The 288,358-nt window shown below is 42.9% G+C and overlaps 4 protein-coding genes across 4 annotated transcripts; 3 read left to right on the plus strand and 1 right to left on the minus strand.

Moving 5' to 3' along the window:
- The first annotated feature begins 4,875 nt into the window (after window positions 1-4,875).
- On the plus strand, window positions 4,876-13,603 carry FGA (fibrinogen alpha chain). Its single transcript, XM_048508817.1, has 6 exons — window positions 4,876-4,981; window positions 7,087-7,215; window positions 8,031-8,214; window positions 9,869-10,014; window positions 11,488-12,352; window positions 12,765-13,603. Exons 1-6 carry the CDS (start codon window positions 4,931-4,933, stop codon window positions 13,472-13,474), a joined length of 2,085 nt encoding a protein of 694 aa, XP_048364774.1. The 5' UTR covers window positions 4,876-4,930; the 3' UTR covers window positions 13,475-13,603.
- A 14,067-nt stretch (window positions 13,604-27,670) lies between these two features.
- Window positions 27,671-39,216, minus strand: FGB (fibrinogen beta chain). The gene is made up of 9 exons (XM_048509255.1): window positions 39,077-39,216; window positions 38,856-38,876; window positions 35,987-36,199; window positions 34,171-34,354; window positions 33,072-33,299; window positions 32,230-32,343; window positions 30,715-30,837; window positions 29,100-29,385; window positions 27,671-27,945 (listed from the first exon to the last, which is right to left on the minus strand). Exons 1-9 carry the CDS (start codon window positions 39,170-39,172, stop codon window positions 27,720-27,722), a joined length of 1,491 nt encoding a protein of 496 aa, XP_048365212.1. The 5' UTR covers window positions 39,173-39,216; the 3' UTR covers window positions 27,671-27,719.
- A 6,036-nt stretch (window positions 39,217-45,252) lies between these two features.
- Window positions 45,253-62,170, plus strand: PLRG1 (pleiotropic regulator 1). Its single transcript, XM_048509253.1, has 15 exons — window positions 45,253-45,397; window positions 49,644-49,750; window positions 50,702-50,844; window positions 51,208-51,261; window positions 52,048-52,141; window positions 53,376-53,466; window positions 53,640-53,741; window positions 54,694-54,786; window positions 55,061-55,210; window positions 55,305-55,406; window positions 56,785-56,887; window positions 57,243-57,351; window positions 58,750-58,889; window positions 59,969-60,162; window positions 61,468-62,170. Exons 1-15 carry the CDS (start codon window positions 45,389-45,391, stop codon window positions 61,525-61,527), a joined length of 1,551 nt encoding a protein of 516 aa, XP_048365210.1. The 5' UTR covers window positions 45,253-45,388; the 3' UTR covers window positions 61,528-62,170.
- A 26,599-nt stretch (window positions 62,171-88,769) lies between these two features.
- Window positions 88,770-216,576, plus strand: DCHS2 (dachsous cadherin-related 2). The gene is made up of 20 exons (XM_048510090.1): window positions 88,770-90,899; window positions 147,504-147,695; window positions 154,035-154,266; window positions 165,995-166,231; window positions 169,999-171,015; window positions 174,859-175,046; window positions 176,842-176,941; window positions 180,022-180,179; window positions 181,770-182,598; window positions 184,078-184,317; window positions 191,264-191,398; window positions 191,736-191,945; window positions 193,298-194,155; window positions 197,728-197,838; window positions 201,463-201,674; window positions 202,579-202,730; window positions 207,516-207,646; window positions 210,563-210,849; window positions 210,940-211,078; window positions 213,051-216,576. The coding sequence occupies exons 1-20, from the start codon at window positions 89,100-89,102 to the stop codon at window positions 215,594-215,596; spliced, it is 9,774 nt and encodes a 3,257-aa protein (XP_048366047.1). The 5' UTR covers window positions 88,770-89,099; the 3' UTR covers window positions 215,597-216,576.
- Window positions 216,577-288,358: the final 71,782 nt, after the last annotated feature.

The raw sequence follows: 288,358 nt of genomic DNA on the forward strand, positions 1-288,358 counted from the left end.
ATGGGAATGCAGACAGGGAGACAGCAACATGGAGACACACAAGTGTACCCTCCACAAGTGAGAGGCATGGGTTCAACTCCCAGGAAGCAGGATGCTAGATAGAAGGCAAATCTCATTTTGTGTCCAGCAACAGACCAAACAGCTGCAAAACTGGAGGCACGCTAGAACTCATTCCTTCTTAATCACTCCCCTAACTGTGTGCACAGGAATAACTCAAAGAGCATTCAGCTCTCCTCAGCAGCTCTGACGTCTGCACCAACTATATAGAACATGGCAGGAAGGACTGTGCAGAACACATAGCAGAGTGAAGAGATATGTAACAAAGGGTCTTGGTTCAAAAACTATCATGGCTGGAGAGCTCTGAGACAGTCTGAGAGAGTGCCATACCCATCTGAGATTTTACCTCATGGAACCAAATCATGTGAGATGCTGATTGGCTGCTGTAACGAACTTGCCCCACCCTGAAGGGCTGGCGTACAGCAGGCCTAGTTAAGAAGGCCTTAGCAACAGCCAGAGTAAAGAAAAAGGCTCCACAAGCAAAGAACCCACCTGATTGGTTGGAAAAGGTCCAATAACATTTGGCCAAAGCTAGGGGGAGCTAATGTGCTTACAGCACTTAGAGTGAGGACAGTTAGAGTCTGTCAGAGAGCAGTCGAGACTGAAGATCAGTCAGAGTTTGGGGTCTGAAACTGACAGTTGAGAGAGAGAAGGATTCTGACTCAGCTGTGTTAGCTGTCAGGATCCAGCGCGGAGGAGGCTTGCTAGAGGGTGGAGGCCCTGAGGCTGGCGGAAAGGGACCTGCCGGCCAGAGGCTTGTCAGTAGACCAGACCCAGGAGTCTGTCCTGCCCAGTTCAACACCAGTCTTGGGAGGCCCAGTCCAGTGACAAGTTTGGCCAGTTTGGGACAGTGGGAGAGGGAGGCTTGTATGCCAGAATCTCACAGGGCATAGACTGGGTGTGTGTTGATTCAGTGGGGTGAGGTACAGCAAAAGACTAGTGTCTGTCAGTAAAGAAGGTTGATATTTTAAAGAAAAACCTTTCTCTGAAGAGACACCTGCGTGTGTCTGTGTGAAACTAAAGTGCCAACAACGTCTCTGAAACCTAAGTGAAAAGAACCTCTCTGTAACCGCCAAGCTTTAGTACCTCTCTGAGCCAGTTTTAAAGAAGCCTTCCTTTTGTTTTAAAAATAAATTTCAATTACCGTGTTCAAATTCCCTCGTGCCTGTGAAAGTCTGTGTGTGTGTGTCTTTAGAAGTCTATAAAATTATGCATGGGGTAGAAAATGTTGACAGAGATAAATTTTTCTCTCTTTCTCACAATACTAGAACCAGGGGGCATTCATTGAAAATGCTGGGGGGAAGAATTAGGACTAATAAAAGGAAACACTTCATGCAACGTGTGATTGGTGTTTGGAATATGCTGCCACAGGAGGTGGTGATGGCCACTAACCTGGATAGCTTTAAAAAGGGCTTGGACAGATTTATGGAGAAGTCAATCTATGACTACCAATCTTGATCCTCCTTGATCTCAGATTGCAAATGCCTTAGCAGACCAGGTGCTCAGGAGCAGCAGCAGCAGAAGGCCATTGCTTTCACATCCTGCATGTGAGCTCACAAAGGCACCTGGTGGGCCACTGCGAGTAGCAGAATGCTGGACTAGATGGACTCTGGTCTGATCCAGCAGGCTAGTTTTTATGTTCTTCTTAGAGTGGGTGACTGGCTAGAAACCCCAGCAATTAGGAGTTCCCTCCAAAACAGTTAAAGGGACTCTGAAGTAATTTCCCCTCAAGTCAGAGTGGGAGAGAGGTGGGAATCTTTAAAGCCTTGGTGACTAGTAACAGTGTGGGGGTCTCTAGTTATCTGAATTAAATGGTGGCAGCGAAAAGTTAATTAAAAGGAGGGTTCCTGAAAACAGCTACCAGGAATCCTTTCTACCAGAAGCTTCGACCCGTTACAGCTGCCCTGCATAGCCACCATTTTGGCTGGCAAGGCTCCCATGCACCAAGAGATGTCATAATTTTTGCCCCCTCCCATACATCTCAGGACCTATTGGAGGACATCAAACCACCATTCTTGCCTGCTTCCCCTTGCACAAACTTCCCCTTGTATCAAACCCCAGCAGTAGTGTGACGGAGTGTGCAACCTGGATTCGCTTTCCCATGCAAGAGTGTACATCTGCCATCCTCAGGTCACCCTGTACCTTTCCTGGTTGGAACCACATGTTGAGACAGCTGGAGTCAGGAACCAGTGAAGAGGACCCAAATCTAATCTGTCAAGCCCCAATAAAACAGAGACAGTCATAGACCAAATCTAATATCTATTGAACAGCATGAAAAGACTAGAATCAAGCCAGATTATTGGGGTTGCCAACAGCCTCATTCTGGTGAGGCTCCTGGGTTTATGTAAGCAACACTGACATCCTCCTGAGTCACAGGTAGAACTGACCCAATTACATGCTGCACTTTTCCCCCGTAGGCAGAGCCGTAGCAAGGAGGAACTGTGCCCAGGGAACATTTGTGTCCTATACCCCTCCCATGCCCCGCCACACCCCTGCCATGCCCCTCCACTGGCTCGCACCTGGTGCAAGATGCCTCCTAGGCACTACATCACTGCCCATAGCGCTAGGTTCAATTAAAACCAATTAACAACATACTATAGGTCAGTTTAGACTACTTTTTGTACACTACAAGATGGTAAAAACTGCAATCATTTAGGAAAAATAAACTGGATGGGAAAACCAAAAGGAAGGGAAGAGGAGGGAGGAGTAAAGAGGAGTAAAGGGGGAGAGAATGCAGAAGCCAAGATGTGAACTGCTGCTATCCTCAGCCATATACCTGATGGAACACTTCTGGCTTACAGGCGTTATGGATCTGTAATAAGTCCCGCATGGCCCTGGTCTTGCTCAGCAGAGCATTGTATCAGGTTGCTTTGTTGCTTTGACCCAGATATGGCAACATTTTCCATGTGCTTTCCCAGTAACTACACTTGTGCATTAAGAAATGCTACGCTGTTCATTTTTCTTCCTTGATATGCATACAGGCAAGTTCTATGAAGATCCTACTTATGTCTGCATTATAACCATGAAAAACTGGGAGCCCACAAGGAATCATGGGAGGCAGGAGACAATTTGGAATCACTGCAGTCTCAACCTCTAGGGTTCTCTCAGTTCTCAGGACTATGAGCAGGCCAATTTCTCCTCTCTTTTTCTTTTAAATTAATCTGATCTTCTCGGGCATATTTGTTGTTCATCAGACTACCAAATAGTCTTTGCAAAGTCATATTTCACTGTATGTCTAGGAAGCCTCCTGCATATGTAGAGATCCAGCTTTGTCTGTGGGTGCCCAGTTAGCAATTTTATGGCTCTGCCAGTTAAATGTTAGATAAGCTACAGAACTTTGAATTTTATTAATGACTTTTACTTTGTATTCTACCAACGAAAAAGGAATTATGATTGTTAAGTTAATCAGAAAGAACATTCTTACCAGCCAAAATCCAAACAATTGCTTACAGTATACCCAAAAGCTTGGACATGTCTAGTGGCTTTTAAACTTTATTTCTGATGTCCCCTGCAGCCTGTGATCTTATATCAAAAAATACTTTTTGAAACTCTGATCAGGTTCATATTGCCCCCACACCCAATTTGTCCTACAGCCAGGAAAAGGAAAAGAACTCCACCTTTTTTTGTTTTATAGGATGAAGTTGTTCTCTAAAGAGAAGCAGAAGGTGTGACTTCGCTGGAAGTTCTTCAGTGGGCAGCAAAGACATGTTCAAAGGCTGGGGAGGAAAATACTTTTAATCTCAAATAAATTAAAGCTATATATGCTGAAAGAACAGGATATGGCTGTTGCTGTCCTGAGGCTCAGAGGCGTAGCTCCAAGAGGGTGGGGGGAACATGCGATGCACTGGGCGCGTGCCCCTGCGGGGGTATGGCGAGGGCGTTCCAGGGGCATGGCGGGGGCGTTCCAGGGGCATGGCGGGGGTATTCCGAGGCATGGTGGGGCGGGGGGGCAGGGCAGGGTGGGACGGAGCGAACAGGTGCTTGGCAGGGGCGAGGGACGCACCAGTGCACTGGGCGCTTTCCCCCCTTGCTCCGTCCCTGCTGAGACTACTTCTGATGCTGTTCCAGCAATGTTTGGATCTGGAAGATCATGTAGGGATGATGATGTCAGTTTACCCACTTTAATGTCATATGGGGAAGACTGAATAGTGCTATGGGGTGTAGTCACTATTGTCTATGCTCAAGTGCTTTGGGGTGTAGCAACTCTGTTGTCTATGCTCAAAATTACCAGAGCCATATGAAAAATGGACACACCATGCCAACAATCACATCACTCCTGCGATTCAAGAAATACCAATATGTTATGCCAGATATATTACATCAGTGAAGACAGTTGCAGGTGGATAGCTATGTTGGTCTTCAGTAAAAGAGCAAGATTCAGGTCTAGCAGCACCTTACAGGCCAATGAGATTTTTAGAGAATAGACTATCAAGAGCCAAATTATCTAATGGAAGGAGCTTTAACTTTGAAGGGTTTATACCATGTAAATCTTGTTGGTCTTCAAACTGCTCCTGGACTCACATCTTGTTCATATTACAGCAATGTTTGCCAAAATTTAGCATTTCCTCTCCATAGTCTATTTCAAAACTCTAAAAAAAACAATTTTTGATGTTTTTTCCTGGAAGAGGTTATGATTATCCATCACCAACAACCTCCCATCTCTCATGTTTACTGGCATTGTGCAAGTGTACCTCCAGCAAACAAACGTTTGAGCAATAGATAGTAGGTCCAGGCTAAGATATCCGTCGCTCTGTAAACAGAAGGAAACAAATCATTAATCTAGAGGGGGTTTGGGGTTTTTTTAAGGTTTAAATTCAACCAAAGCCCCAAAGTTAAAGTCATCCCTTTGTGTGAGATCCACAGCTTTCTGAAGATGTTTCAGATGAGATTCTTCTGTGTACTGCTGTGCTTCAGCATCACCTGGGTATGAGTTAAATTTATCTGCTTGTTCTCTGTTTTTCTTGTCATTTGCAGTGTTTCTGTTCCTTCAACCGCTTGCAAACTTGAGGCTGCATACTTGTGCTAAAATCAGCCTTAATGCAAGCACATAGCAGAAATATGAAATGGGTATGTTCTTTTCACCTTCAGATGTTTGGATCAAGGATTCTTGATTCCTGAGGAATCTAGAAACAAATCTGTGCTTCTAAGATACAAGAGCATAATTACTTACCTTTTTTTTGTATGTATACAAAAAGACCAGTGCTACCAATTTAACCATGAACGATCGATTACATACAGCATCGGCCCATAAGGAGAAAATTGTTTTCTGTTCTTTCTCACAAGATGCAGTTCACTGATAACCCAAATGAGTACAGCATGTTAATAGCCAGATGGATGTTATCTGCACATGGATCTTTCTCGCTGGATTGGGGCAACATATAAACTTCTTTTTATGATTGATTGATTGAAAATATTTATATTCTGAACAAATTTTATTTTAATCCTATTGAACTTGAATTCAATTTTTCACACAAAATTGAAAAATATCCTTTGAGTACTCTGTGAAATTACATTTTGGGGAGAGGCAAAATTGGTGTAGCCATGATTTTTGTTTAGTTTTTTTAAAAATTACGAAGTTTATAGTTTCATTGCAAGAAAAATGCATTATTATGCATTATAAAGATTAAAAATACAGCAACAATTAAAAATCTAGCAATAGATTTATGTTTTTAGTGAAGCAAAAAATCCCAGTAATGGTTAATCAAAGATGAATTTCCTTTAAATTCAGGCTTTTCCCTAACTTCTTTAAACTAAGAAGTTAACTGGATGGAATTTGCATATATTACATCTTCCAACTTTGTTTAATCCAACACCATTTATAGAGGGAATATCATTTGCTAGAAAGATAGAAGATAGCTATAAATGGATCCCCAAAATACAGTAAGTTCAGAAGTACAATAAGCTTAGAAGTTTATCTGACCTAAAAACATTTAAAAACCACTGGACTACTAGACAAACAGCAGATTTAATGTTAGTATATAACCTGAAGATACTTAATGATTTAGGACATAGGAAATAAAATTAACCTGTTGAAAACTGTCCCCCAGCACCTGGCTGAAAAGTTACTGACTTATTCTAATACCAGACAAGCGAAAGGTGTGCTTGACTTCACTGGGTTTTCATGAAAGTTCTTGCCACCCTTGCAAATTGCCATGGATTTTAAGGATCACACCAGAAATCAGATTACAGCATATGGTTCTATTGTCTTGCAAAATTACAGTATGGGCACGATCAAAGTTAAACCTCCTTAACCTCCTTAGTTTTATTAGGAAGTTAACCCTGATTTTAGATTGCTAGGGTTGTACCAGAGGTGGGATCCAACCAGTTCTCTAGAAGTGGTTACTAATTTTTTCTGAGTGCCGAGAAGGGGTTACTAAAGCAACTTCCCTGCTCAATTGGAACTGGAGGTACATGTGTGCGGTAGCACCACTGTTTGAATCCCACCACCATCGGAACCTGTTATTAAAATTTTTGGATCCCACCACTGGTTGTACCCTATCTTTTAAAGTTCCCTTCCTACTCCTTACCAACATTTCTTCATAAACAAAGGCAATTAAATGGTGATGTATTCATTATTTAATGTTATAATAATCTAGTCAGATTCATTTTTAAACTCATGAAAGGATTTCTTAAGATTAAGCAAAGAACCAGTAACAATTTTATTTGTGTTTGATTTAAATGTTCTGGTGAAACTATGCAAACAGAAACTAGTTATCACGTGCAGCTGATAACCTTATTTTATGTATGGGTTAGATCCAGCCAGCTTTTGCACTTAATCTTGCCCAATTGTTCTCTTCAATACAGCCTCTATATCATGAGACTTTTCTCCATGTAAGTTGCTTAATACCTATTATAGCCTTTTTAGTGGTCAAAGGGGATTCCTGCATTCTTCGGTGATGGGAAAGCTGGCTGAATCCAGCCCTATAAGTATTCTATACTGACAGGTATTTTTAATTTTTAACTCAAGAAATTATTACTATGAGATGAATCAGTGTACCTTTTACTGTTATCTCTTCACTGTTATCACAGGCAGCAGAGGGTGAAAGCACCTTTGAAGGGCAAGGAGGAGGAGTGCGTGGCCCAAGAATAGTGGAGCATAAAACTCAGTCTGACTGCAAACAAGACAAGAACTGGCCAATATGTTCTGATGAGGATTGGGTAAGCTAATGGAAAACAGCAGTGCCTGATCCAAACAAAGTTTTTTATCATCTCAAGACAATACCAAGGTTACGGTGCAGTCCACATGGATGATACAAATATAGTATGGCAACTCATCAGCTGTTACAAAGAATACCATTGAATTTCTAAATTACTGGGATAAAAAATTAATATGTGTCATGTATCAAAAGATGATCATGCGTTTGATTAATGAACATCTACTGATAGTCAGTTAACACTGCAATCTTATGCACACTTCAGGAGAATAAGTGCCATTAAATTCAATAGGATATACTTCCAAGTAGACATTCATAGGACTGAACTATACAACTTTCAGCTGCAAAAAACCCAAGGAAATAATTGATAGATTTTTTAAAAAGAAAAGAGTCATGGATTAGTTAACAGATACACTGGCTTGGTTCCACAGAGAGAAGGGATTCCTGTCCATAGAGTGTGCCTATCTCGCTCTCCATCCTTTTGTAGCCCCAAATGCCCCCGTAATTCTGCCTGCTAGGGGCATGGAAACTCCAGGATCACCATGAGAGGGAAATCAGATGTCTGCAGTTGGTGGGGGAGTGGGGGAAGGAATCAAGAGGCAAATGGTTAACAGAAACATAAGGTAGCTGAATCAGAGCTGGCAAAGAAACCAGGGAAAGTTCCATCACTTAAACATAACAATATATGGAACTGTAAGGAACCATGGTTGCATGAAGCCTTTAATACACTGAGTCAAATCTTAATTTGCTGTATTAAAAGCTGCCAATCAAATGATATGGTGGACATTTCATCTAAACTTTACTCCTCCTTTCTTTCAGGGCTCTAAATGTCCTTCAGGATGCAGAATGCAAGGGCTAATAGATGAAACGGATCAAGACTTTAGTGACAGAATAAATAAACTTCGGAAACTGCTCTCAGAAAACCAAAACAGCTACAAGAAAGCTGTTATTGTGAAGCAGGACACTGTTGACATTCTGGGCCAAAATCTGCTAAATGAGCATGGTAAGTGTCACCCTCATAATTGTGTTGACATCTGACAGCTAACAGTCACTAGTCAAAAAGAGTTGGTTGTTTTGTCCATTGAGATCAATTTGCCTTAATTGTTCTCTGCCTGATTCTTCAGGATGAAAGTGGTATGCTGTGGGATTGCTCAAGGAACACAATGATGACCTCTGAAAATATATCCTGAATGTGCTAGAATATTAGGTTTTTCTTTAATAATAACATAAGATTCATAGTATTTAAACCTGTTCAGTTCTAGGTGATATTGGTTGTATTATGGGTTGCATTATTTCTTCTTCTTTTTTAAGGCTCCATCTTTTCCTCCCATTCTTAAATATTAGTTTCAAAAATACTCAACACAATTCTTTGCTTATAATTACTTTCTTGTGCCACTGTTCAGAGCAAATGAAGATCTAACAAAGGCTGCTTCCACCTGGGAATTTTTCCAAGCAGGGAGGTAGTCTCTGCAGAAAGAGGCCCTATCAAGGCATGACTCATCTGGCTCCCCTTCCCCCCTTTACTATGGAGAAAATGTCAACATCATTTTCTCCAAAGTAAAGGTGAAAATGGGAGATCTTGGAAGCTAAGCAGAGGCACTACTTGAAAGAGAGGCCACCAAGGAAGACTCTGCAGAAGGAGGCAATGGCAAACCACCTTTGCTTGATCAGCAGTGATCAGGAGCAGCAGTGGCGTAGGAGGTTAAGAGCTCATGTATCTAATCTGGAGGAACGGGGTTTGATTCCCAGCTCTGTCGCCTGAGCTGTGGAGGCTTATCTGGGGAATTCAGATTATCCTGTACACTCCCACACATGCCATCTGAGTGACCTTGGGCTAGTCACAGCTTCTCGGAGCTCTCTCAGCCCCACCTACCTCACAGGGTGTTTGTTGTGAGGGGGGAAGGGCAAGGAGATTGTCAGCCCCTTTGAGTCTCCTGCAGGAGAGAAAGGGGGGATATAAATCCAAACTCTTCTTCTTCTTCTTCATTTGCCTTGAAAGCCCCTTGCTGGGTTTGTCATAAGTCAGCTGTGACTTAACGGCACTTTAGAGACACGCACAAACGTAACAGTGCAATGTGGCTGTGGGTGGAATGTTCATTTGGACCTTTCCACGGTGGGAGGCAGCTGGCTGAAGACTTGCAGTCCTTTTAAAAGGCTTTTTGGGGGTTGCCCTTGGGCCAGACACAGACTCTCGCTTAACTTAACTCACAGAATTGTGAAATAGAGGAGAGGAAAATGATATCATTTGCTTTGGGTCTCCATTGGGGAGAAAGCCAGGGTTTCTAGATTTACCAAAGACCAATATTTTTATATTATTTTTATTTTAAAATGTTCTTTCAACAGCATTTATATGTTTGAATTCTGAATTAGCAATTTAAGTTGCACTGTTAAACAGCTCGGCTTACCAACCTCAGAGGGGGACTGAAAGTTTCACAGAATGACGACTAACCTCTAGATTTCATAGATCAATTCCCCCAGAGGAAATGGCAGCTTTTGTGGACAGACTGTATGGCATCACATTGCAGCTGAGCATCCTCCCCATCCCAAACCCCATTCTGTCCCAAATCTGGAAGATTTCTCTAAGCCAGAGTTAGTCATCTTATAAAGAACTATGAAGAGGAAATCTATCATAACAATAATGACTTCTTTTGGTCTAGATAGAGACAATAGCTATGGACTGTTATCTGATGATCTGAGGAGAAGACTTGTGATACTGAAGCAGAAAGTTGTTACCCAATTGGCCAGAATTAGAGCACTTCAAAACAGTATCAAAAATCAAGTTACAGAGATAAATCGTTTAGAGGTAAGTTGAGTAGTATTTTTATTTTATTATCACTTTCAAATTTTATTTATAGAGGCAGGATCTGTTGCTTATCGTCTTGGTTGATTAGTTACTTAGTTGAGAAGACATGAAACACAAGTTAAGAGTTTTTTGTTCTGCTGGAACAGTTTCAGAATCACACAGTGTGCACAATTATATTTACCAGTTTATCAAGCTTGGAACCCATTTTCCTGTCATGGATTGGCTTAATTCACTGATAGTGGAAATTATAATTTTGTTGAAGATGCTAAGAGTTATTTGGAACACACACACACAGCCCCACCACAACCACTTTTTAGTCCCTCTTTATCTTGTTTTGTGCTGTTGAAAGATTATTCCTTGGCAAATCACTGGAAGCAGAACTGAAGCTGGAATTCCACGCAGTACTTAATAGATCTTTATTTCCACATGAAAATTTAACAATGTGGGAATGTTCCTTCTATATATTGACATAGAAATAAATCCCATTCAGCAAAGTTTCCACTACTCCTTTTAGTTTTTCTTTTGTTCGTTGATTTACACCCTAATTTATAATTGATTTACAATTAATTACAATTACGGTAAGCTTCATTTAAAATTAATTTCTTTCCATATTCAGCTGGCCCAAGCATTCAGAAATCAGTTGTTAATAATCAGTTCTTGTTCAGGTCCAGAGCAGAAATTAAGTACTGTACTGTTTTTCACTTTGAAAGGAAAGCTTGCTCATTTTTCACTTATTTTTATTATACATTTGTAACTGTATTATTATGATCATACATACTTTTTAAAGGATAAGTAGGTTTGCCTGCAAAGTGAAAAGCAGTATTAATTCTCCCAAACAGAAACTGGCAACTACCCTGAAAATAAGACATAGTAGAGGTTTTGCTGAAGTGCTAAATATAAAGCATCCCCCGAATGTAAGACGTAGCAAAGTTTTTGTTTGGAAGCATGCCTGTCGACCAGAGCATGCAGCTGTGGAGCGGAAAAATAAGACATCCCCTGAAAATAAGACATAGCGCATCTTTGGGAGCAAAAATTAATATAAGACACTGTTTTATTTTCGGGAAAACAGGGTAACAATTCATTCATATCAATGAGAAGGTACCAGCATCATTGTTTGAGTGGACTATTAATTAATCATGATAATTTCAGGCTAAGTGACCTGCCAAGAAACAACCCAGAATTTCCATGACTGGGGCATTTAAACCAGAGTGGAACTAGATTATATTTAAAATGTACATGTCTACTTAATCAATGTGTACCCTGCCTCCCTCCCAAAGTTCATGATGAACTTCCAGTGTATATAGTGGCCTCAACTCTCAGTGTGTACAGTAGCCTCAATAAAGCCAGTGGAATGAGTCCATCGTAAATACTCTAATAATTCCATATAAAGTGTGGTTAAGAAGAACACTGCTTTAAGAGCTTTGCAGATCAAATTGCAGTCACTTAATTTTTACCCTATCCATCTCTACTTAGGTGGACATTGATATTAAGGTACGTGCCTGCCATGGATCTTGTGCTCGAAGCGTTGAGTATCATGTGAATACAGAGAGCTATGATAACATAAGGAAGCAACTTGTACAATCTAGTACCCTCGACTTTCAACCAGAATTTCAAAGTAATCCCCTGAGGGTCCTGAAAATGAGACCACTGAAAGACTCTACTGTTCCTGATCATTACAAATCTCTTCTCCTATCAGAAGAAGACACAAAAACACTTAATAAATTAAATGTGTATGAAGCAGTATTAGAAGGCCCAGGATCACCATCTGGAGGTTCAGCCGTAGTCACCAAGCATGTGACCTCAGAAGCAAGTTCAAATCGACAGCCACATACCACCAAGATAGTCACTCCTGGTTATCTGGAAGGGCTACCTGAAGAAGCAGGAGGCACCATCAACATCAAAGTGAGCTCTACTGGTGGTGGAAGTGGTTTCTCTGATCTTGCCCATTTGCCAGAAGTAAAAGAGTTTTTTACCCCAGGTGATAGTAGCAAACTCCATGGAACAGGAACCAGCACCCACATTGTGCATATTGAAGGACATGACACTTTCTCTGACCTAGGAGAGGGAGAAGATGATGATTTCAGAGGGATTCACCTCTTGCCTGAATCCCATTCTAAAACAAGTGCCACTTCATCACATACTAGAACAGTTATAACCAGAACCAGTAGCTTGAACAAAGGGGGCTCCACTTTTGAAACCAAATCACTAAAAATTTCTTCACCATTTGAGGAGACACATGATTTGCAACATGATGAGAATGAAGAGGATACACCTGATTTTCGGGCACGCAGCTTGGGAACAGGCAGAGTGAAGATGGGGGAAAGCTACATCGGGACAGGTATCCATCACTGAAAATAACTATTGAGGGAGCAGGAGTGAGTTCAGTTTGCAACCAAACTGACACACTGGCTATACCATTACCTCAATCTATTTCATAGTCTAAAAAAAATACAATAATGTGTCTGTTCCCATTTAGGAAAGATGGGAAAAATTATTTCTTACTGTTAATAACTGGATAGCAAGGCAGTTGCATAGAGAATGTAATAAAATAAAATGTCACCTGGAATTAAAATGTGCATGTAAACAATCATTTCAGAAAAGCAAGTTTCAAGGTTTCTTTCCAGTGTAGCCCAAAATTAAATGTATCAGGTTACCTTCAGAATTATTACTGTTTGGATTCCTGTGAGCTTTTTTAAAAAAATAAAGCTTAACTGAAAACTTCTATCAACTAGATCAACTTTTTTTTTTAGACTGTGAGGATATCCAGCAAAAACACACTTCTGGTGCCAAAAGTGGCATTTTCAGAATCAAGCCAGCAGGATCCACTAAGGTTATTTCAGTTTATTGCGATCAAGAGACCAGTTTGGGAGGATGGCTTCTGGTCCAACAGAGATTTGATGGGTCATTGAATTTTAACCGGACCTGGGAAGACTACAAGAAAGGTTTCGGCAGCGTGGATGGCAAAGGGAATGGAGAGCTCTGGTTGGGCAATGAAAATCTCCATATACTGACCCAGAAGGACACTGTCCTTCGAGTGGAAGTAGAAGACTGGGAGGGCAATGAAGCTTATGCAGAATACTACATGCGTATAGGCTCTGAACTGGAAGGTTATAGCCTCAGTGTTTCCGATTATGAAGGCACAGCTGGAGATGCTCTGATCATAGGCTCAGAGGAAGATGGCAGTGAATACACAGCTCATACCAACATGAGGTTCAGTACCTTTGACAGAGACAGTGATGAGTGGGAGGAAAACTGTGCCGAAGTGTACGGAGGAGGGTGGTGGTACAACAATTGCCAAGCTGCTAACCTTAATGGAATTTACTACTCAGGAGGTCAATATGACCCAAGGAACAACATTCCCTATGAGATTGAAAATGGTGTGGTGTGGGTCCCCTTCAAACCTTCAGATTACTCTCTCAAGGTTGCTAGAATGAAAATTAGGCCTGTAGAGACAGACTAGAAAGAAAAGGGAAAACTAAACTTGCAAATTATATACCTCAAAGTTACACTGTATTTTTTTATCCAAGCAACTGAATGCAAATGAGACAGATCTGCATATTAAATAAAACAAAATGTTTCACTCTTGAAAGCATTGGTGGTGTGGTTAATTTATTTACAACCAGTACTGCTAACAAATATTTTGCAAAGTGTGGTGGGCAGGGTGTTCATAGTTAAAACAGTGCATCAGTTGATACCCATTGAAACCAATGGGATTGTCTGAGCAAAAAAAACTTCTGTAGATTGAATCCAGTGACACCCTTCTACTAAGTTTGAAGTCTCCTTTGTCCCTGTAAAGGCAGCTGGTTTAGGCAAATAAGCTGTGGTTAACCTTTCTATAGAGCTAGTCTGCTAAATCTGTTTAGAAAACATGACTAGTAGAGCAATTTGATTGGCCTAACAGTGCTACCACTGTTGTTAATTGTCCTCTTATCCTTTGTTTTGAATTCACACCATGGAAGATATACGTAGAACATGGGCCAGGGATAATCCTGGTTGTCTGAAGAGTTTGTGCTCACTCTTTACCTAACCCTGCTGTGAGGCCACATTATAGAAATAAGGGAGGTGCCAGTGATGATTGTGGCAATGCTACCTTGTGTAGCTCCAAGCAGTATAGCCTTCAGGGAACTTGGACGAGAACTGGAAAGGAGAAGCAGTGAGGTGGCTGGATGAAGTGGAAGATTCCTCGTGGCAGAGAACTGGAAAGCAGTAGAAGGTTAGGGGAGACTGGTGAAGTTATAGCACTGAGGAGCAATTTGGGGCTAGTGCAAAGGTAATGATGTGGCAGGACAAGTGGTGTGTACAAGTCACCTCTAATCCTAAGAGCAGCATGCCACATATTCATATTGGCAGGAATTATGATCCTTTTTCATTGGATCCTACAAAGTTTGCCATGGGCTATACATGTTGACGAGAACACAGGAGTCAGGTGTAACAAACACTTAATTTTATTAACTTAATAAGTGTGACAGATCATACAAACTTCCAGAGCTGAGATGTGCTCTAAGCTTATTGGGCACCAAGTATGTGTGTGAAAAGTCATATGCTTGGAAGCAATAACCAGACAATCTTTAACATTTCCCTGTTCTATGTAGGAACAGCATCCAAACCTTGCCTCTCTAAATAATTATTTAAAGTCCCTGCTGAACATCCCACCTATGACTGAGAATCCATGTTTCTCTGTTCCTAACATGATCCTTTAGCCATTGCATCATGCTGGATCAAAACACAGGTCTACTGCAAACCATGATACAGAAAGATGTAGTCTACCTTTGGCATGAGATGCACTTGTTAATACCAAACATCTATGTGATCCATTCAGTCAAAACATTTATTAAGTTTCAATATTCATAGAGGGAAACTATACCTAACATAAAAAAAAATCATGTGTACACAGATTCTAATTCTCTACCAGTTCAAAATATTGTGGCTTTCTCCCTGGCAATTGCTGTCTTGAGAAAATATTCCTTGGCATCTTCCTTGATTAATTAGAGTGCCTTCCTTTCTTTGGATTATTAGCAAGTCAACTTTCCAGATTTATTTCTAGCTACAGTTTCTTAAACAGATTTCTCACTTTCCATCCTCTTAGGAGAATTATGTGTCAAACAAGACAATACTGGCCTTTAAGTACTCTTAATATTGTTATGCACCAGTAACATACAGAGCTTATATATGCAAGTGTATGTCAATTGGTTGCTTTTACAATTTTCAGTTTGGATAATTATTCATAAATTCCCAAAGATGTATATCAAGCATAAAGATGTACATCAAGCACTCCTAATCCTAAAAACAGCATGCCACATATTGGCAGGAATCGTGATCCCTTTTCTGCTGTGATCTCTGGTTAAGAATTAAGGAACCTGGTGTACTAAAAGAAATCCACTTTGCCTCACATTCACATGCCAGACGCGTTTCTGGGCTGAACTCCCGGTGGAAGCTAACTAAAGTTGGCATCACCCCCAGGAATGCCCCTAGCCCACCTCCAGCTGTGCTGGCATCCAGTTTTGGCTGGTGTGGCTTTGCAGGCAGCAGGCTCTGAAGGGGTGGGCGTGCCTAGCTGTGTGATGCCTGCCTGCCACCCTGTTTGTCTTCCTTGCTGGTGTAAGTGCCAGTCACACTGGCAGGGTGGGCAAATGCGTTGGTGCAGCCTCACGTCAGTTTCAAGAGCCACTTTGCCCCTCCCTCCTGGACTGGGCTTCCCAAGGCAGAAAAGTTTCTCTAACGTCATGAATCCTAGATCTCAGTGGCTAATCAGTGCTTCCACAGTAAAGCCTTGAAAACTGGCGACTGCTGAATTTCTAACAGGGTGCTTGAAGGAATCTCTTGCTACACCTAAGTTTTGCCTGTTGTTGCGGCTCGGCTCCCATTTTGTGGAATGGTCTTCCATGATGAGTTGCAAAATGCTCCCTCACTTCTATCATTTAAACCAGGGGTCTTCAAACTATGGCCCCCCAGATGTTCATGGACTACAATTCCCATCAGCCCCTGCCAGCATGTCCAAGTGGCAGGGCTGATGGGAATTGTAGTTCATGAACATCTTCCCCCCCCCCACCCCCCCCCCCCCCCACCCCCCCCCCCCCCCACCCCCCCCCCCCCCCACCCCCCCCCCCCCCCACCCCCCCCCCCCCCCACCCCCCCCCCCCCCCACCCCCCCCCCCCCCCACCCCCCCCCCCCCCCACCCCCCCCCCCCCCCACCCCCCCCCCCCCCCACCCCCCCCCCCCCCCACCCCCCCCCCCCCCCACCCCCCCCCCCCCCCACCCCCCCCCCCCCCCACCCCCCCCCCCCCCCACCCCCCCCCCCCCCCACCCCCCCCCCCCCCCACCCCCCCCCCCCCCCACCCCCCCCCCCCCCCACCCCCCCCCCCCCCCACCCCCCCCCCCCCCCACCCCCCCCCCCCCCCACCCCCCCCCCCCCCCACCCCCCCCCCCCCCCACCCCCCCCCCCCCCCACCCCCCCCCCCCCCCACCCCCCCCCCCCCCCACCCCCCCCCCCCCCCACCCCCCCCCCCCCCCACCCCCCCCCCCCCCCACCCCCCCCCCCCCCCACCCCCCCCCCCCCCCACCCCCCCCCCCCCCCACCCCCCCCCCCCCCCACCCCCCCCCCCCCCCACCCCCCCCCCCCCCCACCCCCCCCCCCCCCCACCCCCCCCCCCCCCCACCCCCCCCCCCCCCCACCCCCCCCCCCCCCCACCCCCCCCCCCCCCCACCCCCCCCCCCCCCCACCCCCCCCCCCCCCCACCCCCCCCCCCCCCCACCCCCCCCCCCCCCCACCCCCCCCCCCCCCCACCCCCCCCCCCCCCCACCCCCCCCCCCCCCCACCCCCCCCCCCCCCCACCCCCCCCCCCCCCCACCCCCCCCCCCCCCCACCCCCCCCCCCCCCCACCCCCCCCCCCCCCCACCCCCCCCCCCCCCCACCCCCCCCCCCCCCCACCCCCCCCCCCCCCCACCCCCCCCCCCCCCCACCCCCCCCCCCCCCCACCCCCCCCCCCCCCCACCCCCCCCCCCCCCCACCCCCCCCCCCCCCCACCCCCCCCCCCCCCCACCCCCCCCCCCCCCCACCCCCCCCCCCCCCCACCCCCCCCCCCCCCCACCCCCCCCCCCCCCCACCCCCCCCCCCCCCCACCCCCCCCCCCCCCCACCCCCCCCCCCCCCCACCCCCCCCCCCCCCCACCCCCCCCCCCCCCCACCCCCCCCCCCCCCCACCCCCCCCCCCCCCCACCCCCCCCCCCCCCCACCCCCCCCCCCCCCCACCCCCCCCCCCCCCCACCCCCCCCCCCCCCCACCCCCCCCCCCCCCCACCCCCCCCCCCCCCCACCCCCCCCCCCCCCCACCCCCCCCCCCCCCCACCCCCCCCCCCCCCCACCCCCCCCCCCCCCCACCCCCCCCCCCCCCCACCCCCCCCCCCCCCCACCCCCCCCCCCCCCCACCCCCCCCCCCCCCCACCCCCCCCCCCCCCCACCCCCCCCCCCCCCCACCCCCCCCCCCCCCCACCCCCCCCCCCCCCCACCCCCCCCCCCCCCCACCCCCCCCCCCCCCCACCCCCCCCCCCCCCCACCCCCCCCCCCCCCCACCCCCCCCCCCCCCCACCCCCCCCCCCCCCCACCCCCCCCCCCCCCCACCCCCCCCCCCCCCCACCCCCCCCCCCCCCCACCCCCCCCCCCCCCCACCCCCCCCCCCCCCCACCCCCCCCCCCCCCCACCCCCCCCCCCCCCCACCCCCCCCCCCCCCCACCCCCCCCCCCCCCCACCCCCCCCCCCCCCCACCCCCCCCCCCCCCCACCCCCCCCCCCCCCCACCCCCCCCCCCCCCCACCCCCCCCCCCCCCCACCCCCCCCCCCCCCCACCCCCCCCCCCCCCCACCCCCCCCCCCCCCCACCCCCCCCCCCCCCCACCCCCCCCCCCCCCCACCCCCCCCCCCCCCCACCCCCCCCCCCCCCCACCCCCCCCCCCCCCCACCCCCCCCCCCCCCCACCCCCCCCCCCCCCCACCCCCCCCCCCCCCCACCCCCCCCCCCCCCCACCCCCCCCCCCCCCCACCCCCCCCCCCCCCCACCCCCCCCCCCCCCCACCCCCCCCCCCCCCCACCCCCCCCCCCCCCCACCCCCCCCCCCCCCCACCCCCCCCCCCCCCCACCCCCCCCCCCCCCCACCCCCCCCCCCCCCCACCCCCCCCCCCCCCCACCCCCCCCCCCCCCCACCCCCCCCCCCCCCCACCCCCCCCCCCCCCCACCCCCCCCCCCCCCCACCCCCCCCCCCCCCCACCCCCCCCCCCCCCCACCCCCCCCCCCCCCCACCCCCCCCCCCCCCCACCCCCCCCCCCCCCCACCCCCCCCCCCCCCCACCCCCCCCCCCCCCCACCCCCCCCCCCCCCCACCCCCCCCCCCCCCCACCCCCCCCCCCCCCCACCCCCCCCCCCCCCCACCCCCCCCCCCCCCCACCCCCCCCCCCCCCCACCCCCCCCCCCCCCCACCCCCCCCCCCCCCCACCCCCCCCCCCCCCCACCCCCCCCCCCCCCCACCCCCCCCCCCCCCCACCCCCCCCCCCCCCCACCCCCCCCCCCCCCCACCCCCCCCCCCCCCCACCCCCCCCCCCCCCCACCCCCCCCCCCCCCCACCCCCCCCCCCCCCCACCCCCCCCCCCCCCCACCCCCCCCCCCCCCCACCCCCCCCCCCCCCCACCCCCCCCCCCCCCCACCCCCCCCCCCCCCCACCCCCCCCCCCCCCCACCCCCCCCCCCCCCCACCCCCCCCCCCCCCCACCCCCCCCCCCCCCCACCCCCCCCCCCCCCCACCCCCCCCCCCCCCCACCCCCCCCCCCCCCCACCCCCCCCCCCCCCCACCCCCCCCCCCCCCCACCCCCCCCCCCCCCCACCCCCCCCCCCCCCCACCCCCCCCCCCCCCCACCCCCCCCCCCCCCCACCCCCCCCCCCCCCCACCCCCCCCCCCCCCCACCCCCCCCCCCCCCCACCCCCCCCCCCCCCCACCCCCCCCCCCCCCCACCCCCCCCCCCCCCCACCCCCCCCCCCCCCCACCCCCCCCCCCCCCCACCCCCCCCCCCCCCCACCCCCCCCCCCCCCCACCCCCCCCCCCCCCCACCCCCCCCCCCCCCCACCCCCCCCCCCCCCCACCCCCCCCCCCCCCCACCCCCCCCCCCCCCCACCCCCCCCCCCCCCCACCCCCCCCCCCCCCCACCCCCCCCCCCCCCCACCCCCCCCCCCCCCCACCCCCCCCCCCCCCCACCCCCCCCCCCCCCCACCCCCCCCCCCCCCCACCCCCCCCCCCCCCCACCCCCCCCCCCCCCCACCCCCCCCCCCCCCCACCCCCCCCCCCCCCCACCCCCCCCCCCCCCCACCCCCCCCCCCCCCCACCCCCCCCCCCCCCCACCCCCCCCCCCCCCCACCCCCCCCCCCCCCCACCCCCCCCCCCCCCCACCCCCCCCCCCCCCCACCCCCCCCCCCCCCCACCCCCCCCCCCCCCCACCCCCCCCCCCCCCCACCCCCCCCCCCCCCCACCCCCCCCCCCCCCCACCCCCCCCCCCCCCCACCCCCCCCCCCCCCCACCCCCCCCCCCCCCCACCCCCCCCCCCCCCCACCCCCCCCCCCCCCCACCCCCCCCCCCCCCCACCCCCCCCCCCCCCCACCCCCCCCCCCCCCCACCCCCCCCCCCCCCCACCCCCCCCCCCCCCCACCCCCCCCCCCCCCCACCCCCCCCCCCCCCCACCCCCCCCCCCCCCCACCCCCCCCCCCCCCCACCCCCCCCCCCCCCCACCCCCCCCCCCCCCCACCCCCCCCCCCCCCCACCCCCCCCCCCCCCCACCCCCCCCCCCCCCCACCCCCCCCCCCCCCCACCCCCCCCCCCCCCCACCCCCCCCCCCCCCCACCCCCCCCCCCCCCCACCCCCCCCCCCCCCCACCCCCCCCCCCCCCCACCCCCCCCCCCCCCCACCCCCCCCCCCCCCCACCCCCCCCCCCCCCCACCCCCCCCCCCCCCCACCCCCCCCCCCCCCCACCCCCCCCCCCCCCCACCCCCCCCCCCCCCCACCCCCCCCCCCCCCCACCCCCCCCCCCCCCCACCCCCCCCCCCCCCCACCCCCCCCCCCCCCCACCCCCCCCCCCCCCCACCCCCCCCCCCCCCCACCCCCCCCCCCCCCCACCCCCCCCCCCCCCCACCCCCCCCCCCCCCCACCCCCCCCCCCCCCCACCCCCCCCCCCCCCCACCCCCCCCCCCCCCCACCCCCCCCCCCCCCCACCCCCCCCCCCCCCCACCCCCCCCCCCCCCCACCCCCCCCCCCCCCCACCCCCCCCCCCCCCCACCCCCCCCCCCCCCCACCCCCCCCCCCCCCCACCCCCCCCCCCCCCCACCCCCCCCCCCCCCCACCCCCCCCCCCCCCCACCCCCCCCCCCCCCCACCCCCCCCCCCCCCCACCCCCCCCCCCCCCCACCCCCCCCCCCCCCCACCCCCCCCCCCCCCCACCCCCCCCCCCCCCCACCCCCCCCCCCCCCCACCCCCCCCCCCCCCCACCCCCCCCCCCCCCCACCCCCCCCCCCCCCCACCCCCCCCCCCCCCCACCCCCCCCCCCCCCCACCCCCCCCCCCCCCCACCCCCCCCCCCCCCCACCCCCCCCCCCCCCCACCCCCCCCCCCCCCCACCCCCCCCCCCCCCCACCCCCCCCCCCCCCCACCCCCCCCCCCCCCCACCCCCCCCCCCCCCCACCCCCCCCCCCCCCCACCCCCCCCCCCCCCCACCCCCCCCCCCCCCCACCCCCCCCCCCCCCCACCCCCCCCCCCCCCCACCCCCCCCCCCCCCCACCCCCCCCCCCCCCCACCCCCCCCCCCCCCCACCCCCCCCCCCCCCCACCCCCCCCCCCCCCCACCCCCCCCCCCCCCCACCCCCCCCCCCCCCCACCCCCCCCCCCCCCCACCCCCCCCCCCCCCCACCCCCCCCCCCCCCCACCCCCCCCCCCCCCCACCCCCCCCCCCCCCCACCCCCCCCCCCCCCCACCCCCCCCCCCCCCCACCCCCCCCCCCCCCCACCCCCCCCCCCCCCCACCCCCCCCCCCCCCCACCCCCCCCCCCCCCCACCCCCCCCCCCCCCCACCCCCCCCCCCCCCCACCCCCCCCCCCCCCCACCCCCCCCCCCCCCCACCCCCCCCCCCCCCCACCCCCCCCCCCCCCCACCCCCCCCCCCCCCCACCCCCCCCCCCCCCCACCCCCCCCCCCCCCCACCCCCCCCCCCCCCCACCCCCCCCCCCCCCCACCCCCCCCCCCCCCCACCCCCCCCCCCCCCCACCCCCCCCCCCCCCCACCCCCCCCCCCCCCCACCCCCCCCCCCCCCCACCCCCCCCCCCCCCCACCCCCCCCCCCCCCCACCCCCCCCCCCCCCCACCCCCCCCCCCCCCCACCCCCCCCCCCCCCCACCCCCCCCCCCCCCCACCCCCCCCCCCCCCCACCCCCCCCCCCCCCCACCCCCCCCCCCCCCCACCCCCCCCCCCCCCCACCCCCCCCCCCCCCCACCCCCCCCCCCCCCCACCCCCCCCCCCCCCCACCCCCCCCCCCCCCCACCCCCCCCCCCCCCCACCCCCCCCCCCCCCCACCCCCCCCCCCCCCCACCCCCCCCCCCCCCCACCCCCCCCCCCCCCCACCCCCCCCCCCCCCCACCCCCCCCCCCCCCCACCCCCCCCCCCCCCCACCCCCCCCCCCCCCCACCCCCCCCCCCCCCCACCCCCCCCCCCCCCCACCCCCCCCCCCCCCCACCCCCCCCCCCCCCCACCCCCCCCCCCCCCCACCCCCCCCCCCCCCCACCCCCCCCCCCCCCCACCCCCCCCCCCCCCCACCCCCCCCCCCCCCCACCCCCCCCCCCCCCCACCCCCCCCCCCCCCCACCCCCCCCCCCCCCCACCCCCCCCCCCCCCCACCCCCCCCCCCCCCCACCCCCCCCCCCCCCCACCCCCCCCCCCCCCCACCCCCCCCCCCCCCCACCCCCCCCCCCCCCCACCCCCCCCCCCCCCCACCCCCCCCCCCCCCCACCCCCCCCCCCCCCCACCCCCCCCCCCCCCCACCCCCCCCCCCCCCCACCCCCCCCCCCCCCCACCCCCCCCCCCCCCCACCCCCCCCCCCCCCCACCCCCCCCCCCCCCCACCCCCCCCCCCCCCCACCCCCCCCCCCCCCCACCCCCCCCCCCCCCCACCCCCCCCCCCCCCCACCCCCCCCCCCCCCCACCCCCCCCCCCCCCCACCCCCCCCCCCCCCCACCCCCCCCCCCCCCCACCCCCCCCCCCCCCCACCCCCCCCCCCCCCCACCCCCCCCCCCCCCCACCCCCCCCCCCCCCCACCCCCCCCCCCCCCCACCCCCCCCCCCCCCCACCCCCCCCCCCCCCCACCCCCCCCCCCCCCCACCCCCCCCCCCCCCCACCCCCCCCCCCCCCCACCCCCCCCCCCCCCCACCCCCCCCCCCCCCCACCCCCCCCCCCCCCCACCCCCCCCCCCCCCCACCCCCCCCCCCCCCCACCCCCCCCCCCCCCCACCCCCCCCCCCCCCCACCCCCCCCCCCCCCCACCCCCCCCCCCCCCCACCCCCCCCCCCCCCCACCCCCCCCCCCCCCCACCCCCCCCCCCCCCCACCCCCCCCCCCCCCCACCCCCCCCCCCCCCCACCCCCCCCCCCCCCCACCCCCCCCCCCCCCCACCCCCCCCCCCCCCCACCCCCCCCCCCCCCCACCCCCCCCCCCCCCCACCCCCCCCCCCCCCCACCCCCCCCCCCCCCCACCCCCCCCCCCCCCCACCCCCCCCCCCCCCCACCCCCCCCCCCCCCCACCCCCCCCCCCCCCCACCCCCCCCCCCCCCCACCCCCCCCCCCCCCCACCCCCCCCCCCCCCCACCCCCCCCCCCCCCCACCCCCCCCCCCCCCCACCCCCCCCCCCCCCCACCCCCCCCCCCCCCCACCCCCCCCCCCCCCCACCCCCCCCCCCCCCCACCCCCCCCCCCCCCCACCCCCCCCCCCCCCCACCCCCCCCCCCCCCCACCCCCCCCCCCCCCCACCCCCCCCCCCCCCCACCCCCCCCCCCCCCCACCCCCCCCCCCCCCCACCCCCCCCCCCCCCCACCCCCCCCCCCCCCCACCCCCCCCCCCCCCCACCCCCCCCCCCCCCCACCCCCCCCCCCCCCCACCCCCCCCCCCCCCCACCCCCCCCCCCCCCCACCCCCCCCCCCCCCCACCCCCCCCCCCCCCCACCCCCCCCCCCCCCCACCCCCCCCCCCCCCCACCCCCCCCCCCCCCCACCCCCCCCCCCCCCCACCCCCCCCCCCCCCCACCCCCCCCCCCCCCCACCCCCCCCCCCCCCCACCCCCCCCCCCCCCCACCCCCCCCCCCCCCCACCCCCCCCCCCCCCCACCCCCCCCCCCCCCCACCCCCCCCCCCCCCCACCCCCCCCCCCCCCCACCCCCCCCCCCCCCCACCCCCCCCCCCCCCCACCCCCCCCCCCCCCCACCCCCCCCCCCCCCCACCCCCCCCCCCCCCCACCCCCCCCCCCCCCCACCCCCCCCCCCCCCCACCCCCCCCCCCCCCCACCCCCCCCCCCCCCCACCCCCCCCCCCCCCCACCCCCCCCCCCCCCCACCCCCCCCCCCCCCCACCCCCCCCCCCCCCCACCCCCCCCCCCCCCCACCCCCCCCCCCCCCCACCCCCCCCCCCCCCCACCCCCCCCCCCCCCCACCCCCCCCCCCCCCCACCCCCCCCCCCCCCCACCCCCCCCCCCCCCCACCCCCCCCCCCCCCCACCCCCCCCCCCCCCCACCCCCCCCCCCCCCCACCCCCCCCCCCCCCCACCCCCCCCCCCCCCCACCCCCCCCCCCCCCCACCCCCCCCCCCCCCCACCCCCCCCCCCCCCCACCCCCCCCCCCCCCCACCCCCCCCCCCCCCCACCCCCCCCCCCCCCCACCCCCCCCCCCCCCCACCCCCCCCCCCCCCCACCCCCCCCCCCCCCCACCCCCCCCCCCCCCCACCCCCCCCCCCCCCCACCCCCCCCCCCCCCCACCCCCCCCCCCCCCCACCCCCCCCCCCCCCCACCCCCCCCCCCCCCCACCCCCCCCCCCCCCCACCCCCCCCCCCCCCCACCCCCCCCCCCCCCCACCCCCCCCCCCCCCCACCCCCCCCCCCCCCCACCCCCCCCCCCCCCCACCCCCCCCCCCCCCCACCCCCCCCCCCCCCCACCCCCCCCCCCCCCCACCCCCCCCCCCCCCCACCCCCCCCCCCCCCCACCCCCCCCCCCCCCCACCCCCCCCCCCCCCCACCCCCCCCCCCCCCCACCCCCCCCCCCCCCCACCCCCCCCCCCCCCCACCCCCCCCCCCCCCCACCCCCCCCCCCCCCCACCCCCCCCCCCCCCCACCCCCCCCCCCCCCCACCCCCCCCCCCCCCCACCCCCCCCCCCCCCCACCCCCCCCCCCCCCCACCCCCCCCCCCCCCCACCCCCCCCCCCCCCCACCCCCCCCCCCCCCCACCCCCCCCCCCCCCCACCCCCCCCCCCCCCCACCCCCCCCCCCCCCCACCCCCCCCCCCCCCCACCCCCCCCCCCCCCCACCCCCCCCCCCCCCCACCCCCCCCCCCCCCCACCCCCCCCCCCCCCCACCCCCCCCCCCCCCCACCCCCCCCCCCCCCCACCCCCCCCCCCCCCCACCCCCCCCCCCCCCCACCCCCCCCCCCCCCCACCCCCCCCCCCCCCCACCCCCCCCCCCCCCCACCCCCCCCCCCCCCCACCCCCCCCCCCCCCCACCCCCCCCCCCCCCCACCCCCCCCCCCCCCCACCCCCCCCCCCCCCCACCCCCCCCCCCCCCCACCCCCCCCCCCCCCCACCCCCCCCCCCCCCCACCCCCCCCCCCCCCCACCCCCCCCCCCCCCCACCCCCCCCCCCCCCCACCCCCCCCCCCCCCCACCCCCCCCCCCCCCCACCCCCCCCCCCCCCCACCCCCCCCCCCCCCCACCCCCCCCCCCCCCCACCCCCCCCCCCCCCCACCCCCCCCCCCCCCCACCCCCCCCCCCCCCCACCCCCCCCCCCCCCCACCCCCCCCCCCCCCCACCCCCCCCCCCCCCCACCCCCCCCCCCCCCCACCCCCCCCCCCCCCCACCCCCCCCCCCCCCCACCCCCCCCCCCCCCCACCCCCCCCCCCCCCCACCCCCCCCCCCCCCCACCCCCCCCCCCCCCCACCCCCCCCCCCCCCCACCCCCCCCCCCCCCCACCCCCCCCCCCCCCCACCCCCCCCCCCCCCCACCCCCCCCCCCCCCCACCCCCCCCCCCCCCCACCCCCCCCCCCCCCCACCCCCCCCCCCCCCCACCCCCCCCCCCCCCCACCCCCCCCCCCCCCCACCCCCCCCCCCCCCCACCCCCCCCCCCCCCCACCCCCCCCCCCCCCCACCCCCCCCCCCCCCCACCCCCCCCCCCCCCCACCCCCCCCCCCCCCCACCCCCCCCCCCCCCCACCCCCCCCCCCCCCCACCCCCCCCCCCCCCCACCCCCCCCCCCCCCCACCCCCCCCCCCCCCCACCCCCCCCCCCCCCCACCCCCCCCCCCCCCCACCCCCCCCCCCCCCCACCCCCCCCCCCCCCCACCCCCCCCCCCCCCCACCCCCCCCCCCCCCCACCCCCCCCCCCCCCCACCCCCCCCCCCCCCCACCCCCCCCCCCCCCCACCCCCCCCCCCCCCCACCCCCCCCCCCCCCCACCCCCCCCCCCCCCCACCCCCCCCCCCCCCCACCCCCCCCCCCCCCCACCCCCCCCCCCCCCCACCCCCCCCCCCCCCCACCCCCCCCCCCCCCCACCCCCCCCCCCCCCCACCCCCCCCCCCCCCGACCCCCCCCCCCACGCACCCCCCCCCGCCCCCACCACCCCCCCGACCCCCACCCCCCCCTCCCCCCCTCTCCCCCACCCCCCCCCCCCACCCCCCCCCCCACCCCCCCCCCCCCCCACCCCCCCCCCCCCCCCCCCCCCCCCCCCCCCAACCCCCCCCCCCCCCAGGCCCCCCTCGACCCCCCACCCCCCCCCCCCCCCACCCCCCCCCCCCCCCACCCCAGGTCCCCGCCGACGCAGCCCTTTATAGGCTGCTCAAGGCCCCTGTCACGTGCCGGCACCCGGCCACGTGACAGCCTCAGTCGGCCGGCGGGGAAGGAGGCTTCCACTCGTTCCTCCCCCCTTGCAATGGCGCCTCCAGGCTGAAGCCTGGGGCGCGATTTGTTTGCGAATTCCAGAAATCTAGTTTTATTGCATTGTTCATGCACTATGCTTATTGCATTGGTATGTACTGTGCTGTTTTGTTACCTTGTTGGTTATAATTCTGTAATTCACCTTTAGTGTCAATGATGAAGGCAGATGACAAATGAAGTAAACAATTCAATACAAGTACTGAAACAAGGTCTGGAAAAGTTTTGCTTAGATAAGTCAGTTTAAATAAATGGAATGTCTATATGCCCAGCAACTCCATGTTGCTGTTTACACCTGAATACCAAATGTTGGGGGCAATTTTCAGGAAATGCTTTGCCTTCAAGTGAACTTCCTGGGGGCGTCTGGCAGGCCACAATTTGAAACAAAATATAGGACTAGTCCATAGTAATTCCAGCTATAGGACAGGTCCATAGTAATTCCAGCTATTCAAAGCGAAACTCCAGCCTAAAACTAGAGTAAAAATTAGAGTTCATCAAAATGTTGACACCAACACCCAAGGAGCTTCAGGAGCTGTAATTCCTTGGCCCTTAGGGTATTAAATGGCTTAGCAAAACTAGAGAAATTGTTATGTTGTTAATGGTCTCTATATTTTTCTTGATCACATTTGAATTTAACATAATAAAATCTTGCCCTGCATGGCCTCCATTTCGTGGCCCTTTGACCCTGCTGTTTACTAATATAGATATGTCTGCCTAATGAGGCCTTGCTACATGCATCTTACCAAGTAAACTCTAGATGACAAACATATGCTAGAATAAAAGCCTGTTAGTCTTCAAGGTGTCACAAGACTCTTAAGTATATTCAGAGATTTGGATTTAAATGGAGTAGAACATTTTAATATTGAAGAATAAATTATGCAAACTAAAAGGTTTTAGTAGTGTTTGTCTTGTGCGTATCACAAATAATATTTGCAAGCTGTTTTGCAGCCCAATCCAGAGTGGGAGAGGTGTAAATCCCCCATGGGGTGTGGCACAGGATCGCACCGACAGGGATGTCCACCCTGCCAGTGTAAGAGGCAGCCCCACCAGTGGTAGCACCCACGTCTGTGGGGAGAGTGGTGCGAAGCTCCATGACACCCATCTGGGGAAGAATTGTGCATCAACGGGGAGGGGGTGTTCTGCGGGCAGGCCCAGGGGTAGAGCCAACTGCAGGTGGCTTTCACTGGGTTACAGCCCTTGGATGGTGCCATGGCTGATTCCAAACTTGCGCGACAAACCTTTTCCCTAGCACACTGTTCTTCTTCTGTGGGGTTTCTTTCTTCTATAGGGTTTTCCAGGGGCAGGAGGTTCTCTTAAATGGCCACCGTGCTCCCCAATCCCCCATCTGGATTAGGTTGCCAGTTGCACACTTTTAGTTTCATATTATGCACAATATCTTGGCTTTTATACACAATGTATTTAAGCACATATGAATACGGAGTAAATTTTTTAACCACTTCAATGCAAAGTCAAGACCAAGTATCGTGAAACTGATAAAAGCACAACATTTTGCTACTATTTATTTTGGTATTAGCTATTGTTGGAAGACTGGCCGAATCTTCATGCTCACTTTCTTCAGTGAATGCCAGGACCCTTTAAAATTCATCCATACAACTCCATCATCTGTACCATGCTTTGTCATATCTGGTGTATACACTCCACTCCAGTAGTATCTGCCATTTGGATTGGCTGAATGGCAGCGATTATACCACCAACCACCAGCATCTTCCTTAGCACACTGTTTTTTGGCATCTGTAGTCCTGTGAAGAAAAATGGACAAAATCAGTGATGTTGATCAACACATGCACGCTCAGAAGATATCAGGTACATTCCCTGTAAATATCTTCTTATCTTATGTACTTGTGAGTTCAGAGGCAGTTATACTGCTCTTAAACAAGATCGACCTTATTAAATCAACATCTCTATCCCAAAACATCACCTTACAGTTCCTCGGATAAAATGTACTGAATGCAGTAGACCCTCACCATTCACAGATTCATGATGCTTGAATTTATTTACTCATGGTCCAATCATGAGATGTGGTTTCCAGCAGGTTTTTTCCTCCTACCATGTCATTATTGTAAATTTACATTTTTCAGGAAAAATGGCTGTTCCTCTACTGGGACACAGTAGATTCTGGGAGGCAGCACTACTCACAAATTTCATTATTCACAGCAATCCCAGCAATGGATCTCCACACATGGTGAGAGTCTACTGTATTCTTTTCAACATTCTCTAAGGCTCATTCCGCACACGCAGAATAATGCACTTTCAAGCTGCTTTCAGGGCTCTTTGAAGCTGTGCGGAATGGCAAAAACAGTTGTGAAAGCAGCTTGAAAGTGCATTATTTTGCGTGTGCAGAATGAGCCTGTGCTACAGCTCTGGCAGGGAGCCCATTAGCCAACCAAGACAGAATGGGCTGCTTTCAATACTCTCTTCTCCTCAGCCTTCCCCAGATGGAAGAAGACAGCCTCCAACAGGTTTAGTGGACTTGATTTACTGAATCCAGTCTAGTGACTTCAATGGCAGCTACATAATACTAAGTGTATACAGAATTGCAGAATTTGCAGTTGTAAAGCAATCTATCCTGTTTTCACATTTTAAATTGATAGTTTATCCATTTTAAATATCTATCACACCAACTACAGCATTATTTTTAAGCAGCTTATCACATATAATTTTTTATCTCCATTTAACAATCCAGCTTCCCTTCTCCCTTCATTTCTGACATCAATCTGAAATCCTAATCTTCAGTACAGGTTCCTCCCAATTAAAAACAACAGCTTTTTCTTATGGTCTTTCATGTACCAAGCTAACATTTGTATCTTTGGGAACACAGTAAATAGATAATCACACATAGATCATCACAGATGTTCCTAATATGCAAAAAAAAATTAAGTGAAAATACACATACCATCTATCATTGTCTCTGTCAAATGTGCTGAAGAACATGCCATTATGGACTGTCATTGTTCTGTTCACGCCTTGCAGCTGTGAAGCTCCTTCCATAAGAGCATTTCCAGCTGTGCCCTTATAGTTACTAACAGAGAGCTGGTATTTGTTCGCTTCTCCCTGCACACTGAACCGTCCATAATTTGCCTTAACTTTATCACCATTCCAATCTTCCAGCTCAATCAAAACTTCAGTTGGGCCTATTTTGGTCAGCTGGCTGATTCTGTCATTTCCAAGCCAATATTCACCTGTGACACAACAAAAACAAATTGACTGAAGGGACTGTTCAGCTTTGCAGACTCTATATTAGAATGGAAGGACAGCCTGAGGTAGAGAGGGGAGAGAATTGAAGCAAAATGTTCCCCTTTGACTGAAATAAGGGGCATCATCCCAAATGCAAGGTATATTAAATGTCAGGAGAAAGCCTATATGCACAATGAATTTAACTATGGGATGGATCCAGCAAGCTTTTTCACTCAGGGCACTTCCGCACATGCAGAATTATGTACTTTCAATCCACTTTCAATGCACTTTGCAGCTAGATTTTACTGTGCAAAATAGCAAAATCCACTTGCAAACAATTGTGAAAGTGGATTGAAAGTGGATTATTCTGCATGTGCAAAAGTGCCCTCTGTCTCAACAAAATTCCTAACTTGCTGTAGCCCAAGTCCCACATGGCTTTCACCCATGCAAGTGCAAGTGCCAGCATAGCTTTTGTTGTTATTGTGATTAAAGGGAATCCTCTTCTCCCATTTTCATCAGTGGAAAATCTGGTTGGACCTGTCCCCATACATAAATATTCCAGCTCAGGCAGGATAAACTCACTTGCTCAAATCTCACAGAGAACACATAGTTTGTAAAGCAGAAACATGCTGAGAGATATTTTTAGAAGCTGCCTAACATGACCGGGTTGTGGTTTTGTGGAAATGAAAAATCATGTGATTTTCCTATGCAAAAGATTCTTCAGTGAATGCTTGAAGGGGAATTCTAGGCTTTACTTGGCAGTTCTTAAAAATGACATTCATTCCTTTGCTCTGCAAACTCAAGAGAGCACCCTGAGTCACATGAGGAACAGGCTCTTTCATGTGCTGGGCTCAAGACCTAAATGAAAAGACCAATTCCCCTATCTGTGGGCCCACAAAAAAAGAACAGCACAAGAATGCACAACTTAGCTGAAGCATAAGATGATATATTACCAAAAAGCACTCTGGACTTAATGAACTTTTGGGTGGCATAAGTCCAAGGTCCAGGGCTGTAACACAACTGCCACAAATCCAGGATGAAAGCTGACTAAGGTCAGCTCTGCTCCTGGATATGCCTCCTCCAAGCCCCTGCTGTGCTGGTGGGGCTGGCAGCGATGTGGGAACACTGACGGCCACTTGCCATCCCCGAAGGTAAGTGTCCCAGGGAGGGCAAATCCGGCATTGGCGAACACTGTCTCCACAAGTCCCTTCAGCCTCCCCACCTCCTCCCCGTCCCATTCTGGATTGAGTTGTAAGACAAGTCCTCACATTCTGCACAAGCAGAAACAGCATGGATTATTTATTATTACAGGCTGTTCAGAATCAGATTCCTACCTGGAGTGTCACAATAGTTCTTTCCACCGCTGAATGCAACATTTCCAAATCCCTTTTTGTAGGAATCCCATGTTCTTCCAAAACCAACACTGCCATCTTGGCGATTCTGAATAAGAGTCCAGCCTGTCAAATTCAGAGAGGGACATGCAATGTAATGGTCATTTCTTGTTTAAGTAATATTGTTTCATATTCTTAAAAATGAAATATCCTAGCACAGGCCATTTCCAAGTCATCACTAGTTCAACTGTAATGTTTTGAATATATGCTTGACTTTCCTTGCTTAAGCGTAATTTGGGTGAAACAAATATGATCTGTTGGGAACGTCTTTTATTTTTCACAAAAGAACTTGTCAAACGTAAATACAAGTAGGATTGTCAGCCTTTGAGCGAAGTCTGGAATTGCAGCTGATCTCCAGACAGCAGAGAATATATAAAACTATGAAGAGACTAATTTCAACAACATTAAAATCCCTATCATATTTTTTTCTTTTTTTGGGTAGTCTAGTAACAGCTGACTTACGGTGACCCGGTTGGGTTTGCAAGGTTCTTGCTGCGGAGGGATTTGGGAGGAAATTTGCCAATGCCTGCCTCCGCATCATATCCCTGGTATTCTTTGGAGGCTGTGACAAATGCCCATATTTGGGAAGTGGTTTCCAGTGAGAGACTGCCCTGAAATAGTTAAGTCCTGCCCAGTCCTGATTGGCTGGAGGAAATTTCCTTGGAGAAGAAAAGGAGGCAGTTGGAGTGCTGCGGGGTCTTTTTTCTATGAGGAGAGTTGGAGAAAGGAAGACTCCAGAAAAGGAGTCTGAGCCCAAAATCCTGTCAGGGCTACTGAAAATATAAAAATTAGGGTGACCCTAGGAAGCTTCTAGGCAGGGACCCACTGTTGGTCATAGGACCATTTGAGAGTTTAAGCGAACTGTCTGAATGACAATAAGTACTTCTGTTCTCTTTGTTCTTGTTTTGTTTAAGTTCCTCAATCCTACCAAAGAAATGTTTGATGTTACCGTTTATTTGAAATAAAACCTTTTGTTGTGGGGCTGTAGGGCAATACGGGCTCTGGTGTTTATTATTAGGGAGATCCTTAAAGTCAGTAAGGAATAATTCCTGAGGGAATAACTCCCTGGGGCTTGGAACCTGAGAAAGGGGAAATCCTTTCTTTCCTCCCCCCCCCCCCCACATTTGGGGATTGGTGTTACAGAGGCCTCCTATCCAAATACTTGGCAGAGCCGAAGCTGAGAATATGTTACTGGCCTAAAGTCCCTCAGCAAGTTTACATGGCAGACTGGCAGAGTAGATATTTGAGTCTGGGTTTTCCAGTTCCTAGTCCAATATCTTAACCATTACACCATGGTGGTTCTTGGATCACATTTTAGTGACTATGTATTATATTTATATTTAAAAAATAATAATTTCAATGTTAGAATTGCAGACCATACCCATGTTGCTTATAGAAGCTGCGCAGCACAGACAGTAAAAAAAACAAAAACATTACTATGACTTCTTGAACTCTCACCTCCATTTTCCGTGGTCATATCACAGTAAACTTTGTATGGTTTGAAAATAGGATCAGGTTGAATGAGGTACAACTCAGATGTTTCACCTCCTTTCCTAACTATGTCTTCACACTCTGCAACAAGAGCAAACAACAAAATCTATTTAAACTCCCTATATATAGGCCCCACAATCACAAATAGGCTTCCCTAACTTTGCACAGGCTCTCCTTTGTTGGATTCCTCTCCCCCCCCCCCCCATTAACAGGCTCCCCTAACTTTGCAAATGGGCTCTTCCTGCTCAACTGCGGCTTGACAGAGTTTGTCCTATATTCCCAGGCAGGAAATTCTTCATAGTTCACCACAGGGACAAGTCCTGATTGGGATAAGCATATCGTGTGGGGAGGAGTATGGCTTCCACCTGCATTTCCCCCCATTTTCAAAGCTTCCAACAACAACACAACAGTATATCATCAGCATTAAATATTAAAACATACAACTTTAAAACCATAATTCCGATCCAAATTTATATTATTTTAGAAAGCTCCTCCCCACAAAAAATAAATCCTGATACATTTTATTAAAATACTACTGATGTTGTATGTAGCCTGTGAACTCTTTTTTAGCTGTGCTTTATCGATCATCATATATAAATCAGGTGAAAACACAAACTGGAATAAAAGGAAGCAAACTTCCCATGCACAGTATACTATATAAAACTTGGAAAAGAATAATAAGACTTTTTAATTTCAATTTCTGAAATCTAAGCAGAAAAATCTGACTACAAGTTTGGACATATCTCTTCTTGAAGGTTGCCTATATACCTAATTGTAGAGAAAGAGAAACAAAGGATGTGAAATATTACCTTTGCCGGAGACAACTGGTATATTGCATGAAACTGTACAAGGAGCATGGCAACCATCCAATTGGGATGTGACAACATTTTCCAGTTTTTGTAATTTTTGGTGCAACGTGTCCACAATACTGCGAAGTATTTTCAGATTAGATGGCATGTTGCTGTCCAAGTTATCTTTGATGAAAACGTAATGCTGTTCTATCTCCTTGTTGAATTCAGAAATTACATTCTCATTATCTAGAAAAAAGAAAATTTCTTATAAACAGACTTTTTAAAACTAACCAGATGACAGCCTGGCTAAACTAGTTTATAAATCGTGATCAAGATTTGCTTTCTGCTTTTTACCTGCTCAAGCATTCGAGAGACACAGCAACTAATCTGACCAGGGTAACCCATGTCCCCGGGCCTTTTGGTCATGTGGAGGGGGCGTCAGACACTGACCGGGTCCCCATGCCTGGCCATTTCCTCGGTGCAGCGCCCCAGTGCCCAAGGCCGGGTCCAACTGCAGCTGGGAAACCTCACCCCCACCTAGGGACTGCGCCGCCCACGAGGCCAGGCCCAGCTGCCTGGCTGGAAGGCTTTTCCCCCGCCAAGGGACTGCGCTGGTGTGCGAGGCTGGGCCCAGCCACGCAGCAACTCCCAGCCTCGTGGTGTGGCCAAGCCTCGACACCAGTTGGGCGCTGAATGCTGCCAGCGCAATCCGTCATCAAGAGAGAGGCCTCTCACTGTGCAGCTGGGCCCAGCCTCGCACACCAGCGAAATCCCCTGGCGGGGGAGAGGCCTCCCGGTCATGCAGCTGTGCCTGGCACCCCCTCCACGTGACTAAAAGGTAGTGCACGAGTTTAGAAAACTGAGGAAAGTTTGAGAGTGTGTGTATATGGGCTAGGGAGTTGTCATAGGGAGATGTCATAGTAAGTGCAACTAGGTAGTTAAATGCCCCATAACTGGTTGACTTCACTCAGGTTGACCAAGGAGTACCCAATGCTAAGTCTAGTTAGGTGTATTGGTTCACCTCAGAGTGCTTTCTTTTAATACTGAAACCAAGAACAAGGCAGCTTTGTCTGTACACCAGTTTACTGATGGGATAAACAACCCAGGCAGTGGTTACCTCTAATTTGCTTCTGTCTTTTTATTAACCGCTGATCCAGTTGATTGGCAAATTCATAGAAAGTAGCCGAGCTTCTCTCTAGATCCCGTATTTTCTTGTCTAGATCTGCAATAGCTGGTTTCACTGTTTTTTCCTGTTTTACCAGTGCGGTTTGCAGCTCACATCCAGTTGGACATAGTACTCCCTTTAAAAAGAAATGGTCTAGTTATGAGTACAGTTAGCATTTAATATATATTTATAGACACTGAGTGATGCAGAGTCACACCACTAGGTAAGTGAACTCACAAATTAAGTTGCACCATTGTGGGTGCAGATGAATAGAGCTTTATGAGTGTGTAGGAAAAAAGGGCAAACAAATCAATTAATGGGGTAACCAATTTCACATACATAATTCATAACAGAGCAACCATGAAATGGGGAGTGTGTGAGAAGTGGTCTTCTCTGCTTGCAGGTCAACCATGGGCCTTTCCCCACTTTTCCTGTTGCCGCCGCCGCTGTGCGCTGCTCTGAGCGCGCAGCATACCTAGCGTGCGTCTGGGCATCCCCACGACCCCGCACTCTGCGCGGGGTCATCCAAAGGCGCCGTTTTTGCCAGCGCCAGGGATGCCGCGCACTGAGGGGACGCAAGAGCAGCAGCGTCGGCGTGGCTGCACTGTTGCCGCCCCTGATGTGGGGAGTGCAGTGGGACCCCGCGCTATTTGTGGAGAGTAGCGCGGGGCTTAAGGTAAGTGGGGAAAGGGCCCATGCAACATTTCGCTGTAAAAAGCAGATGAAAAGTAGATGTAGCCTAACAATCCCGCACATGTGTTGTTTTTCCTTTTTTGTTGAGGGGGATGTCTGCAAGCTACGGTGACATGATTAGAGAAGCTGAAATATGTGCATATTTGTGTCATTGTAGCTTCACAGCTATCCCCCTCAAATAAAGAAAAAATGACACATGAGCTGGATCGCTAGGCAACACAAACTTTATTCATCTACTTTTTATAGCAAAATCATGTGTAACTGAGCTGCAAACAGAGGAGACCTCTGTGGTAAATCTTCATGGAGAATCTGCTGCAGCACACAAAATGGCAGGCACGAGCAGTGGAAACGGAAGTAAGAGGTTTGGGTGGGAGAAATAAAGCATTTCCTGGCTGCTTTTGTTCGCTCAGCAGGCAGGAAAGATCTTCAGCCTGAGTTGGGGGCGGGGAGGGGAATGGCTAGTTTAGAGCTTTTTGAAAAGCTGGGTTGAGAGGAATAAAACGTGCTGAAGTCATTTTTGGGAAGAGAGCTGTGCGAAGTTCTTCCCCAAAACACATTTTAGAACATTTAGAACAGGATGCTATATTTATGCTGTGCAAAAATCACCAAACTTAGTCCAATAACAGTTACATAAAAAGCAAAATTAATATAACCACCTAGAGTTGCTCCCATTAGCAAAACAGAACTTCCTATTTGCCTGTCCCACTATGGCGCACTGATCTCCATGAAAAGCCCTGAAGAATAGAGAGTATTGCAATGAGAAGGTAAAATCAGTGAAAATTGATCCCCCACCCACCCACCCAAACAATTAATGGAAAACTGGCTCTTGTTCCAACATCTAAGGTATATGGACTATTTCAAGCAGCCACATTCAAAAGAGAATTAATGCTCCATCACATCTATATACGCTGACATGCCAGTGATCTACAGCAAGAAGTGAATGCACAGGCACACAATCCCTGTCATAAGCCCTGAAAGGACACGGTGAAGTGGGTGGTAACTTCTGAAAACAGAAAAAGACCTACTACTATTAAATAGCCTGTTCTCATGGCAGTGTCAGAGCACATATACCTACCAGTTCCTCTGATGCATGCCTGCAGCCTCCAATGTCAGGGTAAACGATCTGTTTTACAGCTTGACCTCGGGCGGGGGCTTTAGTTGGACGAGCTCGGTATCTGAAGCCACCACTTGGAGGAGGAGGAGCTGGCCTTAATGTTGGAATTGGTTCCCGCTGTCTGTTGACTGGCCTGTGCCCTCGGGCATCCACTCCTTCACCCTCTCCTTCAGTCTGTACAACATCAAAGGGAATAAATAATACACTTTCTGTCACAATCAAGGTATTTACTACAAGGTATTTACTATTATTTTTTGTCAATCCTATTGTCATAACTGTATTTTCAGAAACAGTCACAACATTTCTATAAGAGTTCCTTAAAGTAGGTTTGTTTGTTTGTTTGCATCTCCCAGCCTGTACGTTGACTAAAGTGGCACTTGTTAAAATTACCTTTTTATTTTAAAATGCCTTTCTCCTGTTTTGTGGGTGGGTGGGTGGGTGGGTGGGTGGGTGGGTGGATGGATGGATGGATGGATGGATGGATGGATGGATGGATGGATGGATGGATGGATGGATTGGATGGATGGATGGATGGATGGATGGATGGATGGATGGATGGATGGATGGATGGATGGATGGATGGATGGATGGATGGATGGATGGATGGATGGATGGATGGATGGATGGATGGATGGATGGATGGATGGATGGATGGATAGATAGATAGATAGATAGATAGATAGATAGATAGATAGATAGATAGATAGATAGATAGATAGATAGATAGATAGATAGATAGATAGATAGATAGATAGATAGATAGATAGATAGATAGATAGATAGATAGATAGATAGATAGATAGATGGATGGATAGTTGGATAGATAGATGGATAGTTGGATAGTTGGATAGATGCAGAGGTGGGATTCAACCAGTTTTCACCACTTCTCTAGAAGTGGTTACTAATTTTTTCTGCGTGCTGAGAAGGGGTTACTAAAGCAACCTCTCTGCCCAATAGGGACTGGAGGTGCGTGTGTGCGGCGGCGCCACTGTTTGAATCCCACCACCATCGGAACCTGTTATTAAAATTTTTGGATCCCACCACTGACTGGATGGATGGATGGATGGATGGATGGATGGATGGATGGATGGATGGATGGATGGATGGATGGATGGATGGATGGATGGATGGATGGATGGATGGATGGATGGATGGATGGATGGATGGATGGATGGATGGATGGATGGATGGATGGATGGATCTTTCTCTGCCTTACAACCTGGAGAACCTTTGCTAATCAGTATACACTATACTAAGCTTGATGGATTAAGGGTTAGACTCAGCAGAACGAAGCTTTTATATGTTCATATGTTAAGAAGTCAAGGCTGTATTCAGAGATGGATATCTGGAAAAACTGCACACTGTTGGTCTCACAAAAAGCTGATGCTGGTTCCTAAAACACTGTTGCAACTTGAATGCTTGAGCAGTGGGGAGTGGCAAAGCAGGAATGCTAACAGAACAAAGATCTTCAATTTTGAGCAAACACAGACTGAATGATTGAACTGTGGTAGAGAGGAGTGCTGAATACACAGCAAAAATCTGGAACAATCAGCTCCAACTAACTATTATCAAGAGACTACTCCTTCATTTGTATTTGTTGTATGGCCAAGCATACAGTACAAAGATTACATGCTAGTTTTATTAAGCGTAAAGAAAAAAAAGTGTAACAAAAAAGTGTTCATTTGGTTTCACTAACAGAATCTTGGACATCAAATTATTTCACGTTGTCTTCAAAGACTAGGGAAATATTACACTATTGCACATTCTGTGAGTGCCAATATTCATTACAATGTACTAAAGAGTGCATCACAGGGATATTGCAGCTGCAAGTTCCTAGTGGGAACTTCCTTTAAGTGCGCTGTGGTGGCCCGATTCAGATTGGGATCAGGGTGCAGAGTGAGGGCTTCTGCCTTCACCCCGGTGCCATTTTCCCAAGTTACTCCTCTTTCTGTGCAGCCTGTGATAAAGATTGGATTGTAAATCTATAAAGATTTTTACATGAACAGAACACTGATTCTGAAAAGGAAGACATTATTTCTACATTTCAGATGATATATGCATATACATTTTAGAAATGGCTGGGATTGTTTTCACAGAGGCAAATCTATCTATGTGAAAGAAAAGCAACCTCTCTTCCATGAGAGTGCTTGCCACATGTCATTATTTGTACAATTAACCACCCCACCCTAATCTGCTACATGATTGATCATGGGCACTCTCTAAATCAACTGCATCATTTTTATTCAACAAACAAAGCAAGTAAGCTACTAAGTATTGAGAGCAACCAAAAAGGTATATTTAGATTACTACTATAATCTATTTCATGGGCTTGCGTGCTTTTGGGATTGTACTGATATAGTCCTGATTTTTCCAAATGCTGGGTTTTCCCTTTATCTCATTAGGATTTATGGGTGTTCAGAGCCTCTGAAAATCATGCCAGAGTCTCAGTGTGCATTATATGGAGTGATCTCCTGCCATGAACACGCAGCATTTAAGAATGACAGATCACTTCTAAACTATAGGTGGATGCCACATTATCCAAAAACATAATCACAGTAATATAACAATATAATCACAGTAATATATAAATGATGCTCCTCAGATCATTACGTTTGAGCAATCCCACAAGAGCTAGATGCACTGATAAAATTTCTGTTGATTTCTGTCACTTTAGCAGTAGCAACATTTAAAGCCTTCTAAAACAATTTATATAACTGGTAACAAGCATTTCTGTATGTGATTTATGCAAAGCAACCCATCCTAAGAATCTTTATATCTTTTTTACAATTATACAGAATTATAGCAGAATTTTTTAAAGATTTAGGCTTACCACTGGTGCAGCGGTAGAGTCCTACAGAAGGAATAGGAAAGGGGAAAAATAATTATTAAAATAAACACACAAGCTGAAAATACAGATAACATTATTCACTGACTTTTTTTATCACAACTTAAGAGTTCCTTAATACATGTGGAAATATATTTGTGTTTTCACCTATCTTCTGAAATCTAAAACCAAAATATATAATGATATAAAAGAAGTGATATTCTAACCTCCTCATCATAATCCGAATCACACCGTGTATTATCAATAGCAATAGAAAGTAGGAACAGCAACAGTAGTTTCACAATAGAGCTTTTGCAGAACATCTTAGAAGCTTTTCACTGCTATATCTCCAAGAAAGACTGAATCATTGCTCATATATAAACGAAACAATGTAGAGTTTTTTGGCTCGTTCATGATAGGTCTAGCTTCCCTCCCACTGTTAATGTTTAACGTTATCGTCCACTTTGTGCCTAGATTTATCAGTTGAGCAACATCATCTGTTCTATCTCATGTGCAAGGAAAACAGGAGAGTTTCTCTCATTTGTGAACTGCTCATTTGTGGAAATCACTTGGAAGACATTCAAAATATCATAATGATCAGAACATGGATAAAAAATAAACATATTCCTGACAATATGCTCATAAGCCAAAGTGCCTGTAACTGTGGTGAAGTAACTGTCTCCTGATCCCACTCCTGTGGTCCTTTCTTTTCAGCTTCCCAAATTTCACCAGTCTTGTCTAGTAACAATGCTGTCCTAAGTAAAATTTGCAGCACCTCCTGTATGCCATGTTAAGGAAAAACATTTTGTTTTTCCATCCTACTCTAAAACATTCACCCCTTTGCCTCTTGGACTAAATGTCCGGCTTGATGCACAGTCTAGGGCATAGGTGTCAAACTTGTGGCCCTCCAGATGTTATGGACTACAGTTCCCATCATCCCCTGCCAGCACCAGGCTGGCAGGAGATGATGGGAACTGTAGTCCATAACATCTGGAGGGCCGCAAGTTTGACACCTGTGGTCTAGGGGAACTCAAAAGCTTGCTCACTACTTGGTTATATTAATACTTTGGTCCCAATGAAAGGTATTACGGTTCTATTTCTGTAGTGCTACACAAGTTTCAGCTTATTTCCAATTTTAATGGCACAGTGCCCGTTCATTTCTGGTGAGCAAAAATGCTGTACCTTTGAATTCTTGAACAATGATAATTGCTGCTGTTGTTTCATGGGTAGGCCTGTATATATGTACTAAAGCTGCCATTTCCTCCAGGGAAACTGAGGTTTGCATTCTGTTGCAATTCCCAAAGAACGCCAACCGGGAGATCGACGCCCCTCACTGGAAATAAACTAAAAGTTTGTAAAACTGTATCAAAGTTAAAAACTGATGATCGGTTTTTATGATCGTCCACAACAGATGGACAATTGCACCCTGCCTCAGTTGCCATTTTTGAGAATTTTCCAAAGGCAACCCCAGATAGAGTGTATAACAACAGTCTGTAAGTCCCCAAGGACTATGCCAGACCAGATTTCTCCAAGAAGGATTAAAGTCAGGAGCAGACAAAAATGCAGCCTCATCTCCTAAGCTAAAGTTGCTAACTGGTCGCCCAGTCCAGAGTGGGGAGAGTGAAGCATGATCAGGAAGCAGCATGGCTTCACACAAAAGCATTTGCCCTCCCCGTTGGCATAGGTGGCACATAGGTTGGTGGGGAGGGCAAACAGGGTGAAGAGACATTGCAGAGTTGTGTGGTGCCCAACCCAGAAGAGGCTGCCTGCCCCAATGCTGCGCCAGCATATCTGCAGATGCCAGTGTGGCTGGGGGTAGGCTAGGGGAGTTCCCAGAGGTGGAATCAACCTGAATCTGCTTCTACTCAGCTTTTCTGGCTAGGAACATGCCAACCACAGGCCTCCAACTTACACCACCCAAAAGAGTGGCGTAAGTCCATTTTCCCCAATGGAAGCTGCTCAGGCAGTTGAGGATTCTCTGGGTTTTGCTACCTTCCCACACCATCTAGAAGGCAGCACAGTGGTGCGGCCATGGTGCCATCCCCAACTGCTGTGGTCTCTTGTTCAGGCTGTTAGGCCTCCAGGAATCGTTACAATTACAGAAATACACCCAAGTTGTGGACCTAGGTTTCCAGAGAGGTACAATATAGAATTGCCTAATTGAACTTTTGGTATATTCATTCATGACCGTATACCATTGGCTTTGTTATTTACTAGCTTTCTTGCCAGATATGCAGGGATAGAACAGACCACAAAAACACCTCAAAGAACAAACCAAATGATTTTTTAAAGTATCATACCACACGCCAACATAATTAAAACATTCTCTACTCTGACCTTGGCTATTAAAAACCAAACCTAGCAAAAAATGTCTTCCAACATTTCTGGAAAATGATTTGGTTTGGACTTTGATTATTGAGGGGAAAGGAAGTTACACAATTGTAGGTCACCTACCACAAAGCCTCTGTATATTTTTGCTGTTCTGCTCGGGCAAGCAGACAATTCAGGCATTTCACAATTGTTCTGGACTCACAATTATTTTGTCCTCATCTGTTTTATTGCCGGGAAAACCTTAACAATCATTTGAAAATGCTGCAATGTTCTCAACTGAAGCTAAAACAGGATGTAGAGGACATTCTTCTAGGTCAATGGCAGTGAAGAATTTTTGTTACAATCAAATAGGGCTGCCAGGAATCCGCTGTCCACCAGCAACGGATCGGGGGGTAGAGTTGCCAGATCCAGGTTGGGAAACTCCTGGAGATTTGGGGATGGAGCCTGGGGAGAACGAGGATCTCAGTGGGGCACAAAGTCATAGAGTCCACCTCCCAAAGCATCCATATTCTCCAGAACTAATCTCTGCAGTCTGGAACTACGCTGTGATGCTGACGATCCCCAGGTTCCACCTGAAGGCCAGCATCTCTACAATCAAGAAACAATTTCTCCTGTGCTAGGTACACTCAAGAGTCACCTCAGAGCATTCCCATCACATCCCCCACAACTTACAGAAGATGTCCTTACGAAACAGTTTTAATAAATCAACCCCCTTCCCCCAAGCACTATTTGCCCTGATGGTTTGTTCAGTCAGTGGCACAATGCTCTTTAAACAAGCTCTGCCAGATAAGTCAAGGACAGTGGTCAAAGATTGGTTTATCTGCAGGACCAGGGTTTCAGGCCACAGATAATTCACAATGTTTGTAGAATTAGAACAGGGGGAGAGGGGAAGGTGTCCTAGTTATACATTTATTTAGAAATGCAATTTTAAACTGTGACTTGGTGGCCAAAAAAAAGTGTTGCAAGATAATTCTGCATTTTAAACAAAAGTGTAAACAGATAGTTCAGCTCTGATTTTCTCAAACAGTAGGCTGAAGACACCAAATATTTACAGCAGGGGGTTTTTTTTGTCCTTTGCAAAGGAGACTCCACCATAGTCATCATAACCTGGAAGCAAACACATTTTTTAAAGGTTAACGTGGGGACTACTTTCTGCTGCTCACTGCTCACTCAATTTGGTTGCAAAAGTTGGAATAGGGAGTCATTCTAAAAACAACCAAATTTCCACTGATTGTTTTATACATATTTGAAGCTTCCCAACAGACAAATAACGTAAAGGATATTTTTCAACATTTAACATAAACTAGAAGAACTGGCCTCTACAAAACAGAGCACAAACTTATCCTTTATGCAACTCTACTTAAGAGGGAAATTCCCGACCTTGATAGCCCCAGCCTAAATCCCAGATCTTGTATCTGAATGAATACTTGTCAGATCTCAGAAGCTAAGCAGGATGAATCCTTGGTAGTATTTGGATGGGCAATCTCCAAGGAATACCAGGATTGTGATGTGGAGACATGCAATGGCAAATCATCTCTGAACGTCTCTGCCTTGAAAAGCCCCTGGGGTCACCATAAGTCAGATGTGACTTGAAGAAAGAAAGAAAGAAAGAAAGAAAGAAAGAAAGAAAGAAAGAAAGAAAGAAAGAAAGAAAGAAAGAAAGAAAGAAAGAAAGAAAGAAAGAAAGAAAGAAAGAAAGAAAATCGCCATTGATCTAACTCTGCTCCTGGGTAGCTAGTCTCACACAACACTTGCCCACTCTATCGGCATCAAAAGATGTTTCCAGTCAGCCCAATGAAACCCACACAGATCTAGGTATATGCATCCACTTCTGTTATGTGCTCAAAAATGCCTGTTTCTATGTGCAGATCTCACTTGTGAAACTAGGCTAATAATATATAGTATAAATGCTTGCACATTATGTGGCACAGATCCATTTCTTTTTTAACTTTATTTATTTGTTGTGATCATAGATCAGCCAAGATTGATACACAGACAAAAGTCATCAGTACATCTACAATCAACAAAATTTCAAAGCCACATAATAGGTTGGGCACTCACATAATTGACAAAAAGACTTGATCAGCTGCTTCCTCGTTAACTATTTTATTTCAGTTCAAAGGTAGTTGGTTCTCAACTGAGGTTCTACTGGCCAGTGACCAATTCTAATACCAAGCTGCAAAATGTTGCACTTCCTTGTGAGAAGTGTGAATGGGCCCTACCTTTCCATAGGTACTACCCAAATTAGAACATGGGGGATAATTTACAGATGGCTGTATGTGTGATACAAAAGCAGTGAATCACACCCTGTGTTATTGAGCTGAATATATAAAATTGGCTGATGTTTATCTATGTGTTTGTGTAAAGTTTGGATACACAGTGTAGCTTTCATGGTATAAAAGCTACAAAACCCATGATGCACTGTAATCATCAGTGAGATGGAGGGAATGATTGTATAGCAGCATCCAGAGCCTAGATTAAATTTAACAACTGAGAAAACTTAAAACAACAGCATAGCACACAAAACAGTAAGTTTAAATAACCGAGAGACTTTCCACTAAATGTTTTTTGGAATTAAGTAGACAGAATTGAGCATTTTCAGAGAGATAGCAATGGGAGTCCAAGGCAGCAAAACAACATAAAATCTTGGCTCATATAAAAACAATTTTTCTGGGGCATAACCAGAGGTGGGATCCAACCAGTTCTCACTTCTAGAGAAGTGGTTACTAATTTTTTCTGAGTGCCGAGAAGGGGTTACTAAAGCAACCTCCCTGCCCAATAGGGACTGGAGGTGCGTGTGTGTGGCGGTGCCACTGTTTGAATCCCACCACCATCGGAACCTCTTATTAAAATTTTTGGATCCCACCACTGGGCATAACAACTAAACTAGGAAGTCTCCCTGTGATTTTGCCCATCTCTAAATATGAACTTTGCTACTAGTTTTCTTGTTGTCAATGAAAAGCTAACTCATGCCCTCTTCTGTTCAGAATTTGTAACTGCAGTTTCTGACTTCTGAAATGCAAATTAAACAAAATCAGTTGATCAAATGTATGCAATAGAAGTCAGCTATACCAATCTGAAATAATCATTGAGCAATTTTGTACTTAAGAAGATATATCAGGTTTCATAAGGAATATACCTCTGAATATAAGATGACCTCTTTAAAAAGTTACACACAAAAAATAATATTGAACATTTATTTATTGAATTTGTTTATACCCTGCCTTTTTCTCCAATGGACACCCAAGTTAGTTTACACCATTATCTTTCCTCAATTTATCCTCACAATAATCCTGTGAGGTAGATTAAGCTGACAAGAGTGACTGGCCCAAGCTCACCCAGCAAGCTTCCATTACACAAGAGGGGATTCAAACTCTGGACTCCCAGATAATAGCCTATTAAACCACACTGGCTCTAATTTGTATACTAATGTAAAACCTTCTCTCCTTTTTTTGGTGGTGGGGGTTGGCATATCTGGAAAAATCCTAGTCTTGCATTTATGTCTTGCTGTTCCTATCTTCACTGTCTATTCAAATATGTAAGAGGTAGAATTAAGATGGTGTTATGTTCAAAAAAACAGCAACGTGCAATATATTTAGCTACCTTGGAACTCTCAAATAAAAAGTTATCCACCCCATCCCCATAAGAATATGACACTTTCCCCCATTAGTTTCCAAATATTAGCCTTAGATTAGAAGAACTGCTAGAAGGCAAGGTGAGCAATGGAAAACAGATATAGCTGTCACTGTTTTTCTTGAATAAGTTTTTCCTCCAAGATTCCACAACAAGCAGAAAAGCCACCGGGAAGTTTGTCTTAAATAGAACGGTGTAGATGTCTATATGCATAGGTGGTAGCCTCAAACCTGGAAGGAACCGGTATGTAAAAGTCTATATAAATAGGTTTTAGCCTAAAACCTGGAAGGAACTGCCCTGAACACACGTGTGTTTCTGTGCGCATGTGTGTTAGAATAACATTCCATTCACCAATAGAAACCTGCAGCTGTTACCCTGGCGTCCCATTCACGTCAGACAGCCGATTTGGAGAGACTCTCTAGCCGGTTCATCTCGCTCACGCTTCCTTTAAAGGAAACGTCACTTCCGATGGCGCGCAAGAGAAGCGCCGGAAGTGGCGTCTTGTCGCTAACGGACCTTGTTCTGGCGTCGGGAGGTGGTTGCTGCCGGAGTAGCTGAGGCGTTAAGAAGGCACGATGGTGGAGGTGAGGAGGGGTTGGTCGTTTCTGCTTAGTTTGGGGTTCAGGGCTCGGAAGGTGCCCTTGTCCCTGGTGCTGCCTGGAGGAAGCAGTTCACTGAGCTTTCCGCTTCCTTGGCGTGGAGAGCATCCCTCCCCGTGCTTGTGTGTGGATGCCTATGAGGAACTGACGTTTGGAGGATAATTTATGCCTCCTGGGTTTGGATAAAAGAAGTGGAACTGTTCCTAAAAACAAGTACGCACCTCGTGGTACTTATATGTCGTTTGGTTTCTGTTTCCTTGGACTGAAGCCTGGTTTATTAGAAGCATGAAGTTAGCAAACACACAAAGAGACATACATTTAATCAAGAGATTTGATCTTGGTGTTGAAGTGGATTGTACTCCACGACAAGCTTGTTTCACAATCATTGTGCTACTCCTTAGGTACCACAAAAGCAATGAATGTGCTAGTCCTGAGGATGCCCCAAAAGTAGCCTAATGCAGCTGTCTCTAGAATTTTACTGGATTCAGTTGTAGGAGAGCCATAAATCTGTGGACGAGTGTGTACTTGGAATGCAAATGATTTCCATTTCATTCCCTGTCATCTCCACTTAAAAACAATCTGTCACCTTGCAGTGAAGCAACCTGAAGCTACCCTCTGTGCATTACCTTGCACAGTTCCTTGGTAGGTCGAGATGGGTTGGGATATTGGAGGAGCCATACTAATCGGCATCTGATCTATGATGCTGTAATTGGAACTCATTCAAAACTGTTTTGTTTTAAATCTGTAGTTATTCTCTGCTTTGCTGCCATTTTCACTCAGGGTGTTTGAAATAAAAACGTAGAAGACTTATTTTTGTTTCAACTGCCTCTTCTAAGATCATAGTGGCAATAGGGGAGCTTTCTTTATATCCCAGAAACAAGATGCTGTTCCAAAAGGCAAGCTCTCCTGACCAATTGGTGACTGCTTTTTAGTAGCGCCAGTGGCAAGTAGAGAATATGGGGGCAGTTTATATGTGTTTTTCCCCCGTCCACATATTGTCCTGGTAGCTTATTCAAGCTGTCTGAAATCTTCAGAGGTGAAGGTCAGTGGCTTTCTGCACAAACGCAAGACTAATAGTGATGTGGAGTTCCAAAGGCAAAAAGTGCCTTTCATTCTAAGTGTCATGAATACCAAGAATGTGCTGGTCCCATTATCCATTCACTGAAGATGGAAAGTGAAGATAGCTGAGCTGGTTAAAAGGGGTGGGTTATACCTTTTATTAGATCTTCAGTAGATGAAAACTCCAGCACATTCTATTGTCTTGCAAATGCATGCAAAGGACAAGCAACCCCAGAGTGTTAATCCAGTATCAATACTAAGGAACCATACAAAAAATGAAGGGCAAGAAGTCAGCTTGGCAGGTAGAAGTCTAAGATAAATAACAGCAAGAGGGATAAATGGTTGTAAGCGGCTGTCTTCTTGGCCAGAAAAAATGTCTTGGTCACTATGCTTGGGGTCACTATGCATGCTTAGATTTTATGTTCCTTTAAACGTCTTTCAATCAGACAGCATTCTTACTTATAGCGCAGGATGGGGCGGTATAAAAGCTTAAGGAAATAAATAAAATAAATAAATATTTACAGTGGGTGAAAGAATAATTATATAATATTTACTAAATTACACTGTGATTAAAAGAGCCTGGAATCCATAGAGCAACATGTGTGCTCCCAGGCACTTTCCTGCATTCTTAGGTGCTCCCCAGGTTTCCCTTTTTGACTGAGTCTCCTTGGACTGTACTGTACATTTTGCTGGAGTATTTTCTGGCTTCTAAGAACAGTAGAAGTGACCTGCTGGATCAAGTCAGCTGTCCATCTGTCCGGCTTACTCACTGAGTGGCTAACATTAGAGGCAGAGGCCTTTCACAATGCTGCCTTGGTAGTTGTATTCAAAGATTTTGTTCTCTGGATGTGGATGTTCCTTTTGGACTGCATTGATGGATCTATCCTCCATTGGCCTGCCTAATATCTTTTTAAAGTTGTCAAGGGTCTGCACTAGAGGCTATCACTTTGTTCACTGGCAATTAATCACACTTTTTGATTACCAGACCATGACCACACAGCCCAGAAAACCCACAACAACCAATCTGATTACATGTTTACTGCAGAAGTTCTTCCCTTTATCTGTCCTGTATCTCTTGCTTGTCAGCAAAGAAGGTATTGAGGGAAGATACATTTGTACTATATATGGTATAGAATTATCTTATTGAAAACATTTTGAAGGTACACTGGCTTAATCTGATCTAAATTTCTGTGGATTGAAGAAGGGGTGTTATTTTGCCAATTCATGAATGACAAGTATGATTTTCTTAAAGCTGTTCTCTCCTTCATAAGCAATAATTGGGGGCGGGGTATGTTGGACTGACCCATGGATGGGAATCATCAAAAAATCCCCCACCCCCTACTTCTATGTGAAAATTCTAGGTCAGATCCAAGCCATTAAATTCTACTTAAAACGTTGTTGTTTTTGTGTTGCATTAGTACGAAGGATTTGTTGTTGTTGTCAAATCACAGTTGATTAATGTGGGGGTTTCAAGGCAACAGACATTCAGAAGTGGGTTGCCATTTCCTGCTTCTGTGTCATGATCCTGGTTTTCCTTGGGATTCCCCATGCAAATATGACCCAGGACTGACCCCACTTAGCTTTCAAGATCTGATGAGATTGGGCTACCCTGGGCCATCCAGGTCAGGGGAAGAACTAAGATGCTTAGTTGTTAGAGTACAGAACATTTGGTGTAGGGCCCAACTAAATTTATTATATGCCATTTGAAAATAAATACACTGCTCTGGAATCAGTTATTTTTTAAAGGCAGTTGCATTAAAAGTTAGAAGATTCCAGCATCGCATTATTACCGTACATCAAAAATTCAAAGGTAGTTCACGTGTGTGACACGAACATCTGTTAAAATAATTGGACAAGTGGCAGTGGATTTTGAGCCAACATAAAATGAGCACCAGCCCTGTGATCTTGGGCAACCATCAAAGTAACAGATCATGTGTAACATTCTGTAAATAAACTGTGTTTGGTTTTATCCCGTTTTTAATGGTGACAATAAATTTGGAGCAGGTCTTCTTCTGGGAGTGAGAAGCTTTAAGTGTTTATGTTTGTACCGGATCACTTTGGAATGGAAAACAGACTGTTGGCCCTGAAGTAGTTGATCTTGACATCTCCGGAAAGCAAGGGAACCTTCACTTTCACAGTTCATTGAGAAAGAAGGGCCAGAACAAAGCACTATTTTTAACCCTGATCCCTTAGTGTATACTGTTGCAAAGTAAACACTTACTAGACTTGAGCTATTAGTTCGTTTTTATGCTTTATTCATGTGTCATGGAAATTTTGCTGTACTTCAAATGGATGAGGAGAAAAATGAAGTATGCCATATACCAGAAAACGGAATCAAGGCGCCAAGGCATATATTTTAAAATTGTTTGTTGCCCAGTATCAATGCTACTAAATATTGCGTTTTTTTAAAAAAAACTCAAAGTCAATGTTTTAATGTCTTTTGTACTTTTATTTTAAGATCATTTTGAAGTTTCTTTTCTAAACTACTTTAAGTAGCTTCATAGAATAAAAATATCTTTTCCAAACAAAATAAATAAAATTGCTTAATAACTTTATACAGCCGACGAAAAGTCAGCCAAGTATGAGTTGAAATAGAGACTTTATGGAGAACTAGAGGTCTTCTGGAAATGGATATAGGACAACTCTTTACCTCATTTCAGAGTCTAAAGGTCTCAGTGGCCAAGATCCTGTTGCTAGCTTATTGCTGCTATTCCAGTCTACCACAGAGGAGGCATTCAGAGCAGAGCTGGTTTTTCTGACTGTAGCTGACATGCAGGTTACTATGAATTCAGTCTATTCAATAAAACTCAGTGATCCATTAATTGAGCTGACTTTACTTTTTTAAGATTGTTAATCAGGCTTTCCAGTTTTCACTTTTGGAAAGGGAAGGAGAGATCCCCGATAGCATGTCTAGAGAAGAAAGAAGCAGCTAGTTTTCCTGACTGTTTCACAGCTTGATGCATTATGGGAAACATGCCTTCCCCTGACTTTGGAAGTGGGAGGAGTGTATTAGGTCTGCAATTTGGAGCTGGCAGGTATGTTTGGAAGACTTGAGAGGGGCCCATGGCAACCACAAGTCATGGCTGCCTAGGAAGCCAAGCCCAAATGTGTCAATCTTTTTCTTTTATGAACTTATTTCCCAAGGTATACCTGAAACTTCTTTCTTGTTCAGGAAGTGCAGAAGCACTCTGTGCATACCCTTGTATTCAGATCTTTGAAGAGAACTCATGACATGTTTGTGGGGGACAATGCAAAACCTGTAATGCTGGATGAAAAGAGGTATGGCTATTCCTATGTTTTTGATGTTGCAGCCTACTGTATAATTTTAATACATTTATCTGTTCTTCCACCGTTGAACAGACCTTGTATTTATTTATTTATATTTTTTTCATATTTTTATGCCGCCCTTTCCCCAAGGGGCTCAGGGCAGGTTACAACAGGAATAAAACACACTAAAACGTTAAAAACAAAGCATTAAAAATATAAAACACCTTGCAAAATTACACTATAAATACAATTATAGAAAACCAGATGGCAGCTTTGATGGATCTATCCCAGTTCATCCCCCCTCCCTGCCCCTGCTCCGGAGGCCGAGAGGAGATGATGGTGCAATTTAATCTGGCTGGCTAGGTGGGAAAGGCCCGGTGGAACAACCAGGTTTTTCAAGCCCTGCAGAACAAAGATTGAGCTCTGACCTCAGCTGGTCATTTGTTCCACCAGGCTGGAGCTGACAAGTATTTATGGAAGACTTGGGAGGGGCCCATGGCAACCACAAGTAATGGCTCCCTAGGAAATGAAATGAAGTAGACATGGAGGGTTTCAGTTATCATTTGACTGACTTTCCTTACAGATATGGGAGAGGCGGAATGATAATTAGGCTGTGTTCCTCCTAGAAATGCACTGTTTGAATCCTAATTTATCTGCTGCACAACTTGTTTTTTACTGTCAAAGCTTGAAGCTGTATGAATTTGCATTGAATTTACATGGACATCAAAAATTATTTGTCTGGGGAATCAAAAATTTCTAGAGTTATGAGTTACAGTAATATCACTATTGCCTGAAATGTGGGTAACCTGAATGTGAAGCAGCCCATGCTTCCATAGTTTTAGTTCTTGTAGATACTTCTGTGTGTCTATGTGAATCTGCACTGCTGTCTTTCCTGCCAAATATTGTTTTGCTTATTTTACTAGAATATTATTCTAAATATTAATAAAGTGTTTTCTTAAACAGCCATAAGTTAAAAATGTCAGTAAAACTTCATACAGAGTATAATTCTGTACTGCACATGCCTGTGTTGAAGGAAAATGCTCGAGAGAAGGGCTCTCACAATGCCATTGATTCTTATGGTCATAAGCAGTACCTTCAAAATCCAGGTATGTTGATAATTTCTACTCTGTTAAACAGTTTAAAGGTCTGTTTCTCTATCAGTTCATCATTTGATTACTAGCTCTTTTATATTAGAATTTCACATTCAGTCATCATGTTAGGATGTGGTAAAATACAAGCCCCTCAGTTTCTTATTTAGGATATGTCTGCCGCATGTAACATTTGTTTGAAATGTTTATGAGTGTACTTCCTTTCTTGAATAGCATTTGCAAGGTACACATTAGCATTGGTGGTGCATTATCTCTAATGAAAATGTATCTTTGTATACCTCTGGCAGTGTGTTCTTAGAAACCAAATTCATTGATTGACATAATGTACTATGAAGCAGTAATAAATCTCTTACTATATAGGGGAAGATAATGAATATTTGATAACAGGAACACACCCATATCCTCCAGGACCTGGTAAGTAGTTTTTTGGACAAACTTGTATTCAGTAAAAGTGCATACTATTGTAGTATAAAAATTTTAGTAAGACATTTATGATCATGGATGCATCAGTTAGTGACTGCATCTGTTAAGGAAGTTGTACCAAGTAAGCATCTTCATTGACTTCAGTGAACTTGATGCACTATCAGTCTCCATGCATTATAGGTTAGGTATGTTTGAAATGTTGAAACATTTTTTCTTTTGAAACACTCAGATTTATTGAAATGCCAGAAATTTATTCCTGTGTGGGGCCAAAAATCTCAGACTTTTCAATACTGTAAATTAGTGAAAATGGAGACAAACATTACAACTCTTTCATTGCGATGGAGTTTCTAAGTTAGATATTTGAAAGTGGTATCTTAAATAAATCATGCCTTCATTGGAATTCTTGCTTTGTTCAGTGATCTGTGGATGTGGATACTCCCCATTAGAGTTTGCGTTTAGAATTTCATCCGTCACCTTTGCAGAAACTCATCCAGGTCATGTGAACTAAAGTTTGCAATAGTCACTGCAAGTTTTTCATGTCTGCTACCACTCAGCTGCTGTTTGTGCAGATTTCATCCTGGTGTCAGTATAATTAAACTAGCAAGAGCAACAGTGCAATCTTATGCAGAGGTCTAAACCTGTTTCTGTATATGTTTGCACTGTAAAATGACAAAAAATGGTTCTGACAGGGTCAGTGATAGATGCATGTGGCTAAGAATAGTTTTACAAGTTTTTGATGTGGGATATGCTGTAACAGTATATTTTCTGTTTTACAAGGAGTGGCTTTGACAGCAGACACTAAAATCCAGAGGATGCCTAGTGAATCAGCGGCTCAGTCCTTAGCTGTGGCATTGCTGCCTCCTCAATCCAAGTAAGATTTTATTTTTAGTCACTGAAAATAGTATAAATTAAAATTATAAAATCAATGAGAAAAATTCAGGCTAGCTTAGAAACTGCTCATGATGAGTGCAGGAACCAAATTGGTTTGTGTGAGGGTAGGCAGTTCTTAAATACCGTGTTCTGGGATCATGAAGGGCTTTAAAAGACACAGCCAGCATTTCCAATGGAACCCAGAACTAACATAGGCCCCTTCCGCACACACAAAATAATGCATTTTCAAACCACTTTCACAACTGTTTGCAAGTGGATTTTGCCATTCCGCACAGCTTCAAAGAGCACTGAAAGCAGTTTGAAAGTGCATTATTCTGCATGTGCGGAATGAGCCATAAATTAGGGAATTAAACTATTTAAAATGTAGCCCAAGTACCAGTTCAAATAATTTCTTCTGTGGGCCAGGATAGAACTTCATCTAAAATCTCTTGGTTTTCTTGTTCCTGAACTGAAATCCTAAACAGCAAACATTTATCTGATCTGTTCTTGGCCTAGAATTCAGGTTTGGTTTGACTGTTTGCCTTTGACATAGAAGACATATGCATTTTATAATTTATACCAGACAGTAATCTTGCTGTGGTATTTTGGACTAGCTGAAGTTACTAAGCTGTCTTCAAAGGCAGCTCCATTTAAGATCTCAAGTAGTTTACCTTGGATGTACTTAAAGTGTAGACACTGTGTCCAAATCCTGTTTTACAATGATGGTCCATAGCCAGTGAAGCACCTGAAACAGTTCAGAAGTGCAGTATGCCGCAAAGGAGATTTGAGCCTTCAGTTTTAAACAGATTTAATATCACCCTCAAATTGCAAAGATATTATTTTAAGGGCAGTGCAGTCTGACTCTTCAATCTTTGACTTGGTATAGGTTAAACAGCAGTACCTCCTTCTCTGGATTGTCTTTTAGTTTATTGGCTTTTATCCAGCCTGTTACCATATCTAGACATCTGTTTAGACTGTCCACTCCCTTGAGTAATTATGCTGGAAAGGAGATATAGATAGTACTTCATTGTGACAAATAATTCCTGGATTTTGGCCTTAATTTCTAAGGTGTCATATGTTTTGTATTCATACATGTTTATGGTTAGGGCACAGGATTTTGAATGTAATAAACATATTGACAGCCATTGCAAACTAGTTATTCTGTCAGTACTTGGCACACTACTGTTTCTTAACATTTTCTCTGCCCGACATCCAACTGTTTCCCGGTCTTCCAGAATAGAAGCAAATCGAACTGCTGCTGGTGTCGGTGATATATACAGGCATGCTGGGATTCCTGAGCGTTCACAGCCACCAGGTTTGAGCATGGTAAGTTATGAATGGAGGACTACTGATGGATATGTGACAGGTTTCTCAGTCCTTGGGTTTTATTAAAAATCTTGGAGCATACTATGAACCATTATTTTAAGGGCTGTAAAGAATAATTTAAACTCTGAGAACAGGAATAAATATTTGTACATGAAAGTCTGTTTAATTTATAGGCTATGATGGAAACAGGTGGGAACAAAAACTCTATGCTGATGGCGAAGAAGGCTCCAACAATGCCGAAACCACAGTGGCATCCCCCATGGAAACTGTACAGAGTAAGTAGTGAACAGGCTGGGAAAATAAATCTCAAGAGAAAAGGAATATGAAATACTTAGTAGGATTCCCAGTGTCATATCATCTGTACTTTTTTTCTGTCACTGCTTGTTGAGGATAATAGGAAGGAACTCGGTTCTCATTTTCTGTTAATTTAACTGCCTTGCTATAGGCTTTAGGTTAAAAAAGCAGACGTACAAGTCAAAGTCCTTTAGTAATCTGAAGCAAATAAATTTTTAGTTTTCAGAGAAAGAATTTTGACTGTAAAAGTGTTATTAGTGTTGATGATAATATGCTGTGACATATTTCACCTAAGTAAAACTTAAAACTAGGACAGAGGATATCCAGGTCACCAAGTTATTTTGCTTTTTTAAAAAGTTTGGCTCTTCAAATTGCCTGTCACTAGTTTTGGGAGGGGGGGTTGTAATGGTTTCGTATAGGGCATTGGACATGGTGCCTTGTTGATCCTGCGATAGTCAGTTCTTCGGTGTGTTTTTAAAATTGTCTTTATTGGATTGTAATGCAGGATAATGAATCCCAGACAGAGTATAACAGTGATTTTGGTCATGGGTGCTACACTGCTGTGAAATTAGATTCAGACTACCAGAATGTGTGTGGCTTTTTGAATGCTGAATGTCTTTTTGTATGCAGAACTGGAACAACTGCATTTAATGAATTTTTTCCTGAACATAATGTTCTCTGATTAAGTCCTTCATTTGAAGTTGGTAAACCATGTGCCCAATATGTTATTATCTATAATCGAGACAGTATGCAAACATTGAGGTCCAAGTAATGATGAATGATATATCTATGGTATGACTTTGGAGTTAAATTCATAAGAAGACTATCCAGTTTTATATAAACTGGTTTGTTGTATGTAAGTAGTAGAGCTGTAGATGTTCATGTTTTGGTTGATAAATTGTAACCTGACAGATCATCTTGTAACCTCTGCAGGTTATCAGCGGTCACTTGGGCTGGGTGAGGTGTATTGCAGTAGAACCTGGCAATCAGTGGTTTGTTACTGGCTCTGCTGACAGAACTATAAAGGTAAGAGCCATGGAAGGGAATCTCATGTGACATTTATATTGCCTTAAGTACTGTAAATACTTCCTTGGCAGCCCTGCGCTACACATTTGATTGCTTTCGATTGAGATCCAGAATTTTGCGAGGGCCTTGCCCAAAAGCTAAGGTTAGCATTTGAACTAAAAATGCCAGATTTTTTTTGATAGGGGTAGTGTTTATATACTAGATAGGTCTTTGAGCGACTCACTTCAAACAAATGGGCAGGCCTTTTATAGGACTTTCATCTCTGGCATTTCAGATCTGGGACCTTGCCAGTGGCAAACTGAAACTCTCTCTGACTGGCCATATCAGTACAGTTCGAGGTGTAATAGTAAGTGGAAGAAGCCCATACCTGTTCTCTTGTGGAGAAGATAAACAGGTGAAATGCTGGGATCTTGAATATAATAAGGTAAGTTTACAATTATTGGCAGCAACTGGTTTTTTTCTGTAATTTAAAGTCACAGAGCATCCTGTTTTAACTGAAATGTTCTTTATGTTAATAGGTTATTAGGCATTACCATGGTCACTTAAGTGCTGTCTATGGCTTGGATTTGCACCCAACAATAGATGTTCTTGTAACATGTAGCAGAGACTCAACTGCACGAGTAAGTAAAACAGGGATGATTAAGATGCATTTAAACATACTTCTGTACTCAGATGAATCTTAAACATGTGCCTTTATCTACGTAGCAAGTTCCATTTTAAAAGCTATCAATCCTTCTGATGTCTCAAATATGCGGTCAAACATGAATCTGTCAAATTTGGCCTTTGGCTGCACGAGAAAATAAGTTCTGTATCTGACATGGTGATAGTAGGGAAACAGATTAGACTATCATATATGAATATTGGCTGTGAATACATACGTGCATAGTTACTTCTCAATACATATGTGAGGGGACTGGCAGTATCACTGTGGCTGGCTGGGGCCAGTGTGCACTCCAGAATCTTCATTCTCCAGGCCTTAGCAGGCCTCTGCTGTAGAGGGGAGGAAGATATTAATTGTACTCAAGGCTTCCTCCTCCCTTTCTCCTCCAGTTCTGGACTGGAGAAAGCTGACCCAGAGCATCCTCCTTGGCCCGCATACGAAGCCTTTATGAAGACAGCCCAGTGAGCATGCCCATCCCCTAGAGTTTCCCCCCACCAATCTCTCCTGAAGATTGCTGCTTCTGCAGGAGGTGAAGGGATAGTGTGGCTTTAGCTTGGGCATGTCTTCAACCAGTTTGGCCTGATGATTGTCACTTTTCACCTGGGCATTTCCCCCTCCCTTACTGCTCCAGTGGATCACCAAGCCTCAGCTGGCGGTGAGACTGTCCCACAACCTTCGGGCTTTCCATGGAGAGCCAGGAGCATTGGCAGCTGTGCACCTGAAGACCGTCAGCTGCTTCTCATGCCCTACCCCAGTTGTCACAAAATACAACCCTGCATTCTTCATACAAGATGGTTTAAACATTTCATACTTGGTTTTGCTGGGAAACTATTTTGTTCATTTCCATGTGTTAAGCATCCTTTTAAGATATTAATGGCTCTAATTATAGCATTTGGAAGTTAACTTCTGTTTTGAGTCTAGTTTATTTGATTTGATACAGTTACAGAACAACTGCATCACATATTGATAAGCATTAAAGGAATATGATGTATTTATATGAAACGTTCCTATGTAAAGATGAATTCCTTTTTCTATCTATGCGAAATCTGGGAGAGAGGTGTTAAGGAATATAAATGGATTTACTGTTGAGTTGTGGTATTTCTCACAGTTGGATCCATCGCATTTTTAAATGTTTTATGGTAGCCATTTTTTAATGAAGGCTCACAAGTGGATCCACGGCTGCATTGTAAATAGGAGGCTCAGCTACTAGTAGTGGAAATAGTATACTGGAAATAGTATAACCTGAGGCAAACACAGTGTTAGTTTTGTTATTACAAGTTGTGAGTCAGCCGTGTCCACCTACTTCTGATTGCTTGAATTTATTTGTGTTTCATTAGATTTGGGATGTAAGAACCAAAGCCAGTGTACATACATTGACAGGACATACAAACGCAGTGGCGACAGTGAAGTGCCAAGCAGCAGAACCACAAATTATCACAGGTATAGTGGATATTGTGTCACAATAATGGAGCTCCATGGAAACTGGACATTTAATGTGAATGCACTTCTGTGCACAGGTATCACTGTGTTGATGCAGCAAAATCCCGGGGGAGGGCGGTATACAAATCTAATAAACCAAACCAAAATGATCTTGTAGTTGTTAAAAGAGGAAGAAATTTAAGCTTTCATGGGTCACAATGCCTTTTTTCACATGCAAGAGATTTTCAGAAGTGGCACTGGAATGGGGAAAACTTGGGCGCATAACAAAACTGAGCTGTTTCTGTCTAGAGCATACTTAAGTTCTGAGTATCTGTTAACTTGGTTACCTTTCTCAGCGCCTTTTTTTTAATTACAGGAAGTCATGATACCACTATACGACTCTGGGATTTAGTGGCAGGGAAAACTCGTGTCACTTTGACAAATCATAAGAAGTCAGTAAGAGCAGTTGTATTGCACCCAAGACAGTAAGTGTTTTTGATTTATTTTTCTGTGTTTATATAAAATAGCTACAGCTATGAAACTCTGGAATTTGTAGAAAAGCAGATTGTCTTCCTGTCCACTCTTCCCCAACTAAAACATTAGGAGTGGATGGTTAGGGGAGTACAGATACTCCCCTCCCTCCCCTCCCTTGCATGCCACCCCTCACTCACTCACTCACTCACTCACTCCCCTCCCTCCCCTTCCCTTGCATGCCATCCCTCCCCCCATCTCTCTCCGCTAGGGTGGGTGGGCCATGTCCAGATGCCGGGCCCCCTCCCTCCTCCCTTGCATGCCTCCCCTACCTCCCTCCCCTTCCCTTGCATGCCACCCCTCCCTCCCTCCCCCTCCTCTGTTGGTCAAAATGGAACTTTCATTTTCTTAAGTTCCATTGTTGCTGAAACATTTGCTGTTTTATCATGATGAGTGAAATACTTTTTAAGATGAGCTTTGCTTTAGATGTCCTTTGCTCCATCAAACTGACTGTCCCGATTGTTAAATTACAGTATTATCCTGTTCAAAGTTAATTCCAGTTGGATCCTATTTAAGTCAATGTGTTTAGAATGCAGTAATTTCATTCCTGTTTACTTGTGATATAAACTAATATAAGTTTGAAAATACTTGTGCCAAATGAAGAAACAACCTAACCTATGAAAGAGTAGAGAAATTGTTTCAGTTCAGGCAGACCCAAAGTTCCCTGGATTCTGGGATTATAACTATATGCTTAGCATGCATCAAAAATCTTTAGAACAGACATAGTCCCCAAAGTGGTAGAACAGCTATTGAAAAGTGTTGTGTATTTTACTGTGTAACAGAAAATTGGTGGTGGGAAACACCATCAAGTCACAGCTGACTTGTAGTGGCCCCGTATGGTTTCAAGCCAAAAGGCTCTTGAAGTATGGTTGGATCCAGGGAAGTGTGAGCAGTTATCCCTTCATGTGCCGGGAGTTTTCTCTGCCTCGTGTACAGTGCCTTCCAAAGAAGTGGAGTTAGGGCTACAGCTCTGCTTAGGATGCCACTGATGGACTGTCAGTCGTCCAAAAAAACTGCACCTGAATTTGTCACCTTGTGATACGGCATTTGACATGGTGCAGGGGACTGCAGCCAGAAAGGAAAATTGGTGCATATCCTTGGAATCCAAGCTTTAGTCCTTGTGTTCAGTGCTTATCATGGTGATAATTCAATAAACATTAACTCTAAATGCAGAACCTAAGGAAGATTCTTTTGGATAACTAATGCTCAAATTGACAGAAATATTTTCTATTATGTGTATTTCCCTGCATACCTTGGCAGCTGTGATAAAATGGCACATTGAAATTATAATCTTTAGTCAACCAGGCTGTTTACAGAATAGTTTCTGATTCCAAACACAACTCTTGTTACAGGTACACATTTGCATCTGGTTCTCCTGATAACATTAAGCAGTGGAAGTTCCCTGATGGAAACTTCATCCAAAATCTTTCTGGTCATAGTGCTATTATCAATACGCTGGCTGTGAATTCAGATGGAGTTCTGGTGTCTGGAGGTACAATGAGAATGTTACTTATAATCCAAATAGGGTTGGGTATTTTGATAGAAAAGTTGGTCGAGTAATTTTAAAATGAACTTTAATCGTCAATATATATGCTCATAAACAACACAAATTAGTTAACTGTTAATGTGAAGCAATACTACCAACTCCTTTTTAAAGTATTAGGTACAACTTTAACTATGTTATAACAACCCTATTCTGACAAGTTTTCTGTGCCCCCTCTGCCAGCCAGTGTGCCTGTTATCCTGGCAGAGGGGACAAAGTGTGGTCCCCCACTACTGCTCCCACAAGCTCCCCCCCCCCTCCTGTATTGGACCATTAAGCATGTTCGGTTCAAATTATTGCATAAACCTCCATTAGGGAAAGTCTTGCTCCAAGTTTTGTCATCTAAGATAAGTTTGGAGATTAAGAATGGGCATCTTTTAATAACAGCTCTTCCATTATGGAACTATTCCCATGCTATTATGCTATTTTCATTATTCAAGCAAACATTTTGGGATGTCAGATGCTATTCATTGACTGATGGGTAACTACTACAGGATTCTGTTTTAGCTGTTGAATTTTAGGGTGTTTTCTGTAGCTTCTGCCTTCATGGCTGTTTATAGGCAACTCATGGAGTATGAGAACAAACCAAATTATTAATTTGCTTTATTATAAAACCTACTGATGATTGCAGGTCCATGCTGTCTTTCCATGTTTCTACTGGCATCCCTTCTTGTTAACTGTCCGTTTAGTGTGGATTTGCTATGGCTCATAGATATCTTGAGCAGAGATCAGGTTTAATAGGGTTTGGTCCAGTTAAACACCCTGTAATTGACACCTGTCATATCAAATGAGTTGTTTTGTAACAAAGAAAGGCTTGCTAACATAAGGCTGTGATACTGGATTTCTAAATAACGGTATGTCTATAACAGTAGTCTGCAACCTGTGGCTCTCCAGATGTTCATGGACTACAATTCCCATCAGCCCCTGCCAGCATGGCCAATTGAACATCTGGAGATCCACAGGTTGTAGACCCCTGGTCTATAACTTTTGTTTCCACAAGTATGTATAATGCCATATTTGTTTTTCAGCTGACAATGGAACTATGCATCTTTGGGACTGGAGAACTGGCTATAACTTTCAGAGGATACATGCAGCTGTACAGCCAGGCTCATTGGACAGTGAATCTGGGATATTTGCTTGTGTGTTTGATCAGTCAGAAAGCAGATTGCTTACTGCTGAAGCTGATAAAACTATCAAGGTCTACAGAGAAGATGACGCTGCAGTATGGAAAAATGTTCTTTATAACAGTATTAGGTTTACATTTATACATAAACCTGGGCTTAGGATACTTGTCGGATAGGTTTACTGGCACCATTACATTGAAAAGTTAACTTGTTACTAAACAGTGGCCACATGTCTACTTCTGTTACAAACAAATATTAATGGGATGGATAAATCTCATAAACAGCCATTGTAAATTAAGGTCAGTTTGATTGTTCTGTTGTAACCTTCCAACTACCTAGTCAAATAAAAACATTTTTTAAATTTCATTATCCAAAGTCTGAATAGTTTAGCTTCAGGGCAGTGAAGGGCCACCAAACAGGCCATAGTTGGTATTGTGGGACTTGCATGAATAAAAACACTGCAGGACCAAGTTTGTAGTAAGAAAGGGAATTGAGCAAGACTGAGTGAAAGAGTGGGCTTCTTGCAACCCTATGAGTGTATGCCACAGTGGTGGAAAAGAAGGATATCTGTTCGAAAATCAGAGTACTCTGCTGTGTTGGAACAACAGTATGAATAAGATAATTAGTTGGATCCAAAGATGTTGGATAATTAGTTGGATCCAAAGATAATTAGTTGGATCCAAAGGAGAATAAGACCTTAAGCTCAACCCAGTAGATAAAGTTCCCTAGAAATTCTCCAGGTTAATTTTCTGGAACTGACGATCAAAGGGAACTGTTTATTGTAGTGTAATTGTAGATAACATTTATATTGAAAAGCTTGCATGCTTGTATATGTCATCTGATCATATGATGCTTTCCCAACTTCAGTGTGATTTGATTCTGTCAAATTCAACTCCTTTCCCCCTTACAAACAAACTAGGAACTCTCTAGTAAAGTTATCCACATCCTGTGTGTCTTTGATGCATTTCTGTTCCCATTAAAGTTGCCAGAGAAGCAGAACATTGATCTGGAATACTGTCATCAAATCCCTGCTTAGCCCCTAGCTAAATGAAGTCTCCTTCCACCATCTGTAGACAAGAAATAATGATCTGTCTTGTGGGGATTTTCTTTAGATAAAGTCTAGTGTCTGTGTGCTGGTTTCACAATATGTTTTCACCTGTATTATTCATACTTTGGCACTATATTACTGGACTAAACTGATTTCCCACATACACACAGAGAGATAACATTGCTTTTCATATTGTCCTCTTAAACTGGGAGAAAAGTTAGCATGAGGCTGTATGTCATGTGGGATTGCATAATAAAAACACACTGGAGCTGATGGAAAACATGTGACCATTCCTTGGGTAGAAGTTAGGCAGCGGGCTGGAATTCTGATACGTGTGCCTTTAATTCTTTTTTAGAGCGAAGAAACTCACCCTGTCAGCTGGAAACCAGAAATCATCAAGAGAAAACGATTTTAATGAAAATCCACCTGCATAGCTGTGCCATAATCCTGACTATGACTGGGGCTACAAAGCCTGGACTCTGCTAAAGTCATTGCTGTGCTCGGTTTACAGTTTTCATATTATATATGGCTTCCTTCTAGGATTTATCCTTTTCCCTGATCCCACCAAATCAGTTGCAGCTGTTACGTTCCTCTGAAGAAGTCAAAGTTCGTTTTTCATAACATGGTAATGTTCTAGTGATTGATTAGTCACAAAATGTGTGCTTGTCATTCTGTGCACACAAGGCAATGCTAGTCATTCTCCTCTGTTTGCCCATCTCTACCCTTCTGCTGAAGAATTAAATATTTGGAAATATGAAGAGGATTTTTAAAAAATTCTGCTGTTCTTACTTGGTTCAATGATGCTAAGAACGATCAAGGAAGACGAAAGCTCCATTGTATTAATTATTTTGTTTCTGAATGCAGTGATCTGGAATGCAATAAAATTTCAACTTTGTTCCCTGGCTTCAGTAACTAGAACTTCTGTAGAACTGAACTTCTATGTGATGAATGTGTTTTTGTTCTGCTTCGAAGTCATGGTATTATTTTTGCTTCTCCTATTTTTGTGTTTCCTGTATAAGAATTCTGTGTAATCTTTTAATGAAATAAGCTTAAAAACATTTTGCATCCATTCTGTCGTCTTTTTTGTTGTTGTTCCTTAACAAAGGTATTTTAAACCGAACAAAAATGTAATACTACTCTAAAGGGGTTAAAATATCAGAACTGCAGCGTGTTTTGCCTGGGATTCAAGAAGCATCAAGGACAAGTAAGCAGTTCCACCTACAGAATGGGGTAGCACAGGGTTTCTGATAATGCCTTCTGACTATGGCCCTTGGCGTTGTATGGAAATCTGTACAGTTGGGTTTCCTGATCTTCAGGAGCAGTTCTTCACGGTATGGACTGAACAGGGGGCCGGAAACCCTTGATGCACTCTTTGGATCTCTTGTACTATTTGGATAGTAAATCTGATATGGATACGTCACAATGGTATAATTTAAGCTGTTTCATTCTTGTACAACTTGCAGACATTGCAAGCATCTTTATACTACTACAACAGTGTTAACAAGAGACAAATCCCTGTCTACATAGACATTTAATATTACTAGTGACCTTGGTTTGTGACATTGCCTGTTATCAACCTAATTTCCATAATATATCTGGAATTAGTAATTAGTAAACTGTCATTAATTTACCCAAGATTTGTGTGAAAAGTGTTTAGTTCCAGATCATGTTGTATTGTGTGCGTGCTGTTGCTTTAAGTATACTATCTATAAATGACTTCAGCTTTTTTTTTGGTTCTTTAACTTGTGCCGATAAGCATGTAGAAGCTGTGCTCCAAAGCATGTATACTTTGATGTGCATGCTATTGAAATCTCTAAAGCTAACTTCCAAGTAAACATGCCTAAGCATTGTGGTGTAACTTTTAATTGGAACCAATGAAATTATTTTTTCATCTACAAATTTAAAATAATTTGTAAGACCTAATTTTAAAAACAACCCATTGGTTTTGACATGGCCTTTCAATGTGGGTATTGATGTCTGTTCAAGGAAGTGTACCTTTATTCTTCACATTGTTCAAGAGAAGTAGAATTATGTAAACTGCTGGAGAAGCAGACTTTTGTGTTAACTCTTGTGCAGACTGTCATAGAAGCATGTATGGAACAGTACTGGTAGCTATTCTACTGGCAGTTCTTTTAATCCAATCCACATACTTACAAACCTAATGACAATGCTGTAGAATTTAAGCAATCAAATTACACATTTAACTGAGAATGTACTTGGCTTTGAGGTTGTGAGGTTGTACTGGTAATCAGTTACATGGTCATTACTTCTTTATTACTGTTCTGCTAGAAAGGTTCTCTGGGTGAGTAACAGCAAAGAATAATGTTAAAATATTACAGTTATTACACTAATATTTAACTGCAGTTCTTTAGCTGTGTCAGATGGTTGTGGAATAGTCAGGGAGGCCACACCTTCCTGCCTTTGGGAGATGGCAGAAGTGAGAGCCACCTGCAGTCAATACATCATCTTGTTTCACTAAGGAGCACTGGCATGCTTTCAGGACTCATGATTCATGGACTGACCCAAAACAAATTTACCCAAACTGGAGTTCCAAAGCACATCATTATAGAATGATCACTCAGGAGCCTTAGGCAAAGTACCAAAATTCCACGCAGCCTGTTGGACACAGTTGTATCATTCAAGAGAAGGGTACAGAGCAGAAAGGTAGGTGTACAAGGTTAGAGAAGAATAGCATAGGAATCTCTGTCCTCTGCCTCCTCTCTCCCCCCCCCCTCCTAATTCCTGATGCAAAACTGCTTGGAGATTATAGAAGGCTTGTTAAATAGCTCCAGCTATTTAACCTGTGATTGGTCAACAAACCTAGATACTCAATCCTCACAATGAGAATGAAATGGTTGCTCATGAAAGTCAAACTGGGTCCTTACTTCAGCACGAGATCAATCAGTTCATTTTGTACTTACTGCACAGCACATCACTGTTTTCAACCCATTGCTTGTGTCTGGAGTTTAGGGCTCATTTTGAATTAATTTTGAATTTTCATCCTGTTCTTGCTCCAAGAAAGTTAGAGCAAGCCTGTACGGTTCTCTTTTCCACCATTTTAGCAGTAGGTCAGGCTATGAGAGAATGATTGCCTAAGTGGAGATTACAGGCTGAAACACTGCTAATTTCAGTTTTAGTCCAATAATGACACCAACACTAGCCCTCATACAGATTTCTGAGCGATACATTGTACTGCAATTACCAACCCTGAATCCAGCACAACACATTTAAGAAAGAATACGTTGGGTTTCAAGTTCCAGTGTTATGAACTGATTCTATCCTTCAACTGGAAAATGTAATGATGTCAGGAGTATGTTTGATATTCCAAGTATGCCACTACATCTCATAATCCACACTGGATGTAAAAGCATTTGGCCATTATGGCTTCATGCAGAGAAAAATACAGGGGATATTCCAGTGCTATGTATTGTTTGTTTGATTCTTTCCAGTGGTTGCTTTTATAAGGCTCTAAGCAGTGTAAATGCAGAACTAATTTTTTTAAATCAGATTTTTTTAATCCATTTAGATCTTGAATTGGTGCTTAATGTGAAGTAGATTATTTACATTCAGACTTTGGAATCAGTGTAGAGCAGTGATTTCCTCAGGCAATCGGTTAGAATCTTTTAGTGCAGGCACGTAGGCAAGGGGGGGTGTCTCAGGTTCAAACCCCTCCCATTATATGTCTGGCTTGCTTGAAACAATGCATGGAATGGAACAGCTGGAAAGCCCTCAGTCACCAAACCCACCCCATAAGAAATCTATACCTACGGCACTGGTTTAGTGTATCCCTAGGAATGCCATCCAAACATGTCCCAAAGCAACCTTTGGCTCAGTACAGGGACTAAGTTGGTAGATTTGAAGTAAATTCTGCAGATGGAATTCCTTAGGTTAAAATCTGTATAACTTTGCACTTATTGATTTATTTCAGATCATGGCTTCAGTGTATATCCCATGTGTGTATTTTAAATGGGGAAAGCTGAAGCATAGTTTTATGCTTCACAGTGTAAAAGGGAGATACTTTGGGTTGGATTCAGTCACAAGGACATATAAGGACACGAAATAATTTTAAAATGTATTTTTTTAGTGTGCATTAAAACATGCACTGTAAGTGGGAACATGAATTTGTTAAAGAATACATTGTAAAGAAATGTAAATAATCCTAAATTAACAATTTGCGATTACTAACAAAGGGATACAACAGAACAAAGGAGCAAGTCACTTCTGTGGGGAAGGTTTCTTGTAGCAGAGTAAGGCTTCAATGGTGGTTTTGGTCGAAGCCAGTTACCTGTTAATGAAGTTAAAAATAGAAAGATGCCTGAAATCAGTGAGCAATTTGACAACTTCTGCACAGCCAGTGGGACAGAGTTAGACATCAATTTCTCAAACAGCTACAAACCCATTTGGAAAAGTGCTTCAAAAGAAATGTGTGACATAGAATAGGGGCCAAATGGTCACAGGGGAAAAAGGTAGGTCTTTTGGATGCTGGTCCAGGATATTCAAGTAAGATTTTAAAAGACCTTATAATTATTTGAGAGACAGTAATACTCTGTGGGCGTTTGCCATCTGTTCGACTGACTGTGAATATCCTTTCCACTCTGAATAGGCGTTAAAGATGTCCTTGCAGGGAGTAATTTAAAGAAAGTGACAAAAGGAAATTTTGCTTTGAATGTTTTATTGAGTACTAATTAAAAGAACATTTACAGTGTGATATAAATGAATGCACTTAATAGCAATTATTCATTTTTAAGTTTTGCCTGGTAAACCAGTGTCTCCCTTTAAATGTAAACAAGATTTCCTGAGAAGGGAATCGAGCTGGTGCACAATGAAGAAGTGTGCATGATTTCAAAAATGATTTTATTGACAAATCCAATAAAAGGCAAGATGGTGGACTGATACGTTTTTGTTCTACACAGAACTTATCTTCAGGCTGCCATGTGAAGGAATGAGTTTGTTTCTATCCGTGCATCTTAAATCACCCATTCTGTCGGTCCATTAAAAATTTCTAAGGAATAATGGTATATATTCTTGGTCTTTTGAAATACAAAAGCTATTCTCTTAATGTTAATTTTGAAAAAGTCAGGCTATCCTGATCTCATCTGATCGTGGAAGCTAAGCAGGGTCAGCCCTGGTTAGTACACAGGTGGAAAACTCCTAAGGAAGTCCAGGGTTGCTACACACAGAGTCAAGCAATGGCAAAACCACCTCTGAATGTTTCTTGCCTTGAAAATCTTATGTTGCTATAACTTGGCTATGACTTGACACACTTTCCACCAATACCAATAAAATCTGGAACACATTTCCACTACCACCACCGACAAAATCTGGAACACATTTCTAACAATTAAAAGTTGTGGAAGGAAAATAGTTGAGTGGTTTATACTCAGATTTTAAGTATGCATTACCTCCCACTGTGTGTTGTGGGACAGAGATGAAATAACAGTGCCATTCTAACCAGTTTAAACTTTCTTGGTCTATTTTTTATTTTATTTATTATTTATCTATTACTGTTTATCTATTACCTTGCCAATTGTGATCATGGTGTCTCCCCTGCCAGGTAAGTATGTTACTCTTCTAAATTGTCAGGATTTTCATTGTTGCCTTATAGTGGCAAAGTTTTTGTCAGAAGTTTGTAAACTGAATGTATGACAAACGTGAAGTTTTTTTACTATTCGCTTTTTAACTGGAACTGTATTTTTACACTATCGTGTATATGCCAATAAAGGCTTATTGAAATTGATTGATTGACCTTGCCAATCTCCCGGAGGGACTCAAGGCGGCTCATATGTATTTACTTCATTATTCTATTTTCTTAGACATAGAACTCTGCTTTGGATGGCACTGTGGGAAATGTACTGGGAACTGTTGTTTTGGACAAAGGCCTCCCAGGAAATCACACTGCATGTTCCCTGGGCTGAGAGCTCTTTAAATTTTTAGTCACAAAGTTGTGTGAAACGTTTCTCTTCCAAAGGTGGTTACTGCAGCCAAATATTTGAAGCGTGTCAATTTGGGTAGTGCAGAAAGATTTTCTGTTTCATTTCCTGGGCTGCAAATGTAATTTTGACCAGCTCATCCACCAGGCTCTGTGGGTGGTTATGTTCATGAGTTCGACATTTAAACTGCTTTTATGTGGTTGTTAAGTATGGAACAGCATGTTTTTCTAATGTTCTGTAATAGGGGAAAGGGTCCCTCTGCAGTTGGTTGCTGACAACATAATTTATCTATTTAATAAGGTTCAGGCATTTAAAAATAAAGAATAGTAAAAGCAAGTTTTCACTAAGTTTTAGTGGCATGGGCGTAGAGTCCTTCCAAAATACAATTATTAGCATAAATATAGAGGATTTACTTTTGTTAAAACATTTGAAGGTTTTGCAACTGGAGAACAGCAAAAACAATTCTCAAGGGGACTTTTTTTCTATTTACAAGTATGAAATAATGACTAGACTCTGGCTTTAGGAAATCTCACTGCCTCTTGAGTTCTAGACAGAACTTGATTCTGAAGGGTTTTTTCCACAAAATCAACGATTTCACTAAGACTCATGTGTGAAATGTTTTTTAAAAATCGGAACTTTGGTTGTCTTTAATACAATATAGGGACCTGTGTCATCCAGTAACATATTCTGACAGTGTATAATTTAACTCGGTGTCATTCAACTTCCATCATTGTGTGTGTGTGAAGTTTCCTTTGTGAACTGCAATTTTCTCTTCTTTTTATTTTTTAATGACAGCTTCAGCCACCATTTTATCATCTACACTGTGCAGTTGTAATGGGCAATCACTTGCAGACAACAGTAGGTTAGGCTTAGAGCCTGGAGCCTAAGGAATTGATATTTAGTGAATCTTTGTTAGGCAAGCAAGGTGCTATTTGATTCAGTTCTGACAATCTTGCTGTATAGGAAGAAATATCTCAATGTCTATCTGGAATTAGTGTTATTTGCGCACATTTGATCTGTCCCATTTGCTACTGCTATTGGAAGGGGAAATTCTTCTGTCCTTGCTATGACCACATGATTATTTGTTTGGAAATATCATTGTATTTGGATACAGGGACTATAGAAGGGTAAAATTACACATGGAGTGTGATTTAGTAATCATACTGCTTGCAAGAGCATCCACTGTTGAAGCCACAGGCAGCTCTTCAACTTAAAGAGTGGGTTTCTCTCTCTGCTAGTGATAATTTGTTGTGGTTAGAAACTGCTCCCAAAGTGCCAGTGATGTGCCTGGATTACTTTCATATAGTCATCTGTCTTCCATATATCTCCATCACACCCCACAGTGGTCTGGATGACACAGGTCCCTATATTGTCTGCCACTCTTAGTATTATATTCAATATAACTGTTAACATATTGCAGGTGTCTTCCACTATAACATTTTATTTGGAAACACAATGCAATTTCATATGCTTTTAAAAAGGAAGAGGTTGGGAAACAATCTTGTACAATATTAGATGGCTGCTATGTTCAAACAATATTAGATGGCTGCTAATTTAATTCACATCAATCAGTTGAACCAGAGAGACACTGTAAGAGATTCATATTTCCATTTCTTTTTTCTCAGTAGTATCATTTCAACTAACGCACCCTTGAAAAGCTAAGAGCAATATACAAACCATGTGGGGACTGGTAAATTGTATTGTCAAAGGCTTTCACGGGCGAAATCACTGGAGTGTTGTGTGGTTTCCGAGCTGTGTGGCCATGTTCTAGTATCATTTTCTCCTGACGTTTCTTCAGATCCTCTGAAGATGCCAGCCACAGATGCAGGTGAAACATCAGGAGAAAATGCTACTAGAACACAGTCATACAGGCCACAACACCTGACTGGTGAATTATTTTTGTGTGCAAATAGTTAGTGCTGTTTTTTATCTATATGTAATCACATTGGTTATGATGAGGGAGAAAACATTCGGCTTCCCTAAGTGTAACAGAAGTGGTCAAGTAGTTGCTACTTATCATGTTAGCAGAAAGTCAAAACATTTTGAAACATTTAGTTTGCTGTGTGTATGTGTGATGCATCTTGGTTGCTAAGTGGTGTCTGCTTTGCTTCCATGAGAGTGTACCAACGTAAGTTATCCACAGGGCCTGCACCAATGGCAGTTGCCCAGAAATGTATTGCTGGCTCTTCCTCAAAATACCTTCTAGCTAGACGCTCCTGGGTTGGCATGAAGCCCACTGTAGAAGCCAAAGAACTGGATAATGCATATCGGGTGGGCATTGCTCATAGTCACCTGTGTGAGATGTGAAATACTTCTAGGAATGCTGCATAGATGAATTATCCCAGACAGTGTGGCAATAAATAAATAAATGTTTAATCTGTAGTGTGTTCTACTAATTATTCACCATTTCCTATAATGGGTTAGAATCTAAGCATTGCAAATGAAAGGGAGTTTTTAGAAGAATCTCCATCCTGTAGGCTCCTAATATGCCTCCCAAAGCTGCTGCTGGGTCACTTGGATACCAGAAGGAAGGCAGCCAGAAGAGGAATGGGAGCAGAAATAAACGCTTCCTACTTTTGCAGGGTTCACTTGCTCCATAGTATAGAAGAGCATCATGTACCAAAATGGGTTGCTTTTATCTTGTAACTTCTCACAATGTACTTGCCTTATTTAAAAACAACAACTGTCATTTGACTTTTGGTGACCCCTAGTGGGATTTTCAAGGCAAGAAAAGTTCAGAGGTGGTCTGCCTCCATGTCAAGACTCTGGTCTTCCTTTGAGGCCTCCTATTCAAATACTTGACAGGGCTGACCCTGCTTAGCTTTTGAGATATGACAAGATCAGGCTAGCTTGGGCTATCCAGGTCAGCGTGTATTCGCTATAGAGATTATTTTTATAGAAGTTACTATTTCATTAAAATGTGTATTATCCAGTGATGATTTACTCTTTCTACTTGGCTTCCCTTATCAGAACTGGGTGTCAAAATGGTTGTTTTCTGTGAGTACCCACACATCTTAGCCAGCTTCCAATTTCACCAAGTTGCACAACATAGTCACTTTTTTCTATGGGGCCAGCTCTAGTTTTTTGACAGAAGATTGGCAGACAGTGCTCAGCAGCCTCATCTGGCTGTGCATCCTCTTCCTGATTGCCTATGCTCACCTGTCTGACTTCCTTTCCCCAGCAGCACTGGCTGGTACTTGCAGTTGTGAGTGCTGTTACCATGGCCACCAGAATTGCCACCATTGTGCATACACCATCTGCATACACTTTCTCAATGATTCAGGGGAGCTGGGAGCACAGGAGCTGAAGCACTTGAAAGCAAATGATTGGAGAAGGGCACATGGACAGGGCAGGGAAGGAGCATGGGAAGTCAGCAGGCTCTGAGAAGGATCCAATCAGCAGCAGTCGTGGTAACAGCAGAAGCAGTTAAGGAAAAGAAAACGCAGGAACCCAGGCATTGTTCACTTCAAAGAACAGAAGGGTTTTATTCCTTGTTTCCAAAATCACAAAACAGTCTGACAGAGTGCAGCGCAGCAACTGGATAACCAAAGCACGCACAGAGCAAACTGTTCTGTGCATATATATATAGACATACAACCAATCAGGGAGTAGTGATGCAATCACACTAGATGTGCTTAGTCATGGTTGCATCACCCACCTGAAACTAGGTGAAAGATGGAGGATTGCATCAGCCAAGCTGTCAAGTAGATTTTGCTGATCTAAGTGTCAAGTCCTAACAGGCTCAACAACAACAACAACAACAACAACAACAACAACAACAACAACAACAACAACAACAACAACAACAACAACAACAACAACAACAACAACAACAACTTATTTGGCATTTAAAATAGATTCTAGAGCATTGCCAGACATTTTTGAAATACAAATCAAGAGTACATTCAAAACGCAGACAGGAAGACTGTATATAGCAGTATACATTACTTAGAAAGTTCTGTCACTTGTAAAAGAAATTTTGCTACTTTTTCCAAGAGCATGACATCTGTATTGTTTAACAGAAGCTCCACAACAGAACAGTCAAAGTCTCTTTCAGATTTGTCTAGGGCCAGCCTGGGGGATAAATTCCTAATGCTCACATATCTCGGACAGTCAAGAATAATGTGAGCAAGAGTCTCCACTTGGTTTTTACAGTGTGGACAAACCCGATCCTGGAGAGGGATGGATAAGTAATGGCTGATGGGAAGGTATTGGATCTGGCCCTTGTGATAATCCATCTCTGTTGGGGTTCAGTTAATAATTCAAGATATTTGGCTATGTGCCCCTGTTCCGGTATTATTCCGACAGAGAGGGGTGAGCATGATTTATTTGCTTGCCCCAACAAGATATGATATTCCTGTTCTAAAAGTCAGCAGCAGGCTCCACCAGAAGCCATTGGCTCTGACAGCTGCCCTATCTTGAAATGCTGTCATCAGCCCGGCTCTCTGTCATGTAAGATTGCGGATGCGACCCTAGAACATCATAGTCCAGTTCTGAGCGATACAACCGCCATCTCTATTAATAATAATTAAAAAATCTGGAAAGGTCCCATTTTTATGGGTGCACCATGTTAGCTCACTGATTAGCATGATCTGGCAGTAGATGTGTCTAAAAGACACCTGAAAGCAGTTAAAAGGCTGCTTTATACATGTGACCTCATTACTTGTCTATTTCAGATTCATGACTTGGCCAACTGAGGAATTTGTGGATGAGCCATTACAGATGGATTGTTTGCACTGCCAGTTATATCTATGAAAACTCTACTTTTCAAGGGACCTGTGTGTTCCATTTGGCATCTGAGAGACACTTGATCAACTACTGTTTGCTGTATTTTTAGATTAATTGCCTGACTTGTTTCAGCATTCCAGGATGCATGCAAATCCTATATCCACTGAATATAGCTAAACATCCTGCACATAATGCACAGAGGCCTTAACAATGTGGCCTGACATATGCATGGCCCTCGTAAGCATCCAGTCCAACAAGTTTTAGAGCTCTTGAGAACTCTAACACTTGTGAAATATGCCTTGTTATTTTGATTGGTTTGAATAAAATTTGTTAGATTTTGGTTTTGTTTTTTCCATTGCAGAGCTCACAGATTTGAGAGAAATTCACTTAATGCATGTACATGTAAACCAATCCTCTAATACCAAATTCAACCTTTATTATATGTTAATATGAAACAAGACATGAAGTGCACAGATAAGAGACCTGGTATTGTACGCTGTCACCAGGTGGCAGTGTATCAGAAAAGGAGCAGCGACAATTGTTAATGATTGCTATTTCTTTTGGTATTCATACTATGAGCACAATTCATTCAAATGTAAACACCTTCTAGTCCCATTAAAATGCACAGGCTGATGCTATAAGAGCTTATTTTTAAGCTTATTATGCTCATGACATCAATGGGTTATCAAATAGGATATGCCCATAACAGGGTATAGCAGTGCATACCTTTAAACAAAGGTTAGCTATGATAATTGTTATCCTGTTGCTAAATGGGCCCAAACATAATTATGAAGACTCTGAGATGCACAATTGGACACATATTCCATGAAATATTCTTCCTCAGAAAGAAAAATTCAACAATTACATAGCTTTCATAAACTAGGCCTACATCAGAATGGCTCTCTGGGTGCCAAGTCTATATTATGTAACAACTTTACAAAACTTGTGCCACATATTGTGAAGGTGGCTATGGCTGACAGAACAGAGCCAAATCAATCAATTTATTGGTGTGGGCAATGAGGATGCCAAGTTATATGTGGGTGTGCTCTGCCACAAGCTACCATATTGTGCTATCTTAGGAATGCTGGCCTTACGTTATGTAGTGCCATGGGGAAATCTATATCTATAAACGCGAAATACCACTGACTGACTCACTGACTGACTCATCAAAGGAACTCAAAAACCACCTAACCTTTAAAGTTGAAATTTGGCACACCAGTTCATTATATGGTTTAGGTGCTCACTAAGAAAGGATTTTTCAAAATATTCAGCTTTACTCGAGTTATTACACATTTACTGTTTTAACTGCTCATCTCTGGCCATCTGCACAAACATTCTAAGGGCAAACCAGCCCCCCAGTCCACAGATATGCTGCACATTCTAAGGGTGACAGTTAAACACCACCAGCTTCAACAAACAGGCTGCAAAAAGCATGCTGAATGTCACCCCGAAGTTAACAGACAGGCTATGAAAAAGCCTTCCTCCACCCACCCTCACGTTAACAACACCGCTACAGCCAAATACTATCAAAACAGATTACAAACCACACTATCACCTTGGACTACGAAACATTTGTCGGGTTTTGCATATGAACATCAGATTTATTACTGTGCAGACAAGTTTACTGTTCTCGGCCTCCGATCACCCTATGCTTGGTGTCGTGCTCTGAGGTGGCGGGATGAGTCCCCAGGAATGTGCTGCAGTGGTGGTACAGTCTAGCTCCCTGCCCTTCAACCCTACCCTGAACCTCTTCACAGCCTTCTCACTCATCAGCATCCAATGGCAGAACACTTCCTTTTTGCATCCCAAAAATATAACGGCTGCTTCCACATGACATCTTTTGGAGCCCACCAGGTGAAATAGAGCAATAACACATTGCATTAGAAAAAAACAACTACAGGAAGCTGCTGCAAAATATTCAAAAACAAACCCATCAGTCCACAGACAGGCTGTGAGGAAATATGCTGCATTTCACCCCAAAGTTCACAAACAGGCTGTAAAGAAGTATGTTGAATGTCACCCAGAAATTCATAGAGAGCCTGTGATGAAGTATGCATAGCAAAGCATGGGTGCCCTGCTAGTGTTTTATAAAAATAAGGAAGGCTGCTGACTGCTCCCCCACCCTTCACTCAGCAATGACACTCTCCTTCAGATCTAGATCTAATGAGGGCCAAGCTTCCTGTGTCACATGGTTGCCAAAGGGACTTGTGGCAGGACACCATTTGCATGTTCCCCATTGAACATCTATGTAAAAGTGCAGTAGGAATCCAATTCCGGTTGGGAGGCACAGAATGGGAGGGAATCCTCCCTTTTCCCCAAACTGTATTCCCAACCTGAAATTGTACCAGAGGTGTTATTTTTCCCGTCAGAGGGATGTATTTGTATTTGAAGCACCCCCTGATAGGATGAGTGCTGCCCCCTGGCACTGCTTCAGGAGACCTCCTTGCCCCTGTGTGAAAGTCTTGAACATTCAGGCTCCTATTATGGGATTCAAATAATTTAACAACCGGTTCCAGTGGTGGGATTCAAATAATTTAACAACTGATTGTTTACAAGCACCATTTTAACAACCGGTTCTGCAGAAGTGATGCGAACCTGCTGAATCCCACCACTGCTCCTGGGGTGATTCTAAACAGAGCTCCCACCAGGAACTTACAGTTGGTGTGTGCTGTACATATGGCAAACACATGGAAGATGTAGCTTGGCTCTGAAAATCCAGCCTTCTGACCATCATTTCATTATACTTTGGTTATCCTTATTGTTTTGAAATGGCTGTTAGCTGCTTTGGGGACCAATTTTTGGCATAGAAATGGGATCAAAATATGATCTTCATTTTGAATTCATTTGAAAAGTATGTTACAGAATGTTATTGCTGTTAGGTTTATACTCTGGAAGTAGCACAGTCCCCATTTTACACACACATTTTCCCACTGAAAACCATAGAACAACACTTTTAGAAAAGATCAGGTGTTCAAGTTTAAATCAGGGGAGCAGTTTTCTCATAAACCACAATTGTGTCTCAAGTCCTCTTTCTCAAGGACCTCCAGAAAGGGGGCTTTACAAGAAACAGTTAATTTTATCTGGGACTCCTTATGTGCATGGGTTATCTCTGAGGGCACAACTAACGGCATAAAAATGGCTAATTCAACTCATTAAAATGTAAATCATCTTTATGCCATTAGTGTATGTAAAAGGCAGACCATTGAGACTAATAGGAGAAAGACTACCCATTAGACTTTTAAATATAAGTTAAACGAGGAATTAACTAGTAGTTACTGTTCCTAATGTGAAAAATGAACATCTATTTCCCACACTTTATCTAAATAGTCCTCATGATGGATGGTGAGGCTGTTTAAAGGAGTAAAGATATCTTTGAATCTTGCAATCATTTCTGCAGTACTTTCAGTCTTGGATGTTTCTCATCAGGGGGACTGGGGCTATCCCTATCGTGCAACTCTTCAAAATGATGATCCTCTTATTCTGGAGAAGACTGCTCAGTTTTTGTTACAGGTTCTGGCCCTATGAGCTATATTTTTATGTATGATCAATTTATGCCTAATAAAGGTTTTGTTTGTTTAATTCAGCATGTGGCATGGGTTATCCTTAGTTCCTCAAAAATGCTTCATTAGGAAAAGCTGAATGTGTACAGAACTCTCTTTTTGCACCAAAAAGACAGGACAGAACAATTTACTCCCCCACCCCATCCCCACCCCAGTGCCTGTGGCCTACAGTGATCTGAATATGAATTATGTTCTGAGGAGTTGAGTGAGAACCAGTGATTCTACCTCAAAACCTAATGGGTGTCAATGATAGCAGTATGATTCACTTCATTATACAAAGTAAAAAATAGTTTTATCAGCAGCGTAAAAAGAATGCTCAGGAGAATTAAGATAAGTGGCAAAAAAATGGTGCAGGACTGTTTGGGAATTTTGTTATGTTTACAGAAAGAGAGGTTGACAAGTTCTGAAGGTAGGAATTTGGTATCTGAGTTTTACTTTACTCCAGCTGGAATACGTGAGAGTCAACATTTCATCACTGAATTCCTAACACATTTTACAAGAATGCACTTCTCACTATAAATGAAAGCAGCCAAGAGGAACCCAAGTGAGGGTCACAGAGAGTGGGAGTAGTAAATGATAACACAGGCTTGGATCAAGTATCCCACAGATACAACTATAAGCAGACAGTGCAGTTCAGCTAACATGCAAGATCTAATGAAATGTATACTTCACTCCTCCCTCTATAATGTAGTGCCTAGAAATTTCACCCAAGCAAAAATGTAAATACAAGTTTGATGTAATTCAAGTGGCTACAGCAGCCTTCCTCTTGCATTTCTGCTTGCAGAAGTGAAGTAAGCTTTGTAAGCCCAGAAAAGGAAGTCCATTTAGTGTTTTGACTATTTATTTTGCTTACATTCAGCTCTGTGTTTCTTGAGAAATGTTTGAATTGGAATGTTGGGAGATATAATGACATTAATTGCTGAAATGAGCTTGGGTTAATACATATAATCAGAGTAAAAAAAAATTAAAATTGCTCGATGTTGTATATGATTATGGTATTGTCAGAAAGGGATCTTGTATTCTGTAATGTAAATATTGAAGACAAGGGTGTTAGACTGTAAGATGCAAGAGACTAATCACAACGTATACAACAATATGAAGGAAACCTCCCTATCTTATTTTATTCATTGCCTTTCTAATTTCTGCTTAAATTCTGTATCCCATTTTTCTTTAGTTCTCTTTGTGCCTGGGGGATTCTTTCAATGGCCTACAAAAAGGAATACCTCCCTGAATTGTATCTGTACATTAGATGCTTGTAGACTGCTGATCGTAAAAACATTATTTCAGGATAAAAGAAAATAAAAATTAAAAACTCTTAATAAGAGATTAAAATTTCGAATGAATATGACCAGGAATTAGAACTTTGATCGCAGTATTTCACCGATAACCTCAGCAGTATCATATTAAAACTGCAGAGGATTCAAGTTAACTAGAAGACAGAGAGCTAACAGTTTAGAGTTTGATTTAACCACAATGCTGGTTAAATCAAAAAACCCACCAGTGGGGTTTGGCCCTTTAAAAAACTGGACTGATACCTAGGCAAAAGTAAAGTACCACAGGTGAGTTCCATTTCTTCAACTAGCATCACATTTAAATTAGGACAAAGAATCACAGCTTGAGAAAAAAAGATGAATTATTATTAACCTTTGTTGAGGGTGTTAAGACAGAGACACAAGTAGATCATTTCCATGATCATTTCCTCTGACTTTTGTTTGTGTTTTAATCAAATGCAGCCACGGCTTTGCAATTTAAAGGGTAGAAGGAGGAATTATTTTCTCCTCCAATGTAATGAAAGGAAATCTCCCCTATCTGCTCTTAACCTGGTATGAGTAAAAGCAGACGCAGTATGTGTTCGTGCTTGCGTGTGTGCGTGCATGCGTGCTTGAGGGAAAACACATCAACAAGATCTATCTATTGAATTAGCAAAGTTGAGAGTTAGGCTAAAGGAAGCACAGTATGAATTTGGCTCCAAGTGAGTATGGTTTGGACTGCAGCCCAAATCAAACAAACTGCCATTGGCTCTAGAAACAATAAGAGACTCTACCTTGCTCTACAGTCTTGCGACAAAAATGGGATGGTTTTCAACAGAATTTGATCAACTTAAAAACAGTCTGCAAGCTTACTTGACTTAAAGATGAAAGGAAATTGCTGCCCAAATTTCTCCTTAGCAGATTTTTACAGTGAATGTTCACTGGGTATTCTCAGCGTTTTTGAAATATGTATGTATTAACCAGTGGTATTTGTTATAAGAGATGATAGAGCCAGCTGCCTTCTTGAGTGATGTTACCAAAGAAATTTTAAAACTAGCCCCTCCTCCCTAAGCTCAATGGAACTTCCACCAGAATTGTGTTTTTAGTTGGTTCTCCTGCAAATAAAATGTGAAAAGCATAAAAATACCATGCGCACTAAGATACATAAGAGAGCTTGAAATCATTATCTACGGTTGACAAGAAATAACCTTTGATTTGTTCCTAATTGTTTCTGCATCCCAGTCATCTAAGTCAGACTCAGAAGTCCTGTTTAAAGAATGGAGGAAGCCCAAACTGAAATATAATACATCTTGGTAGTGTGTCCAGCACTATTTTAAGGCTTAGTAGGGTGAACTAAAGCCCATTTAAATTATATGAGCAAGTAATCTTGCTGAGGGAGAGAAGATGGATGAATTCTAATTTTTTTTAAAAAGGAACAAAGCACAGATTTACAGTCACTTTATTACTTAACAAAACCCTAATCAAAAGCATGCACAAATTCTCTTTGGACTTCGTTCTGCTTAGTTACAAGTTCTGGGTTTACGTCATAAAGCAGTAGTTTTGTGACTGAAGACTTCAGTCTTGAAACAGACAATCCGGCCATTTCCATACAGGTTATTTGCCCTCGTTTTGATGCTGTTGGAAGGTTTCTCCCTGTCTCTCACTTCATAAAAGACATAACAAATCACAAGAGCTATTTGATAATAGCATGGCAAGACATTCATACACATATATGGATGTTATTTGGATCAGAGATAGCAAAATATGGGAATAATTGAAGACAATTTTATATAAGGAATATTTAATTCTCTCCAAGCAATTAATTTGGTTATCTTTCAGGTTCTTGTGATTTATTATGTGTGAGACTCCGCCTGCAGCTACTGCTATAGAACTGGGATAAATGGATGACATGGGAGCTCTTTTAATCTACTTACATGTGGTTAGCTACTACTTAGAATAATAACGGAATTTTTATTTGTTGTTTGATTCCATCCAGATTCTAATCCGATCCAGATTTCTGCTGATCTGATTGTTTTTTGGATGGATCCCATTAGGCCAGATGGAAATACTGTGTCAGAATAGCCTGAATTAAAAAGAACCTCATAACTATTTCTCTAAAAGTTTTCTCATTAGGAAATCACTGTACTTTCAAACAAATTGCTACCATGATGTTATTAGGAAGTAAGTCCACTGAAATGAGTGCCACTTCCTTTCAATAGACTTGCAAGTCATTGGTGCAAGCAGGTCCCTGGAAATACAGTGATAGTCCAACTTTGTCACAAAACATTTTCTTGCAATGGATGCTGTATTTTAAAGCCTGTAGCCATAATGAAAAAGTCTCCACCACCACTGTTCTGTCACTGAAGCTATATATTCATGAAGACTCTGGCAAGCAAGGGGCAGTGGGTTAGCTATTATAGCAGCACTTTGCTCAGCAAAGCATGGATCCTTTTTTAATCCTCAGATGCCTTCCTCTGACTGAAGAGGTTCTTCTTCTTGCTGAAGGGCCTTTTCCATCAGGCAAAGGTTTCAGATTTGGATGAACAGAATGGATACCATGATTCTTATGATTAACTTTGTAGTCCTAACAGTGGTGGGAAAAGCAGTAAACATCTTTTGTATTTATAGTCATGTATGATGTCCCTAACAGTGATGCACTAGAAATCTCCATTCTGCCAGCTGATATACGATGGTAACAGTCTAGTTGCAAATACGCCACAGAGAGAGGCCCAAACACATATAGGTAGAGCTCTCAAGAAAAGCTTAAAAATCACATCTGGTATGAATGTTAAGCTCCACACAATCTTTAATTTCTCCATGCAGATTTGGGGAAACAGCTGAAGGAAAGGAGTGAATGTGGTGTAAACAGACAAGTGGAAACTAGAAAATGGATGAACAAATGTACAAAAGAATAAATCCGCAAAACCAAGTTACTCAACACACATCAATTCTGTTGTAATTAACTCTATCTCCACGACAGACTTATCTTTTCTCTCACACTTCAGTTTGCTCTGAAAAAACATCCAGCTCCTAAAGAAATCCAGTGCACATTAAGCATTTCCAGATATAGGGAAGTGTGAGTAAAAGCAAGATAAATCCAGAAGGGTCTCAATATTGTTCCACCAACCCCTGCCATTTTGTATGTTTCCTCAGCGGTGACCTCTGCATTTGTACTGATTAAATCAAAGTGCAGAGCACTGATACCGAGAGGCTAATTGCACTTATTTCCAGACGTTTTTGTTAAGGTCTGCAGCAATCGCACTTGATAAAAAACATGTTTCATTTGTTTCCTTAATGATTATGGGATAAGCAGGATGTGGCAGTTTTCTCCAATGATGCTGTGATACAATACGATCTAGGCGCTTTCCTATCGAACATCTGTGATTTAAGGAAAACCCATGTGTGTATTAGTGAAATTGGCAAGGATGTGAATGTTTCCTGCTCAGGATTATCACAATAGATTTAATGTCTGCACAACCAACAAGACCAGAAAGAAAAGATTTTCTTCTCTCTAAGCCATTCTGACTGTATAAAAAGGAAATGCCAGATTGCTGACCTTGCGAGGTCAGGTATAAATTCTAGCACGTAACATTTATCTTCAGTTGCGTTGGATCTCGTGAATATCTTCTAACTGCTATCAGAATAGGTCCAAGGTACTGAGAACATTTTTATAAACATTTCAGTATTTGAGCTCTTTCTCTCTTTCTCTTTCCCCCATCATCGAAATTCAGGGAGGCAGTTAAAAAACTAAACTATCTGGAGTCAGTGAAGGAATGGATGAAGGTAGATATAATGTTTATTTGCTTCATTCACACCTTGTCTTGAAACATAATCCAAACAAGATGGAAGTGCTGTGGGTGTGGAATAAGGCTGATCCAGGAAGAGGTATTTTACCTGCTCTGGATGTGGTAGAACTGCCCCTAAAAGAGCATGTTCACAACCTGGGCTGGCTTCTATATGCCATATGTCTTTGGACAGACAGGCAGATGTGTGAAATTGCCTAGGGTAGCTTTCACCAGCTAAGGCTAATCTACCATAGATCTGGCAACAATGAATGAGTGACTTGATGCCATTCAACTTGCATGACTCAACAAGGCCTAGCTGCTTGCTACTGTTCAACAGCAGCCCACCTATGAAAGCCAGTCTGGTGTAGTGGTTAGAACTTCAGAGTAAAGTCTGGAGATGTAGGTTCACATCTCCTGCTTGTGGTGGAAGCTTCCTGGGTGATTTTGATGCAATCACCTACTTCCAGTCTCTTCCACATGCGTCAACCCAGGTCTAGATATCCATGCCTTCCTGTGTGAATCAGCCTTTACTAAGAGTGTGTGTGTGCATGCATGCATATGACAGGACTTCCTAGGCTGCTGCTCCAAGACTATGTAATTTCCTACCTTAGGAGGTTAGACAAGTCATTTTTGTTTTCAGAATGCCTTCAAACTAGACACTTGTTGATATACTGAGTCTTTTAATTGTTTCTATTATTTTATGATGATTTTATCTGATCTTTTTACATTTTATCTTATTTGTTCGTTGCCCTGAAGAACTGTTAGATGGAAAAGTGGTCTGTGAACACTCCTAACAAACAAGTGTTTAAGCAGGTACGTTTATCACTTAAGTTCCAATGACATGCTAGAAATATGCCTTTTGCCCTGGTCCGGTGATTCAATTATAGCTGCAGGAACAAAAAGGGGTTGCAATACCAAAACTAAGGAGCATCTTATGTTTAGAAAGCTCAACAAAACTATTGGGGCCAGTTTTCTTACCCAAACAAATTCCAACATGTTTTAGATAAGAGTAGCAGGGGTTGCGTTGGATTGCAACATAACTAAAAGGTTTGCAAGATACTGTTAGAGGCAGAATCTAATTACCAGGTGTTGAGGAACAAATAAAAATTATACTGTATTGTCGAAGGCTTTCATTAAAATTATACTTCTCAGGCATGCCCCACTTCTGAATTGTCCCAGATACATCTGGCTGGCCATTGAGGAGACCTCTGGTTGATTCAGCAAAGTCAATTACATTCTTACTTGTCTCTGGTACAGTATTTTTATGTGCTGATGAATACTGGTACAACGTGATCAGATCCTGGTCTGGTGATAGTACAAAGGCACATTCAGTGCAAGATGTTTAAAACTGATCCTATATATTCTGCCATCATATAACCTGACATTCTGTTACAGATGTAACTTGGAAGCCGATAATTTAAAATGAAGTTGTGCAAGCACAGCTGTTCTCAAATGCATATCCAGAATCAATAGTGAATCAGGAATAATGACAGGGTGATACTTTCTAATAAAGAAGACTGGGTACTGTGAACAGGAAAAAAAAGTGGAAGTACCTATCTCTAGTTCATCTAGGACCAGTCACTTTCCCCCCTCCCTCTTGGCACCACCTGTTGCAGAATTTGTATTCTTCTAGAGGAGATGGTGACATGTAGAACAACAACAAAACAAGAACAAAGGACACTTCAGAAAAACAAAGGCTGCAATACTGTGCTCAGAAAATAATATATCAGAAGCATTTAGTGATATATGACCCCCACCCAAGAGTATAGCAGAAACCCTTGGGACTATATATTATCTAAATTCAAGTGTGTGTGTGTGTGTGTGGGGGGGTGTTAGCTGCACATCAGGTACACCACAGTTTAGTTTGCTCTGTCTTCAGCCTATGTTCATATGCTGCCTTTTTGCCTTGCATATTAGAGGAAGGGGCAATTTAAAAAGGTGCACAGTGAGCGCTATCTGTGTGGTAGCAGGAACAATGCTGATGGAGGGGTGTTAGGCTTCAAGATGTGTTTGTTAAGAACTGTTTTTCATGCTCTTTTATTTTCCTGACAACTAGGCGTTATTCAAACAGGAACTTCTTAGCCCTGAGTGGCAAAATGAAATAGAGGGCTTCCAGAACAGTTTGTGAGTTAGCATTGGGGTAGAGCAGTGATTTTTTTAAAAAAAACTATTGGATGAATCAAAACTTGGACTGGCCGGAAACAGATATTTAGATTTCATTCATTGATTTACAGGGAGAATTTCAAAGTGGAGTGGCTCTGCTGTCTAACATGAGGAGGTGAAACCAAAGGATATGAGGGATGCCGAAATCCAGAATTATGTCCAGCATGTCTGTAAGAGATGTAAACTAGCTGGGACTAATCTGGCTATTTCTAAGATGTTGTGTGTGTTGCACTTTACATGTCGCATTTCTCTTCTCCTCCTCATAACAGACGCCTTGGGAGGTAGGTGGGGCTGAAAGAGTTTGGAACAGTGATTAGCCCAAGGTCACTCAGCAGGCTTCATGTTGAGGAGTGGAGAAACAAGCCCAGTTCACCAGATTAAAGTCCATTGCTCATGTGGAAGAGTGGGGAATCCACCACTCCTAGCCTCTAGACCACACAATCCAGTTGATGACAAATTCTTAATCTTAATATTGATAACTCTTCCTGATACTTGTGACAGTGTTACAGGCTAAAGAAAATCTCCTGTTAGATGAGCACATTAAGCAATTGGAAGAATGATCAGTAGACAATTTACATAGGTAGTAACTAATAATCTAAGAACCTTTATGGGATTTTAAAAAACCAGCTGAAATGCCATACTTGTGAGAAGATGGGTCACTCTGCATATGAATGTAAAGAAAGAGGGATTATGCTGGCAGTCACCAGTAAGCAGCAGGAAGTGGCTACTGGCATTCTTATACAAAGAAACATAAAACTCAGAAAAGAGCCATTCCAGCTGCAGATAACCATGCTAGAATCACATATAAACACAATTCATTTAGAAAATATTCATATGAACATCAGGATAGCATGTTGGGAAAGAGATGGAGGATTTCTTGACTGAATATGGAATAAAGGATCATCTGATTGTTCATTTTAGCAATGAAATGCATGGAGTAGCAGAGCTCCATTCTCTCAAACGGCTAGATGCATACTGCAAAAAGCAAAATTGCCAGAAAAGTATTGGGGAGAAGCTGTTTATGTAGCAACTTACCTGCAAAGCAGACTGGCTACAAAGGGTGCAAGTAGCACAGCATATGAACTTTGGTTTGAGCAAAAACTCAGTGTGAATCATTTGAGAATGGATAAAAAGCATATGCTTACATTCCAAAGGAAGAGGAACTAAAAAGATACCAAACAAGATTACTTATCTCAGAAATTTGGAGAGGACGATGATGCAATCTTGACATCAGTGGGGAGACACACTTCAGTGGTGAGACTACTTTTGAGTATTGCAGCAGCAAGAAACATGCAAGTGGAACATCTATGTAAAGACTGTCAGTCCACATGGGGAAATGAAGGAAGAAGTTTACATGGAACAGCCGCCAAGATTCGAGCAACACAAATGCAAGAAGCTCATGTGCAAATTACAAAAGAGTATCTATGGCTTGAAAGAGGCTGCTAGGTGTTGGAATGAGAAATTTCATCAAATTCTTACCAAAGAAAGATTTGACCAAGGCAAAGTAGAGGCTTGCGTGAACTCAAGATACAGAGATAACAAATGGGCACATCTTAAATTGTGGATGATATGGTTCTAAGCAAATAGGACTGTGATGAAATAGTCTGAATAAAAAAAGTGGAAGTGAAACAACTTGGAAACATTCACTATTATCTTGGAATACAAACAGAAAGGGAACAAGATGGAAGCTATCTTCTTAACCAAAAAGCAAAAAAACTTGGATTTCCTGGACTTTATGAATAGAAAAAATGCCAAACCAGACAGAACTTCTATGGAAACAGCCACAGCTGCAGGAATATTGTACATAAAGACCAAGTCACCAAACACAAGAGGCTGGAATGCAGTCAAGAGATTTGTCAGATATCTACATGGCACTACTCAGCTAAAATTGCCAACAAACATGCATCCCAGGCTGGTGGACTCAGCAGGAAATACATGATACATGGTCAACCAGTGGACACCTGTTATTTTATGGAGACAAACAGTTGAAGGAGTAGAAAGCAAGAAAGCGTATCTGTATCATTGACTGAAGCTGAATATGTGCCTGAACTGAGGTATGCAAACAGCTCAAATGAAGCTGCAACTAATATAGATAGGGTTTTGATGATCCCAATCTCATACATCTTTCTGAAGACAACCAAAGATGCATAAAGCTTGCACAGATGGAGAAGATAAACTCTAGGGGGGAAAGCACATGGATGTAGAACATGCCTTGTTATAATCATGTGTGAAGATGGGCATTTAAAAAAAATGAAGTCTTTATTTAATTCTTCAAAAGGAATACATGTATACAGACAGGACAAGCACATATTCAAAAAGAAAAGAAAAAATCAATCACACTTGATTAGCATTATACAAATATTTTGACCTCCATCTTCACATCCATCAAATAAATAATTATCTTACATTCTTTCTCTAACACATATCATATGCATACAATATCATCTAAAAAGAGAGAAAAATGGCTTAATACCCATACTTCATTCTGAAACTTAAACCCAGCTGACAGTAAATCTGAATCATAATATTCTTTCATAAAATCATGGTCTCCATGATCTCTCACATTTTCTAATGTGTTTTCTTTCCACATTTTAGTTAGTTTATTTAATTCAGTGTACTTCCATATTTTATTCAATCATTCCTCCTCAGTCAGAACCTTGCAAATTTTCCAGCTTTTAATTAAAAGTCATTTTTGCCATTGTAATCATATATCATATGCCATATCATATGCCACTGTAATCAAAACATTGCACTTTCTTATTTAATACTTCAATGTTAAGTATTCCTAATGCATAAGTTTTTGGGTTCATATCAAATTTTGCCTTTAATATTTTTGAATTAAATTATGAATCATTTGTTTATTTAAGTTCATACTGCCCTAGTAGGCCCCTCTGCTCCTCGGAAGGGAACCTCCTGGTAATCCCTGGCCCCCAAACCATCCGTCTGGCCTCAATGAGGGCCAGGGCCTTTTCGGTCCTGGCCCCTACCTGGTGGAATACGCTCCCGATTGAGATCAGGGCCCTGTGGGACCTGAGTAGTTTCCGTAGGGTCTGTAAAACAGAGCTATTCTGCCAGGCTTTCCCTGATGGCCAGCTGGGTTAACATCTTTTAAACATCTTTTTTGGCCTCCTGGGGTGGGGGAGGGATATATTACATAGTAAGCCACTATCTGATATTGGGTTTTAGTAATGCTGTTTTAAAATATTTTTATGATTGTATTGTTTGTTTTAATTGTTGTTGCTGCCCTGAGTTCCTTTGGGGAAGGGTGGAGTATACATTTAAAAAACAGACAAATAAATAAATAAATAAAATCACTATGTATGAAAATATGTACCTTTTTTTTTACATTTCCAACAAGCTAGGGAACCATTTTTGCAGGTTTGGAAGCAATAACTGGTATTGTACCAGCTTCCTTTTCCAAATTTTTTTCTGAAGACATCCCACAGACTGCTGCAAACATAACACAGGACTGCTGCAAAGACAAATAAGGTAATTACAGTAATCTACTGTAATAATTATCTACGGAGGTTATAACAATAGCTAAGTGAGATGTAACAGTATCATAAAGTTTATAATTTTGCAGTGGTGTAGTTGTACAAGAAAGTCAAGTAAATCTCCCCTGTAATGACCTCGCCTCCTTTTAAGTATTGTAACTTCCCAGCTGGGAAACGTATATTCTCTTTATGTGGTTTGGACTTTTATTTGCTTAACTATACTGTTACATCACACTTACCTCACTGTGCAGGCACAAATACTTAGTATGGGCTTCTCTTTCTAGGATTTTCATAAATAAACCATGCCAATATGGGTCCCATTAATCACTTAAAAGGAAGGAAAGATCTTAACTATAGAAGTTAGTTGTAGTTCTAGCCTACTAATGGCTTTGTACAAGGATTTAATAAAATCTGTAAAGTGCTTTGGCTTCCTTGAGGTTTAGAGGCTTTATTAAAAATGTAAGATTCTTATCATTATGCATATACATAGACTGGAAGATTGGAAATTTCACTTCTAACTATGCTGCACTGAAATTGAAAAGGTCAAAACCTAATTCTTTCAATTTAAGCACTTGAAGTACAGTGTTTCTCAGTAACCACTTCTAAAATGCAGATTAAGCATTTTTAGTTGTATAAAAGGTCAAATTAAAGCTGTCCTACATCTGGGTGTTTCTGCAACATATTGTCTGTTAATGGAATACAACAGAAAACAGGTAAAGCATTATGCTGAGACAGTGCTAGAACTTGTTTCTAGACTCCACTCACTCTTTGACTTGCTCAGAAGCAGCAGCACAGACTACTCTCTGAGACAAGGGGGAAAGACAGGAGAAAAATGCTGCAGATGTAGCATACCTTGATTTTAGTAAGGCCTTTGACAAGGTGCCCCATTATATTCTTGCCAGTAAGCTGAAAAGATGTGGGCCAGATAATGCAACTGTTAGATGGATTTGTAATTAGTTGACTGGCCGAACACAAAGAGTGCTCAATGTATTGTCGAAGGCTTTCACAACGGGATTCAACTGGTTGTTGTGGGTTTTCTGGGCTCTGTGGCCATGATCTGGTAAATCTTGTTCCTAACGTTTCGCTTGCATCTGTGGCTGACATCTTCTGGACACAGTGTGTAACAGACTTCTCTCTGTGATACACCTCTGAAGATGCCAGCCACAGATGCACGTGGAATGTTAGGAACAAGATCTACCAGACCACAGCCACACAGCCCAGAAAACCCACCACAACCAACAAAGAGTGCTCATCAATGGCTCATTTTCATCCTGGAGAAAAGCAAGTAGTGGAGTGCCACAGGGTTCTGTCCTGGGTCCAGTGCTATTTAATATTTTTATCAATGACCTGGATGATGAAATAGAGGGCATGTTAATCAAATTTGTAGATTATGCCAAATTAGGAGCAGTAGCTAATACCCTGGAGGACAGGGGCAGGATTCAAAATGATCTGGACAGATTAGAGAGCTGAGCCAAAACTAACAAAATGAATTTCAACAGAGATAAATGTAAGATTCTACATTTATGCAGAAAAAATGAAATGCACAGATATAGGATGGGTAACACCTGGCTTTACAACACTACATGTGAAAGGGATCCAGGACTCCTAGTAGACAACAAGTTGAACATGAGTCAGCAATGTGATATGGCAGCCAAAAAAGCTAATGCAATTCTGGGATGCTTCAAAAAGAGTATAGTGTCTAAATCAAGAAAAGTAATTGTATCACTCTACTCTGCATTGGTCAGACCTCACCTTGAGTACTATGTTCAATTCTGGGCAATACAATTTAAGAAGGATATTGACAATCTAGAACAGGTCCAGAGAAGGGCAACCAAAATGGTAAAAGGTCTGGAATCCATGCCCTGCAAAGAGAGACTTAGGGAGCTGGGGGTGTTTAGTCTGGAGAAGGGAAGGTTAAGGGGGGACATGATAGCTATGTTTAAATATTTGAAGGGATGTCATGTCGAAGAGGGAGCAAGCTTGTTTTCTGCTGCCTCAGAGACTAGGACATGGAGTAATGGATTCAAGGTAAAGGAAAAGAGATTTCACCTAAATATTTGGAAGAACTTTCAGTCTGTCAGGGCTGTTCAACAGTGGAATTCACTGCCTTGGAGAAGTCTCCTTCTTTGGAGCTTTTTAAACAGAGGCTGGATAAACATATGTTGGGAACAGGGCTGGAGCGAGGGGGAACTGTGCCTGGGGCACGCAAGCACCCCTGCCCTGTCCCAGAACGCCCCCACCACGCCCTTGCCGCGTGCCTGGTGAGTCACGCACACCCCCCTTGGCGCTACTGGTCGGGAGTGCTTTGATTGAATGTTCTACATGGCAGGGGGTTGGACTTGATGGCCCTTGTGGTCTCTTCCAATTCTATGATTCTATGATGTGTTTTATGGCTCAGTAAGTATCATGAACCTTCACAAGCCAGGATATTCTAAACCTGCTGTCTAAGCCATAAAACCGTAATAGGATTACTAGTTACTACCAACCTACAGCTGCATTGACAGCCTTCTGCACCAGTGCTTTGCAGGGGCTCTGTCAGAAAGGGACTGCCAACTTTTCTGTATGCTCAGCACTCAGCATCTTTCCGCCCAGCTGGGGTACCGGGGACAGCCTCGCCGCTGCAGCTTTCCTGCCATTTCTCCCAGCAGTGGAGTTTGCCCTTGCCTGCTGTCACATGGGGAGGGGGTGTGTTAGCAGCAGCTCGGCGGCGGCAAGGGGGAGCCACCAGAGCAGGGCTGCAGCAGCCTCCGAAGCAGCATCATGAGCACAAGGCAGGGAGCTGTCCTCTCCCACTTGCCTCTGGACACTTGTTCTTCCCAGCTTCAACTTTACCGGCTGCGTTCGGCTGCGTTCGGAGGAGTCTAAGGATTTCCTGACAGGGAGACGATAATGCACCTGATTCCAAGCAGCAGGGAAGGCTGCAGCTGGGAGAGGACTGAAGAAAGAGAGGCTGTGGTCAGTGTGACTTAAGGGAGCTCCAGGCGCGCCTGCTAGGCAGAGACCTCTCTGCACTCAGAAAAAGCCAGAGCACCGACACTGGCCTGGCTTGCGGATGAGGGAAAGAGACTGAGAGGAGCATGGGGCACCGGCCAGTCCCCCCGGGGGCAAGAAAGGCATCTGGGAGACAGCCAGTCTGGTTGATGCCGCTCTGCCTATGCCTGTATGCAGCAGGAGGTTGCCTGGGCCAGGTGTATAACCTCAGCCTGGCCGTGGACGAAGGGCTGCCGGCGGATACTCTGGTGGGGGACATCAGCGCGGGGCTTCCCCCAGGCGGGGCGCACCCGGGGGGCTTCTTTCTCTCCGAAGAGAGCGGCGAGTCGGCGGTGCTGGCGGATTTCCACGTGCACACCGACACCGGCATCATCCGCACGGCGCGGCCCCTGGACCGCGAGCGCCGGGCGCACTACAGCTTCGTGGCGGCCACGCTGCAGGGCGAGATGGTGCAGGTGGAGATCACCGTGGCCGACGTGAACGACCACGAGCCCCGCTTCCCCCGGGACTCGGTACGGCTCGCCGTCTCCGAGCTCAGCCCGCCCGGCAGCGTCTTCCGACTGCCGGCGGCGCGGGACCCCGACGCCGGGCGTTTTGGCACCCAGGGCTACTCTCTGCTGCCGGCCGACCCGGGCACGGATCAGGAGGGAGGGCCGCCGTTCCAACTGCGCTACGGGGTCTCTCCGGACACTCTGGATCTGGCGCTGCTGCAAAGGCTGGATCGGGAGCGGAGGGGCTCGTACCGGCTCCTGGTGGAAGCCTGGGACGGCGGGAGCCCCCGGCGGAGCGGCCGCCTGCGCGTGGAGATCCAGGTGCTGGACGAGAACGACAACGCGCCGGCTTTCGAGCGGAGCGAGTACCGCGCCGGCGTGCGGGAGGACGCTCCGGCGGGTAGCCCCGTGTGCCGCCTGGTGGCCACCGACCCGGACCTGGGCGCCAACGGCGAGGTCCGCTACCGCCTCAGCCGCCGCCAGGGCGACCCTTCGGCGGCCTCTTATTTCGAGGTGGACGAGCGCACCGGGGAGCTCCGCCTGCGGCGACCGCTGGACCGCGAGGAACGCGCGCTGCACCGCCTGGCCGTGGAGGCCCGCGACGGCGGCGCCCAGCCCGAAGTGGCCACGGCGCTGGTGGCCGTCGAGGTGCTGGACGTGAACGACAACCCGCCGGCCATCCACCTGCTCTTCCTCTCCGAGGCCGGCGCCAGCGTCTCCGAGGGCGCCCGGCCCGGGGACTACGTGGCCCGCGTCTCCGTGTCGGACCGGGACGGCGAGGGCGCAGCGGAGGGCGGCGGCGTGGCGCTCAGCCTGCAGGGCGGGGACGGCGCCTTCTCCCTGCGGCCCTCGGGCGACGGCGTTTTTTTCCTGTGCGTGGAGGGCGCCTTGGACCGCGAGAGCCGCGACGCCTACGAGCTCCGCCTGGTGGCCACCGACTCGGGCTCGCCGCCCCTCTCCTCGCAGCGGGCGCTGCTGCTCCGCGTGGCCGACCTGAACGACCAGGCGCCCGCCTTCGCGCAGCCCCGCTACCGCGCCACGGTCTCCGAGGCGGCCTCGCCTGGCACCGTCGTGGCGCGCCTCAGCGCCTCCGACGGCGACCAGCCGGACTCGCCCAACGCCCAGGTGCGCTACAGCCTGGCCGCCCCGCACGCGCTCTTCCGCCTCGACCCGCTCAGCGGCGTGCTCAGCGTGCGAGGGGGGCTGGACCACGAGCGCGAGGCGCGGCTGGAGGTGCTGGCGTGGGCGCGGGACGCGGGCGAGCCTCCCCTGTCCGCCTCGTGCCTGGTGAGCGTCAGCGTGGAGGATGCCAACGACAACGAGCCCGTCTTCGAGCAGCAGGTCTACAACGCCAGCCTGGCCGAGCACTCGAAGCCTGGCCTTTGCCTACTGCAGGTAACCCAGGCCTCACTTGGGCGCAGCCTCACCTGGAAGGCGCAGGTTGTTCTCCTCAGCTTGGGGAAGCTGGGTAGGATGAGCCCTAGTTAATGATTGGATGGGAGACCACCAAGGAAGCCCAGCTTGTTGTGCAGAGCCTGATTTTGGGGAGGCTGAGCAGGAGTTTGGGGGGTTGAGTAATGTCAGCCCTAGTGGTTGGATGGGAGACCACCAAAGAAGCCCAGCTTGTTGTGCAGAGCCTGAGTTTGGGGAGGCTGAATAGGAGTTTGGGGGGTTGAGTAATGTCAGCCCTAGTGGTTGGATGGGAGACCACCAAAGAAGCCCAGCTTGTTGTGCAGAGCCTGAGTTTGGGGAGGCTGAGTAGGAGTTTGGGGGGTTGAGTAATGTCAGCCCTAGTGGTTGGATGGGAGACCACCAAAGAAGCCCAGCTTGTTGTGCAGAGCCTGAGTTTGGGGAGGCTGAATAGGAGTTTGGGGGGTTGAGTAATGTCAGCCCTAGTGGTTGGATGGGAGACCACCCAGGAAGCCCAGCTTGTTATGCAGAGCCTGAGTTTGGGGAAGCTGAGTAGGGTCAGCCCTAGTTAGTTGTTGGATGGGAGACCACCAAGGAAGCCCAGCTTGTTGTGCAGAGTCAGGTAACTGAAGGAAACTATGGAGTCAAATGGCTTTTTATCATCTGTGCCAGGCGAAAAATTGGTACCCTTTTTGCCCCAAACCAACCTTGCCACAGTGATCCATGCAATGGCCACCACAAGATTGGACTGTTGCAACTTGCTCAATGCAGGACTACCCAGACACTCCAAATGGTGCGGAATGCAGCAGTGCAAATCCTTACAGGGACCCTCTGGCACACACATATAATACTAGTGCTTTACCAACTGATTTGGCTCCAAGTGGAGTACCAGATCAAGTCCAAGGTTCTTGTGCTAATCTTTTAAGCCCTAAACGGTCAGGGGACCATGTACCATTAGGAGTGCATGCCCCATATGTCCCCTGAAGGTCACTGCTTTTAACAAATTAAAATCTGCTGGTGAACCCTGGCCCAAAGGACAACCGTCTAAAGATTAGCCTCAACTTGGGCCAGGGCCTTTTTTTTTGCCCTGACCCCAATCTGGTGGAAAGCTCGGTTTTGTGAGACCTGAACACTGCAATATCTGATGCAGTTCCTCAGGGCCTGTAAGACAGAGCTCTTCCACCAGGTGTATAGGAAAGGCAGCCATCCAACTTGGCCTCCCTTCCTCTCTTTTCCCACCTGTCTGCTTTCCTGCTGAGATAGTATGTGTGTATTTAGTTTTGCTGCCATCTCTTTTAGACTAGGTTTTAATTTGTCCACCCCCCCATATATATTGCTATATGTGTTGGAAGCTACCCTGATCTCTATAAGAAGGATGGGATGTAAAACAATCAAACAAACAAATTCACTTGCGAGTTGTCAGCACTTTCCACTGCCCACTTTGGCTCAAAGGGCAGGCAGGGTGGGAAGGTGCCAGGCTGAAAGGACAGCATTCTCTTATTCAAATAGTGGGAATTTGGGGGTGATGCAGCTTTTAAAATCCCTGTAGCACACTAGAGTCACAAACAGAACCTGCCAAAATTCCTTCTTCTGGTAATTCTTCAGTGGGTTAAAATAGTCAAGTGGCACCTTAAAACAAGGGTCTTCATGCCTCCTTAAGCCTTTCCTGGTTCCCACCAAGAGTTTTTAAGAAGTGGGTGGGGCCAGTCTATTGTGGCTTTTGTCCAGGAAGGCTTCTGATTGGCTTTTTGAGATTTGATTGACTGTGCAGATTTATAAGAATGTTGCTTTGTCAGCAGCTTTCACCACAGCACAGGATGCTTCAATGTATGAGTGAATGTAAACTGTGGCAGCCATTTTGTTCCTGCGCCCACCACACTGTGTCAGAACTCTAATAGGTTGGTGTGTCCTGCCTCAAAAACTTACAAGATTATATTCTTGCATAAGCCTTTGTTAACTAAACCGTGCTTCCTCACTATATATATATAGAGTGTGGTACAAAGGGGTTTTTTCTTGCAGTATTTAGTTTCTTTGTGACAGTGTGATTACAATTAATTTTGAAGATAGGTTATGATTATGAATTAATTGCCACAAGTGGCTTTCTTTAATAAAGTAGAATCTCCCCTCTTATTCCTTGCTGTATTTACTATATTGCTGATACACTGGAGTTGCATGTGGGACTTGGCACTAAATTTAAACTCCTCTCTTTCCAATATAAATGTCAAGGGGAAAAAAGAAAATGAAAAATCTTTACCTATAATACTTTCCCAACCTTTAAGGAGCAGCAGTGGCGTAGGAGGTTAAGAGCTCGTGTATCTAATCTGGAGGAACCGGGTTTGATTCCCAGCTCTGCCGCCTGAGCTGTGGAGGCTTATCTGGGGAATTCAGATTAGCCTGTACACTCCCACACACGCCAGCTGGGTGACCTTGGGCTAGTCACAGCTTCTCGGAGCTCTCTCAGCCCCACCCACCTCACAGGGTGTTTGTTGTGAGGGGGGAAGGGCAAGGAGATTGTAAGCCCCTTTGAGTCTCCTGCAGGAGAGAAAGGGGGGATATAAATCCAAACTCTTCTTCTTCTTCTTCTTCTTCTTCTTCTTCTTCTTCTTCTTCTTCTTCTTCTTCCAACTTTCAACAAACCTTACTGTAGGCAGAGGTGGGGATCCAACCAGTTCTCACCACTTCTCTAGAAGTGGTTACTAATTTTTTTCTGAGTGCCAAGAAGGGGTTACTAAAGCAACCTCCCTGCCCAATAGGGACTGGAGGTGCGTGTGTGCGGTGGCGCCACTGTTTGAATCCCACCACCATCGGAACCTGTTATTAAAATTTTTGGATCCCACCACTGCCTGTAGGGTTTTCAAGGCAAGAGATGATCAGAGGTGGTTTGTCATTGCCTGCCCCTGCATTGTAACCCTGGACTTCCTTGGTGGTCTCCTATCCAAATGCCGACTCCTGCTTAGTTTCAGAGATCTAGCAAGATTGGGCTAGCCTGGGACATCCAGGTCTGGGCTGTGAACCATGTTACCACAGGCTTATTGCGTGTTCAAGTCACTGCGTGTTCAAGTCTCCACACTCAGCCTATGTCAACCCATTTGTTTCCCTGAGTGGTTTGCCAGACTCCATATTTGAGACTTCAAATGAGAAAAAGCAATCTTTGTAATGTTGTTAGTGGAGGCAAGAAGAGAAGTAAAATACTTCTGAAAATTAGAGTTTGTATTGTGTTTCACATGTTATAGCTGTATAGCTTTTTCTGTTGGTAAGTTAGTTGGCTTTGGTGACCCTGGAGGGAGAAGTAGTTGCTCTGTGTTTTCCAAGAAGCAGAGATTTTCACACCAATTTAGGGGAGATAGCCACAATTGACTACTTCTGCTGTATTCTTTACCATCTTTAATCACTGGATTATTCCCAAAACTATGTGTCCATTCTCTCCTCCCCCACCAATTGTTTTTAACTGCATTGGCATATAACTGGATTCTTTGAGTATGTGCAAGTGCCCAGATACAACACTTCTTCCCTGCTGCAAGCCTCAGACATTCTGTGACTACAGTCCATGCCCATTTTTTTGCAGAGCAACTACTAGACCATTGGTAGATAGAATTTACTACTTCTACTGTCTCTTTCAAACTTAACCATTTACATTGTTACATCTCAAGGACATAGGTAAGGGGCAGTTTCTCGGGTTCAACCCCCCATTACATGTCCAAAGCTCTGCCCCCCATTGGTGGTTTTTTGTATTTTTAGTGTTTTTTTTTCAGTTTTTGGCCTGCGGGGGGTGCAGATTTTAGGCTAGCGGCACCAAATTTTCAGAGATTTGTTGGGAGACTCTCCTGATGATACCACCCAGGTTTGGTGAGGTTTGGTTCAGGGGGTACAAAATTATGGACTCTCAAAGGGGGTGCCCCATCCCCCATTGTTTCCAATGGGAGCTAATAGAAGATGGGGCTACACCTTTGAGGGTCCATAACTTTGAACCCCCTGAACTAAACTTCACCAAACCTGGGTGGTATCATCAAGAGAGTCTCCTAAAGATACCCTGAAAGTTTGGTGCTGCCAGCTTAACAATTGCATCCCTGACAGTAGGCACCACCCAAATTTCCCCAGTTTCTCCTTTTAAATCTACCCCCTTCAGCATGGATTTAAAGGGAGAATCTGAGGTCCCCAGTTTAAACATTGAAAGTGATGCTGTCTCAGGGTGGGGGAGAATCCATCTCAAAACAGCATCACTTTCAATGTTGTTTTAACTGGGGACCCCAGATTCTCCCTTTAAGGTGGATTTAAAAGGAGAATCTGGGCTCCCTAGTTTAAACGCCATTAAACAGCCAGCTGGTGGGGGTGGGTGGGGCAGGGGGGTGGGGTGGGGCAGGGGAGTCTGCCATCCCTGGCCTCAGAGAGCTGCTTTTATAAGCACTGAGGCCGGGGGCAGGTATTGGGGAGGCATGGCCACGCCCCCAGGGGTGGGTGAGGGCATGGCCCCACCCCCAAACCGACCCCATAAAAAGTCTATACTTACGTCACTGCGTCCGATAATTGAAATGTAGGCAGGCTAGTAGGTAAGAAACTCTCTAGACAACCTGAATTTTTGAGGTATGAAAGGTATCACTTGTCACTTTCTGTTCCCTTTCTGTTATCAGTTGTACATATAAGCAAACTTCCTGAGGATTGGATGATGGCAAACATTTTGCTCAGTGGGTTAAGGAATTTATTGCCACTATTTTTTTTTGTAGTGTTAAGCAGCTTCGGTGATACTGGGGTTCTTTGTTTGTGCAAGGCTTTTGCAAAGTATTTATGTGAACATCCTTTCATCTTCCATTATTTCTGACAGACAGATTCATCTCTGGTTTGTGAATGGTGGGAAGGTAGATGACAGAGCATTTGATAAGTAGCCTATCTAAAAACTGAATGGAGCAGGTATATTTGATTGGATAGACTCCAGACAAGTGGAGTTATTACCACAGTAGAGCTTCTGGCCAGAAATGCACTTTAAAGGGAGTATTTTATCACCAGAAGAGAGCTGCAGTTGTGTGTGGAACGGTTGAGTGATTTCTATGAGCACAAACACATACTTGCTAGTTTTATGTATCTTCAGAAGCCCAGATATTTACCTGGTATGTACTAACAGATATGCAGCAGCTCAGTTGTTAGGATTTATAATTGGTCCTGCAGCTCTGGTGTGGTGCTGATTGTGAAGCTAAATTTCTCTTAATATGTTAATTTAGAATTGGTTTTATCCAATGCCTCATGTATATTCCAGTGCACTATCTTGAAGCCAGCAGCTTGGTATGAAAGGCCAGTCTGAGAATGGTCTGTTTAACCTTTGCATGGAAATATCTATGATAAGGATCTTCTAGTGTTCTTATTGTTGGGAACTTTGTCTTCGTTTTAACCCACACCTATCATATTAACTTAAATCTTGCTTCTTGTCCTATTCTCAGTAGATCTAATTAACAAGATAGAATGGTCCTTTTTAGCACCTGAAAATTGTCAACATATCTGACCACTCCACTAAGCAAAGTTTGAAGCCAGGACTCTCAGCGACTTACTGTCTTTGTACTGAAGTGTTGGCCTCCTTTGTGTAATATATGTGTTTTCTCTCTTGTTGTGGACCCCATACGTTCTTTGGCAGGAGAAAACAGCTTGGGACTGCCGTTCTGCATGGTCTCCAGTATAAGTTTCCTACTTACACTGTGTGCTCCTTTGCTCTGAGATGTTTATCCCTTGGCTTCTCAGAGCAATAAATGAAAATGTTTGGATCATGGTGCTGCTTATTTTGTGTGCTAGCAGCATTTCAGAAATGAATAAAATTACATCACACAGAGTCTCTGCAAAACATGATTTAATATACCAGTTCAACAGCTAATTTGAATGAAATTAACTGTTAAAATCTGGTATTTTAGGAGTACAGGCTCACATGTTTAGTATACAACTGAAACTAGAGCAACCAAAATAAAGAATGAGAGAAGTTGAAAATTTCCCTCTTGTGTGCCATTTGTTAGAACAGTGTTCGTTTGCATTATATATCAATTAGACAAGAGTGTTCATGTTTCAGTGTGGTACAAAGGGGTTTTTTCTTGCAGTATTTAGTTTCTTTGTGACAGTGTGATTACAATTAATTTTGAAGATAGGTTATGATTATGAATTAATTGCCACAAGTGGCTTTCTTTAATAAAGTAGAATCTCCCCTCTTATTCCTTGCTGTATTTACTATATTGCTGATACACTGGAGTTGCATGTGGGACTTGGCACTAAATTTAAACTCCTCTCTTTCCAATATAAATGTCAAGGGGAAAAAAGAAAATGAAAAATCTTTACCTATAATACTTTCCCAACCTTTAAGGAGCAGCAGTGGCGTAGGAGGTTAAGAGCTCGTGTATCTAATCTGGAGGAACGAGGTTTGATTCCTGTAGCTCTGCCGGGGCCTGAACACTGTGGAGAGCTTATCTGGGGAATTCAGGATTAGCCTGTACACCTCCCACACACGCCAACCGGGTGACCTTTGGGCTAGTCACAGCTTCTCGGAGCTCTCTCAGCTCCCACCCCACCTCACAGGGTGTTTGTGAGCTGTGAGGGGGAAGGGCAAGGGAGGATTGTAAGCTCCCTTTGAAGGTCTCCTGCAGGAGAGAAAGGGGGGATATAAATCCAAACTCTTCTTCTTCTTCTTCTTCTTCTTCTTCTTCTTCTTCTTCTTCTTCTTCTTCTTCTTCTTCTTCTTCTTCTTCTTCTTCTTCTTCTTCTTCTTCTTCTTCTTCTTCTTCTTCTTCTTCTTCTTCTTTATACCAATGAGCAACAAAAAAATAGAATTACTATATATTGTATTATTTCCTACAGTTCACACACACGTGGTGAGGAGTGCCATGGAGGGCAGGGGGGCCGCAGGGGGCCCTGGGGGGCAATTTTGCATCCCCCACTTGATGAGATTTGTTGTACCCAGGGACAGAGATTACCCCCTTGTCCCTAGTGGAGTTAATCATTAATAACCGGTTCTCCGAACTGAGAAAATTTTAGTAACTGATTCTACCAAATAGGTGCGAATAGGCTGCATCCCACCTCTGATTACCTTGCTATGCAAATATGCTGGTTGTCTAGATATGTCTGTATGAAATTGTTTCTGTCTAAATAGTTTACATTCTTTTGTTTGTTGCAAAATTTATTTGCTAATTTCAACTGAGTGTTAGAGGGCCAACATTTACATACCAAGATAGCATGATGTGCAGCAGTTGACCATTAGTTTCCTTTTTGCAGGATGTGCAGCAGTTTACATCCCTATCTTAATTACTGGGAATGTTTTCACAGCCCAGTAGGCCTGCTTAGGATTGCTCCCTTATTTTTCTGATGTTACTCAGTGGCCTTAGTTAGTATTTGTAGCCTAGGACATTTAAACTTTTAAATTCCATAAATATGTGCAACTTTATGTGCTGAGTAAGTTATAAATTGTGTAACCACACAACACCCCAACGTAAAATAAGTTTAAAGTATTTGGACAGAGTTTAAACTCGGGACTTGGCATTACTAACAACCAAAGGCCTGGACGTGTCTTTGACAGCTCCCAACTTACTATCTTAGAATTTAGGAGGGCTTTGAGTTACCAGTTGTAGAATGGTTTTTAGAATGTGGGCATGTCTATTAACGTACTATATTGTTGTTGCTTCAGTTATATGTTGGCTTTATTGGTTTAATTTTGTTTTGTGTTGTTACTTGGCATGGGTTCCAACTATATTAGGAGAAAGCCAGGTCTAGAATAGTATTAATGAGCAAATCATTGTGAACATTGAATTTGTAGTTCTTTAAGCAGCTGAAACTGTTCTGTTATGAAGCATATTGCTTCATAATGGTGGGGGAGCCTCAGAATATTAGTTTTAAATGACATTTTGCTGCCTGCCTTTTTAATTGTCTTGTTCTATGCAGTCTGTTTTAGCCTTGTGCTTCAGAATTCCATTTCATAATATTGCAATCTCTATATTCTAACTCTATTACTGTGCTTGTGTCAGCATTTTTCTGGCAATCAGTTTTTAAAACGAAGCTAGTAATAAAACAGTTAACTTCCTGTGGTCTGTCCTTGCTGGAAATTAGTTATGAGGAGGGAGTCATTTAGGTACTATTGAAATAAAGCAGTGGCTGTTCTGTTTTCTGTAATAATTTATACAGCACCATTCTTTGTGCTTTACTGGGTTTCAAAAGACAGAGCACTGCATCAAGGCATTTACAATCATAGTAGAATTACCCTAATCCAGCTCTGTGACAGGCAACTATCACCTATATCACATAGTGGGCCAGGTAAGAATGCACCTCCTCATTCACATCAAACTATGTCCAGCTGGATCATTGGGACTTGGATGGGATCAATGAGACCTTCACAAAACTACATTTTCCTGTGCTCTTTTGATGAAAACTAGGTTAGAATAATCCGTTTCAAAAAAATTAAGTTGTAAGTGTGCCTTGGTTACATCAGAGTGAAAATACAAAGGTTCTCATGATGTTCAGCATCAAAAAATGTACTTGTGAAAATGTTGGTTTTCTGGCAAACAAAATTATGGCAGTGATGAAGGCTGTTCTTGTCAGAACCATGCAAGCCAAGCTCCGATGCTGTTGCCACTCCTCAAGGGCTTCCCTGAGGCCTGGCTGTTGGCTTTTGGGTGCAGGAAGATTTGTCTTATCAGTAAGAAATTTCATTTATTTATTTTATTTTCTATCATACATTTCTCCCCAGGAATGGGGGGACCCAAAGTGGCCTAGGTTGTTGTTCTCTCATAGCAATGGTTTGTGAGATCGGTTAGGCTAAGAGTATGTGTCTGGTCACCCAGCAGCTTCCATGGCAAAGGGCCAAATTAAGCATGGTGGCATCTTTGAATCTGGCAGTGATACAATTGGGCCCTTGCAGCAATTTTTTTTAGATATCGAATGAAAAGTGTAGCTTCGGGCTGAGCATGGCCGTGTCATAGTTTAGCATATTGCATGCTGGCTTGTTTTTGTTGGCATCTTCAGAGGATCAGATCCTCTGAAGATGCCAGCCACAGATGCAGGCGAAACGTCAGGAGAGAATGCTGCTAGAACACGGCCATACAGCCCGGAAACCACACAGCACCCAAGTGATTCTGGCCGTGAAAGCCTTCGACAATACAATTTTAGATATCCTTCTTTGGCTTTAAAACAGCAACACAAGCCCAGTAGTGGGCGTAAAGACGCTATGATGTCTAGTGGCTCACAAGGGGGATTCAAAGCTGAGTCTCCCAGATCCCAGTCTGACATTCCAGCCACTACACATACTGCCTTTCTTATGAGGAACTTTGTACTCATAAGATACTATAAGTTTATAGATTCTTCAAACATAATATAAATGTGCATAAAATGTGCATTTTATGATGTCTCTTGAATATAGGATTACATTCGTATAGGATTAAATAATAGTTTTTGAGCTCCTTAAGTATTTTTCTCATTTATTTTTCCAGTGTTTTTTTTAATATAGGGTATTGTGGACTTTTTAATTTTATTACAGAATTACACTGAACCAATCTTGTGCTACAAAACTGTTACACGCTGTGTTAATAATGTCCAACTGATTACTCACAAAATACCTGTTCCTTGTTTAGTATGGTATAAATTCTCACCCTCAGAAGAAGGCATTGATTCCATTGGGGATGGAGGAAGTGTTCTGCTCATTGTTCATTCCACACTGTGTTGCTTGATGCTCTAATTTACATTTTACTGAATTCCCTGGTCCATGACTTGAATTAAAGTTCAATCAGTTGGCTGCGGCAACATGACCTTCACAGGTCATTTTGTTTTTTGCTTACAAGCCAATCTTTTCATGTCACCATAGTCCTGAAAAACATACGTTTTTGAAGTTCAGTGAAAAACAGCTAAATATGTCTCATTAGCATATTTTTCCTGCGGTTAAAATGCCTTTCAGATTTGAATAATATTCTAAGCTTACGCAGTTAGTTTTTGCAGATTTTAAAATGTGTTTACAATGACCGTGTCCAATATTTCAGCAGGGAGATACTTACACTTAGACTAGTAGTGACTCCTAAACTTTTCAGACATTTACAGATATGGCACCTCACCTGCACAGAGATAGAGTTACCTGTTATTCTTATGGTATACAATTGTTACCCTTTTGTGTAAATAAGGGCAATCCATATTTTGTCCAATTTTGGTAAGCATGTTCTGAGCAAGTGAAGTGATGCTAGAAAATATGTGGGTTGTCCTGTTTTACACACAATGGGAAGGTAATGGGTAGTGTGAACTCCCTTTCATATTTGGCTTGAGACCAACATGGTACCAACTGAAAGAAACAATTGCTCAATAAAAGAAACTATTGATTAAGCTTCTTTATTATGTTTTGGACATTTAAAAAAAGAAATACATTGAATTTACAACACAGTAGTTACAATATCATTATAGGAACAATGGAATTGTCAATTACAAAGACAGCACACTCTGTAATGTTTCCTGATCTGTAAACAAAACATGCAAAATACTTTCATTTGCAGGCATGTCCTAGAAAGGAGCCTTTGGTAAAGCATTTAGAAGCTACTAACCACAAAAACTAGGCAAAATATGTCTTTTCTTTGGGCATACTTGTAATGAAAGTCCAGGCATTATAGGTTTAGCATTACCTGTTTCTAATAACAATATTGCAAAATTTGCAACCTGGATCACTGGAGAAGCTACACTGGACAAATACTATTCATATGTACTGATTCTGCATTGATCTACATTGAGCTGAGGTAAGGTTTGTTTCCCATGAAAGTTTTTAACATTCATGTGTTGTTATCTTCCAATTGGTCTCTTGCTAGGCTATTTCCATCCTCAGCATGCATTTTCCCCAACATACTTTACTACAGTCTCTTTTGAAAGAATAATGTCCAATATGTACTTATGCAAATTTTCAAAAGTCCCATGTCATGTCAGCACCATTTTTCCTGCGTTCAGGTCTTTGCAGTTGCCACAATGCCCATGCTGTATCACTGGAAGGCCTTTTGATGGATATTGCTGGTTTGTTTTGCTAGAAATTGTTTGTTTGTTTTGATAGAAATTGTTTGTTTTGCTAGATTTTTTTTAAAAAGCCCTTTGATGGTGCACTGGGGAAAATGGAAGTCATGAAGAACGTCCTGTATGGAATCTTAGTTGCTGATGTCATATCTCTGTATCTTCAGCAATGATGAGAGATCATCAGATCTGATTAATGGGGTAGGTCTTATTTTCGGGGAAACAGTATATCATTGTTTGAATTAATTAGATAAACCATGTGTTGGCTAATTGCAGCTTCGACACAAAGGTCCTAAATTAGCCATTCAGATCAAATAGGTCAGGTATACCACCCAAGATGGGAGTAACTGCTGTTGGACACCCTATGCTTAGATGCTCTCCCCTCAGACTGAGAAAGGAGCATTGGACTTACCACACAAGTTTCTTCTACTATGAGGAAAAGAGAGAATAGTATTCTACCCTAATTAAGGGGAAATCAATTTGGCCTGACTGTATGTCTGTACATATTCATTATATTGCTAATTATCTTCTCATTATCTGTTCCACTCAGAATTGTTCAGTATTCATCTGGCATGTTTGCCTTTTTAATTGTTTCCTCCCTGTGTTCTAGGAGAAGGTACCTCACCAAATATCCTGGAGCATAGCATAAGATGATGTGTCCTTTCATAGGTTTAAATTAACAGAAAGCAAAGAGTATGAAAGTAAGTGGTGGGGTCCCACAAGAATTGATATTTGGGCTTGTGCTGTTTAACAAAGGCTGTTAAAGCAAACTCTATGCTTAAGATTATTAGGGAAAGGACTGAGAATAAAACAGTCAATATTGTATTGGCCCTGTATAGATCTGTGGTGCAACCACATTTAAATACTGTAGGAAATGTATGGGGCCAGATAAGGGTTTTGCCTAGCAGGGCTTCCAATTGACTATTGGAGATTTGATTGGCTCCACAGATTTTTAAAAATCTTGCTTTGGCAGCAGCTCCCTCGATAAAACAAGGATTTTTGCTGTTTTATTAAAGTTATGCTGTGGCAATCATTTGGTGGTTGGCCCAGCCTCCAGAGGCAGCCATTTCATTGCTGTGCTTCCTTGCTGTGTCAGAATTCCAAATGTGCCTATAGGTTCAAAAAGGACGGGGACCACTGATCTCAAATTTGAAACATCCTCCAGGTTTCAGGGTACTGAAATTCTTTCATTCCATGAACCCCATTTCCCCATGTTTCTCATTTACGTTATGCCCATCTACATATGTGAACACACAGTCACTGTATAATCATTGTACTATTTTGTGAAGATGAACTGGTGTTTAGTATTGTTAACAACTCTCAGCCTGAGCACCATTTCCGCCCCCCCCCCGCCCCCAATATTAAATCTAAAACCTTAACATGTATATTTTATAGTAACAATAAGGCTAATTTTTTACTATTTCATTGAAGTATGCTTGGGGAAAGAAAATTAAACACACAAAATGAATTCTGGCATTATTTATTACTCTGATCACACTTTACAAACAAAACAAACAGAATCCTTTATAATTTTATTAGATATTTTGGGCAGAGCAGAACCGTACAATAATTCGCAAGTTTTTTTTTTTACCATGGTGAAAGAGTTGATGACACCTTGGATTTAGGAAGTGTATATCTGATATTTTTAGTGTCAGTTAAACACTTAGCTGACTATGTGGCTCTTGATTTATAATTAAACAATACAATTTGGAGAGAAGTGGGAAAGAAAGGAGCTCTGTAAGGAATAAGAGGAGGTACAACCAGTAGTGAATTCTCTGTAATTAACATGGGGAAAAAGCCAAACATCTTGGAAGACTGGGATCTTGCAGCTTATCACTTGAATTCCTAATTGATGCTGATTGTATTTAAAGACTTGTTTCCCTGTGTTACCCCCCACCCCCATACGGACCTGAGACATAGCAGTCAATCATCTGTTGTTTTTTCACCCATCTGCAGTTTGTATGTTTCATGCTAGGGTCAAAGTGGAGATGTCAGTGAATGTTATTAAGAAAATGTATAATTCCCTGGGGGTGGGAGACACAGTTGAGGGGAAAACAAGCATCTTTTGTCCTTTGCCTACCATATCTCATCAGGAAAGACAATATAAGAGAACAAACTCTACTATTCTTCTGCTCTCTACTGCAAATGGTCCCTTCCACACAATGTTTGCTTAATTCACCCATCCCCCTCCAAGTTCTGAAACTAGAAGTGGAACTGCATGAGACCCAGTGGGACATTTGAAGGTAGATTTGAGCATTTCTCTCACTAACATTCTCCAAATTACATAATCCCATTTCTCATTATGCCTGCAAAATTGAAGTTAGAATTATACATTGTTGAGGTAAAATATAATTTAGCTTTGGAAAGTCAATCTCTGACTGTTCTTGAGGATTTTCCACTTTATTGATTGCTATGTGTCCAGAGACAAGACCATGTTTCTTACTTTGTGAACCATTTAGTATAATGGATTACAGATAATAATTGTATCATTTGTGAATGAACCTTAGGACTGCTTCACACATAGCACTTTTCAATTACACCTTCCCAACATACACCTGCATATACTCAGTGGTGGGATTCAAATGATTTAACAACCGGTTCCAGTGGTGGGATTCAAATATTTTAACAACTGGTTGTTTACAAGCACCATTTTAACAACGGGTTCTGCCAAAGTGGTGCGAACAGGCTGAATCCCACCACTGCATATACTGGTTGCGCGTGTCTAAATTTTCTGTCATTGAATGTATTTGGAATAGAAGTGGCAGCATGCTGAAGTATTACATTTTAAATGTAGCTCTTTTTTTGCATTCAGGAACAAGAAATATAATCTTGATAGACAGAATTTATGGGGGTGGGGCAATTTTGTTTCCTCAGCTAAGAAAAATACCCTGCTTTATTAATGGTGATAACAAGCTGTTGGCATTCCCCATGGAGAGAATGATGGATTATGCTGGCTGTAAGTAATGCAAAATATGCTGTAACGGTTAATAGTATCACAAGTGTTTTATGTACTGTGGATCTGTAAATTTTGCAAGTGAACAAGTGTTTAGTATTGCAATTTTGTCTTTTTAACTTCATGTTATTCTTGTACATTGGATTCAAATTGGGCTTTTTCACTTTCAAGTGTTTTCTTGCAGTGTTTTTATTAGTTCTCTTTTGGGAACTTTGCTATGTAAACAGTGTAGATGGTGAAAATGCTGAAGTCTTTTGTTCTCTCTGTAAGTAAGACAGATATTGGTGCAACTCAGAGCTAAATTAAGACCACAAGTTTTGAAAACAACTTCCTCTTGAGAAACACTTTTGTGTGTGTTTTAATTTGATTCCTATCAAAGCTTCTCATTTTAAAGATGGCTAAAGACGTGCAGTTCTGGATTTTCTTGTCTCCTTTGTTTCCTCCTCTGGGGCCAAGCAAAACATTTAAAAAAATAAACCAGACTTTGCTTATTTTAAAAGTTCTGGTGTCTGCGCAGAAAACATTTTACAGGTCATTTTTAAACTTTAGTGCTTTACTTTGAAGTTTGACTTATTTTTAAGCATGAAACCATTAATAGTATCACAGCTACTTTTCATATCCATAACAAGAAAATATATAAGTTTCCATCCCTGACACATGTCTTAGTATCCTGCAGTGACCTTGAAAGCTCTTCAAATGTGATTTTCTTCCCTCTTATGCAGAGAATTGGATTGTCATGCTTGTGTCTGCTTCGCTTCCAGCGCTGGTACTTACATCTGGCATATGGAAACGGGTGATGGGAAGGACAGTTTTTTAAAACCTTAAAGCATGCTTGAGACAAACAACTTTTGTATGCTTTATTGTTTTACCAATCTAAACAAATGCATATGGTTCGATGTAATTTCCAAAGAACTGAATGTACATTTCCATTTTCAGAAACTATTTAAAGCCTTTATACGTGGAGTTAGTATACTCCGCATTCCATGCATCCATTGCTTTAAAGGAGTGCATAAACTTGAAAATAAGTTAATTAAATCTTTCCAAATAATATGAATAGAATTGTTCATAGTGTTCACTGTTGATTAAACCAACTTTGAACATCCAAATGTTTGGGACATATGCTGCAGCAGAGCAGACTGATACAGTGTGCTAGTACTTCCTTTAAAACTTCATGATGAATCTCCTTTCATGAAATTTAGCTAGCAGTTGGGTTGTTGCCTATTGACAACGTTGGGTCGTTGCCTGTTGACAGTGAGTAGACTCCTATGGAAGGAGCTGGGAACCTTCTGAAAATTGGAAGGAGGAGTTGTCTTCAGCAATGGGATTTGGTTAAATTGACAGGATGTCCCAGCCCACCCTTTGGCACATTCAGACCTTGGGTACTGAGCTTTGTGAGTGCCAGTCAGAGAACAGTAAAAAACAAAAAAAGCAAATAGAGCTGGGATCCGCAGTAAATTACTTCCTTTCATTCTCACTAGAGTTGCTGAGGGGTTTCCCGAGTGTTTGTGGAGAGTACAGAAGGAAGACATGGGAGTAGCTTCGTTCAAATCAAGGCTAAGAAAGGATAAAAGGGGTAGTGGTAGAAATCTAGATATAAATAGTGAGAAGCAATAGGGACTTGAGCAGATCTCCAGAAAGGCAAAAGCAAAATGAAAACACAAATACAGCAGCATGTAAGAAAGAATTGTATGTTTTTATATAAAACTAATAGGAAGATTACTACACCATCACCTAGGATGCAGAAAAGGGCTCTCAAAGTACCTTACCGAATGAAGACAAGAACCTGTTTCCAAATACACAATTCCAAAGACTGACATTAAGATTTTATTAAGGATCATTTCTACTGATTTCCCCTTCCTGTGTGTGGCCCCTTCCGCACAGGCAAAATAATGCGTTTTCAAACCACTTTCACAACTGTTTGCAAGTGGATTTTGCTATTCTGCACAGCTTCAAAGAGCACTGAAAGCAGTTTGAAAGTGCATTATTCTACATGTTCGGAATGAGCCTGTGTGTGTGTGATTTCCCCTTCCACTGCAGCCCCCTTCCCCTTCCCCTTTCACTGCAGCGTCTGAGCACCCTGAAACTTTGGCATCCAAGCAGACTCTTGAGAACAGTACAAGGGGCAAAGTCAGGGTCTGTAGTAGGAAAAGGGAATCCATAGAATTCAACATCCCTTCTTAATGAAACACGAGTGCTTTGGAATTGTGTGTCTAGACACAGGCCATTGTAATGGCTGCTGCTGTTACTAAAATGCTTCCAAATGGAGGTTTTGCTTTGTATTTCCCTATTACTTCAGCAGGGTATTTTTTATTTTGTTTTTTGTTTTGGTTTTTGAGAGGAGGGATTCCCCATGACTTTGTCTTGCATTTATCCACCTTGTAGGTTTTTGACTGCTTTGCTACATGTTTTTTCCAAAGTTCCTTTGGTACAATCTTTCCTGGAAGATGATGTTCAAAAGTGCATTTAGGATCCATGTGGATGGAATGCCCCTCCATAGCATGTTTTTTTTTACTAGCTAGGTAGTAGATATGTTGCATATAGCGCTCTCTCTCTCTCTCTCTCTCTCTTTCTTTCTCTCTCTCTCTCGCTCTCGCTCCTCCCCCCCCCCCGGGTGTGGAAGCTCTGTTGCTACTGTGAATGTTCTTCCTTTGCAGTGGCAGTGAAAGGAGTACAAATTGTCCCAGTATGGAATCAGCTGTAGCCAGTGATCAGTACTTTGAATCTCTTCTGTTCCACTTTCCCATCACTTTAAGTGTGCAGATGAATGAAACAATCTTATTTGTTGTTAATAGTCTCATTAGTTAATGATCTAGCCTTCTTCACAGGCCTTTTGTAGAAGTCAGAAATTTGAACCCTGAGATGGAAGAAAAGAGAATGTATCCGGTGGGTCCTTGTTCATTCTTTGTGGGTTGGAGCTAAGTTCCCTTTCAGCAAGTGGAAGGAATCTTTTGCCCTTGGAAGGGAATGGGAGGAAGTCTTGCAGATTCCTAGGTTTACTGTTCCTCAGGAATGGCTTTTTGGGAAATATAGGAGATGGTAAGGTCTGCAGTAAGAATGAAAAAGCTAAAAGGTTGTTCCATGAGTAGAGTTCTACTTGTGGCTCTTGGGATTCATCCCAATGTTCTGGAGAGGCCCCTCTCATGTTCCTTTCCATGGCATATGTGGATCAATACACTACTAGAGGACCTGGATGAACTCATGATTCCTCCTATGTGCCCATGTGTTCTAATTAGAAACTGTCTGAGGATGTTGACTCACCAACCATTTTCATTGCATTCCTCTGGTGTAGTTTGAGTAAAGACTCTGGAATGGTTGGTGGTCTTCCTCTCCCTACATGGATACAGGAAGGTTTCACTTGCCTGGAAACAAAAGTATGCATGTTTCATGAAACCATCTAAGATTCTTGATTCATTTGTAAATCATGGGAATTATTATCCCAAAAGAATATCCATGCAACATGCAAGTGCTTTGTAACTGTGAAAGGGAAATTTGATATTTACTTAATGTTGTTGTCATATCAGCAATCCTTGACTTTGACTCTTCTGCATCAGGCAAGAACTCCAGAGATACAACGTGTATGTTGGAAACTCTCTTCTTGAGCCAGAACAGAAGCAGATTTCCACCGATGTAAAAGAAAAGAATCCCAGTGTTTCTCCATCTTTCAGCAAGCCAAACTAGGTGACACAGTATCTCTGAATTCAAAGTGGGAATGCACCAATGTTTTAAGGCTGGAAATTCATTATTTAATTATGTCTCATAGGATATGATGGAGAAGCTCTTTTTCATTGCTCACCATGGGGTGCCAAATGGCTGGGCCATGGTGGAAGAAGCAGAGGATATGCCGTTTCTGGTATGGTCAAGACTCTGTAGTCTCCTTGCTCAAATTGTTTGAGCCCAGTTACTGGGGAGGTTTGAAAATGGTGCAGATAGGGGATAGGAGCACTGGAGAGGTGAGGGATGAGGCTTGCTGGATGATGGAGATGCACCTCTCTCCATCCCTGACTGCTCCCCATTGATGCCTGCAAAGGAAAGAAAGAAAAATGCCATATGTGATCTGGCAATCTGATATTCCATGGCTGATTGGTAAGAAAGAGATTCTCAATTTTCTTCATTGAGCCCCTGCTACATATTTTTAAAAGGAGGAACTATCCACCTTAAAATGGTGGGGTGTTTTTTTTTTAAAGCCTCAATTTTGGATTCAGGGGCCCTTTCCCCACTTACCTTTGACCACCCTTTGCTGTGTGCTGCTCTCAGTGCGTGGCATCTCTGGCGAGCGCCTGGGCGTCCAGGCGCCATTTTGAGGAGTGCCAGGGATGCCGCGTGCTGAGGGGGCGCGAGAGCGGCAGCGTTGGGGCGGCTGCGCTGTCGCCGCCCCTGTAGTGGGGAGTGCCCCGGGACCCCGCGCTACTTGAGGAGAGTAGTGCGGGGCTTAAAGTAAGTGGGGAAAGGGCCAGGGACACAATTTTGTGGAGTTTGGACCCGAGAATGCTTCCTTGCTTACATTTTTGAGTATTGATGACTCCTCTTCAGAAATGTCCTCTGCTTTGAGGTTCCCACCGTCATGCTTCTCAGAAGTAACTGGAAATCCAAAGGATGCTTTCCCAGGTCCTTCTGGAAAGAAACTGTGTGTGTTTCTTGCCCTTGCTAGTCTGAAGCCCCTGCACTCCCATTTGCGCTCAGAACTAAAGATACACCATAAGTCTTTGCTTCCTGTCCTTAACAATAACGGGGCAGTGGTTTTTCTGAAGTTTCAGCCATGGAGAAGAGGATAGTAGCAATGCAGGCATTTATGCAGGAGTGTGTAGCCATGAATCATTGGCTGATTCCGCATGGGCCAAAAACAGCAGTGTGAAAATGGTGTGAAAATGGTGTAAAAGGGTTTAAAACAGTGTAAAAGGGTTTATACTGTTTTCACACCGTTTTCACACCGCTGTTTTTGGCCTATGCAGAATCAGCCATAGTATAAATTATGAGAATACAGATTTTTTTTTCCTAATCTGAATACTATTTGTATTGCATTAAAAGAATTGGTTCAGTAGAAAGTCATTCTGAGTCAGAGGGCAGCTTGGGAGACAGTAAAGAGCAGAGGACAGACATATTCAGCTCTGCTTTGGTAGTACTAGGAGCCAAATGAGGATTGAATTTGGATGGCATGAAGCACTTGAGGAAAGTCAGTTGCTTGAGGTGTAAACTGTAGTTGCCAGTAAACATGTCTAGTAGAAGTGAAATTTTATTTGTTGCAGTGTAAAGTAAGTAATGAAAAAAAATGAAAGGAAATCCAATCTGTGAATGGAAAAAAGGCATGAGAGAAGACATTATATTTCGAAAAACTGCATAAAAGAACAAGTTCATGATGTTGTAACTTGATCTTTTGGTTTAGTTTTTACACAGATAATTTCCTTTTAAATTGTGTTTAAGCTTTTTTTGCAATGGCTCAAAACCAAAACATTTTATGCAGAACAAAGTATATTTGGTCAGTATTTTTGTTTGTTCCCTTTGATGAATGTAAGAGGCAAGGCTCCACTTTCTGGGATAACGTTTTTGTTTATTCATTTTCTTTTTAAAAGTTGCCTTTGAAGTCCAGGTCTCCAGTATAGTTCTTACGTCACTGCAACTACATAATGGTTTTATGCTGCTACTAGACTTCTTAAACATTCTGTTTTCATTAAAACAGTAAAAAACAAGAGAGCACCGTGCATTTTCTAAATTAAAAACTATGGTTTAAATCTGCATGTCATTAATTAGGTGGTGCCTAAAATCTTTATTTATGTCAGTAATTTTCGAAAAGCATTTAAGGGGTGTTTTCACTCTTAAAAGGAACTAACTTGTGTTCATATCTGAAGTATCAGATCAGAGCCCTTCGGGGGTTGGACGGTATATAAGTTGAAAAAATAAATAAATAAAAATAAAGTATGAGGCACATGTGTTGCTATCCCTTTGCTATTTTCAGTGAGAGTGATAGAGCTTTTATGCATCCTGCTCTTACCTTGCAACTGTGCACTTTGCAGGGATTTTTTCCCACAGTTTTATGTTTTAACAGGTTTTTCCCACTGCCAAGTCAAGCCACCATCTCTCCCCCACCCCACTTTCTTTTTCAATCTGCACAGGAGAAATTGCTGTGGTATGGATGGGAAAAGCTGGGAGGAGCAAGGAAACTCAAAGGAAGTGAAACACATGTTGATTCCCTTTGCTTTCTTTGGTTCTAGAAAATAACCACGTTGAGAGCTTTCAGAAACCACACACATTCTGAAATCTGAGAGTGTAGTGAGTCCAGAGGTGTGGGGGAACTTGTGTGAAACCAAGAATCCAACCTGAAGGGAATGTATACTCAATTAAAAGGAGACTAGATGTGCCTAGTCTTGGGTTCATTTTTGAAATCTTTTGGCATGATAAGAAAAGCAAAGTAAACAAGGCCATCATCACTGATTTGAGGTGGCAGGACCATTAACATTTGGTGGGTTGTATATTAATAGCATTCTGTTTATACTCACCTGAAAGCAGTGGACTGAAAGCAATCCATCTTGAGCTAACCTATTCCCTTTTCAACAAAAAGAACTAAGTACATCATCTACCATGTGCTGGATCGTCTTTGTTATAGAGTTCTCTGCTGGGGTCCTAGCACCTAGTGCCTAGGAACTAGGACCAAAGAGGAGCATTCTAAAACAAAGACAGTCCAGTATGTGGTGGATTAAGTTACAATTCTACTTAATTCTTTTTGTTGAAAAATCTATAAACCTGTATAGACTTCTTAAGGTCATACTCAGTATAATCAAAATTCAGAAGAAGATTTTGATGGGAAACCTGCGGCAGAATAAGCCATAAATTTATTGAACAGCATCAGGGATACAGGTAACAAGTTAAAAGGATGTGAATGTTTTTGTCCACTCAGATGGGAAGGTCTGTAATCTCACTGGTGTTGGCATGACCTGGCATGCCTCCAGAGTCTTCCCTATCTGGTCTCAATAGGTTTCAGCCAAAAGAGGGAAAGGGGTTAAGTGCACCCATGTCTTTCTCCTATTTGACCTGGGCTCCCTCTGACTCTCAGGCACTGGGAAGAGCTCAAGCCTATACTCCTTGGCCCACATCTTGGGCCCTTGTAAGGTCAGTTTCTGGAGGTTCACCTCCCCCCTTCAATGGGGGTGGACATTCGCTGAGAAAGTGAAAGGAGGGTGTGGCTTTCTGCCCTCTTCATTCATCCTTGCAGCTAGAATGGTATGATGATAATCTTTCACTTGGCTATATAGCCTTCCCACCTGGCCATCTTTGGCAGTGGGATCAACATTCCCAAGACTTGGCTGCCAAGCCGGGTTTATATCCTTCCATGCCAAGCAAGGAACTGTAGCACATGTGCTTGGGGATGTCAGGACCTGTCCTCTCCTGCCTGGATCCTCTGGTAAGTCAGATTGCCTCCGAACAGAAGACTTGTGCCTGTTGGTTGCCTTTGGACAGAAGACTCATGCTTTTGAAAGACAACTCTACTGATCAAAGAACTGTCAAAACTTGCAGTGGAGCAGAAGCTTGGCTAGAACAGGAAAACTGCAAGTCCTACAGTGGGCAGCTAAGCACACTGGTCACTGTGGTGATTGGTTGTGTTGTAGACTTGACAGATAGCATTATATTGGGAACGGAGTCCATCTTGGCTTCTTTCTCTGTTAGGCAGCGGCCTTCAGTGAGCCTAAAGAGACACACCAAGCAAAGTCACACAGTAGCAGCAAAAAAGTGTATGGATCTAGAGATCTTCACATGGAACTTGGTCAGGACTGTAGCTCTTCCTTCTACTTAAATGCAAGAAGGGGTCACCTGAACATGTTTGCAGTTCTATCAGATGTTTCATTTCTGCATTTGTCTGTATTTATACCCAAACATACTTATGTCTTCAATTACACATAAAATAGGCACTTTTTGGATTTTTCCATTGATAGGGAAGACTACAGTAATTTAAAGGGAAGTCTGGGTTGTGACTCTGTAGTAGTTAAATTGTCTGATCCTTTTGCTTCAGTGCTTTTATGATTAAATCATACTCTGAGTAATATGCACGGTTGTAAACCTTTTAAACTGTGGGGTTAAAATGGAATTGCTAGAGCTGCCAAAGAGTGTGGCAATTTTCTACAAGAAGGCGATCTTTTCTTTCATTGTTTCCTTATGCAAATAATTTAGCATAAGCAAAAAAGGAAGAGAAGAATTATCTGGCAAGCACATGCTACAATGTAAAACTTGATAAATAATTTTATTTTGTTTAAGTCATAACAGAATTACTGATTTCAAAGAACCTGTCATAAATAAATACAAACATTTGTCATATAAGCAATCTACCACATGAGTTGATATAAAATCTTGATCACGCCACTGCATTGTAAAGAACTGTTGGCAGTCACTAAAGTGTTGGTTCCAAGATGTGTGAGAGATACCACATGAAGTAAGACAGGTAAATATTTTCCTTTGGAAAATTGTGTGTAAATGACATAGGCAAACCTTTGAACATGAGAGTCTCACCCTCCTCCAATTTGTAGAGCACTAATTCCAGTCTGGATGTTTGTTTGTCTAAAGAAATTATAGTCCAAGTTGAAGACTAGGATACATGAAATATGTATAAAACAGTGGAAGAAATCCAATAAAGAACATTTATTCAATACATGGCCAACACAGACTGGGTATTTGGAAGAATTGCCACGCTATGGTTGGATACATTATGCAGTCGGGGCTGAAAAGAAAAGACATCTTATTCATCATATTTAAATATGGAACAAGACTGGTGAAAGAGTAAAGTTCAGATATCAGTATAGAGAGATAACTCCTGTTACCTTTTGATTGTCGACCATTATGAAACTGAAAGTTGTACTTTATAGGTTGGATTTGATCCAATCATTAGCAAAGCATGTTAGTGGAAGGTTATTTACAGCCTTTTGTTACCACCATCCTTGCACCCTCTTCCACCCACTTCTGAAGGTTGGAGACTCCCAGGAGCAAAGTGAGTTGTGGCATGTGGAACTGAAGACTGAAGTAAGGATACCCTCTCTCCAACCTCTTGGATGGATTATGGAAGATCTTGAGCACAAGGGGGGATTTCTGCCAATTAACTTTTCTGGCTGAAGCCTGATTCTTTATCTTATGCTGTCTCTGATGACCCCTGGATGGCTTTTGAGTGGGCACAAAAGGGCACAGTTGAAAGAGGGAAGAGACAAAAATTCCTTCACAAATTTGCTGCTTTGGGGGGTTGAATAGGTTCTATTATGTGTTGGTGTTATGAAAATGACTTTCAAATATCTGTACAATGCTGGAAACTACCTAAATCCAGCTGTGTAGGCTGGCAGTGTAACATCAGATATAATAGTTCTCTCTTCTCTCTCCCACCCCCAGTAATATAAAATTCCAGTTCAAACACTTCATGCCATTGAAAAAAAACCAAGGACAGTATTTTAATAGAGAATTCGGGTCACTGTCTTCCGCAGCTCTGTAGCTTTAGCGTGTCCAACTACTTTCATCTGGGATTCTCCAAAGCAAACAGTTCAGATTCTGCAATGAAAGAAGAAACCACAGATCCACCCATGTTGTAAAACAAGATACTTCACTGTAAAAATCACAACTCAGAAGACCCTGAGAAATTTAACAGCTGCTTTTCCAGCTCTAAGAAATTCCCATGCTATTAAAGTACAAGTGTGTGATGGTTTCCAATACATGATTATTCTGAGGATATTACACGTGTGATAAATGGTTATTCCATAGTGTTTGGAACTTTGGAAAAGTGAAAACCTGTACAAAGTGACTCTGCTCTTGGCCCACTGAATTTGAGTAGACTGGAGTAATTCTGTAAAAGACTGCACTAGAGTAACAAGTATTGTTCTCATTAACAACAGTTCCCAAAGGGGGATTTTTTAAAAAATGTGGCAAAAAGGCTTTAAATATTTAATTGTGAGAGTGGATTTTTGTTTATTGTGGCCATTAGGTGCTACATGGCAGACATGGGTTGTAATGTTAGAATTCTGTATACATTCCTTTGCAGGAGATAAACAATCTGTGTTGTTAAGTTCTTAGGCCAATATATTTCAGACCTGCTTATTTTGCAGACCATCAGTTCTTTTTGTGAAAAGACGAAGTGCTGATGTCTGAGATTCAGGCCATTGTACTGTATTCCTACCGTGTTTCCCCGAATATAAGACAGTGTCTTATATTAATTTTTGCTCCCAAAGATGTGCCATGTCTTATTTTCAGGGGATGTCTTATTTTTCCTGTGTTCTGTTCGTCGGGCATGCTTCCAAACAAAAACTTTGCTATGTCTTACTTTCGGGGGATGCCTTATATTTCGCACTTCAGCAAAACCTCTACTATGTCTTATTTTTCGGGGATGTCTTATATTAGGGGAAACAGGGTAGTACATCCACAAGTTCTGTACAAGAAGAAGAGAAGAAGAGTTTGGATTTATATCCCCCCTTTCTCTCTTGCAGGAGACTCAAAGGGGCTTACAATCTCCTTTCCTTTCCCCCCTCACGACAAATACCCTGTAAGGTAGGTGGGGCTGAGAGAGCTCAGAGAAGCTGTGACTAACCCAAGGTCACCCAGCTGGCGTGTGTGGGAGTGTACAGGCTAATCTGAATTCCCCAGATAAGCCTCCACAGCTCAGGCGACAGAGCGGAGAATCAAACCTGGTTCCTCCAGATTAGATACACGAGCTCTTAACCTCCTACGCCACTGCGAAGAAAGTACCAGAAATATAGGACTTATGGAACCTGTTACATGGAGATTTAGGAAAACCTGAGGCCATAAGTGAAGTACCCTTTCAATGGTTATCCCACAAACAGCTAGACATTTCCTGGTTTAATACAGAAGTTCCGCTGAACAGAAAAGTTTCATTTAAGACTTACTAGTAGCTTGTCTTTTTGGCAGTGGGGATTGCTATGTTAGAATCAACAAATACATTTGTCTATTCATATTGGGATGTCTCCCAAGCACACTTTACAAAAGTCATCTGTAACTTTTATTTTGAACTGGTTTGCTACTGTAGTCTTCAAGTAATTTAACTACTTTTTGCCTCACATTTTTTAAGCGGGCATTCTATCTTTAGAATGTGTGAATAGTTGAATTCCTTGGATCTTTCCTGATTAAAATTGCATGTTGTCCTCATCACTATATTATTTGATGCAACTGAGAAATGATGACATGACTTGTCTTGCCATATTAAAGATGCTGAATGATTAGAAGTAATTAAGGGTACAGATCAAAGCCTTATCCAGACTGGAAATAAAAGTTAAATTTGTGGTCAATTGAAGAAAATTAAGTTTCTGAGACCAAAGCCTTCAGCATATTAAATGACATTTAATCATTTTGAGTGAGTGCACAGAATCCCCAGTTTGTTAGTAATTTATGATAAAGCATTCACAAGCTATTATGTGCATGCACGCATGCACGCACACCCACACACACCCACACACACATATATATATGACCTGGATTCGTTGTCTTTTAGTATTGGAACTTTAATAGTTAAGTCCTAAGATTTTCTATTCTGCAAATGGTGGAATGTCTCTCTTATGCAAGGAATATTCCACCAGTGGAAGAGGCATATGGCCCACAAGAACGCTAGAGAATCATCTGTGCACTGACAATAAATTTGCCAGCGACATATTCATGTATTTTGTGAGTAATAATACCAGAGGTGCTATTCTTAAACTACATTCCTCCAACAGAATCACAATAGATGATAAAGAAGTAGCGGTATTGAAGGAAATTCTAGTAAGAATACTTAGGAAAATTTAAAAAAAATATTTTGCTTGTCAATTGTCCTAGGAAGAAAAAATTCCATTTAAATGGGAAAAATTGGAAGGAATTTCCGTTGTGTGGGCAGGGAAAGTGCTAATGACTGGTTGGAATAGGTGGGAAAGTAGCTTTGTAGTTTTGTGGGAAAGTAGTTTTTGAGCAGCCAGACATCTTTGTAGCCAGGCTTGTGAGAATTGACAAGTCACAGTTATGCCAGAATTCCCATTTGTAATGTAAAACTATAGTTAAGAGGAACCAAGTTCATACCATGGGTTCAAGGACTAGAGTTAGTATAATAATCTGCTTTGAAATGATCCACTAACCATTGTTAATGTAATGAAACCATGGTTTTGAGTGATGTCTAAACCAAGTCATAGTTATTTGTGCAGTCATGGAAGATTGAAAAGGGCCACTGTAATTACACAAACAATGATAGTCAAGTGTGAGCCACATGGAGTCTCTAGATCATATAAAGAACTAGAGCATGTGAACCCTTCCTAACACCAAGTTCACAGACAGCCCTACATTCCTCCAAGGGTCTTGGCCACTACTGGCTATTATGAACCAATCCATTGTCATGTTTTCCCAAAGTCTGGGGGGAGATGACTCTACTGAGTTAGACTGTTGGTCTCTCAAGGTCTGTGTTTTCTATTGTGATGGATGGTGGTTCTCCAGGATCTCATGCAGAGGTCTTTCATATAACCTATTACGTGATCTTTTAAGTGGAGATGCTAATGATTGAATCCGAAATCTTCTACATGCAAAGGACTGTACCACTGAGCCTCAGCCTCTCCCATTGACTCCCATCAACATAAGCACACAGATATGCATACATCACAATATGTGACAAAGATTCATGATAACCATGAAATGTCTGATAACTAAAATAAGCATGCATGAAAAAAGCTGGTCTAGGCAAGGTCTGTTTCTTTTTAAGCAGTGTGTTTGAAACAGTCTTGGAAATTAACATAGTGTGCAAATTAATATGGTAATCAATAGATTTTGTTGTTTTTGTCTGTTGAATTTAGTTTGTTGCTCTACAATTTCAGTCTTACAGATATTGTTTCACAATGCCTTCTTGGAAGTTGCACAAACTTCAAAGCATTTTTGTTTATTTTCTAAGAAATATCTTTCTTGACAGTAATTAAACTATTGCCTCTTTATACAACTATTCTTGATAGTGAATAACTTTGCTGACAAATCTTTTTAGAGATTTCCCTTGTGCCATTGGATATTTACCATAATCCACTGCGTTGCAGTATGTCTTGCTGTACGTGCCAATTCAACTTGATAGTTGGCAGTCCTGTTGAGCAGTTGGCAAGGTGATGTGGTCAATAAACTACCATCTTTAGTGATTGCTTGGACTTGAGCTGGCTTATTTGTTGTCATTCTTCGATTAATGAAGCTTCTGATTCTGCTGCCAATCTATTCAATATTCTCTGCCTGTTGTCTTTCTTGTGCAGCATTACAGACAGGCTTCGTTAACTTGTGTCAGCAAATAGTAATGGAGCTTCAATAATTTAATGTTTTCATGCATAGTCAAAGTGTGTGCACAACCTTCCCTACCCCCAGGGTACCTAAATGTGTGTTTAATCATAAGTTTAGCATTTGTACGCACCCCCACTTGTATGGAAGTGAAATTGTGCAAATCGTCAAAACAGTCTTGCATTACGCTAACACCAGTAGTTACTAAGAGCAACAACTTCTAGTGTGTTTTCAGTCTGAGTTTTGTTTAGAAGAAAGTGAATTTTAAAGAAACAAATTTATATCTGTAACTTTACAAGTTTACGAGTCAGCTCATAATCATAAATGTAAAGTTAATATATACTATAAATCACCTCAGTTAACACCTGTGAAAAAATATGTTTTAACCTGGTGTCAGGTTAGAACAAGGAAAGACGCAGGCAAACCTCCACTGAGAGGAAGTTCCATAAGAAGGGGTTGCTTTGGAAAAGATCCTCTCTCTTCAGACCTGCCATATTCCTACAGCAGATAAAGGCATACAGAAAAGCGCTTATCTGGAAGATCTTAATCAGCAGGAAATGTGGAAGAAAGTGAACTTGTAAGAATCCTGGCCACAGACTGTAAGGAGCTTTAAAAGTAATGCACAGAACCTGGACTTAGACTTGGAAATCCTGCAAAATTCATTTAGGGCCAGTTGAAGCTTCCAACCTACAGTGATAAGTAGAGTGAATTTTGACATTCCTGCTCAAGTCTTACCTTGGATACAAAATTACCTCTGAACGCCACTATCTGTATTACAATACAATCTGATGCAGAGTGACTCCAAGTCTAAAATTTGTTATTTATGTATAATAGATGGGACTTTATTTATTTATGCTATTTTCTAGTCTTCTTTCTCACAGGGACTCAATGGCGTATTTACCTAGGGGACATGGGGTACCCTATGTCCCCACACCTCCCCCAGTGGAGGGCGCCCAAATTTCAGGTGTAGCCCCCATCTCCTATTAGCTCCCATTGGAATCAATGGGGGATGGGGTCCCCCTTTGGGGTCCATATCTTTGGACCCCCTCAACCAAACTTCACCAAACCTGGGTGGTATCATGAGGAGACTCTGCTGATGATACTACCCAAGTTTGGTTCAGGGGGTCCACAGTTATGGACCCTCAAAAGTGTAGCCTCCATCTCCTATTAGCTCCCATTGGAAACAATGGGGGATGGGGCACCCCTTTTGGGAGTCCATAACTTAGGACCCCCTGAACCAAACCTACCTAACTTGGGTGGTATCATCAGGAGAGTCTTCTAAAGATACCCTGAAATTTTGGTGCTGCTAGCTTAACAATTGTACCCCTGACAGCAGGTACCTCCCAAATTTCCCCAGATTCTCCTTTTAAATCCACACGCTTTGGCATGGACTTAAAGGGAGAATGTGAGATCCCCAGTTTAAACATTTAAAATGATGCTTTTCAGGGTGGGGGAGAATCCACCCCAAAACAGCATCACTTTCAATGTTGTTTTAACTGGGGACCCCAGATTCTCCCTTTAAGGTGGATTTAAAAGAAGAATCTGGGTTCCCTAGTTTAAACACCATTGAAAGTGATGCTGTTTGGGAGTGGATTCCACTGGAGATGTTTTGTGAGAGATGATGCTGACCTTTGTTTGGTAAATGTTTTGCTGGGGCTGATTTGTGAGAGATTTATATGCTTAATACCCTGTGTCAAGGAAGACTCCACAGTCCCCTTCTACTTGAATTGCTTATTGATTCAATACACTCATAGAAACTTCTTCTTTTTTGTAGTTTATTACATATAACAGGCAAGCTTACAAGTTGCTCTAACGAATTAACAAAAGAAAACTTCAGGAAAAAAACGAACTGGGCTTCAGCTTCAGTTAAACCCTCACTCACTAACTGCCCTTCCTGTGTTCTGAGCCACATCCTCCAACTGACACTTTCAGAATGTTCCTGAACTCTTCACATGCCCCTTTTCAGCTGAAATTTAGGGGCTAAATGTCTCAAAATTTCAGTTAGATCCAATCATATCATACAGGCAATTATATATAATTAACCATTACCCTGACGACTTAGTGCATCAGCAATAATATTGTCCTTACCCTTTACATGTCGAACCTCAAATTCATAATCTTGTAGGGCTAAGGACCATCTCAAAATACGAGCATTGCTGTTTTTCATCTTGCTCAAAAAGGCCAAAGGATTATGGTCAGATCTTACAATAAACTTAGACCCTATTAGGTAAGGATGTAATTTTTTGATTGCCCACAAAATGGCGAGGCATTCCTTCTCGATCGTTGAGTATGCACATTCTCTAGGTAACAGCTTTCTACTAAGGAAACTATTGGATGCATCAATTGGTCTTCGCCTTTCTGAACTAATGTAGCACCTAAACCTCGTTCCGAAGCATCAGTATACACTTCAAATGGTTTGTTAAAATCAGGAGCAACTAATACTGGAGCATTTACAACAGCCCTTCAGTGCTAGGCCCGGAACAGATAGGATATGCCACAGGTAAATCCACCCTTGACCATTGTCTGGTTTTAAACCATTTGGCGGAGAAATATTGCCACCCCAAGGGTGGGAAACTCCTTGCGGCTTTCCTAGATTTGAAATGCGCATTCGACTCTATCCCCAGGAATCAGCTGTGGGAAAAATTGACTGTGTTGGGAATAGACCAGAGATTACTGTTTCTTATTCGCCAGTTGTATTCCTCAACTACCTGTCAAGTTCGTTGTGATCGTGCGGGCCGCCTAACTTCACCTATAGTTTCTAACAAGGGAGTCAAGCAGGGTTGTATTCTTGCTCCTCTCCTGTTCAATCTTTATTTAAACGACCTTGCTCCTCATTTATCTCAGACTGAAAGTCACGCACCCATTTTGGGACAAAGACCCACATGTGCACTTCTCTATGCAGATCTACACTGTGTTACTGTCTCGTCCAAGGTGGGCCTGCAAAGAACTACTTCAAGCCTTTGCGACGTACTGCACAAACAGTGCCCTGTCGATTAATTATAACAAATCCAAAGTGCTGATCTAATCGAATTCAACAACCTCCAGCACGTGGAAAATAAACGGTACATTGATTGAACAGGTCCATTCATACAGATATTTAGGAATCACCTTCCATCATTCCTTAACCTGGACCTCTCATATCCACCAGACTCTCAATACAAGTAAAATCAAAGTGTTGGCAATATCCAGATTTTTTTCACACCCGAGGCGGTCAATTTGTTCCTGCCGCAATGGAAGTTTTTTTCAGTTAAAACTACTGCCACAATTACTTTTACGGAGCTCCAATCTGGGGAGCAAAACCGCTGAGAAATTAGAGAGTGTTCAATCTTTGTTTTCTTCGTCGCTTATTGGGTCTTCCAAACTCAGTCAATGCATCAAGTTCTTTGTTTAGAAACCGAGCCAAGACAATTTTTTCCCGGGTTTGGCTCTCTTTGTTTAAATACTGGCTTCGCCTTCATTATAGAGCCCTCCCGGGCAGTCTCACATATTTTCTGTTAGCGCACCACTTCCACTCCACCTGGCACACCAAAATTATCAAGCAAATAAACAACATAGGTGTATCTTTTGACCAACTCCTACTGATGGACGAAAGACAGGCTTTCGGAGTTTTGAAACAACGTACTCTTGACATTGAAGGGCAGCTTCTCACAGCTGGAGCCTGCAGAACTTGTTCTCCCACATTTTATGGCATTTCACCACCATTGCCGGGTTTTATGGCTAAATATATGAGTAATTTAACCAATCCACATCTCCGCAGATATTTTATGCTTGCTCGGCTAAATGTGTTACCGACTGCCCAAACAAGAGGCAGATATCATGGCATCCCACAGGAGAACAGGACTTGTTCCTGTGCAGCGGGCCTACCCGAAACAACTGAACACGTGCTCCTTCATTGCAAAGATTTGGCAGTCTATCGGTTGCTTTTTCTCGAGGCCATCTTGAAGAAATTTTCAGTGAGATCAGACAAGGAAATAGTTTCACACCTGCTTAGTGACCATCATCCCCACACTACTGAATCAGTTGCCAGGTTTTTAACAAAGGCACTTGGATCAAGAGTGAAACCTTTGTGTAAATTTTAGTCAATTGGTTTTAACATAATCTGTATTTTACCACTCTTTATATGCCATTAAAGGTTTTGTATTTGTATTTGTATTTGTTTGTACAACAGCCCTTTTTACCCCGTCAAAAGCAGTTTGACATCTATCGCTCCAAACAACTTTAAATGGAGCTCGCTTTTTACATAAGTCTGATAATGGTGTAGCTAGTTCACTTAGTTGAGGTATGAACTTTCTATAAAACCCAACTAATCCTAAAAAGGACTGAATATCCTTTTTTGTGGTTGGAATAGGCCAATTCTTAATACTGGCAACCTTAGCTTCAAGAGGCTTAATTTGACCGTTGCCGACACAGTGACCAAGGTATATCACCTCCTTCCATCCAAATTGACACTTATCAGGTCTCAAAGTTAACCCAGCTTCCTGAACCTTCTGCAAAACCATTCGTATATGTTTCAAATGGGTCTCCCAGGAATCAGACATGATGGCTATATCATCCTGATAACCAAAGGCATAATCTAACCCAGTAAGAACCTTATCAATCAACCTCTGGAAGGTTTTGGACGCTCCGTTTAACCCAAAAGGCATTCTCTTAAATTGAAAATGCCCAAGCCCGCATACAAAGGCTGTTTTCTCAGAGGCTTCTTTAGTTAGGGGAATTTGCCAATACCCCTTTGAACAGTCCAAGGTGCTTATAAACTTAGCACTAGCTAATCTTTCCACCAATTCCTCCAAACGGGGTGTGGGATAAGGATCAAGAGTTGTCATTAGATTAACCTTTCTAAAGTCTACACACAGTCTGAATTCAGGAGGGTCACCCTCAGACACTTGCTTTTTTCTTCACTAGTACTATGGGTGCTCCCCATGCACTGTTACTAGGCTCAATAATATCCCACTTCAACATTTGTTTTAACCTCCTTTCTCCACAACTTCTTTTCATACGATTGTTAATAGGGTATGGTGTGGTTTTAATAGGTGCGACACTTCCAGTGTCAATGTGGTGGGAAATCAGGTGAGTCAAACCGGGCTGTTCAGTAAACAACAATTCAAAGTCCTTTAACAAATGTCTAACTTGCTTACATTGCCCTTCTGATAAACCATCTGAAATTCAAACTTTACTCACATCAGAACACTCCTCAAAATTCCATTCCACAAACTCATCTGCGTTAGTGTCAACTTGTACTGGAAAAGTCATTACAGATCTCTCACAATATGGTTTCAACCTATTCGCATGCACAGTTCTCTGCCCATCATCTTCTTGAATTACATAATTGTCATTGGGTAAAACCTGTATTATCACATAAGGTCCCTTCCAAGCCACATCCAACTTAACAGGCTTATCCACTGACAGTAATAAAACTTTATTACCCACTGCAAAGCTGCTGGTCTAGCCTTAACATCAAAGTAGGTATTTTGCTTTTGCTGAGCCTGCTTCAAATTCTCTGCTGCAGCTGTCCTTACTTCCTGCAGAGTTCTTTGCAGCTCACAGAAATATGCATTTACATCCTTGGGACAAGAGTTGTCAGTAAAGCCTTCCCAATTTGCTCTAGCTAAGCCAAAAAGAACTCTTATATCTCTACTAAACAATAACTGATTTGGACTAAATCCTAGGCATTCTTTGACAGAATCACTGAGAGCAAACGTCAAATATGGTACCGCTTGATCCTACATGAATTTGAATGCTTTAGTACATAAGACTTCAACAATTGTCCGTAGTTCTGAATGGCCCTCTCCACTAAACCATTTTGACTGAGGGTTATCGCCACTACAGGGGCATGCTGAACCTCAGCCAACTCACAGAAAAATTTTCATCACCTGTGACATCAAATTAGGGGCTTGATCAGTCATTAGTACTTTCATCACACCATATGTGGACACAAAATTCCATTAAGGCCTTAGCTACTGACACAGATGTAATAAGTTTCTCACACAAAAGGCACAAGGAAATCTGGTTGCATGGTCAACTATAACTACAATATACTGTTTTCCCGAACTACTTTTAGGTAAAGGACCTAAAATGTCCAAACTGACCCTTGCAAAGGGTTCATCAATTACTGGGTAGGGTCGTAGCTCACACCTAGTTCTATCAGTAGCATGCCCAACCCGTTGACATACATCACATGTCTTGCAAAAATCCTTAACTGCTTTAGTCAACCCTGGCCAAAAAACTGCCTTTGAATTCTTTCCATAGTCCTTCTTATTCCTAGGTGTCCAGCCAATGGGACACTATGAGCCAGTTCTAAAATTTCTTCCCTGTACTTTCTTGGAATTACTAACTGTAAGGTTACTTTTCCCTTCTCAGAAAAGCCCTGCCTCCATTTTTTGCTATACAATAAGCCAGATTGCCATATAAATTTCTCAGGATTTTCTTTAGATACTTCTCCAGAAGCAACCTCTGCCTTTTCACATAACTCTTTCAAAGTGGGACATGATCTTTGTTCAGTTTTAAACTGCTCAGACATTTCATGACATACATTTTCTTTTATCCTCAAAATGGAAAGTTTCAACTTCCATAGCTGGACTAGGAGTGCTTAATGACTCATCTTTTCTTTCCCTCCAATTGTGACTTAGTTAACTCAGCTTTTGCTGTCAACTCCACTTCCACCCCAATTTTTTTCTTTTTTGCTCACCTCTATTTGACTTAAGTTTTTTTCCAGCTTTAGGAATCCTAGTTGGAAACTTTTCATGTACATCTTCTAATTCCCCCCTTTGAGCCTTCTGTTTCTCTCTTTTCTCAGTGCTTGTTTTAGCCTTTGACCTAGTAACTACTGCGTTCATTTGTCTAGATTGGTACAACACATCTGCTCCAATTATAAAAGGCATATCAGAAACATCATGTACAATGGCATATATGTCCTTTTCAATTCTGGGAGTCTGGATATGAATCAGTACTAAATCTAAGTACATAGGGGGTCCTTCATATGGGGTAACCTGCATCCTTCCCACCAACTGATGACTTATTTGCTTTAACAACTTTCTGTTGATAGAACTTATATCTGCCCCTGTGTCAACAGAACCTTCCACCCACAACTTCCCAAGTAACACTTTCATAGCCCTGAGATCTCCAACCCACTGTCTCTGTTCCTCAGATATCACACTATTTACATCAACCAGCTGTAACTCTCCCATTCTCACTCTTGGTTCTTGTTCAGTGGATTTAACAAGTTCCTCATCACCAGCATATCTCTTAGTTGTCAGCGCAGAGTTTCTCCAGGACTTAGCAGAGTTCTTCATCACCACGGTGACCGGCTCTTCTCCTTCACTGGAACAAGCAGAACTACCTGGTGAATCATTAATCTCCTCCCAATCTTCATTTTGCACCAAAACCCGATTATTTCCAACATGTTGCACTCTTGTTTCTCTCTTATTTCTTGCACATTGTGATTTGAAGTGACCCCTTTCTCCACACAAAAAGCAGATTATATTCCTTGGTGTATAGATCTCAGCCGGTTTACTGGGGCTTGGAAAGAAGTCCTTTCTCTGAAGCAAACTTTTTTCTCCATCTTTACCCGTAAACTCAATATTTCTCGGGTTGGTTTTAAACAATTCTCTCTTCTCTGATACAAAACGTGCTGGTTTTCTTTCCTTGCCTTTTATGGCGGCCATCTGGTCTGCGAAAGCAGCCAAGTCAGATAAATCTAAGTTCTCTTTAGCTTGAACAAGAGCTGAGATTTCTTCGGGGAGTGTGTGAAAAAATTGCTCTCTTGCTATCAAGTTGCAAAAGTCTTCTATGGACTGAACCTTTGCAGCTCTATACCATTGCTGAACTATAAGTTTCAATCGAGCCATAAAGCAACATAGCTCTCCTTCCTCTTAGGGAAAGCTCCCCTCAGTTCTTCTCTCAACTGGATCTCGGATTTTCCAAATCTGGCTAAGGCCTGCCTTTTAAAATTCTCATAGGTGGCTTCTTCCCCAAGTGTAAGTTCACCTAATAACTGAGCTAAATCTCCAGCAACGCAAGGCCATAACGCCCTCACTTGCTCTCTTCTGGGAACTTCATTTTCTCTCAAGGCAGCTTCAAACAAAGCTAATAATCTTTCCACTGACTCTCCCTGCTGATACCTGGGGAACTGTCTCTTCTGCCAAGCTGCAGTCGACTCCCTCTGTCTATCCCTGCATCAGCAAGTTCATGGTGGTTTCTTTGTGCGTGCATAAACGTTTGCAGCATCCTCATCCATCCCTCAGTGCTGGTTGGTACTCGAGGAATCGTCTGTATCTATACTATCCCGTCTGGTTGCATTAACTCTGGGTAGTCCTCTGGGGTGTACTACAGACCTTTCTTGGTCATTCTCATCCATGTCTCTCAACTCCTTGCCATTCAACAGCTGTCCCGTGGCTCCCAACTCTTGAGCTACCACTCTGCTGCTTGATTCTGGCTCACCTGAGAAAAATGGTGTGCATATTCTGGGCTCTTCCAGTGTGACCTGCACTTCATTCACCTTTTTAGATCGAGGTTTCACTACTGGTTCGTCCATCTGCACATTCAACTGAAATCTGTGGTTTGTACTAGAGCAAATTTACACTCTTTGCTTGCCAACAAAATGCTCACTGAGTGTATTTCAAAATCCCTCCGCTTGCCACCATGTCAAGGAAGACTCCACAGTCCCCTTCTACTTGAATTGCTTATTGATTCAATACACTCATAGAAACTTCTTCTTTTTTGTAGTTTATTACATATAACAGGCAAGCTTACAAGTTGCTCTAACGAATTAACAAAGAAAACTTCAGGAAAAAAACGAACTGGGCTTCAGCTTCAGTTAAACCCTCACTCACTAACTGCCCTTCCTGTGTTCTGAGCCACATCCTCCAACTGACACTTTCAGAATGTTCCTGAACTCTTCACACCCTGGCTTGGAGCTGTTTCTCAGGCTAACAACCTACTTGGTGTGAGGACAAAATTAGGAAAGAGAGTTGGTGGGGAGAGAGACATGTATATTTTGCTGTGTGTGGGAGGTGTTCTGTGAGCTGGTTCAAAAAAATCATCATTTGGTCATGGTGGGGGAGGGTGGTTACCCATACCGGGGGGAGGGGGGGGTTGACCCCAGGCTCCAGTTTGCCTAGATACACTTCTTCAGGGACTCAAGGTGGATTGCACGAAGTAAAGCAGTGCAGTCATTAAAAGGGACATTCAGTAACCAATGCATTAGGATTTTAGAGGCCACAATCACCAGAAGGAAGCATATGATAAGCATTCTTGTGACACATTAAGTAGTACAGAAATCACACAACTAGGATCCTCCTTGCAATAAGCTAAACATAGCAGATTAGGCAACTGTCCTTAATAATTTATCCAAGCCAGTTTGTAAAACCATTTTGTGCAGCGCAACCATATTCTCTGTGTAGAAAAGCCCTCTTGAACAGTTCAGTTTTGCATAGTTGCTGAAGGCCAGGAGAGTGGGAGCTTTCTTTGACCTCCTTGGGCAGGCCGTTCCACAACATGGAAGCCTTAGCAAAGAAAGTACATGAATAGGCAGTTGTTGATTTTGTCTGTTTGCAGGTTGGCACCTGCCAAAGCCCCTTGCTGATCTGAGTGAAGTTGTTGTGGTGAGCATAGGGAGAGAGGCTGTGAAGGACTTTGTAAGTGATAGCTACTACCTTAAACTGAGCCCAGTAACAGGGGCAGCCAATGGATTGTCTGCAGAATGGGATTAATATGAATGTTCTGCTAGCTCCCATTAATAGCCAAGAACAATGTCCCTTAAGACCTTCTCCTCCCCAACCAGCATTACCTGTCTTTTCAGGTTATGTTTCAATTTGTTCGCTTTTAAACGGTTAACCAGGCATTGATTCAGCATGTAAGATACAAAGATTGAAAATCATGGGGATAGGAATGAGCCCTTTGGAACCCCTAGATTCCACATCAGTGACAGCTGGATTCCAATAGCAATCTTTTGAGTCCAGTTAATGACAAATCATTTGAACCATTTCAGTGCACATCCTACATCTGCCTCGAGGCATCTCAACAAAATGGCATGAGCTACTGTATTGAAAGCTGAAGATAAATCCAATAAGATGCTAAAAGTTTGTTGATGTGGTCCTTTCATGATTTTATTAGCCAAGATGGGCAAGGTACCAGGGTACAAGTAGTGGCCCTCACAGATCTCAGGATATTGAACACACTCGTTATTGAATGTAGGAATGATTTTTTTTACAGTGATGTCTGTCAGGTTTTGCAGTTTGCATACATAAACTGCATTCTGCTGTGTGTGTTGTTGTTTTTCAGAAATAGAATATCTTGAACCAGTTGGTTCAAGCATACTTGCTGTTGGTGTCAGCATGAACGCATCTGCCCATTATATGTTACAGGAAGTGTCATATAGCTGAGCTTCATTTACAAACAAAATTAAAGGATGGCTTTCTGAACTAATCAATTCTTTTTTCATTAACTGTGTGGTTAAGAAGAGCAGTTATATCATGGAAATGAGGGTGACACCTCTCATTGTTTTTGACAGAATGTGTGTGATGCTTTGCCAGGGCAAATGTAGGTAAAGTTTGTCACGGAGAAAGTGGCAAAGAAAATGAATCCGTATGATTACAAGATGTCTTGGAAGGAATACCATCCTTTGCCAGCTGGATTATTTATATTGGGAAAATGGGAGAGCCTTTTAAAAAAGTAGTTTGCATAAGTAAGGCAAGCTGTGAGTTTGGCAGCATGTTAAATTTTCCATACACCCCGGCAAAAAAGATTAACCAAAGCCGTATGTGTTTTACAATTCTCTTGCCTTCTCTGTGTAATTATGGTTGTGATTTACAGACTGTGTGCTTTTACAACTCATCTGCTTTTATTGTGGGTTAAAAAACTTTGATCTCTTTTTCACTTTTAAATACTAATCTTATTACAAATAACAATTGTGTCAGGGGTCTAGATTAATAACACTGAGTTAAATAATTTTTTAAAAAATAAATTGCTATTGTTCGTATAGGCACAGGTATCACAAAGGCATATTGTATATTTAACAGGGAGAATACCTGTTCACAATGGGTCATTTTGTTGTGCTAATGGGAGAATGTTTCTCCAGCACAAGTATTCCACTAGCAAAACTGCCATGCTTTCCCATTGCCAAACTTCTTTCATAATGGAATACTTTTTGTTGTGGAGAAAAGCTCCACTGTTAGATAAATGGAAGTGTTGGACCGAGCTCATTTTTCAGTCACTTGAAATACTGTTTTGTTTTTATCTGCTCATCAAATGCTATACATAATATTGTACATAATACTGGATTGCAATTCATAATACTGAATTGGCCTCCAGTGGGCGCTATGGGAGGGAGGGAAGGAAGTGGATTGAGTCGCCATCTGAATTAGCTTTTACTGCTACTGTTTTATCTGATTTAAATTAACTAATTTTAATTCATTCATTCATTAACTTAAATGTTTTATGGCACCTAATATGTAAAATCTGTTGGTTGTTCACCACCCTGAGCAGGGAGGGCGGGGTATAAATATGAAAATAAAACAAAATAAAAATAAAATAAATGACTAACTAAACTTAACAACTGCACTGAACTATGTATATCTTTGCTTACCAGATTTTTTTAGATGTTTCTTTGCAACTGGGTATCAGGTGTTCACTAACTAATATCAGTATTTAGCAGGATTTGACTGCCGGTTTAGCAATGGCTGGATAGTCAAGCCTGGCCTTGAAGTTTGGAGTTCTGAGAAGACCCACAGGCCTCCCCAGATAAAAGAGAGAGTCAGAGAAAGCTGTCTATATTCCTGAGATGGCCTCCTCTGGTGAGGATCATGTGGTAATATGTACCATAATGATTTACTGGGGTTGAGAAGTTGGAGTTGTAGCGCTGCCATCATTTTCCAGCTTGAGCGCTCACTCTCCCTTGGGAGGGTACATCCAAGCCATGTGCCTCTGGTTGAAGGAATAAAGTAACAAAGAGATCTAAAAAAGAAACCCAAATCCCACTGCTGATAAATCCAACAAGAACTAAAAGATCTTCCTGAAAAGTATAGAAAGATGGTGAAATTAGATTCTGAAAAGAATGAAAATGGAATAGTTCTAAAGAAGAATCCCTGATTAGAACGTTGATATCTAATGGCCATTTGTGATAATGGCTGCAACAAGGAAAGGATCAGCTTTTTTAGGGATTGGAGAAATTTTTAGTAATGTGGACAACGTCTGCAAATATACAGAATTTTCAGTCTGAAATGATGTCAAACGTTATGAAGGAATTTAAGAAAATAAGAACAGATCTCAAAAAAATAGTACAGCTAGAAGAAGGAATTTAAAAAACCAAAAGACAAGGTTAAGACCTTAACGAAAGGAGTGGACTCTGTGCCACGGGAACTCAAAGTGCAGGAACAAGCCATTCTTCAGTTGGAGTATGAAACCAGAGAGAAGGCTCTGAGGCTGAGTAATAGAGGGTCAGGTTCCCACAAAAGAGAACCTTAAAAATAAAATCTCCTCAGCTCTGGCTAATCTTTTGAAGATAAAAGATGAAGAAATGACTGCAAAGAGATAGAGATACTGTGGTATTATTCTATGCAAAAGAAACTGCATATTAGATTCTAGAGGTTCACTGAAAATCACTGCTTAAGATGAAAGACAAGGACATTATTGTTGCTGTCCGAGGGTGAATCTCTTTTGTGCGAAGCTCTTTACCAATAATTCTCACTACTCCATTGCTGGGTAATAAATTGACCATAGCCATTTTATTGAGCAGAAGCGTGAGGCTAATCATGGGTCTGGAACTGGTCATGTGGGTAACCTACTAAAGCTCCGCAGGGCGGGTGCCCCGTCCTGAGCTTCATTCTACTGCAGGGCTCTGCCGGGTGGACACTCCTGGGAAGCGGTGTTCCCCTTCGGCCCAGTTTGGCAGGGGCAGTCGCCTCTTGCCACTATTGCCATTCCCAAGGGGAAGGTGAAGCTCCCTAGCTCCCTTGCCCTTGCCCTTGACCTTCCAGAGCCATACTCATGTGCCAAACCGCCACATGAACACTTCCCTCTACCCCAGCCACTCCCGCAAGGCCGCCTGGATGCTATGCAGCCACCGGTTCATGCCCAGTTCAGAGAGGTGGACGCCATCATCCCTGTAGAAGGCCAGGTCATGGAAGGAGATGGATGGGTGGGTGATTTTCCTGCTGCCACCTGCCAGCATGAACCGGGATACGGTCCTGTTGATCTTTCTGCTGGTTGCGTCAACCCAAACAGGGGCCCTATCCCCGCGCCAGACTCGTCTCTCCAGCAACTGCGACCAGAAGATGGCTGAGACAGCTACCGTATATACTCATGTATAAGTCAAATTTTTCAGCACATTTTTAATGCTGAAAAAGCTCCCCTCGACTTATATGCGGGTCATTAAAAAATTTGTTTTTATTTTGCCGGCCAGCAGGGGGCGCGGTTTTTATGCTAGCAGCACCAAAATTTCAGGGTACCCTCAGAAGACTCTCCTGATGATACCAGCCAAGTTTGGTAAAGTTTGGTTCAGGCGGTCCAAAGTTATGGACCCCCAAAGGAGGTGCCCCCATTCCCCATTGTTTTCAATGGGAGCTATTAGTAGATGGGGCTACCCTTTTGGCAAAGTTCTTAGGCTTTTGACAAAGTTTAGGCTTTTGACAAAGTTCCTCATCAGAGACTGTTGAGAAAACTCAGCAATGAAGGAATAAGAGGGGAAGTCCTCTTATGGATTAAAAACTGGTTGAGGAACAGGAAACAAAGGGTGGGTATAAATGGGAAGTTCTCACAATGGAGAGATGTAAGGAGTGGTGTCCCCCAAGGATCCGTATTGGGACCAGTGCTCTTTAACTTATTCATAAATGACCTGGAAGTAGGGGTGGGTAGCGTGGTGGCCAAGTTTGCAGATGATACCAAATTATGTAGAGTGGTGAGAACCACAAAGGATTGCGAAGAGCTCCAAGCGGACCTTGATAAATTAGGTGAGTGGGCTAAGAAATGGCAAATGCAGTTCAATGTAGCAAAATGTAAAGTGATGCACATAGGGGCAAGAAATCCAAACTTCACATACACGCTACAGGGGTCAGTGCTATCAGTCACAGACCAGGAAAGGGATTTGGGCGTCTTAGTTGATAGTTCCATGGGAATGTCAACTCAATGCATGGCAGCTGTGAAAAAGGCAAACTCTGTGCTGGGGATAATTAGGAAAGGAGTTGATAATAAAACTGCAAGGATTGTCATGCCCTTATATAAAGCAGTGGTGCGACCGCACTTGGAGTACTGTGTTCAGTTCTGGTCGCCACATCACAAAAAGGATATCGAAGAGATAGAAAAAGTGCAGAGAAGGGCAACGAGGATGATTGAAGGATTGGAGCACCTTCCTTATGAGGAGAGGCTGCAGCGTTTGGGACTCTTTAGTTTGGAGAGGAGACTTCTGAGTGGGAATATGATTGAAGTCTATAAAATTATGCATGGGATAGAAAATGTTGAAAGAGATAAATTTTTCTCTCTTTCTCACAATACTAGAACCAGGGGGCATTCATTGAAAATGCTGGGGGGAAGAATTAGGACTAATAAAAGGAAACACTTCTTCACGCAACGTGTGATTGGTGTTTGGAATATGCTGCCACAGGAGGTGGTGATGGCCACTAACCTGGATAGCTTTAAAAAGGGCTTGGACAGATTTATGGAGGAGAAGTCAATCTATGGCTACCAATCTTGATCCTCCTTGATCTCAGATTGCAAATGCCTTAGCAGACCAGGTGCTCAGGAGGAGCAGCAGCAGAAGGCCATTGCTTTCACATCCTGCATGTGAGCTCCCAAAGGCACCTGGTGGGCCACTGCGAGTAGCAGAATGCTGGACTAGATGGACTCTGGTCTGATCCAGCAGGCTAGTTCTTATGTTCTTATGTTCTTAAGAAGGAAATTAGGTTACTGGGTTTGATGGGGGAAAGGAGAGGGGAAATAGAGATGCCCTTCATGAGTTCTCATGGGTCCATCACTTGTGTTCATCTACTTTTTTGGGGTCACAGAATCTGGAAACTTGAGAATCCTGGTCATGTTTTTAGGATTGATCACAGAAAAACATACAATTCTTCATAAATGATCTTATGGTTGTACAGATTTTGTAATGATTAGAATCCTGAGACTAAGCTAGACTAAGTTATCAACATGTGCTTAAAAATGAACCTTTATAACATTCTACTGCTAGAGTGTTATATTGTTTGAGGATTTACTCTGAAAAAATGAATGGATGATATGTTCCAACAGCATCTGTTAGAATGTACCAGAAATTGCCATCTACATTATAGTCAGTACAAGAGGACATGTTTCAGAACATACTGCTTATAATGCATGCATGATTAGCTACAGTGTATTATATATTGTTCTCTCCATGAAGTAGTGATATTAATTCCTTTAAGCAAAGCATTTGTAATTGTCATAATTAAACAGCTGTACTGTAGTGTACGATGTGGTAGCTGTAAAAAAAATGACATGAATGTGAAAAATAGGATCATCAAGGAAGAACACATAAATAATAAGAATCATATGTTGCTTAACATTTTTCCTTGCAATGTTTTCTAAGTTTAGTGTGGTTCTCAACTGAAATGGAAGAGAACTCTTGTGTTGTTTTTAATAAACCTAACAGCTGGGAAGCATTTCATCAAGTTCAGTGGGATATATTCCAAAGTAACTCTTCATAGGATTCCAGCCTTCCACACATTCTGAAATTGATGGCAGATTATCCAAAGATGGGAGTTGAAAACATTTGCTTTATGATGGGTAAAAGCAACAGATAACAGGCACAGAGATAATTAGAGATCAGGCAGCTGTCTGTGTTCACTGCTGAGTTTACAGGGAAGAATTAAGGTGAGTTTCCTCAGAACCTTTTGACATTATCATCCTAATGTGGTTTTTTTCATGGAACCCACAAGGGTTATTTTGTCTGCCCCAGTTTGGAGAACGTATTTTTCCAAAATGCTCCTTTGCAGTGTTAAATATTTAGCTGCTTGTGATTCTTATGTTCATTATTTTATCAAAATGTGGTTGTTGTGGGTTTTCCAGGCTGAGTGGCCGTGGTCTGGTAGATCTTGTTCCTAACGTTTCGCCTGCATCTGTGGCTGGCATCTTCAGAGGTGTATCACAGAGGGAAGTCTGTTATACACCGTGTCCAGTCTGTTACACACTATGGGCTCTGTTTCTGTTTTTCTGGGGGGGAGGTTAACTGCCGCCCCCCAACATATGCTCCTTTTTTTTAGATTTTAGGATTTTCTGCAAACTTGAGGCTTTTTGGGGGGGAGCTACAAAATATTTGGGTTGACCCCAAAAGAGAGAAAGAGTCCAAAATGCAAAGGAGCCAGTTCAGTCACAAAGAAAACATAGGGAGTTGAACTTTGCCAATTATACAGCCCATGGTCTGTTTCCGTAGTTAATTGTAATATGCATGCATTGATCCTAGTTATCAAAATCCAAGTGGATTGCTTGATGGTGTTATGTCAGCTATTGCTGAAGAATGTTATGGTTCAATAATTTATATTATAATTTATATCAGTCTAAAGTGTAATATACTGAAGTAGATGTTTTCAGAACTGACATCTTGATAGCTGTACACTCACATACTGTAATATGGACAAGAAACGTTCCATATACACATTAAGGTCTTGACAGGTCAAATGGATAGTGTACAGTATGGATGACAAAATACTATGGTTATTTGGCAGGCTAAAGTGATCTTTCCATCAATTATCTTCTCTGTTACGGTATTTTAAGCATTTTCATGGAAGGATAAACTTAACTTGTAATGTAATTTGAGAGTTACTATTTATTTCTATGTTCTTTTTTATTCCTCAAGCTTGCAATTTAATACTCCTATCCCTACTTAAACTGTTCAAATGAGGGTATGTGACAGATTTCTCAACCTCCTACAGCTCACTGGACTATAAAATGTTCTCTTCTATCACCCATTTAGTCTCTGTGATCCTACTTTTATGAAGATTCCAATAGCTTTAATTCATTGTTGGAATAAATACAACTTTGTTAATTGAACATGAGATTTGTTCAATTTGTTCAACCCTTAACACACTTTAACTGCTGTGTTGTGTTGAACAAAATTCTTGCCATCCTTAAGTGGAGTGAGGGATTCCAAACATAATAAGGTATTATGAATGTGACACCAAAGGGCTTAGTTGGGGTTGATTAATTCAAAATATAAGGGCATAACTTAGCTGGTATCTTCTTAGCTAACTTCGTGCATTGTAGTTCTTTAGATAGGCTGTTGAGTTTTGTTTTCCCCCCATCATATTCCCAGGTGTACAGGAATCTTTGGTTTTTGCTTTCTTTTAGTTTAGAGCAAGATAATTTGATCATCTCAGTTCAATTGAGTTCCCAACTCTGGATTAGGGAAACTTCTAGAAATTTGAGGGTGAAACTTGAAGAAAGTGAGGATCTCAGTGGGCTATAATGCTATAGAATCAATCTTTCAAAGCTACTGCTTACTCCAGGGGAACCAATCTCTGTAGTCTGGAGATAAGTTCTGAGATATGACCGGGCTCCACCTTGAAGTTGGCAACCATACACACAACCTTTCTCCCAAATTACAGAATACGATGAGCTTTTCATCATTACCACAGTGGTATGTTATTGCTTGTGCTTCTTTGTTTTCTGGATCTGATTGTAAGGTGGAGAGATTGGAATAAAAATGGTCTAGCCTAAGCTGAAAATAAAACTGCACAGCCTGATGAAGAGTTTTAGTAACCTTAGAAGTTTATACAATGTTGCTAAACAATGTTTCCTAGACAAAATTGCTTGCATTTGCTGTGGGTTATACTTGTTTTTTCAGGAGACTCACAAAATATAATTGGTCACAGTTCTGTGGATTAATTTTAGTTGCATGGGGATGTTTGGAGACTCATTTCGTCAGAAAGAATACTAACACAACTTGTTGGAATAGAAATCGGCCGCAGCCCAAAATTTATTTAACACATAACCAAGAAACCTTGAAGCTGGGCAAGCATACCAGAGCACATCCTGGCCCCCAGGTAGCAAACCGCTGAACCTGGTTATAGGGCAGCCCAAGCTGACCCCTTAGGCCCTTCGGACAGAACCCCTGTCCGGCACATCCCCCGAGGGAACGGAACAGGAAGTTACTAGGTGCCACAAGGACGCAAACCCAATTTGTGACACCCCTCCCTGCCGGGCAGCGAGCTCTCAGCGCAGCCCCCAGGCTTGGCTTTCGAGAGCTCTATTGCCACCACGGACCTCATAAGGAGGCCCCCGAGGTGGGAAGGTCCGGCATGCAAGCTTCTGCCTTCCCCAAATAGGATGTGCTCTTATGCCCTACCGCCCAGTGATAGGAATCATGCTGACAAACATACAACAATATGAACAACCCTCAAAACAAACCCCTTCCAATTGGGACAGGGAGGGAGGGCCTTAAAACGCTCTGGCCTTGAAAGAGGCCTGCTAACTCTCGCCGACGCGAGCCTTTGCTAAGGCTGCCAGAGGCCTCCTTGTCATGTGCCGCACCTCGGCCATCGCAGATCCGCCTTCATCCGCCGGGCGGAGGAGGAAGAAGCCTCCATCGTTCCTCCTCCCTATAACGGGCGCCTCCAGGCTGGAAGCCTGGGGGCGCCGATTTGCATGGGGATGCTTGGAGACTCATTTCGTCAGAAAGAATACTAACACAACTTGTTGGAATAGAAATCGGCCGCAGCCCAAAATTTATTTAACACATAACCAAGAAACCTTTGAAGCTGGGCGGTAGGCATACCAGAGCACATCCTGGCCCCCAGGTAGCAAACCGCTGAACCTGGTTATAGGGCAGCCTGCTGACCCCTTAGGCCCTTCGGACAGAACCCTGTCCGCACATCCCCCGAGGGAACGGAACAGGAAGTTACTAGGTGCCACAAGGACGCAAACCCAATTTGTGACACCCCTCCCTGCCGGGCAGCGAAGCTCTCAGCGCAGCCCCCAGGCTTGGCTTTCGAGCTCTATCACCACCACGACTCATAAGGAGGCCCCCGAGGTGGGAAGGTCCGCATGCAAGCTTCTGCCTTCCCCAAATAGGATGTGCTCTTATGCCCTACCGCCACCGAGCTGTCACTCCAACAGCTCCCGCCCCAGCTTCAGCAGCCCAGAGGCTCACAGCTCAGTGCGCCGCGAAAGTCACTGCAACAGAGCAGAACGGATTTCGAAGCCAGCTCAATGCGGGCAGCTGCCACTCCAGCAGAGCATGGCGGACATCGTGCAACCAGATGTCCTGGCCCCAATCCGATAAGTGGACTCCGTCGGGCAAAACAATGCTGGCAGAGCATGAGACAAAATCAACATGGGGAATAACATCCCTCCCATGCTCAGTACCAGCCGGGCTGTGGACCGACAAACCTTGGACCTGACTTTGTTAACTCTGGCCGGAGCCACGGCGTTCCTCCAAGTCCTCCGCTCCAGCAAGCCACCACCAGAACAGCTTGGATTTCGCATCTAAAGGCGACGGGCAACTGTAAGTCTTCCTCATGGCGTTCTGCAACGCTACTCCCTTGAAAGCCGGAATGTCATTTTCCCCAGCTGAAGAACTATTGCGCCTGGGAAGCCAAACTGAAGCACCGAAGTTCCGCTTAACTCGAAGAGCAGAGAAGACCACCGCATGCCTCGCCTCGCCAGCCAGTGAATGTCCAGGAGGTGTCTAGTCCAAGGTGTTGTCCCCAGCCCGACTTCTTCGCATAACGCCCAGCCCAGTAAACAATGCTGTGGCCAACCATCCAAACAAGGTAACAACAGGCCAACGGAACTATAAAGAGAACAAAGTTACAAGGAAAGGTGAGGCCGGACATAAACACGATAAGCTAAAGATCTCCAGCGCCTAAAGCCTGAATTTCGTTGCAGATTGTCCCTCTTGAGAGGCCGTGGTAGCTGCCCTAACCGGAAAGGAGTGGGAACCGGAACTGCTCTGCTGGGAGTCCTAAAATTGTAAACACAGCCGTAACACAGCCGTGAATTGAAATCTGGACACTGATGCTCCATCGTTGTGGATAAACAGGGGACCCTGCCCTGCAGGGCGGACAGCTAAAAAGGCAGCTATCCTAGCGACCGGACAGGGTGCCCCTGGTGCGGAGGGGGCCAATGTCACTCTCGTTCCTCGACGCCGCTGGTCAGTCTTGGACCCCGCCAACCATATGAGTAAGTTCCCATCGGCCATGGACACATCAGCCCCTTGCAGAGCCTTAGGAGCCAATGATGTGGTGGACGGGGCCACTAGCTCACTACACCGAAAGGCCCCATAAAAAGCCAAGGTAAACAAGGCCTGGAACAGTGTAGACTCATAGGCAGAGTCACAGACTGATTCTGTGGCGTTAAGTAAAGTTCCCAGGAGCTCCTTGGTGATGGGACGCCTACTATCTTGCGGTCTGGGGGAAGCGCGTTGCCACCCGGTCACTGCTCTTCTAGCTTCGAAGCAGCGGGAGTGGTCAGTGATCCCCAGGGCCTGGCTGAAAAACGATATGGCCGCTAAATGGACCTTTATCGCCCTGGCAGCCAATTGACGGTCCCTCAAGTCAACCAAATACCGGAGCACCAAATCCTTAGCAAACTCCCTGTCGAACAGGCTCGCCGAGGGGAGCCGGGAGAGCAAAGAAGAAGCTCAGGGCCCCTTCATACGCGAGCGACGGGTAGCTGGAGCCAGTGACTGCAAGACACCTTCGGCTATTGACTGCCTCCAAGACGCCACAGATGGTCGGGACACCTCTCCGGAAAGTGGCTGGCTTCGGGAGCTAGGGAGCGAAAGCGGCTGACCTGACGACGAGACAAAGCGTCAGCTATATTGTTAGTTATACCTGGCAAGAAAACAGCTTTAAAGGAGATGTTATTAATCAGGCAAACCATTACAAATTCCCTTACTAGCCGCATCACCCGCTCTGACCGGCTGGACTGCCGATTTACCACCCTGACCACAGCCTGGTTGTCACACCAGAACTTAACTGCATGGTCGCGAAACACATCCTTCCAGATGTGCACCGCCGCCACCAGAGGGAACAACTCCAGGAAAGTCATGTCCCTCAAAATTCCGGTCTGAGACCACGCTGGTGGCCACTCCCCTGCACACCACTGGCCTCTGAAATAAATACCAAAGCCTATCGAGCCAGCTGCATCGGTGTGAACTTGAAAACTATCCCGCAACTCCCAAGGAACTTGCCAAAAGGAAACTCCGTTATAACGCTCCAGAAAACGTAACCATACCCCTAAGTCTTGGCGAAGACCAGAAGTAACCCTGACGTGATGATGGGGAACTGAATAGCCCGCCAAGGACCTTGCGAGGCGGGAACAGAAAGCCCTTCCCGGGGAGACAACCCTGCAGGCAAAGTTAAGGTGCCCAAGCAGGGACTGTATTTCCCGCAACCTGCATTTCTTTTTTGCACAGGTGTCTGCGATCAGTGCACGTAATGTTGTCAGCTTGTCGAGGGGCAGGGAAGATGTTCCTGCCACCGTGTCCAATTGAATTCCTAAGTAGGTTAAACAAGACACAGGCCCTTCAGTCTTGTCGGCCGCCAAAGGAACCCCAAGCTCGGCCAAGACCTGAAATGCTGACAACATCATCGCATTAACATTCGTAAGAGCCAGCTGCACCTACAAACAAAAAATCATTCAGATAATGCGTGACTTTCGCTGATGGCATGCATCCTTGATTGCCCATTCCAAAAGGTGCTAAATTTTTCAAAGGCTGCACAAGCTATAGAGCAACCCATGGGCATGCATTTATCGACATACCAATGTCCTTCAAATTGAAAACCTAACAGTTCGAAGTCCTTGGGGTGTATGGGCAGCAGACGAAAGGCTGACTGTATGTCACATTTTGCCAACATCGAGGCAGTTCCCACCTCCCGGATGAGACTCACTGCTTCATCCACAGTGGCATACCGAACAGAGCAGATGCCTGGGTCGATGAAGTCGTTCACCGACCCCCCTGCGGGGGTAGGACAAATGTTGTATCATCCTATACTCCCCGGGGGCCTTTTTGGGTACTACCCCAATGGGGGAACCCGGAGGTTGGGTAACGGAGGCTGTGCAAAGGGACCTGCAATTCTGCCCGCCAAGCATTCTTTTGCAATTTTGGCAGCCACTACCGCAGGCAATTCCCTGGCTGATTTTAAGTTGGGAGCTGAGGTTGCCACCCTACACCCTAAAATGGGATGTGAAAACCAAATTGAAATCCCTCCTTTAAGTACAATGCGTCTTCCCGACACGGATACCTGTCCAGCCATTGGCATAAAGGTTGCACACGCACCGGGGAAGGGGCAGACTCTGCAGAACCTCGACTTCAGGCCTTCTGGACGGGGAATGATCCTCCCTGGCCGCCACCGTCCTTCTTAGAGTTGCCGGAGCCAGGGTTCCGGCCACGTCGAAAGGGAGGCCGAGCCAGTTGCGGGCATTGTACTCTGGTGTGGGCCCCAAAGCAACGGGAACAGCTGTGCTCGAACCTACATTTATCCCTCTTACAGGAGCCTTGGTTAAAGGCCCAGCAAGCTAGGCTGGGAGGGTCCCTCTGGCCAAACCCTTTTTTCCTCGGCCCATCAGCCCCAGTTGATGCAGTAGCACCAGATGACGCAGTTTTAATTACATTTGTCATCCACGTCTGATCGTGTATTAGATCCCACCTGCGTCCCGGACGATGTGAGGCACTCTTGCCGAATGCCTCATCGTACTTGATAGCAGCCGCATCCCCTGATAGGGATCGTGCCCTCAAAACATTGGCCCAGTGAGCAGACAGATGCCAGGCCCTTAATGGGTAAGCAGCTCCTATCAGAGCCATATATTCCGCGAACCCTTTCAGCCAGTTGTCGAAGGAACGCTTCTGCTCTTTCTTGGCTGCCTCTTTCTTCTGGCTGAACGTGAACCGGTCTCTTCTGGATCCTCTTCCGGCCGCAGAACCGTGAAGATATCCACGTAGTAGCCATCTAGGGCTCTTTCTCTTAACTTTCTCGGCAAATGGGAGCCTGGGGGGTCCCCAGGGTCCCATGCTGAGCAGAAGGCTGAAGCCCCAGAGTTCCCAGCACTGTCCTCTACTGCGAGTTCCCCTTTCCTCCTTTGAGTAATCCAAAGGGGAAGAGCTGGCACCTTTTCCCCTCTCTCCCAATAATCCCCTGCTGCCTGTGCGGAATCCTCATCTGTAGACTCACCAGATGAGGATGAGCTAGGGGACCGCCGGGAAGACTTAGAACGACGAGAGGCCTTCCTCCTCCGTCTGGTTCTGGTTCGCACCCCAGCGGACTGGCTGGAAGAGCCTGCTGCGCCTTCAACACCGCCCGTCGGCCCTGGCAGAGTCCCAATCCCCGTTGCCGACTCTGGACCCTGAACTAATGGGTCGGCAGGTGCCGAAGGAGCCCAGGCCCCAGGAAGTGCTTGGTAACCCAAGCTCTGATGAACCTATGTCCCCCCAAAATTGGTGACAGGGGGACCTGCGCTCTGCTGGACCTGCGTCCCACTAAACTGACTGCCAGAAGCACTTTGAACTTGAGGAGGCCAAACGTATGGGAGCTGGTTCCCTGCGTGGAAACTTCCTGGCCATTGTCCAAAACCAGGGGAGGGGTTGAATTGCCCCAGCCATCCCATACCGGGGTTAACATTCATGCCCATATACGGAGAATAGGGATAGGTGTATGGCATAAAAAACAGAGGTTCCAGATATGGGCGGCCCACTTTGGCCATGAGGAGGCATGAGGACTGAGGGACTATTCATCCCGTCCGAATAGAGGGAGGGCGCAGGAGGTCCCGGAGGTCCCGGCCCCGGCTGCCCCAGCACCTCTATGCTAGACCCCTGCCCTAATCTTACGGCCTCTGGCCTGATTACTGAGGGTGCTCCAGGTATGGCAGGAGCCCCTGCGCTGGAAGAGGAGGAGATTGGACCTATTGTAGTAAAAGGAGCGGCCATCTCCCTGTCAGGGTGTGGTATGGCTGATTCAACTTCCGGAAGGGGGGCAGGAGCGGTCCCCACTTGCCCCTGTTCTAAAGCCCTGAGTGGCATTGTTTGGCCACCTTTTCGTGCCCTCTTCTTTGTGCCTTTGGGCTTCAACGGCATGGCACCGACTAATTCTACCAATAAATTGCTGTTGTTAAATCAAAACTTCTATCCGCCTTTGTCTGCTGTTTGTCCCTTTTTATATATCTAGAATAGATATATTTTCAATTTAAACAATTGCAGAGTTCTTGCAGCGTTACTGTGGCCTCAAAGGCGGAGCCAGTCACACAGCTGCCACCTCTAAAAACCACCCCCTTCTATTGGGCTTTGCAGCAGCCTGTAAAGCAGCCCGCCAAAATTTGTAACAAAATGGCCGCTGCCTTGTGGGGGCTTAAACTAACCAAAATGGCCGCCCGCCAAGGAGGACGAGAAGAACACGAATGAGTAGCCAAATGCAGGCTAAAATGGCCGCCGTTCCACTCCCCCCCAGTAAATGAGGCTGCTCCGCAAGGCCCGACAACCAGGCCCGACCTGCCTTCTTTAAGTTGTTTAAGGCAAAGGAGCGAACGAACGGGCCCTTCGATCGGCCGCTGCACAAACGGGTCCTTTGATCGGCCGCCGCGCTAGCCGGACCCTCGGAATCGACCGGCCGTACAGGCGGTCGAAAGGAGGCAATTCCCGCCCCTGGGGAGAAAGCCTCGTTGCCGCCTTCCTAATCCCGCTCCCCGCTAGACAAACAAAACAACCGGCCGCGGTCTGCTGGTACAGCCAGCCGCGACCGGCGCCTCCTCTCAATCGGAGGGAGGGGGGACAGGGAATCGCCGCCCACCCGGGCCCCGCGGGAGAGAACCTCGCCGAACGCCCGATCAGCCGCCCCTGCCTAAAGGCAGTAGGCAACAGCAGCAGCCGCGCGTCTGTTGGGCCGGCTCCGGCCGCCGACGGCGCTCCGCGCAATCGGGGAGGGTGCAAAGGAAAGGAAACGGCAACGACATTCCTCGCAGGCTCGGCAAGGCCGATCCTCCTCTCCTCAAGGCCGCAAAAAGGGAGCTCCTATTCGTCTCCCTTAAAACGATCTGGCCTTGAAAGAGGCCCAACCCCCGCCGACGCAGCCTTTTAAGGCTGCCAGAGGCCCCTGTCACGTGCCGGCACCCGGCCACGTGACCGCCTCATCCGGCCGGCGGGAGGAGGAAGAAGCCTCCAATCGTCCCTCCCCCCTTGCAACGGCGCCTCCAGGCTGAAGCCTGGGGCACGATTTTCTGTGGCTAAAGGATGTTGAAGATTGCTTGAGGGGGCATTGTTTACTAGATCGGTGCTAAATTTTGAAGTCCATGGGGGCTGCAGAGTTGTAGGTTATCTTTCATATTGTTTAGTATCTGCAAATGGATTTTTAGGGGCATCCCATTTTCTCCTTCTCCACTATTTCCTCTTTCCCTTCACAGAAAAGCCCCATAATGAATCCTCTCCTTTTTCTGATTCCTTCTTTCTCTCCACCAACCAACCTTCCTTTATGTGTCCCCCCGCCCCCACGCACCCCCACCCCATCTTCATCTTTACTCCCTTCCCTCCAGCAGCAAAAGAAGAAGAAGAGTTTGAATTTATATCCCCCTTTTCTCTCCTGTAGGAGACTCAAAGGGGCTTACAATCTCCTTTCCCTTCCCCCTCACAACAAACACCCTGTGAGGTGGGTGGGGCTCAGAGAGCTTCAAAGAACTATGACTAGCCCAAGGTTTCCCAGCTGGCATGTGTGGGAGTGCACAGGCTAATCTGAATTCTCCTGATAAGCCTCCACAGCTCAAGCGGCAGAGCAGGAAATCAAACCCGGTTTCTCCAGATTAGAATGTCCTGTTGGGTGGCCTGGCTTTTGGACCAGGTCCAGTTGTGTAGTTGGGTTACTCACAAAGACTTTCAGAAGATTTCCCCTGTATTCTCCTCACAATGCTATACCTCAGTCTCTTGGATCTTAGTCTGAAACTAACCACGACACAACACTGGGTTTTGTGGAGTGGCTAATACTAAACAAATAGCAAGTAACTGGGCCTAGGAAAGTTGTGCCTGTTGCATGGTTTCAAGTTGCCTGATGGTTGCTGTTGTGCCTGGCTCTGACTCTTCCCTCAAAGGCCAAAAGAACCCTGCCTCCTTCACCTTATACTGACATAAATCAAGGTTTGAAGGTTGGTTATACTGATGTGGCTTCCTTTAGCAACTCACCCAATGGCCACTGAGAGTGCATTTGTTACTTACTGTTTCTACTATTTTGGGGGGTTTTACCACAGTCCCCCTTTTTAAAGATTTCATATTTTTCTGCAGATCTGAGGCTGTTTTAGGTTTGCAACAAGACCAGTTTCATCTTTATGGTTCCAGTTTACAGATCAACAGAGTTTGGTGATAATAGATTGGGTGAGAAACAATATACTAAAAAAATAGAAAGAATCATGGAGAGTATGAAGAAGGTAAAGATAGAAAAATATGTGGAATTAGAAAGAAAGATTTTACTTAAATGGTATCGAACCCCAATACAACTAGCCTATATGATAAAAGGATTAAGCTCAAAATGCTGGCATTGTGGAGAAAAAGGAGCATATTATACTCATATGTGGATAGAATGTAAACTGGTGAAAAAGTTTTGGGAAAATATAATGAAATATGTAGAACACTTAGTAAAAGTAAAAATTGACATAAATAATGAATTATTAATTGTGGGGATAATAGATGATAAAAGAGTGAATAGAAGTTTGGAACCAATGTATAAAATAATGATAAGAGCAGCACACGCTGTGTTGGCGTTGGGCTGGAAAGATGATAAAAAATGGACAGTGTCAAAATGGTTGGAATATATATGGGAACAAATACAACTAGAGATTTTTGAAAAACTGACAAAAAATAAACTATGGGAAGAAAAGATGGAAGATATAATGAAACTATGGACAGTGTATGAAACATGGATGGAAGAAGCCGGATTTAACAAAGAAATATGGAACAAAAGAATAAGAAGAATGAATCTCCTACTGCTTGCATAATATAATTAATAGAAAGGGGGGGAGGGGGGGGAAATGAAAAAATGTATAGATAAAATGGAGAGATTGAATGTAACAAATGCATAATTATTCTATACAATAAAAATTTTTTAAAAAAAGAAACAATATACTAGATGTCAGTTCAGATAACATCAAGATACTGCTGGTCAACAGCATAGCCAGCCAAAGACTGAGATTGTCAACTATCCTGATTGGGGTTGCATTCCACTTGAAATACCAGGTTCATACTTTCCAGGCCATGTGTACTTGGACATTGAATACAATACACATGTAGCACATTTAACAAATGTTTATTGGGTTGCCAGCTGTGGCTTTTCTTTGAAAAACAAGTTTGGCCATAGTGATCTATGTCATGATAAAATTTAGATTAATTTATTGCTGCAATGCGTTTGATGTGGGACTATATTTATAGATTGTTTGGAAACTTCAGTTTGGCCAGGATTCAGCTACAGAAATGCTAGTTAGAGTTGGATTGTTTGAAACATATCTGGTCAGTCCTGGAAGAACTTCCCTGGCTTCCAGTTTGTTTCTTGGCACTGCTCGAAGGGCTAATAGTTGCCTTTAAAGTCCTCAGTGGACTGGAAGCAGTGTGACTTGTCTGTTCATGTATCTGAAATCTTCGTATTTGGAGTATTTGAACTGCTTGATCATTAAGAGTTTCACTGGAAGCCTTCTTTTCTTTAGAGAAGTAGGTGACTACTGGGGGACAGAGTTACCTTCAGTCATATTACCAGATGCAGAGGCATAGCTCCAAGGGAGCGGGGGGTGCACTACGCACCGGGCGCGTGCCCCTGTGGGGGTGTGGTGAGGGTGTTCCGAGGGCATGGTGGGGGTGTTCTGGGGTGGGATGGGGGTGGAGGATGCACCGGTGCACCGGGCGCTTTTCCCCCTTGCTACGCCTCTGACCAGATGTCTTTACTTTTGAATCTCATAGTGGTTTTGTGGAGGAGATACTCTTTTCAGAAGATATGTCCCATCTGTGGGCAATACCCTCTACGTTACAACCTTCAAGGTTATATTGAATAAGCACACACATATTCTAGGCTCTTAGTGGCTCTCAGGGAATATTAGGAAAGGTAAATAACATATCTCCATATGATTTTTACAAGCCTAGATTTTATTAAAAAGTCAACCAGAATAACACAGAGCTAAACTTTGTACGCAGAGAGTATTCAATATAGTTTATTTTGCTTATTTGTAATTTCAGTTCTAGTGTCACCCTGGGCAGCTCACAGAGTTGGTCTCCATACACTGACAGTGTCAAACTTGAGTACTTCTGTACATTACATCCTCTTTATGCTGGCAACGGCATTGACTGGTACACCCTCATTGTATTATACCACTTCTAAATTATGTGCTGTATGTTCAGATGCTCATTGTAACATATGTGGAAACCTGGCATGCCAGGATGAAGGGATTTAGCCAAGGCTTCGTCTGACATGCTGTCTAATGGAAAGGGGTGTAGTATAATGGAGGATTAGTTGATAATATTTAAATGACGGTATGGGGAAAACAATAGAAATACTTTCCACGCACTTCCATTTTTTAAAAGTTGGAGTCTGATGAACCTGCAAGATGAAAATGGCAGAACACTTTGTATGCCCAAAATGCTAAACAAATTGTCCTAGATAGTTTGATTGTTAAATGATTCCTCTTTAATGTGTCCTAGCTTCAATCTGTTTGTAAATTGATTTGACATACTTTTAACTACATGTGCCTAAGCTTCTTTAAGTACTAAGTATTTTAAGGGATAAAAATTACTGCATCCACGAGGAGCTAATTGTGTGCCTTGTAGAATATTTGGGCACTGGGTCTCTAGTTGTATTATTACAGGGGTTTTTTCTTGTGCTGGCCCAGTCATAGTGTCATTCGAAATGATGCTTTATTTAGGCGTGTTCCCAGGAGAAGCAGGGTAAACATTTTCCAAATCATTAATTTATTTGTTCATTTAAAAAAATCCTTCTGTTCTTTAAAGGAATTTGGGTGTGTGAAATTATGATCTATTACTTTTTGCTGAACCACGATGGAAGGCAGTTTCTGTGAGTCAAAATTTTTATGTATGTGGACGGGAAGCCTTCAGAAAGGTGATTCATTTTCTCAGGGGAAAGATTGCACCAGACTCACTCAAGCGATGGAAGAAGCAGAACAGAATCTCCAAACCTGCTTTAGAAGTCAGTTTCATGATTCAGTTCTGTAACCTTAATTTGATTGATTCAAAGCCTTATTCAAAGCAACTTGCAGAACTTCTGTCTATCACTATAGTTAGAGATAATTCTTCCGACGCTGTCCTGTGAAGGGCATTTGTAACCATTGTCGTGCCAACAGTGTTCAATGCTATTTTCAAAAGTTGATCATAGTTCCCTGACAAATTAAACTATAAGAATCCATTTTATTTGAAAATAAAATTGCTTGTTTGGGATGTGTCAATTAGAATAAAGGAAAGCCTAATTTTTTTCCTCCTTTACCATTTGCAGGTCAAGGCAACCGACAGAGACTCAGGCCATTTTGGCCATATTGAGTATTTTCTGTATGATGGATTCCATAACTATGAAAAATCGAAAGCATTCCAGATAGACCCAAGCAGTGGCCACATATGTGTGTCTCAGGACATTGACAGGGAAGAAGATCCTTCTGCTTATGATCTTTTAGTGAAAGCTACTGATGGGGTATGTTTAATCATGGATTATTCCTCTCTGGTTCTTTTTTTTCTTGCTGTTTTTCAGATGTAAAGGCTGAATGCATATTTAAATGGCATTAAAGTTAATTTGTAGATCATATTTGGCTTTGTTTTATACTCGATAACAAGAACTAGTAAAATGAAAGCCAAGAAGCCAGTGTGGGTAAATCAATTGGCCTATGCAAATGGTGAGCCTGTTCTGAAATCTTTAGTGTAGGAATAGACACACTGTTCTGTTCCAGCAGCCATGATGTCTGTGATATTGTCAGAGAGCTGCAGCGAATGTAAATATTGACCTGCTAGTAGTTACAGTCATTTGGTGCAATTAATTGTATTTAACAGTGGTAACTACAGAGTTGCATGTTAGCATATTTTTCATGGTGTGTGTCCTTTTCATTAACAGGGTAGGTGTCAGCTTTTCATCGGCAACACCATGTTGCTCACTTGAGGAAATGTACGTTATTACAAGCACAAATAGATTATTGTATTTCCTGTTATGCACTACCAGCTGTGGGAAGTTTAAGAGTTAAGAGTATACTAAACATACATGTGCACCTGGACTTCGTTATATTGATAACTGATATTTTCATCTTTATTACTTGTGAACTTATTTATGCTGCTGATCATCTACATCTGGCAATAGTGATTTCACCCAGATCGGTTACATTCTGTGAGGATATTTTCCCTTTTTTAACCTGCTACATATTCATTTTATTATGTTTGGTTTCATTTTAATCTGTGACTTAAAGTACCTATGAGGTACATGCAAGGACTGCACATGCGAATACAGAGGTCCCCCTCCCCCATAACATTTCTTTTCACCGAATTGCAAGCTGCTGCATCAAGTCACTTTCACTTCATCCACAAGTTTCAGGGGGGGATCCCTCTGGCAGTCTGAGGGCTCTGTCTTGAAAGGTCAGCCATACACTCCTGCCAAACCATAGTTTGGTTGTTTGGCTTGCACCTTAGGTTCACACACTGCATGTGTCTCTTTTGTGCTCCAATTTCCTCCCTTGCTTCCTGCCTTTATGGTAATGATTCTGTGATGTCTGAATTGAGCATTATTAGGACAGTAATTTCACCAATTTTCTGTGACCCTGACTGATGGCCAAACTACCCGATACACATCAATCCTGGCTTTTAGTCACATGTATGGTCCAAAGTGTTCTGCTGCTAGATGTGCCCGGGATGCTATGTGAGGAAAAGAGGGGTTCTCCTTTCTTTGCCATACTATTTTCCCAAGCAGAAATGGTTGCGGAAGGCACTGTTGGCCACACTGTTGTTCTTCCTGTGTCCTGCTACCATATGGAACCTCACAGCAGAACAAACAAGGTCCTCCAGTTGTTCCATTTGAAGGAAATAGTGCGGGAGGAGGGATTTGATTCTCCTCCTACCCCTCTGTGCAGCCCTCCTGAGCTACATCAAGCAATGGAGTGCTTTGGAAGGTGAGTTCCCCAGTCATATGTGTGACTTCAAGTCACATTGTATGTATTATGTAGTTCAGTCTTCAGTCTCGTATTCTATTTTCCTGTCTCAAGCAACTTTTGCTTGTAAATAAATATTTCAAAAAGATGGTAAAGAACAGATAATCTTTGAATTCGCTCCTTCTCTTATCACATGCATTAAATTTTGTGAGTGCTATTGTGAAGCAGTAATTTGAAAATTAAAAAGTGGAAAGGTTAACAGCTCAGTTTAACAACCTGATTAAAAAGTTAAACAAGAATTGTGAGACAATACACTGATAAATCTGGATTTGGTCTAGCACGCTTTATTTAGGCTAAACTACTTTTCAGGAATTAAATTATTTGATAACTAATGTCACAGTAAGTTGAGTTTCCCAGTGTAAAATTAAAGTCACAAAAATGTCTAATCAGATTAAAAGATCCTGTTTTTCATATTGAAGCACAATAGCATTTGTAAATTTTCAGCAAAGCAAGATTTAATGTCAGATTTATATTGCTGCAATTTAGGGGCTGATTGTTGAAATTTTAAAGATTAATAGCTATTTTGGCATTTTTGATTGAAGGGAAGATCACTGTTTTGAAAAACAGTTATTTGCTATAATGTTGCTTTTCTCAGAGGAGAGTTTTGAACGCCATTTAAGAGCTGTGTTAGCGTTCCTATTTGTTATACAAATTGGGTGCCAGAAGAGAGGAGAAAACCAGCAGGTACAGTAATCTGAGCTCAATAGCAATTTATCATAGTCATGACTCTATAACCTACCAAGAATACAAGAACTTGCCTTTGAAATTTAAACAGGAAGCGTTCGTTATTGTTCTGGCATGTACTCCATTCTATTTTTATAGCTCTATCAGTCAGCAGAATGATCAAATAAAAAATTTACTTGAGCTTTATAAACAAAATTATAGAAGTAATATTCTCAGAGGAGCAGGGCAAAATGTTCAGCTGCATATTTTAAATGCAGTTTTTTCATGAAGTAAAATCCTACCTAAACAGATCTTAATATCTCACTTTCCAGTACATAAGTATCATTGTTATGAGACTAGAAAGGGCAGCTGTTAGTTCCTGTAAATAGAGATCTTAACAATTTACCCTTGCCAAGTTAAGTTGTATTGTGGAAAAAAAATCATTTGCTCCATGTTGACAAAACATCTTGTGGCACCTTAAAGACCAACTAAATTATTGTGGCACAAGCTTTTGTGTTAGCCAGAGGTCACTTCATCTGGACCACATCTCTTGATATCAACCTGCATGATATCTTTGCCCCTCTTAGTGGTGTGGCAGTGAGTCTTTTTAGTTATCACCTTGATCCCCTGGAATGGTTTATCTGAAAATGTTGGAAAAGTGGCATTTCATTTGTTTGTTTGTTTGTTTGATCACCTGTCTCTCTGCCTAGTCACAGCCGCAAGCTTTCAGAACAATTCTTTTTTGAAGATCTGGTTGATGAGTGGATTGAGAGTGTATTTTGCATGTGTGTGATATTTGTTGCTGTCATAGCTTTCTAATGAATTTAGGCCTATTTTTCAATGGTTTGGCAAGCAGCTACTGGAGCAACAGTTTGTTTTGATGAAGAACATAAGAAAGAGCCTGCTGGATCAGACCAGAGTCCATCTAGTTTAGAACTCTGCTACTCGCAGTGGCCCACCAGATGTCTTTGGGAGCTCACATGCAGGATGTAAAAGCAGTGGCCTGCTGCTGCTGCTGCTGCCAAGCACCTGGTCTGCTAAGGCATTTGCAATCTCAGATCAAGGAGGATCAAGATTGGTAGCCATAGATTACTTACATCCTGGAGCACATATGAAATTGGTTCTTGCTTCGTTAGGCCACCTTGGGTCCCCTTTTTGTGGGAGGGCAGGCGGTAGGATATATTTTAAATAATAAATTACATGCATGAAGTTTTCATCAGTTTAACTGAGTGAAAACGCACAAAAGCTTATACCATAGTAATCTTGTTAGTCTTTAAGGTGCCACAGGACTCACTGTTTTATTTGAAGAAGATTCACATACCTGCCCCAATGTGGGTATTTTCTGTTTTATTTGATGTCATATGTGCTATGTCTCTGTTTTCACTCTTGTGTGACTGTATTTATTTAAATCTTCTATCCTGCCTTTGAACACAAACATTCCTCAGGACAGCTTTCAGTATACAGAATAATCAATACAAAAGACTGCAGAAATACCAAAATAACTTAGTATAAGATGGTTTATTAGTAACAGGCATTTAGCAATTTAGAATGTCCAGAATGAGTTCTCAGTTAGTTTACCAACAATGTTGCAGAGTAAATTGACCTCCACAGATCTGCGATTGTTCATACCTCTGCTCCCTACCCTCCGCTCCCAATAAAGTCTGCTGCTCAACAGGACATGAGAAGCTCCCATCTCTGCCTCTGCCTGGAGAAAAGAGCAGTTGTATTATTTGCTGTTTTGGAGCATCTTTTGCCTGCTCGAAAGCTCATCCTTTCTTTTCTGATGCCACAATAGGAAGGAAGGGCTTCTTCTTTTATTCTGAGCATTACATGAAAGAAGCCTAATGCAGAATATATAAAGGAGTTATGCCTATTATAGTCAATATAACGTGGTCTGCTGCAATAGAGCTGGAAAGTACTCCTTGCCCAAAGTCAGGTTCTGTGAATATTTGTGCAAATATAATGAAGTGCTTCTCCTAGTTAGGATGTATGGGGAAGATAATATATTTAGAAATGCCCATAAGGGAATAGGATGCAGGCACAGGATGCAAATCCATTTATTAGACAGACTTTGTAATCTGAAACAACCCCCTTTCAATTTCTGGCATTAGTCATCCTTGATGCTGCCTGAGGAGGGGAGAATGAGCTCAAGGGTGCAAAAGGACAACCACCTTGTGTGGAATAAAATTTGGCCGCAGCCTGTTTATTGGTATGCTGGCTGAAGGAAGCAGAGGTGCAGCATAAGGGACAGATTCGGCACTGGGCAGTGTGTCTGCTGTCCCACAGTGACCACAAGGCAGTACATCTGCTGTCCCCCAGTAATTAACTTCCCCCAGCCCGATGCATGGGGGAAAACCAACACCCAGAGCAGCAAGATAGTGGGAGCCATCTGGGCGCTGGCCTGTGGATGAACTCCCTTTGCTGTCAAAGGGCATGAGAGAGAGAGAGAAAAGAAGCCATTGTAGCTTAAGTGGAAGGGAGACTCGGGAAGGCCCAGTCTGCCCTTATTAGGCCATAGCCCCGCCCCGTCCACCTATATCACGTGCTCAAGCTGGCAACAGAATGGCCCCGCCTGCTGGGCTGGATGCCGGTGCTGAGCCCGCCCCTTTCCCTGCCCGCTCCCAGGCAGCAACAGTGGCCAAGGTAATTCTCAGCCACTCTTTAACGTCCTTTTGCTTCATTTGGGGAAAAGTAAGGTTATTGTTTATCTTCTAAAACCCCTTTCAGAACAAAACAAGCTTTTCTACAAAATCCATCGCTGACTTTAGCTATAGCATGTACAAAATCAAGTTCTCTTCATTTTACACAATTCTCTTTATGTTCTTTAGACATTTAATGATGATGCTTTGTGAGTATGTCATGACAATCTCGATGCCAGCTGAAATAGACAAATGTAGCTGTATATGCAAATGTAGGAAAAAGAAAAGGCTAATTGAGAGAGAATGTTGACACTGTCTCAACACCATGACAATCCATGCTCACAAAGGAACAACAATCAACAAAAGATCCTGTGTAGTTTCCTGGGAGATGTTACTTTAGAGAGCAAAAGTTTGCATAGAGCATTCTGCTAGAGTGCTAGGGAAGAGCTTCATAGTTCTTGACCTAGCAAGTATTAGAAGCTGCTTAATTTCATTAGAGCAAATGACTATCATTGTCTGCTGCCATAGCAGACTTGCACACCACCATAGAATTTTCCGTTCTCATAAGTATACGTCCATTTTTGCATGTCTTTGTTAACTGTTTGCATGTTTGTCTCCGTGCAGTAGCATTCCTTTAGCAGACTTTGGGATTCCACTGTTTTAACTTAATGTGTCCCTTTCTTAAACAGAATGTACATTCCCTACATTTCTTATCAAAGTACCTATTGCAAGTGTGCCAAATCTTTACCATTTCTCCCCCCCCCCTCCCCCACACACAACATTACTATTTTGCATGATTTGAAAGGTCACTTGCAGTTTGGTTGGCTTTATCCATCCGGTGCGCCTTTAACCTTTATACATCTTTGCTCTCTTTGCAAAGTAGTACAAACAGTGCAACGTTTTAAAGACAGTTTTTAGATTCTTCAGAAATTTAGCTGCAAATGAAGCACTGACATTTGTGGGCACAATGTTAATTAATGAAACTTTGTAGTTATACATGGGATTGAACCACAGGAGAGGATATGAAAAGTACTTAAGTTTCCATTTATAAGTAGCTCAATCCTGTGTGAAGTAATGTCTGTCTTTTTTGTGTCAAAGAACTTGGTTCAGCTAAAGTTCATTTAACATTAATTATTGCCTTACCTGATAGACAAGCAGAACTTTCCACACTTTCATCTAAAACCAAAGTAAGTGTATTTAAAGATTTTTCACCCTACATTTATCCTTTAATTCTTTTCTGCTCGGCAAACACTGAGCCTTCTTGTTGAGTGAAATTTTGAGAGTGGTATGGCGAATTGCTTTTCCAGTATATGTAATGTGTGCAATATCTTAACAACTGCATTCTCTGTAAGAGATTTTTAAATAAAGAACACAGGCTGTGTCACATTGGTACCCAGAGGCCTTTAAGTGGGACGCTTCCTTAGGCCAACTCAGATTATTGGAGTGTCTAGCAAGATAAAATATCCAGAATTTATATCTTTGTAATTAATGTTTCAGTACAATTGCTATAAGACTTACTGTTTGTTTTGGTTTATTCAAAAGGGTGGGCTAAGTGCCCAAGCTTTTCTTCGCATTGAGATAGAGGACATTAATGATAATCACCCTATCTTCAACCCTGAAACTTACATGACAAGCATCAGCAATCATATGCAGCCAGGAACTGAGGTCATGAATGTTGTTGCTACAGACAAGGATTCTGGGATATATGGAGCTGTAACTTATGAAGTGGTACCAGGTGACTTCTCTTCCCTCTTCACAGTGGATACGACAACAGGTATGATATAGATGCATGTGACAGTGAGTTTTTAATCACAAAGATTATTACAGAATCTTGAAATGCAAACATTAATTGCTGTATCTTTAAAATGTAAATGTTTTAGTATCATGTTCCCCTAAATGATTTTCCGTTTGACTGTCAAACTCTTAAAAAAGGGCTCAGGCAGTGCAATACCTGTGAATCTTCCAACGTTTTCCTTCCTTTCATTACAAGGCTAGCCAGTTGGAAAAAGTGTCGTAATGTAGCCTTCACTTTGACCTGCTAGTTTTGAGAGTGTCCTCTATATTTGTGGGATTTCAAACATTTGAGGCAGCCTAAGGAGGTGCAGTTCAGCCTAGGGGGATACAGTTCAGCAATTGATTCATTACATAGGCTTGCTGATCACAAGTTGCTTTACAGAAATACGAAATTGGATATACAGGGCCAGCTATGCCAGCTATTTTCAGTACAAGATTACTGAGAGAGACCACATTTATAGGAGCTTATTGCTCACACTCAACTGAATAGGGTTTCCAGCTCTGGGTTAATAAATTCCTGAAGATTTCGGGGACTTGGGAAAGGTTTGAGAAGAGGAGGGATTTCTGTGGGCTATAATGCCATAGAGTCCACCTTCTAAAGCAGCCATTTTCTCCAGAGGAAGTGATCTGTGCCACTTGGAAATATCTTGTAATCCCAGGAGATCTCCAGCTACCACTTGGAGGTTGACAGCCTTACAACTGAATGTCCTTCAGAAGGCTTGTTAATTTTTCTAACAAGCTGGACATTGTAGCTTTTTTTTTCAAAGAAGAGCATGGTGTAGAGTTATTTTTTTAATCAAATCCAGTTGATTTTTGTTTCTCACTAACTAAAGGTCATTTAAAGAAGGGAATATTGGACTTCAGAAGTAAATTTGTGAAAATGGTAGCAGTGGTTTTCATATACCAGTTTTTTGGAATCACCACTGTCTTCATAATTTTTGCAAGAGTTAGAATGAATATAAAAAAGAAAATATAGAAAGCATACTTATCACCAAACTGTCTCCTGTAAAAATAGATCAGTGTTGGGAGTAACCATGCAATCAAAACCCTATTTCAGAAGAGATTTCTACTTCACAGTGGAAGTGCTTTTTAATAGCTACTGAACTCCTTAAGGAGAGTTTTATTTCCAAAGAACACATTTGTCAATATGAAAAAGAAATAACTTACTAAATGTAGTAAGCTATATTTTTTCTTCAGTTCAATGAAGTTATGTGCAGTTGCTCAATTTATCAGTTTGCACCCATTGACGTGTTTGAAATTTGCATTTTATCAGTACAATCCAGTCCCTTCTGCCTTCCCTCGAAATCAGCATCAGTTCTCCCACTGATGCTGGTGATTATTGATTGATCGCTTATCAACTGTTGTATTTTAAACAAAATGGATTCCAAGCAAAATGGTTGTTGGAAACCATGGTGGTTTTCTTTTTTCAGTGACTTATCGACTGAAGAAGCAGGTTCCTTGCTGTGGTTTTAGACAACATGTAAATACATTTTTGGCTGACAGCTTGTTTTTTGTGAGAAGACAGTTAAAAATCTACTGAAAGTGTTATGTATCCTAAAAATGATCTTGTAAAAGTGCAGAAAAAAAGAGAAGCGCTCAGATTTCAAACAAGTAAAGGTATTTTGAATTATTTCCGTTTAACTTAGAAGAAAAAACTTCTCCAATGACGTTAATTATGAAGAAATGCCTGAATGTGGGGCACAGTCACATTTACATAACTAGCAGTTTACCTTTTGTCATAAAGGGACACACCTCACCTTAAGCATCTCCAGTCATTTCAGTACAGCTTGGGTAAAAGCAGGATTTGGTGGGTTGAGCTTTGAAGTATTTTGTACATGAGGTAATATTTTTGGTTCCTTCATAGTTTACCTCAAGGTGTTAATCACACTGGATTATATCAATAACTGCTTAGCAAAGACAGACATTAAATGCCGGAGATATGTGGTGGTACAACATTTGACAAATGGCAACAATAACATAAATTAAATTGTGCTATTTTCTTTAAGTTTTAAAAAGCTATGTTTGATTCAATGCTTTTTACTTTATGATTTATTACAGGAAGAATTGCTCTTTTTTAACTACATGTGGCATTTTTTATGGTATATAGTAAACCAAAATCGATGCACACATGAAAGAGTTCACATGAGTAAAGACAGATTGGAAGACTGAAATAGTTTGTTTTGGAACATTCTGAAACCACATCCTTTTGAAGAAAACCTCTTCATTACTTTTTTGTTAAATCTGCATAAGTAATTGATAACACATTCAGGCCATTGGAAGTAAGTGGGACTAGGTTAATGCATTTGGCTTTGACCTTTTAAAATTAGTTGTTCATTCCGTGACAGGAATTCTATTGGTGGCTTGAGTCTAGCCAGTAATGGATCAAAATCTCTGTCAAAGAAATGCCACAGAATTTAACCCAGGGAAGATTGAGGTATATTTAAGTATGGTGTAGACTGGAAAAAATTATGTTTGAAACTACTCAGTTGGGAATTTGCAGTAGAAGGTTCTGGACCTAAGCCAAAACATTTGGTCCAGGAGAAATATTCAATGATCTAGCCAGAAGCAGACATTTAGTTGGTGGGCTCATCTGCTAGGAAATTCTGTAGAGCCTTGGGCAGAGATTTTTCAGAGCCCTATTGCTGAAAGTCCTTTTTTGCTGGAGAAATCAGGGGTTGAATCTGGAACCTTCTGATTGAAACTCATCTGCCACTGAACTCTGATGCTTTCCCTTTTTGGATCTAAGACAGTGACTCTGCTATAACTGATTTAAACTCACCAAATTTTGACCTAGGTCTTTGAGGTGATTGGCCCAAACTGGTTGAAAAAGGAAGTATGTTTGTCAAAAAAAGTCACCAATCTGGAACCAGTTGGGTAGAATCAAGCTATGGTTGCCATGGTTGCCTATTTGTATTATACAGTTCTCTAGTTTTTAAATGCTGACTTTAAGATAGACAATTTTTGATTTGGCAGCTCATCCTGGGCCAGATCTCTAGTCTTCTGTGTCTTAGTTGCTTCTAAAATGTACAGTTTTCCTTATCCTACCTGATTTTTGTACCTTGATTCCAGTGCAGCCCCTCACACCCCTAGTGGTTTTAGTTGACGATCTCTACCTGAATGTAAACAAAGGTCATGTTTTTCAGTTTTGTCTGCAGTACGTGACACAGTAGATTATATAACCCCATTCAGGCATTTGGAAGCAGAAGTAGATATCTGGGGATGATCCTTGGACTGGTTTAAATCGTTCCCCATGCATCACTCTTAAACAATTGCCATTGGAGACCAGCTGCAAAGGCCAGGGGCATGCTAAGTTCATGGACAGTGGACTACACCCAAACACAGGATTTGCATTCACCAATACTGCTGCTTCTGCAGGGAATGCAAATATGAATCACTCCCTGGACTGAAAAGCCCTACCTGTAATACTATACTATCAACCACACCTTTGCATAGCAAGTTCCACCCAAACACTTACTGATTGGTACCCCACCTGGGGACATGACAATTTATATCCCACTAAAACGTTCCCTTCTCACTGGACACAGTGTATAACAGACTTCCCTCTGTGATAAACCTCTGAAGATGCCAGCCACAGATGCAGGCGAAACGTTAGGAACAAAATCCAACAGTCCATGGCCACACAGCCTGGAAAACCCACCACAACCAGTTATCTTGTAGAGTTCCTCATTTTGCAGTTTTATCCCTTATGTTATTCAACCTATCCTTAAAGCCTTTAGGAGAAACTATTCATAGCTTTGGAACTGGATATTGTCAGTGTGTGGATGACACCCATCTTTACATCTCTGTATGAAAATCTCCAGATGATACAGTAGAGTTTCCGAGCTGCTGCCTCACTGTGGTAGTTGAATGGCTAAATGCAAATAAATTGAAACTAAATGCAGACAAAAAGGAAGTGATGCTGGTTGGAAAGATACATCCTCCAGGACCTTGTGCTTCCCATTTTTGATGAGGTTCAGCTAATAGTAGCTGACTCAGTTAAGAGTCTTAGAGTTATACTGGATCCAGCATTACTTCTGGAGAAGTAACTTAATGTGGTTGCAAAAAAATTGCTTTCTTCCAACTCACTCTAACCCCCAAGATGCCCCATTACTTTGGTTTAGCCAGTCTGGTCACCTGGGTCCATGCCACGGTAACATCTAATCCTCAGAGGGGAATCGACCACTGAAAACCTAGTGGGGGAGCTCTTTTAAAGCGACAGTTTGCTCTCCCGCACTCAGGTCTTGGTCACATGTGCCAGGTCTAGCTTATGAGCCAGCTGGTAAACCAGTAATGTTCCGGTCTTAGTATTGATGGACCTGAATTTAACAGAATGAGTGCCGGAGAAGGGTTCAAAATCCTAATTCCACCACCTTTGTCTCGTGGGATGGGATGAAGGTTAGAAGTGGTCTGAGCATAATCATATCTCGGGTCCCTTCTCTTAATATACCTCCTCCCACTGCTTGGTGTATGGAACCTGTTCTGGAAACTAATAGATTCAACTGGTTTCCAGAACATGAAAGAAGCTTTATTATGAAAGATTAAACTATAGTATATATATGGAAATATCCATCCTAGTAGTAGAATACAGAATCCAAGGAAATATCTGAGTTATATTATGCTAGTTACCTTTAGACAGAGCAAACACATTCCCCAGTCACTGTGTCTGGGTGAAGCATTGAACTTAAGACAATGGAAAAGTTCACTTTTTAACATTTCTGCCTATTTAGGTGAAAACCTCCACCTTCCTAATCCAGAGCTAGGAGTCCTGCTCCTGCTAGAAGCTGCTCTGCTCTGTGCCCGTAGGATCCTGTGGCACATAGCCTTTGTCTCTCTCTCCCTGATTGAATTTTATGATGCCTATCCATCAGATCCCCTTTGGCAAGTAGGCCCAAATGGTTGAACTACAGTTCCTGTTTTCATGACCCTTTCCTCCAGGGAAAGTAAGCAGTTTTCCATGGGTTCAGGAACCCCAATCGTAACAGTTTCTATACCACTTGAAGTATCATGTTTAAAGCTCATGCTCTGTTTAGATACGTTTGAGATTTCTGTTTGTTTTCAGATTTCTGTAGCCTAAACACTATTATATTACTCACTGAATGTCCCATCCTGTTGATTGTACTTGTTTTAGGCCAGTGATGGCGAACCTTTTCAAGACTGAGTGCCCAAATTACAACCCAAACCCCACTTATTTATCGCAAAGTACCAACACGGCAATTTAACCTGAATACTGAGGTTTTAGTTTAGAAAAAAACAGTTGGCTTTGAGGCACATGTTACTTGGGAGTAAACTTGGTGAAGCAACCGTGCAACGCTTTGCATGGGTGAACCACGACCCTAGGAGGGTTTACTCAGAAGCAAGCCCCATTGCCAGCAACCGAGCTTACTCCCAGGTAAAGGATCATGCCCAGGCCAGCCTAGGTGTGTGTGTGTGTGGGGGGGGGGGGTAATTTTCCACACACACCCATGATGAACTCTGTGCACACATGCCCATAGAAAGGGCTCTGAGTGCCACCTCTGGCACCCGTGCCATAGGTTCGCCACCACTGTTTTAGGCTATGTAATCTGCCTTAAGTCTCAGTGAGAAAGGAAGACAATTTATAAGCCAATCATCATCATCAACAACAACAATGACAACCAGCTTCATGGCAGTCAGTTCAACATCCAGACTACTGTTATCTTATAAAGCTAAACTGTAGAGTTCTAATGCTTCCCAAGCTTGTTAAATGATATGCTTCCCCTGAAGTTTGGGTGTGTATTGACAGATTTGGCCCTGTAAGAATATGACATCTGTTGTATCAAACAAGTGTCCATCAGTACAACCACCTGTTAATACCTATAATTGTATGTTTCTGGAAAACCCACAAATACAGCATAATGGCAACAACCTCCCTCATGCTATATTACTTTGTTTTCTTTGTATCTTACCTGCTCACAAGATGCAATTTTATTTAATTCTTAGTCCTAGCCAATTAACATTGACCTGTCTCAGTATTAAGTTTCTTCAGCTGCCAGATTTGAAGGTGAATTTGGGTGATGGACCGTGCACACCTTTTTTAGCCATCTGGCTGCTGTCTGAGTTCTCTGTCAAATCATGCTTGTTGGGAACCATCTGGATATAGTTGTTGCGAAGAATTAATCTATATCATTTTGCTTCCTTATGATTTTTCTCTTCTTGCTAAAGTTTTCTTCAAACATTCGTATTTATTAGTTGGAAGATCTGGAGGGAAAATATGATCTGGAGGGAAAATATGCCTTTTAATGAACCTGCTGAAAAGTTTCCCCTCTGCCCCCTTCACCAACAAATGAATACTTAACTACCAATAGCCAAAACATATGTTGAATACTGACAGCATTAATTGCTTATCAGTATTTCAGAAACTGTAAAAAATGAGGACATCTGTAAATACAAAATCAACCTTGTATGTCTATAAAGTGGTGCTGGGTGGTGAAGATTGAGAAAGTCTGAGAACAATTGAAAGAGTTGTAACAGAAGGTTGCCAGTAGTTTCATACCAGCCATGCTATACTTGACTGAAACATGCTGTAGACTAAATTCTTTTGGAGAAAGAAGAATGGTAAAGGTGAAGAGAGATTGTTCACCATTATGGCCTGGGTACACATTACAAGGTATTCTTTATATGCTTTGCATTACTTGCTTACCAACAGTAAGCAGTTGACCTACTTTTTAGCAATAAGGTGCATGCTGATCTGTGACCCACATTGTGCTAATTGCTTCTGGTGGTGATTGTTGGCATACCTCCTGTGGGAAGATTTGGACTGGGGTTTCTTGGATTCCTCAAAGGTGGAGAGTTACCTGTAGTTAACCTGTTACAGCTGTTATTTAGCCTGTCAGCATGTTATTTACTTAGAGATAAGCTGATTTGCTTATCTCTAGGTAAGTGCAGACCTATTTCTGACAGAAGGCTAGAGATAGTTCACGGTACGTAATTAAGAATATGTCTTAGTACTGCTGTACATTTCCCAAATAATAACAAAGAAGCAGCAGCCACCAGGGAGTGAAACTAATTTACTGTACAGTAATTGCTGAAAAATATGTGTGTGCTAATGTAACTCAAATAATTAAGCCTAGTTCTCGGTTTTAATTAGCCTGAATGACAAGTTGGAATACAATTCTGAAGTTTTGAGCAAAAATATACATGAATATTATTTTAACATTTAATTTGTGCAGTGCTATCTATTCAAATGGCACGCTCCAAATTTTTCATTTGTATAGTATGTTCATGAATCAAATGAGATGCCTCTTCCAGATTATCTATGCCATATATGGTGGTTTTATTTGATAACTTGTTTTGGTTTTCGTTCACTGGGTGATGATGTAAAGGTTGGTGGACTGTAAAATCCTGAAGCTGTCAGAGGGAGAACAAGGGGCAACTAGATACACTTTCCTGTTTTATTTAGATCATACCACTGGGATTGGGTAAGACCACAGACAGAACAGGCAACTCAACTCAAACCCTCTCTGTGGGTTTTCAAGGCTATTAATTTGTCATATGACTCCTTTGGTGTCACCTGTCCAATTGACGTCTACATTAATTCAACCAGAGTTGACATCAGGGACATTTGCAGGGAAGCTACATGGTCCTTGCTAATGTTCTTCATTAAGCATTACTCCATGGCTATTGACTCCCCAAGGGATTCTGTGGTGGACAAGGCAGTTCTGCAGGTGCTGTTCAAATACAAAGCCTAACACACACTGTACTTGAGCTTGCTAGTCTCCCAATGAGGGGCTGCCCAGAATATCCACAAAGATGAAATACAGCATTGCACTTACCTGTGCAACTGTAGATCATCGAGTGGGTTTCTGTGCAGACACACATCCCTCCCTCCTACTCCATCATTGACTGCTATTTATCACACCACACTGCAATGGTATTATTGTTAACTCTTTACTACTTCTTGTCGGGCCACGGTGGTAGTAGAAGAACTGAGAGAAGAGCATTCTTCCCCATCCCATCACATGACCATTTGGGCAGGAATTTTCCCTCCCACAGACTGAGAAGGGAGAGTGACTGCTCCTTAAAGCTACAGAGCAGAGAAAAAAAAATGAAACTCTTTACATAGCAGGCCTGCACAAGCACAGTCTCCAATATGTTTCTGCACATAAATCCACTCAGGAGCAGCAGTAGCATAGGAGGTTAAGAGCTCGTGTGCTCCCTGGATCTGAGGAACATGGGGTTTGGATTCCCAGCTCCTGTCGCCCTGAGCCTGTAGGGGGACTTGATCGGGGAATTCAGATTAGCCTGTACACTCCCACACTCGCCAGCTGGGTGACCTTGGCTAGTCACAGCTTCTCGGAGCTCTCTCAGCCCCACCTACCTCACAAGGTGTTTGTTGTGAGAGGGGAAGGACAAGGAGATTGTAAGCCCCTTTGAGTCTCCTGCAGGAGAGAAAGGGGGGATAGAAATCCAAACTCTTCTTCTTCTCTTCTTCAGTGAACTACACTTACACAGGTAAGTGCCATGCTGAATTTACTGCTGTCACCTAGCCCTGATTTGGTGAATGAAAACTTTGCAAGCTAAGTCCAGATTGTTGCTCCTTGATTATTTATTCTCACATCATTTTATTTCATCTAAGGATAACTGAAGCTGCAAATGGAATATCTGGAATTGCCACTTGCCACTTTATGTTGAATCATGGAGAAGGAAAATGCTTCCCATAACTAGTTAGTCATATTACTTTAGGAAAAGCCAAATATGTTGTCTTTGGAATATTATTGTATGGGCTATCTTATCATAAAATCCCATCACTATATGAAGGAAAGAGGACAGAAGCAATAAAACTGTTTATTCAAAAAGTATCTGGTTACCGTAATAGAGTTTCAGTCTATTACTCCAGAGTTACAGTAGTGAGTTTTTCACAATGAAAAATAAAAATCCACTTTTCTTTAAAAAGATATTTTAAAGTATCTTCTGAAACAATCATTGTTTTTACAATGGTTTGGCAGTGTTATAGGAAATTTTGCTAAAAGCACCTTTGATTTTCGGTATTTTATCTGTTTTCCATTCTTCTATTTAAGAATGTTTTATCCCAAAGTAGTCATTCATCTGGTAAAGAAAACTCTAGCATAGTTAAATCAGATGTTTTAATTCTTCATTTTTCCAAAGCTGATTTTCATCTCCAGAGAGTTTGTACAAGAAAGTGATTGTGTGTATAATAAAGGCAGCCAGGTTCCAGAGCAGACTTCATTTTTTGCTGCTAGACCTTCTTGGACCACTGTGGAATTTTCTTGTCTTCTGTTGCTTTGCAGTATCTGCTGAAACTCTAGTCTTGGCGATTGCACAGAAGAAAAAAAATCCTAAAAGTTTTTTGTATACTAGTGAGACCAGGCAGCCCATGCTTGTATCAGTTTCACTGAATTACTAAATATTTATTTGGCTCTATATATAATAGGTGAAGATTAAGTATAGAATCTAATATATGATTGATGTATTAATAAAACAAAAAAAATGATTCCTAAGTATTGTTTGAATTAAATGAAAACATTCTTTGTGACTATGAGGAGCACTATTCCAAGATAGATCTGTGGAGATACTAATATGTTCTGGAGAAGGCATGGTGGATATTGAATGGCCTAAATATAATATAGGTGCTATTAATATGCTCACTGTAGTTTCCAGAGCATTCAGGGTGCTCTTTTAAAAATAAGTTTAACATATCGTAGAGGTATTGCTTTCGGGAGCTGTACAAATGCAGTGATCCCAATTTTGCCCTGCAGTTTAGTTAATTGTGTTGTTTAGAAACATTATATTCATTGATTTTGATAACTTCTTCCCTAATTGACTGAATGTAGCTAAATAATATGCTAGTTCTCTAAAACTAAATTGCTTCTGAACTAATTACTCCAGGAAATATGAGGACTGAGAGCCATTCTAATCCCATGGAGGGAATGGTGGGATAACTGGATTTTAATCCCTACTTGGCCATGGAGTTTCTGCATGGTTTGAAAAAAGCTATCCTACAGTTTAATTAGCCCATATACCAAATGGAAATAACTGTAACTCTACTTCACAGGGTCAAATAAGGGGGAGACTGAGTTTGCACAGCAGAGTCTGTTAGATGTACCGAAGGCTGCATAGAGCCTGCAAAGCTGTTGAAGCTATGGACAGACAGGCGGAGACATCTATTTTATCTGGGTGGCTGGCAGAGATATCCAGTGGGCCTTTCCCAATAAGATGGTGTTTTGCTGCTGAACTTGCTGTTTAAAGTAAAGTTGGTTCAAACAAATTACAATAAATTCAGAATACTTACTTTTAAGTCCTTCTTTCTGCACGGGCGGAATAGAGCGCCCCGGGGATGGCAAAAACTTAGTCCCTAGGGAAGCATTCGCATAGGCCGCCTCGGAGTGTCCTGGCCGCCCCAGAGCGGCATGAAGCCGCCGCTTTAAACTTCGCTCATCGAGCAAGGTTTTTTTTTAAAGCAGCATCTTCCCGCCGGCGCAGTGCAAACAGCACCAGTGGGATGATGACGCTTTTCCCGTTGCCTCAACTCACCTCTTCTTCCAGTGTCACTCTGGAGGGCTGGAGGGATACGCCCACACTACCCCCTTGAGGTCAGAGGGTAGCGTGGGCATGTCCTTCCAGCGCGACTCTGGAAGAAGAGGTGAGTGGAGGGGACTGAAGGAGAGGCAGCTCCGTGCGGAGCCGCCTCTCTGGCTGGAGAGGAAGTTGGGGCTGCTCTCATTCTACGATGTGAACAATCCCCAAGCCTCCACCAGCATAATTTATGCCGGTGGAGGTTCGTTTCCACCACCGTGCAGAAACAGCCTGAGATTCAAAGTGCACAACAGAATATCAGAACAATGTAGTCACATAGTATAAGACGTTCATTAAATCAAGCAGTAGACCTGTGATTACAAAATGATAAAATAATGTATGTATAACCAGTATAAGATACCCCTTGGCATAAACTATGTAGAAATTGGATTACAAATTTAGAAGACAATGTAGCAAGAATAAGAAAATAATGCTGTAAACAGGGCAAATGCTGTAATGCTGTGAACAGGCAATTTCCTATATAAAAATTAACTTATGACCATTTCTGTTTTACAAGTTCTGTGGAACGATAGATTGGCGGGGGATGTTTTCCAACCCTTCTCAGGAAAACTATTACTACATGTAAAAACCATTAGTACATTCCTGCAGTTTACCTGATGACGGGTATGGCCAGTGGTGGAATGCAAAAATTTTAATAACAGGCTCCGAAGGTGGTGGGATTCAAACAGTGGCGCCGCCGCACACACGCACCTGCAGTCCCTATTGGGCAGGGAGGTTGCTTTAGTAACCCCTTCTCGGAAAAAATTAGTAACTCAGAAAAAATTAGTAGCTCAGAAAAAATTAGTAACCACTTCTAGAGAAGTGGTGAGAACTGGTTGGATCCCACCTCTGGGTATGGCCCAGGTTGATGACTGGTATGGCCCAGGTTGTTGTTGTTGATGATGTTGTTGTTGTTGTTGATGATGATGATGATGATAGCGTACAGTTACATTTTACAAATGTCTGTGTCTGTCTAACTTTAATTATGTTGTATTCCCTAAAGAGTTTTCATGAACCATTACACCCCCCCCCCAAAAAAAAAAAAAAGGTTCTGAGGCTACCATTAAAATACTTAAATGTTGCACTCGAATTTAAAACTTGTCTGGGTGGGGAAGAAGTATCGATGTCCTCTCTAATTATATTTTTCTCCTTTGCAGGAATTATTTATCTGATATCAGCTCTCAATAATGTGGAACATAGCAATGTGCAGTTGACAATCTCTGCTCAGGATGGAGGTGGTCTTTGTTCAGTTGTGAATGCAGTTGTGACTGTGAGGATCCTCCAGACTGCCATGGCTCCTGCTGTATTTGAGCGATCACGCTATACATTCTCCATCCCTGAAGATATCCCTGAAGGCAGTGTGGTGGGAACAGTCAAAGCAAGGGAGCCTTTGAGTAAGTAGCCTTGGAATGCATTCAGACAGATTCCAACACCTTCTGATTGCTATGGGCTGGAAACATATGCAGCTAATACTGTTACAACTGTTATTTTATCTTCTTTGCTTGCCAAACAAGCAGAAATCAAAATAATTAATACTAAGTCTGAAACCAATGAAATAGCAGCTAATTGAAATGAGACCATTTTCTCAAGTGTGTTTGATTCAGTGTTTCCTTATGGTTTCTTGGCATTAAAATCACACAATCAAACATTAGGCTTCTTTTTTCTAGTTACAACTGTGGAAGCTGGTAAGATGTGTTGGGCACAATCCACATGCACAGTGAGGAGATTCCAATTCATGTCTCTTGCCCATGCAGGTGGATGGGCATGAGCACAGACTACGCAGTAGGATGCTAGGAGGAATAAGAGATCTGTGGGCTGTTTGGGTGGGGACATATGCAGTTCACATAGACCTCTTATGCCTCCAGTGCTTCTTCACAATGGTTAACTATGTAGCTGTGTACAATTGTAGGCAGTCCATGGGCAGTAGAGTTGCTCTTTTGAGACCTGTCAGAATAGGCTGGGGATCATGGTGGAAGTGGATTATTTGTGCATGTATTCAAAGTGAAGATGTAGTAGTAGTGACCATGCAGGAAGAATTATTTCTTTGTTTATTTACAAAATGTGTATGTACTGTTCTTTCCTCAAAGGGCCACCGAGGCAGCTAACAAATTAAGTAAAACATATTAAAACCACATTTGAAAACTATTAAAACTAGCCACCCCAAGTAACACACATCATTAAAACAATTAAAAACAGTGAAAATACATGTAAGGACATAAAAACAACAATTAAGATTCTGGGCAGGAAGAAGGGATCATGGCAGGAATGCCAAATAAAAAAAAAAAGTCTACACCCACTGATGGAAGATGGCTACAGAAGGGGATGGACAAATCCCTTGGTGCCATTGACTGAGAAGGCCCTCTTTTGTGTTTCAACTCACCTAATTCCAGAAGGTGGGTGCACCCAAAGCAGGGCCTCCAAAAGTTGACCATAGTGGTCAGGAAGTGGTCCTTCAAGCATGTTGGTTCCAAACCATACAGCACTTTGAAGGTCAACACCAGTACCTTGAATTGTGCCCCAGAAGCCCTCCGGGGGAGGGCGGTATAAAAATGCAACAATAAATAAAAAAATAAAAAAAATAAAGAAGCAAATTGGGAGCCAGTGTAAATGAGCCAGGCCTGGAATGATATGATCCCTACAATAAACTCCAGTCAGTTGCAGTGTTCAAGGACAGCCCTGCATAGAGTGCATTGTAGTAATCTAATTTAGATGTAACTAGGGTGTGCCCCAAAGTGGCCAGATCTTTCCTGCCCAAGAAAGGCTGCAGCTGGCTAAACAATCAAAGCTGGTAAAAGACTCCTGGCCCAACTACCATCTGCTTATCAGCAGTAGATCCAAGTCCAAGAGCACTCTTAGTCTGCAAGCCCATTCCTTCAAGGGGGATTTAACCCCATTCAGAAGATATACCTTAAATCCTGAGTCAGACCTTCTTCCCAGAAGTGGAACTTTCGTCTTGTCAGAATTAAATTTACTTTATCACCTGCATTCTCTTCAAAACTGCCTCCAGGCACTGGTTTCAAGGTTTCTATAGCCTCCCTGAGATCAGTTAGAAGTACAAGATTAATGTTTATAAATAGAATGCTGCTTATAAATTGTAAAGCTGCCTCCCCACCCCCACAAAACAATTTGTTTTCAAATGTTAGCATCTATGAAACCTTTGCAAAAAAATTCAATTATTCCTTCATTAAAATATTGATGGTGCTAATAGCTAGGCTGTATAGGCAGTTAAAGCTATGATAAATGCTTTCTTAAGACATAAGTGTTTTGTTTTGTTTTTTGCTGGGGGGGCAGCAGAAGCATTTAATATGATAAAAATACAATGAGATTTTCAGCATAATAATTGAGGATTTATTTTGTGAGTCAGCTTGGAAATTTATAAAAGCTCTTGGTTGTTGTATGGAACTCAGTTTGGGAGGTTGGAAATTTACAGTTTGCGTGTTATTAGCTTGTGCATTACTAGCAGTTTCTAATTCAGCAGCATCGGTTATGGTGAAATCTGAGTCGTCCTTGTTTTCAATACTGACTTGTTCCTAAGGTGGTATTAATAGACTATTGTGGATTTTCCAGGCTGTGTGGCCATGGTATGGTAGTTTTTGCTTCTTAGGAAACCACAACAGTCAGAGAATTCTAGCCTTGAAAGCCTTCAACAATGTATTGCTATAGTTTTTGGTTAAGAATTCTCTTTTGTCTATTCTGGGATTTTTAACTTCAGCTTGTGATGAAATGAAAGCTAACTCATGAAGAAGTAATATATTGAATGTAGTGGCAAACCTTGGATTCTCATAGGGATATCTAAGGAGTTTTAGTTTCTCTACAGCTCAACATTCAATAAAACAGAGATCGTTGTGTATGACTGTCCAAGTGGATACTGGATTACTAAGTACTTTGAAAACTGCCCCTTTTTATAGCCCTCCCTTTAACCCTTCCAGCCTATTTTACTGATTTATCAAATTTTGAGTACAGATAGGCCTTTACTAAGGCACATCTGGATACTTTCCAGTTGGCAATGGTCAGAAGTCTTTATAATGAGACCCATATAATGAGTGAGACTGTTCTTGCAACCCTAGATCCATTGAGGATTCTTTGGAGCCCAAAATTTTCAGTAGATTGTGAAAGATATCTTGGGAATATTTTATCATGATGCTCAGGGAAGTCAGACCAGAACAAACTGGTGATATGACTTGTAGATAGAAATAAAGGGTCACACTACAATTGGCCCGAGTTATAAAGATACAATCAAAACATTCTCATGCTGGATTGATCAATGAAAGTTTCATAGGCTTTACTCTGTATCATTCCTTATAATAGTAGGAATAGTAAGTTATTATTGATTCTACTTCTTTTAGCTATAAAGCTTGTGTTTCAAATGCTTATTATGTATTTTAATTTTCTAGTGGAAATTTTATGGATTTTACTTGATACTATGATTGTCTTGTTTTGTTTGTTGTTTTTATTGTTTTTTATGGCTTTGAGCTGATGCAATAAAGAACTACTAAATAAATAACTATGGATACATCATTATTTCTGTCTTTTGTCACTGCAGAGGCAAGTATATTAATCTCATAAAATTTTACTAAGGTTTTTAGCATGTGGACTAGCAGTATTAAACATTCCATAATTTCCTATAAAGCGTTCCTTTTCCTATCCTTAAGAGGCTCTATTTACCTTCCCCATACTTTAGGTATTTTATAACCCCACAATTTGTACTCTGGTTCCAGGTTTTTATCACTCGTTTCTAACAACAGCTACACTGAGGTATTAAAATTGTATGCAGTTGAATGTTTGTGTGTTCACTTAGTATGGAATTCTTCTGTTTAGCTTGACCTAGTTGGCAAAACATTTCAGCATACATTATGTGAGAGAAATGATATTGATTTCTTCATAAGGTATAATATACCCATGGGGTGAAAATACAGATCTTGTAAATGGACTAGCATTTGAGTAGAGTCTGTAGCGTATCCATTTCTCTGCTGCACTCAAGAGATATCAGCAAGGAAAACAAGGGCTCAGGAAACAAACATCTCTAAAAGGGTCTTAATTGTTCAGCTCAGTTAGGACTGCCATGTCATATATTTTGCAGACATTCAGGGGTGTATTCTGTTAACTGGAACCCCTAAACAACCAGACATCTGATTTTATCTGTGCTTTCTCCCTCTTACAGATTTCTTGGAAACAGTTTCATACAGAATTTCCTCTGGTGACCCTTATGGAAGATTCTCTATTGACTCTCAATATGGCATTATCCGCACCAAAAAACAGCTTGATCATGAAACTCATTGTCATATACTTCTTACGGTGCAGTCACAGTTGGGGAACTCCCCTGTCTACAGCAATGCACAGGTTAACATAACCGTAATAGATGTCAATGACAACCCTCCAGTGTTTGTTACAGAATCCGATAAGATAAGTATATCATATAGCACAGTGTCTGGCACAGCTCTGTACGTTGCTCATGCAGAAGACAAAGACAGTGGGCCAAATGGAGCAATCAAATACTCTATTGCAGGAAATCAATCAGGTGTTTTTACTATTGATCCAGATCTTGGAGTGGTGTATCTTTCCAGGACTCTGGTTGCTGATAAACAGAAAGAGTACACAATACGCATTGCAGCTGAAGATCATGGAAATCCCCCCCTGAGTTCTTTGATGATCCTGTCTGTGATTGTTGATGAACAGAAGGGACTCCCCACTTTGAGTTTTGAAAATTTGATCTATCATGTGGATGTCAGAGAGACATGTCCCATAGGTTCCATAATTCTTCAAGTACAAGCCCAGACATTAGATCCACAATCTGTTCCTGGGCTTTTTGTATATTCTTTAGAGCACAGCACAGATTCTACTTCATTTAGAATCAACCCAACAACAGGCAGCATTTACCTACGAAATCCCTTAGACTATGAACTAACCCAGTTATTCAGTTTTAGAGCCTATGTTACTACCCCAATGGCTAAGTCAGGACAAAATGCAAGTACCTCAGTCATTGTTAACATCCTTGATGAAAATGACAATTCTCCCGTGTTCATGCGTGATGTCTACTTTTTTGAAATTGAAGAAAGTTCACTACCCCAAGGCGTGGTTGGCACAATTACTGCAGTTGACAAAGACTCTGGGAGAAATGGGCAGCTCTCTTATTTCCTCTTATCTGATGGAAAATATTTCAAGATCAATTCCAATACAGGTAATATATTTTAAAATCTTCCCTGTGTTGTTATAAAATATATAGTCTCTTCCTAATAGGAAGTGATTGAAATATACTTATTTTGTAAATAAATGTGTTGTAAATTTAGAACTGCAAGCAATTAAGTAAACATATACCCAAAGGAAGGAACACTCTGACTGATTTTACTTTTTAGTGGCTTTCTGTGAGAACTGGAGTTTTAAATAGACTTGGTGATTTGACAAACCCAAATCACAGAAAAACTGGAAAAAGCCATATTGACTTTTTTTCAGAGTTTTCTTTTACCAATAAAAAAGTCCAGGTGCATTCAAAAACCAAATATACCTGGTGCCGAAAAAGTCAAATAACATTCGGCATTTCAGCTTTTTAAACCTTCCTCCCCTCCATAGCAATTTTCCACACCCAGCAGGACTTGGGAGGCAGTGGAGGTGAGGGAAAGGCAGAGAGAGATCTCCATGTGACACTGAACTCCATATAATACATGGAGCATCTATCTCCCACCAGGGCTTGAAAAGCAATGGTGGGGGAAGGGTCCCCCACTGGATCTGTCCCCTGCTGATGCTTTTCAAGCCCTCTATGAAAGTGACAATGGGACAGTCCTCTCTCTCCCCACTCCTCCATTTCCCAAGCCCCTGAGAACTTGGCAGGGAAGAACTGAAAAAACTCATGTTCAGGTTTTTTAACCTGGATATTTTTAGTAATAGCCAAATTAAGCCAATGGATGCCAATTTTATTTGGCTTTACTGAAAATTTCCAGGTTAAGAAAACCCAGACCTGAAATTTAATGGTTTTTTAATTGGTGCTCATGCCTAGTTTTAAATGCCATTAGAACAGAGATAGTGAGGTTTGACCATAGTGGTCTCCACCTGACAGACTAAACCAGGGGTCTGCAACCTGTGGCTCTCCAGATGTTCATGCACTACAATTGATGGGAATTGGAGTCCATGAACATCTGGAGAGCCACAGGTTGCAGACCCCTGGACTAAACCCTAAATGCAATTAGTGCAGATAAGGCTTGAGATAAACAGGAAAAGCAACATTTGTTGAATGGAAGGAGGTTGTTCAGCAGAGACTTGAATTTATACCTAGATATAATACACAGCTTTTGCTGAGCTCATTAGTTATAGTGGCATTTTCCGGATGGACATAATATCCCAGGGGAAAACCAGGATCATACATACTGGGATGTTTGTATCTTGGTTTCTCCTTCTGCACAGCTGCCCGTCAGCGTGTTCAGGCCGAGTTTAGTTTCCAGCACAGCGTGTTCAAGCCGAGTTTAGTTTCCAGCACAGCCCTGGTTTAGTTTCCAACGTTGCCGCGCATGCGCAAACTGTCCCATTTTTCTGACGTTCTGATTGGTTGCAGGTGGCGACGCAGGAAAATAGACCAGTCCGCCAATTTATCTTTTTTTTTAACTCTGGGATAAGGGAAATCTTTCGGGGCGGGCCTGAGTTAGACCCGGAAGCCATGCAGAAGTCATGGCCGAACTGGGATGTTTCACCTCCTTATTACAGGATATATGGTCCATGTGGAAAATGCCAGAGTTTCAGTTGCCAAAGTCTGGGTGCAGAGAACAGTTATCAGCCAAGCTTGTATTTTTCAGATGAATCTTTAGTATTTCTTGAACTATAGGAATGGCACAGTATAAGTGTGAGCTCCTTCCAGAAAATTCAGTTCTTTAGCTTTCCACAGAAACTAGACTCTGAGACACCACATTCTCCTCTTTAAAGTGTTTACCATTTTAACCTGCTTATACTCTGAGACAGGTTCCTTCCAGGATCCCTTTCTGAAGGCATAGCCCCTATCTGGTGACAGCTGACAGTCTGCCAGAAATTTTTCTCCATGTCTCACTGGTAGCCTTCCATGCATCTTTATTGGCTATTAGCTGTTAGCTGCTCTGCACATACAGCAAACAGTAATAAAAGGGATTGATGATTGTCAGAAAGGTGCAGAATCTTTGCCTATCTGTCACACCTTTGTACAACGAATCAACAAGATATGTAGAAGATTTGTAAATATCATGCATAGATATGTACCATATTGCGAAGGGCAGATCACATGCAGTGCCCCTAATTTTTAACCTATAGCTTTAATTAAGCAAGAATGAATTAAAAACGCTGTATCATAAGATACAGAGTTAAAAACAGCCAGCAAAGACAATTAAAATTAGTACCAGTGGGCACACTCAAAACTTTTGCAAAAGTGCAGAGTCAGATGACAAAGAGTAGCTCTGTGTTCTCTTATATAAGTTGCAAATATAAAACCCATCTGAGCCACTGACTTTAGGATTGATTCTAAAGTATTTGATTGTATTGTCAGTCAATACCTTCCATGTCAACTACATCTTTTGAATCCATTAATTGGACTTCTCTTGATTGCAAGCAATCTCCTCTCATACTTTTAGGTACCCTGTGGTACCTGATTATGATTCTCCCTGGTCTTTTCACCTCCTTTTCCAGTCTGTTGTCATGTCCTCCTACTGTTGACTGATCTGCATTGGTTTCTTCTAACATTAGTTCTTGGTATAAAATTTAGCCTGGCTATGTGATGTTTGCTCCAACTGTGCCATGGTCACGACTTGAATTCTTATCTTTGTGGCCCCAGACATAAATGAAGGACATTTGTGTGAATATCAATGCAGTCCTAAAACTTTTCTTATGAGCTTAGGGAGTATAATTCTGTTTAGGGTTGCAGTGGATTATTTGGATCCTGCCTAGAATTTCCACACGTACCAAAAAGAGTGAACATCCGCAAGTGCTGGAGGATAATTTCCATCAACTTCCTATTCTTCATATTGTCGAAGGCTTTCATGGCCAGATTCAACTGATTGTGGTGGGTTTTCCAGGCTGTGTGGTTGTGTGGTGGGTTTTACGGGTTGTACCAGACCATGACCACACAGCCCACCACAACCAGTTCCTCTTCTTTAGCAGCCCAAAATGATCCTGAAATGTTGCCCCTAGGATTAGTGGGTTGGGGAACTAGAGATCTCCCATAGAAAGGGGAAATAAATGAAAATGCCCCTTACTTGGCACTCCCAGAAATTCTAGGTGGGATCTTACACGTAACAATTGTGTACAACAATTGTAAATAGAACACGTTCATTTGAAGGTGAAAACTGTAAAGTCAGATGCCCAATCCAAGATAAATAAAGTCTGCTATTTTAACAAGGTAAAATAAAATGCTTGAAATTCAAGCAAAACGGAATGTGGAATGGAAATCAAGCACAAGTGATGGAACAGCTGGCAAGAGAGTCATTTCATTTTACAGATGTGGAACCTGAGACTGCACGCTGCACAAAAGCTGTAGTATTCACCATCTGGAGAATAAGTTAAAAAATGGCTACTAAAGATGACTCTGGAGAGATAATGGCGAGATCAAAGCAATTTACTACAGTTCCATCACAACAGTTTTTTTAGGAGATACCCACAAAATTGAGATGAAGTCCAGATGCTTAAGCAAGTGATTGCAATTCTGTGAAATATCCTTTGTCTTACAGAAAAGAGAAGGAAAAGCTTGCTAGTTTCCAAAGATGCTCTGATCTGAGAGGTCCCTAGTATGTGAAAAGTCAACCAGTTGGCCAAAAACTAAGACAATGCTCATTCTTTTCTTCCATAGGCAATGAACAGACAGCATTTGGGCTTTTTTAGAATGTGAAATAAAATGTTGCTTGGAGTGCAGTGAAATTATACTGACCCCAGGGATTCATAAGTCAGTACTGAGTAACAGGTTGTTTCAAGGTGCACATGCCAAGTGGCAGATGTAGCAAATGGAGTGTGTTTTGTGTGACTTATTAGAGTGTGTTGTATACTGCCCATCACTCTGTTTCCTTTACTTGTTTTTCAGGTGAAGTTATAAATTGGGTTGCATTAGACTACGAGCAGCAAGCTCACCACCAACTGGTTGTACTAGTGAGTGACCATGGTGCTCCTCGACATAATGCAACAGTAACGGCCTATATTTCGGTTACTGACCTCAATGATAACCATCCCTTCTTCCCTCAGTTTTCTTCTGGGGCAGAGTTCAGCTTGAAGGTTAGTAGTTGTTGCTTTAGATCAGTGGTGGCGAACCTATGGCATGCGTGCCACAGGTGGCACTCAGAACCCTTTTTGTGGGCACGTGCACTGTTGCCCCAGTTTGGGCACTCTGCAGTGGCATAGCACCAACGGGGCGAGGGGTGCACAATGCACTGGGCGCACGCCCCTGCAGGGACATGGTGAGAACATTCTGGGGGTGTGGTGGGGGTGTTTTGGGGCATTCCAGGAGCGTTCCAGGGCAGGGCAGGGGCAGACGGGGCGTGGCAGGAGTGCAGGGCACACGCATGCCCCGGACACAGTTTCCCCTTTCTCCACCCCTGGCACTCGGTCTCTAAAAGGTTCACCATCACTGCTTTAGTTTTGTTTCTGACTTTAAAAGTCACCTCTGTTACATAGGTGGATTTTGTTAATGTGAGATCACACTGTAATGAAAATATTTCAGCAGCATGTACAATCCATCCAGTGTGGCTATTATACTGGCATTACAGGGCAAAGATGTGTCTCGTCCTGAAGCAGCACTCAATAACTTTATTAATTTGTTTTTAGCACCATCTTGTGGTGACATGTTTGAACTGGGAGTGAAGTCTGGCTAGAATTTGAGACATAATTAAGTATGTTTCACAGGGTAGCGCTGCTGAACACAAGTTCAGTTGCACTTTAGATACCAACAAAAGTTTCAGGGTACAAGCCTTTGGAGCTGTGACTCTTGAAAGCTTATACCCCGAAACTCTTGTTAATCTCTAAATTGCTACTTGAATTCAAATATAACAGTTAAGGAAATGTCTGAGCCACTAGTCAGTCAGGATAATTTTTTGAGAATAGTACTCTTTTCCTTGTCCTGTGATTGGCAGTCATAGCCAAGTTCTCAAGCAGAGTTAATAGTCTCCCCCTTTTTTCTTTTTCACATCCAACCTCATGAATAAAGTTTGTCAGTGTGTTGTTTTATTTTGTTGGTGTAAATAAATGTTGATATTTTATTCTATACATATTCCATAGTTGATGTTGAAAACTCAGATTTATGCATGTGTTTTTCATGGAAAGAAATTATTTTGACTTGCAGCAGAAGTCAGGGTTTAGCTTTGTAGGCAATTCAGTTATTTTGGATATGTATGGAATTAAACTTTCTTATCTGGAATGTTTATTAAATCACGTATTCTCTGAATTGATTAAAGATCGCATTTCTTTAAACCAGGGGTCCCTAGGATGCTGAGGCCACTTTGGGCTTATGCCTAGCAGGGCTTCTGATTGGCCACCGAAGATCTGATTGACTGGGCAGATTAATGGTTTCAGCAGCACTGTGGTGTTGGTTTTATTATCTTTCACTCTTTCTTAGTTTATTTCTAAAATTATCCTTCTTTCCACCTGCTCATTGACTTCCTTTGTGTGTATAGCTCTGCCTCCAGCCATTTTGTGGTTGTGCCCACCACCCTGTGTCATAATTCCAAAGGTGCCCAAAGGTTTGGGGACTCCTTTATGAAAGAACATTATTATTTTTTAAAGCCATACTTCAATTGTAATCAAATAAAATGAATCTCTTTGGGAGATCCTATTTTTTTCAGACTTAGCTGTTAAATGGCATGGAAGGTCAGGTTTGAGAAGTGGCCAGAAGGTGGCAAGATACAGGGGAGCCATAGAAAGAAAGCTGCTGGGTATCAGTGGTAGGGGGTCTTTTAGTGGACCACTCAGTGCCAAATAGCATTTAGGATGAAGCTGCTTCTTTTCTGTCATGAATTTAATTTTGAAGGCTTTGCAATTTGGAAAATTCAGTTGTAAACAAAGTGTTTGCAATTAGGTACTGGAAGGGCAGCCAGCAGGGACACTCGTTGCCACTGTATATGCCAAGGATCTTGATTCTGGAAACAACGGAATGGTGTCATATTCATTGTCATCAGGTAAGAATTCTTAACTTGTCAAGTGCAAATATAGCAATTAAGTGTAATGTATGGGACAAAATGGCCAGTTTGTCTGTACTTGTGCTTGGTAAGCATGGATGTAGCTTTGGTTTCAGACTTTTCCTGTATGGCCCATGTGCATATCATTTTCAGTTATGTACATCCTTGCCTTTGAAAGGTCACTTTTGAATCCCTGGATATTTGCTCTTGAGGGTTTCATCCCATTTTTCTTCCTTTACAGACTTCTCAAGGGAAGATAGCAGTTCAGTCAAGAAAAAAATGGTGATGTTGATGGTGATATTAGGTGTAGCTTAGGATTTTGTTAATTATAGCTAAATGTTTTTGATATTGCAGTGGAAAAATGATCTTGTCTTTCCCATGATTAACTTGAAATTGTCTTATATCTATTGGTTTAAAACTGGTCAAAAGATAATCTGGACAAACACTGGAGCTTGCATTCTATAGATCCTGTTTCATCCTTCATTTAATGGAATGTTTGTCAGATAGTGTTTTGCAGCAAAGTTGTTTATCTTTACTCTTGCTATGTGAAAAATGTAGTAAAAGTAGGAAGGGAAAGGGGCATTTTAAAGCCTGGCTTTAGTTTATCTGAACTTATTTTCCAAGCATTGTAAATCCAATATATGTCTTTCATTTCTTCTGAAGTTATGTACTCATACTCATGGTACTTATACTCATGGTATAAATTTTATTCAGGAGTGAACTATAGCAACACCAAAAAAAAAAGAATTTTGAATCTCAACAGTTAGAATAATTTACTTGTTTTAAAGTAATGCTATCAGACTTGTGCCCTGCCCTGGATGACCCAGTCTAGCCCAACCTTGTCAGATCTCAGAAGCTAAGTTGGAACAGACCTATTTAGTAACTGGATGGGAGACCACCAAGGATATTTACTTCTGTTAGTGCCTTGCCTTGAAAGCCCTATATGGTTGTTGCTTTCCAACACCACAGCAGATGTTCTGTCTTGGAAGAGAGTAGCCTTGCTTCTCCCCCCTCCCCACATATAACTGCAGGGAAATCTCATGTTGTGAGCAGCTGCATGGGTTTACTAAAGGGCTGAGGCATTCAGCAGACTTGCCCTGTGTTTAGTATAAACAACACATGTGTGCTGCTGGCCCCAAACAGGCCCTACAGTCTGCCAGCAGTGCACAGGCATCTTCCAGAAGACTTGCAGGGATTCATGGCTGATGATACAAAGATTCTCTAGAGATCTAAAATGTGTGAGTTAATCTACCCACCTTGGAGTCCTGGGGTGCCCACACTGAAACTGTTTGGGGGTGGGGCCCAATTTCAGTGCTTGCCACGGGCGCCATTTTCTGTTGCTATGCCCTGCCAGAACTGGGTCCCATATGACCAGTTGTGTTTGCTTTTTACTGTTGATTAGAGACATAAGTATATGACAGAGCTGTTCTGGGTCAACCTTTTGCTGGCATTGACATTCAGGCTCAAATTGCATGTAGAAGATGCCTTAGCAGACCAGGTGTTCGGGAGCAGCAGCAGCAGAAGGCAATTGCTTTCACATTCTCCATGTGAGCTCCCCAAGACATCTGGTGGGCCACTGCGAGTAGCAGAGTGCCGGACTAGATGGACTTTGGTCTGATCCAGCAGGCTCTTTCTTATGTTCTTAAGATTTGTGATAGATTACCCTACTTTTTTTAAAAAATGCAGCCACATGAGAAGAGAACTACCAATTTGATTGGGGAAGACCTTGGTCACTATACCTTCCCAGCCTTTCTGCCTGTGCTGTTTTCTCAATTGAAATGCTCCTGTACTATCCCCTATTGCCATTTTCTCTGCAGAGCAGGGAGGGAGAATCGCCTTCTGATTCCCTTCCTACCAGGGATAGAATGGAGGGATAATTTAAATAAATAAAACAGCAAAGTGGAAAAAGTTGAACATGCTCACGCGCTTTGTTATTTTTCCAGTTAAATTATAACTTTGTGCTTCAGCCATATTTAGTGTAAAAAGAGAAGTAAAGAAAAAGGAAGGAGTCTTCATGGGACATGTCAAAATATTCACCCTCCTGACATGGAGCCTTTGTTTCTGACTCCCATTGCTTGTTGTTCAGTGTTGATGTTCTAAAAGAACTGCTGGTTGGCCCAGAAGAGAATAGTTTTATGTGATAGATGACATCAGTTGCCTAAACTCCCAATTCAGGAAAGTGATATATAATAGTGCATAAAATAAAATTGCTCCATTGACTGTATTTCAGCTTGAACATTGTTTTTCTTCCCTGGTCGACCATTTCCCCCATGAAATAATTTTAAAGCAAAGTCAGGAAAAGCCATTTTTATGTGGGTGATATGCTGAGTTTTCGCTCAACATTTTATATTCTTTTTTCACAGTGCACAATGCACAAATGGGTATTTATTTCTGTATCTTATAACAATTGGCGTACAGGTTAAGGGAAATCATATTTTTTGAAGTATTTTGTGCATTTTATCTTTTTCCCTTTTGGATATTTAGAACAGATTTGTTATTAGAGAAATGGCTGGAATAAAACGCAAGAAATCAGGAAACCCTAAGGGCAAGGTGACTGGCTTTTCTGTAACATAAGCAACAGTGAAATGGATGTATCTTGAAGCGAGCAGACTGGAAAATGAATAGCAACCAAATTGCAGCGATAAGAAGGGCTCTCACCATATCTGGAGTCTCCTGAGGCAACCTTATGCAATTGGCTTGCTGGGTAGAGTGAAACAACTCTTCCTTATTTACAGGAAGTCCTCTTTTACATTGTGGATAAGCAACTAACCCCAAAGCAGTCAAACTGGAACTTTTCAGACTGTCTGAGATTAGTTAAATAATTGCTCCTCAGGCTGAAAAATCAGCGTTAAGTGTAGCTCTCTCTAAAGCTTAGATGATGACTGCATAGCCAGTCAGACACCTGTGGAGGTAACACTGTACATTCTTGCTGCTGTGGGACTTGAGAGAGAGTACAGCAAACAGAAGAGGAATAAGATTTTGGCAGATGAGTATTTAACACGTGAGTATTTAACTAGGTACTGTTGAAATCCAGTTTTCGTTTATGTGCAGCTCTATTAATGGTAGCATATCTTTTCTAGGAGAAAGTTTAGGTCACTTTCAGATCGACAGCAGTAGTGGTGAGTTAAGAACTACTGAAGCTATTTTGTATAATTGGAGGTCGGCCTACCGAATGGTAGTCACTGCAACTGATCAGGGAATCCCTTCACTTCAAGGACAAATGCACATCATTGTTGAGGTAATGGCTTAAGCAGGAATTCTATTTGGGCTACAGGGAACATCTTCAGCAAGAAGTAGAAAAACAAACCTGTAGTCTTCCCCCCTCCAGTGTAAGTGTCTCTCTGCTGAGTGGGTTGTGAAAACAGGAAATGTGTTAACAGCCCTTAAATATGTGAGCCATTAACAGTGGCCTGAATAGTTATAATTTCTGTTCCATTATGAGGAATTGCTCAGCAAAAGGAAGAAAACTGTAAACTTTTTAAATATGGAAGACAATGCAACATGAACATTTAGCTAAGATGCAAAGAAAGTTAACTGTATTATCTATATTAGATTGCTTCTTTATCTGTTGGTGCTGACCTGATTAGATATTTTTTAAAGAAGAGTTCAGGATCTACCAAACTGTTCCTCTTTACAACACAGTTGTTGATTTGCATCCTGACAGACAAACCACAAAGGCGTGCAGGTGTTTAAACATGCACTGTGTAGCTTATTTAGCTTGCCTCACACCAAGGCATAAATTCTGGCCAGCTTTGATTTAATGGTATCCATTACCTGTAGATTTGCTAATTTCTCAATGGTCCATTTGCAGAAAGAGTATTCATGCTTGGAAATGTTGGCAAATCTCTTGACTTGTAGCTAACTACCAGAGAGTGCTAAATTGTACCACTGAATAAAATAACATTTATGACTTGACATATATCAGCGTATCATAGGCTCTATTAAAGAATTTTGAACCTTTGATGGTTTGCCACTTTGTTTCTTTGTGAGCTGGTCCATTCCCACTTCTAGACTATCATTTCCCCAGTTATGGATTATCCTTCTTCAAGCTCTGTGTTAAAGACTGAGTATTGCTAAAGAAATCTATATCTGAGCTTCAGAGCAGTAGAAAAATTCTTCTCCAGCTCAGTTTGGAATTGAATTTAGCAAGCTTACATTTTTTATGGAAATTAGTTTGTTAGGTTTTTTCCCAAGCCCAGTTCTGAAATCCAGTAACCCTTTTGTGCAGCTGATTACATTATTGGAAGTTCTGCAGGATTTCCCATACCCAGGTTGACAGGTAAGTGGATGGGAAAGAGCAATTTTTCTTTGTCTTGGATTACAATCGAAACTGAATTCTCAGTCCTGGTCTCAGATTGGATAATGAGTCAAAGTGTGTAATATGTGAACCTGGTAATTATGAATTTTACTTACATCACTTATGCATTGCTAGACAGTCATTTCAGTTAGCTTTAAAGAATCATCTAGTTTTTCTTAGTGTGGCTGGTGGAAGCATTTCAGGCTGTTAGAAAGATCCTTACCACAGCAATTTCTGTTGTGATTTAATAACCCTTCCGCAAAATCAATTGGCTAATTAAACTGTTTATAGTTTGTGTTGTGCTTACAGCTCAGGATCTCTTTGGGCTACTAGGCCACTGCACAATTATAATTAGAAAATTGGACTATAATATCCTTGGGAATGTAAACAGTTGTGATTTCTGCTCATTCTTTGAGGGATATTGACATGCCTAGAAGCATAAGTGCTCAGACTGAATAATTTGATGTATTAATATACAGTTATTATGAAGAAATACCAATCCAATAGAACTTTTTCATCCTTGTGTTTCAGGTTATCCCACTTCCTAAAGGAAGTTCTGTTTCTTCACAAAACATCAGACATTTTGTCATACCAGAAAATTTTAGACCTGCACAAGTATTGGGCTGTCTAAGACTACATCTGTATAATAATACCAAGCAACATTATAGCATTTATGAAGAAGACTCTGATGTTCCATTTGAAGTTGACAGCTCTTCTGGGGATCTTCTTCTCTCCAAAGAACTTGATTATGAAATAGCATCTCACTACTTCTTTAGAGTGGTTGTTAATAACGATGAGAATAGTCTTCCACAAAATAGTACTATTTTCATCAGTGTTGATATTGAAGATCAAAATGACCACTCACCTTCTTTTCAGAATGGCTTTGTTGTGATTGGCATAGAAGAAAACGTGCCTGTTGGCACTTTGGTGTATACGTTTAATGCAAGAGATGGAGATGGCAGTTTTCTGAATAGCAACATACAGTACTCTATACACAAGGAAAACTTTACTGAAAATCCATTTCTCATCCATCCTTTTTATGGTAACTTAATCACAGCAGTTCTTCTTGACCGAGAGATGACGCAGTCTGTTATCCTGACAGTTGTGGGAGCTGATCAAGCTGTAAACTTGACTGACCGGAGACAAAGTTCATTGACCGCCCAAATAATCATTTTGGATGTCAATGACAACCACCCTACCTTTGTTTCATCACCTATTTCCTACATCAGAGAAGATGCAGAGATAGGATCCCTAGTACACTGCATAGTTGCTCATGATCCAGACCAAGGGAGGAATGGTCAAATTACATATTATCTCCTCTCAAATGAAGACCATGTATTTGCAATAGACAGATCCTCAGGTAAGATACAAAAGTTAAATTGGCTCTGACGAACTTTCAGTCAGAATTATCTTAAATCACATATTTTGAACATGACAATAATTGCTCATAAAGCAAGGGTGATATAGAAAGAGGTTCTCTTCAACACACCAAATATTTCCTTTCCTCAACTATTTCCGTTTGGGGTTTGTGGCTAAAGCTCCATCTGCTAGTTTACCACAGTCCAACCTGCAATGGTTGCAATGTGTGTCACAGAAAGGGGAGAAAATGCAAATTAGATATGAGAGTATTGATTCTCACAGGTCCACAGTCTCATCTTCTTTGAACTCCATGTTGTAGAAATCAGCCCTAATAAATGGTAGATGTGAGACCAATACATAAAGATTGTTCATACTTCATGTCAACACATAGTTGTGGAAAGTTAATAATGGCGTTATGTGATGTCCAAACTGACATATTCCTGGTTTGTGACCGGTCAAAAAATCAGAATTGGAAACTAGTCTGAATCATGTTTCTGCTAACTTTGAATGGACAAGTTACATTTATATTGCTCACTCCACCTCCAGACGCCACTGTATTAGAAGTGAAGTGTGTTGAGTAGATAAGGAATGGTGACTCCCTAAGTCTGTGGTTGGGATCCCAAAGTGGGCCTTGAAACCCCTGCAAGTGAGTTGCAGGCCAGTCCTTTCCATTGCTGTCATATGTATTTTGGAAACCCAAATCTGACCCTGTAAACAGTATCATCCATGTCATACATTAGTTAGTATTTCCTCTTCATTGCATATGCACTTTGATCAAGAAAAAAATTGCCTTGATGGTTGCTAGAGTGAGTGAGAATATTAGGGGGAAATCAAAAAGTGGAAGAGAGAATGGTCAAAAACTGGAACACATGCTGAACTAGGTAGGTGTCAAGATCATGGTTTGCTTAGGGAACAAAAAAACTTTGTGCTAGCCCTGGATGGGGACTGCTGCCCTAAGCATGTACTCTTCAGTGCTGTGATCTGCCTACAGGCAAATTCCTCCTGCTAGCCGTATGAATGTCACTGGAATTGCATTCCATAGCAAACTTTGAGTATGGCTCAGGGTACAAGAGTAAAGAAACACAAAGTCATTTATTTTTGTAACAAAATAAATAGCTGCCGCAAGCATTTTAATGACAAGTATCCCCCTGAAAACCGCACTAATTCTGATCCTCCCATAAACACAAATATCTTGGTCCTGTCTCAGTGTTTGAGCCTCATCTCCAAGCTCAGGTGTAAAGTGTGTGAAAAATCACATGCATTTTGGATTTGCCATAGCAAAGTTGTCTGTCCAGGTCGTCCAGTGATGTTGTCTGAAATTTACTGCCAAATTCCCAAGATCAAAGCTTTGGCTAATTATATAGAGTTCTCATTGATAATTGAGAATCTCAAACCCAACGTTTGCTTTCTAAATTCTAAATGACAGAACTTGCATTGGAATAAATCAGTGTTCGCATGACCGTTTTTCTTCTTACACTAGGACTGCTAACAACCACCTTTGCTTTGGACCGTGAAAACCAAGAGTATTACAACTTGACCATAGTGGCTGTGGATGATGGCACTCCAGCACTATCTGCAACTCAGATTCTGACAGTAATTGTTCTCGATATAAATGACGAGTCACCGGTATTTACAAAATCTCTATATCAAGCTTCCATATATGAAAACAAAGATCCAAGAGAGGTTGTCATTAAAATAGAAGCTACAGATAAAGATTCAGGTAATAATTTATCTCTCACTCCCCAAAAGGCATTCCTTTCGTATGTAAAAACAGGCACCACTCTTGTCTCCTTCTTTTCATACAATTGCGAACTCCTAAGATTAATTTTTGATTCAAATTCTAGATCTAGATATTTTTACCTTAGGAACTCCTGCCAGTGTTAAGTAGTGATTTGTTTGGGGATTCACTCGGATGATCTAAATTCATGCGGAAATGGTTTTTGTTTACATTAGTGCATCTGTATCTAGTACATTAGACTGAAAAAAATAGTGCAAAGAGCTTTGAAGGAGTGAGATTTCTTTTTTTATTAAATATTATATTACATATGTATACAAGTTACAATCAGAAAGCAAGAAAAACAATTAACATTTTGACAATCAAGATAAGTCAACTAACATTCCTACAGGCAAAGAGGACAAAATTAACTAACCTTATACTCCTAAGAAATTAAATTCAAGATTTCTTAATTTAAATTCACTTGAACTTCTAAATTATTTTATCTTACAATTATAATAGTTCATTATCCACTTATGAAGGAGTGAAAGATTTGTGCTTACCAATGAGAACTTTCTCATCATCTGTAGTATGTATTTATTACAGACTTCTTCAGTCGTCTATATCATTCCATTCACAGGTGTCCAACTCGCGGCCCTCCAAATGTTATGGACTACAGTTCACATCATCCCCTGTCAGCATGAGCAATTGGCCATGCTGGCAGGGGATGATGGGAACTGTAGCTCATAACATCTGGAGGGCCGCAAATTTGACATCTGTGCAAGATTAACATTAAAAAAAAGTAAACCAATTCATCGCTTTACAAGTTGTTAATATACTATGGTTGAGAATTAATTAAAGCATAAGAGAAGAATAAAAAGCAAATAACAAATCTGTCTATGATCCAGTAGTAAGGAGGAGTAAGATTTCCAAGTCTGCTTTTTCCCCTGCTATTAGTGTGATGCTAACTGATCCCAGATCTTTGAACTCAGCACAAATTGTAGGTTCTGGTTATGTATAAGACTTACTGCACATTCACCCGTAGAATTGATTGCTGGATATGGTTTGATAAATATAGAAAGGCAGACTACATTGAAAAAGTTCTAAGCCGCTAGATTTTACTGTTTCAAAAACAGTTTGCCAGGAAGGACATTTTGCTGATAATTGCAAATGTGCATTAATCTCTTTTGGCCAGAGCGGGGCACTGTAATCCCAGGCATTTTGCATCAACAAACATAATTTTACAAAGGATTAGTTGCAATTTAATTTTCTCCCAGTTAAAACCTAACATTAAAAACAAAAGGAGAATGGTGTGAACTCACATGGCATTCATTCTGTACAAAACAATATTTTTTGCTATCTATCAGGGTGTAGAGAAGATTATTTGGTTCTAGAGGAATTTAGTTCCAGAAGGGGATTCAAATTTATGCAACTGGGTAAACAATGGCAGCTACAGTAGAATGGCTGCTGGCCTTGTGAAGCTTGTGTAGCTAACCATAGCTAAGCATTTGCTAGTCCTTTTCCTCTCCATAGCTCTGCAAGCCCACAGCAGGAGATTTTCTAATACTACATTTTCTCCTGCTGTGATGCTTTGGGACTATTTTCCACCAAAGCATACACAAAAAAAAAACAGAGGGACTTCTCCCCACAACCTTTTCCACCCAACCCACTCCCCAAGCCTGTCATGCCACCTAGCAAACTACTAGGAATTGGCTCCTTAAGCACAAAAAAATGCACATTCAGACTGAAACCGAATGTGAGGTTACCTAAATGGCCTAATATGTATACATCCCAACTATAGAAGAAGAAGAAGAGTTGGATTTATATCCCCCCTCCTTTCTCTCCTATAGGAGACTCAGCTACATTTACCTCAGAAAACTCTTAGACCCATTTTCAGAAAATATGGCCTGAATTCCATAGCTGCACAAGAAAAAGAAGAAGAGTTGGATTTATATCCCCCCTTTCTCTCCTAAAGGAGACTCAAAGGGACTTACAAACTCCTTACCCTTCCCGCCTCACAACAAGCATCCTGTGAGGTAGGTGGGGCTGAGAGAGCTCCAAAGAACTGTGACTAAACCAAGGTCACCCAGCTGGGGTGTGTTGGAATGTACAGGCTAATCTGAATTCCCCAGATAAGCCTCCACAGCTCAGGTGGCAGAACGGGGAATTAAACCCAGTTCTTTCAGATTAGAGTACACCTGCTCTTAACCACTACGCCACTGCTGCTCCCATGTATAGGAGCATTCCCTTTACCAGGCCCAGAACCCATGGTCGTGTGCGCCAAGGGCACTTATTTCTGGTAACTTTTGCCAGGATATTTACCAGGGGTCGAAATTTGATCTAATGCCCTGTATGGGTGTACAGATTCTTAGAAATAAACAGGCATGGGTTTGAAGGTGAAAGTTTATTATAATAAGCTAATAGCAAAGGGAATTAGCAAAAACCATGCTCAGTTAGAAAAACATGCACACACTAAACAAATGTTCAGTTAATCCTAGCTTCTACTAAATCTTAATATAAACAAAGTTACTAAAATGGGGCAGGTAAAGAGGAGCTTGTCTGGTGGAATGATCTGGAATTAAGAAATAAATAAAAAGAAAGCATAGCTTTTCTAGGGGAATTTGTGGACAGGTCCCTGTTACATTCAGGGGTGCTGATCCAAGGTCTTAATCTGGTTACAGTGATGTGAATTGCATGTAAATTTCCTTGTAGTGATTTTTTGAAAAACCAACCATGTTCAACAGACTGCAAACTTGAGCAGAGCTGTGGAGATATTTTTTCCAGACATTTTTTCACTCATTTACAGCAGGAGAAAAGATAGAGGTTGAAAGAAACCTTAGAAAACTTCACTGGATGCGTAGAAGGCACCTAGCACTGCAATCCTAAAAACACTGAATAAAATGTGACTTGGTTTTAAGTAGGCCTGCTTAATATCGCTTTGTGAATCCTGGTTATAATTATACAGATAGTTAACCCAAGTCCTTTACAGTTCAAAAGGAATTACTGTAGTGGTACAGATAACTGGGACAGGGTATACAGCCAGCTTTCTATCCTTAAGCTTTTTTTGTGAGGAGGCGAGGGTGGCAGACAGAGGCGTATCTAGGGAAAATGGAGCCCGGGACAAAAATCTGAGTTTTGCGGGGGGGGCCACCCCGGGTGGCTGCCCTCCCCTGCCATGATCAAACAATTTTTTTTTACACCAGGTCGTTTCAAAGTCACCATCACATTATAGAACATGCCCCAACTCACAAATCTGAACACAGCAATGAGCCATGCCACACAGCAGAAATAAAAATTTTTGAAAACGTTTTCAAAATGCTTTCAAAATGTTTTATTACTGCTGTGAAAACATTTTATGATGTTGTATCCAGTCCCCCCAATTGGGAGAAACAGCATCACTTTCAATTTTTTTTTTAAATTGGGGACCCCAGATTCTCCCTTTAAGGTGGATTTAAAAGGAGAATCTGGGGCCCCCAGTTAAAACGACATTGAAAGTGATGCTGTTTTGGGGTGGATTCTCCCCCACCCTGAAACAGCATCACTTTCAATGTTTAAACTGGGGACCTCAGATTCTCCCTTTAAATCCATGCCGAAGGGGGTGGATTTAAAAGGAGAATCTGGGGGAATTTGGGAGGTTGCCTGCTGTCAGGGGTGCAATTATTAAGATAGCAGTACCAAAATTTCAGAGTATCTTCAGGAGACTCTTGTGATGATACCACCCAGGTTTGGTGAAGTTTGGTTCAGGGGTCCAAATTTATGGCCCCTCAAATGTGTAGCCCCCATCTCCTATTAGTTCCCATTGGAAACAATGGGGGATGGGGCACCCCCTTTGGGAGTCCACACTTTGGACCCCCTGAACCAAACCTCACCAAACCTGGGTGGTATCATCAGGAGAGTCTCTCGAAAAAATCCCTGAATTTTTGGTGCTGCTAGCCAATCCAATCCAATCCAAAAACCTTTATTAGGTGCTGCTAGCCTAAAAACTGCACCCCCACTGGGCAAAAACGGAAAAAACACTAAAAATACAAAAAACCACAAATGGACCTGCATTTTTGTGCCCCAACAAGGGTCGCCCGGGGATATTTGACTCCCCATGTCTCCATTGCAGATACACCACTGGTGGCAGAAGACTAACCAAATTGAAATTTTGAATACTTGAAAAGGATAGAAATATGGTGTTATGTACACCATGGAGAAAGTGAATACACAGAGTTTGTAACCCTGTCCCAGAAACCTCAAGCTTGGTGTCACCAAATGACAATTATCATATTTTACAGTTAGGACAGACAAAATGAAGTCCTTCACATAACACATAATTAAACTCACTGTCACAGTGTGTAGTTATGGCCACTGACTTTAAAAGAAGACTGACCAGATTAATGGAGAATGGCCATAAATGGCTATATTCCACTGTAGCAAAATGAAACTCCCACAAGGCAGTATTCCTGTGAATGCAAAGAGCTAGGGGGAAACCACAGGAAGAGGTCTTGACTTCTGTGCCCCTACTGTCAGCCTGGACCAGATGGTGGACCCTGCAAAATGAGATGCTGGAATTTTGGAGAGAGGAATATTGATACTGTGAGGAATACTTATTGAGCAAGTCCATCAGGGTCTTCTTGCATCTATATTCTAAAAGCGAAGTCAGCCAAATCTCTGGATATCCAGTAAATGGAGCTGTGAATGGGCACAACAGATCTTTCTACAAACCTGAAAAGGGTTCCAGCTTTGCAAGAAAATGTGAAATCTAAAATAAATAAATAAAGGGGGGGGGGTTTAAAACCTAAAAAAATGATAAAAGGAGTGCTTCTAGCTCTAAGCAGCAGACTCCCATAGATACCAGGCTTGGTTTCTTCAATGAAAGGTAGGAAGAGAAGGCATGACTTTCTGGCATTAGAACTCACCTGTGGTTGCTTCCCTCCCAAACCTCACCCTCCCAATACCTCGTCCTGAAATCTCCAGGAATTTCCCAAACTGGACTTGGTAACCTTCAAAGGGAACTGATCTCTGTAGTTGGGAAAGCTATTGTTATTTCAGGAGACCTCCAGGCCCCACCTGGATACTGAGAAGGAAATGATGGGAGGGAGAAACACTATGAGGCTTTCAGGAAACAGCAAGAGGAAATGGAAGAGAGGAAAATGAGATTACTTCCACAAGTCCTTGTGGGTTCCTACTTATTCTTATAAAATATGTAGTAACCTAAGATATGTGCTTGCTGTTTTTTTAAGAATTAAATTCATTTTAGTTAAAAGCATCAGTTATTTTGTTGTGTAGCACTTCATGAAAATTATGCCATGCTTTCCTCAAGAGAGCATTTGAGACCACAAAAAATATGGGAGCAATTTATTTTGATGCAATAAAGAATGAGAGTAGGAAATAAGATTCCCACAACATACAGAAGGCATACAGCTGTATAAAGAAACTAGCAGCTGCTAAATTTCCTAAGTTGCTTTTTGTCCTGCAACTCTCAGGTATCAGAATGATCTCACATGATAACCAAGCAATTTGGAATACAGTATGAACTGCTTTAATTAAAGGCTATGGGTAGAGGGGGACAGAAATGCCATAAGGGATCTCAATTAGTAAAGCAGACCTTCCTGAACAGCCAAAGTCCTTGGATGAATATACTAATTTTCAGTGTTATCACCTCACGGTGACATTCATGTGTAGCTAGACTGAACAAAGGCTTGAGGTAAGGGATTGTGATTCTTTGTGGAACTAATTTCCACTGTAAGTATTTTTAGTTTGTTTCCATTTTTAGTCTGTTGTTGCTTTATATCTTCTGGACAACATCATAAAAACAAAATTACTCGATGAGCTACACTGTAGTTCTTATATCCTTTTATAGCTAGATTATAGCAAGTATCCTTTTCTGGCTAGATTCAAGTCCAGTAGCATTATAGCGATCAACAAGATTCTTGGGATGCAAGCTAAAGAGAATCAAAGCTTGAAAGAAAAAACCCAGAATGCAGAGGTACAATGCGCATTGTGATCAGCTTGGTGGGATCAGAGAGAAATGCTTGGGATACAGATGTTAATTTTCTGCCACCAAGTATTTCCTCTCTGTTCCAATCAAGCTGATTACAGAGCTCATTGTACCTCTCCATCCTGAGTTCCTTCTTACTGGGATATAAGGATTAGATATCTATTCCAACTTCAATCTGATGAAGGAAGTTTTGACTCTCAAAAGCTTATTCCCCCCAAATCTTGTTGGTCTGTAAGGTGCTACTGGATATGAGACTAGTTGTTCTACTGCAGGCCACTGATTCTGCCCTTCGAAATTATTCTTTTATATTTGTAAGACAGTGGACTTGTGTGTAAGCATTCTCACAATTTGTACATTCATCAGATCATTGACTTATCAGTATTATGGTTATCAAACTTTGCAGTGGCCCTTCTCAGACATCATAGCTCTTCCTTCATATGTAACTCTGACTTCCCTCTGACTTGTTCACTGGGTCACAACCTGTAGATTTTAATTGTTTTCTTGAGAATCTCAGAACTATTTCTGCAAGTACAGGACGCCTCTGAACTTTAAGAAAATACCACATCATGAAGCCACAGATTTCATTGATATCTAGAGTTTCGAGAGGCTTTCTATTATACTGTAATATTTTGAGAAAGAAAAAATCCTACAAAGTACATGTAAGACCTGAACATGCTCTTTAGATTTTCACTGGAGTTCATGTTGATAAGTCATTTTGTAAAGCTACACAGAACAGGGTATTATTTTCACCATTAAATAATGTTCACGGAACACTATATGTTTTCATAAACACTATATGTTTTCATATATATGTTTCAAATATATGAGAACTATATGTTTTCATAAATGAATTATGAATTCATTTCTAGCTCCCTTTGTATGAAACATTTACTCAAGCAGTTAGTTAGTAAATCAGTATCAAGGCACTTATTATCAAAGATTTTACTAATTTCTGCTTTGTATTTTAAGGAACCAATTCTCTGCTTCACTATGAAATTTTTCCGGGACCTGGGCATGAGATTTTTCAGATAAACTCTGATACTGGTGAGATTACAACAGCCATTTCACTTGACAGGGAAACTCAAGAGATCTTCACTATTAAAGGTAAAAATGATTGAGATGCTACCTGGAAAGCTTCATATTACATTGGCATCTAGCCCTGCTGGACATGGTCCACCGGACACTGATTCAGTTTAAATGGATGTGCCTGTAATTAAAGTGTTAGTTTTTCAATGGGCCTTTATTGGAAGAAATTCACTGTCATGCTCGTTGTCCTTCAATTCCCTGAAATAAGAACATCACATTTTTTTCAAAAGCATGCTTATGTTTTGTCTTAGGAAGAACATCATATTTGGTTTGCTGATCTAATATTATTGGTGAGCAGTCAAACTATCTAAATACATTGTTAGAAGTTAGCTCTGTTATGTGCCTCTCTACTTAGTGATGGTTCGAGACAGCGGAAGCCCTGTTTTATCCAGCACAGCATCAGTTGTCATCAGAATACTGGATGAAAATGACCACGCTCCCAAGTTCCTACTTCCTGTTTCTGAGATCCGAATTCTGGAGAATCAAGAGCCTTCAATAGTATCAACTATACTGGCTGTGGATATGGATGCTGCCAATAACGGAACTGTGCAGTGTCACATCATTGGTAAAGTACAGTGCTGAATAATGACAAACTTTTCAAAACATTTTTTTTATTATTTACCGAAACTTAAGGCAGAAATTGAAATCTTTTTTTGTTTTCCATTTATGTTACAATTTGTGTTCTTTGGCACAATTAACTCAATTAATTATAGCGTGCTTAACAGTGTAATCCTAAACAAAATTACACCCTTCTAAGCCCATTGCATATCTGTTTAGGATTACACTGTAAATCACTGTGTCGTACAGGAAATAGGCTTGTGCTCATATAATTTATATTAGTGCAGAGTGATAGGTTTTGATACATGCTTTATTTCAGTTTATAGATTTCTGCTATTCACCACTGATCTGTTCTGTAACCAAGTATATGTCTGTCTTTTCTTTTTAATCTTTGGTCTACTAAGAAAACATATTGAAGATTTTGGTTCTCATTAAATGAACAAAAATGACTGTGGCTCAGTGGTATGGCACACTTTATTTACTTTGTCCTGCTTCCCCCAAACCACAGGCCACTTTTCAACAGTTCCAAACAGAATTGTTTTGCATGCAGAAAATTCTGGTCTGTAGCATCTGCTGTGTGTTAGATAGCAGCTGCAGAGAGAGACCTTCCTCTTCTACCTGAGACCCTGGAAAACAACTGCCAATCAGAGGAGACAATGAGTAAACAATGGACCAGTGGGATGTTGGGTGGTTTCCAGGCTGTATTCAGGGTAGTGGCAACTGACTCAGGAATCCTGGGACCAAGTAGCATTTTCTCCTGATGTTTCTCCAGTGGTCTGATTTGGTATAAAACAATGTAGGTTCATCTACATGTTTTTGTGTTACCTTTGCTGTAGGAACTTTCTGCTTCACTTTTTTAAAAAAGCTATTTCTATCTTTCCATAATTGCTTCACAAAATTTTCATTTTTAGGAATAATTAATACTTCAGCCTAGACTGTTGTAGACTCTTGGAATGAACAAAAGTACCTCTATGTCTTTTTTTTTTTTTGGCAGTTAATAGAGATTTTCAGTATATTACTGAAGCTAGCAAATACTACTTTGTTCAGAAGCACAGTTGCAATAGATTTTACAGGGTGAATCTGGGGAGGTGAAAGAAAGTCATCCATCTGGCAAAAGAGTTGCTTTGTAAATTGATGCTTTGCATTTATTGTCACAGCAATCCACAAATGTAAATGAAAAACAGGTTTTAATTCTCATAAAACTGGGGGATCTAGATATCCTAAGGCAAATTGCTACAAGAACTGTACTGGCAGTTGGATTATATTGCTGCAGTTAGCTGAATTGACCTAGACTAGAGAAAGAGAACTTCAGAATTGAACCTCATCTGCTGACCTTTATTTTTTGTTTCATTTTTAAAGATGGAAATGTTAGAGGATACTTTGCTTTGAATGAAACTTCTGGAGACCTTTCCACCATTTGTGGCTTAGACAGAGAGATTGTCAGCAACTTTACTCTCATCATTGAGTGCTCTGATTTTGGTAGTCCACAGAGAAACTCCATGACCCATTTACAGATCACAGTCCTTGATGAAAATGACAACCACCCTTTGTTTACAAGGAACCACTATCAAACCTCTGTGAGAGAAGATCTGGGAGAAGGATCAGCAGTTCTTCAACTGCATGCTGTTGATGGAGACGAGGGCCCAAATGGAGAGGTTAGATACTCTGTCATGGATGATACTCTTGGAGTATTTACCATTAACCGGATTACTGGCATAATAACTACTACAAGACCACTAGACCGGGAGAAAAAATCTCACTTTGTATTCAGGGTAGTGGCAACTGACTCAGGAATCCTGGGACCCAGAAGCACCAGTGTTACCATCACTGTTCATATTGAAGATGTTAATGACAACAGTCCTTTTTTTGTTCAGAATCCTGTCAGAGCTTCTGTGCCTTTTCGGACATCTTTGAATCAGACAATAGCTACTGTGAAGGCCAGTGACTTTGACCTGGATCTAAATGGTGCTGTGAATTTTATGTTTAAAACACCAGAAACTATGTTTCAGGTAGATGCAGATACAGGAGAAATCTTTCTTCAAGAACCTATACCTCATCAGGATTTTGTTACCTACCTTTTTGTATTGGCTTCAGATAAAGGAGTTCCCTCCAGAACAGCTACTGCTGTTTTGACCATCTCTTCTGAAACACTAACAGAGACTATTTCATTCAGTCACAGCCAGTATGAAGTAAACGTGCCTGAAAACACTGAAAAAGGTGGGTAGCCAATAATAATTTGTCCATATTTTACAGCCAGGCTACCGTGAATTGTTATACAATATGAAACACATATTATGTTGGGAATTCTGAACCTGAATGACTTTTGGAAATAGCTGTCCCATTCTATGAATTTGGTTTTGTTACCTGTTTACTTTCTAGATTTTTGAATTCTCATAGGCCCGTTCTGCATGAGCCAAAAAAGCGACTGCATAATTCACGTTGGTGGAGCCTTGGGCCAGCTTGCATAGCTCCACAAAGAGGTGCCTCTTTTTCGTCATCCCTCACTTTCTGTCCCAGCAGAGCTCCATAGGGATGGAGAGACACACTCACGCTGCCCTCCAACCCTCAGGGGTCAAAGGGCAGCGGGGGTGTGCCTCCTTGTCCCTGCAGAGCTCTGCCGGGACAGAAAGTGAGGGAAAAACCAGAGGCGCCTAAAAGCGGCACCACTACCCCAGTGCCATTTGCACAGTGCTGGCTGGGAAACGCTGGTTCCCAAAAAACTCATTTATTGAGCAAGTTTTAAAACAACATTTCCTTTCCAGGTGCAGGGGGAAAGCATAGCGGTGCATCATTTCAGACGGTGTTTTTACCGTCCCTGGTGCGCTGTTTTTGGCCCGTGCAGAACAGGCCCAAGATGTACTATACCACTGATTAGGAAAGGAAATTTGACACTGTACGATAACTCCCATCTTGGTTCATCTTTCTGAAATACTGTTCATTTTTCTTAATAGATAGCCTTGATAAGCTTTGTAATCAGAATTCAGCAAGAGGATATAAATACTTACTCTTTTCCTTGATTTGGCTGAATAACAACATTTAATGTTCAGCATATTATTTGGTCAGTCAAGGCACGTATAAGGTTGTATGTTTATTACTTACTGTGCCTTCCTAAATCTTTCCAAGCCAATTAGAAGTGTGTGATTATGCAGAGTAAATGTTCTGTACTTTGGGAGATCTACTTATGTGTGGTACAATATGTAATTTTCATCCTTGGAAAATCCAAGCAGCGTAAATATAAAGAGAAGGGGTGATGGCTCAGTGGTAGAGCATTTTCTTGGCATGTAGATTGTCCCAGGATCAACCCTCAGTATTTCCAGTTAAAGGACCTGATAGTAGATGATGCAAAAGACAGTGATATCCTGAAGACGCATGGAAGAAACGGAGTTTATGTCCCACTGCAACCCTCCACGGCAAGTGGCTTTTTCCCTTTCCATAGTTCCCTGGAGTGGGTAGCAGGTGAAGGCTGGAAAAAGATCCTCTTTGCCCAACTCCCCCTTTCCTCTCCCCTTCTGTAATTTTATGGATAAATATAAGGAAAATTATTATTTCTTTTCCATTACATTTGAAAAAGTGAGCTCTGATTCACAAAAGTTGATGCCGGAATAAATGTTGTTAGCTTTGAAGGTGCCACTGGATTCCTGCTGTGCATTAAAAGATCTGCCATTTCAATTACCTTCTTCTTCAGCAGTGGTGTAGTGGTTAAGAGCAGGTGAACTCTAATCTGGAGGAACCGGGTTTGATTCCCCACTCTGCTGCTTGAGCTGTGGGGGCTTATCTGGGGAATTCAGATTAGCCTGTACATTACCACACACGCCAGCTGGGTGACCTTGGTCTAGTCACAGTTCTTCTGAACTCTGTCAGCCCCACCTACCTCACAGTGTGTTTATGGTGAGGGGGGAAGGGAAAGGAGTTTGGAAGCCCCTTTGAGTCTCCTATAGGAGAGAAAGGGGGATATAAATACAACTCTTCTTCTTTTTCTTGTGCAGCTATGGAATTCAGGCCATATTTTCTGAAAATGGGTCTAAGAGTTTTCTGAGGTTAATGTAGCTGAGGTAACTCTGATCACTGGTCAGAAAAATGGTACTTGTGTTTCATTCATACATACAGCTGCTTCACACCTGTCTACTTCACCTTTTACTTCTGGGCGGATTCCCATCATTCATGTTTTCTACTTATAATTTTCCTTCAACATCTGAGCCTTTGTAAAGAGCATCATGTATATTTTCTACATAAATGTTATTGCTTAAGTGGCTAACTTAGAAGCAAAATAGCAAGGCAATTAACATTTCCTTTGTTGTTAAAAAAGAAATTATAGTGTAAAGTACTAAACATTAGTTTTTTTGAACTAGCTGCAAAGCCAAACTACAAAGATGGGACATTCCAGCTCCAAAATGAAAGTCTGTTTGTGTTTACAAGATGTTTCCTGTAATATAATGAAATCTCATTTGGAAAAGGTCACTGTACAGTAACTGAATCCATCACAACTGATTAAAAACAATTTCCATGTATCAAAATTGGTTTCACAACTGGCAAGATAAATCTTGACAAAATTTTGTCAAAAACATGTCTGAAGGTTGTTGTTGTTTTTTTTAACTCAGTGACTGTTTGGTCAGGATGTCTCATGTTTAATTTATTCTTCCTGCCTATATTTTAAGCTGATTTTGTTTTGTCTGTTTCTACACTGTTCTAGCTTTCTTCTAGACAGCTGTATTATTTCTCTGATGTTAATTTGTTTATTTTGTTCTATTAATAACAAACTGTATGCATCTGGATGAAGTCTCACCAAGTGCTAGTTCTCCCCATGATGAAAAAGTTGACCCTGGTGAAAATGCTAACACCTTCTTGAGTGTGGCTTGGGACAGTCCACTGTTTGAGAAAAGTGACTCCAAGGCTTATTGGGCCTGTAATTTTTTTTGATCCTGGCTATCATATTGTTTCGCTTTTTCTTCACTAGTCCTCCTGGAAAATAACATCCCCCCCCCCCCCCCGGTTCTTAATGGCACCTTTCTAAATTCTTGAAATTTCATTCATGATGTCTCTCTAAGCACTGATATGTCCAATTCTTTCTGCTGTTAAGTGTAATTAATGTATTATTCTATCCTCTGTAATCTTTGTTATTCTCTGAATTCTACAGTTTGCCAAAATATGGTGTTCAATGAGCAGTTTTATGAATGTGCTGGATGTGTGGACTGATGTGGAGAATGAAAAAATACCATAATTCAGTATGCTATAAAACCTGAACTGAGAAACTGTGGTTAACAATTGTAGTTCAGAGCATGGGTGTCCACAGGGAAGGCAAAAGGGTGTTTGCCCCTGATCCCCAAATGTGCTGATTTTAAAAAATGTACCCTCATACAAACTTCCAACTAGTTAGCTAGAGGACTTTGATGATATATGAATGATCTCCTGTTTCACCAGTTATTTCTATAGTTGCTAGCTGTGGTATGATGGCACTGAATTGGAAGTCACTAGCTGTGTCATTCTAAGCAGTTCCACCCTTCAAAATCCATTGACTGGAATGCTTAAGGTGGTAATTGATTGATTGCACACGGGGAAGAAAAAGGAGAGAAAGGGGCACATGATTTGTTCATGAAATGCCAAGTCCTACTTTGCCGTTACATTTGACCATATTAAGTCACAGTTACAACGGCATATAAAGTTCTCCAAATAATAGGTGACTATCTAAGCTTTCAGAATTTGATCTCACATGGAACAGACGAAAATCTAGTTAAGATAAGAACTTCTGACGTTTTAATTACGGTGAAAATATATTTTTTTTGTGCTTGTAGGCACTGCTGTTTTCACGCTAGCTGCTTATGTCCGTGGCTTGATGGGAAGGGGTTTAAAGTACACCCTCATCAGTGAACATGAAGACATTTTCTCCGTCCATCCCATCACGGGTAAATCAACATATTTATCTGCAGCTTTTTAAAAACCATTTTAGGCATTAGCAAAATATTTTCCACATTGGAGTTGGAATTGCTTTTGTACAAACATTATCTCAGTGGTTAGGGTTAGTTTATTTAAACAACAATAGAAGTTGGCCTTTGTTCTCTGACCAAAACATGTTGCTACAAAATCAGACCTTCATAGGACTGGGTTTTTTCCAAAACTGTCTGAAGATTCCAGGCCTGAATCACAATCCCAGGATGATAATGGTGACCAAGCAAACAGTGTAATGAAAGTAAGGAGAGGAAAGAACCTGATACTTAATTTTATATAGCTTCACACAGGAACTATTTGGCTTAAAAAAAGAAAAGAAAATTAACACTTTGTATTGTTGAAGGCTTTCATGGCTGGAATCGACTGGTTGTTATGGGTTTTTCCAGGCTTTGTGGCTGTGGTCTGGTAGCTTTTGCTCCTAATGTTTTGCTCTCATCTTCAGAGGCATGTCCAAGTAAGATGTGTTTCTTTTGATGGTGCACACTCTTATTTGTTTCATTTTGCTGCAGTGATTATCTGTTAAATGCCACATTTTAGTCTCCAGGTGGCTTTCCTTCTATTTCATAGACAAAATACAAAGGTAAAGGCTACATCTATATGCAGAAGGACCACTTTCCACTAAGTATTATAATGCTGCAAAGTCACAAACACTTGCATTATCCGGTTAGTTTGATAGGGACAAGAAAAATGGGTTTCCATGTGTGAGTGTGTATGTATGTGTATGCATGCCATCATACATACATATGTGCTCTCTATATATATTTGTGGAAAATGCACTGAAATATAAAGAATGTCTTTTAAAAAAATTCTTATGTAAACTATCCACAGGCTAGATTTTATGAGTTAAATTGCTGTATGCTAAATGAATACCAGCTGATAGATGAAAACATAACTTCCTTCTGACTGTGGAAACAGAGATCTATTGCTTAGTTAAACCTCAAGTATGTTTTTAATAATCAATTATTTTATTAACATGACTGTCTTATTTAATCTATATTAAGCACACATTTGGAAATGTTTACATTAGATATATTCAACGACTGTGTTACTAATTGAGCAGAATCAAGATACATGCATACTAGAAATCTTTCTTTATTGTCTCTCTAGTAATTTTTTTATCACATCCATTTTAATCCCATTTTTATCTTCTAGGCTCCTCAGGGTAGCATATATGATTCTCTTTCCCCATTTTATCCTCATAAAAACTGTGTGAGGTAGGCTAGACTGAGAGTGTTCAATTCAGTTTATGAAAATACAGTCATAGACCAGCTTAAAAGAGAAAAAAAATCAAGATAGAATAGTGTTACACAGGCCCTTCTGCATTTTATAAGCACTGTAAAAGAACTTTAGTACTATGTATGTGACTGTATCCAGTAGCATATCAGTGGGGGGGGGGGTCCCATGACCCAGGCAACAGGCACCAGTGGCCTTGGTCACAGGGGGGAGCATTCAGCCACCCCTTTTCCGTCACACTCCCACCAACCAACATCCCCTCACCCATCACCTCGCAGGGCCCTTGCTCACACGGCTCCGCCTCCCTCTCTCCCCCTGTGCCCAGCCCCAGCCAAACTTCCCCCACCCCTGCTGCTGAACTTCCCCCACCTTCCAGTGGTGGGGAACTCACAGAGGAGGAAGCAGGGCTTGCAGTGGTATGCCACTGACTGTGTCATCATCAACCAGAAAGTTTACCAGAAAATCATCAGGATGTTCAGCGTGACCAAAGGCTGTGTGCAACATATGCAGAATTAAATGGTTCCTAATCTCCCTGTAGCACTCACAGTAAAGTAGGATATGAATGAGTGTTTCAACTGCGCAAGCACTACAGGGACATAAACAGGCCAATATTGAAATCTCCCTTTAAGTAAGGCCCTTGGAAAGTGTGTGACTGGCTGAGTGGGGATTTGAACTCGAGTTTCCCACATCTTAGCCAAACACATTAATTGCTATGCTACTTTGGCTCTCGTTGTGCCAGAAAAATAAGGTATAAATTTACCTCATTCAAAACTACAAGAAGATTCATTTTCCATTGGTACAATAATGAATTTAAATTATTTTGAAGCAGGATAGGAAAACCAGACCTTCTGGGTGTTCATTGTTTCTGACTAAATGCTTCCAGTCTGACTCCATACTTGCTGCATAGCAAAGCACTGAATAAGAAATGAAGCCAAAATACCAGCAGCAACACTATGGTAACATTACTCCATCCCTGGTTGTTGACTGGAAACTTGTTAGTGATGTACTTCTACTCCTATGTCATCACACAAAGGGTTTTAAAAATCCAGACAGAGAAAGAAAGCCCTCAAGTGGAATTGGTCCCTATCAAACAATCCGAGGTGGCCGGGGACTATGGTCTTTCAGGCATTGTGGAGAGGCAAAACAATTAAAAAATTTCCCTACCAACTGAAAGCCCTCCATAAGGCTAAATGGACTTCAGTTCCTCCATGGCAGCAGCCACTTCCTGGTTTTGTCGCCACAAAGCTGAGGGCATTTGGCCACTGACGCATTTGCCCTTTCCATTGGCACGGGTGCCCCTTACACCACCTCTATCAGCTTATTCACCCCCGCCCCCAATTGGATTGGGCCATTAGTTTCACAGTTTGTGGTAAAGATGCAAATCCTGAATGTGGACACCATGACAAAGTGGAGGTATTCTGAATCCTTACAAAAATCACAACACCTTCCATTTGTGTGGAAGAGTGAGAGACAGAGAGTGTTCAGGGAAATGTAGTTCCCAGGAGGAGAATTTGAGGAATAAAGGAAGCTAGAGGAAGGCATTGCAAGATGTTTCCTCTCCTCTAGGCTGCCACTGCAGAATTCTTCATTAGCATAAATTTGAGTGTATCAAAGATAGCCAAAATAGTACATACTTTGTTACCATCTTTCATGATTCAATTTTAGGATGAAGGAGGAGGCCTCCTTAAGACTATTTACTCTAGAATCTAAAATTACCAATATAGGAACCAGAAATTAGGAACTGTACAGAATTGTACAGAATTACTATAGTCTAAGCCAGTTGGTTTCATTGGGGTTAGGCTGGAGTAATGCTGTATGGGATTGCACATTCTGTAAGAATCTTACATTCTGTAAGAATCTTTCTTTGCATACTAGTCATGCAAAACTGATGCTGTGGTACTAACCAGCAAAGCTTTGCAAGTTCACAGATTCAGAAAACTGTCAATGGCAGTGAGTTAATTCATCAAAAAGCATCCACCATTACAAAGACCTCTGGAGTAAGCTCACATTATTGATAATGGTGGAAACAAAATGTAGGCTACTGGGGTAGTAATGATTCAGCAAGGGGATAGTATACCACTGGCCATCATCTAGAGCTCTTTTCAGCAGTTGATCTTTGGCTGCTGTGCTTCTTGCTTTGGTCTAATATGGAACAGATGTTCTCCCGCTCTTGCATAGATTGCTTTTTGCCAAATTGTCTTTATGGTTTTAATTTATGCACACTGATTTGGAGTGTGATCATTGTGAGGAAATGAATTCTAGATTTACAGTTTGTTGGTTTACTATGCAAAAGGTATGTTTCTTAACATTTATCTATCTTTACTTTTTGGTTTCATTAAAAAATATAGGTGTAATCACAGTAGAGAAACCAGAATTTCTTGACTATGAAGTCAGGCAAAAGGTGCAGTTTACAGTTTTAGCTGACGATGGCTTGAGCTCAGCACTATGTGGAATGACAGTTTTAATACAAGACATGAATGATAATGCACCTCATTTTGAACAAAGCTATTTTACAGCATCGGTGTGGGAAGGCCAGTTCTACAGCACCTATATTATGCAGGTAATTTTAAACATTTGTTTAAATTATGTTTCCACAATCAAGGTTAGTCATACTTTATATGGACAGTTTCATGAAGTTTACCTTCTATTTAAGTGTTGTGGGCCTTTGTTGTTAACAATACAGTTAGTTAGAAGCACAAAATATTTCACTGGTTTCAAAGAATGATATCTGAAGTTCCAAATTACAGCTTTAAAAAAATCCATGGTATTTCCAGAAAGAGAGAACAGTTGTTTATGTTAGTAATTGTAGTATACACCACAGTCTTGGTACATATCTACCAATGACCTGTAACCACTCAAACAAGATTCATTCATCTAACCTCTGTTAAAGCTGGATTTGTCTACCTTATCTGGCTAGATAATGCTTTGTTGTTAGCTATTTTCAATGACCAAATACATATCCACTGCCATAAAAAGGATTTCAGTTGGCAGATCCCACTAACTATTAGAAAAAGGGAAACCATCTCAAATGAATAAGTAGAAGAAATTTAAAATTAAAATAATTGGAATTATTTTGGAGAAAATGAATGTAAATTTTTGTAATTCCATTGAGTGAACACTGAGGTAGAGCAAGGAGGACTGAAGAAGGCTGTTATCTTTACAAAATTATGAAAGGAATGTGCTGAAAATCCACAACAACATTGGCCTGGTTCAGGTATAAAACTGGAACCAGAATTTAGATAGTTGAGCCACAGGACTGTGCGCAGCTTCCCATCACCTCTTGCCTTTTAGATGCCAATTCAGATCTGGAACCCTCCATGAGCCATAAGATAAGCTGCTAAATGGGCCACCACAAAAGCCTTTAGTCAAGTACAAACAGTAATATAGGTGTACTAAATAAAGCACAGCAACCATAATGTATTATTCACCATTTCAGGAGAAGCATGAATTTTGTTCCCATTCAGATCTATGCAACTGACTCAGACAGTGGCATAAATGGAGAAATCGAATATTCAATTTTATCTGGCAACACAAATGAAGCATTTCTCATTGATTCAGCACAAGGAGTTATATCAACCTACACAGTCTTCAATAGGGAAGACATTTCATCATACAGGTTTGTTTACAGTCAATATATCTAACACTCAACTGTAGATCTCATCTGTAGATACTTGAATCTGAAGATTGTACCATGGATATATTTTTCTATAAGCCTGAGAAAAGCTCCAGGTCTGTAATGCACTGTGAGATTAATCCTTCCAAAATAATAGTTCTTGTATCTTTAAGAAACAAATGTCTGGTGATACCATTGCTAAGCACAAGCCAGGAAGGAGGGAACCAACCCCAACCAACAGGTTAGGAACCAAAAAGATTGAGCTAGCATAAATGAACAAAATAATAGTTTCTCTATTTGTGTGCACAAATTCATTAAAAGGTAAAAAAACAAAATCTCATAGAGTCATTAAAACCATCGTGTACACACATTCAGACACAAATCCAGTTTGGTAACACGCATAAAACCCCCGTGACTAAGGCATTCCTCAGTGTTCTCAGAGAATGTAAATACACATATAGAAATAAATATACAGGTATTTTTCAGGTCATCTCATAATCCTCACTAACAAATTGCACCAAATAGCTTACTCCAAAAACAGTATGTCTTAAAGCGACAATAACTTATTTAATGGTGAAGACTCTTAGTTGGCTAAATCAAAACTTAATAATCCAAACAATTATTGTTCAGTAAAATGAAAACAAATATACAGTGTCTCTATCTGGTATAACATATGGAAAGAACAAAACATTTTAAGTGACCATATTTAAAGTGACCCGAGATGATAGGATCTTTCAAGACTGTCTTTTTAATATCTGCTTTAATAATTAGTTTTCCTTAGTCTAATTTAATAATTAGTTCTCCTAATTTAATACAGTGGAACCTCGGTTTTCGTTGGTAATCCGTCCAATAAGAATCAATGAAAACTGAAACTGATGAAAACCTTTAAGCTTTCATTTGAAAACTTTAGCTTTCATTTGAAAACTTTAGCTTTAAAAAGGGCTTGGACAGATTTATGGAGGAGAAGTCAATCTATGGCTACCAATCTTGATCCTCCTTGATCTCAGATTGCAAATGCCTTAGCAGACCAGGTGCTCAGGAGCAGCAGCAGCAGCAGAAGGCCATTGCTTTCACATCCTGCATGTGAGCTCCCAAAGGCACCTGGTGGGCCACTGCGAGTAGCAGAATGCTGGACTAGATGGACTCTGGTCTGATCCAGCAGGCTAGTTCTTATGTTCTTATGTTCTTAAAACCGAGACAAACTTTTCCATAGGAATCAATGTAAATCCAATTAATCCGTTCTAGGCACTCCAAAAAACATACCAAAAAGACATTTTTGGTTAATAAACATACTGTTCAATGCTGAAAACAGTAACAAACAATAACACGAGGACCAGCTTCAGAGCCAGTGGACCAATGTCGCACCAGAAAGCTGTCCAAAGAGGTCTGTTTCTGATGCCTCTTTAAGATTTGTCTGAAATGGGGCAAGACATTGTCATTAAACAAGTTGCGGCCAGCAACAGCTTTGTCCGGGTGATTTTTCTCCACAAACCCCTGCACCTTACTGCAAATCGATGAAAACCGAGGCAAATCAATGAAAACTGAGACAAATTTTTCACTGAAAAAATCGATGAAAACCGAAACTGATGAAAACTGAAGGCAATGAAAACCAAGGTTCCACTGTAATTAGTTCTCCTTAGTCCAAGTGTAGGTGGGAACTCACATCCTGGGAGATCCCTTAGAATTGGCTTAGTACCGAGAACTCAAAGGATCCCCTGATGCTGTTTGTAGTAATGGTTGGTTTTGGGAGGAATAGATCAGCTTTGGGTTTATCATCTGCCCTCTTTCTAGCTGTTTTAGTTATGTGCCAAGGGTAGCCTCTATTGAGTATTGATGAACCTCTATGGACCTCGCTGAGTATTTATAATCTCTGTGTAGTGTAGAATTTCTCAGCTCTTAAAAATGTGCCATTTTAAGATGGTGGGGATGAAAAGAGGGAGGCACAATGATTGATGTTTATCCATATGTAATGATTTACAATGGAATTGTAAATAGAGAATTCTGGGTTAGTTGGAAGAGACTTACCTTGAGATCAGAATTTACCAGAATCTGGTCTTCTGAATCAACACTGGGCCTCTGAATCAACATTGAGCCTACTATCATTAGTGTCTTATTTCATTAATCAAAACAGGATTCACTTTTTCAAACATTCAATTAATGTTGTTTCACCTCAGCAGTATACTTGGTCAGAAATGGTGAGACCCTTACAAATAGGGGCTTCAGAGGCGAAGTGCTGACAGAAGTTTAATTTAAATGTCTTGGTTGAGATGTTTTTATGGTGTTTTCTCTTTGCACTGAAACCAAAGAAACTGCTTATTTTAGTAAATATTTCCATATGTACCTTAACTGATATACATTGTAGACAAAATATGAAATTATGCATGTTTACAAACTTGAATGCAAGTCTGTAATTCAAGTAATGTGTTCTGACAAATTTTAAGCCACAAAAACTCACATAGCAGAACTAGTGTGTTAGATGAATGGCCATGGATTCTATTGATTAAATTTCACTTTATTATGTCCAGCTCCATTGTGCAAATAATAATAATGCCATTTGTCACTTTTGGAAGGAAGTTACTATGTCAAATATGAAGAAGAATTCTGCATATTGATTTAATAAGTGTATATTCTAGAATCCCAAGTTTTGAAGTAGATCATAATGAAATTCATAATAAAGGACAGGCTTTTAAAGGCAAAGGAAAAATACTCATTACTAATTTAAACATATTTATAGTAAGCAAAACATATGGCATCCATGAATTTTCAGTGTCAGTTTTAAGTCCTACCCTCCCCCACACCCTTTTATCAAGTTAGGCTGCAGGTATTTGCAGGTATCTTTTGGGCCATTTACACACATTGCACATGCATTCCTTTTAAGTTTGGTTCTTTGTTACGCACACAATTTCCTCTTTTCAGAACTTTACTGTGCTCTCAGATCAGATAATCCCCTCTGTTTATGAAAGCTGTTAAAGTGCGACTTTTTCTTTCCATTTGCAGGGAAAGCAAAGCAGATCATTGTGCATTAATCGTTCTTTGGGTTTTTTTCACTCCTTCTCACCTTTCCCCACCCACACAACAGCAGTTCCTTTCACTCCTCAGGTCACCATTTCAAAGCGATCAGAAGAGATTTTTTTCCCATTTTAATGCTGAAGGACTGTTGCTGGAGCAAAACGGGCAAAGTGTGGTTTATGCAAACTGTGGTGCTGGTAGTTACTGCTGGAGGCTACCGCAGTAGCAGGGGTGGCCCAGTGATCTCAGCTCTTCTTGATTGGAATTTCAAGCTTCCCATAGAATGGATGCAGTAGAAGGGAGGGAAGGATTTCTGCCTCCTTTCAGTGCAGGAGGGAGGGTAGGAGAGGCAGGGATAAAAACCCTCGCAGGGGGAGAATCCTGGGTGTAAACAACTGTGTGAAAGCCACCAGGGGCGTAACGAGGCAGCCCTGGGCAAACTGTAGCCCTGGGCAAAACCTGAGTTGGATGCTTCCCCCCCCCCGCCGGGCGGCCACTCCACCACGACCAATTTTTTGTTTGCACCAGGACATTGGTGCCTGCAGGGGGTGCATTTTTAGACATATCAGCACCAAATTTCAGCGTATCATGAAATTTTGGTGCGATACACATCAAAATGCACCCTACCAAGGCTATCTAGAAATTTGCCCAAAGTCTTTGTTCATTGAGTTTTCACATTTTACTTTGTCAATGGGGGTTGCATGCTGGGGAGGCACATTTCTGAAGGCACAGTCTCAAAACTTTCAGAGTCTCATCAGGAGACTTCCCTGATGATACCCCCCAGGTTTGGTGTAGTTTGGTTCAGGGGGGCCAAAGTTGGACACAAAACTGTGACTGAAGCCTCCTATTAGCAGCTCCCCAGTACAGAGCAATGGGGATTGAGCACCTTGGGAGTCCATAACTTTGGACTAGCAGACAAACCTCACCAGACTTGGGGGGGTAGCATGGAGACTGATCTCCTGATGATACACTGGTGAATGCCACTAGTCTAAAAACTGCGCCCCCTGCAGGCAAAAAATGGAAAACCACTAAAAATACCCAAAAACGAACCCTGCATTTTGATGCCCCCCACAAGTTGATGCCCTGGGCAGCTGCCCACTTTGCCCAATGGGCATTACGCCCCTGAAAGCCACCCTCTGAAGAAAACAGCCACAAGGTGAATAGTGTATTCATAAAAGGCCTTCGTTTTTGACTGCTTTATTATTTTATGTACAACTTTGTGAAAATGTGTAACTTCATACATTCTTTGTGAAAACATTCTTAACAGACTTTTCTTTAAAGGAAGGTAACTGTTTACTGTGTATAGGCAGGCATTCCAATTCAGTGATCATTCAGACTTGCGATCCACGTATTACTTCAGGCTTGGATGCATATCCACATGTGGACTGCAATGAGTATTACTAATTGAACTCTCACTTTGGGTGTGGATGCCTCTGGATTTTGCCTTAAGAGTGATAAAAATGCAATAGCTATTGCTGTTACATGTTTGTTAACTGTTTTGAGCATTCTGGAAAAAGATGGGTTTGGGTCTGTTTTAGCAGAACAGTGCTCATGAAATAAATGTTCCTGCCTTGCTCCTGCCACTCTCATGCCTCTCCTCAACTTGCTGTATGCCCTGAAATCAGACTTTTGGGGACAGAAGAGTTTGCAGTAAGAGACGATTTCCTGTAGGAAGAAATGCGTTCTGACAGTGAAAAACAGCCAGGACAGGAATGTATAGATATTTTATTCCTGACAGATGTTAACACAATTACCTTCTTTGTGGCTAATTTTCAATAGGTTGGTTTTACAAGCTGCTGACAGGGGAACTCCCAGGCTATCAGCTACAAGTACAGTTGATATACAAGTAGTGGATATCAATGATAACGCTCCAACTCTCAGGCCACTAGACACAGTGGAACTCCCTGAAAGTAAGTGTGGTGACTGCTAGGCAGCAGTATTATTTTTTGAAATGGCAATGGCTGTTGAAAGTAGTCATTAATTGGGCAGGACCTACGATTCCACTCACAGAATTCTTCATTGTCCTGTGTTCAGCTGTTTTTGCAGCTCTTCCTGACCCATTTAAATACTGTACACTGGGTCACAGGATCACATAGGAATAACCACAAATGTTGGGGGCAGGAGAATAAGCTGAAATAATTCCTCCCTTCTCTTCCTCATGAGTAGTTCCACTGAAAAGAGGGGTCGACTGTCCCTTCTCATCCCCTTGTTCTTTCTCATTGTAGAAGTGGAGCCACGCAGGAAAACCGGGTTGTATCATGGGAGCCTGCAAAGCTGTGGTGGACTCTATGATAGGGAAGAACAAAAATGCAGGCAGGGAAAAAAGATTTGCTTCCATGCAAAGGCACACACCCTGGCCAACATGCTGGCTGTAAACATGCAAAGGGGTTGGGGCGAGGCCGGATTCATGTAACCTTCCTTTCCCCTGCTTTAATTGGCCCGTGTGGAAAGGTGCCCTGGAGATTTGGAGATGGTGTCTGGGCAAGGATGTAGGTAAGGGAGGTGTTTTCGGGTTCAACCCCCCCCCATTACATGTCTGAAGCTCCACCCCTCGTTTGTGGTTTTTTGTATTTTTTTGTGTTTTTTCCGGTTTTTGGCCTGCAGGGGGCACAGTTTTTAGGCAAGCAGCACCACAATTTCAGGGGTTTGTTGGGAGACTCTCCTGATGATACCACCCAGGCTTGGTTAGGTTTGGTTCAGGGGGTCCAAAGTTATAGACTCCCAAAGGGGGTGCCCCATCCCCCATTGTTTCCAATGGGAGCTAATAGAAGATGGGGCTACACCTTTGAGGGTCCATAACTTTGGACCCCCTGAACCAAACTTCACCAAACCTGGGTGGTATCATTAGGACAGTCTCCTAAAGATATCCTGAAAGTTTGGTGCTGCTAGCTTCACAATTGTACTCCTGACAGCAGGCACCCCCCAAATTTCCCTAGATTCTTATTTTAAATCCACCCCCTTCGGCATGGATTTAAAGGGAGAATCCGAGGTCCCCAATTTAAACGTTGAAAGTGATGCTGTTTCAAGGTGGGAGATAACCCACCCCCAAACAGCATTACTTTCAATGTTGTTTTAACTGGGGACCCCAGATTCTCCCTTTAAGGTGGATTTTGTCATGATAGCCTTTATTGGCATTCCAAAATACAATAAATACAATAAAACAATAAAACAATTGTCCATAAAAGACAGATAGTTACAGCAGCCATTCAGAGTCTCATCAATAGTTTAGTCCAAATGGACTCGTCAAAAGTGCCATTCCTATACACCTCTCCACAGACCTGACTAAAAACCCACCAACAGAGGCCAGGCATCACAACAGCATACAGTGTCAACCCTCCACTGGATTTAAAAAGAGAATCCGGGCTCCCTAGTTTAAACACCATTGAAAGTGATGCTGTTTGGGGGTGGATTCCACCATCAAAGCAGCCGCCCATGGGGGGGGGGGGGCGCAAAATTCAGATTTTTTTGCCAGGCTCCATTTTCCCTAGTTATGCCTCTGCCTGGAGGGGAGGCAGAAGGGACTGCTGACTGGGAGCCCAGCCAGTACGGGCGGGGGGGGGGGGAGTCTTCCATCCCTGGCCTCAGAGAGCTGTTTTTATAAGCACTGAGCCTGGGGGCGGTGCTTGGGGGAGGCATGGCCATGCCCCCAGGAGTGGGTGGGGGCGTAGCCTCTCTGAGCCCCCCCCCCATAAAAAATCTATATCTATGTCACTGCATCTGGGAAGGACAGGGACTTCAAATAGGGTAAAATTCCGTCCAGCCCACTCTCAAGGGTTTCTGGCTCTGGGTTGGGAAATACCTGGAGATGTTGGACATGGAGCCTGAAGAGGCTGGGATTTGTTACTTCAATGGTGTATATTGCCATAGAGTCCACCTTCCAAAGCAGCCATGTTCTCCAGATGAACTGATGTCTGGACATCAATTGTAATAGTGGGAGATCTCTATCCACCACCTGGAGTTTGGCAACTGTACCACCCTTCAGAGCATCCATTTTCTCCAGAGCAACCATCTCTGTAGTGTGGAGGTGAGGTACAATTCCAGTGGATCCCCAGGTCCCTATTAAGCCATAGGTTTTGGCTAAAATAATGCCACTGTGAGACTCAGATGTCAATTTCCTGAGATTTAGTTTCCGTTTCCTTTTTTTTTTGTAATAAATGCAATTCATAAGCCAGCACTCTTTGATTAAATTTTGAATTTCTTTTTTGTTGTTGACAGAAGTAGCACTATGATAATCAAAGGTATGTGCTGAAGACTTTTGAATTGTGTGGAATGCTAGAGAACCATCCATTTGTAGAACTGAACCTTATTCTGGGGTTATCTTTGGTGGTATGATAGTTGCTCCAGCATGCTTCTTTCCTGCAATAATGGAAGCGTTCAAATGGAAGAGTCCATATAAGGTTGAATTCTAGAGTGCTCACAAAAAAAAGCTGACAGAAGTGGATTTTTTCCCCTACTGTCCCTTTCCCCAGCCTGTGAGTTTCAAAATGCTGTTGCTGGAGGCTGGGGCATTTGTAGGGATGAAAAGCCGCACATTCATGGAGAAAGTTAAAACAAGCCAGACCACCCTTCTCTGCCTGTTCAATTAGTGGAGTCCTTTTGATCCAATCAGTTGTGTGATTTGCAGTAAGAGGCATTGCAAAAAGGTTGTAAACTGTACAGGCAACCATACTCCTCACAAATGTAAAATATTGTAATGATCTTAGGCAAGTTCTCTTTTTACACCCCTGGGCTTCATAAAAATGGGACACATATAAGGGGCTACCATTCTATAAAACATGCAAACAGATCCGTAACTAGCATCTCACCTTTTAGCATGTCTGTTGCAGATACCCCACTTGGCTTCTTTGTGATGCAAGTCCTGGCAGATGATATGGACCTGGGCCCACCTCTTCACTATAGCTTTGCTAAGGGTGGTAATCCTGGAAGGAAATTTGCAATTGACAAATACACGGGAATAATCACATTGGTGCAGGCATTAGACTTTGAAGAAATTGCTCAGCTTGAACTATTGATCAGAGTTTCAGATTCTGTGCATCACACCACAGAAAAACTTCTAATACTTATATCCGATGTGAACGATAATCCACCAGTATTCACTCAGGATGTATATCAGGTAAGAACAAAAATATTGCCATGGAAACTTGTATATTTAATGCTTCTGATCATGTGTCCTTGCACCACTTTAACCTTTTTTTAATTTCAGGTGATCATACCAGAACTCACACCTACAAATGCGTGTATTTTAACTGTATGTGCCACTGACAGAGACTCAGGGTATAACGGAAAGGTTGCTTATAGAGTTCTTTCCTCTTCTGATTCATTTTCTGTTGATCCAAGAAATGGTGAGTTCAGTGTACATTTCATATGGAACACTTATTATAAACTTCCTTGTTGTATATTCACTTGTCTGTGTAGGATTCTGGTCATCCAAATTGCCACATTCAATTACAGCAGTCACTGCAGGCAGTCAAACTGTATATTTCAGCTAGAACATACGTAAAACACAGGTGAAAAAAGCAGTCATGTTAAAAGCTAAAGGACATCAGTAGTGGAAACCTGAAAATTCTCTTTACCTTCAGACTACCTTCAAGGTAAAACAATGGGCCACTACCCACTTACCTCACTAAACTGCAACGCCGCTGCGACCCCGCAATGAAAAGCCTCCGTGGCTTCTGACCACGGAGACATTTGTTCCCCACACGTTTGCAATTCTTGAAATAACGCAGGCAGCAAAGAGCGGGAGTTCCGTTGCAATGAGGGGAATGGAGCGCTCCGATTGGCCGTCGAACGTGTGCGTCATGAGTTACGAGAAAGTGGCGTGACCAGCCGGGCGGGAGTCTCCAGTGAGATTGGCTGGGAAGAGGTTGTTTGCGATGATAAGGTCTCGCACGAGCTGCGTGAGTCGCGAACGGCCATCAAAGAGGTTTAACAGCCCTCCTATTAAAAGACGTGCGCCGGGCACATGCTGACGCCGTCAGCGGAAGTAAATCGTTGGCTCGCGCTTTTCTGGTGGAGAGACACGTCATCCAGCAGTGTTTGGAAGTGAAAGCAGGGAAGCCAGCTTCGCACGCTGCGCCTGCTTTGTGCAACTTCCTCATTCGCTCGGCGCTCACATTTTCCATTTGCTTTCGGCATGGGCTTTGAACAAGTTGAGACGCGGAAGACGTGACTTTCGACTGGATGTCGACATTATCGTGTCTACATCATCACTACGCTGTATCTCTTTTAGACGGGGACAATTCCCCACTTAACAAGATGGTGCTCCCCTGTTCCTGATTGGCCGCGGAGCTGCGCGATCACAGCCGTAATCAATAGCCGCTACGCGCAAACAGCCGAGGAGTTCCCCACAACCCCGCGGCACCCGCGGGTTTTTTTAAAAAGTTGCTCTTTTTAGCGGAGCTAATTTGCCGCGCAGCCAGGAGGCGGGAGAGAGGTAAATCCCTGGCAGCCGCGCAGTGAGCGCCGGAGATGTGGGGAGCGTCCAGGACCCCCGTGGCTTTTAAAGAGGTGACCCCGCGGCTTATGGTGAGTGGATAGTGACCCATTGACAGAATTCCAGGCTGTTCGTATTCCTTGAAAAATGGCAAAAGATTAAATTTAGATTTTTGGAATTCTCTTCAGCATGAATTCTTGGAATTAAATGATGAATGGGTTTTGTGGAAGGAATCCTTGCTGATCCTGAAGGTTATAGTACCCTCGGGCATGGGATATGGCACAATGGAATCATTACTATCCCACCCCAGTCATGAACACTTGTTTTATTGTGTCTATGTGTGTGGGGAGAGGTCAATTCTCCTTTTCCTTTGCAGCCAACTGTGCTGCTTTTTCCTGAAAACCTTTTTTTGGTTGATGTGGGAAAGAGATCAGCAAAGGTTCCTTAAGTCATTCATAGTAGCTTGTATCCAAACTCTTCTTCTGCAAAAATGTATAAAATAATAATCTCTACCACATTTAAACATTTTGTACATAGACTCTTATATTTGCAGACTTGAAATATTTTCAAAATTGACAATTGTTCTTTCTTATTTTAAACTGAATCATTGTTCATCAATTCATTTATCCATTCATTTAAATTCTGCCTTCTTCCCCATGGGAACACAAGTGATCCTCTACAGAAAATAAAGTACAATTATACAAAAACAAGTTAACAAGAGAATGGAGGGGGGAGGCTTATACAACGTAGAGTACATCTTCTTCTGTCTTCTTTCTCAGGAAATATTCCTGCCAACTCTAGCCTATATCTCTAGCTAATGGCAAAAGGCCAAGTGTTACTGGAAGTTTGTTGCACAATAATATATTTTTACTTTGTTGTAGGCTCACTATTTTTGGATAAGCCACTGATGTACCAGGACAAAACTCCAACTATTCAGCTCCTAGTAGAAGCTGCTGACTATGGAAATCCTCCTCTGACTGCCATTTCTTCAGTGGTTGTCCATATACGGGATGTGAATGATGTAGTTCCTCAATTTACAATGGCAGCATATAATCTCAGTGTAAGAGAAAATGTATCCATTGGAGAGAAGCTGTTCACATTTTCTGCTGTTAACAATGATATGTCACATGAACATAACTCCATTGAATATTCTATTATTGGTGGTAATGGAAGTAACAAATTCCTTGTGGAAACGGGCATCATTGGGCCACAATCTCCAAATAAAGTGGTTGGAAATCTCATGTTGAGAAGCCTTCTAGACAGAGAAAAAGCGTCATCTTACCAATTATTCATTCTTGCATCTGACCGTTCGAATACTCTTTTAAACTCCACGGCTACGGTATCCATCACGGTTTTGGATGTTAACGACAGCCCACCTATATTTACCAACGTGGAATACCATGTTCATGTTAGAGAAAATACTCCAGTTGGAAGTCATATTACTGTGGTTTCAGCAAGTGATGGTGATGTTGGATCTAATGCAGAAGTGACTTACAATATTGTCTCTGGAAACGACAAGGAACATTTTCGGTTGGATGGGAAAACTGGCTCTCTTGATCTGGTCCGACCTCTGGATTATGAAGACACGGTGGCATTCAGTTTGACTATTCAAGCCTCTGATGGAGGAGTTGATATAAAAAATGCAGCTTTTGCTACTATTTTTGTCAGTGTTCTTGATGACAATGATTATGCACCAATATTTGTATTTCCTAACCTGGACTGCAGAGTACATGAAAATCTGCCATCATTTTCTTTTGCGTGCACAATCTCTGCACTAGATTTTGATACTGGCCCCTATGGTCACCTTTCTTATTCCATCCAATCCTCATGTTTGTCTGGCCATGGAACTTTTTTAGATGATGACATGTTTTTCATAGATCCTCTGACTGGGGCTATCCATACTAAACAAGCCCTTGACTTTGAACACCAGAATAAGTATTGCTTCGTAGCTCAAGCGAGAGACAAGAGTGATGCCACGGCCACTGTTACAGTTTGGGTGACAGTTGAAGGAACAGATGAGTTTGACCCAGTTTTTAACCAAAATCATTATTTTTTCAATTTCCCTGAAAAGAATGAAGTAGGGGAGTTGGTTGGCAGAGTGTCAGCATCAGATTATGACAGAGGATTGGATGGTGTTGTTCATTACAGTCTGCTAAAACAATCCCCTTTCTTTTCTGTGAATCAAAGCAATGGGGCTATCTATTTGACTAAACCTTTTCACAGGAAAAGGAACTTCATGAAGAGAAAAGAAGACACCCTTGAATTGCTTATCAAAGCTCATAGCCCAAAACCAGCCTCTAAATTTAGTACGTGCACAGTTACAGTGAATATTTCTACTACGCCAGAGAGCTCTTCCATATTGCCACCCCACACCCTGACCATTAGTATTGCTGCCTTTGCTGTGCTGTTCCTGTTTCTTGCCATTGGTTTTGCAGTGCTTATTGTAAGATACAGACAAAAAGATGCAGTGAACTCCAGCAAAAAAAAAGAGATGGAGGTAATGAAAGGTAATGAAGGTAATGAAAATAGGGCCCCTGAAGGTGCTCAGAATACTCCAATCCTAGCTACAAGTACCCTTCCCATAAGCTCCATAGCTGAATGGCTAAGTTTGGTAGGCATTAGAGAAAGGCAGGATATGGGTAATCCCTGCAGACATTCGGACTCTAGTGGCCATGGCTCTGCAGAAGGCGAAACAGCAGAAGATGAGGAAATACAGAGGATTAATGAGCACCCTTGCCGGAAAGGTTCTGGATCAGCTTTAAGTGACCAAGGTTCACGAATGCCAGACTCAGGAATTCCAAGGGACTCTGATCAGCTTTCATGTCAGTCTGGAGAGACAGACATTGCTGTGATTCAAAGTGCAGAGACTATCCAGATCTTCAGAGATGGAGGCGGAGGAGAAGAAAGAGAATGTAACACCAAGTATACTAGTAATAACATGTTATTACTTCAGAACATGGGGATAAAGGAAATGGACATAATGAAAGACATCTCACAAGAATATAACTTCATACCTGATGGCCAGAACTCCCATTATGGATCTCTTGCTACCCTAGTAGACTCTGGTGAGGATCTTAGAAGTAGTTATAACTGGGATTACTTGTTAAATTGGGAACCCAGATTTAAACCTCTTGCATCTGTGTTCAGTGATATTGCAGAACTGAAAGATGAAAGTATAAAAACATTCAGCTTTTCTCAGGAGAAGAAATCTTTCATTTTCCCCCCTCCCTTGATTACGTCTGTAGCTCAACCTGGCTTAATAACTGTTCCCCCACGAATGCCAAGTCTCCTACCAGGTCAGGCATTTAAAAACTATCCTCACTCACCGCTCCTCCATAGCCTAAGATATCCTTCATCAACCATGACTCCTAGTTTTTCTCCTTCTCTGTCCCTGCTTACAGTGCAGACACCATGGGATCCCCAGTAACCTCACATCCCAGCCTAAAGGGAATGTGCCCAGGTGAACCAACATGTGAACTTTCAATAGAAGAAGAAATCCAAGTGTAGGTTGTTTACCATTGGTACCCAAATTAGTTGAACATTTGGCAAAAAGTATTTCCCATGCTTTTTAATGAGCACAGCATGCCATGTCTATATCTGTAAATATTTTTATTTTTATGATCTGAAAATGATTATTTAGCTGATCTCTTTAGCTGCAAATTTCACCCTACATTTGCCTTTACCTTTGTGGTATTTCTTTTTGAAATGCTCAGAATTCTAATGCAAAAAGTGTTTGGGTTCTGCTTGTTCTACTCATCAAAGGGAATCCCAGTTGTAATATATCTTCCATATTAATGTTAGCTCCTAAAATTTGGTAAATGGAGGTTGGGGGCATGGAATTTGTTGGATATCCATGGTCTCCATGGGCCCACACATTGCTGGTTGCTGACATTCAGGCAAGTATAATGCTGTTTTATTTCTTCCAGTAAGCTACTCCTATTCTCAGGCAAGCATATTTCAGTTGCAACTAAACTAAGTTGTTACATTATATTCAATGTATGCAGAATTATACTTACAGACAGACTCACATTTTTGTGTGAACACATTTATTGTATCAGATCAGAATATATAGGCCAGTACTTTTTAGGGGGGTTTTTTTAGCTTCAATGTATTCATAAACACCTTTGTCTTTGTTTTTGGGTTTTTTTCCTCTCTCAATAGGAATATTAAACCAAACAAGCCTATTGGGCAACATTAATTTATGAATTGTATATTTGCTAAATATGTATGTATATAACAAAGTATAACTAAAATGTATGATCATAATATTTGATACAATTGCTTAGCTAAATGTAACAGTTTTTAAAAATATAATGTTTATATATATTTATATTTATATTTATACTGTGAAGCCTTAATTTGTATTCTCTTATTTTTAATTGAAATGAAAGACTCGGGATAAGCAGGGCTAGAGCTTTGTCTGAATTTTCCCCAACACAGGGCGGGGGGAAATATAATAGAGACAGATGTTAATCTATTTCTGGTGAGTAACATGCCTGAGTATGAAAAACCCCACTTGGTTTAAATACCATAACCAGTGCTTTGTTCCATCTAGGACTTAGCCCTAAACTGTGCTAGTAATATTTAAACTAGTAATGCATGGATTGTTTAGCTGACAGGCAGCAGCATTCAAACCTGGAGGCGCCGGGAATTGGCACTGGCCTCCTTCCTCCAATGTGGCTTTCCTCCAATGTGGTGCAGGGAGATCAGAAAAACCCCAAAATTCCCCTGTTGCCAGAAAGCCCCATAGGGGTTAAAGAGCATATGCCGCCAGAAGGGTGGCATACATCTGAGGGCTGGTGCACCATGCAACTAGTCTTAACACCAGCAGGGAGCTGATTAATGTCAACTCTGCCCCCAGGAATTCCTCATACTGCTCCACCCCCATACTGGCATCCAAGCATGTCAATGCAGCCCTGCCACAGCCTGTACTTCCAGATTTTGTGGTGACAGGGCTGCAGGATGTGCAGTTACTAATGTTTCTGCCCGTTCCGTCAGGGTAAGTGCCCCGGGGAGGCTGAGTGCACTGGCAAGACTTCGCTGCTCCCTTGACCCCTTTCAGCCTCCCCCTTTGGATGGAGCTGTTGTTGGTTATCAATAAAGGATTAGTTCACAGGCAGAAAATGTGTATAATAAATGCTTGTCCCTGCACGCAGTATTTCCAAAGCTTAAGGCATATCTGAGTTTGAGATGGGTAATGATCTCACCAGTGGTATTTAAAGAAAGACTTTTGATACCACCATTTGTTCTGGGGGGAGGCTATGGCACAGTGGCAGGACATCTGATTGGTATGAAGAAGGTCAAAGGTACAATCCCCATAGCTCCACTTAAAAGAATCTCAGATATAGAATGATATGGAAGACGTCTGCCCTGAAGAGCTGCTGCCAGTTAGAGAAGGCAATAGAGACACTGCTAGACAGTGACCTGACTCAGTATATGGTAGTTTCCTGTATTTATGTGTCTACAACAAAAAGCAGCCTTATGCAGGGAAGATCTCTCATATAGCTTTTTTTTTAGCTTAGCATAGCTGAAGTTAAAACTGGTAACTGATCAAAATTGATTACTAATTGTCAATTGGAACGGCTGACTATACTTATAGTAAGTAATATTATTCCTGCTCATACTGTTGAAAAGCCACATGACAAACAAATCTCTGTCCACACCAGTATATCTTTTGGAAGCCATAGAATCCTCTTCTATCATACTGAACTGACTGCAAACAAAAGCAAAGAAGTTCTTAAAACACAGAAAAGCTGTCAGGTGTCATAACACTTGCAGGCATTACACTGAGGACCCCTGCTCTAAGGTATGTTTGTCATGAATTAGTAATTGATTCATCTCATATTATTTCAGTTTCCCAGGGTTACCATATTGATATCAAAATATACTACTGTATGCCATTATTTTCACCTCAATTACTGGCTATTCAACCCTCACAGACTTTTTAAAAAAGAGCGGGAAAAAGAGATAAAAGTTTATCAATATACGCCACTTTGAGCTCCTTGGAAGACAAGTGAGATATAAAGTCTAGAGTGAAAAAAATATTTCTGCAATTAAGTATTAGCAAAATAGCTACCGGTTCAGTGGGATAAAGAGGAACAGCTGGTGAAGTCAGATGTGTAATTTATTTATTTATTTATTACACTTTTATATCTCCCTTCCCCAAAGGTTGCCTCTCATTTTGCTACAATGAACACCAATAGTGAAAGTAAAGGTGCTTAGAAAAATCGAATTGCAGGTTCAAGGAGGGAATGTGATGACGCATACAGGAAACAAGGACATGCACATTCTTATTTTGGCCACAGCTTGTTTATTTGATACAGGCAACAGAGCAAATGTGCATCATGGGGACAGATCCTGGATGGTGGCATCAGGCAACCCACCTGCTGCTCAATGCAACATCTTCCCCCAGCCTGCCTACTGGAGGAAACTGTGGAATGGCAAGTAATTGGGAGCCAAGCGGGCACTGGCCTCTACATGGTCAGAGGTGTAGGCCAGCCAGCTACCCCAATCTCATCATGCAGTTTAGTAGCCTCCCACAACCCTAAGGTCCCATGTGGGGACCCCAACAATGGGGAGGCAGCCACCGCCTCCCCCCAAAAGGATCCATCCTGATACTTGACCCTTCAAGCTGTGACAAAATGCAAAAACAAAATCAAACACAATACAACCATTGTAAGAACTGGATATAATCAGGGCAAACTGTTTCCCCCACCCAAGGAAGACGAGGCTGGAGCTAAGAATAGGCTCACATTAAATAGCAGCATCCCCAGGCTCCCAGCCTCACCTCCTTCATGCTCACACCCAGCCTGACATGGCAAGCTGAGGAGCACCGGTCCACCTTGCACTGCTGAGCCTGAAGGCACCACGTGGCAGCCAGTCATGCTATCTTCCCCTGCCTTTCCACCTCCTGAACTGCAAACAGTGGCAATGGGGTGAGTCATGACCATGCTTCACAAACTCCCTTATTGTTATCTAAAAATTGGAGCAAAGCCAATCAGTCGGTGTTTTTAAATCTAGTTCTCTGTTCCATACCATATTCTAATTATTTGCATTTATAGGAGTTTCTGCACCAAAATCCTCAGGGCTGTCAACACTAGCTTAGGTCTCCAAAGAAGCAGAAGTAGCATGTAGTTTTTCTAGTTATGCTTATACACAGCAAAATGGCACCACCTCACTAATGGCAGGTGAGTCTTTTGCTGCCTCTGATGGGACCTTCTTGCTGTTGGATCTACCAGTAGTTATTTTTTACTACTGCCATTTTGAAAGCATTAGCTCTAAGCTGATTCCTCTTTTGCCAAATATATGCGGAGGATAATTGGGCTTAGGAAATATTGTTACATTAACTTTTTTGTTACATTTTTCTTTTTAATATACATATCGACTAATTCCATGTCCAAAACTGTGAACTACGCTAAGCAGATGTATTTCTGTCTCATGTGTAGCTGAGCTGAAAAATATGTGAATACACAATGAAAGAGTCTGCAGTAAATCATACGTCAGCTCTTTTCGCCTCACTATTTTATTCTCTGTGTAAACAATGTAATTTGTTTAAATTATTGTGAGTTGAGTTTTCACTTGCCTCAAAAGTCCATTGTTCTATATAGATCAGTTTACACTAGCAAAGAAGGAACAAAACTTGTTAGTGGAAAAATATATTAAGCCCAAAGTGCTAAAGCTATAAAATAAGACAGTTGTTTCTCCTAGAATCCTGGCTTCCTGCCACTCAGAATCTGACTTGCTTATAGCCAATGCATACGTTTGTTTAATTCTCAACCAAATTCATATAAAAATGCCATTATCAGCAAACATTTTTGAACTGGCACCATTGCAGGTTCTTGCACACACAAAAAGACCCTGGCTCCAATCCAGGAAAAGTTAATTACATTTATATCCTAGTGATCCAACAGGATTTAGTTAGGATTCACTGTCTCTGTATCAAGCCCTTAGTTGTAGGAATTCCAAAAGGAGAAAATAGTCGACAGCAGCTTAAAGTATTCAGATGGATCCTGTGAATTGTGAATGGAAGGCACACACAGTAGTGAATCTTGCCTTGTTTTCTCTCTTCCCTAAGATACCATAAAAAAGCCAATGCTGAAGGTTGGGAGACTTGTAGACCACCTGCCACAAGGCATAGGAAGTCTCCAGTGAGGAGAAGGGAATTGGACAAAATTGTCTCTTCTCCCTATTGTGCTAATAGAAAACTTGCTGCACTGTTAGTCCTCTACAAGTAGAAGGAAAGAAATGGGACTGTTTGGGCCTTTTGTCTGTGCGGCTTCCTTGCCCTCCGGGTTTGGCTTTTTGGAGGTCTTGGAGAAATGCTTAGTGACAGAGGCAGTAATGGAGATATATCAGCATCCACAAGTGCAGGATGCACTCTTTCCTTGCTATCTGGATACTGAATTAATCTGTTCAGTAATGATGCTATGTGTAATGATGACACACCACAAATGCCATAGTTACTGGACAAAATTAGCCACATTTATTCCAATTATTTATATCCCACCCTTCTACAGACTTCAACCCTGAAACACAACATAGAACCTACACAATGTGCCATCAACTGTTAAAAAGTATCAGCCTCGCAGCTGTAAACACAACACTATAAAATAAGCAGCAATCAAATAGTATGGGATTATAATAATGATTTAAGTCAGGAAGACATTTCAATAGAGAGAGCAAGATTGTGGAAAATGTACTGTTTGTTGCTATATGTTTTTATCTTTGTCTAACTGCATAATATTTCTGCCTGTGTAATGCCATTAATGGCATTGTTGAATATATGATACATAATCCTAGTCCTATTGCATAGTTTATTATATATCTCTTAATTCTGTTGATTGTACTATTTGGAATGAGTTTCTGGAATGACCTTCACAATGGTATCCACTTCAAATTATCCTCAGCTGGTATTGGTGATGAATGTTTGGCAGATTCATTGATGATGAATGCTTGGCAGATTCATTGATAAATTTCAAGATGTCCCGAACTTCCACATTACACTATATGATCAAGTACACATCCCCAACTGCACTGGGTTGTATTTCAGGCACTGTATCTCCACTTCCTCCACTGTATCTCCCTCCTACCTTAGGCCCACAATGTGGTGTGCAGCACCATAAGTGCTTATGGAGTTGCTCACAGTGACACCTTTTCACAGCAACAGTGTTCAGCGAATACGTGAACACACTCACTGGGCTAGTATCTGCACATTTTTTTGCCCTTTAAGGTATAAGACATACTTTTAGTAAATTCAGGATGTTTCAAAACAAAAACCCTCCATATTAAATCCTGACTTAGATCTCTGGCTTCTCTCTCATGAAGTCTTGCAACACTTTCTCATTACCTGGCAAGACACCCTGTTTTTGGAATTCATTCCAGCTTTGAGGATACTGTCAATTCAAAACAGAGAATCTATCTTCTGATCTGATGTCTTCAGAGATTTTTTTTCATAAGAGTATTATAATACATAAGAATATGCTGTCATAGCAAGTTACATGTTCAAAGTTAATTTTTGTTGTTATTTCAAAATTGTTAATTATTGTGATCATGTATCTCCAGGATCTTTTCCCAGTGTTGTAACTTAGAGAACTGAATACTGTTCTGGCTTGAACCAATTCTGCCAGGACAAATGTAGATTGCAGAAGGAACTGTTTTCAATCCATATTGAATACACCTGGAAGAAATGGTGCACCAGTGATAAAACTGGCAACAGTGAATAAATTCTCTGCAAAGTGGTGGATATAAAACAGCAGGGAATGTATTGCCAAAGAAGACACATCAGGAACCTGGAATCTTGCATAGAAATATGTGCATATTTGGGAAAGAGTACAGTTCTCTCATAATACATACAATATTGTGTTTTCTTAAAACATACAATAAGTATTGTGTTTTTGTGTTAGGGAATCTCTTGGGCTCCCCCCCCCCCCTTTAAATGTTAGCCATCAACCAGCGATGATAGGTAGAAGGGGATCAATTTCAATTTTTGTCTAATTTTAAATGCATCCAAGATTTTTAAAAATACTTAAAATGTTTTATACACGTCAATTATCAATATGCCAAATTCTCAAAGTGGCCCCATCTGTGGGTACTGGAGCTATGGCAGACAAGACAGATCTTTCTACAAACCCTAGGAAAGCTCCAGGATTGGAGAAAAATCTGAAATCTTAAAAAAAAGAAAAGAGAACAAACAAGAATGGGGGGGGGAATACCCCCCTCAAAATAATAAAATTAGAGCCTGTAGCTTCAAGAAAAGAATGTCCTCAGAGGGTATTTCTTGACAAGCACAACAGCCAGCTGTGTATTCTCTCCTTGGTATCTGTCAGTAGAGTTTTCAAGGAAGAGGTTGCCAGTGGGAGGGAATGAGGGAAGACTTGAAGAAAAGGGCAGGAAGGACGTAGGAAACGGAGAGCGGCTATGTGAACTTTCAGGAAGGGATAAATAAATATTGGGGGAAGGTAAATGAGATGCCCTCTGTAAGTCCTTTTAGGTCCCCCACTTGGAGTGTATCTGTTTTCCATGTCCATGGGATGGATCATGAGGTGCCAACAGAGGTTATTCCACTAGAACATTTCTTTCTGCCATTTTTTTCCTCAAGTAGCCTCCAAGTTTGCCTCTCATACTGTGTGTGGAGGGAGGGACCATTGTCATACAGGAGTATAATTGGGGAGTCCTGGAAGGTGCAGTGGGAGGGTGTAGGGGAAGTTACCTTTCTAAAGCGTGACTCTTCACATTGCTTTGGATTCAACCACATATATGGATGCAAAAGGTTGCAAACTGTTGGGCTGGCAAAATAGGATCTCAAATAAATACAGATTCCTATAAAAATAACTGAGAACATTAAAATGACCTTAACCCCGCCAAACCACCACCACCAAGCCAACGATAAGCCAAGAATATGTATGTACAGTGCCCTCAAACTTGTTTGCCTCCAAATATAAAGATACAAAACAAATTATCTTTTTTTAAGTGGCACCTAATGAATGGACAATAGTAACTATTCTCTCCCCCTCCACCTAGTTCAGTGGGGGAGGGGTCCTTTCACTGATTTATTTGGCCAATTGAATGAGGCCCTTAGTGACACATGTTGTTCTGCAGGGATCCAGATGAGAAAAACTTCATTGTTAGCTTCGAGTGGGCCTTTAGCTTGCCAGATTTTTTACCCCATATGACTATGCAGAAAAGCCTTTTTTCATATATAATTGGAAAATTGCAAACTTTTCTTAATTCCAGTAACTTAATCCTTCTCTTCTTTGGTCTTCAAACCTTGCTTATTTTTGCTTCCAACTCCTTCATTTCCTTTTCTGTCTCTTCTAATCTGTCATTCAGCTGTCCTTTATAGCTGATGCCACAGAGGTAATTTGCCTCTTATTATAGTCTTTAAATGAGTCCCATGCACTCAAAACAGAACTATGATTGCTTTTTCTGTTCCAAAAAGCTCATGAGTCCTGTTTCAGGTATATATTCCTTGACTAAATTCTAATGTTCACTATCCTCTGTTATGATTAACAACTAATTACTAGTATGTAAGAACATATGGCCATTTCTCTTTTAAATAGAATTTTTAGAACAGAAATCATTTGTTTGAATTCTTCTGAAACATTTATGGTATAGTTTTTAAAAAGAAACTACAAGAATTTTAAGGTTGTGAATGCAAAATTGTAAGGGCTACATGGTAGTCTTTGAAATGCTTTTATTCCTTTCCCAACAGATATCAGATATGAGTTTGATCATGAGGTGAGTGGTATTTGGTGAATGGGGGTTAAATTTAGCTGCTTTGAATGTCCAGTATTTGAGTCTGAAGAGCTTGGTACATTTTGTGTAAATACTTTTTGCAGCCAGCTGCCTCATGTGGCAGGGGGTGGGGTGGGGTAGGGAGGGCTTATTAGTAATGTGAAGAGCACTAGAGATATTTGAGCATCCAGGTCCTGGTGTGAGGTTACAATGCATAGATACCTTCTCTCTCACCCATGACCTTGCCTTTGGGGTCTGCGTATGCAAACAGTGTGTGGTGTGTTAATTACAATCTGTATGGATGGTAATGGACTAGGTAGAAGGAAGTAGTGGACCAGAGTGGTGGAAATGGTGGACCAGATGAACTGAAAGTTCATTTGAGGTATTATGCCAACCTCTGGGCTGAGTAACAAGGGATTAGAAAGTTCAGAAAATGCCTGTGTAATACTACAATACTACAAAACTGCTGTCTGAAGAGATGGCACTAAAGATTTATTGAAGGTAAAGTTTATAACATTGTTTGATGATATTTAGAATTTGAAAATATAACTCAATATAAAACTCAGACTGACTTGGATGGGACTACAGAAGATTGAAAAGATTGGTTTAAGTAGCCTATAAAATATTGGAGCATTCTGTGTTGAGCTGAAGGTATCCAGTAACAGAAATCAATGATAGACATTCAAGCTGTACTCTTGGGATTTATAAGCTGCCAGTTTTGTTCTCAGTCCACAAAACTGTCTGGACTTATCAACTCTGCTTCAGGATATGAAATTTTTGGAATTAAAAATGCATTACGTTAAAGAAATATGCTCTTAGGGATATTTTAATACGTACCCACACTCTAGTAATCAACCCCTGAGTTTTGTACTTTTGGAGGGAAATTGAAATAGTGTCCTTTACTAGATATTAGGAGAAATAAAGACTGAGTTAGAAATAAGTTTGAAATTTGGATTTTGTGGCTTAGATTTTATTAGGTTTGTGAAGTGTTACAACATTGTCTGTTTTGTAGGGCTCCATTATTCATAACAGTTAAAGCCAGAATTTGAGTTATGTTAGGTCTCTGGTTAAACTTTTTATAGGATTAATTGTCACTGTATTTTGAATATTTTCAAAATATATTTATGGAATATAAATTAATAGTTTCCCAATACACTTTAAGATCACAGGCCTTCTAATCATAACTGTAGAATTCTTGCCATCTACAGTAACAATCAAATACATAATTGTTACAGACCTGATGCAAAAGTATATATAAACAAGAATGATAACTCTGTGAACTGAATATTTGAGTGGAAGAAAGTCAGAAGCACAAACATATTAAAATCATACATTAAAGGGTACAGAAAGTTTGTTTTAGAAGTTCTAAAACAAAATGCTTTATTTCATGCAAACTAGAGGAATATGTAAACTAGAAGAGGTACAAACTATTTGAAATGTGGCTCTATTCCAACATGGTTAAAATGTCAGCTTTGTTTGTTTGGTTTTGCAGTATTGATATGTTTATCTTAAACATTTCTTTGCTGCTTATCCAAATTAGATTGAGAATGGTTTACAACCAGGCACTAACAATTGACTTTAGTTGTTGCAGTGCAAATAATGTCTGCCTGAGGCAGTGGCATAGCTCCAAGGGGATGGCGGGGGCGCATGATGCACCGGGCATGCACTGGTATGGGGGCGTTCCGAGGCAGGTGTGGCAGGGCGCGGGGCGCACTCGTGCCCTGGGTGCTGTTTTCCCTTGCTCCGGCCCTGGCCTGAGTGTTGAGGTAAGGAACAACTGCAAAGAACTGCTTGCTACAGAAAAAGCATGTTGGGAGGTAGAGTATGGGGCAAAGGTTAAGGCAGGTGTTTATTTGAGTCTAACTTGTATCTGAAAATGTGCTTAAATAGATGAGTTTTAGAGAGGTAGTAGAAATATTCATCCTCTTATGTTACTTGGGTGATTTTTAAATATATTTCTTCACAGTTTATACCAGCATATTTCAAAGCACAGTTTGTCAAAATAATATCGGTATTTGAGAGCCCCCAGAACTTCTTATGCTCAGATTTCCAATAATTACACATTGGCCTAGTCAGAATGAATCAGCACAAAATGCTTTCCAGGCTACCAAATGGACTCAACTGGACTGTTAAGAGTAGTCAGGATACACTTGTTTTCTTCATTCACATTCGCATAAAATGTGTAGAAGTAATCCAGATTTAAATAAAGGCATTTAAAGTAGGGTTTGGATAATAGAATTCCCACATATCAAAGTAAAATTCTTCAGTAGTAGGGCTTCTGATTAAGGCTGATTATCATCAGAGAAATTATGTATGGGTTTCTGAATGAAGAAAATTAAACTTTTCACCATCAATATTTTGGTATCCCATTCTTCATGTCCACTTTTTCAAAAATTGTTCCTCAGTTGACTCTAGCCTGAAACAGCAAAGGTATTTGTCCTGCCTCAAAGTATGTTGGTGACTTGTGACAGACATCTTGTCTACAAAGCCTTCTTCAGAATTTTGTCTTAAAACCCAACTTCAGAGGGCTTCTTTCCTGATTAGCTCTCAGATTTTTCAGTAGCAGCAGAGTTATGTTTTATCTTTGTTTGTATATATAAAAAGGGTGCAGGTAAATTTTTATTTATTTCATTTATACTCACTTTTCTCCCAAACGGAGACCCAAAGCATTATTCTTTTCTACTGTATCCCCACAATATAATGTACACTGAGTGTGTGATGAACACAAAGTCACCCAGCAAAGTTTCATGGAAAAATGGGGCTTTGGACCCCTAATCTGATGCTCTAATCACTATACCATATTAGCTTTTTAGGCAAACACGCTATAACTCCAAAATAAAGATAGATTTTGGAATAAATGTCTGCACAGCAGAATTCCTCAGGCAATCTGTAAGAAACAGAGCCGTGAAACAGTTCACTGCTGCTCCAAAGCATCTGGTCCAATAGCTAGAAAACTAGCCAGAAAGAACTAACGGGTGTTGCTGATGGGAAAAATAGCCACTTCAGGTTTCCAACTGCCACCCCCCAAAGTTGGTGAAATGGAACTGGGTAATCATATTTTGGCAGCTGACCTCGAATTTATTGTGACTTTCTTGACTTTTTGTTTGAAAGAGTGAGTTACACAAACTTATGACTTGAACAAACTCTATAGGAGAAGCATGTGTGGATGCAATGAAAACATAGTTCGTTTCAAGACTCTGTGTGAAATTTTGAGTCATTTCATAAAGAATAAGAAACTCATTTTCCCTGAGTTCACAATGTATTTTGTGTCAGTGGAGACAATTGCTGGCTGTTTTTTTGCCGGGCTTGCCTCATGAAATTCGTAAGGCGAGTGGTGGTCAGACAAGCAACACTTGCCATTCTGTTCCCTGACATCTGGGATTCGGCTATGTCTGTGGGGTTTCAGCAATACAGCATATGTTTTCAGAAACAGCAGCAAAGATAGGATATATAATGGCTAAGATCCATGGAGACACATACAAGGGATGTGGAAAAGGTGACATTGTTATATACTCACCCTGTCTCATCCCCATACATACACAGGTCTGTGGATCATGGCCAATATGTACAAAATCTTTATGATTCTGGTATTCTTCAATCTAAAGATAGGTCTTATTATGTGAACTGGCTTTTAGAGATGTCAGTTTTGTTAAAAAAAATAATTTCAAGTGTGTAGTCCTCCTCTCCAGCTTCTAATCTTGTACCCTAATATAAGATGTGCTTCCCTGGGGACATTCCTCTGTCTGATATCTGATGTAGATCCTGTTTTCCACCAGACTTAGGCCCAGTAAACATGTTATCTTCAAGAACCCCACAGTGAGCACTGCATCTCAGTTTTGGAAGGGTCTCTAGAGTTTCAATTGCATGTATGCACATATCACATTTTCCATTTGGAAGAATGACAAGATGATACAATACTTTGAGCTATTTAACTATGTAGAAAAAACTAGCCAGATGTTACAAATGTGAGAAGTAAGCAACCAGAAATTTCCACAGATTTCTAGTCAGAAAGGGGGCAATGGTTGGCATTGGCCTGCCTTCATCAGCCTTCATTCTATTCCTTGAGTTAGGTTTAGTTCATCTGATACCACAAATTCAAATCATGAATAAAAGTGCACTCTCATTACCCACCAGTGCAGAGGCACACGGTGGAACAGGAAGCACATCGGGGCAAGAAATCTTGTCCTGACATGTTTCCTGTTTATGACGCACTGAGAGGAGGTGTGTCGGGCAACATTTTTTGTCCCAGTGTCTTCCTCTTGCCGCATGTGCGCTTCTCACTTTCCTCAGGGAAAGCAAGAGCACTTCTGGTGTGACTTTTTGCACCAGAGCAGGGTAAGGCCAGGAATGCCAGCAGTGGGTAATTGGTCTCTGTGTAGGTTTGTGTTAGTGTGATAGCAGGCAAGAAGACTTCAGTGTTCTAGATACCCTGGTGCCTTACAGGATTTTCCATCCACTATAGCTTATGGCTTGGGTACTGTTTTTTTAATTAAAACACTTATATCCTGCCTTTTCTCATGGTTCAAGGCAGTTTTGTAGGTGGTTCAAGACTGTTTCAAGGTTTTGGAATTCTAGATATCCTCTGACCTGGTCACCTTGGAGTCTATACCACATGCACACTCTGGTGTAGTGAACCATCTTTTAAAAAAACTTTCTGTATGCAGTCCATGACAATCTTACAGCCTATTCACGCATTTTCAGCCACTAAAGGTGCCTTAGAGCCACTGTGCTATTGGAATGAAATATTTCTGGGCTCGTTGGAATGAAATATAAATTAAAAACGTGAAAGCGTCCTCTTACACATTAATTGAAACACATGGAAAGGTCCATATTAATTTTAAAACTGTTTTCAATACTTTCTCTTCTGAAGAAGGGAAAATAAAATATTTTTGGTGTGTTTCGGAAATGTTTTATTTAATCTGAAAAAAATCAAAAGGATGTTGATAACTGAAGAACCCAGCCTTGAAGCGAGGGCTGATACCTTTGAATGTTATAATTCTGGACTATCAAAGACTGTAAAATTACTGTAATTCAAAAGAACCGAACATGGGAATTTTTGGTTATTTTCATTCATTTCGTAACTGAACCATCATTAATATAATCATAGTAAAAAAAGAGCATACATTCTGAGAGTTTTTTGGGGTGCCACAGCAAATCAACCATCTCCCACTCTGAGAATTTTCACTGTGGGTGAAGTGCACTACGTTCATGGATTCACACCTTGTCCTTTTCTCAGAAATGATCATGGCCCTGGTAATACATCCCTCCCAAGATCATAGTATCTCAAAAAACAAACGAACCACCCACTAATATTGCAGAGGTTTAAAAATTGCAGAAGAGTGCAAACAAAATGGTTACATGGTTGGAACACCTTTTTGTGAGGAAAGGCTAAAGAGTCTAGGACTTCAGTTTAAAGACAAGATGACGTGGGGGTGAGACGTTTATGAAATTATGCATGGGATGGAGAAAGTGGGTAGAGAATACCTCTTCTCCCTCTCCTATACTACTAGAACACTGGGCCACCCAATAAAGTTGATGGGCAATAGATTCAGGATACACAGGAGAAACTTTATTCAACAAGCAGTTAAATTGTGGAATCACTGTTAGTGGATGTAGCAAAGGCCACTGGCGCAGATAAAAGATTCATGTAGAATTTGTCCATCAGTGCTCCTAGCCATAGTGAGTAAAGGGAATCTTCATAATCAGAGACTGAAAACCCTTGAATGCCAGTGCTAAGAGGCAGTAGCAGAACAAGACGTTGATTTCTATGCCCTGTTTGTTGGGACAACTGATTGGATTCTAGGTGAAATAGGATGCTAGACTAGATGGACTGTTCTGTTCCCCTAGCAAACTAGTAACAGATGCCTTGCACTTAGCCAGAACAGAATGTAAGACCCATAGACAAATGAGCAACAGTTCAAAAGAAGGGTTTAATTATATTGAAAATGTAGGACTCCTCCCATGAAGTCTGACTATTAAGGAATACTTGCGTTGCTGAAAACAATTAGAGATTTAAACCACTTGAAGAGCTTGCAGGCACCAAGCTCTGTCTTGCTGTCTTCAGGCTTCCACTGGCACCCAAGACTAAAACAAACTGAAACAAAGGGACTGCTAGCTCAGGCTGACCAGACGTCCCGCTTTTGGTGGGACAGTCCTGCCTTCAAACAATTTGTTATTGAAATTGTCCCGATTTTTGGGAGGCTGCCGCACTGCCTTCTGGAGCGCAAGGCAGTACAGCAGCCTCCCATGCGTGCGGCCGCAGGAGCATGGCCTTCTGGGGCTTGCCATTTCCCGCCCTGTCACAGGGTGGGAAACGGCAAGCCCCAGAAGGCAGTGCGCAGCCGCCTACCCCCCATCCCAGTTCAGAAAGGTGACCATCTGGTCACCTTATGCTAGCTAATAAAAATACTGTAATGCTCTTGCCTCTAGAGGGCTTCTTAAAGGGGCAGGGTCTAACTAAAGTTCCCTCCCAAGGAATACTATACAAAAACAATTAAGCCCATTCTACAATTAAGACCTAAACAAAGAAAATAGTGAGGGCCTTTCTAGGGGCATAACATGGGCTGTTGGACTGAGCCAGCAGACTATTCTTATGTTGAAGTGTGCGAGAGAACTTATTTCATTTTCATGAGAGACAAACCTAGTCTTTTTTCAATGAACCCTGAGTATTAAGTTGAGGTGTTCATGAAATTACTTGTAGAATCTTTTACTAGTAAAAAATCTCAAAGAGCTTACCACCATCAAGACAATCCTATTTAGCACTCCTGCATGGCTAGCAAATCAGACAGTATAAGCCTTGGTGCATCATCTGGGTTTCTGGCAGAAGCTGAAACAAAGGAACAGCCTTTTATTTGTTTAGGCCAGCAACAATTATAACTCAGCCACAACTTCAATAAACTGGAGCCAATGCAATGTAGATTCTTCTAGCTAAGTGCAGCCATCCATTCACGAACCAACCATTTGTTTGCAACTGACCATTGCCGAATAGGCCTTTATGACACTAGTAAAGGAACATTAGCTAAAAATTTGGCAACATGGCTTTTAACAACCAAGATTACAAGTAGGAAAAAAGTGTGCATCTTCTAAAGAACCCAAGGGTACAAACTAAATGTCCAAGAACAATAAATTGGCTTTATGCTAGTTTTTATTTTAAGGTTTTATTGCTTTCTCAGAGTACTGTGGTTATGGGAAAGGACTGGAAAACTGATTCCCAAGGCATCGTAATATCTCAGCCTGTGTTCCTTACTTGATTTCTATGACTCCTCCAATAATACTTATTTCTCCTGCATCAGGAAGTAACATTGTGGAACTTCCTTATGGATGTTGTTTTCTTTCAACAAGTGTTAGAACTCAAGCTCTCTGAGGTATTGTCCCCTCTTCAGCATCAGGATTAGAAGCGGAGAAAACTGTACTTGCTCCAAAGAACAGTACAGTTCAAAAATGCCTGTCCCAACTGTACAAACAGTGAAAGTAGACAATATGCATAGGCCCAATACACACAGTGTAAAATCCAAATGGTGGTCATGAGTGGCTGCCACAAAGACTTTGGATCAGATGTATACCTGGAGTCAATTCCCAGGTAAGCAGGCCTGATTTAACCATACTTCATACAGATAATGGATTTCAACTCCCCCACCCCCCCTACTTCTTTCCTGCTAGACTATCAGGATAAGATTCTTTCCTCACAGTTTGTTCTCACAACAACCTTATAAGGTTCATTAAGTTGAGAGATGCTGGCCCCAGGTTACCAAGTGAGTTTCATTACTGAATGAAAATTTGAACCCAGATCCCCTAGTCTTAATCCAGCACTGTAATTGCTATGTCACACAGGTTTTTGCATTCAATGTTCTCAAGCATTTTTTTAAAAGAACAGCTATAAAGAGCCCCAGTTTGAGTTGGGACCTGAAATGGTGTTGCAGAGTCTCTATTTAGCCCTGCGTGGCAGCATATTGGCTCCCATCCTGCATCACACATAGTTTTTCCATAGGTGCTTCCTAGATATTAATTAAAGCTAAATCACCAGAATGGTCCAGGCTAGCCTAATCTCACCAGATCTCAGAAGCTAAGCAGAGTTGGTCCTCGGATGGTAGACCACCAAGCCATACTAGGATCACTATGCAGGGGAAAGCAATGGCAAACCACCTCTGCTTTGAAAATCCTACTGGGTTGTCATAAGTTGGCTGTGATTTGACAGCACCACAGATGTTGCAATAATAAAAGAGATGACTCATCAAGAGGAAAAGTAATCCTATTGCAATCTGAAGCTTTTGAAGCTGAGGCAAGGCAAGATTTTGATCCAGGTCAATCATGATTGCATTCTCTTCTGTGCTGGGTGGACTGGGCAAACTGGAGAGGCAGTGCTTCAGACTGGAGAGGCAGAGCTTCAGGGTATCAGTGTGTAAATTTGCTGGCTTGGAGAAGATTTTGGCAAGCTTTGTCTGTATAGATGAAATGGTTTCCTCTCTGACTACAATTGAAACCAGACTGCCGGTGTTTGAATAAAAATCACAGGATAACCTTGATTTCTTAAGAAAGCTGACAGAAACTGGGAAGTATGTGGTTCTGAACAGCTTGCTTTTTTGGAATGATGGAATAAATCATAGAATCATACAGTTGGAAGAGACCACAAGGGCCATCAAGTCCAACCCCCTGCCATGCAGGAATATACAATCAAAGTAGTATTGACAGATGGCTATCCAGCCTCTGTTTAAAAACCTACAAAGAAAAAACTTATAAAGAAACCGCCATGGCAGTGTATTCCTCTGTCAAACAGCTTTTACTGTCAGGAAGTTCTTCTTAATGGTTAGGTGGAATCTCTTTTCCTGCACTTTAAATCCATTATTCCTTGTTCTACTTTCCGGAGCAGCAGAAAACCAACTTGTCCATCTTCAACATGACATCCCTTCATATATTTAAACATGGTTACCATTTGTCACCCCTTAACCTTCTCTTCTCCAGATTAAACATACCTAGCTCCCTCAACCACTCCTCATGGAGCATGAAATTCAGAACTTTTATTATTTTGGTCACCCTCCTCTGGAGCTGTTCCAGCTTGTCAATATCTTTGAATTGCAGTACTCAGAAATGTTTCAGCCCTGAAGGTAGGGATAATATAGAACTTGGCAACAAGCATGATGAAATGAATGAGAACAATTTAAAAATATTAAATCTCAAGCAAAAAGGACCTTCTGAGGAGGAGTGTAATGTAGAAGATGTTTACATCTGAGTGCCAGAAGCCTTAATGCAAAGTAGAGTGAACTGGAATACATAGTGATGTAAAAGGGACATACTAGAAACCTGTAGGAAAAGAACAGAACAGTGGGATACAGTTATCCATGGATATAAAATTGAAAGTACAGAGAAAAGTTATTATGGACTGGTATTGTTCTATAAGTCTCAAAAAAGGTGTAACATCTAATAAACTAAGGAAACTCCAAAATGAACAAAACTCAGCCAACCAGTCACTGAGTGGAAATATTATGCCTAAAAGGTAACACAATACTCAGCCTGTACAGCAGCCTGATTTTAAATTACTGTTATTGATGTTCCCTCTATCCATTGGCCTTCTTTTTTCTGTATTGGACAGTAAGTTTGTGTTATGGGGTAAATATTTAACAATGTGTTTTACATTGTTATTTTCTGAATGCTCTATTTTCACAGATGCTTAGAGTAGGAGGTTAAGAGCTCGTGTATCTAATCTGGAGGAACCGGGTTTGATTCTCTGCTCTGCCTCCTGAGCTGTGGAGGCTTATCTGGGGAATTCAGATTAGCCTGTACACTCCCACACATGCCAGCTGGGTGACCTTGGGCTAGTCACAGCCTCTCGGAGCTCTCTCAGCCCCACTCACCTCACAGGGTGTTTGTTGTGAGGGAGGAAGGGCAAGGAGATTGTAAGCCCCTTTGAGTCTCCTACAGGAGAGAAAGGGGGGGATATAAATCCAAACTCTACTTCTTCTTCTTTAAAACAGACATGGTGGTGGTGTTGCTGGCTAGAAATGCTGATGCCAAACTGTTGGATGGGATTTTTATGGTTTTGGTGGACTCAGTTTAGAGTTTGGGGAGTGTCTGTGTGTTACCCAGTCTTCGGGTTGGAAAAGCTGGTCAGTGCTTTCAGTAGGAATTCTTTTTTTTCAGTGACATCTAGCTTGGAAATTTCACTCCATCCTGAATACAACTGATCTCACATCACCCATGCAGTTGTAACCTTGAGACTAGATTGTTGGAATGTGCTCTTGGCAAAACTGATGGGGGGTGGGGGGGACTTGATAATTTCAGTTAGTACCAAATGAAGCTGCTCCATTGTTGAATGAAGCTAATAAGTTCAAACATGTTACTAAGATCTTAAAATGTGTACATTGACTGCAAATTTGTTTCTAAATTCAGTGCAAGGTGCTGTTTTTTAACCTTTAAATCTCTTGAAGGACTTTCAGACAGCTGAGGAAAGACTTTTTGCGGCTTGTTGCTTTTCTCCACCTGAGTGGGAGAAAGTAGAGTTTTGCCAGAGTCTAAGTGTGTTTTCTTTCCTAAAATATTAGGTGATGTGTCTTTATTTGGAGACAAAGAATCCCAGTGTTCTGTGCAAGCATCCATCTGGCACATTGCAGTCCTTGCCCAGTTGTACAGGCTCTTAGTTGTTTATTGATCAGAGTCTGCCTCTGGCTTTTCAAGAATTCATCAGTTCAAGACAAACACCTTCACAAAACTCTGTAGCTGTATCCTTTACATGCCAAACTCGATGTCAGCAGGCAGACCATAAGAATAGCAGAAAACCCTACTAGAACAGACCAAGGACACATTTAGCCTGGCACTGGTCCCAATACAAATGGCTTAGGAATCCCTTTACTTATCTCATCTAGGATGAAAACTGTTGTTTACTTTTCTGATTTAAAATATTTATATACTACTTTTCTGAAAACAGTCATCAGTAAAATTATTTTCATACATGCTCTTAGAAAAACAGAGAACCTCAAGAGAGATTAAAACCATCGCATCAACAAATATACAGAACAGTATCCACTATGATCAGGGCCAATTATGATACAATAATAATACATAGCAGTGAAGTACCTCAAAAGCTTTTCTAAAATGTTCATTTTTGTAATATATTCTGAACACTGAAAAAGTTGGCACTGCCTGCTCTTGTTTTGGCAGCCTATTTGGGTGGACTTGGTTGGTAAGCCAAGGACTGGGCAGAAACACTCCTCCTCCCCCTGCTACGTGTGAGGGCTATCCGCATGGTGTTCTCAGGGGCTCAAACCGGGAGATATGAATGTAGAAGTTGGGGGGCCCAGGCTGTTAAAATCTAAGAGTACTGATAACTCAGGCCAGTGGTCTATCTAGTTCAGCAGCCCACAATAACCAACCCATTGCCCTGGAGGACATAAAGGCCAAAGTTGCCTCCCAACACTGGTATTCAAAGCTTTTCTGCTTCTAACTGTGGAAATTCCATTTGGTCACGATAACCAGTAGTCTTTATCTTTATCTTTATTAACCTTTAATAGGCATAAATAGATCAAGATTTACACAGACACATTCTTCAGTCTCAAGTATAGTTCAGCAGCAAGAAAACAGATCACATAACCTGACGGTTGACCCCAAGGGGCTCAAATCACTTCAGATTCCTTTTTTTAAAAAGAAACAGCCAGAGCAAACAACAACAAATAATTTCTACACATCAATAATGCAAAAATACAATCCAATATAAAATTGCAATAAAATAGATCTGTTTTAGCAAGTTAAAATAAAATGATACAGCAATAGGTATCCTAACATGATTAGACAGATTGAGACGATACTCCCATCTTTATAGGAAGTTCTACGCTTGTTTTATGTATCATATTTTATATTTAAAATTTGATTCTGTGCCAAATAATAAAAATCCATTTTGGTTTAGTGTCCTGGTATAATATTTATATATATTTAAAAAATATGTTAAAGCAATAAAATGGGAATAAATTAGCACTTTAAAATGGTTGTCAGGTATAGAGCTACCATACGTGTTGTATGAGCATTGTAATCTCCAAGAAGAAAACGTATGGCAACAGTAGGGTTAGAAATTTTCCTCGCCACTAGTAAAGGGTGAATTAATCTGAGACGCGCATCTGCATTTATTTGACACTCAGTAGTCACTGATGAACCTATTCTCTATGGATCTATTTAATCCTTCTTTTAAGCCACCTTCCTTTTGTCCATCCTGTATTGTCCATCAGTTTCACTGGGTACTCCAAAATTCAAATATCATGAGAGAGGCAGGGAAAGTTCTCACTATACACTTTCTCCATGTTCACCTCCGTTTTCCCTCCTAAACTGAAAAGTCTCATACTATCTATCTATCTATCTATCTATCTATCTATTTATTTATTTATTTATTTATTTATTTATTTATTTATTTATTTATTTATTTATTTATTTATTTATTGGTTTTATATACCGCCCCTCCCCCGAAGGGCTCTGGGCGGTGAACAACACAATAAAACAATAGTTACAATAAAACCCCCATTAAAACAACAATCAATAATATTATATTGGCATCCAATCATAAAACACAGAACTTCATAGATCCACCCTGGAAAATAAAACAGAGAAGCGGAGAACCCAGAATGTAAAGAAAAGGAGGGGAAAGGGGAGGGGGCATCAGTGGCCGGCCCCTCCAAACGCCCGGTGGAACAATTCAGTCTTACAGGCCCTGCGGAACTCTCCAAGATCCCGCAGGGCCCGGATAGTTGGTGGTAGCGTGTTCCACCAGGCAGGGGCCAGGGCTGTAAAAGCCCTGGCCCGGGTAGAGGCCAGCCGCATCATCGAGGGGCCAGGGACCACCAGTAAATTGGCCTCTAACGAACGTAGAGGCCGTGTAGGGACATATCTTCATAGTAGAGTTGCCCCAACACTTAATTATATTGGTTTCCCTGTTCTATATTTTTTATTTTCAAGTCTGAATTATCCTTTTTGAGATAACAGCAACCAGAACTGCACACAGAATCCAAATGAGGCCACACCACAGATCTATACAGAGACATTACAATATTAGTCATTTTATTTCCAATTCCTTTACTAATAATCCTGGTATGTAGTTTGCCTTTGCCACATACTGAGTCAACATTTTTGGGAGGTCATAAATTCATAGGACCACCATAAGTTAGAAGTGACTTGATAGCACTTAACATGTCCACTACAAACCCAAGATCTTTTTCTCTCTTACTTGGTCAGTTCTGATCCTAGCAGCATATTTTTCAATATCTTTCTCAGCAGTTTAGAGAGTCAATTCAACTCTGGCTGTAAGATTGGTAGATGTTCCCCTAGCACAGGGAAAGCTATATTTTTGTGACTTTACTGATAGACTACGTCTGATGATAATACCCTGTTGTCCGTGTTCGATTGTGAATGGATGCAAAAGATGGAAAGGCAGAGTGATAAATTCTCAGACATTCTCTATTCCAGTACACTGCTACAGTTACCCATTATAATGCTAACCATCTTAGCATACCAAGTCCTAAATACATTTTTAAAAGCAGCAAATTAAATGTGGCTCTAGTGGTTTTGGAGTTTGAAACAGTGGCGTAGCTAATGGGGGCACACGGGGAGTGAATGCTCCCCTGGAGCACATTTTTGAAAATTGGTGCCTTTTCACTGTAGCCAAAGTGGATGGCAAGTGGGTGAAAGAGAAGCCACAGTTGCAAGAATGTGACTGCCAGGCAAGAGGATTTGCAAATGCAAACATAATCAGCTGAGGACACAGCAGCCACAGCAGCTGCCTAGAACAGAAGCCTTGGGGCGAGGAGGAATGGGGGGAGGGGTTGGCTGGACTTTTTGAGATGCCAGCAGCACCAGCCAGCCATGCACCAGCTGCAGAGGCATTAGTTGGGGCTGCCATCGGTGGAGTGCTCAGCGCTACCGGGCCTAGCTGTTCTGTGTGCATGCAGGGATGCCAGCAGCGGAAAGTATCACAAGAGAGCCCCGGCTTACAGCCGGCTTCACAACACACACAGGAGCACCACTGCTGCCAGTTTACCAGCAACAAGAAACAGGCCAAAGCCCCCAGAGGGAGGCACTTCTGAGGTGGGAGAGGGAGGAAGGAGAAGAGGGCTCTGGCAAGAAGATGGGGCACATGAGCTCCCCCACCCCACCCAGCAACCCACAGCCAGGCTGATAAGTTGCACACTTGGGCAAGCTCTGCGCATTTCCTCCTTTCCATGGAACCAGGAGAGGGAGAGAGCGAGGATCTGCTCCCCCACCTTCCTAAACCTACCCTCTCTACTTTGGGTTTGAGTTCTGTTTTGCACAAAGGCAGGTGCCAAGCAGATTGGCTGCCAAAGTTGGTGCCTTTTTTATGTGCTTCCTTCCTCTAACTTTGGAACCTGGCTGTCCCCCTAGTTTGACTAAGTTATCTTATTAATGGATTCAGAGAAAAATACATTTTATTTAAATATTTTCTTAATGATAAAATTCATAAAACTCTGCAGAGCACACCAAGACTGCTAGCAATCGAGTCAAATTTGTATGTGTTTGGTACTAGGTTAAGACTTGGCACTGACCAACTTTCTGATTTCTGTCTTTTAAAAAACACACAGCATTTTTGCTGTTTCACCGTACTTACCATTTGACATTTTCTTGGCTTTAAGTGAAATTTTGACACATAAATCCCACATGTCAAACGATATTGTAAAACAAGCATCCAAGTGTCAGCACATAGCCCAATAGTCTGGGGACCAAAGAGTCGAATAAGGAACACCTTTATAGAGTCTTTCATCTACCTCCAGCCATCTGCAAGTAATTTGAAACCAGTTTCAAAGGGAGCATAGCTGCTCAGCTTGTAATGCAGATGAAGCTGAAGTATTAGGCTGGTTTCATCCTTACTTTATAGACTTACTTATGAGTAGATAAGATTTTTATAGCCCAGTCATTTATTTTCTGATTTAGGCTAATTCAAACAGAACATTGTAAGAACATTGCAAATATAATTTCAAAATGAGAAATATTGTGATAATCTCTCATCTGGTGGGAAAGGGCTTAGGAAAATAACTAAGACCACTTCTCTCTTACAGATTTAAAAAGAAAGAAAAATGGTGAACTAATCTCATCTTTTGTGCTATTCTAGCTATCCAAGAGCATTTCTTAGGCATCAAATACCCAGGTGTACTTCTGGCTACCGTAAAAGAATCCCATGGGAAATACTTATACTGTTAACACAAACTAGCTGGTTGAAGTGCTTTCACTATCTTCAGTGGCAAGAGCTAGTTCAAAAGCTAAACATTCTCAGAAAGGGTAAATACAGCTTTCAAACTTGAAGGAGAACAAGAAGTACAAGTGACTCATGATTTTTTCCACTCTTCCCAAGTGGGACATTCTCCTTGGTGAGATACAGAATCTCTGAATGTGAAGACAGCTTGAGAATCTCAGTGCATACTGTGTGAAGTATGAGCTGAGGGAAAGAGATGCCAAAGTTCCACAGAGTGTATCTGAACTGTGAAGAACAGGAAGTGCAGTGCAATGATTCAGGAGAGCTGAATCCATTGCATAACCACAATGTGCATTCTGAACTCTTCTGATTACATCTGGCCCAGTTTTCACTTACAACAACAGGGACCACAAAGTCTAATTCCTTTCTTCAGACTTTAGAGCAGGGGTCTTCAAACTATGGCCCTCCAGATGTTCATGGACTACAATTCCCATCAACCCCTGCCAGCATGGCCAAGTGGTAGGCTCATGGGAATTGTAGTCTATGAACATCTGGAGGGCCATAGTTTGAAGACCCCTGCTTTAGAAGAAGAAGAGGAGTTTGGATTTATATCCCCCCTTTCTCTCCTGTAGGAGACTCAAAGGGGCTTACAATCTCCTTTCCCTTCCCCCCTCACAACAAACACCCTGTGATGTAGGTGGGGCTGAGAGAGCTCCGAGAAGCTGTGACTAGCCCAAGGTCACCCAGCTGGCATGTGTGGGAGTGTACAGGCTAATCTGAATTCCCCAGATAAGCCTCCACAGCTCAGGCAGCAGAGCTGGGAATCAAACCCGGTTCCTCCAGATTAGATACATGAGCTCTTAACCTCCTACGCCACTGCTGCTCACTTTAGATTAGTGTTATCAGATTTTAAAGACGAAAATGATGCTCAGAAGTAGAATTGAATTTGCTTTGAAAATGTTCACTCTTCCGGTTATAAGGAAGTGTACTAACAATGGACTGGTGATTTCATGTGCATTTCCCAGTCAACTAAGAGCATAATGTACTGACTCTCATTTGTTATTAATTGAGCAATTTTTGAAAAGGTAGTAAAGTATGTATTCTAGTGAAAGTTCATATGAATCTTTAGACAGACAATATTTTAAATTGAGTTATTTTATTTAGCACACACTGCCTATTAATTCAAAGTATAACTGGACATGTTCAAATGTGGAGAAATTCAAATTACTTGCAGGAATAATCATAGATACATACTGTTGGAAGAGACCACAAGGGCCATCAAGTCCAACCCCCAGTCACGCAGGAACACACAGTCAAAGCACTTCTGACATATGTTCATCCAGTCTCTGCTTAAAAACCTCCAAAGAAAGAGATTCCACCACTGTCTGATGCAGTGAATTCCACTGTCGAACAGTCCTGACAGAAAGTTCTTTCTAATTTTAGGTGGAATCTCTTTTCCTGCACCTTGCATCCATTACTCCATGTCCTAGTCTCTGAGGCAGCAGAAAACAAGCTTGCTCCCTTTACAACATGACATCCCTTAAAATATTTAAACATAGGCTCATTCCGCACATGCAGAATAATGCACTTTCAAACTGCTTTCGGTGCTCTTTGAAGCTGTGCGGAATAGCAAAATCCACTTGCAAACAGTTGTGAAAGTGGTTTGAAAACGCATTATTTTGCATGTGCGGAAGGGGCCATAGCTACCATGTTCCCCGTTAACCTTCACTTCTCCAGATTAAACATCCCCAGCAACCTAAGTCTCTCTTTGTAGGGCATGGATTCCAGACCTTTTACCATTTCAGTTGCCCTCCTCTGGACTCATTCCAGATTGTCAATATCCTTCTTTAATTACAGTGCCCAGAACTGAACACAGTACTCTATGTAAGTAGAGAGTAGAGTGGTACAATTACTTCCCTAGATCTAGACACTATACCAGAGGCAGAGCAAAGAGAAACTGTACCTGGGCCGCATGCGCACCCTGCGCCCCTGCCGCAGCACCCCGAAACGCCCTCTTGATGGCCCAGCCACGCCTCCACTGCTGCTCCACCTAAAGCATCATTCCTTCCCACTCCATGGGCACTACGCCACTGCACTATACTCTTATCGATACATTCCAGAATTGCATTGGCTTTCTTGGCTGCCATCTCACACTGCTGACTCATATTCAGTTTGTGATCTAATAGGACTCCCAGATCCCTTTCACATGTACTGTTGTCAAGCCAGGTGTCAGCCATCCTATATCTGGGCATTTCATTTTTTTCCTGCCTAAGTCAGTCAGTCAGTCAAGTATTTATTGTTTGAGCCATTGGCTATAACAATACAAAAATACATGCAGTTAAAACAGTAACTTAGTTAAAACTATAATTTAAATTATAACAATAATTTAGTTTTACATTAAAATATAAATTATTAGTGATCGCAATCTCTAAATTAAAATGCCCCATCAAATACGTCCTGCCTAAGTGTAGAATCCTACATTTATCTCTGTTGAAATTCATGTTGTTAGTTTTGGTCCAGCTCTCTAAGCTGTCCAGATCATTTTGAATCCTGCCCCTGTCCTCCAGGGTATTTGCCACCCCTCCTAATTTGGTATTAGGAATTTGGCGCAATCCACCAATTCACAATCGCTCAGTGCTGCAAGTCTGCTGCTGCTATCTTGTTGAATTCAGGCCTCCTTATTTTGCCAAGAGGCACTAAGCTAAAAAGCCGCTTTCCCATTGTGCCATGTGGCCTGATAAACAGCTGCCAGGTGACATGAGGGAGAGAGAAAAAAAGCCATCGTAGCTCAAGCAGAAGAGAGGCACAGGAAGGCCCGGCCTGTAAGACCTACATCATGTGCTCACATCAGCAGCAGAATGGCCCCACCTGCTGTGCTGGAAGTCCGGGATGAACCCGCCCCTCTCCCTGCCCATTCCCAGGCAGCAATGGCAGCCAAGGTAGTACTCAGCCGCTCTTCATGAGAGTAGGAGGAGCCTCAAGTCCAGTAAGCAAGACATCTTCTATTTACCAGGAAAAGGCAGAATATCTGGAGTTGGTTTATCTTCTGTAAGTGATCCATACTTCCTCTACTGGACCAAAGTTCCTTCCACTGAAACAAGACTCTTCACATAATGGAAAAGAATTGAAGGATCCAGCACCTGTTATTTGTACTTTGTCAGTCTCACAGCTTTATATTGCTTGCAGGGGTTAATTGCCAGACTGTAAAATAAAGATGTCTTGAGGTGCCTTTTTTAGTATTAGCATCAAGTAGATATTTTTGATGTGGTAAAGGTATCTTCTGAATTCATCCTACACCAGCTGAAAATGATATTTACCATATTCTGGAAGAGGCTGATTGAAGGAGACTGAAGAATGAACTTTGCATTAAAGGCACTTGAAACAGAGAACTGACATTGCTCTGGAACGGTTACTGCCTCCTTGTTGCAAGGGAAATAATAGTACCAGTATTAATAATTAGCATTTATATAGGATTTTGTTCAAAGTGATTAATAAGTGATGGTAATCCTTTCAACAATCATGTACTGCACAACTCAGTATTAATTTCACTGTACTGAAAACTCACTTGGGAGAGTAGGGATCACATTGAGTTATGGTGGCTTCCCTGCTTGGATTTCCAGCTTCTCACCCCTTTGTAGGATTATACAGAAAGCTTGTTTACTCCCAAAATCATGAAGTGTGTTGTTGTTCCAGTAGCTGAATCCGTTGGTCACCTTTTTACAGAAAAAAAAAATCTGTGCTAAAAGCAATAGGTAAGAAAAAATACTATACAAAAGATGCAGTGAATACAGCAAAATAAGCATGGAACGACTTCATAAATTACTACATGTAATTTACCACTTGGCTAACAGTTGTCAGTATTCAGACCACTTCTACTGTGAGCAGCAGTTCACTTAAGAAGCTTTAATGGCAGAAGGTAAGGGAACTATACTAACACAGGGTAGGAGTTTGACTGCCAGAAAATATGGTTTTTCTTGGCTTCCCAGACTGTCTCTCATTATTTTGTCTTGAAAGGCTTCTTGGACTTCAGCCATGATTTCAAACCCCCTCTTTAACAGCCGTTACCACTATCAACAATGGTGTTTTTTTTTTAAAAAAAAGATTTGAATGTCCTTGATGTTTCTGTTTAAAAAATTATCAATCACAAGCATTAAAGCAAATTACTTTCTTTTGAAAGTAGTTACCTAGCGTAAAATACTGTGCTTTTACTTACATTGTATAAATTACAGTGGAAACAGTTTTTAGCCCGAAAAATCCCCCTTGAAACTTCTTGGTAAAAACTGATGCTTAAGAATTATCGAGCGTGCTCAGAATATTCAAATATGTGCTCAGTGTTTAACAAATAGTTAGCAGCTCATTATATGTTACTGCAATGTTTGATGGTATTCAATCACTGATATTTACCCAGTAGTGGAAACAGCTGATGGTCAACCATATATAATGAGTGACAATATCTCATAGTAGCATTAAAGCTATTTCTACACTCAAATGTGGTCTCCTCAGAGTCCTACTCTGAGCAGTCACCTGAGTTCATGTAGTATTAAGTCCAGCATCAAGCTTGACAATTCACGATCAAAGAGAACAGTAGACAAAGGGTTCCACCAAAGCTAAATGCACTTGAATATGTAAATAGATTTTGACACGAGTGTGATCAGGATTTAATTTGTACCACTTGACAACATCTTTAGAACTTGTTTTTAGTGCCAGGGACAGCTCTGGATCAAATGTGGTAAGGAGCGACTCTGGGCACCAGCCAGTCCTTCAGTATTTGCAAAATAAGGTCTGCCTCAGGTCTGGCCTGAGCTCTGCCTTGCACCTTTTTTCATTTTAGGAATTAACTGTTGTTGAGCATAACCTGATGGGAGGAAGGGAATGTATGTGTCGGTTGAAATGCAAACAGACTTCAACTGTTGTAACTGCCCTGCTAAAAAGTATGAAACCATTTACAAGTACCTGGTGACATTTTTTCCATTGCTTTGTGTCCAAATAATTTCATGTTATCTGTGAAACAAAGCACAGGCTTGTCTGCTATTTTGTCTCAGCCAGATCCATCTTCACTGTGGTTCACCTTCCTGCTCTTTCAGTGATTAAGTGGAAGGTCAAGGAACTTGAATGGGAGTTCACTTACTTCAGGAAATTGCATGCTTAACCTCACTCATCACTGAAAATAGGATCAGCACTATTGTTAGCACGTTAAAGAAAGTAATCCTGTTCTTATTTTTTTAAAATATGGCTCCAAAAAGCAAAGGCACATCCTCATTGTCATATGCATGATAAGTTGTAAATCAAACTAGCCAACAAAGGTCAGCTATAGATGCACTGGAGACATTAGCCAGAGACTCTGTATATCTATTGTTTCTCCCTGTCATCAAATGTATATGGTTATATAGTATATCTTTTATTGTGTCTAGACAAGGTTAATCTTGTTCCATGTGCTCTAATATCTTTTGCCTGATTCAGTTTCACATAAAATTTATAGTGAAATATGATGTGAATTTACTTTTTATATTTGAGGCTCCTGTGAAGTGACAACAGCACATCACGTTCTCTGTCCATATAATCTACACAAGGAAAGAACAAGCAGACACAGATAACAATCTGGCACTGTGTTAAAGTTTCACCCAGAATTAGAACTGAACTGAACTTAACCTCTATGGCAGTGTTTCCCAACCTTTTCGATGTCAGGGTACCCTTGACCTCACGGGTGAAGGAAAGCACGGGGGGTGGGGGTGGATGGGAAGTGGCTGCTGACCTTGCGGCAGGCCCTGCCCCCTGGGCCAGCTCCATATCCTTGCTGGTACTGGCGGGAGACACCGCAAAAGTGAGGGGGGCTGGTAGCATTGCTGTGGTACCCCTGAGACATGCTCATGGCACCACAGGGTACCATGGACCCTGGTTGGGAATTGCTGCTCTAGAGATTTAGTTAGCAAATATTCCCACAATTGTTTTGAATTTCATCTCAGCATAAAATCACCTGGGGGGGGGGGGAGGTATGCAGAAGGCAGGAACATAGCTACATTGAATTAGTGAGTGATTTGGCTAGGACCATAAACTGGTTAGGACCCATCATGCTGTCACACAATCCCAAAAATTAGTTTAAAAGGAAACTTCAGAAATTTCAATGGAATTTCCAAAGTGAGATTAGGACTGGATATTGTGTGATGTTTGTTTCTGAAAGAATTATTCCATTACCCAGAAAGAAATGGTCCTGTTTTCACAAAGGAGCTACCGGTATATTCTAAGTTCCATAGTTGAGACAAAACATGATGAGATGGGACCCCTTCTTAGCAATGCCTTTCCAGATGATCACTACAGCCACAGAATGTGAAAAAAGTAGCATTAGTTCACAGGTGAAAAAAGGTACATGTTACCATATCTATTTGTATTCTTGTGCTAAGGATCAGTCGCCAAGCATCAACTCTTAGGTATACACTGTTGAAGATTCAGAGCTTTATTGGTTTGGTCTGCTATATGGTGCCTCACATGATTTAAACAACAAAGTTTGTAGTTATTTTGGGTTAAAAATATGCTAGAAAAGCAAGATTGTTCTAACATCGCTTGTCGTCTTTGCATATATTACTACAGGTGAGGTTATTTTGCATTGGTAGGCTATGTGCCAAAGGGGTCTTTGTTACTCATGCCTATATATTTACATGCAAGGTGCATCCTGCTTTCTGTGCAACATCAGAGAATTGTTTTTTAATTTAATAGACTATGTAGCACCTGGGAAAAGGGCAAAAGAGTAGAGAAAATGTGTGCCCAAATCTTATGTAGAGACTTTTAAATGTTCTCCCAGTCCCCTTCATTATTAGGAACTCCTGTGCAGTTGGGAGAAAGCTTAAATGACCCAGACACATGTCAAATGTCAAGCGTGTGTCTTTTCCATAGCACCCCAGAAGGATAGTTGTTATTATTTGTCCTAACTGCATCTGAAGGTCTGAAGAGGAATCAAGTGGAATGGAACTGTCAATGATGGGTAGGTCATCTGACAGCAGTGCTGGTGAGCCCCAATAGGGCACAAGCTTCTCACCTGGGCCTGAAAGTAGACAATTTCCATTTCTGAATCTGACTAGCCAGTGACTGGCTATAAGTAACATCTACCCAACATACTCAGTTCCAATGGCACATCAAACATAAAAAGAACTCATGTCCAGTTTTTTTGTTGTCTAAGCAATGCCTTATACCTGTAGTCTTATGTAGTCATCAGGTTCTGTTCCTCCACTAAGCAAAGCTGTCTCCAGCTTAAGGAAATTTCCTTCAGTTTAAATGGGCCTTCTGTTGAAGGAAGAGCCACAAGCTGGAGAAAGACTCCTGAGGAAGGCTTCAAGCTTTGCTGAGCAGGGCGGTAGAATATAAACCATCAGCTGGGATATTTATTGTATTTTAATCTCATATTTCTGCTTTCAAAGAGATTCAAGGGAATAAAGAAATCAGTATAAAAATCTTTGGAGACAGATTCATTTCTTCTTTGAGCCAGATTTAAGAATGATGAGGAATGCCTAGTTTGCTTCCTGCACTCTCTTTCTGATGGCCCCATTGATGGTCCTTGGAAACATGTTGAAACCAACTAATCCTAGTTTATGGGAGATAGGACTGAAACTTATCTAGTTTAAATTCATTACTAAAAAACAGATCTTGTTTCTTGCAAAGTGACTCTTATGGGGGGCAGCTTCAAGGAGCAGCAGAGGGCCCTACCACTGTCTTTGCCCCATCACTGGCATAAGAGAGGGCACAGACGCCGGCATTTGGGTACTCTGCAGCTGCACTATAGTGAAACCCGGAAATGGGTGCTGCTGGAGCTATGCTGGTATCTGAGCAAATGCTGGTGTGTGGTGGGGGAAGGTCTGGGTGTTCCTGGTGGTAGAGCTGACTTTAATTGGCTTCCACCGAGTCTTTGAAGCCTGCAGCCAAGGGCCTGGAGTCATGCCACCATAAGAGAGACATATCTTCATTTCAGATTATGGAAGACTGTGAAGGCAGCCAGGACATTGTTCTTTGTTGCTGCCTCTCCGCACTGCCTGAAAGCCCTCTGGAGCAGTGGTTCTCAACATGGGTGTCAGGACCCCTTTGGGGGTCGAACGACCCTGTCACAGGGGTCCCCTAGGACTCTCTGCATCAGTGTTCTCCATCTGTAAAATGGATAAAAGTTAGGGTTGGGGGTCACCACTACATGAGGAACTGTATTAAAGGGTCGCGCGTGGCATTAGGAAGGTTGAGAACCACTGCTCTGGAGGCAGTGTGGCAGTGCGGAAGCAGCACTCTCCCAGCCACCTTAGCCCTGGATTGAGCTCCACAATGTATTAGTTCATTGAATGGGTAGAAAAGGCTGAACATGGGTTCACAGGCCTTGTCAGGTTGCAAATGCAAGACTATAATAACAATAGCCGGAAAATGAAAATGCAGTAGTTTAATCAAGGAAATGTTCAACCTACACATCCAAGTTTTCAGCATCAGTTTTTGCAGTTGGATTGAACATGGGGGACTCATGTGCCAGTGATTAAAATCTGTTCTGTTAAGCTTTGCACTAATTAGCATTAAAGAGACTGTTGCCCAGAGCTCATGCTTTTCAGATTTTCAAGTACTTATTTGGAAGGGTGAACATGGAAAAGTATGTTTCCTTTCCTTTGCAACAAAATTAGATCATTGGATGCATATTATGTAGACAGACATTTAGTTAAGGAGTTGATATGCATACAATATGCATATCCTCAAGCACAAATTCAGAGCATTTTCTCCCCACTGCATCACAGAGGTTGAGAGATGGTCAGAGTCCATCTTGTCTCAGCTTCTTGACAAAATAGTTGCAGAGAGTAGCCTAGGGTTTTAACTTTTGTCGGGAAGGTGCAGGAAGCCTTCAGTGTTCATCTGATGTGCTCAGGCACAACAGAAAGTCAGGACAACACTACTTATTTCAGTGCAAACTTGTAAGTAGTCTTGTTGTAGACGGTTACTGTAGGGAGACACTTTTTCCAACACAGAGAATGTTGCACCATCACAAGAAAACATCAGAGTAGGACTGCTATGCAGAATACTTCTTTTCCTCTCTCAACAGCGGCCAAACCTCAAGACAGGACATGGTCTGGCTGTTCGGATCCACACTCAAGTGTGAAGTAAAATCTAGGAACGGGTCAGGTCCTAGGGGTTCAACAGACTAGAAGAAATAACATGTGCTCTGAGAGCAACTGGAACTAAAGATAAAAGGGTAGTCAAAATAGGCAAGGGTCTAGTGCAAAACAGGATGGTAAATTGAATGGACTGATAAGCAAGCTCTGAGCCTATACCTCTGCGGCACCTCATGGGAGGGGGTTAGTCCTAGAGATTTTCTGAGCAGGCAGAGCTGACAGTGCAGCCTAGACAGTATCCTTGATCCACAGACTGAGAGTGAAGACAGAACTGGTATTGTAAGCTGGGTGGCATCCTTGAAGTCCATATCCCAGGGTAGTGGCTACAGATTGCTTGTGGCACTGTCGTAATGCCCATTGGGCAAGGTGGGCAGCTGCCCAGGGCATCACCTTGTGGGGGGCATCAAAATGCTGGGTTCGTTTTGGGGTATTTTTAGTGGTTTTCCATTTTTGGCCTGCAGGTGGCGCAGTTTTTAGGCTAGCGGCACCAAAGTTTCAGCGTATCATCAGGAGACTGTCCTTATGCTACCCCCCAAGTTTGGTGAGGTTTGGTTCAGGGAGTCCAAAGTTATGGACTCCCAAAGGGGGTGCCCCATCCCCCATTGTTTCCAATGGGAGCTAATAGGAGATGAGGGCTACAGTTTTGAGGGTCCATAACTTTGGCCCCCTAGAACCAAATCTGCCACCAAAACCTGGGGGGGTACATCATTAGGGCAGTCTCCTACAGTGATGAGACCCTGAAGAGGATTTTGAGACTGTGCATTCAGAAATGTGCCTCTTCGCTTCTGCAACCGCCATTGACAGCAATGCAGAAAACTCAATGCAGAACAAAGATTCTTGGGCAGAATTCTAGGGATGTTTCTGTGCAGGGGAGCGCATTCTTGGACATATCAGCACCAAAATTTCAGGGGTATTTATCGATGCTGGAGACTGTCATGATGGCACCCCAAGGTTTGGTGCAGTTTGGATTCAGGGGAGGTCCCAAAGTTATGGACCCTCAAAAGGATATCCCCCCTTCTCCTTAGCACAAGAATGTGGGATGGGGTACACGCTTTGAGGGTCCCATAACTTTGGACCCCCTAAACCAAACTGCACTGCAAACATGGGGGGTCCCCACATCAGGGACGGTTTCCAGATGCGTTACTCCTGGTAAATTTTGGTGCCAATATCATCCAAAAAAATGCGCCCCCTTCCAGGAACATCCCAGAAATTTGCTCCAAGAATACTTTGTTCTTGCATTGAGTTACCTTCTGTATTGCTGTCCAGTATGAGGGGGTTGCAGGCTGAGGGGGGCACATTTCTGAATGCACAGCCTCAAAACTTTCAAGGTCTCATCATGAGACTGCCCTGATGATACCCCCCAGGTTTGGTGCAGTTTGGTTCAGGGGGGCCAAAGTTATGGACCCTCAAAACTGTAGCCCTCATCTCCTATTAGCTCCCATTGGAAACAATGGGGGATGGGGCACCCCCTTTGGGAGTCCATAACTTTGGACTCTTTGAACCAAACCTCACCAAACTTGGGGAGTAGCATAAGGACAGTCTCCTGGTGATATGCTGAAATGTTGGTGCTGATATGTCAAAAAATGCACCCCCTGCAGGCACCAATGTCCTGGTGCAAAAAAATTTTGGTCGTGGTGGAGAGGCCACCCATGGGGGTGGGGGGTGGGGGCATCCAACTCAGGTTTTGCCCAGGGCTACAGTTTGCCCAGGGCTGCCTCGTTACGCCCCTGGCTTGTGGTACATATAGTTAGGCACTAGAGTCTGGCTGTTAAAGTCCTTGGTTCAAGAATCCTCTTGATATCTTAGTCCAATGATGTGGTACTCAGTGAAGAATCTTTCTTTTTTAAGAAAGAGCAAGTTGAATTCTGAGTTAGAAACTCAACTTAACTACCCAGAGGTAGAAAAAAAAGGAAGAGTTGGTTTTTAGACCCTGCTTTTCCTTTTCCTTTAAGGAGTCTCAAAGTGGCTTTCAACCCCATTCCCTTCCTCTCCCCACAACAGACACCTTGTAAAGTAGGTGGAACTGAAAGAGTTTGGAGAGAACTGTGACTAGCCCAAGGTCACCCAGCAGGTTTCATGTGGGGGAGTGGGGAATAAACACGGTTCTCCAGATTATGTGGAAAGGGGGGGGATCATTCTCTAGATTAGTGTCCTCTGCTCTAAGCCACTATTCCACTCTAGCTACACTTTGAATGAAAAACCTTTTCTTCCTTTTGCCAACCTTTTTTCCCATAAGATTTTAAAAATAGTTTTTGCTGCAAGAGATTGACATGATTGCCCTTTTGGAATTTGTCCACCATCCAACTGTTTTTACTTTGGGGAAGATCCTTGTGATATGGAGCCTGAAACATGATTTTTTTCAAAAAGCCCTGTTGCTTCTTGACTTTTCACTGTGGTGGTCTTGGCAAATGGCTGTTCTCTTTCTTCTCTCCTCTCCTTTACAGATGCCAATCTTCTTCTTCCCTGCCTCATCAAACTAGGCTGCATTCCTCTGTACAACTGAGGCCAGTGGAGTGACACATATAATTCTGTCCAGGATTGCGGTCTTAATAGCTTCTGTATCCCATGGGATAGATGTTATTTAAAAACATAAGTCTTCTGAAATTTTGGCATACAGTTTTTAACAAAATGTGTTTAGGGAAGACAAAGTGAGTAGTTAGAGGAAAGTTGCACCATGTAGCGCTGCTGTAGGTATTAAATCTACCGCTATAAGAAGCTGTGCATATTTTTCTTAGCATCAGGAGATAACATAAAATAAAACCATCTGTGCAGCTTTTTAAAAAAATGCCCATTGTTCTGGTGAAGAATACTTCAAACAAACCCATTACATAAATCATACATGTTAATTGTTTGCTTAAAAGCAGATGTGCCAGCTTCCTACTAGTACCGTCATCCAGACAATTAGAAATGTTTCTCCTTCAAAGTCCATCTCTTGCCAGGTCAGTGATTGCTCTGGTTAAGTCATGCAGATGCCATGTCGCTTCTCCTGCTGCCTCCACTCAGTCTCCAGGCATCCTCAGAGACACATTGTGACCCCAACATTCCAAAAGTAAACCCAACATCATGGATCACTATTTGCTCAATAGCAGTTATGAACTTTTTTTAATGGTGTAGACTGCAGATTTGTTTGGATTTTTTAAAAAATTAACAAGGTAATGGTCAAGATTCTACTATTTAAAAGCCCTTGCACATTTAGAGAATTTACTAGGCTTTTTCAAGAAAATCAAATTATAATCAGAGGTCCTTCTGATTAAATTGGCAGCCCAGTTAACAATCAAGGAAGGTAAATTAATTGCTTATATTTCAAGTAGGTTCCTATTAAAGTACAGACACTTTCTACAGAGAGCCAGAGTTTTACATGCTTACCACTGTGAGGCCCTTCACCAATCCCAATTAATCGTTGTCTGGCTAGTGTTCAAACTGTGTAGACCTTGGGGCTATTACAGGAAGGCCCATTTTCCAACGGATAGCTCTGTGATCATGGTTGCTGAGGAAAGTACAGCCACAATTACAGAGGTAGCAAGTGACTCACTTTACACACCATCCATATCCTCCTTTTTCCATATTGTTCTGTAATAGAAATTCAATATGAGAACTTCTCCAAAGTTGTAACCATTGCTGCCATTCTGACTATAATCATCTGGCATGAGATAGGTGTGTATTTAAGGGAAAGGAGCTATCATGCTTCAGCTCCCATTTTCCCTGCTGGATCCATCAAACATAGTCAAGGGTTGAAACACCATAGGAATTGAATGTTGAATGAGAACACTGTTCCTTCCTGCTGAAGGTTTTTTAACAGGCCATTTACACATGTGTGGTCTCTTTCACTTCAAGTGTACATTCCCTTAGGGTTTGATTCTTGGTTATGCACAAATTTTCCCTTCTTCAGCACTCACTCCACTGTCAAATCACATAAGGCCCATGGTTTCCAAAAGCCCTTTAAGTACAACTTTTTCTCTCCATTTGCAGGGAAAGTAAAGAAGATTGCCATGCATTTAGTTTTCCTTGGTTTTTTTTCTCTTCTCGCCTTCTTTCATACAGTCCCTCCCACTATTTGGGCCATTATTTCAGGATGATCAGAAGGGCTTTTTAAAAATTATTACATTAATTGTGACGGTCTATCACTGGAGCGGTGAACCCAGTGAAATTGTCACGCCTGGTCTAGTAAAGTAATGCTGGACCAAAGACAATAAAAACAACAAAAGCAGCAGGCAATCTCCTCAAATGGAGGTTGTATGGAAAAAAACAAGAGGCAAGTGGGTAAAATGGCAGATCAGCTCAACTAGATACTTTACAGGAAAGTAACCTGTGTTAAAAAAACCTGTGTGGAAACAAATAATGGTGTAAACAGCAAACTCCGCTGTGAAGCAAAGTTAGAGAATCAACCATTTCTCAGCCATGGAGTAAGTAGTACATGCATAAATGGTCACAGAGTCAGGTAGTAGAACTATATGAAGAAATGGTATGTGAAATGCTTTCAGGCTTCAAAAAAGCACCGTATAATATTGTAACTTATTTCAGTTTTGGTCATGTCCAATGGAAATACAGATTCTGTCTCATTTGAATAGGGTTACACAATGTGGTTACACTATGTGGGAGAGGGGAAGGGATCACAGTACAAGTCTTCTCACCCTTTTAACTTGTCTTGGTCTTCACCTTCTAAAGGTTTGGATCCAAGTCTGTTTGGGAAACAATGTCCTCTAGGTGGCAAAAGCACTTAAGATATTCTTAAAATGCTCAGCCAGAACTCTTTCTTAAGAGACAAACTTTTTTGTTTTTCCACTATTCCTGAAGTATCAGCAGACTAACTGTTGATTCCCACATAAACCATAATAGAGGGCTTTTCCTTAGACTTGAAGGAAGATGTATCAAGAAGATAAAATACTTTCCTATTTTAATGTATTTAGATTTTATTGTCATATAGGAGTTAAGATCTTTGTATTCAGGGTTAGCAACTCCAACTCCTGGAGATTTGAGGGAAGGGTGGTGTTTGGGAAGGGTGGTGTTTGGGAAAGAGAGGCAGCTCCATAAGGGCATGATTAAGGTGACCAGATTGTCACCTTTGTAAGCTGGGACCCGGGCGCGTGTGTGTGCGCGGGAGGCTGCTGCACTGCCTTCTGGGGCGCTCCCGCCCGGGTCCCAGCTTACAAAGGTGACAAACTGCTGCCAGTCAGACACTACTGAGGCTGATACATCAATAATCTTAGTCAAGGCAGCTTCATGTGTACATGGGCAGGAGGTGGCAGAAGCAAGGGGGAGGGAGCAAGAAGAAAGCAGAAATGGGAAGAAGAGGAGGAAATGAGCAGCCCCTCCCTGAGGGAAGAAGAAAGGCAAGGCAGAAGATCAGTAGCAATGGGCAAGCCAGCATAGAATAAAATATGACAAGTGTTGGTATGGTTTTTCTCTTTCCCTGTGGGTTCTCTACCTGTTAAATTCTATTTCATATGGCCTTACCTATCTGTCACTTATGAGTTTTCTGCTTCCCTAACATGCTAGATGTAATATGCAAATTTTAAGGTCCATTCATTAATCATCACTTTGTGCGAGCTTTCTATCTGAGTAGTTTTAATGATGAGTAGTCTATATTAGGGCTTTGTATTCAGCAGAGCCAAACCAACCAACACCCCACTTAAAATACCTTATTGGTATTTTTCAGGGGGGTTTCCCTAAAAAATATAATAGCAGCAATATAAGACAGCTGAAAAGCAGATCCAGAAAAAAGCCAATTTCTATAGCACTTTTTGGGCATCTTTGGCACTCCCACCATTACAAAAATGTTGTGGGGAAGTGCTCCTCCTCCCTTTCCCTTTTCCTTGCCTTCTGACTGCTGCCCCAGTCCATATTGGCTAGTAGGCAGCAAGTGGCAGAAAGATGAATACTGGGTTGGTCAGGCCTGGTCCAGCATTCAGCTCTGTGCCACTTCCTTTGAAGTGCAAATGCTCTGTGCCACCACTGCCTCCGAAGTCCAAGTGAAGTGCAGAGATGATGGGGCAGAGCTGAATGCTAAACTTGGTCAATTTGAACCCAGTATTTGGCTCTTTACTGCCTCTGAAGTGCATGTGGACTTTGGAGGCAGAGTTGGTCCAGAGTTGAATGCTGGGCCCATGCAAGCCAAGCCCAACATTCAGCCCTGCCCTGTCACTTTTGAACTCCACTGGGTCTCAGAGATAGGTTATCTCTATTGTTAAACAACTCGGACCCCGGGCTTTGTGAAGTGATCGCCAATTTCATTGTGGAGCTGGTTGAGAGTTCCCAGTAGAACGTATTTGTTGTGCTTCCCTTGGGGCCTTTTATCTATCATGTATTCATGCAATTGTTCTCGATTTATGTAATTCTTTCTGACTATGCCAATAAAGGCTTATGTATGAGTATGTATATGAGATAGGAGATGGTGTAAAGCTGAACATTGGGCTTGAAGCCAGTATTTAACTCTGCACTGTCTGCCACTTCTGAGATGCATGTGGACTTTGGAGGCTTGAAACTTTTCAGGACCAGATTTAATAAATCTGGGGGGGGGGGGGGAATTAAAAAATCCTTTAAAAACAAAAAACAACTCTCCACACCTGAATGGGAATATGCCTTTTTCATAGTTTTTGAAAAAAAATGGGCATTTTAAACCTAAACCCCAAAACCATTGAAAAATAGTACATAGTATATAGTCCTAGTCTATATTTCATGTTTTATTGAGCATTATGTAGATATCAAAATCATGACTCATAGCTGACAAGTCTTTATTGTAACTCAGGGTTTGGGAGACATTCCCAGTACCAATGCCAAGTATGCAAATCTAGCCACTAATGATGTATAACAAGAGACTAAGGCCTTTTCCATATGCTCACATTCCCAGTGGTCAAATCTTCTGTCTTGGAAATGTTTTCCATGAAATTATTCCACACACACCCCTTTCCCCCTTCGTTTTGTTTTTTCCACCTAATCTCTTCAGTTGCATTTATTCCACATGCTATTGATGAAAATGTATTATTTCTGATGGTGATGGGATGTATTATTTCATGGATGGCAATCTGTAAAGCAGAATAACCCTCCCCCTTTTTCCTTTTGCTCAGATTCTCTAGCATTATTGTGCAGTTATATCTTGAAGATGCAATTTAAAAATGTCTTAGCCTCCTTTTCTACTATTGAAAACTATTAACAAAAACTAGAAGCAAAACAATTCCTGGAGCAAGCACCATTATCTGAAGGAACAGAAACATTGCCCACTCCCATACAAAGAACTACATTTTTGACCAAATTTGATCTGCAGTAACACATGCTTATTAGCACCAGTCCCTGATTACATGCAGCAATTACTCCTAATGCTCTTTTCAATCACCGCAGCATCTCAGCATTCTATCACTGATGCAATCACCCCCAGCTTTAAAACTGCCATCTGCCCTAATGTTACATCAATAGTTCAACATGAAATTGACAAAGCCGATCAAATTGACCATGCTAGTTGTATCTCTGACTGAGTGTTAAGATCACAAGTTCTATGGGAAACTGGCAAAGCTGATCCAGTTTGTTGTTGTTGTTGTTGTTGTTTTCATATACTGGCCAACCCCTGAAGGGAGATATGTTAGTTGTATCATTGACTGAATGTTAAGATCATAAGTTCTATGTGAAGCTGACAACGGTGATCTAATCAACCATGCTGGTTATATCTCTGAGTGAGCTTTAAGATCGCAAGTTCTATGTGAAATTGACTAAGCCGATCCAATCGACCACACTAGCTTGTATCTCTGCCTGGACATTAAAATTGCAAGTTCTACGTGAAATTGACAAAAAAACTGATAAAATCTCCCCTGCTTCTTTGAATCTCTGTCTCAATACTACGTTGCTAGTTCGATATTGCAAAAAGAAAAACATAAAAAATTATTTTGAAAAGAGAGGTGGAGGAAAAATGGCTGAAGGGTAGGTTGGTCAACTGTATGTGACATGGATAAGGGCCAGGTATTTTGTGGGCCAGAGATATACAGACTGTTTCAAAATGATCACACATTCAAGGGAAGCTAGCTTGGAAAGATTTTAAAAAGATAAAAACAGAGTTAAAATGGAGGAAAAGCATTCTCATAACTAAATGGAGAAAAAAACAAGCAGCATTTGGCAGAAAGATACATTGTAAATGATTTGTGTGAAAAGGTCTAGTTTGGGGAAAGGTCTTGCCTAGCTGACATGAAGTTCTCCACAAAATTTGCACCAATTAAGAATTTAAATTGTTGCTCCAGTCGCTAAGATTTATTTTTGAAGGCTATAAAAGAAAGACAGCTTAATCTAGCCACTGTGACTGTGAAATGTCTAATGCTTGTTCCAATACAAATGACCTATTTGCTATGTTTGAACAAGATATAGTTCTTTTTCTTGAACCAGTATCCTGGCCTGTTTTTAAAAACTTTTGAAATCTTCACACTTAATCATGTGAGTTAAATATCTTAAGATGTTCCTAATATAATACATCACACGGAATACTGAATCAGAACAGGGTTGTCCCTCTTATAATGGGTGATGTGAAGAATTTTTTCCATTGCTGTCTGGTGATGGTTGAGGCAGCAACAGTTCTGTGTACTGATCACCCTCTTTTTCATTCCCTTCTTCCCTTACTTTTTTTGTACAGGCTATGGGGATTTTAATATATAATTTATTGAGGCCTGGTTGCCATTGGGATATGTCTACAAGCTAGATTGCTGGATCTGTCTATTATTGTATAGTATTGAAACTGTACTATTTTTTGTTGGAAGCCACCCAAAGTCCCTAAGGAAAAGGGTGGCCTACAAATAAAATAAATCAATAGTGTTGTCCATCCTGGAGCTGGCAATCCTATTGCTGCCCCAGGTCAGATTGGCTAGTTTAAGGTCAGTTACTTTAATCTTCTGCTGTGACTTGTTCTGAAGGTATTATTTTGTGTTTGTCCTTTCTCTTTATTTCTGATGTACTCTTGTGGGGGATGTGTGCATTGATTTGTGCAGAGTTCATGGATGGTCTTTCAGTAGAGGAGTCTTTCTATCCTTCTGGATTTATGAAAACATCCCATGGAATAATTGTGACTATATCCACAAATTTAATGTGATAAGAACAACAAAAATGAGAAATAGGACAAAAAAATTATGCGAAGCACACAAATAAGACACATAACTATAAAATATAATAAGATTAATCATTCCATGTGACTAAACTATATCGTCAATTGCCTGATGGAATACAGTTAGGAAAGATTCATGGTTCAGCCATCCTAACACAGGGTTAGTAGATGATGGATGAAAATCTCCCCCTTTGAGTCAGGGGTTAAGCCAGTACATAAGAGAAACCAGATGAATGATTTTTTTCAACAGCTATACTGAATGACATCCCCCCCCCTTTTCTTCTGCAGCTATGCTTGATTGATTAATTATGGCCTCCATATTCTCATTAGATGTGTAAATTATCTTAAAATATAGCTTTTAAAGGAACGTGCTAATGAGGAAAACAGAACTAACGGTGTGATTCTACACAGTCCACTAAATAAAGTTTGAAGCTTTCCTCAGGTGGGCATGACTCTAGGGTTGCAACACTGTTTTGAGAAATTCCTGGAGATTTGAGGTTCGAGTCTGGGGATGAGAGAGACTTCAGCAGGAGATCAGTTGTAATAGCGGAATATATGGTTGCCAGCAGTGGTGGGATCCAAAAATTTTAGTAACAGGTTCCCATGGTGGTGGGATTCAAACAGTGGCGTAGTGCCAATGGGGCTGGGCGGGGCACGACAGGGGCGTGGCCAGGCATTCCGGGTGCAGGCATTAATAATATCTCTGTTATTGTAAAAAACTCTTACTGTAAAAAAAAGTTCCTAATTTACAGCTGGTATCTTTTGTCCATAATTTAAACTCATTATAGCAAGTCCTATCTACTGCCAACAGAAACAACTACTTCTCCTCTGACTGCCTGTCAAATACTTAATTGACTGCCTATCAAATACTTTTTGACAAAGTTCCTCACCAGAGACTGTTGAGAAAACTCAGCAATCAAGGAATAAGAGGGGAAGTCCTCCTATGGATTAAAAACTGGTTGAGGAACAGGAAACAAAGGGTGGGTATAAATGGGAAGTTCTCACAATGGAGAGATGTAGGGAGTGGTGTCCCCCAAGGATCCGTATTGGGACCAGTGCTCTTTAACTTATTCATAAATGACCTGGAAGTAGGGGTGGGTAGTGTGGTGGCCAAGTTTGCAGATGATAACAAATTATGTAGGGTGGTGAGAACCACAAAGAATTGCGAACAGCTCCAAGCGGACCTTGATAAATTAGGTGAGTGGGCTAAGAAATGGCAAATGCAGTTCAATGTAGCAAAACGTAAAGTGATGCACATAGGGGCAAAAAATCCAAACTTCACATACACGCTACAGGGGTCAGTGCTATCAGTCACAGACCAGGAAAGGGATTTAGGCGTCTTAGTTGATAGTTCCATGGGAATGTCAACTCAATGCATGGCAGCTGTGAAAAAGGCAAACTCTGTGCTGGGGATAATTAGGAAAGGAGTTGATAATAAAACTGCAAGGATTGTCATGCCCTTATATAAAGCAGTGGTGCGACCGCACTTGGAGTACTGTGTTCAGTTCTGGTCGCCACATCACAAAAAGGATATCGAAGAGATAGAAAAAGTGCAGAGAAGGGCAATGAGGATGATTGAAGGGTTGGGCCACCTTCCTTATGAGGAGAGGCTGCAGCGTTTGGGACTCTTTAGTTTGGAGAGGAGACGGCTGAGGGGGGATATGATTGAAGTCTATAAAATTATGCATGGGGTTGAAAATGTTGACAAAGAGAAATTTTTCTCTCTTTCTCACAATACTAGAACCAGGGGGCATTCATTGAAAATGCTGGGGGGAAGAATTAGGACTAATAAAAGGAAACACTTCTTCACACAACGTGTGATTGGTGTTTGGAATATGCTGCCTCAGGAGGTGGTTATGGCCACTAACCTGGATAGCTTTAAAAAGGGCTTGGACAGATTTATGGAGGAGAAGTCGATCTATGGCTACCAATCTTGATCCTCCTTGATCTCAGATTGCAAATGCCTTAGCAGACCAGGTGCTCAGGAGGAGCAGCAGCAGAAGGCCATTGCTTTCACATCCTGCATGTGAGCTCCCAAAGGCACCTGGTGGGCCACTGCGAGTAGCAGAATGCTGGACTAGATGGAATCTGGTCTGATCCAGCAGGCTAGTTCTTATGTTCTTAATACTTTCAAATACTTAATTTTGTTTCTAGAAATCAAAAGAAGGATACTTTCCATAAACAAGGAACTTTACCATATTTCTAAAACATGTTTTTAAAACAGCCCAACAGGGAGAATTATCCCGTTTTCTACCTTCGCTAACCAGCCACATAAGAAACAACAGGACTTTATGATTTTTGGACCTAATGGAATTTCTAACGGAAAAGCGGACCCAATTAGTAACCCCCTCTCGGCACATACAAATAATTAGTAACCCACTCTCGGGAACTGGTGAGAACCTGCTGGATTCCACCTCTGGTTGCCAGTCTCCAGGTGGGGATAGGAAATCTCCTAGAATTACTTTAATTGCAAAAAAAGATCAGTTCCCCTGGAAAAAAAGCATTTGCTTTGAATGATGGGCTCTAAGGTATCATACCTTGCAGACATCCTTCCCTTCCCCAAACCCCACTTTCCCAAGGCTCCACCCCCAGATCTCTAAAAATTTCCCAACCTAGAGTTGGCAACCCTTTTGGGAGACCTCCAGCGTCCCCACTCCACCTCCTACAGATGGGTAACCCAACATGACTCTTCTACTATAAAGAGCCAGTTCTATCAGAGGAAAGTTCTTCACTTAGCCAAGAGGAAACTATCAAAACTTTGCTGGCACACAGGTAGAAAGTTTCTAATCCCTTTCTTTGCCCCTTCCCTGCCCGTCCTCAATGTAGGATGCATTTTGCAGGTCATTTTCAGTCCTGTGAGGATTCAGTCTGTCATTGCCTATCTACTTGTTCATTAATAATACACCCCATTTTTCTTAAAATTATTTTCTATGTAATACACAAATTAAAATAAACAGTAACATCCAATAGGATGAAATTAATGAATCAAATGAATTTATAATAAATTAAATGAATTTAAAATAGTAGCCTGGATATAAGATTCTGGATAACTGCAAGCTGTTTATATTAGTCTTTGGTCGAATCCCCACTACCGTCTTAGCCAGGTTTCAGAACACAAATGACCGTTAGTTTGTGTTCTGAAACCTGAAACCTGTTCTGAAACCTGGTAGCGGGGATTCGACCGGGGAGGTCGTCCCTCAAACCTGGTTAGTTTGTGTTCTGAAACCTGGCTAAGACGGTAGTGGGGATTCGACCTTTGATGGACTAATGCGGGAATATAAGGTAACAGTGCCCTGTTATGTCCTCTTGTTATGATTTTATAAGTGTCATGCCCACAGAGCCTTTGTTTATTTCCCCTTTAGTTTCCCCACAGTTAGTATGGGTTTAGCTATGTTTGTATAGTATTCAGTGGGAGGGAACCGAATTTAGTTCTGTGCCTTTAAGAAGCCCTAGGGCTGGTGTTCTATGGCAGTTATTACCCAGCAACCCGTCTGGTTTTGGCAGTTAGGTGCCAACGGAAGCTGGGTGACAGCAACAAGTTAGACAGTCCAAGATGTTATAGACTCTCAGTATTTAAGTTAAACAGTCAAAGATGTTATAGATTCACAGTATAGATGTTATAGTCTCACAGTGTTTACGTCAATAAATTCCAGACTCCAGAAAGTTTCTGCAACAAAGTAACCCTTATTTAGTTAGACCCGGGAGGAGTCAGGGTCTGTCAACATTGTTACAATTAAAGCTTTAAGTACTGAACTGTTAACTGAATCAGTGAGTCTTACATTCTGCTTTGGCCGGGTGCAGGGCACCTAAATAACCACCTGGGGAGCAGAACAATAAGTGCCTGCTTCATTCAGTCAAGCAAGAGTTAACTGATGAAGTCACATATCTAGAATCACATGAGTTTCTGGAATGATCTTTCTGGCCAATCATGCACAAGGTTCTTGCTGCATAGTGGAGGCCAGTATTTGCCTCAGCAAGATTTCTTGTACAGGTGTATTTTCTGGAACCCCACTTCCACTTTCCACTCTCTTCACAACAAGCAAAAACACTTATAACACGATTTATATCTTGCTTTGCTGCCAGAGCAGACATCTTCTCTCCACCCATAGCCAGCTTTCCTACTCCCTTGCACTGCTTTGCATGCCTTCACTCTCACATTCCTTCATGCTGTGGCCTCCTTCTTCCCTAAGTGAACTGATCAAGAGATCGATCTCTCGTATGTATAGTGAGAAATAATTCCCTTCATCTCTAATGTCTGTGCTCAGTCTCTCCACCAGCAAAGCCTCAGCACAGCACAGCCTCAGTTGCCAGGTTCCCTGGAGTCTTCCCCCTCCTCCCCCTACATGCTGCTGGCTCCTTCCTGCTCTTCTAGAGTGCATATATTGAGAGATATAGAGATCGATCTTCCGATATAAAGCAACGAGATGGCTTTTGCAAGGAACAGTACAAACAGGCCTCTGTTTGGATCCAGCCCACCTTCCCTGTTGTGCTTCTGCACTGATGGGGGGGGGGGCCTTTTAAAACTTTGCTTCAGGCAAGATTCTGTTTTAAAGCAAGTCTCTCTCTTCTCTTCTGTTCTCTTGCAAAGGTGACAGAGATACATAGTGTGTGTGTGCGCAGAGAGAGAGAGAGAGAGAGCAAGAGCGAGCGTGTGTGTGAGAAGGGGAAGGGAGGGGAAGAGAGGGGAAGAGAATATCAGTTCTGTGCCTTTAAGGCTGCTGATGGGCTGTGGGCTGCCTCCTTGGTTGTAAACACAGAACTGCTAGGAGCGCCTACTATGAGCTCGCTGTGCATAGAACAGAACAGCTTGAGGTAAGTGTTCCATGTGTAATAGACGTCTGTTTTCTTCTTTCAGCAAAAGAGAAGAGACAGACACGTAGCCACATACAGACTGCACAGGTACCCAAACTGAGCACTTGCATAGAGTTTGGTGTTCGTATATTAATGTAACTTTATTTTGTTATCCAGTATTCTATAAAACATCTCACTTGCATTTCTGCCCTATTATTTACTCTAATAATTAATTGCAATATGACATCTCTGCTTAGTTTTTATCCTCATCAAGAAAACCTATGGTGTTGACAGTCTCACAGTTGCCATGTTTAGCCATTTAATGTGATTATGTAGGGCACAGTCTTAGATGAAAGAAGAAGAGTTTGGATTTATACCCTGCTTTTCCTCTCCTGTAAGGAGTCACAAAGTGGCTTACAAGCTCCTTCCCTTCCTCTCAGCACAACAGATAAATGGGGTGGACAGAGTTCTGAGAGAACTGTGACTAGCCCAAGGTCATCCAGCAGGCTTCAAGGAGAGCAGTGGGGAAGCAAACTCAGTTTCCCAGATTAGAGTCCACCACTCTTAACCACTGCACCACCCTGGCTTCATCATGCGCAAAACTGAAATCCTGATGTCTTGAATCCACTTTTTGCAATATCCACAGGCCAATCTTAAGACTTTAAATTTGAGACTGTTTCTCCGGTGAGCTTTCAGGGAGATAACAACAATATTTTCTGCAGATCTGTAGTTGTGTGTCCTCTGTGTCCTCTTGTTGCTGTCCTAATGTCTGTGTGGCGTTTCCCCTAGTTGCCCCGGCCCCGCAAGTGGCTGAACCGACCCACCTTCCCTGACCTGGGGGTTGGACTCCCCAGACGATGTTATCTTAGCCTGGCCCTGAGGGCCAAGGAACAGTCTTGCCCACAGGGCGCCTTGCATTAGGCCACACCTTGTACCCTGGCCTGGAGTCCCGGCGCTGTTTGCCAGAGCCACCCGGCTTGCCTGATCCCTCTCTCTCTCTCTGTTGCCTCACAGAGAGAGCCCTCCTGATTAGCTTCTCCCCTTCCCCGGCTTCCCGCTTGCTTCACAGGGTGGGGTGGGTGAGCGGTGTGAAGCCCGAGGGGCTCACCAGCCTGTTTCCCCTGGCAGCTGGGCAGCCACCCCTTCTAAGCTCCTTGTCTCTCTACCACTCCCCTTCCCCTGCCAATGCCCTCCCACGGTCCCTGCTGCAGCGGCAGCTCCAGGAGGCCATTCCCACTTCTCCTTTTATCTACTCCTCCTCTTGGCCCAGCTGCGAGCTCATCCTCTCTCTCACAGCCGGTTCCAGCTGTGAGAGGCCCCTCCCTGCCAACACTCACTCTGCTGGCTTTTACTCTGTCTGCTGTTATCCTGTTGTCTCTCCCTTTGCCAGCCCTTGCCCTGCCTGCTGTGCTGAGTCCGGGCGCTGGGGACAGGGCTGCGCCCGGACAGTCTGTGTATCCCTTGCTTTGCAAAAAGCTGCTCTTCGTGGCATTATTCAGGAGGGCTGTGGGCCCTCATTCTACCTGGTGAATTGATGGATGTAGGAGCCATGCTGCCTTCACTGTGTGTCCACCATCAGAGCCTCCCACCCAGTGCAAAGCTGACAGGAATATAGTAGCTACAGGGCTCCTCCTAGGTGACCATGGTCCTCCATACAGTGAAGTATGCCATGTTGTTTTCTTGCGGAGTGGAGAGTGGTAGAATGATATCAGGGAAGTGTGCTGGCATCACCATGCATTGGTTGAAGCATCCTTATATGCGTGACTTAATAGGGAATGGCACTTTATGATTAATGGGTGTTGGGGCTTGTGTTATGAATTCCAGTACCATTGCTATGCTATCAGCTCTTTGGAATTGGTATTGTTTTCCTCTTTTTTCCATTAGGGGAGTACTAGATATTTTGTGTGATACACTGGAGTCTGGAGTTTAGGACTGAGTTTTAAAAGAGTTTCATGACCTGGCTATTTCCCAGTTGCGCTGCAAGGCATCAGCTGTACAGTTCAGATTTTAGAGCATCCTGTTAGTGTTGGGAAGGTCACCAGTTCATCTGGCTTAGGTTGATTTGGCAACCAAAAGTTTAATCTGAAAAGTAAATCTCTTAACTGTCCTCCTGTGCTTGGAATCCTTGGCTTTGAGTGTCTGAACAGTCCTTCACTTAAAGTTCTAGTGAGGTACTTCAGAGTACTCCATCAATCCATCACTTTTTAAATGGTGGTGCTGCTATCTTGCTACAGACTCATAGATATTAGCACTGGAACCAATTTATGAAATAATTTGATCTTTCCTCTGCTAGTTCATCACTCGATGGCTTTTCCATTACTCCTGTCTAGTTCACTTTCATTTTAAATGAATTAAGTGATTAAACTTCCATCTACTTTTTTTCAAGAAAATATTTCACAGAGTTAGAACTTGTCATTAGGACATTTTCTCTAAAGGTTTTCTGTATTTTTCTTTTTCTCTCACTCTCTTTTGAAATGTATGTCACTTTCAGGTCAAATTAAAAGCAAGCAATCCAGAAGTTCAAAGTTTTCAATGTTTTCAGTTGTTTTGTTGTTTGTTGTTTAGCATTTCTATGTACAATGTAAGACTTTCTTCAACATTTATGGCAAGATGTGGGGAGAAAGAGATTTTCTTCCAATTCACTTATCTGTAATGTCCTGCAATAACAGCTCCAACCGCAGCCAGGGTGCATTTAACACTGGTCGAATCCCCACTTGAAATTTGCATGCAGATCCAAACCTGTTCATTGTGAAACCGTGTCCTCTTCATCGGAGTTTCTCCCTCCCCACTGCAGCGAGCACACAGGAGACACACCCGTTTGCAGAACTCTTAGCAATCCCAACTACCAGGCGAGCTCGCTGGCGTGCCTTGATGGGGAGGGACCTTTTCCCACTGCAGAAATGTACATTGTAGGGGCGTGATAAAAAAGCCAGCGTGTAAAACAGTTACCGTATATACTCATGTATAAGTCGAATTTTTCAGCACATTTTTAATGCTGAAAAAGCTCCCCTCGACTTATATGCGGGTCATTAAAATTTTTTGTGTGTTTTTACTTTGCCGGCCAGCAGGGGGGCGCAGTTTTTATGCTAGCGGCACCGAAATTTCAGGGTACCCTCAGAAGACACTCCTGATGATACCAACCAAGTTTGGTAAAGTTTGGTTCAGGGGGTCCAAAGTTATGGACCCCCCCAAAGGAGGTGCCCCATTCCCCATTGTTTTCAATGGGAGCTATTAGTAGATGGGGCTACCCTTTTGGGGTCCATAACTTTGGACCCTCTGAACCAAACTTCACCAAACCTGGCTGGTCTCATAAGGAGAGTCTCTTTATGATACCAGCCAGGTTTGGTGAAGTTTGGGTCAGGGATCCAAAGTTATTGACTAAAGGGGATGCCCCATCCCCATTGTTTTACAATGGAAGCTAATAGTAGATTTTCCATTTCTGATAATATCCCTCTTAAAATCTAAGTTGGGTTACATTTGGACATACAGATGATGATGAGGAATCCAGTTTTGGAGGATTTTAACTCTTGTGTTTTAGCTTGGTTGCTGGTTGAGCTAAGGTTTTTGTACTTTTAAAGTTATTGTTGATACCATATTGTTCTTGTTGACCCTCTTTTCCACTTACAGAGCCAGTTTACTGTTTTTCTTTGAAATAAATATTCAAAAACATTTAACCGACTGATGCCTCAATTGATGTAATTTTATTGGCATCTATTTTTATTTTTGAAATTTACCAGCAGCTGCTGCATTTCCCACCCTCGACTTATACGCGAGTCAATAAGTTTTCCCAGTTTTTTGTGGTAAAATTAGGTGCCTCAACTTATATGCGGGTCGACTTATATGCGAGTATATACGGTAATCCTTACCTGTATAAACCATTAGTGATTCAAAGTTACGCGTTTGACTGTTTAACGCTTGCGTCCCCTTCTGCTGGCCGATCGCAAAGGTGGAAACAAAACCAAGGAAAGGCTGCGTGCGCATTGCAGCGCTGATTGGTTGCCTGAAATCCGCATCACACTCCAGGGCAGGAAATGAGTCAGAGTTTCAACCCTCATCCCTCCCCTCGGATCAGCTCTGAACCGTGTTAATGGGGTCTATGCCACTTGCAACCAGGTCCTGCCGGAACGCGGATTATGGGGAGAACGAGCGCCAGAAACGGAATCTACCACGCAAGCAATGGGGAGGTCGTCCCTCAAACCTCGTTAGTTTGTGTTTTGAAACCTGGCTAAGACGGTAGTGGGAATTCGACCACAGTAAGAGGAAAGGGATGGATGCTGAAAGCTGGTATGTCAGTTTAATCTCTTGTGCCTCCAATCCTGCCCTTACCCATGAAGCTACAAATTATGGCCTTCTCTAACTCATAGGATTATTCCAATAGAAAGTGGAAGACATGTATCCCAGTGTGAACTCCTTGAAGATAGGAAAAGATTAAAATGTTTTTAAGTATGAAATAAATCATGTTCACGGAGATTGAATATGATATTGAAGAGCTCCATGTTGTTGTATTTTTATTCAGTAATAATTATGGTATTTATAGGATATTTTATATGATCCTTTTTTTGTTCCGCTATGGGTGTTTGTGTCTCTTTCTGTCCATGTCTTCTCCTTGAATGCCTTTACTGGTGCAGTGGGAATTTAATCATCTGCAAATTGGGAAGAACAGAAACTATTTGGAAAACTTGAACCTTCCTGTCATGGTCCAAACCAGTGACAGTGAGGACTCCTTGGAGGAGGAGGGCCCCTGTGCAGCTAGTCCACAGCTGGCAGTTGAGGACCAGCAGGGAGATCAGGCACTCCCAGAGCTGCAGCCAATAGTTACCGTAGTTCAGAGGCAACTCCAACACCTGACTCTGAGGCAACCAGGGCAGACCAGCCACCCAGCCCCAGCTCTCCTGAGTCAGCAGCCCCCTGGGAAATGTGTAGAAAGAGGCTGAGGGCAAAACTGCAGGCATGAAGAAGCAGTACACGCATGGCTTCTCAGCACAAGCTACAGGCTGACAGCAGAAATGAATCTTTGCAGGATGACTCCTGAGAGGCAGCTGTATGCTGACTTCTTTCTGGGTTCTTCAAGAACAGGGGTAGGGAACCTGCGGCTCTCCAGATGTTCAGGAACTACAATTCCCATCAGCCCCTACCAGCATGGCCAATTGGCCATGCTGACAGAGGCTGATGGGAATTGTAGTTCCTGAACATCTGGAGAGCCGCAGGTTCCCTACCCCTGTTCAAGAAGGAAGTGCTGGCCATGGACACAATTAGTTCAACTAATACTGAACCTTCTGAAACTTTCTGATTGATTCCTGGAACTTTGACCAGCTTCTGTAACTTCTCTGGCAGTTGGCAGACAGCCAGGACACTTCCCTATGGGAGATATTCCCTCAAAAGTCACACAGGACCTTGTTTGAACCCTGTTGAAAACTTCCACTGGTAGAAAGATTTCTTCCTGCAGAGCATGATTTCCTTGTCTCCTCCTTCCTGCTGCAGCCCCAAATGCCTCATAAGAGAAGGGGGACTCTCAGGAACAGCATTAGGTAGGTGGGCATTTCCACATTCTCATTTTCCATTCTTGTAAGTTCTTATTTATTTGAGGGAGGGGTTCTGTTCTTCATGCATTTTGCTCCCTCTTGTAGACCATTCAATACTATGCTGGTTGATGTAACCCATAAAAATCTGCACTTTAAATCTGCAGGGAGATATGCTGGACTAAACCAGTGTAATGTCTAATTGACCACGAGAAGGAAGTAGAATACATGCAGGACAAAAAAAGCCTCAAAGAAACAAGATCAAACAAGCAAAAAAATGAGAATGTGGAAAAGCCCTGAGTCTGAAGTGGGACAGGGAAAGCATAAATTATCCCCTTATCTGCAGAAATCCAACAAGGGGTCTAATCAGTGGCGTAGCTACCGCTGGGTGGGGACAAATGCCCCAGGCATGAGCGGGGCTGAGCAGGGCTGCCACACGGCACCCCTCGGTCCAACCCTGCCCCACCAGACCCAGCGGAAACTGCAAACGGGCACCCCCCAGCCCCACCTGGCCTGGCAGAGTCCACAGCCGGGCACCGCTCTGCGTCAGCAGGCCCCACCAGGCTTCCCGGGACCACCACCTGCAGTGGGGTGCAGGGGGTGCAGCTACCACAGGGCACGAGAGGGGGCAGGGGTGCCATTTTGCCTCGGGCGCCATTTCCCCACTACGCCTCTGGGTGCAATCCATTACCTTTGCAATGTCACCCATAAAGAACATGTAGAATTGCTAAGGGTGTCCTGGAGAACCTTGTAAATAGGGTCATCTAGGATGGCTTGAAGAAGAATGTTTTGTTCTTTTCATAGAGAATTGATGTGATACTATTTTCCAGGTGATGTTATCTACCTCCATGTCAACTTGTAACCTCATTTAACGCCAGTTACTCTGGATAAATCGCCTTTTCAATGGATTGCTTAAAAGTAAAGTTTTCACATTTTGTTCTGAAAACATTTTATTCTGAAATGGCTTGTTGAGACTTTTACTTAGGCGTTAAAGTTCCATGGCTATTCAATATTTTTTAAAAAAATATTGGCTGAATAAGTGTTTGAATTTGCAAAATTAGAAAACAAAACACCTCTGCCCTGTTAAGCAAAGTAGCAATTGAGAACTTACTTGCCAACAATGTGAAGTTTAACTTTAAGAAAAGAGAATAGCGAGTCGAATAAGTGCAGTTTAAGAGCAAACTTTAAGATACGTCTTTAGAGTCAGCGATCAAGCCAAAGATCATGAAAGCATGAATCATTATGGCAGGGGCAACATCTGGAAAAACAGTTGCCATAATCAAAGAACTTCACGACCAAAGTGGCAAATAAGGCATCTGAGTTCTGGATGCTCAGTTTTTAAATTTAATTTACATAAAAATTAATGATGGAAATTGAAACAGCTTCAAGAGAGCCAAATTCACCTTGCCAATTGATTTGCTGTAGATCATGAAATTAAAAAAGCCTTCAGTACTCTGAAAACACCAAGGTATTTCCTAGCCTAAATTTAACAGGGGGAAATAGAACTGAATTGAACTTGGGGTTTTTTCAGTACCTGCACAGTTGCAATAATGATAATTGCAAAAGAAATGTCCTTGTTGTTTTAGCTGCAGTAGAATGGGCCCACCTCATCAACTCCTTGAGCATTGAACTGGGATTTTATGCAATTGCTCAATCAGTGTGTGTGCCGACAGCTTCCAAGAAAAGCTATTCAGCTGGTTCATACCCCACCCCCACCCCTTGCAAAGAGCAATATCTGCATTTCAGTCAACCATAACATTTACATTTTAACATGACCTGTTACTTGGTATTTAAATTAAATCTGCTCAGTATTATTTTGGGGTGGTGGTGGTGTCATTTTTAAAAGGTATTTTAGCAAAGGTATTTATGTCTGGTATGAAAAACTATCGAATAGTTAGTTAGGGATTTTATTTTAATTGTCCAGCAATTTCACTTTCAAGATTACCAATTTCCTCAGATTTGAGGCTGAGGAACCAGTTATTACTATAACATAAATCGGGCAAGCAAACGTAGTACTACTAAACTAATTCAACATAGCAACAGCATGCATAAAACAGATTTTTTTTTAAAAGCAGCAATCAAATACAGAATTTTTATTCTGGATTTTTAAAAATCCCCTACATAACAATTCTATTATTCAATTTCATTCAGTCATCAGTACTAATACTCTTCTGTTTATAGATGCCTGCTATGTTACATGTTATATCCATGAGGTGCTTTGTAAATAGGTCACAATAGCCTTGCTCCCTCTCCCCACTCCCAAAAAGAAAAGGTTCCACAAATCATCTTCAAGACCTAGTTCTTTAGCCATCTCTAATATGGCAATAAAATCACCTATATTCCTTTAGGTGCCACTACAGGCCCTTGCTGTTAGACTAAACACACACGCTCCATGGTAGCTTACCAATTCATGTTCCACACAGGCTAAGATGTTAAGGTCTGTGTTTGAGCATGACAACAACAATGCTAGCCCTGAGCTGCTACCATACAGCAGTGCAATACAGTAGTATGCAAAGTTGTAGCCTGTACTGCGATAAGGCAGGAATATGTGACAGTTTGTTGCATATCATCCAAGGGACCATTCAAGCTCCCAGACTGCACTGAGTCAGAGCAGCTGTGTACCTCTACAGTGGATTTATAATGACATATAGGTCAAAGGTATATGACTGTTCCCCTTGGTGTGCTTATGGTAGTGCTAAAGCTGTTCTGTAAGGTCAGGCTGCTGAGGACCTAAGATATATTTTTGTTCTTCAACATGGGTATTTTCCATGATTATGTTCCCTTCTTCTGTTAAGGTACATGACTCTAGTTTTTGTTTTCTGTTTAAAAACTCTTTGACAATCTTCCAGACTACATTTATAATTACAGTCATCGTTCCTAAAATAGCTTTATAATTTTCATGTGGCATAATTTGAAAATGTTGACCTTCTCAATCATTTCTAATATATATTGTTTTGTTTCCCTCATTTCAAGACTTTAAAAGCACATTTAAGTTCATAAACAAGAGAAGGTGCACAATAAAATAAATTACCATGTTCTCTCTTAAAACTTACCCCTTACAGTAAAAACATACATAAAATATTGTCTGTTCTTTGATTTGTTTTTCTGAAAACACACTACTCTTATTACATTTGATTTCTGTGCAATCATCTAAGTTTACACTGTTTTCATATCATATTCAGTCTGTTAGTTAAGATGTTGATTACTATATCCAAGCATAGTTGTGAACATAAAAATGGGTAACATAAAAACAGGGACAAAACAGACTTAAATTGAATTGTGAACTGAACATAGGTATTCATTCAATCACATTATTTATAGTCTAGCTTTCTCACTGACATTCAAGGTAGATTATACAATATAAGTCAATGTGATCAATATGATGGGGCACCCATTAAACGATCCATAGGATTTGCATAGAATCATAGTTGGAAGAGACCACAAGGGCCATCAAATCCAACCCCCTGCAATGCAGGAACACACAATCAAAGCACTCCCGACATATGCTGATCCAGCCTATGTTTAAAAACCTCCAAAGAAGGATACTCCACCAATGGACACATTAAACAATACATAAGCTGGACACATTAAACAATACAGAAACATTATCATTTCTGCATTGTTTGATGTGTCCAGTTAATTCTTATACTTTGTAAGATCAGAGGTGGAGCTACCAGGGGACTGATGTGTGTGCGTTGCACCGGGCGTGTGCCAGGGGGCGCTTGCTGGGCCCCCCCCGCGTGGCGCCCCCCACACACTTACCTTTGATAAACAGTGCAGGCCGGAGAAGCAACCTCTTCCCTTCAGGCTGAAAATGGTGCAAACTACATTTCCCATGAGACCTTGGGGCTTGCAAGGTCTCATGGGAAGTATAGGCTATTTTCAGCCTGAAGGTAACTGGCTGCTTCTCCAGCCTGCACTGTTTATTGAAGGTAAGAGTGGGGGCAGGGGGGAGCACTGTGAAGGGGGGCCCAGAAAATGCAGAGTGCGCACCAGGCGCACTCTGGCCCAGCTACGCCTCTGTGTAAGATCATACTGAACACAACAGACACAGTGTAAGATCATACTGTGTAAGATCATACTGAACACAGTATGTTCAGTATGTGTAAGATCATACTGTGTAAGACCATACTGAACACAACAGACAGTATGTACTATACACATTAGTATAACCCACCATCTATATTCCTTTCTTGAACCATTTCATTACAGATCAGCCTTATTACTAGTGAAAAAAAGCTCTCCTGAACAAGTCAATTTTGCATAATTTGCAGAATATCAGGACGATGGAAGCTTTCTGACCTTTCCTGGTATCACAAGGTATCACAAGGTATAACAAGAGTGGTATAACACTCTACGTATAAGCGCCCTATTTGTGTAAAGGAAAGCTAGTCTTTTGATTATTTTCTGTGGTAGTTTACAATAGAATTCATTGAATTTTATTGATGTTATTGGACCTCTTTGTATGTATATTATGGCATTATAACAATTATCTACTCAACGGTTTCCATTCTTATTATGTCAGAGGTAGGCAACTTTGCTCTGTGTTATTCTTATTATTCTTACAACCCAGTCAAGATGGGTAGGGGTGGCAAATAGGAAACAGTGGGAAACATTTGCCCTTCTCCTGTGGGAAACAGTGGGAACATTTGCCCTTCTCCACATGTGCAAGGGGCACTCCCACTAGTGGGAAGAGCAAAGGCACTGGTGGTGGGGCCGCCACAGCTCTGTGGTGCCAAAACCTGGAAGTAGCTGCTGCTGTGAGCAGCGCGTCACATTTGAGCAGATACCCATGGTTTGGGGGTGTCCAGGGCACCCTTGGGGTGGAGCCAACTGTAGTTGGCTTCCAGCCTATTCCAGCCTGGGAACACTGCCGTCAGAACGCTCAGATTTACACTGCACTTTTAAAAAAAATAATTTTTATAAATTTTAAAATAACACACAAGAAAGTGAAATGACAATAAACAGTGGAGTTAGTTACATCACACAGTGTTACCAGTCTTACAATAAATTCAATATCAAACTGAAATTTGTGACCAAACTTATAAGAAAAAAGATAACTAAGAAAAACGACATAAGACTAGTGGAAGGAATGAGATAAAGAAAAAACAAAGAAAAAGAAAGTTAATTAAAATTTATCAGTCATCAAAGTAAATCTATAACTTGATTTCAGGAACAATTTCCTAAATTGTCTACAAGATAAATATTAGTGCTAGAAGTTACTAACTAATTCAATCTATCAACTTATTATATACAATGGTAAATATCAAATAAGTGTTAAATCTAACCCATTTGTTAAACTATATAATCAGTATTAACTTGACATATTGCTTATATGTATTCTTATTCCACTTAATAGTATTAGTTCACTGCACTTTTTTTAAAAAAATGCTTATTTATTTTTTTTAAAGCGTATTCCACCTGTTTAATACATAAATATAATGAAATGATGAAAGAAGTCTAACATTCATAAATGTCTCTACAAAATAATAAATACCATGGACGTGAAAACATACATATAAATGGTACTATTAGCTAGTCTACTCCTACATGTATACCATTTTTATACCCTGCTCCTCCCAACAAAAGGATCAAACATCATTCCTGCAGCATTCACCCTTTTGTTACTGCTACATTCTACGAGTCAGTTTTTTGTTGTTTTAAGCTATACCAAAATAGAACAGCAAGTGAACTTCTCCAGTTCTCTTGCTATGTGTATATTCTACTGCTAAAGCATACAGCAGCAAACTCTCTCTTACCACTCCAAAACAAAACTACATTTGAGTTCCTGTACCTGTACTGTGGTATGTGTGGCTAACATTTTGATACCCCTCTAAATGCTAAAAACACTGAGGTTGGAGCACTTTTGCGTGGCATACGCTTGTTTAGACTATTTGGGCAGCAGAAATATTTTTGAATTACTCTCCTTTCCATGCCACTTGAAGCTCCTGTGGAGGTGGCACAACACCACCTTTGCAGTACAGTCGCCGACCACTTCTGTGCTCCCACCCCCAATCTGGATTGCACTGTTATACTTTTAGATGGATTTAAAAGATATCCAAACGGTACAGATACCGTAACCTCAGCGTTGGTACAGAGGGCAGGTTTTGATCCTATTCCAGTGATGTTCAGGAGAACTCACACATTTTTGGGACAATGGTGAGGGGAAAGGTCCAAGTGATAGTGGTACTCTCTTTTTACTAACCCACTTCAGTAGCAGGTCTTAGGAATTCTATCACCGAAGGAATAGAAACATGTGGTGACAGTCTAACACAGCCTGGGACAAAACTAACCCACATTTCCCTTTCTCAGCACCATCTTCAGACATAGCTACTTTCAGTGCTGAGTGGAAAAGGTGGCAATGGCTTTCTAGATTTGTTATGGTATGTATGGGTTTCATATACTCTGTACAGTACCCTATATTTGCACAGGCTTATAAAGCTATACAATTTTTTAAAGATACACGGTAGATTAAATTATCTAAGATTCAGCAACGTAAAGATTCAGCTCATTTTTAATATAGCAAAAATGGAATCTGAACCTGTTCCAGGAATCTTTGGCCTACAGAGATATTGGACAGCAATACTGCCTTTAATTTATTTTGTTCAGAAAGAAGTTTTCTTCCCAACAGGCTGTTTGTATCAATAATAGTTTTTCATTTTCTGCATATTTGCAATGACCTAATGTGTATAAAGAAACCTATTAGCTTAAAGTAAGTTCACGTAACAACAAGAGATTATGACCTCATTTCACATTTTTTTTAAAAAGTACAGTCAATGTCAGATCAGTTTATAAATGATTAAAAATCACAGCTCTCCTTATGGTATAAAGCTAAATTAATAAGGGTTTCAGAGTTCATTAATGCATTCCTCTGTGGTTCTGACTAGAAGTCATTCAGTGGTAGATTTTGGCAGCGATACTAAGCAAGTCTAATGAGAAGTCATCTGTTATTCAGTGACAATTTCAGGAACGAGGATTTGAGCCATCCTCATTTTAATTCAGTGAAGTTTTCTTGTGAATGCTTACTGGGGAGGGGAGGGGGGGGGGTAGGAAATTGCCAGATACCAGCAACCACCAACATAAGTTTCACCAGCTGCATTTAGCTTGGTAGGGCTTCAGTTCTTTTAGGCTTGGCCTTCTTGTAGGATCAGAATAGTAAATTGTTGTATCTGCCAAACTGCATGAGCCATGCAATAATTCACTTGAGGTCACTTTATAATATATTGAAACAAAATAAACGAGAACGATATGTTTCCTCTCATTAATGTCGCATGGGGTTAAAAGCTCATCAAACCAAAAAAAAAACTATGTATGTCAAATGCACACAGGAAAAAACCCTATATCTTTCTTCAGGGCCATAAAAGCTCCATAATTCTCGATTGCTGCCTGCTTCTGAGCTGAGATTGTCCTTACCACTAGAACCCCTTCTTTGGTATCTACTCAGGGATTCAGTGTGGACTATGTTTCATTTTGTTTGAAAGGTTGTTGTGCAGTCATCCAAAGAGGACTTACTGCTTCTTCAGTGATCTTTGCAGCTTGTTAAAATTCAAAATGACACACAACCTCCAGTAAAACTTTTTAGGTTCCTCATTCCCTCCCGTTCAGGAATTCTGCACATCTGTTTCCGATGACTGAGAGAGAAGCTGTCAGAGTTTCAGTTACTCAAAAAGGCCTATAAAACACTATGCAGTAGTTTTTCAGTTAAAGTAAATATTTTTGTATTGAAAAATTATAGAAATGGGTCTTTAGCTATAATCACTCCACTCTATCTTCTTCCAGCTCTGTAGTTCTGGCTCAGAACTTAGGAACTGAACATTAGCCTTGAGCATCTTGGCATCCTAAGCAAAGTAGGAAAATATCTCTTTCTATGTCTCTCCGTCTTCAGTGTCACCCTTGTTGTACATTGTTTACAGCATATTGAGCTGTATCAGGCTAGTACAATTTGTAATGCACTAAACCACATTTGGCCCACAAGCCTTTCATGGCAGCCCATCAAAGACTTACCTTCCCAATTTTGCTGTGTGTTCAGGACTGCAAAAATGTGCGTACATCAAGCACCTGGATATACTTGATATCAGGGATGGGTGCATCTTCATAGATTACATGTTGTGCAAGCTTTTTCTGGACATTCATGCCTGTTGCTCATCCTTCTTAAAACCTTCACATACTCTAAATAATGCACTTTCCAACCACTTTCAGTGCACTGTGCAACTGGTTTTTACTGTGTGAAATGGCAAAATGCACTTGCAAACAATTGCTAAAGTGCATTGAAAGTGGTTGGAAAGTGCATTATTCAGCATGTGTGAAAGTGCTCTAGTCTTGAAGGACAGCATCAAAGATACTGACAGGGTATTTGATTTGACTTGGTAACTTGCTTCTAGGTTGTAGGTTGCAAAGTACTTGTGCCTTGTAAAGACAATAATTTAAGTCCCCACAAGTCCCTCTCCCCTTTTTAGTGCTTGCTCAAGTAGTAAAGTTTCTAACCTCCAAAAAAATTGGGTCTTTGAAGAGTACATCCCTCCCTTTCCCAAACCTCTTCTTCCCCAGTCTCCACCCCAAATATCCAAGAATTTTCTGATCCAGAGTTGACAACCCTAAGTCAACAACATTCTCTAAATAATCTCCCCAGTTTTCTACCTTGCTTTGTCAGGAAGGACTTTATGGGAAATTTGACATAACTGGACCTCTCCAAACTGTAATTTTTTACCCCCATTTTTTCTTGGTCTACCATGAGTCTGCTGTTGATGAGGACTTCCCTAGCTATCAGGACCAGCTGCACATAACAGCAATTAGAAAATTAGTATGATGATGACACATTCAGCTTTCAGGGGAACCCACACAAAAGCAACTACATATATTAGGGTGAATCCAACCAATTTTTCTACTTGTGAAAAAGGAAGGAGTCTGAGAACCCAAAAAGCTGTGGTGGGATCATGGGACTTGAATGGACAAAAGCAATATGATGTGGGGGATGTCATATGGTTTTAATTGTGAGTAGGTTTTAATATGAATTATATATTATTAAATTATTGTATTTTATGTTGTTCACCGCCCTGAGCCCTTTGGGGGAGGGCGGTCTAAAAATATAAAAATATGAATGAATGAATGAATGAATGAATGAATGAATGAATGAATGAATGAATGAATGAATGAAGAGAGGGAGGGAGGGAGGGAGGGAGGGAGGGAGGGAGTGAGACAGAGAAGATGGCTCCATCCAGTCCTATGAAATACCCCCAAACACCCATGCACACACATAGAGACTCTTACTTAAAGTATTCAGAAGCCATGTATTACTATTGTCATGACCTGGATAACCTCAGGCTACCCTGATATCATCAGATCTCAGAAACTAAGGCCCCTTCCGCACACGCAAAATAATGCATTTTCAAACCACTTTCACAACTGTTTGCAAGTGGATTTTGCCATTCCGCACAGCTTCAAAGAGCACTGAAAGCAGTTTGAACTTGGTTGGGAGACCTCCAAGGAATACCAAGGGCAGATAATGGTAAACCACCTCTGAACATCTCCTCCCTTGAAAATCCTACAAGGTTGTCTTATGTCAGCTGTGGCTGGACAGCACTTGTACACCCACATGCACAAACGTTACTATTTCAGGTTTCTGTAAATATTTCAGCATTTCTGTACAATTTTTGAAAGGAAATTAAGCTGTCATGAAGTCACCAAAAAATCGTGGATTTTGACCTAGCACTGATCTAGATCTCCCTAAAGAGGAAAAAAGCCAGACACTGATCTTCCAAAACAAAATACAGACCTGAACTAAATGATGCCTTGTAAAGAATTCAAGGCATCTTCCAGATTTTCCATCCCATTTGTTAAATAATGTATGTATTTGTGTGCATGATTTTTTACTTTAATGATTGTCCTAACATTGTTGCTCATGTACATATTAGAAAGCCATGTTAATAAATTAAAGACATTAATGAATGAAAACTTCAATCACAACTTCATATATTTTGGTAACATTTCAAACTATGCTCCTCATTGAAAACAAATGTTAAGAATGTTGTTCAGAATGGCTTGAAGCCCAGTCCTCAGTGTTCCATAACATCTCTGAAGAAGACCGTAAAGGTGGCTTTGCAGTTGTCACCTTTCCTGTGCCATGTTACATTCTGTTCTTGGGTTAACACTAGCTGTGAACGCTGAGTGCTGAGTGCTGAGTACAGAAAGATCCAACCTTTGTGATGTAGCTTTTCTTCCCTACTACTGTTACCTTAGGGTAAAGTACAGAAGATTAATAGGATAGGAATTGACCTCCCCATTTAAATCTCTTTTTTGTTCCTTCCTCTCCATCTCTATAGGCTTTGGTCCATTATAAATGGAAGGTTTACCTCAGGGCTCTTAGCTGCGCAGTGGAACAAGAGCAGATATCATCAGTGGTATTGTAAATTCAGTATTGAGAAAAACAGTCATATTGGGGTGAATGGAAGTGAGTTACAGCATGTGATTAAATATTTCTTATGTGAAAAGTAATTAAGGCAGAGCATACCAAATGGAACTCCTATTGGAATGAATAGCACTGTGTGGTGTTGTATGGTTGATAGATTGCACCAATCATTATAAAAAAGTGGCCGTGACTCACCGCGGTCGCCATTGCTGCTGGGGAAGGGACAGCCTCCTGTTGGTTGCCGCCTTCCTAGCAGCCTCGCAAGCTCCCTCCGCTCGCGAGGCTTCTGTTCCTCTTGGGCGCCCAGCAGTGACTCGGCGCCCAGCAGTCACCGGGGAGGAGGGCCAGGCGGCCTATATGAGGCTGGGCCCAGCTTAGCCTCCTCCCCATTTGCTGGAACACGCGAGTCTCCCACCCTCCCCTCCCTGTTTTGGCATTTGTTAATGTATGTTTGTTTTGTTAAAGGATTGGCGGATTGCGCATGGGGAACTGATCTTTCGTTTGGGTCAGCGGGTGAAATACCCGCTTTATTGGAACCTCCTTATGAGGTTTGGGGTGGAGCAAGCCAAGGGTTAACCAGCCCAGACGTGGGCTTCTATGGCTTGTGCCCCTGGCAGCAGTAGAGTTTTCAGGAAGTGGCAACCGCCCATCTGGAATCTCACAGCTGCTCCAGCGTGCGTTCATTTTTCATCAGCAGGCGTGCTGTATAAAAATTTAGGTGTCTGGGGGATAGCACTCGGGCTGCCCAGCACACAGATCAGACCCCCATGCTGCGCCATACGCTTTGTTTTCCTTGAACCCATTTTTGTAAAATAAAATGGCTATGGCCAACTTTTTCCACACAAGAAAGTATGTTGTACTCAATTTATTTTGTAAATCTAGGAGGGTTTTAGCTACTTCCCTCAAGCAGCAATATGTTGACAGGATAACTGGCAAGTTTCAGAAGTAAGAACTTTTTTCAAAGTCTGCTACCTCTTGTTGCTTATTTAGAGATGCCAGTGGACAGGCATGCATTGTTGGGTGCTGATCCAGTGAACTTGAGGGCCTTCCCATTTTTACCACAGAAACATACAAGTGCAACTGTAGAAGAACTAGTCTTTGCACATTTAAAAACTGAAATTGGGCAAAGTTTCATATTTTGAGTTCATCTTGAAGGATAGCATCACTGTTGTTGTTTTTACCAGCCTTAAATCTTTTACACTCTGTATTAGATGTTAATGAAATTAAATCACAGCCATCCCAGTATGGATTTATTATTATCAAGGTGCTTGCTCCTTAAGTCCTCAGAGCTGGCCTCATAATCTTATTGTAGAATTAGTTACATTTAGATAGTGCCAGTTAAAGCATACTAATAGATTATAGAATAGCACTGAATTAATCATACATACCTATATTTTATTATGTCAAAAGAGTTACACCTTTGAGAAAAGGCTAAGGGATCCACATAGATTACCATGTTAAACTAAACAGGAACTTTCATTTCTGAATCATTTGCAGGTAGCAACTGTGACTTAAACTGTTTATGAAGTTCTTTAGCTATTTGACCATCCACACCTGACCATGCTAGTACATTTTTAAATGAGTCATCACTTCAGGGATCCATCCCCCCACAAGCCTTTCTCCACAAACCTACAAGCTGCTGCTCATTTTCATGCAGAAGCCAGTATAATCAAAACCATATGAGGGGATAACAGTTCAGGACAGAAGATTTATGGTCCATGTTCTTCTTGTCTCATGTGAGGATTCGGAGTGTGTACGTATATCTGAGTTAGTTGTGATCCAGACAGCCACATTATATTTTTTTAGAAGCACTTCTTTACAATCAGAAAATGGTATTCATCGTCAAACAGATCAAAAAGTGAGAACTGAAACCATGGCAGAGATATAGGCTACTATGTAGAATTCATTGTAGAGTGCTGAAACTCTAAGATGGCTTCTCATTTCCTTCACAAGACCAGTTAGGAGGAGACAATGAACATAGGAGGTATCTTCTTAATGCAAAGGTAATCAAAGTAAAACATCAAAGGCCAGTGTGTCAACAAGCACATGCAGAAGAATGATCTGTGGCATTATGCTAACATTGAGAACTTCATTCAGCTCAGTCACAGGATTATTTCTCATGTTACGTAGCAGCAATATGTTTTCTGCCACATACATGGGAAGCAGTTGGAGCAGAGATGAAACAGATTTTTTTTGATAGAACATTTGCTACTTCTGCCGTGTTCAAGCATGAAAATTGTGTACATGTGGTTTCGATCCATTGTTTTCTTGGAACATGAATATCTTGCCTTCTCTTTCCTGATGTATCTCAAATGCTCCCTAAAATGCCATTCCTGGAAGTTCCCTGTCCCTGCAGCAAACAGGATGTCTAGAAGATTATTTTTCAAGGGTAGAAATCCTTCCATCCATAGAAGAAATCCAATCCACTGTATGCATATAGATCACACTGTCCTTGGTGAAACATCTATATATAGAGCTAAATATTTGCTGGGAGCCCTTCATGTTTACAAGTCGCCAAATGTAGGCTATTTGCATGTGACAGGGACTCTGCCTTTTGCAAAGTTCACATGTATAATAGCTACCAGCAAATACTTGTATATAAATAGTGCTCATGGGAAATATTTGACTGACTATGTGGTTGGGATCCTGTTCCACTGCAGTGTAAGGTATATGTTGCATTAAATGAATGAACAGGGCTACTGTGTTAAAGGTATGTGCATATAACTACCCAGCTAGACAGAAAGAAATACAATTACAAAATAGCTGACTCAACCAATAGTTAGTTGGCTCGATGCAAGACACAGTATGTAAGATACAGTGGGGTCAATGCAAGACACAGAAACAATTGCCTATGTTGATATTGCTGCCAGCTAATATTTTGATAGTGAACTTTTGTAATGGAACTGCAGTTAACAGACTCTTTAGCATGATAGCTTAACCACTGGGACTAGACTAACTATTTTGCTGAGTATTCTGTTTAAGCAGGAGAGCTTCAGCCAAGTTGGGGGACTTTTTATATTATTCTGAAATTCTCCAAAGTGAAAACTATGCTAGTTTTCTTCCCTGGCTTTAATTTCTTTCACATTCTTATTACACATAATAACATAACATTGTCTCCCTCTTCCCTATTGAACAGGCTGAAAAGAACATGTCAGGATTGTTCTGGTTCCATTTGTCACCTTTGAAGAGAAAAACACATAACTGGAATAGACTTGTTGTGGTTCTTACGCCTGTTATTCTTTCTAAACTGGTCTCTCTGGTTGCTGCCAAAGTAGTGACAGCAGGGACAGGGAGAAAATAAAAGGTATTTAGGGAAAGGAACAAATGTGTTTGGAGGAGAACGGACAATACAAATGTTGAAAAAGGAAGGTGGCTGGTCATTTTTTCAGTGTTTTCAGCACTGAGATATCACAACACTCATCATACCTCTGGTGCAGAAAATTGTAGCCCTGTGAACAGCTCTTCCACAATCATGTTATGACATTATACAATTCTTATTGAACCAGCAGCAGCTATTCATATGGGGCAGGAAAACATGAAACTCCATGATGGGACAACATACAGAAGGCCTCAATGGCTACCTATAGAGCCGTGTCACATTTATGCCCGCTTGGGTTGAGACATCGCTTATCCCCAGTGGACTTTGCCTGCCTCACTCTAGGAGCTGGCAAGAAGAAAAGAAGTTAAAAAAAACCCTCTCACTAATTGACACTATTTCCAGTGAAAATGTGGAGGTGACATCAAGCCTATCTAGGAATTGCTACAGTTTTACCATAGAGTTTCTGGTGGTTCCTTGATGTCACCTCTAGTTTCCACAGAAGTTATGTCATACTGTCACCAACATCCCCCATACTCCTGCTCCTGTAGATTCCCAAAGGGCCTGGTCACACTAGAATTAGTTAAAACTTGAGGGAATGTCATAAAAGTTGCTTTGACAGGGCTGCAACCTCCAAGAATTCTAAAGCAATCCTGCAATCATTTTACCTGGAGGAAATGGCACCTTTGGAAGATGCATTCTCTGGAACCACCTCTTTGCTATGCTTCCTCACTTTCTCAAGTCTCAGCTCCCAAGTGGTGTCTGGAGATCTCTTAGAATTACATTTGATCTCCTAACTACAGAGTTGAGTTCCCCTGAAGAGAAAATGGCTGCTTTGGAGGATAGATTGTATGGTATCTTTCCCCAGACCCTATCACAATCTCCAGGAATTTTTCCAAGCTGCGGTTGGCAACCCTAGGTCCACTGCAAAATAAATGTAATTGAAAACAATTCATAGAATTCCTTATAGAGTTGTTACTGTGAGCTCTCTTGGTATGCATTTTGTTACTTATATGAGAAGTTTCGTATGAAAGCTGATTAAACAAATTGGAAAACATTCACATAAAAATGCCTCCACTTGGCAAAGTAAAAGTAATTCTGCATCAGGTAACAATATATGCTCTGTTTGCAAAACACACTGAAGTATTGTGCAAGGACAACTGTGGAGGGAGATACTGCAGGAGATCCCAAATCATGACTCAGATATCTTGATTCTTAGTATTAGCTGGATGTAAAACAGAGGAAAAAGCTTAAGCAAACCCTTGAGCATAAGGAAGATTGATATTCCCAACTTGGAGTTCAAAGGATTTCCAGACTCTTCTGCAATTGCCCAATATTCATGTTATGGCACAATCCCAAAACACGGATGTGTTTGGATACACTGAGACAAAATATAAAATGCTTGTGAAAGTAATGCCATCTGGATGGGATGTCTAATCCATGTCATCAAGAGTCTTGGGAAGATAGTTGATCTATTTCCCAGTCTGAGAAGGACTTTTCCATAAAATATTTGAATTTATTCATGAGAACTGTCATTGAATTCCCTGTGCCTTGACTGCTTTATCTGGCCTGTAGACATGAAACTTTCTTACTCTGAGTAGGTCTATTACCTACCCTTGAATGACTGTGGGTCTCCAGGGTCTTGACAAAGGTCTTTACATCACCTACTACCTGATCAATTCAGTTGGCAGCTGCCATATCATCAAGTTACACAGCCCTTCCCTAAAGAAAATGTTTTCTGGTTACAAATTTCCATATGCATATAACTTTTTTATTTTATTAGATTTATATACTGCCTCTCCCCTCTCAGTTGTTAGTTGGTGGGCGAGTGTAAGAGCCAGAACAGTATAGTGGTCCATTGTCTTCACCAGGGTGTATGGTCCAGGGCTGGAGCTGGGATCTCTCTCCAGGGCAGGGTCTTTTGTTGACTTAATCCTGTCAGGGACAGTGTGAGAGAAGCATTGTGCAAGTTGATTTGGGAGGGAAACAAGTCCAGATATAGTTCTTTCTCCTTGGGTGCACTGAGCCAATGTAAAGAATGGGCTCCCCATTTTGGCACTACAGTGCTAGGCACCCCAAGGGGTCGCTGAGGTAGTAGCAATGCCTCTATCTTCCAAACAGGGTCCCCTTAGTCCATCATGGGTTGGTCTGGCAACACAGGCATCGTTCCTCTCTGTAAAATAGAGTTCATAGTCTCTTGCAAAGGATATAAAATCTCATCTTTGAAACACTTGTAGTACAAATCTGAAAGTCCATCCGGACCAGGAACCTTTCCCGGGTTTTTTTTTAATAGCTTCTACCAACTCTCTTATTGTTATACCATTCACAATACATCTCTAAGATATTTTTACTACCAAGATTTCTTGTTCTTTATATAGATTTGCATAAAAATGGGAAAATATATCAACATATTGTCTGTTAAAGTATTAACAACCTTCTTGTAATTTTAAAATCTTTCTCTTTTCCCGTTCTTTTTTAATCTATATGCCAACCACTTTCCCGACCTATTAGCAACCTCAAATTTCTTTTGCTTTACATATTTCAACTTTGTTTCCATCTCTCTCTTGTTAATATAGAAACTTGTAATATTTTAATCTATTGTAAAATAATTTTATCTCTTGATTCCCTTTTCAGTTATTCGTCTTTTCTTTTAATCTCCTCAAATATTCTCTGCATTTTCTCTTATCTTTCTTTTTTGTGTGCATTGTATCAAACACCCCCTTATAAAAGTTTTACTTGCATCCCACACCATTCTTATATCAGTGCCTTTGTTCAAATTGAGTTAAAAATTATCTTATCATTTAATAACACAGTTTCATTCAGTCTCCATCTAAACATACTTGGTTTCTTTTTGCATTCCAAACTCACTGGGTTGTGATCTGAAAAAGTATTTGGTAAAACTGCTACTTTAGTGACCCTGAAGGCCACTAAATGAGGTTTTGATAACCAAATCCTTATTTATACAAACAGGAAATATCCTGACCTTCAAAGACTGTACACAATGCTCCCTTTCCCATCTAAAAGCACAAAACCAAGTGAGCTATTCAGGCATGTCTTAACTCTATCTATAAGAGAGACTGCCGTCCAATGTTTCCATTTAACCCTGTCGAGTATAAGGTTTGTAATTTTAGAATCCAGGCAGCTTCTTTCCTCAGAAACATTCTATTGTCTCATGTGTTTGACTTGAATATAGTCCAAAAACTGAAATCTGTACATTTGTGATTATGCTCAATAAAATGTTGTTTCAGAGAGGCACCAGTTCTTTTATGAAGGATGCCTCTTTTGTGTTCAGTCTTTGCTTCAAAGGTCTAGTCTACATTTTAATACATTAATCATATAGTTCTGAAATATTTAACATGGTATTGTGCATTGTCAATTGGATTAGTGAAATATTTGGTAGGTTTTTGTGTTCTTACAGAAGCAGCAGTGTCCACAAGAGAAATTTTATTTATTTATTTATTTATTAAACTTATATACCGCCCAACCCCCAAAGGGCTCTGGGCGGTGAACAACATAAAATTCAATGCAAATAAACATAAAATCAAATATCAATTAACCACTAAATACATAAGTTAAAAGTAGCAATTCATATATAATATAATATAACAATGCCCGCTAAATCCCTCTTAGACCCTCCTGAGAGGGGAAAGGAAGGGTGGGTCCTACAGGTAGTAGTGGACCTTATACATGAAATGGGGGTGAGGGGGGTGAGGGGGTCCTACAGATGGTAGTGGACCTTATACGTGAAATGGGGGAGGGGGGGCATGGCCAACCAGAAAACTAAAATTAGGAAAGGAGACTTCCAAGTTTCTTTTTGTGTGTTACCAAGAGATCATTCAAATTAGCTGGCTATTTAAATATGTCAAAATGGGTCTTTTTCACACATTGGAATATCAGACAATATATTCCAATTCTTATAAATGCTTTTATTTACAGCAACACTTACCGAGTCGTAAGTTAAAATGGATATTATCCTGTCAAGGTTTTTCTTTAACTTGCTAATTAAAGTCTCTTTCCTATCTTTTTCTGTGGCCTTGTGGAGAGTTTTTTGCAACACCTGCTTTGGATAACCTTTTCTGTGCTGATCCGGTCAGATGTTTGTATAATGCTGAGGTCTCAATATCTGAAATCCTGTTCTTTAGTGAAGTTTCTCTTAATTGTATGAAACTGACATTAAGGAAGACTATTTCTAGCATAATATGATTTTATAACAACATAATTTTATAAGAATCTTTGTGCAATAGATAATAATGAAGGTAATGCACGTTTAAACATTCCATTACCAATACAGAGCAATATTATGTTGAATCATGTTCATGCATCTTACCGCAGCCGCCATTGCTTAAGGGGAAGGGACAGCCTCCTGGTGTGGCTGCCTCCTTTCTGGCCTCACGAGCTCACAATGGCTCACGAGGCTTTACCCTGCCTGCTGCGCAAGCATGGCAGGCAGCAGGGCAAGGGACATTGATACCAGAATTACCCTGATGTCATCGGGTGAGGCTGGACCGGGTGGCCTATATAAGGCTAGGCCCAGCCTTTCACCTCCCCCACTTTTTGGAGCCAGACGCATTTGCCGGACACATGGTTGAATCATGTTCTTGTAATATGCTGTCAAGTCACAACCAATAGATGGCAATCCCGTTCACACGATGCTCAAGGCAAGCTATGAGCAGAGAAGGTTTGCCATAGCAACCTGAATCTTCCTTGGTGGTCTCCCATTCAAGTACTAATTGTGGCCAACCCTGATTAGTTTCCCAGCTGTGGTGAGGTATGAGCTCTCCTGTATGAATAGGTCACAAGCATACCTTAAAAGTATAAAAGTTATCCTTAGAGAGAGGTGACTATATCTGTAATACCATTCTGAAAAAGCTAGTGTTCTGAATTTTTGCTAGGTCTTAATGACCAGCATACCTTTATCTTGGGCGGATCAAAACTGTTGGTCCACTGTATCTAGGTTCAGTTGCTCGTACTGTTTGTACCAGTCATGTTTTGTTCCCAAAAACATTTTTTTCATATGGACATTCAGTAAGTTTTGTACTTTTTGCCAGAATAATATCACCATTTTCTGTACCATGGATTATACATAGGGATTATAGGATTATAGATAGGGTCAGGTATTTCAACAACATCGTGTTCACGGGGGGAGGGGGGAGCTGTGATTCACACAAGGAGCTGTGAAAATGTGAATGTGTGAAGTGTTAGTAAAACAGGGTTAGACAAACACCAAGTGATAAGACTGCTAAGAACATACTGTTTTATGTATTGTCAAAGGCTTTCATGGCTGGAATCACTGGGGTACTGTGTGGTTTCCGGGCTATATGGCCATGTTCTAGCAGCATTCTCTCTTGACGTTTCGCCTGCATCTGTGGCTGGCATCTTCCGAGGATCTGATAGTTGGAAAGGAAAGAAAGTGGAGTATCAGATCCTCTGAAGATGCCAGCCACAGATGCAGGCGAAACGTCAGGAGAGAATGCTGCTAGAACATGGCCATATAGCCCGGAAACTACACATTGGATCTGATCCGTCATCCAGACTAGAGGAAAGGTGTGGCACAAATATTTTAATTAATAAATAAAATAATTCAAACTCTTTACATTCGATGTTTGGAAAGTAATAGCCCTGTTCAGACAACAATTGTGTAAAGAATCACAGACATGGAGGGAAAATGGTATACAGAATCTGTTCAGAAGACCTGATCAAGACACAAAAGTAAGAAGTGAACCAGTGATTGCAATCCCACACCTAGCTGATTGTGATGTTTGCTGTCTTGTAATAACATGACTAATAATATACCTGAAAGCATTTTTTGCATGATGTTATCACAGAAGGCATGAAATCTGCTCAAAATTTAATGATGACATAAATTACTCAAAACATTGGATTTGTCATCCAAAAGAGATTTTTAAAAAGAACCAAGAGTCTGGAGGCAATCCAGCCTTAACATTTCGTGCTCTGGAAAGAATTCTAGAAATTAGCAAGTCCCATGCAAATAGAACTACTTGTTCATATTAACTTCACTGATGTTTTGAAAATCTATCCAGAACAACTGCAGAATCAGAACACTGTATTCTAATGTTAAGAGAGAAGCCCTGCCAGTGTTTTTAATTAATGCTTAACATTGAAAGCCAATAATGTGGATTATAATCTTACAATCTATCCATTGACATATGTATTCCTACAGACATCTTGCACACTGTCATGTGACAGCCCAACATAATAACAGCAGCAAAAACTGAGGACGTGTCCATTTAAACAAAGAAAGCATTCAGCTTCTCTTCCTGCGCCTCTTGAAAACTGGTATATTTCTGAGATAGGCAGTTGATATTAGTATACTGCTGGATTCTTTACACTATCAAAGACAGCAGAAATTTGATTTTTTCATCAGCTGCATTAGTCTTGTGTCTAAAATTTTCAGAAGGTACTAAGACCCACATTGTACGTTTTAGTGCCCTTTCTTGATAATCACGAAGAATGTGCTGTGGAGCATATAGAAATACCATCCACGTGTTCTCTGTATGGTATGTACTTCTAAATTTTATTATAGATACAGGTAGCAGTTATGTCCAAATAACCACTAGTTCAGCTCATATCCTGCTTGTAAGTGAGGAGCTGTTCAGTCAGTGAGCAGTTCAGATGTAGCAAAGTGAATTCAGAGGCACGTTGCACAATTACAGTTTTTTTCTTACACAGTTAAATTGCTTTCTTACAGCTGCCACCGCACCACTAATCTGCCATGGTCACCACCTAAAATTTTAAAAGGTACATAGTAAAAGGAAAAAATGTTTTGAGGTCTTTGTGTGGAGATTTGCTACTTAAATGTCATCAGTACTGTCTTAAGCAGAGTTATACCTTTCTAAGCCCATTGACATCAAAACAGTATCTGCATACCTTCATTGCCTTTCTTTGAACCCAACTAACCTTGATATTAGTTTTTGCAATCACTTCTCAGATAGAAACCACTGATTGCATTAATACAAAAAAAGCAGGCCATGCAATCTATCTGATGTTGATCATTTAAGGATACGCCCAACTGCACATCAGCAGAGGCATAGTAA

This window comes from Sphaerodactylus townsendi, linkage group LG10, assembly GCF_021028975.2.
Source record: "Sphaerodactylus townsendi isolate TG3544 linkage group LG10, MPM_Stown_v2.3, whole genome shotgun sequence".
Classification (NCBI taxonomy): domain Eukaryota; kingdom Metazoa; phylum Chordata; class Lepidosauria; order Squamata; family Sphaerodactylidae; genus Sphaerodactylus; species Sphaerodactylus townsendi.

Coding starts and splice junctions, on each gene's coding strand:
- FGA (XM_048508817.1), top strand. CDS start 4,931: ATGTTTCAGATGAGATTCTTCTGTGTACTGCTGTGCTTCAGCATCACC. Junction 8,215..9,868: donor AAATCTGCTAAATGAGCATG/GTAAGTGTCACC, acceptor CTTTTGGTCTAG/ATAGAGACAATAGCTATGGA. Junction 12,353..12,764: donor GGAAAGCTACATCGGGACAG/GTATCCATCACT, acceptor TTTTTTTTTTAG/ACTGTGAGGATATCCAGCAA.
- FGB (XM_048509255.1), bottom strand. CDS start 39,172: ATGTTCTGCAAAAGCTCTATTGTGAAACTACTGTTGCTGTTCCTACTT. Junction 34,355..35,986: donor GGCATGCATCAGAGGAACTG/GTAGGTATATGT, acceptor TTCTTTTTAAAG/GGAGTACTATGTCCAACTGG. Junction 32,344..33,071: donor ACCAGTTGTCTCCGGCAAAG/GTAATATTTCAC, acceptor CTCTTGTTGCAG/AGTGTGAAGACATAGTTAGG.
- PLRG1 (XM_048509253.1), top strand. Junction 56,888..57,242: donor AGAACCACAAATTATCACAG/GTATAGTGGATA, acceptor TTTTAATTACAG/GAAGTCATGATACCACTATA. Junction 58,890..59,968: donor TGGAGTTCTGGTGTCTGGAG/GTACAATGAGAA, acceptor TTTGTTTTTCAG/CTGACAATGGAACTATGCAT.
- DCHS2 (XM_048510090.1), top strand. CDS start 89,100: ATGGGGCACCGGCCAGTCCCCCCGGGGGCAAGAAAGGCATCTGGGAGA. Junction 184,318..191,263: donor AGCTACAGATAAAGATTCAG/GTAATAATTTAT, acceptor TTGTATTTTAAG/GAACCAATTCTCTGCTTCAC. Junction 207,647..210,562: donor CACAGTGGAACTCCCTGAAA/GTAAGTGTGGTG, acceptor TGTCTGTTGCAG/ATACCCCACTTGGCTTCTTT.